Source organism: Melopsittacus undulatus, chromosome Z, assembly GCF_012275295.1.
Source record: "Melopsittacus undulatus isolate bMelUnd1 chromosome Z, bMelUnd1.mat.Z, whole genome shotgun sequence".
NCBI lineage: Eukaryota > Metazoa > Chordata > Aves > Psittaciformes > Psittaculidae > Melopsittacus > Melopsittacus undulatus.
Window position 1 is genome coordinate 37,340,684 of NC_047557.1, and position 217,824 is coordinate 37,558,507.

Below are 217,824 nucleotides of genomic sequence, written 5' to 3' on the forward strand. Positions count from 1 at the left end.
GTCAAACATGACTTCGCCCTCATAAAACCATGTTGGCTGTTCTTAATAACCCCCTCATCCTTGATATGCCTAGAGATGGAGTCAAGAATAAGTTGTTCCATCACCTTTCCAGGGATGGAGGTAAGGCTGACTGGTCTATAATTACCCGGGTCCTCCTTCTTGCCTTTCTTATAGACTGGTGTGACCTTTGCCATCCTCCAATACTCAGGCACCTCTCCTGTTTCCCACGATTTACCAAGGATGATGGAGAGTGGCCTAGCAATGACCTCCACCAGCTCCCTCAGCACCTGTGGGTGCATTCCATCCGGACCCATTGATTTATAGATGTCCAGATTGCATAGCTGATCCCTAACCCAATCCTCATCTACCAAAGCAAATTCCTTTTTTGTCCTGACTCCTTCTGGGACTATAGGAATCTGGGGCGCCCATGGAGAGTCTGCAGGAGTAAAGACAGAGGCAAAGAAAGCATTCAGCACCTCTACCTTCTTTATATCCTCTGTCTCCAGGGCACCCACCTTGTTCAGCAGTGGGCCTATATTGCCTCTTGTGTTAGTTTTATTTGCTATGTATTTGAAGAAGCCCTTTCTATTGTCCTTAACCCGACTAGCAAGATTAATTTCCAAGGAGGCCTTTAGCTGTCCTAATTGCCTCCCTGCATCCTCTAACAACTGTCCTGTATTCCTCCCAAGTAGCCAGCCCCTCTTTCCATAATCCATAGATTCTCCTTTTCCACTTGAGTTTGCACAACAGCTCCTTGTTTAACCACGCTGGTCTCCTAGATCCCTTACTTGATTTCCTACTCATTGGGACACTCTGATCCTGAGATTGGAAGAAGTTCACAAAACAGAAAAATCAACTGTGCGATATGATTTTTTAAAGATTGAAATGGAGTGCTCAGGAGAAATATCTCTGATACAGCCAGTGTTGTATTACAGTTAACATCTGTCATTAAAGCAACTTTGCAGTTTTGCATTGAGTAGAAATACTTACTGTTGAAATGTAAGTCAACAGAAAACTTTATACTTGAATAAGAAACAAAATCGTATTTCCACTACAGCTATAGTAAATTTTAATGCCTAAGGGAGCTATTGATGATCTATCATTCATTTTTTATAGTTAGAAAATGTCTATTTGTACATAGGTATTGAAAGTTATATGTTCCCAGTTTTCATATTGATTATGGTATTGAAGATGGCATAGAAATAATCACATTATGTTTAGCTCAGATGCTAGTTCCCATGAGCATCCTGGAAATATTTTTCTTATTTTTAATCTTAAAAATAGTTTTATGAGATTGTTTTTGGAGAAAACCCTGTTAGAATATACTATTCATTTGCAAAAAAAATGTACTTCCTTTTGCCTGTTTTGGAAGCAATTCAATGTATCTGAAGGTTTAGGTTGTCTGTGAAATAGATTGTTTAACTGTATCTCTACAGAATGATGGATTTTGATTCCTTTGCTGGTAAGGTAGTAGTTCTGCTTGCAGTGATTATTGTCTTAAAATTTGGCTTTATGGAGATATGGACTTACATTCATACATATATACTTTAAAGAGAGACCTTTCTCTACAGGATCTCTAACTGTTAGTATGCCTTCAAATTCAGTGAAGTTAAATGACACATAAATATATCTTTAAAGCCAAGGACTATTTAAGCTCTGTCCTGATAGTGTTTTCCTCAATCATATCCATAAATTCTGAACACATTTATATATCACTAAAAATAAACTGAGCACCTTTTGTTTCTTTTAAAGTTTTGAAGATATACACAAGTCATGCTTCTGATGTTATTTTCTTGACAGCCCTCCTTGTTGCCTTCAGGAGTGAGTGGATTCTGTGTTAGTAACAATACTTGTGAGAATTCTTACAGTATGTAGCTCAGTGTAGATTCATCTTCTTCAGTCATGTTAATACCCATGAAGTTACCTACTACCTGCAATTCACCTTGAATTGGGCATCCTTGCAAGATACTAATTTGTGTTAAAATATAGTTGATAGAAACTTGTTTCATACATTATTTCACTCAGTATGAAATATTAATGTGATGAAACAAGAAAAGGAGGCATTTTGAATTGTTCCATTATTTACTCGTATGCTGGCACTAAGTTTCCCATTCATGGAGACACTAAGCTGTAAAATTCCAGTGATTCTGTGGGTGATTAATTTTGCCTCAACTTTCATTTTGCATTTTATTGAGGAGGTCTGATTCCCATTGTACTAAACTGTAGATTTGGATATTTGGTTAAAGACCCCTTCCCAACTTTGTCACAGTTCAGTAATAAGTTAAAATAATTTTCAAAGTTGTTTTTATTTCTTTTGAGTCCTTTATGTATTTTTTACTACAAATTCTATGCATTCTTTAGATTGTCTTTTGATGCCTACATACTGACCTCAGGTTGAAAGAAGCCCATGCTACTGGAAACATGAAAAAATCCCATCAGTCTTTAACAGACAAGCCCCACACTAAAATTATGGTACATGTGGAATGGAGGATGTGCAGGACAGTGTTCTTTCTCTAGCTGCTTGACAGCTATTGTGGAAGAGGAAATATTGCATGTCAAATTGCAGGATTTTCTGATTATTAATCTCAGTGTTTGTTTTTGCTTAAAAGCACTGTACAGGATTTTATTTTATGCTTCTGGTAGGTTCAGGAAAAGAAGTCCTGCTTACTTTGCTCAAGTAAGTCAGGCAGTTAAGTTCTGGGGAAAAAAAATTAAAAACAAAATATTTATAAACTCACATTGTAATATGAGCTTAAAATAATATTATTTAGGAATTCAGTTGAGATTATTCAAAGCAAAATGTGTTTGTGGCAGCTGTTGCATTGGAGATGTAGCTTGAACATGAAGACTATTCAGAAATTGGAAACCTCATTCTCAGGAAGGCTTTTTTCATTTTATTCATAGTTGTGGTATTTCGGGGTTATTCATTTATTGTTAGTGCAATAAAGACAGAAGGGATATTGCATCTGTATTTTCTAGAAATTGATTTATATCTGTTTTAGTTTTGTCAATCTATTTCATATTGTTTCAAAAGAATAAAAACACATTTTCAAAATATTTCTGTTCTTGACAGGTGTAGAATGAAATGTTTCCAAGCACTAAGGGAAATAAGTGAAAGTAACATACAGAAAAAATACAGTTATTATCTCAAAATAATAAACAGGAATTAATTTCTCATGTGGTTGCCAGTGCTCCTTTTGTTTTAACGATCTATTAGCATTAGTTCCTAATCTTGTAGTCAATATGCTTACAGTAAGAATATTTCTACACTGTCCCATAAGTAAAAATCTCTTTTTACAGAAGCAGAGAGTAGATATTTTATGAGATGTTTTCATTATTTATTAGATCATAATTTAATTGATGTTCAATAGACTCCAGATTTTTTCTGAGTTGCATGCTTAATTCTTAGAAAACTTACCAAATCACTGTTGCAGATTTACAAAAAATAAATATCATCCCTTTAACATGGCAGTCTTATTTTTTATTCTAATTCTAGATCTGTGACATAAAAAATTTCTCTCAATGGAATGTTCCATTGTTGCCAGTCACTTCTTGGTTGAAAAAGTCATCTCAGAAATAAAGCAAAGCCTGTCTTGAGTGACCCAGGCATTTACATCAACTGTGATTGCACCAGAGTTGTCACCCCTTGACTTGTTGCTAGACCTTTTGCAAGATCTGTTACTGCTTTTCGGCTTTTCTTTACTGTACTTGTTAGATCTTGAGTTATTCTGGGAAACAGTTTGATCCCCAAATTTATGGCAGCTGTTGCTGGGGAAGAAGAATTTCAAACTAAAACCAAACAAAAGCTATTTTCCTTTTTGATATAGAAGAATGTGTAAACGGCTGCAATGCTCTGTTCATTTGCCTGCTTAGGTTCATCAGTTCTGTTTGCAGGGCAGAACAAATAAACAGGACAGAGCAAATACTAGTGTTTTAAATAACCTCTGTCCATTTAGATGTTGGTTTTCAGTTGTGATGAAGTGCTAAAGATAAAAGAAGAAAAATGGGCGAGAAGCCCTGCAGAAAAGCAGTGACTTTGTTGCCTCAGAAAGTCTGTCTGTGTTCTTTGTGTCAAGGATTTAGGTAGACGGCTGAAACCTTCAATTTCTCGAGTTGTCATTGAACAAATACGATTTAGGTGTAGACATTGTGCAAGCAGTCCAGTATATCTATGGCTGGGAGAATGGAGGAGAACATGAAAGAGGATGAGGAGAACGGAGAGGAAGAAATAGATGGAGGTTGAGGTACAGAGAACAATCTCTGACTTCTGAGTTTTTCCCTTGCTGTTTTACCCAGCTGAACTCTAATCTCATGGAGATACTACTAATGTCATCTCGTTTCTGTGGTCTGTAGCATATGACAGGCTCTCCCAAAGCAGATCATTTGTGTGTATCTGGATGGCCTTGTCTCAGCAGGAGTGTCTCACTTCATGATGAAAAAATGGTGCTTCTCCTCAGTTCACCTCTCCTATGAAATTTGAAGTATTACATGACCTCTGAAAATGTCTGAGCAGCAAACTGTCATGTCACATGAATTAGAACAAACTACTCCGTTAAATCAACACTGACCCTTAACTTCACAATACACTGGAGAGTGAAATTACACAGGCCGCAAGACTGTGCCTAAGAAATGAGAAGAATATTCAATTTCAGATAACCTCTGCGGTGCAACTTGGGTTAGGAGGTAGCATTGTGTAACCATCTGCCACAATACAAAGTATGGATTTCAGCTGAGGTGACCACTAACTATAAATGTTGAGTCTAAACTCAAGCTATATAGGTTGCCTTAAACCAGTAGCTGACCTCCCCTGAACCTGCAGCAAAGTGAGTGTTGGATGCAACTGAGCTCAATTTACGGTTGGACAAATTAAGATTAGATGACTACAGATTATCCCAGCCTGCACCCACCTGTCATGGTTTAAACCCAGCCATGCAGCTCGTTCACTCACTCCCTCCCTTCCTCCCCCTACTCTGGGAGAGATGGGGAGGAGAATCAAAAGAATGTAGCTCCCACGGATTGAGATAAGAACAGTTTAATCACTAAGGTATAACACAAACCACTGCTGCTACTACCAATAATAATAATAATGATAAAGGAAATAACAAGTGAGGAGAATATAACACCTCACCACCCATCGATTGATAACTCCCCTGCCCGCCCAAGCACTGACTGATACCTAGTCCAACCCCGCAATGCCCTAGCCCTTCCAGATAACACTCAGTTACATCCTGGGCATAACATGCTGTGGTATGGAATACCCTTTTGGTTAGTTTGGGTCAGGTGTCCTGTCTCTGCTTCGTCCCGACTTCCCCTCCTCCCTGGCAGAGCATGAGACTCACAAAGTCCTTGGTCAGAGTAAACATTTGAGCAGTAACTAAAAACATTGCTGTTATCAGCACTGTTCCCAGGCTGAAAGTCAAAAACGCAGTGCTGCAGCAGCTACTAAGAAGGAGAAAAAATGACTGCTACTGCTGAACCCAGGACATATTTGAACTCTTGCAGCACCCTGCTCATATTAGGCCTAAGATGAGATTAAATAGCCATAATGAACAGAAGAGCTGTGACCACTCTGAATTTTTGAGAAACACAAAAGGACTGGGGTTGATCTGTGAGGAATGCTAGCAGAGTATAGCAGCAGAATATGGTCACCAAATAGTGAAGAGAGAAGAGGCCTAACCCGGATCTTAAATATCTTTTGTGCATCAAATAAACGGACTGGGGAGTATAAACTTAGAGGTCCCTATTGCACAGTAACTGATGAAGGAGAGCAAGAAATGAGAGTAGCATTAACCTTAGATGGCCCCCAAGCAGATCACTAGATATCATGCTGTTCTCAGGTGACCCATTTTAGCTAATTTCCTAGCATGTTGAGCTCAGATGAGCCCTGGACTCAAACAAAGAACAGTTGTGCCTCAAGTGACCCCCGTAAGTAATTAGAACTCATGTGTACCTAAACAGGTCTGGGTAACAACCATCAGGATTGACCTCAGATGACCTTGCAGTGAGAGCTGCATCTCAGATTGAACTCAGATGACTTCAGAAAGGAAACAAAGGCTGTGATTGACCTCTAAGGACTCCTACAAACCAAATGATGTCCAGGTTGACCTCAGATGACAAACTAAGCAATTAACTGTATCACAGGTTACCTTATATGACCTCTGCCACTAACGACTGGCTGCACTGACCTCGCATGAACCCTAACAAGCTATGTGGTTGACCTCAAGTGAACCTTGGCTGCTTAATTCTCAGCTGACCTTAAGTGATTGCTCTTCCTTCAGTTGAGAACAGTGTTGACCTTAAAGGACTTCTGTGGAAGTAATTGGATGGCAAATGGACCTCAGATGATCCTGGGCTCTAAACAAGAGCCTAGTTGACCTCAGACAACACCTTGCATATACTTGGTTTTCATGGTGATGTCAGCTAAACTCCACCCCAGACAGGTTAAAATTAACCTCAAGTTGACCTCAGATGACCTTCCTGAATAGCTATGGTGACCTCCAGTGGTTACAGGCAGATTAATCGACTCTCATTTAACCTCAAATTACCCCAAGCAGGTACCTGGGTTTCATGTTTACCTCAGATGAGAGCCTCTAACTGTATTTTAAGGTAATTTCAAATGACCCATAAGGAGGAAATGGGGGCTGATGATTGACCTTGAGTGATCCCCAAATAGGTAAGTGGCTCTTATGTTGATGTCAAATGACCCCAGGCTGCAAAAGCAGACTCTTGGCCTGAAATGATCTGTAGGAAGCTAAACGGGTCTCAGGTTTATTTCAAGTGGCTCCTAGGAAGCACACAAGGACATTGCTGATCTCAAATATCCCACTGTCAACTGGTTGCATCTCAAGTTAACCAGATGATTCCTGGACAAAAGATGAGGTCTGTTTTCACCTTGAATTGATACCAAGGTAGACCTCATACTATACCCATGAAATTCACTGGGTCTAAGTTAGACTTTAAATGACCTGCTAGTCAGAAAATAAGGGTTGTGATTGACCTTACATGACTCCTTGTGTAGGTAATTGGCTCTGAAGTTGACCTGGTCATGCAGTGCGAGCTGGCTGACCTTGAATGACCTCTGTGCAGCTAATTGCATCTCACATTGACCTCAGTCAATCTCTGTAGAGCAAATGACAGCCAAGACTGTTCTCAACTCAAATAAATATAGATTAGCTCAGTCTGTAATTGTCCTCTGAACTTCAACTAGTCCATCTCTCTTCACAAGGCAGTTACAATGAGATTGTGTTGGTCACACCCTTTGCCAGGTAAGTTTTGCTTTTTTTCCACCAAAGGTGATTTCACAACTTTTCTTGGCAATCTGTTGTTGCTTTTTTCCTATAGAAAAGGTTCCCATGCATTCAACTGTTAATTTCCTTCATTTCAACCTGTGTCCATTGCACCTCTTGCTGGCTACATTTTCTGTGGGCATCATTCCTGCCTGTTGATGTGTTGCTTGCTGCCAACAGCTCTGATTGCTAGGCAATGCTACAGTGATGGGGCAGCTCTGGTGTCAAGGCACGAAGAGGAGGCCGCAGGTCAGTATCTAGCCAGGCATGAGGGCCTGGGCTCTTAGGGGAAGCGACAATGTCCTCCAAGGGCCTGTTGTCACATAGCTCTCTTCATAGCAATCTTATCCCAGACCACTGTGCCAAAGCAAATGCAGCTTAGCTACAAGCGAGGGGAAGAGATTACAGAGCCTGCTGGCACACTGAGGCCCTGACATACTTTTTGCCACAAGTCACTCTGTTAACTCTTGTTAGCTTTTTAGTTCACTAAAAATGTAGAATCATAGATCTTTTATTTATTGTACTAAAAACATCAGCTCCTTTTCTGCAAAGCTGCTTCTAATCCAGCTGGCCTCCAGCCAGTACAGCTGCATGGAGATAGTCCATCCAATGTGTAAGCCTTTACATTTGCTTTTGTCACACTTCACAATGTTCCTGCTTGCCCTCTTGTCTGAGAGACACAGTCTGTCTGTGTCTGTCAAATATTTGATGTATCAAGCACTTATCTCAACTTGTTATCTTATGTTAACTTGCTAAGAGCACACCCTGTCCAGTCATGCTGGTTCTCTATCTGTAATTTTATGTATTTTTTGGCAGACATTCTGACAGCTCTTGAACCTGGCTTGCCTGTTTGAGATGATGCCCTGTGGCTGGTACTTGGACCTATGAACCAGAAGAAAACTCGACCTATGGCTGACTTCAAACAACTCCTGAGTTACAAAAAAGGAGATTTGTTTTCTGCATGGGACCACAGTGCATCAAAATGAGGGCAGTGGTTTACTTCAAGTGATCTCTGATCAATAAAACATGGTATGCACTTAAACTGAAGGAATCTCTGCCTAACAAATTGGTGTCATATCTGAGCTCCCTCCTCTGTGTGTTGTCTTTAAGAGGAGTGCAATGAGAGATTTATATGCTGGCTATGAATCCCTGGCTGCACTCAATCTCAGGTCACCCACACCTTCATAGAAAAAAAGGCAAAGTCCTTCTATTTCCATGGTCCTTTTACAAGACAGTGCGGTTGTGCCTGACTGCAGCTAACTGCTCTGTATACAGATGTGGAAGGAACTGATCTCTGTTAACCCCAAATAGCAAACTGTATCTCACGGTAGCTGCTCTTTACTGGTAGCTGGTGCAGAGAACTGTACCACTATGTTGCTTGAGACAACTTCAGACCACAGAATTTGTCAGTGTTTGATCTCCACTGATCTCAGCAGAAGACTAATGTAATATTTGAACTGAATATGTATGAACAGTTTTGTTCGTTTAACTCCCTTTACCTTTTTTATGCAACTGTGGCTCAATAGCTGACCTCAGATAATCCCTGTGCAGTGTATGTAGAAAGCAGATTTGATACCTGTTGCTTCTGAGCAGCAGTCTGGACCTAATCATGAAGTTTTGGGCAGGTGGGTTTTACAGTATGTCTAGATTTGAAAATAGGGCAGCAAGTGTCCCTGTTTGGGCTCTACAAATATTTTGGGGGATTATTAACATTTGGATGTTGTGGTTCATTGAAGTGGGTCAGCAATTGATATTCATTGACCTTTGATCTGTGAACTAGGGCTGGCATTGACTTCCAGCTACTCAGTGCTGGCTGCATATTACCTCTGAAGGTATATCCAGTGAGGAAAGTCTGTGGGACTTTATGTGATCACTGTGAAGATGGTTGGTGATAATTCATTTCAGCTAAAAGGAATGTAACTGTTAAGTTTTATCAGTGCTTCCTAGGTAGCAAATTGGAATAGTGATTGAGCTTTGAACTCATGATCCCTGAGCCCAGATGTGGGACCTAGAATATTATTTAATTTCACATTCTCCCTGAATAATTAACTGAGGGAGTAATTGACCTCATATGAGTCCTTTAAATTGGAGAAGTAAATGACCCTGTTGTGCCCTAAGCAGCAAAATGGTACAGTGACCTAACTGTAGTCTGCATCCACTGTTAACCTCACTTGATTCCATTACAAAAGTTGGTGTCAAGATATGATCTCCATTAATACCCCCTCTCTCACATCTGAATTTTGAGATTTAAATGAAATCAATACATTGAAGACATCTGAATAGCAAACAGAGGCTGGCAGCTACCACCAGAGAGTTTGAGCACCAAAGCATGTTGGAGCTTGTGCTGGGTTCAGCTGTAACAGTTGCTTTTCTCCTTCCTAGTAGCTGGTGCAGTGCGGTGTTTTGGTTTCATTCTGAGAACAATGCTGATAGCAGTGATGTTTTAGTTGTTTCTAAGGGAGTTGGGTCTCTTTAGCTTGGAGAAGAGGAGACTGAGGGGTGAGCTCATCAGTGTTTACAAATATGTCAAGGGTGGGTGTCAGGATGATGGAGCTAGGTTTTTTTTTCAGTGATATCCAGTGGTAGGACAAGGGACAATGGGTGTAAACTGGAGCAGAGCAGGTTCCACGTTAACATCAGGAAGAACTTCTTTACTGTGAGAGTGACAGAGCACTGGAACAGGTTGCCCAGGGGGGTTGTGGAGTCTCCTACGTTGGAGATATTCAAGGCCCGCCTGGACAAGTTCCTGTGTGATGTACTCTAGGTTACCCTGCTCTTGCAGGGGGGTTGGACTAGATGATCTTTCGAGGTCCCTTCCAACCCTTGGGATTCTGTGATTCTGTGATTTTGTAATGTTTACCCTGACCAAGGACTTTCTCGTGCTCTGCCAGGGAGGAGGGGAAGCTGGGAGGAAGCAGAGACAGGACACCTGACCCAAACTAACCAAAGGGATATTCCATACCACAGCACATCATGCCCACTATATAAACTGGGGGGAGTTACCTGGAAGGCTGGATCGCTGTTCAGGTCAGGCAGGGCATCATTTGGCACATAGTGAGGAATTGTATTGTCCATCATTTGTGTTTATTGTTTTCTTCTTTTTTCCTCCCTTTTTTAGTTTTATATTCTCTCCCCTTGTTATTTCTATTGTTGTTATTATTATTATTATTTTACTTTAGTTACTGGGGGTTTACATTCTTACAAACTGGGGAAGTTTACATAGTTCTCCCAGAAGGGGAGAAGTAAAGGTTGGGTGTGAGAAAACGGCAGTGTGGTGCTGAGTTACTGGCTGGGCTTAAAGCATGACAAGCTCAACCTCTGATTTCTACTGACTAGGACAGATAGTCTGCAGGTGGCTTCTTATGCACGTGAATAGGAGGCTGGGCCAGGCAGCAGCAGTTCCTGAGTTCCTGCTACCAGCTCTGTGGTGGGCTGTGTGATGGCTGGTATGTGGTTTCTCTATTCTAGTGTCTCACTGCAGCTACAAACTCAACTGAGGACTCAAAATGTCATTCATAGTTCTGCATTAGCCATCGAAGACATCACTTTCACAAAATTCTCAGTAAAAAAGCAGGACTAAAGGAAGCCTACAACTTTGCCATTGACTTCAGTGGAGCCAGGATTTAAACCCAAACTTCAGTTTCCAAATGAATGTCTGTCTACCTAGCCATCTAACCCTCCCTCTGAACCTCTAATGTTTTCCTCTCCTCTAAGACCCACTTGAATTCATAGTTTTTGCGTACTATCAGAACTTCCAAAATGCAAAATACCATTCATTCTGAAGAAAGAACTTCGAGTGAAGCCACAAAAATACCTAAACCAGTGTATCTTATTCTGTCCATTCTACAGTGTAAAAGTATCAGAATTATCTAGGTGTTTAAAATCCCTCTAACTGTTTGTGTCTAATACATCCTTCAGAATCCAGATTAATCTAGTAGGTTTCTTACCAAGGCAGACATGAAATTAACTTGGTATTTGACTTATGGAAACCTTTTCTGTGAAGTTCTGTGCTTTCTACTTAGAGTGCTGAACAACTTTCCATGAGGTGGATTCCTCAGAGGCATTTCTGATGAGTATTTCTCGTAAGATAACTTAGGTTAGGTTGTCTACTAAATCACAGAGCAGAACTGATCCCTGTGATCCAGCCTGCATAGGTAACAGTTGTCATCTTTTGTCAGCTAAAACTGACCCTCTTGGCTTGTGTGGAGCTATATGATTCTCTGGATTGTTTTGATTTCAAGATTAACCATCCTAAAAAAACTTTTCTGACCACTGCATATTCTTCATGAGTAAAAATAGCATTACAATAATAAACCTGAGCCACAAAAAATCTCAGATAGCATCAAGTGAATATATTGTCCTTTGCTGCTCCTTCATCATTAGTCTAAAGAAACTACACATTCCAGCTACAAGTATGACAGATGATACCAGCCAGAAATGACATGAACAGTACAATCACAATATACAAAATTATAAAGTATTCAACACCAGCCCTGGCTTCATGCTAATTCATATTTGTTACCTTGCTTTGTTTCAGAAATGGAAATGCTTTTATCCCTGCATTCAACAACATTATCACATCCTTTGCAAGATGTCTTGCATTGTGTGATATGCTTTCACCCAGAAAGAAAGAAAAGTTTTTATGTCAGTCCTGTTAGAAACTCAAACTCTCATATGTATTACTCCCTTTCGCTAATCTCTCTTTGAATGTTTCATGTTATCATTGCTGTAATAAACTTTGAACTTACGGAACACCAATCGTGTTTCTTACGTGATTCAAGTGTGTTCTGATAAAATATAAATGTGTAGCCACTGGAAAAGACTGAAAGTCAAAAATGAAAGAATATGTCTCTCCCCAAGTTAGACATCTCTCCTCGCACACTTCGTCAACCACTGCAGTCACTTTACTCCAACAAGAATATTACAGTCAGAGGGCATAGATCAAGTTACTGTCACTGCAAATGTGTCTGTCCAGAAAGGCCTACTGCTGTGCACTAGTGTGCATGGCAGTGTATGGAGGGGAGAGTTTGGTAAAGGTTAGGATAGAAGACTGGTATTCCTTTGTGGGGCAGAAATGAGGTGATAGAATTTGACTGGAAGTACACCAGATTTGTGTTCTTCATTTACTGAAATTCTAGCATTAAATAGATATTGAGCTAAAATTAATAGACTTTTTAGAGTGCTACACAAAGCTGTGATGTTCAAATTAAATTTCTGTAGACACATCTATATTACTATCCTTTAAGTACATAATAGATCATTATGAAAGAAATTGAATAGGCTAAATAAAATCCAGCACAGGATGGATCTGCTGTCTTTTTCCTCTGCACCAATGTGTACTCTAATTGGAAACCTTAGAGAATCCCAAGAGAGAAGTCAGACAGCTGTTTACCCTCTGTGTGCCAGCAAATTTCAGATAATTGCTTTCACCTATCTACATGCTTGTTTCCATTTAATTACTATAACACAATTATTTATGTGAATAAGGATGAAGTTGTGCTTTTTGTGGCCTTTAAATGTAACAGTGTTGGTTCAGATTCACTGAAGCACCAAAGAAAACAACAAGAGTAGGTTTAAGTTTTGTACTTTTCTCCATTAACTGTGTGTGATTGCTAGGAGGAAGAACTGGAAACCAGCACATCAATGATGCACAATTTATGTTACTGGATAGCCACCAAAGATTTTCATTTACTGCCACTGACTGCTGCTAGGCAGGCATCAGGCCTTAGTTTTCTTACGGCATGACACCTCCATAACAAAATGCTTACTTTTGCATTACTTTGCAGTTAATTTGATGTTTTTTTTCAAGCCTCTCCTAGTTTCTAATCCTATAGCCTCCCTCAGCAAGCAGAGAAATTCAACACCAGCTTCCTTCCCTTCAGACTATTGCTCTTACCCACATTCGTTATTTCAGACTGTCCATATTACTGTTCTTCACCTTCTCTATTGTGCAATATTCTCTCTGTCTCCATGCCTGGAGAATGATCTCCTCCATATAACAATCTTTGACATACCTCCCTCTGCTTCTGCATACTTCATCATAACTTCTGCCCATAAGCTTTCACTGCCTTTCCATCTCACTGCTTCCCTGCCATGGGATCCACTCCTGGATCCTATCTGAACATCTGAGTCTTGGCCTCAGTCACGATGCTTTGGTCTGATCACAAAGGAAGGCAACAGTGCAAAATTTCAGCCTCACCTTGGGGACATGTACTCAAAACAACAGATTAACAAGCTGCTACTGTGTTTGCTGCTTTGAGATTTTTGTTTAAATGCAAATGCAAAGTGTTTTGCTCTTCCTTCATAGAAGTCTGAGCTACTGCTCTTCTATCCATGGGCTGAAACCTCTATGGTTCTGTTGAGAAGCAAGCTCAAACTTTTTATCACTGTAATAGACATTTTAGCTCTTTTCTCAGCAGCCTGTTTTTCTAGAAAACCAGATGAAATATTTTGTAGCCAGAAATGGGCCACTGTGTTGTAAAAGACTGAAAGAAAAGGAATCGAAATCTTAGCAGGCAGCATGATTTCTTTTGTCTCTTCAGAGCCCCCCTTTGAGACTTATTTTCTCAGCTGTTTCATTGGGATTGCTATCTTCTAGTCAATACTTGCTGTAAGTGCTATAACTGTCATTACAACAAGCTTATTTCTATTTTCTCAAGTAAACTGAACCTTAACTCTCTGTCAGAGGTGGTGGCAGAATGACACACGGGCTCCTGTGAAACAAAGAGCCATTTAATAAAGGAATCCCTCCCTTCTTTTCAATGTTTCAAGTGTGACTAAAATATTAAACGAGAGCGTACACATTAATTTGTCAGATATGGAGCATCGCCCCTGTGTCCTTCATAGAATGGTGTGTCTTGAGCAGAATCCTTACCTGAGAGGTAGGTCTGATTTCATGAGCTTCACTGTGTTGAACCCCATAAACCTAAAATGAGCAGCACACACAGTTCAGGGCGTGAGGGTAAACTTCACTCCCGAGGAAATCTACTCTAACTACTTAAACCAAACAGTCAATAATACACAGTGGAGCACATATACATCAATCTTTTAATGAACCTCTCGTGCTTGTTTGCCAAATCTCGTTCATTGCTTCTTTCTTTCTTTATTGTCTTTCTTAGTCAAAAATTGTAGTTAATAAGACTTAAAGGACTAAGCTGGGCTCTTCATGCATATGAAGCAGTAGTACATAGTGTTCTTTGTTTCCTCCTGAAAAATAATGAAAATCTGATGTGCTTTTCACCACAGATTGCATTTCTGTGCTAGTGGAGGCAATTCTTGCACTCAGATATTTAACATGATATAAAGTGCATAAATTGTCTTCTGTCGGTATCTCTGTTCTTTAAGGGTAGGCAAACTAAACAGCCATCTGTTGAAATAATACAGAGGACAACAAAGCACATTTTCAAACAGAAACATCTATTATTATCTGGCAATAATTAACTTTTTTTATTTGATCTGTGTTTGTTTGGGTGCTAAAACCTTTTATTCTGATTTTTGTGTGCCTGGGCCAGGCACACAATTTGCACAACATTTACTCTTGGCTTCCCGGTACTGCTGCTTACGTGAGATTGGACTTGAATGGTGAGAAACCTGCATTACTTTTTTTGCAAGGTTCATACCTACTAGTTTCTTGGCATCACATCTATCCAGCACTGTTTACACAACCAACTACTCCAATAGCATGAGTTCAAACTTTTGTTTTGCTTTTCTTATGACAAAGCAGATTTAATGGTGCACACACACACACACACAAACACAAAACTCCAAAAACCAACAAGAAAAAATCCCGTAAAGGGTTTTTGTAGACTGTCATATCTGCTGTTAGGAAATCACACTACAAACTGCAAAATCTGCAAAATCTTGTGGTGGTCACTTTTGGTTACAAATCCCTTCTTCACAGATTAGTCCACCTAGCTGCCTGAGCACAGCAAGGGAGCCTGGACCAAAGAGCTATATAGCACAGCTGCAGAAAGCGAAATATGATCTTACAAAGAGATCACTCCTCTCATCCTCAGAAAACCAAAATCAAGGGTAAAGCAACGACATCTATCTGCAGCCTGAAGGGTCCACAATATGGAAGAAATTATAGACAGTGCTGGTGACTGCTTTCCAATTAAAATTTGACAGATCTTGTAAAATAACCATTTTCTATACCAAGCATCTGTTTTGTTTCCCCCCCAAGCAGAAAGCCCAACACCACCCCTCTGCAAGCCTCAAAAGCACTACAAAAATAAAAGCAGAGATATAATTACTGTAATGGTGTAAAGAGTCAGGTACTTGTGTTTCCAGATTAATTACTGCAGCAACTTTCAAGGTGGGGGTACAGTTTTTTTGAGCAGCTAAAGCTTATTTCTTGCTAATGAGCTCTGAGATGTGACACATAACACACAAAGTAAATAAATCACTTACAAAGAGCAGTTGGTAGTCTGAAAAGTACTTTTTCTTTGTTTGGACCTATATCTCATGCTAGAGCACCCCTGAAGTTGAGGATTCAAACACAGTTGCTAAGGCAAGTTTAGATGCCCTGTGAGACCAGAGCTTTAGCTTGAATCCAGCCTGCGGTCCCAGAGGTACTGTGGTTTTGACATTGCTTCTTGATTCTGGAAGCATCTCCAGGGCCCTCTAACTGTCATAGTCTAACAGCTGCCTGCCAGTAATTTTCTGGAATATTTGGAATAATTACATCCTCTTCCTCTCCTTGGAACAGCAGAACTAGTGTTACCTTCACCCACAGGTTGCAAAACACCTTACAAAGTTGCATGAAGCCTGTCCTAAATATTGTCAGTCTATTTAATTTTCCAAGCTCAAGCTTGTGCAAAAATGTTTTCTGTGCAAGATGCATTTTGTAGCAGTCTAATGAATATAGAGAGAGTTCTATATGCTTCTTGCTATAAATATTCGTTGTTCATTAGAGACCATGTTCTATTTAGTTTTCTGTCTTGAATTTGCAGTTGTATGCATTTTACTTCCTTACCTAGTGGGAAGTTCAAAAATGCAGACATTAACTGGTTATTTCTGGCAGTGTGCCCTCTGCACAAACAATAAGGCACAAAGAGTAATGTCTTTTAATCTTCTCTTGCTGTTCTACACCATACTGAATTGGAACATCCTAGTAAAGATAAGGAATCCTTCACCTCAGTCTCAATGCTGAATTCCAGCCCTCATGTAGATGTTGAACTCAGGTTAGTAAAAGGGGTGAATTAAGGCACTGGCTCCCATGCTGACTCCAGGAAAGCTTTTCTTTGAATTTCTCCATTATCTAAACAGCTCTGTTAACCAAACCTATTATCCTTCCCCTTGGTTTTCAAGTTGAGAAAGGAAAAGCAACTTCTTTAATGGCCCATAGATTGATGATTAACATTTTTACATGTCCCTGCTGGTAAGCCAAAGAACTGCTTTGTGGACAGTGAAAATGCCAGAGAGAAGGAAGCGGGAGACAACTTATGTTATTAAGCTGTACTGCTTCATTAATCACAATCTTTTTTTATTGCATTGCTCAAAGCCAAATCCATTCTACTTCTCAGGAATGGGTTAGATCAAAACTAAGTGCTCTTAATGCACCTTTGACATCTGGCTTAGCAGCTGGCTATCTGCTGATATTGCTCTCAAGAAATGTCAGGAGCCACATTTACTGTGACCATTCTAGCCCTTCTGATTTAAGGTACTGTAGAGGGCAATGAATTACTTTAAAGGAGCTCCTCCGGAAAGCCCTAAATTTTATGCTGGACCCCTGCCAGCCTCACTACTTCATGAGTATGAACAATCAGACAATTGAACTGATTTGACTTTGCCACTCCTGGAGTTTCATTGCCTTTAACCTTGGGATGTAATGATGGTAATGCCATGCTAAGTGCCTCTTCTACCAGGGGGAATAGGGTCTGCTGGCTCAAGTAGAGCACCCATTCTTGTTAGCTGAAAACTGCACTGATTTGCAGTGAGAGGGGAAATAGATTGAGCATGATTAATACCACTTTGAATGCAGCTTATTTTCTTTCAAGGCTTTTGAAGGTGGGAAGCACTCAGGTGTATTTATTTCTTTTTTAATTTTAAGCTCATTACTAAGCAAAGGTGTGCTTAGCATTTTTTTTCCCAAAAAAATTCTTTAATATCTAGTAAAGACTCAATAACATCAGCCTAAAAACCTTGCACCTTCCTGTTGTCAGGCGGAGCAATGATGGCCTGGTTTGATTATGGGCTGCATTATATATGGAGGCAATTGTTCCTCTCTGATGAAGGTGCTGTGAGAGTTTTCTTCTCCTAGCAGTGGAAAGTAAAGAAATAGGAGTTGGTCAGTGAAACTTTTCCTTCCACATCAGGGAGGACATATTGCAGAGTTCTCACCTTTCCAGATGGTCTGTTGCCCACTTGCTTTTCTATTTTCCAGTGCCCTCTCACGTTGATATCTGCTTCTGCCTCTTTTACTTGGAAAGAAGCTGGGAGGTGGGATGAAGACAAAACTGAAGAGCAGTTTAACAAACTTTGTGATAATTTGGCCCTTCTCAGACTGAAGGGTTTTGACAGAGACATCAACTTTCTCCACAGATGTTGTGGTCAGAAAAGGCTGTTGTACAATTCTGCTCTGACCAACAGTAACCAGAGACTCCTGCCCAACACTGCCCAGGTGCTTGCTGGTGCCTCTGCAAGGACCCTACATGCTCTTTCTTGTCATATTGTTGTATTGTAAACTAAAAGCTCTGACTGATATTTCCTAGCAAAACTCAGTGCAAGAGATGATGGGGGTTCACAGTGCAAGGAGTAAACATAAGTGCATATGGTGGAGGGACCAGCATGCATTTATTGCTGCCATTCCCACAATAACACCCACAAAGTGGCAGCAGATGCTGGTGACCTGCAAGACCTCAAAAGCTTGCAGCTGTCTTCACCAGAAGGTGACACCAAAGCATGTAATTCTCACATTACAGTTAAAGAGAAGAATGAAAGCCATTTGTGACCAGTGGGTCCAAAAAGCGCTGTCCATATTTGCCCACTGAGGAAGCAGGCAGTGCTAGGGAACATCTCTAAGCCTGAGTCTTACCAGCAGTGCGGGAGAGAGATACTCCTTACTCTGTGAACTGGATCCAAGTCCAGAAGGTGAGTAGATATGTTAGGACAGTGATGTGTTCTGGCTGGGAATTCTGCTTGACAGTGGATGTACCCTACCACAGGGTTGTGTCAATGGGCAGTCAGTGGCTTTTTTGTAATGTAGGGAGAAACTTCCACAGAAAATTTGTGCCTCTCAGGCCTCTCTCTGTTGCAGGAATACACAAATAACACTTCCTAAAAGCTTCTGTCTCTTATCAAATAACAATGCTTATTTCAGGACATTTAATAATACAGCTGGCACATCAACTCTGCAAATAACTCATCTGTATGAACTCCCACTTGACAGATACTTAGATGAGTACCAGCTGCTCACAGAAGGAGCCTCGTGGCAGCTGGAGTTAGGATGAAACTTATGCTGAGGCCATGATAGTGGGAGTTGATGGCTATCTGCTCCTATTGGAGTCAAATGTGTTAAACTTGTTGTTTCCAGTGTTTAGCCTGGAGAAGAGAAGGCTCAGGGGGATCTCATATCTCCTCGCAACTACTTGAAAGGAGGTTGTAGTGAGGTGGGGATCTGTCTCTTCTCTCAAGTAAACAAGGGATAGGATAAGAGGTAACAGCCTCAAGCTGTGCCAGAGGAAGTTTAGATTGGATATTAGGAACAATTTATTCGTTGGGAGGGTGATCAGGCATTGGAAGAGACTTCCCAGGGAAGCAGTGGAATCACCATCCCTGGAAGTGTTAAAAAAATGGTGTAGATGAGACCCTTCATGACATGGTCTATCAGATTGGACTTGATGCTCTTAAATGTCTTTTCCAACCTGTTTGATTCTCATTATTCTAAGGACATTCAAATTCAAGTTGAAGTGAGGAATCATGGAGAGTCAAACCCAATTTAATTGATAGGGGAAACTAGGGGACTCTTCTGGAGAGTTTGGGCTGCTGTAGCATCTGAACTAAAGTGTAGTCTTCATCTTCTTACTGAACTTCATTATCTCATTTGCCATTGATACCTTCACACTGCTTCACCACTTCCATGTTCCCCTAAATTTCAATGTCTCTCTAATTTGTTACAGAAACCTGTCATTTTCACAGCATCCTCTATTTCTCATCAACATATTTGAGCGGAGCAGCTCTCCAGATGACAACTTTGCATGTAGAATTGAGCTCAGTCACACACAGTATTTTGCAGGAACACAGGCTCCAATTTGTTTCACCCATATCTAGTTGGTTACCGCCCAAAAGGACATGAAAAACACAGGGAAGGAAGAACAGTGCTGTGACTGATTCAGAAATGCTGCACAGTATCCCAGAGGCATTGATGAGCCAAGCTTGGAGCTGACTGAATTACATGGCACATTCAAATCGCTGGTTTCTGAGAGTGAAGTGTTAATTTTGGAACTTACCCAGATGTTTCCACCCACACTACCTAGCTGCTAGAACTGCAGCATGTGCATGGAGGTATTCAGCCAGATGTGATGTAGAGAATGTTTCTTTTAATGTTTCTTTTAGTTTCAGGTGAGTGGTTCTATATAACCCTATCTTTATGGGCTATCAGGGCTGCAGTTAGAAGTAGGTGGCTATGAAAATTACTTAATGATGTCATCTGAATTTCCTAAGGAGTAAAATTTAAGTCAGCTGCAGTGAATGTTATTTCAAAGCCTTCTGTTTACAGCTGCCTTCTAAGGCTAAAAAGCACTGCCACAGGGGCAATAGCAGACCAAATGGCTTGTGTTTGACCTATGGTCTGGAAATTCCTGCTTAAGCTTGAGCTCTCAATGACTAAGATCAGTGACACAGGACCAGCATATGTGATGATGAAAGGTAATGAGATAAAAAGTTTTCCACCTGTTCCAGATGCTTCCTTGGCATTGTACCAATCTGCAAGCTGTTTGGCCAAACGCAGATGAGAAACAAAATTCAGCAAACAACCTTCATAAGACAGAGGTGCTCCTTTGCTCACTTGGTTTGTGCAGCCAATGACTGGAGTCTGGACTTCAGTGGGAGTTTCTTTAGCTTAAACAGACTGAATTTATGCAGAAAATTTCACGTGTTTGGTAGCAGCTATAAATATTTCTAGCCTGCCATAATTTTATTTTACACTTGAAAATATTTAGTTTCTGTACATATTTCTTCATGTAAATTTTATACTCATATGACATTTTTCTGCCCCCAGCTCACTGTCAGGTAATGCTGCTGATTTCAGAGTAAGTATGGGTTAACATTCCTATAAAAGAACTGTTCTTGACTATCAAATACATCAATTATTCCTTGTTTCATGTGCTCCTATTTTTCTTCTGTTTACTTACAAATGTTTTCTAAGGTAATCATAATAAAGAAATTATTATTATTTTAAAACCTCTATTTAAAAATAACATGACAGTGGCATTTGAAGCTTATGATTGCATGGATACTTTTTCTACTTAACACTGGGAAAACACAACTTCTAATGGAAGAAAACAGATTGGCCCAATGTGAAGCACTCTTGCCTCCACCTCTTTACTGGAGACAAGGTGAAATAAATATTTTTTATCCTATGCTGATCTTTCCACCTGAATGTAATCTGTCAATGACTCTCCATGTTTCAACTCTGTTCCACATTGGAAAGAAACAGATGCTCAAATAGATGTCCAAGTTCATCACAATACTGGAAAGAGAAGCTCTTGGGAAACGGCTTAAAAAGATACTGGCAAAAAGTTTTACACCTCAAACTTAGCTAATACACACCATTCATTAGATTAAGTGGATTGACTCTAAATTTAAATAAGAGGAATCAGTTATTCTCTGTGCTTTTGATGCAGACACTTGATGGATACATTCTTTTGTCACATTTTGTCGTAAATAATGAGTTATATTCAGCCATTAAATGGCTGAAGTTTAAATGGAGCTTCTGCTGTTGGTCTTCTGTGGCGTGTGTTCTGATTCTTAGGCTTTCTATGGAAAATCATAAAAAGACATACTATTTTCTTTCAAATTTAATGAAAAAATACATGAACATTATTCTTGGAGAAAAGCTAAATACAGCACTTTACCAGGTACTGGGAAGAAAATTATACCAGATGAGAACAGGACAATATAATTCAATGTAAAATTTCTCACAGGAATTTTGCTGGTTCGTTTTTTGGTTTGTTTGTTTGTTTGCTTGTTTTCACTGAAAGAGCACTAGATCCAATACGAATTGCATTTTGCTTTTTAATGTTTTGAAGGCATATGCCTGTAGCAGTATCAGTCAAAACCCCCCCCGTTTTTGGTGGATAACATCTCTCCCTGGGGGCTAAAGTTTTTAATACCTTTGCAAATGCAAAACGTATTTCGATTGTACTCACTGAATGTTTTCAAATTAAAAGAAAAATAACATTTAAATTTATTATTTCGTAAAAAGCATTTGAAGTCTATTGCTTTGGCTCACTGGTTATACAAGTCATGGTACCTATGCTTTTCTAGTGTTTGCAGAAGGTGTAAGTGGTGCTGGATTTAACATGCAACATTGAAGGTTAGGATTCATAACTTCAAATCCTCATTTGCAAACAGATGAAGTTTCTCAGCAAGCTGTTTCAGTGATATGACAGGATTGTGAGATTTTCTCTTAAGGATGAAAATGTTACAGTTCAGACTAACTTGCACAGAACACATCACTCTGAGACACTAGAACAATAACTCACCTTGGAGAGTGGCAGAGTGGATTTCATTTGTGGCCCAGATGGCAGCAACAAAATGAGGTTGTCATTGCCAAGACAGTATGGATTTATTCAATAACATCTGGAAACCTTAGAGTGAAGATGAAGACAGTGTGAATACCTTAAAAACACCAAGAAAAATAGATGAATAGATTCACAGATGCCAAATCTTCTGCTTGCCTAAATTGACAGGAGTAGTCAATGATCAAAGCCAGCATCCTCATAGTGTTTAAACTCGGTATTCTCATTTTCCAAAAAGCCTCTTAATTTGTTATATAAAGGTATTATCATTTAGTTTGTTGACTGAGAATATTAATTTCTCAAAGCAGATTTTTTTCTGCAAAGCTTTTGGCTGGTAAAATGTTCAGCACTTCCTGAAGTTCCATGGACAGCTATATTCAGACAGTTATTCAGACACATGTCTAGCTGTAAGCTCAGGGAGCAGGTACTGATTTCTCCAGATAGAGTATGAGCTTAAAAAGAACACATCAGCTAATGCCACTGATTTTCCAGGGACTCCTCAACAGCATGGCCTTCAACTTCTCTTATGTTATAAGGCAGGGAGGGTGGAGAAGAAAATGAATAATATGGTGGTTCAAAGACCTTTATAAGAGACAGAAATAGGGGATTGCCCCTTTTAAGTTACACTGAAGTGTAAGACATGGCAGTTCAGCATTCATACAGGCAAATACACAGACTGAGGAATAAAAGGGAGAAACTGTCTATTCCCTCCACATCTGCTGGGAGTGTCTCCAGAAGCATCTAATACAAAGCACTATGCACAAACCTATTTTATAACCTGGAAAATTAATTTTCCTATCCCTTTTGTGGTAAAAAGATAGGTATGTTGATAAGGAGATGCCCGGTCTTTTAAAGATGAAGGTAGGAAGAGCTGTCTCCTAACATCATGACGTCCCTGCCAGCCCTCTTACATTCCATTTGACATCACAGTACACTGGATTGTGCTGCCTCAAGAAAAAATTGTGCTAATTTCAAACCCAGTAAATGAGAAAACTAACTTATAAGCCAACAGGAAAAAATTATTGGTAAGAGAGTAATACCACTATATATTTGCTAAAATTTCACAGTGTTTGGTCATCAGCTGTCACATGGAAGCAAAGGATGTGTGATACCTCACCTATATCAATCATTGGGTCATTTAGAGGAGTGCTGCAAAGTTTATCAAGCACTACTATAATTTTTGTGATGCTATCTTTGTAACTGAATGCATTTTAAAATATCAAAATGCAACAAAAACAGGAGGATAAAGGATGCAATTTTTAAAGCCTTCTGAGAAAGGTTTTTATTAATCTGAAGAAATACCAGGCAAGCTCATCATTTGCTCAAAATTGCTACTGGTTAATTAGTTGAAATAAAAGCACCTTGCACACCAGCATTGTTAGGACTGAGCTAAATCTGCTGATCATGGAAGCAGTTTCTTAATCTCTATCCTGCAGTTATTGTTGTGAGGATTTTGATGGGAATCCACAACAATTATTTACAAATCACTGATGGTGCCTAATCTTTTTATTTTCATAATGCAAAATTCCAGGCTTTCATATGAAGCATGTATGCTACACGCTTAAACTCTATGGATACCTGAAGACCAGCACATAGTTACATTGGAATTGCTTGTTATATAAAAATGTCCATATACTGTGGAAAGCTGTAAGACAGCTGAGACCTAGAGGAACAGCAGGAGGAGGTCAAGCAAGGCACCCAAGAACAATGCAGAGAGAACCAACACACCTGTCTGCCCAGTTGAATTGAGCCATTACAGGTAGAATACCCAGATGAAAGATTTGCTCAGATTTTTGAAGAATCACAGCTACACACACAGTTTAAACATGTCTGTAGGTGGAGTTCATATCTTTCCAAACTTGTTCAGTATAATTAGAATAAAAACCTTCTGGGATCAAAGTCCCTTCATCAGGACTAATTGAAGCACTTAAGTCTACTGTAAATCTCCCTTCTTTCATACATACAGACTATTAAAGGTACAACAGAAGTCCTGCATAAACAGAAAAGTAAGTAAATATTTTCCAGGAACAAAAGCATGGCTTGCAACACAAGGATGACACCTGCTTTCCATAATGAACAGGCATTTCATATCTGCAGCAGAACAAATCAGTCTTTGTCCTCCCAAAAGCAACCTGCAGTCTAATTTTCAAAGTATTTTTTTTAAGATTTCTCTTGGGGGTTAGGGTGGGAAGTGAGGAGAACAGCAGAAGAGAAAGAAGGAAGAGAGGCAGAAAAACTATTTAACCAGATTGTGATTTATCCAGTACAAATGCTGGACTATTTTTAGAATGTTGATCACATTTCATGAGACAGTTACTGTTACGAAGATGTTGCTTGAAGTGCATGGTGAGTTATGGTTGAATACATCCACAATACATCATGATCCAGGCATTCACATGAGTTTATAATTAAATGAACACTTGTAACTATATAATTCTTCTGAGACTGACAGCTATTGTTATTTCTTGTTTTGTCTAATATATTTGACCATTGTTTTTCTTGAAAGCATATAATAATCCATCTATCTTTGAGAAACTGTAATGTGTGAAATGTATACGATAGTTCATATACATAGGACAAAATCTATTGTGGGCCTGGGCACACTTAAATTACATTGACATTTAACTAGCACAACAGACTAGTAAGCAATAGCCTGTAAGACTTTGTCCATAACTGTGTTTCAGAGTATTGATCACTGTGCTATTTGCCAGTCAGAACCTATGAAAGTTTGTTTCCATCTTTCAGGAAAAGTAGATATTTTAGTAAAACTTTTTTTCCCAAATCAGATTAGAAAGATAAGGCAGTCTTAAAACATCAAAGAGAACAAAACAGTAAGAAAACATGAACTGCATAAAATCTGTTAATATAATTAAAAAAACCACTGCTTCTAATTTTCTAACTGAAAAAAAAAATTGGTTAATATAAAAAGAGTGCCTCTGATGCTATGACACTACACATTTAAATGCAAACAGCATATTGTAGGGTTCCCTGTTTTGTAACATTTAAATGCAACAGTCAATGTGCTTCATATGCTAGTAAACTGTTCAGCTTCATATCTGAAATATGCTTATATGAACTCCTTATTACATTTGTCTGAAATTATTTCAGATGGGTGTGAAATCTTCAAATAAGTCTTAAATATCTAGGACTTGAAAATCTATTTCCTTACTGCATCTCAGAACCCACAGTTGCTTGCTTGCATTGTAATGCAAGAAACATCTAAAATTATAGATGGGTATAAGTGTATGCATTAAACTGTTAAAGTCAGTAACACTATAAAAATGTACTTAACAGTTAACAAAACGAGGCCTTTAGATACTGTATTTTCAAATTTACTCTTGTTTTAGATATACCTTTGAAAGGTACTATCTTCAGCTTTGACAGCTAGCAGTTTCTGTTCCATCCTCAGTATTATTACTAGACATACACAAACTTAACAAAAAATTGATATATAGTTATGATTTATTTAAAATACAGTATCTTATTTTAAATAAGATAATGTTCTGTTACATTACTGTGCCTTCATACAAGTGTTTCTTATGTTGTTTTTCTATTGGCTGAGACTTTCCCAAGTAAATAAACAAATGAATAATCTAACAATTTTCAAATTCAGAAATTGCAGCTCTAATTTAAATTGCAAAACATATCCACTTTTGATGCACTGATGGAGGAACATGCTATACTTAATTCAAAGGTTAAGAGAAAACCTGGGAAGTACAGTCCTCTGATGTCCACATTTTTGCTTTCCCCCTTCTCTTTTGGAAATGCACAGACCGTACCTTTTCTTGACAGATCCAGGCAATTTAAAGGCACAAGGAAAAAGGTCACACAACAGAATTTATTTTCTTATACAGTTTTTTTTTTTAATTTTGCATTAAAGAAAAACTTCATCAACATTGATTGTCATTTACAGAAAACATTCAAAAATCATGTGTGCATTATTATGGAATGCTAACTGTATTGAACTAATAATTTACAGGACATAAAATAAGACAAGAATCTATTACATTCTAAAGTAATATAGAACTTTTTCATTTGACAGGGATGCTGGTCCTACAAAATTCATGATAAAAAAATCCTCAACGGTCACTTTCTAAATGAATCAGGCTGTATTTTTACTCACATACACATAAATTAGGTCAGTTATATTAAACAAGGGAGAAAGATCAGAAGAAAACTGCAGATGTAAAAATGCTGGATGAACTTCTGGCTCCATGGAAATCAGTGAGGGATTCTGCTGTTGGTTTCGATGGAAACAGATTTTTACCCAGAATGTCATGGTCCATTTGTGGTTTTGTTTTTGCATCTACAAGCCAGTTAAGATAAATCACAGTTATTATACAATTAAGCTTAAAAAGCCCCAAAACTGCTGGCTCTATGAGACATTCAATTTTAGACAGATTTTTTTATTCAGCTTTTGAGAATGATTCATTTGAATGTTATTCATATTTTATAAGACTGTTTTTTATCATACTTCTTGACAGGCAATGCAATTCTTGTGTGTTACCAACACTGGTAAGCATGCTTATCAAGTAGCAAGCAACACACCCCCAGAATTCAAATCAAATTGATTTACAGCAATTTTATCTACAGCCAAGCACTAACTAGCTCTAGGCTTGGAGATCTGGGTCTTAACATCTCATTTCACTCTAACAAAAAGAATTGAAATAGGATAAAAGCATTAGATATTTGAAAGTGGGAAGTATAAGAAAAAACATTTTCTCTCACAATCCTAAAAGCAAGGAAGCATTTTCAGGGTTATTTCAAAAATATTAGAAAGTTTCATTTAAATCTAAATATCTATTTTAATTATGTTTTTTCTTTTATATAAATTGCTAATCATAAAATACTAGCTATTAAAGTCATATTGAGATGCTGGAAAAGCATCCAAATACTTTGTGTGTTATTTATGCTCCTGCCTGTGTTATTATAGCTGTTGATTATCTGGACATAATTTCTTTTTCTGTTATGATCTTTAAAATATGTATTTGGTGAAGGTCAGTTATGGCTTCAGATTACAGCTAATGAGTGATCTGACCTCAAAGTTGAATAAGAAATTAAAGGCATATAAAAATATTTTGCTCATTGGAAAGAAAGGTTTCTATTAATATAATTAGTGCCAGAAGGATCTGTAAAAGCCATATGCTGTAAGGAAACATTATTTGCTTGAGTAACCTTTCTTCAAATTATATTAGTCAAATGCAGTCTGCAGGTATTAATACAATACTCACTATACAGACTCACTGGGATCATGTTTCATTGACAGTCCCATCTTTTTTTTACCCCATTACAAACAGAAGTATACACTAAACATCAACGGCTGGTCAAAAGGCTTTATCAATTACAATCAGTTTCCATAAAAACTGAAGAGTACATTACACTTACAGGAAGCAAGTACATAATTCGCTCTTTGAAATTTTTCCTCTTTAAAAAAAAATCATTACAAAGTCTTATGCTTAAACAGAGACATACAAAAAATCAGTGTATTCACTGTCCCAAGTTATTTACAGCAAAAGTTACAGAGACAGAATACATAGTATCAGACCTTCCACAAGCATATATTAAAAGTAATTACATTTGAAAAAATATTTTATTTGTCTTCTACATTTCTACAATACATACTCAGGTTTCTTCTTGTTTTGTTTGTTAAGTTTTTAAGTAACTTTCTTTAGTGTTAATCAGATGAGGCAGAGAGTGCAGTTATAAAATAAGGGATTTTGTTGCTATTCTGATTACAATTTTATTTATATCGCCCACTTGTTACAACCAGAATAATTAGTTTAACATGGGAATTATCTCAAAGCGATTAGCATAAATCTCAAAATACCCCATGCATTTTGATTTATCTGGATGTTGATAAGTTTAGAGTTCAGTTGTGCTTCATTTGTGGCCACAAGTACAATCAGACAGCTGCTCCTACTAGCCTACTAGAGGTCACACTGCAGTCATGCAAGAGAAAGAGACTACCACGGCTAGTTCACTTGCTATGCTACTCAGTGGCTTTTTAAGAATAAGTGCACAAATAAATCCCCATCTACTGCACGAGAATGAGTAGTCCACACTCTGTAGGGTTGAATGATTATTAGCATTTCTTACTAACAACAAAACACCTTTTTTGCCCAATTCTGACACTGAAGTGACACATTAAAAAAACACAAATGTAGTGCATCTGAATCTGAATCCCCAAAGTCAACAGCTTAATGTAGGTACTTTGACTCATTAAGCTGTGTGTCTAATCAAGACAAGTATTAGTGCTATTTTATTTATTTATTTTTTTAATAAGCTGGTTTTATTTGGAACAGTCTTCAAGGTAAAGCCCGTTCTTTCCAGTTCTTTGTGGTTGGCCATATGGCCCTGCTTTTTTTTAAATGCAGTTGCGCTCTGGGTGCCCAAATATGGGACCCAAAGTGATCATAATATTGAAAACTAGGAGACATATTTTAAATTCTGTTCAGAGTTTTATATCGAGCATTCTTTACTGCTGCCTATGTATAGCCATAAACAAGGGCCTGAGCCTCTTCTTGAAGCACATACATTTTTCTCAACAGCAGTCTTTGATCACAAATTAGCAGCTCCATCCAAAGAATCCAACAAATATGTAAATCCAGTTATATCTACATTATATGAAGTTTTTTCTTTATCGTACAGAAGACCACGTGCAAAGCAAACAATTTCTGCAAGTACAGTTACAAAGAAACACTTATAATTTATTTATTGCTGCTATATCCAATGATGTTTTCTTTCACTCTATGTGCTGTGCTTGAATTGTGAGGATGATGAAATTATGTAAATGTAATACATCATGTTACTGAGCTCACTGTGAGCAGTGTTATCCTCGCTGCCTGAAGTAACAACCAGGAAATATCTCTCCTTTCCCAGACCATTTTGTGTATTTCCTTATTCTTTCAGCACAAATGAAATGCAAGGATCATTTGAAGGACAGTGACACATCTATCACACCAGTGGATGTTCAGGCTGCCTTTTTAAAAGAGTTACTGATTTGTGAGCTGCAGTAGAAATTTCAGGTCTCTTCATGATGGCTTTTGTCTGCAGACTGCTACAGAAATGGCTTTTATTGTTGTTATCTGCTGCAAACCACCTTTGGGATGGTAAATTACTGGTTTGTTTGGCTCATTGGCACACACAGCTTTACTTGCAGGGACAATGCATGCAGGAACAATACAGCTAAGTGAGGATGTGGAGGCTGGGAGGACCCAGCTTCCTATCTCCTCTGAGGAGCCTCCCTTGAAGGCTGCAGGTAAGGATCAGCTTAGAAAAAGAGCTAAAACAAATCATCTACCTCTCCATACTTCATTCACTAGGAGTCAGGAGTAAAACAAGGAAAGAGAGGCAAGATTCTGTGGCCAGAAGACTTTACTTTCTAATGGGCAGATATCATGCTAACAAGAATTTCATGGACATGGCTCCCAGCAACCTGAAAGATTAACATTCAAATTGCAATGGAACAATTGGTAAAGAATACAATTACAAAAACTTTGATGCATAGGGATGTTGGCCTCTCCTTTTCATTTCTTGAGTTCATCCACCTATCTTTAGGTGTAAGGAGTTCAGAAGATGGAGGGAGTCAAAACCCATACATACTCACTCATACTCAAAACTGAGGAAGACCTCTTGGTTGGAGATCTGGAATTAACTCAATGACTGCAATTTGTTTTTCTGTGTGTGTTCTTGTAATTATAGAATGTCTATAGAAAACATGTGGTGTAAGGCTAGGGATAAGCAGAAGCAGATTTCAGAATTCTAGGAAATGGGAGCATTTTTCAGTAACACACTATAAAACAGGGTCAAGTTTGCTTGAGGTGATAAAATGACTGGTCATACCATGGAGAAGTGTTGCTACAGAAGCCTGGGGGTAGTTATGATTTTGTGCATCCCTGAGAGGAAAGGGTAGCTGTTAGCCACTTTATATTGCCTGCTCTTTATAGTCATGTCTCCATGTGGTAGCTTGGCATAACTGCTGCTGTCACTGATGACATACTATCATTGAATCCACGTCTTAACCTTTCTGATTACATGACTGCAGCAATTCTGAATATGAGCTCACATTAATGGTACATAAACTCAGCACCTTTAAACTGCACTTTCTTTTTTCAGTTGTCTAAATTCAGCAACTCATACAAAGCTTACTTGTGTTTTTTTCTCCAAAAGCCTTTTAACATCACAAACTGATGGGTCAGTAGGGCTCCACTGACTGTGAAACAACTGTGAACTCAGCCCTGCATCAAGCTGAGGAAACAGTGACACTGAATTCAGTTTATACCAATGTTAATTATAATCACTGGCTTGAAAGCCTTGTCTGGGTTGCATTCATTTGGGCAGCTCAACCTGTGCCCTTCAAAGCCTCCAACATTCTCTTCCTTATTATCTTTGTTATATTTATATATCTATTTTTAGTAATGAAACATCCCTGAGTGGCATACAGTGCAACATCTGCATCAAGCAGTGATTGTCATTTACAAAGTGTGAAAGTCAAAAAGGAAAGAAGAGGACTGGGTCTCCAACACACTGTTCCTAATGGATGTCAGAGACAGGAGTTAGTTTGTAGACTGGAGGCAGAAACCACTGGTACAGGTTGGTGTATGTGAATACACTATTTTATCACTGCTTGGGAAAAGCAAGCTGTTCTGTTTCAGGTTTCCATTTTAATTGTATTTAGACATAATGCACCTGGACAAAACACTCTTTCACGTTTCAGTTTGATCTTACTGCCCAGTGCTATGTCACTGGAATATCCAACAGACATTCTGGAAATTGGAAGCAGCTTCCAGGCTGGACCTTGGGTGTTCTGGAAACAGCACAATCAATGCAGTCAGAATGGAGTATGGGGGTAGCCTGAACATCTTTCAAAGGGGCTTTGTAGCACAACTTTAGACAGGGCAAAAAAGACAACAGGGAAAGGTGCCATCAGCTGCACATCTCTAACTGTCCTGTCTGATGAATTTGTGAGACTGCTGCAGCCTTGGAGCAGCTCTCACAGCCTGATGGTGGGAGGCTGAGAGGCCAGCACACAAGAGCAGCTTTGACTCTCTTGTGTAGAAGCTGTTACGTCAGAAATCCCTACAGATGGTCTCAAAGGAAAGATACACCTGTGCAAGCTGCCACCATGAAACCAAAGAAAATCACATAATAAAACCTATCTTCATGGGCAGGTCTGGTAAGCTGATCCACCTGGAGCACCATTACCTAGCACAGGCATTGAGATAGCATTGGTACCCACATTGCAACAGGAGGAATAAAATGTGAAACAGAGCTGAAATAAACAATGGGAAGCATTAAGTAAGAACATCAAAATGCAAGTATGAGTATAACATCTGACTTGTGCTCTGCAAAGCTCAAAGGGGACCTCTTAACACTACGGGACTCTGACTCTATGAGGGGTTGAGCACCTTCTGTGTGGTGCTGAGATGCCTCCATTTTTAGTGGCTCTAGTCAGAGCTAAGGGAGCCTAACAACTTGCAGAATCAATTCCTAACTGCTGCCTATCACAAACCAATCAACAAATACAAATTTATTTTGGAAACAAGTTGGCTCAACCGAGGTGTCTTCCATTACCCTGTTTTTTTTCCTAGTGATCATTAAAGCAGTCTTTCCGTTAGAAGGAAATATGACTCTTAGAATTAATTCTTTATACAAAGAATTGGCAAGAGTGAAATTTATACAAAAATTAAGTCTCTGTGGTAGTGTAATGAACAGCCTACAACTGCTTCCTCAATGCCAGGGATAATTTAGATCAATGTGGCTGAATTATCTGAGAGCAATGCGAAAAGTAGAAGATTGAATACATGCTTTACATATCCGTTTGTTAACAATCTTGGGTTAATCAATCATTAAAAAATGTGTCGTTTTTGAAAACTTGTCACTGAAAAAATCAACAAACAAAACCAATTACTACAGAGAGCAGACGTAACAAATCCTAGGTTTAGATATTTAATTGAAGGGCTCAGATACTACTGTGGACTCACGAAAGCCAAAAAGTATAACAGTAATATTTTCTGAAATGCATTTTTCTAGTAGATTATGCAATCATTTACCCAAATTCATGTTATTTTATTATTTAAAGTCTATGAATAACTGGAACATATGAAATTCAATATCAAGAATTTGAAATCTTGCGTATAAATTACCATGCATTAAAACCAGCAAGAAAAATATAGCCTGTACCATGTGATTGTTATTTGTTGTTCTGTATTCAGTCAGTGACAGGCAAAAGAGGTACTATACCTATGTGGCCAATCCCAAATCACAGAAAAATAAATAAAATTTATCAGCTTTATTTACCACAAATAAATAATGTATAAGAAAGGATTTTTATTTTTCCAAATAAACTACAAGTTTATTTGCTCAAATTCTGTAAAAATAGTAACAAAAATAGAGCAAGCTGTTGATAATTAACTTTATTTGAAGACAAAAAAAATCTATTGGCAATGATTGTAATTGTTTGTACAGGCTATTGCCTATCAATGGCAATGAAGATTTTGTATACCAGCATCGTAATATTTTTTTGGAAAAAGGCAAGAATCCATTATTGTTCCAGGACTGGACACTGCTACCTGTGTGGTGTCTGGCAATTAATTTAACTTATTTTCCTTGAATTCTGCACCTTTAAAAGGTGACAGTAATCCTTACTGATTGTAAAGGTCATTAGGCTGCAGTGATTTAAGACTAGTGCTTTAAGGATTGAAAGCCCTGTGGACGATTAAATAATGTCTTTCTCACTGGTGATCTCCATGTGGTTACCTTGCCTATGACATAAACAAAAAATTCTAAGGACTGATTAGCTTATTTGAAAAGAATAAAACTTTTTTAAGATTTAACACAATTGTGAAGGACTATTTATAAAAATTACTAACCTCTTTATTTATCAGCACTAAGAACAGTAAAATTTATCACATATTCTACATTCCTGTGGGGTGGCTAAATATGTTACTTTTGATATACTGAAAACAAGTTTATAAGGGATTTCAAACAAACACATATTTGTGTGTTCTTGTGTTGGAAAAGACAAGGAAAACATTAATCTCTTGAAGTTAAAACTGAACACTTATAAGGTTCAGTCTAACTTGATTGTTTTTCTAAAGAAATTCACACAAGCAATACATAAATGCAGTTCAGTTTTTGTGATATGAGAGAGTTAGATTTGGGGGTCCTATTCATGGATTTGCCACGTAAAAAATGCTGCAAACAGATAAATTACCTCATAAAGGAATTCCAGTCTTAGGGTTGAAGTAGTATAAAGAAGGACCAAGAGTAATGCTTTATTACGTCAATTGATGACATTTTAAAGTAATCTGCAAAGATCAGAAAATGTTCTCTGAATTTGGGGGATAAAAAGTGGTTCAGATATTGCTGTTCTATAAGACTAAGTAACTTGGAAGAGTATGTTATGTTTGTAACACAATTACCAGTGCAACCAACTTTGCTGTGAAGTTTTACTTTTTAATTTTTTTAAGTTGTAAGGGACTTACAGAGAAACATTTATTAGCTGAGAGTTTGTAATCACCCTTGTGTCTGGTCTGACATTGCTAAAACAGAGCAAATAACATGTTTATGTTGTCTAGACTGGATTCTGTCTAGAAACATGCGTGAAAACTTGCAAACCGGCTGATGGAGGGAAAGGGAAAACTCCACGAAGTAGTTAGAATAGCCTGTGAATTATTTGGCCATGCAGAAAAGGGAACAGATTGGGACTAGAGGTGTGTGAGTCTGCTGGAAAAGCTGGAGGCATTAAGTTGTCACTGTGACAAACCAATTCGCTGCACGTACCCTGGTGCCCACCTGAGTCCCAGTGGGCTTCCTGTGACACTGCTTTGCCGTGCAGCTGGAGAGTCCTCTGCCCTCCTGCCAGCGTGTGCCTCCTCACCTTGCCTCAGACTGCACTAACTTCTGTATGATTTGAAATAGAGAAATGCATCTGCTCGTCACCCTGCCTTCACTTCGTTTTTAATCTGCTACCTGCTGCTTCTTATTTCTGCACCACTTCCTCCACTAGTGTCCCAGGAGGAGACTTTTCTGCAAAAGCTCTCATCAGGTAGAAATGGTGGTAAGGACAAAGCCATAGCAGAAACTGAATCCCTCTTCTATAGCTAAAAAGTCTGTGTTTTGTATCTGTACCAGTATCCAAATACATAAATCATAACTGCTAATTAACTTTAATTAATCCACAAGATTAAGTCCATGGCAGTCTTCCGCTACCCTCTGTGTTTGCCTTTGGTTTTGCAAGCCACTGCACATAAAGTGAATTCAGACGAAAAGAAAGACCCAATCCTTTGCTCCCCTCCGGAAGTGCATCTAAGATCAACCCTATCTATGTATATATATACAGTTATATACACACAGTTATACGCATACCTATGTGCATGTGTATGTGACATACATATAAGTATGTGTTTAATGGAAACCATGAATCCCATCTAGATGATGGCTATGTCAGAAACACTGATATTCACCTTTGTAACTAACCATGGACATTGCTCACTTTGACTTTCCTCCTCATTCCCTCCCTTATTCCCTCTGCTGCTACTCTTCAGAGCTACATTTTAGGTTTCCTGTGGTTTTCACTGAGTTCACTACATGTCTTTCCATTGAGTTCAGCAAAAAACAAGCCTCTCAACTAATTTTCAAAGCAGTATATATAAAACAAAATCATGTATGGAATCAGAAAAATTTGAATGTGGGATAGTCTACATTATTACTCCATGTTTCAGATACTTTACTGACATCAGGATCTTACAATGTTCACTTTTATATATGCTCAATCTCTGTAACAGGAAGAAAATTCCAAGAAAACTTTTCCTCTCCTCACTAAGATCTTCCAGACAAGGCTTTTGCACCATTGATACAATCCTGATGTTTCATCTCCAGGCTGCGCACGTGCACTACAGTACACATATCTCAGAAGTGATCCTGTCATTATACATCGGCATCTGATAAATGAGTTCTGACTGGCAAAGCAAATCTTCATTGCCCAAAGTAAATCTAATACATTACTTGGAGAGTAAGAAATACATGAAGCCGGTCTGAGCATCCTTTAAAAGTAGGCATGGGATTTTTAAGCTACAGCATGTATGCATATAATACCTACATATATATATATATAAAATATATATATATAAAAGTATATAGCACATATATATGTGTATTCCATACATGCACTGTAATTTTCAAGACAGCTACAAATCTCCACATGCATTAAACTATCTAAAAACATAGAAATAGGCAAGCCTAATAAGTGGAATTTTCTTAAATTATATTTGAACAATAAACAGCAAGAGTAATACTGCAGAGTACTGCTCTATTCTCATGTATATCTACAATAAAATTCTAGGAACAGTTGTCTCCCAAACCATCCCCCAATAAAATAATGAAAAAAAGGTAACACCCATATTTGTATAATCATTGTCAGTTCAAAAATAAAAAAGAAAGGTAAACAAAGAAAAGAGAAAAAAGACATCCCCACTCAGAGTTGCATATTTACATTCTTCAAACTGTAGCGGTGAAAAATAATTCTATTAAGTGCAGGACATTCCTAGTGTTGCAGTAGTGACATTTTTAGTAAGTTCTTCATGAAAACATTTCTTTTTTTCCTAATAGTGATGCATTCCATGACTACGTGAAAATTCTATTATCCCCTTCACTTGCAGCCAGTGGTTGAATCTGGGTTGAAAAGCTCCTTGTATAATGGAGGAAACAGTGTGTTCACTATGTCTGGATGAGATTGCTTAAATACCTGTAGTTTCTCTCCGTGCAAGTTGCAAAGTGCAGTAATGGTTGGTATCTTGGCTATTAACTGTGAGACATTAAAATAAAAAGTAAGAGGGAGTAAGAAAATTTAGTGTAAATTACAGTTTCCAAAAGAACTACGTTAACATCTTGTTGGGTAAGTAGATGCAGTATTCTGAACTCCATGAAAATTACAAAAAGGACCAGACATTGTTCTTACTACACAAGGCTAAAAACCTGGCTAAAGTCCTGGAAATTTTGGCCAAGTGTCAAAAATGCATTAGGAAGTAACTGCCTCCAGGGGTATGCTTTTAATGCAGCGTCATTCTTGTGAGGGTACTAGTTAACAAGATTGGTGGACTGAACAAAAAACAGTAAGAGGAAGCAGGGACAAGAGTTAAGACTAGCTTTACTTCTCCTGCACACTGCATGCACTTAAAATGCTGTTTTTAACTTACATTAATGTGCCAATACATGGAGAAATGGCTAAAAAATCTAAACCAGTCATGATCAAGGAATGCTTGGCTGTTTGTTTTAACAATTTACCTTTGTCAAAGTCTCATCATCGAGGTGGTTCTTTTGGATCACGTGTTGAAGTGCAAAGTAAATCTTTTCCTGAAGCTTCTGGACTTTCCTTGGCTCTATTAACCAGGCTCGATCTGTGAAAAAGGAAAGCAAGAGCTCAAGTCAAGGTGCTCAGGCACGCTCATGGATGAACACAATGTCCCATGCTGGCAAGCAAACACAGCATTCATAATTCCCATGAGGATGGACTGCATGATAATTAAGATATGACTTCAGACACAAAGCCTCTTAATCCATTAAAGGATCACCTGAGAGTTTAATTAACAAAGCATAGAGAAATGAAATGGTAGCTCTGCATCTCTTTGTTTAAACCAAGATGTTAAAGATAGGAGTAGAAATGAAAAAAGGCCCAACCATTATATTATTCTCTGTTGGTACAATCAGCATTTTAACTTCATACTGGCTAGGTGAAAAACATGTCATGTTATCTCAGTGTCTTAATACATAAATAATAAATATATTGATCAAAACAGTTCTTTGAAAATAACAGAATATAATTATTTAAAAATTAAAATAAAGTATATCTCATCATTTACTAGGCTAACACTTTGAGACCAAATATTATATCCTGAATAAAAAGAAATGGCTTCCTTCAGAGTACTTTAATAATTCAACAGAATTATGAGTAGTTGCAATGTCTTGAAGTGCAAATTTCTCATTATTTAAAAATGTTCTCTTTTTAAACAACACAAAATAAAAGATCATCTGGGAGAATAACAGATACAGACACAATTGTCTGGAAAACTATATGGCTTCTATTGAATTCAAACCCAAGTCTCTATGGTCTTCCTTAAGAACTATATTCTCACAAGTCACAGCTTCTGGAGACAAGCACACAGGAAGAGAAATAGCAGACCTCAGACAATCCCCAAACCATTAATATGGTGTATTTACAGCACCATTGAACTTTCTGTTTTTTCATGCTGCAAACTTGTTTCTTCCTCCATCTATCCCTCAAACCAAACCAATTCTTGGGTATAGGTTTTAGCTTGCAAACAGGAAATAAGAAAATCTATTTTAACACAGGGTATGAATCTGCATGTACAAACTGAAAGGTGAAGGAAAATGCCTTTCACTTTCAGAGCTTTTTCACCAATTTCTAGTCACTGAAGTAATGCATAGAAATAATATGTCAACCATTTCAGTGAGTACACATGTCACAGAGGCTGGAGCTGAATAGTATTTTATTGTGGGAGGAGTATGATTGTCATTTGCCTGACTGTCTGTGGAGAGGTGTGTATGAAAAGTGTTCACCACCAAGTACTGTGAAAAAAACCCAGAACCAAGCCTCTAGCTATCTAATAGATGATCAGGAAAACAAAATGATTTTTTTGCAAAGCTGAAAGAATCATGCTCCCAGAAGGTAAGCCAATGGATCCTGTGCCACTGGTATTAGATGAGACAACATGCAGTCGCTACACAAATAAGCACACAGTAATACTTAGACTTCAAAGGTTAGGTGCCAAATTTTATGCTATTGCAAAAACATTCCATTCAATAGTGTTCAATCAAGGCTTACTGTTGCAGACTGGAGCTAAAATGAGTTATCATAGAGAGAAATACTTGAAGATTTATCTTTCTGTCACAAGAATAAGCTTAAAAATATTCTAAGGCTATTGGAGGACAGGTTTAATCACTTACCAGTCATGGATCATGCTGTATATAATACAAGAGTTTATAATTTACTGCAAGAGCTAGGTGAAACTTTTACAATGGATGTTAAATTTGTCTCCCAAAATGTGGTTTCTACCACCTGACACCATCTGCAAATTTGTCTGGAATGCACTATGCACCTCTAGTTATACTTACAAAGGTGCAGAAAAAAAGACAATAGATTGGTGTTTACCCATAGAGGATACAAGAAGCAGTGGTTCAACTGTACTTTTTTGCTTGTGTTTTGAACTTGTGTATCTTTAAAGCCTGCACAGGCCACTAGCCTGGAGAGTAATGGAGGCAAGAGGATGACAGACGACTTCAAAGATCTGCTTTTGCAAAAAGGAAGATGGTGAGTCAAAATTTCAGAATTTCACAGCCAGATCTTACCAAGTGTCTTACCACCTGAGTCTGGCATGTTTGCAAGTGGAGATACCTCTGAAACCTTCTCTGGACTCCTTCGGCAACGTTTAACCTCTGACATCAGAAATCAAAGCAAAGAATCATCTCTAAGCAGAGTGGTTAGGTCCATTCTAAAGGGGAAGATCTGGATTTGTGCTCTGATTCAAATGGAAAATGGGTCAGACACTGGGCTTTGCAGCCTTAGCAATTGTATTAGTGGATGTTCTTAGGTCCCCTTACTTCTGATGGGACCACTCTGTTTCAAATAGAAAATACCTGCCCAGGCCTAAACTCAGATTAAGCCAACTTGCTACAATGAGGGGAAAAAAATCAATCTAAAGAAAAGGTCTACAAGTAGACCTTTTTTACAAAAAAGTAAAAAAAAAAAAGTATTTACTTAAAACTGCTTAAACACTGAGATCAAGGGCAGATGAATCACCTTTCAGGATAATGGCTTCTTTAGAAAAGAAATTTGAATATGAGTACTTTCCACATGGAACAATCGTGTACTCATATTACTGGATGGAAGGACTGGTGCAGTTATTTCTGTGAAGTGATGCTTGATTTTTATAGTGGATGTCATTAGTGATGAGAATGAGCATGTTGACACCATCTGTGTTAGCCTAATTCTGCCTAATATAATCTCCACCATAGATGTACAAAAGGGCAAAGTGACCTAGAGGAAGTTTTTAGAAGAACATGCTGGGAAAAGGACTTCTGGCAGGAATTTTTTGTAAAGGCCTTTCAAGAGGTGAACTTATGGGAACTGGAAGTCTACCTCCCCTGAGGCACGTTCAAAAATCCCACACAAAACTGAGAGTTTATCTACTCAGACCACCTTCTGAGTTCATTCAATCACAAAAATCTGTTTTCTGTGGTCAGACAGGTATCACTCACTGAATGAATGCTTGCCTGTGCATGATATGTGAATGCGTGAAAAACAGTATGTTGGCCCTGGAATCACTACTTTTCACCTGGAACTAGATTCAGACAGGACCTCATACAGATTTTTTACTGCTCTTGTTCTTATACTGACAAAAAATACCAGTTATGGGAACTAGATAATCTCCTCAGGGCTGTGAGGTTTGAGGTCCCAGAAAATGCTAGGAGGAACATGTACCTCCATGAGTATCATGCTTCTCTGTATGTGGTCTGGAGGAATGTCAGCCTGCACTGCTTATCTGCACAATCCTGCTCCATGTCTGTTATCCCCACACTTTGGATATATTTCCAGTATGTCTAATTTCCGATAATCCACCAGAAGGAGATTGAGGTACGTTTGGGTAATTCACACCTTCTTCCATTGCTTAATCCATTGCTTAATATTGCTTAATACAGCTTAAACTGATGTTTAAGTAGGTAGAAAGAGGTGGGCTAGAAGGAAAAAAAATCATTATGGTGTTTGAAATGAGAAATTACCTGGTGATATCAGAACAGCAGATGAAAACAAGGCAATTTCCTCCTCAGTCAGCTGTAAGGAACATAAATTCTTTGCAAAGTCAAATGCTTCATTCACCAGATCATCAGAACCTGAAGACAACAGAGGACAAAATCAGTGCTAGAAATTTATCAGCTCTTTACCCTGACATGGAAAGTACATTGGATTGGTTTAAAAAAAATTGTGAGCCTATGTCTGTACTTCTAAGCCAAATGCCTTACATCAGCTATTACATTTCTACCTACCCTTAAAATTTATCACTAAAACACCCACTGAATCACAAGAAATATCAAGAATTAGGGGCATGACCTGAAAAAAGTGGCATCTTAGGAGAGTATTTTTTATTCCCAATGTGGAAAGAAGTGTTATTTCTAAACAGATACTAAATAGAAAAGAGGTGAATGACATATACTTTCAAATACATAATTTTATTAATAGTACAAATATCCAGCAGAATTTGTGAAAACATCATAATGACCAAAATAAATTAACTAATGCATATTTAGAAATGCCTTAAGCTTGTAAAGTAGTGTTACATTTATCCATATGCAAATAAGAAAAATATATACCTATATGATAGATCTACACATATCTGAAGCAAATCCCTCTCTTTTGAGTTTGGTCCTGATAATGCATCAGTCTCTGATGGGCAAAAGTTATCCATTTAGCTATAAACATTTCAGGTAGCACTCAATATCATAGAATCATAGAATCATTGAATAGTTAGGGTTGGAAAGGACCTCAAGATCATCTAGTTCCAACCCCCCTGCCATGGGCAGGGACACCTCACACTAAACCATGTCACCCAAGGCTTCATCCAACCTGGTCTTGAACACTGCCAGGGATGGAGCATTCACTACCTCCCTGTGTAACCCATTCCAGTACCTCACCACCCTAACAGCAAAGAATTTCTTCCTTAGATCCAGTCTAAACCTCTGCTGTTTAAGTTTCAACCCGTTACCCCTTGTCCTATCACTAGAGTCCCTAATGAATAGTCCCTCTCCAGCATCCCTGTAGGCCCCCTTCAGATACTGGAAGGTTGCTATGAGGTCTCCACGCAGCCTTCTCTTCTCCAGGCTGAACAGCCCCAATTTTCTCAGCCTGTCTTCATCTGGGAGGTGCTCCAGTCCCCTGATCATCCTCGTGGCCTCCTCTGGACTTGTTCCAACAGTTCCATGTCCTTTTTATGTTGAGAACACCAGAACTGCACACAACACTCCAAGTGAGGTCTCACAAGAGCAGAGTAGAGAAGCAGGATCACCGCCTTTGACGTGCTGGTCATACCCCTTTTGATGCAGCCCAGGATACAGTTGGCTTTCTGGGCTGTGAGTGCACACTGCTGGCTCATGTTCATTGTCTCATTGACTAACACCCCCAAGTCCTTCTCTGCAGGACTACCATGAATTTCCTTTTTGCCCAACCTGTAGCTGTGCCTGGGATTGCTCCCACCCAGGTGTAGGACCTTGCACTTGGCATGGTTAAACTTAATGAGGCTGGCATCAGACCACCTCACAAGTGTGTCAAGGTCCCTCTGAATGGCATTCCTTCCCTCTAGCGTATCAACAGAACCACACAGCTTGGTGTCATTGGCAAACTTGCTGAGGGCACACTCAATTCCATTGTCCATGTCAGTGACAAAGATATTAAACAAGACCGGTCCCAACACCAATCCCTGAGGGACACCACTCTTTACTGGTCTCCAGCCGGACATTGAACTGTTGACCACAACTCTTTGAGTGCAATCATCCAGCCAGTTCTTTATCCACCTAGTGGTCTACCTATCAAATTGATGTCTCTCCAATTTAGAGGCAAGGATGTCATGTGGGACAGTGTCGAACACTTTGCACAAGTCCAGGTAGATGACATCAAATGCTCCACCCCTGTCCATCACTTCTGTAGCCCCGTCATAGAAGGCCACCAAATTGGTCAGGCAGGATTTCCCCCTAGTAAAGCCATGCTGGCTGTCACCAAGCACCTTGTTGTTTTTCATGTGCCCTAGCATGCCTTCCAAGAGAACCTGCTCCCAGATTTTGCCAGGCACAGAGGTGAGACTGACTGGTCTGTAATTCCCTGGGTCATCCATTTTCCCCTTCTTGAAAATGGGGGTTATATTTCCCTTTTTCCAGTCATCAGGAACTTCACCTGACTGCCATGATTTTTCAAATATGATGGCCAGTGGCTTTGCGACTTCATTCACCAGCTCCTTCAGGACCCGTGGATGGATTTCATCAGGGCCCGTGGACTTGTGTACGTTTACGTTCTTAAGATGGTCTTGAACCAGATCCTCTCCTACAGTGGGCCCAAAGTCTAGGTTTTCACAGTCCCTGCGTCCGCCTTCCATGACTTGGGTGCTGCGGTCAGAGCCTTTGCCAGTGAAGACCATGGCAAAGAAGCCATTCAGGACCTCAGCCTTCTCCAATTTCTGTGTAGCCAATTCTCCGGAAAGCTTCCGGAGGGGGCCTACAATGTCCTTAGTCTGTTTTTTAGCCGCTACATACCTATAAAATCCCTTCCTGTTATCTTTAACATCCCTTGCCAAGTTGAGCTCCAATTGGGCCTTAGCTTTCCTAACTTGCTCCCTAACTACCCTGACAACATCCCAGTATTCATCCCAGGCCACCTGTCCTTGTTTCCATCTTTTATAAGCCTCTTTTTTCCTGTGAATTTTTCTCAGCAGCTCCTTATCCATCCAAGGAGGTCTCCTGGCCCTCCTGCTGCACTTCCTTCTAGTCAGGATGCAACACTCCTGAGCTTGTAGCAGGTGATCCTTGAATATTAACCAAGAGTCTTGGGCCCTCTTACCCTCTAGGGCTATATCCCATAGAACCTTGCTAAGCAGGTTCCTGAAGAGGCCAAAGTCTGCTCTCTTGAAGTCCAGGGCAGTGAGCTTACTGCACGCTCTTCTCACTGTCCTGAGGACCTCGAGTTCGACCATCTCGTGATCACTGCATCCAAGACTTCCCTGGAGAGTCACATTTCCAACGAGCCCTTCCCTGTTGGTGAGCACGAGGTCAAGCAGGGCACCTCTCCTCGTCGGCTCCTTTATTGCTTGCAGAAGGAAGTTGTCTTCCACACAATCGAGAAACCTCCTGGATTGCTTGTGCTGGGCTGTACCGTTGCCCCAACAGATGTCAGGGTGGTTGAAGTCCCCCATGGGAACAAGGGCCTGTGAGCATGAGGCTTTTCCTATTTGTCTGTAGAGTTCTTCATCCACAGGTTCCTCTTGATCAGGCAGTCTGTAACATATCCCCACAGTAATGTGTCCCATCACCGATTTCCCCTTAACCCTGACCCACAAACTTTCTGTTAACTGATCACCTGTCCCCAGACAGAGTTCCATACTCTCCAGCCTATTCCTAACATAAAGGGCAACTCCCCCTCCCCTCCATGTTGAGAAATTATGCAATCGTTTCAATACATTACTTTAAATGAGCTGAAAAGTTTTGGGAAAACCAGTATTTTAGTTAAGTACTTGTCTATATTTTGCAGTAGTTCACCAGTTTAGTCCCCGTGTTGCTGGTGCTAATATTGCCTCTGCAGTACACAAGTAGTGGGAGTGATTTGATGTATCAAGCATAACTGAATTATGATGATAAACTTGGTTCCTGTCATAAACTAATGTTTTATTAAACCTTCAGTGGGTAGAGTAAGAAATCTACCTGAAAAACCCTCATGACAACTATCACTGCTAGCAACTAATGGAGTCATCTTTCCTTTTTTCCAGTTCCAGCCTAGGTTTGGGGTTCCAGCATTTACTGGAGATTTTCATTGTGTGTCACTATTTTCAGAAAGACGAATCTGTCACTATGTGGCTTAATCTAATTGGTTGAAAAGAAAAAAAAACAAAACAACGTACCCAAGGCTTTAAACATCTGCATCCCTCCATACTTTCCTTCAAACAGAACAGTATTGTTGAGTGGGTTGAAGGCACGGCACATTCTTACCAAAACCACTTCCAAGCAGCCTATCAGACATGAGAAAGAGCAAAAGTACCACACTTAACTGCAAACCTTCAGAATATATGAATTTTCATTAAAATATTTAAGGATACATCAGTTATTAGAAACATCAGCAGAGATAGACAGTTTTTGAAGACACCTAGATGATATGTCTCTGAATGATAAAAACATATTTCTGTCTGCTGTGGATATAGAAAGGGGTAATTTCTGGTCCAGCTTAACAACCTTTTCTTTAGATTGATTTCCTCCCCCCCATTGCAGCAAGTTGGCAGTCTAAATCTGAATTTAGGCCTGGACAAATATTTTCAATTTGAAATATTTTATGCTGAAAATCAGGCATTTATTGAGACTCTTTAAAGAAATATGAGTTATTTTTAGGCTTCTTAATGCATACAAAAAAGCAGGTTCATTTGATGTATATATAAATCGCAGCTTCATTTGGCTGGAGGGGAAGAATATCACAAAGTGTTTTTAGAGAGAAAACAGAAGTTAAAATAACATGAAGAACACCGCTAAATTGGGGTTTACTTTTTTCTTTCTTTTTTTTTTTTTTTTTGCTTTAAGGTTGGGGAATAGCCAAAAGATCCCCCACACCCCTCCTTATATTTCTATATTATTTCTAACTGCAAAAATATACAGTTTAAGAAAATGAAGGGAAAAAAAATCAAACATCCCTTAACTAAATCCAAATCTCTTGTAAGAGGAACTCTGAATTTGAGGATTCTTTTGCAGACATGCTTTTGAGTAACAAGTCCTGATTTTCTAACTCCTGCTTAGCATTAACAGCAAACCAGAAAATAAAACCTGACATATTTATACATGTTGAAGCTAAACAGGGTTGTCTGATGGTACAGTCAAATATAACTAAATGTTTCACTGAAAGTGCAGTTGTGTTGTTAGCTTTGCCAGCCAAATGAAGGAAGTAAACTGGGCATCACTGGCATCTGCAGAAGCATAAGGAGCTTTAAAAGAGTAGTTCTCATGCCACAGTTCTGTTTTTCCAGAATACTGCCTGTGTGTTTTTTGTATCCTAATGTTGCCTGTGATTCTTTGTATCCCCTTCCTTTGCACTTGCACTTGCTGCCTCAGTCCAGCCCCACATTGAGCCACAGCCCTCTGTGTATAGAGCACTGAATCACACTGGCTTTCAGCCTTAATAAAGAGCTCTTTTGAAATAGTGTCCTGGGTTCAGCAGTAGCAGTCATTTTTCTCCTTCTTGGTAGCTGGTGCAGTGCTGTGTTTTGACTTTCGGGCTGAGAACAGTTGCTGATAGCAAGTATGTTTTGAGTTACTGCTCAAATGTTTGGTTTGTCCAAGGCCTTTTCTGAGCTCATGCTCTGCCAGGGAGGAGGGGAGGCCGGGAGGAAGGAGAGACAGGACACCTGACCCAGGCTAGCCAAAGAGGTATTCCATACCATAGCACGTCATGCCCAGGATGTAACCGGGAGAGACCCGGAAGGGCTGGGGCTCTGGGGGGATGGAAGAGGTATCGCTCGGTGCTTGGTCGGGCAGGGTGGGGTGAGTTGTGGGTTGGTGGCTGGTGAGGTGTTATATTCTCTTCACTTGTTATTGGCTTTATCATTATTATTTGTAGTAGTAGTAGCAGTAGTGATTTGTGTTATGCCTTAGCTATTAAACTGTGCTTATCTCAATCTGTGGGGACTACATTCTTTGGATTCTCCTTTCTAACTCTCCGGTAGTTGGGGGAGCAAGGAGGGGGAGTGAGTAACGAGCTGTGCAGACTTGGTTTAAACCACGACAAATAGGAAGCACTTCCTACACTTTAACGAGCTGCCTCAAACAGCATCCTGGCTTTTACACATGGAGGGTGCAAGAAACTGATATGACAGGGTAAATGCAGTTAATTACCAGTTGCACTTTGCTTGGTCATACCATTTTTTCCTCTTGAGTTTGGCAGTGTTACTACATAGTCACAATAAATCTTACCATGATTCTCCTGGAGAACAGAATCCAAGTCCCATGACAGGGAAGGAAATCCTTTTCCCCCTTGACCTTATGCACGCACATGCACACACAGGCACGCACAGAGCACAGCCGGAGCACAGTGCCGTAATCTGCCCTCATTTATCCTGAAACCAACTGGCACCAGCAGGGATTTTCCCTCCTGTGCAATGGCTGGAGGGTATTTCTGTAGTCTTATTAAAAAGATTAGAGATGACCATAGAGGCAGGCCTCGGTGAGCCTGCGTTCATTTCACTAATGACAAGTGGGGATTTTACAGGGTGGCAGATGACTGATTTGACCAGTTCAATTTGCAGGGCTCTTCCACAACATGTCAGGTTTGAGACTGCAGTTTCTGCAGTGATTATGTGAGTGTGCATACTTAATAATCAGACCTACTGTAAAGGAAGGCAGTTAACATGACTTATGTGGAAAGAAATATGGAAGGGTTAATGGAGCTAATTAGACAGACAAATTAGGGCTCATTCAAAATAAAAATGATTTGCAGAACAAGTAAGAGGAGCACATTTGTAACGTACTGGGTGCTAAAGCAGTCTCAAGCCTCTGGTCTTTACCCACCTGATTTAAGGAGAAGAATTTGGTCATTCTGGCAGAGCTCCATGAAGCCTGTTATGCGCTTTGCAAACTCCACCACGTACTGGATGGCATGGGTGATCTGAATGGCACACTGCTGCCACAGCGCTTCTCTGGTCTTCCGGGAAAACAAACACAGAAAAGTAAAGCAGTGAGCAAGTGGGTTCACCTGCACATTAAGTTCTTCAGGTGGCCTTGCAGAAAGGCACAGACCTCAGACTCTGTCCCCAACCCCAGGCAGAGCTAGCAGCATCTCTGCTTCAATTTAGCCACATGACACTTTTCACTAGAAGGCTGTTTTCACAAGCTGATTGCGCCAGTGATCAGAACTCTGGCGCTGCCTCTTCAAAGGGGAAGAATGCATTGTCCAAAGTTAAAATACAATTTTAATGCTGGCTTTTGTGCAAGATAGACAGTGTAAACATCACAGAGCACTCTTAGTGAAGAAATGGCACAGTGCTACTAAGCTATCCAACAAAATTTTTTTGCTAGTTTGAAACTTAACATATAATTAAAGTATCATTGCAATTTGAACACTGCATCAAAAATTATTTTCCTTGATAATAATTTTCCTTGCACACACAAGTGCACAAATATAAATTGATGCTCTTGGTCTCTGCAAGCTGTGATGTGTCTTCATTCTACTATGCTCGATACATAGTATGCATAGCCCCTCAGCTTTCAAATGTCAAGCTGAAGTCTCTTCTTTCTTTTGCATGATCAGCTGATGTGCCAATTGAAATCTGCCTGAAGAATCATTGCTAGCAATGCAGGTGCAAGAGGCATAAAGATTTCTGTTGACTGGACTACATCTGAAAAGATGCCAGTGGGAAACAGTCTAAACCTGACCTGGGAATTGCAGAGGTACAACAAAAATGTAGTGTAATGAGATAATTTCTCCACCCAGTGTTGAATAACTTCAATTTAAGGAGTTTCACTTTGTCATTTTCTGTTGTCTGTAAATGACAGGTACTTGTTATCCACATAAAAAGGAAATGTGCTTTTAAATTCATAACGAAACAAAGTTAGGTTGATCTTTTTCTTAATATCCTTACAACATGGGATATAACCCTGATCACATTAAAGTCACTGATTTTCTGCATGAAGTTTAGGCCTGTGGTAAGAAGCAAAGCGTGGAAAGCTGGATTCCATAACAATGCCTAACCTTTGACATTTACAGACATCCCAACATGCTGGAAAGCTGCTGCTTTTTATGAAGTTACTCCTTTGCTTTCTGTAACCATTCCTCAAAGATATTTAAAAGTCTGTTTTGATCTCTATGAAACTTATCAGTATATCCTTGCCAAATACGTTATTACATGTTAACAATTTCAAACCATAAGGTGCAGAAGAAAAAGGATTGTACCTTGCTCTGGTAAACCTTTATTTCTTCGTATGTGTGGGTCTGCCAGGCTAGCTGGTGCAGCTCCTCCATTGTATATTGACATGTCTCCAAATGAGATTTGATGATATTCTGTGCAATTCGATCTGTGAAAAGACAAATGAGAAAATAGCTTGCATGAAACAGCAAACAGTGATTTGCAATAGCAAAATGCTGGAAACATTAAAGTTGCCGGAAAACACAGATAAAATAAAAAAAAACAGCTCTTTTTTTTTTGCAATGCTGCCTTTTTCATTTTTTTAAGATTTTATTTTTTGAAGATGACTTTCACAAAATATTTCAGTATTTAAGCCAAAGGCAAATAATGCTTGATAAAGAGTACATCTGCAAATGAAAATAACAATGAATCTTGTAAAACTACTCAGAGTCTTTCATTCTGGAAGTGATACTTATTTTTTCTTTCTGTGTTTAAATTTTATTTGAACATCCTGGTTGCTTCATCACTTCTGTTTGCCCCAAGCCTGTGCAGGTGTCCAGCTCTGGCAGCTCAATCCTTGCATGGGCGTTCACATTACCTTGAGGTGACTCGTATCAGAAAAACAGAAAACATGTCTCCTCTTTTTTCTCAGATTAGTTTCCAGCTGGAACAATTTCTGATTTAGTTTGAAAATGAACATGGAGACTGGTGCTAGCAAGGGGTAAAATTAGTGTCCTGGGTCTTCACAGAATGATTTCATTTAGAAGGGATCTTAAAGACTGTCTAGTTTCACCCCCACTGCCATGGGCAGGGACCCTTCCAGTAGACCAGGTTGCTCCAAGCCCCATCCAAGCTAGCCTTGAAGGAGAGATGGTGAGAATAGATCTCATATACAGGATTAAGTTATTATTAAAATTATTCTGAAATTACAGCCTTAGAAACTACTGCCTAACATGGAATGCAGGATGCAAGGGGGAAGGGAAACATTTAGTGCTGGCCAAAGATCCCATTGAAATGTAAAGCAAACCTCTCAAGGAAGTATTTTAAAGTAGATCTTTGCCCTTTAAACCAGCTGACTGGATTAAAAAAAATTCACAAAAAATTCCAACATGAATTCATTAGCACTGGAAGTTGAAATGTCTTGATAAAACATGCTATAGAACTGTGATGATTTCTTATTTTGCAGCTTTCAGACCTACATGTCTAATGAGGCTCAGTGCTTCAGCCTGAAGATATTCCTTAAACTGAATCCCTTTTAAAAAAAAGGAACAAAGTAGAAGCCACAGAACTGAACTGAAGCTCTTGTGGCAGAATTGGCATTTTACCAAAAATGTGTTTGTCAAAAAAGGAAGGCACATTGACAATGCATTAGCCAAATCTGAGCATGGGAAGCAGAAAGAACTAAGAATCTCATCATTTACTCATTCACATCCTCAAGATTTATAGTAGGTGGATCTGGTGCTTGGAGTCCCAAAATAACTGTTTCTTTGGTCGAATGTTGACTGAATTTTAAAACATCAGCAAGAAGGAAAGCTGAAAAATGAATATAAACATGTATATGCTCCCTGCAGTCACTGCTATAGGAGTGTTATTTAAAGGAAAGATGTCTGTGTTACTGTTACAGCTAATAAGCTGAGACTGAATGGAAAGGTGCAGAAGAAAACACAAAAGAATTCAAGGGTTTTGTAGGAACAATAAAACCTATTCAATTTAATCTTTACAGGTACCCCCTTAAAGGTCAGCACTATCTTTAGGTTTCCTGATGAGAAAATTGACTCAAGCATAAAATAAGTGAACGCATATACTCGTAAGTACAAGAATCTATCCATTGTTCTTTTATGGAATGTTGGATGCAAGTCTTAACCCATGATGGTAAGCTGTTGAGTTTTACAGTAAAACCATATAAATGAGCATGCTGGAATAAGTGGATGATATATTCAAACAGGTATTTTTTTTTAAAGATTGACAAAGATTTATTTTAATTTCTTTAACTAAGACAAGCAAATAACACCCATCTTTTTTAGGAAGATCAAATTTCAGATGTTAAACCCCACACTGTTCTATTTAAAGTACAGTTTTAACAATATCATCTTTCTGGAAACATCCTTAGCCACAGTAAACCTGACTGCACAATTTAAGTGATAGGTTTTGTCACTTAATGCTCCAGAAAGGTTTTAACCAGACAGAACTAAGGTGTGGGTATAGGAACATTTAAGCCTTGTATCTAAAATACCAGTGAAAGAATGAGTTCAATTTGTATTACAATTCTGCAGCCTGAATGGAGAAGGATTTTCTCCTCTGCACCCACTGGATGGTCTTTTTCTCTAGATCTAGTGTTTCCCAGCCCACGTCTCCTAGCTATACCATTTGTTACCAAAGCTGGAACTATTCAAAATCTTGACATGAAGAAATACCTCAAATACTTAAATATTACTGCATAGACAGATTTTTAATCAGATAAGGTGACCTGATGCTAACCGAAAATAAAACCATTCACTGACCTCAAAATATATTTGATTAGCAATTCTACATTACTGCAAAGATTCTCAGCTCCACTCCTTTTCCTACCATTTATGTAGTTTCCTTAGGACTGAAAATTTGACAAACTCATTAGGGTTTTGTAGGAATGGCATCCTGTGTTTTACCCCTATACATCTTTTCCTTGTGTACTTGTGCTTATCTTGGGCTGACATTAAAACCCATTTAGATGTGTGAAGGCTTAGGGCAATCACGACATGCAGCAGCTCTGAATGCTGATATCCAAAGAGGAATCAGGTGCAAGACAGACTTCAAAATCTTGTGCCACAGGCTAGGCAAGGCTGAGTGTGTGATGGAAAGGGTACACTGGGTCTCAGGGGAGGAGCAGACTGCTTCATTCAGCCCAAGCAGCAGAGATGGCTGCTTACTTACACTCAACAGTGGAGTCACTGGAAGAAGTTTCATGCAAATGCATCATACACTGGGTATGCAGACCTGACATGATGCAAAAATTAAATAAGTATAAGCCTGTCTTGTATTCTCAGATGGTCCATCAGCAGATGATCCAATGCAGGCAGAGCAAAGAGTGTCACTCGCATAAGGTTTCAAAGACCACAGCCTTTTTTTCTGTCATTTTCATTTTTTTTTCCACTTTTCCATCTTGTCACTAATGAAGTCAGAATCAGCACAGACCTCGGAAATCCCGTGCAGAAAGAGGTTCCTAAGTCACTGGGAAGTATGTACTGACATCTAATGTAAACTGTTCTGTCACATGGCACAGGTAATGTGCTGGGCAAAAACATGATTAACTTCCATGAGACCTGGCAGCTCTGAAGCACTGTTGGCAACTAAGCTCAACAGATCAATTCTTTTAGTAGAACTTGGAAAAAACATCAATGAGGAAAAAAAGCAAACAGCTTCTTAGAGCGAGATGGAGAGCTATTGCCTTGCTACACAGGCTATGGCCTTAATCCTATGGAGTTACTCTGCTGGGGCAATGCTCAACAGCAATGTCCCTCCTGTTCTCCAGGCTAGAAGAGTTGAGCAAAGTTAGTCAAAGCACCAAATCTTGACTGTTGTTTGTTTTGTTTCCAAAAATCCTGGGCCAGACATTTCAAGTATCCCCTTACACTGGTAGCTGCATAGAGGCAACTAGGAATCCAGTTTGGATGTGTTGTGATGACTATAAAAGACAACTCCATTTCTGTGACCTCAATGTGAACTTCCTTTCTGCTTGAAATGCTGTCAGTTTCCATTTGTGTAATTTACAGCAGGTTTGCAGGGCTTGCATTATGAAAAGGGAAACGATACTGGCCACTCACGTGTAAGAATCAGTCTGCAATACTTTCTTTTACAAACACCAACTGCTGCAGGTGCTGAGTGCAAATTAGGGATTCCAGCCAAAAGAATTACTGAGCCTGCATGATAGTACACCACCAGCATTATAATTACAGATGTAAACTGGAGGATTTGTAAAGCTTATCTGCTGTAGTATGTAAACACAAATGTAGGCCTAGGTGTTTCACTACTCCTGTCTACATACTGGGTTTATTGTATTAGGGCAGTATCTCTCACACATGCATCATGATCCTCTCAAACTACATGATACCATGCGGAATCTGAAAGCCATAGCATAGCCTGGAAAATTGAGTCTGCCTGGGAAACATGGTCCACAGACAAAATCATGTTCCTATTGTCTGAACTCCAGCATGCACTGTGACATGGAAACATTTGCATGAGATAGCTTGCTTCTAAGTTTGAAGATTTCTTAGTATTGGTATTGAAAATTTTCATAGAAGAGCAAGACACTTTTGGTACAAATGCTGTGTTTCATTATAAAAGTATGCTTCTATAAAAACCTTTTTGTTTCCAAAGAGATAAACCAGAAACAACATACTCAAGAAAACAGCCAATAGTTATAAGTAATATGAAGTCTTAAAAAATCAGAAATACTCAAATAAGGCATACCTTGGAATGACCATTTATTTTTCATTTCTGTCCTGCATATATCTGACTGGTTTTCTCTAATGGGTCAGTATTCTAGCTGTAAAGTCTTTTCCATTCTTAGGGGTGACTAGGAAACCTAGATATTGTTGATTGGCATGGCTGAAGAGCAGAAAGGTGAGAGGTTGGGCTGACCTCCATACCCTGCAGCTGATGGCAACACTGCCCTTCCTCTTACAGCAGCTCAAGTACTGATGGTGGGGCTCCAAAAGATGCCTTGCTAGATGGGGAGATAAATTAGTTGGGATATTACAATTCACCAGTGTTTAAAAAAAAAAATCAAATGCATAGGAGACGTCCAGAAATAGCTGCAAATTATATATTAGGAAGCTGAAGGAATATCTGGCAAACAGGTTTTTCCCATTAAGAGAAAAAAATGTGTATTGCTTGAAAGAAATACTGTGTGCGTGTATGTAATTTTGTGGTCTGTGACATGCAGCTTGTCAGTCAAGACTTCTTTAATATCTTTAACTAGACATAGCAAAAAAAAAAAAAGAGTAAGACATACAGTGGGTGAAATAAAAGCTATACAACGTGAAAGGGACCATGGTAACAGGATAAATAAAAGATCTATGACATGTCCCCCTGGGCTCATGACTCAGTGGTTACAAACAAGACTGTTGAGGCCAATATCTGAAAGAGGCCACATGCAAATATTGATGGGAACTGTCCTGACACATAACTAGGGATCTCACTGGTGTTAACAGAATTAAATTAAGTTCTCAGGGAAAAGCAGCATCTGGAGAATCAGATGTGGAATATAGAACACAGACAAGACAGAGATGAAGAGGGCCACAACAGATAAATGCTGTTTTAAGAGACAAAATTACTTTAAATTTAGCCTGGCCTACCTAGAGAGAACAGAAAGTTCACTGCCCAGTGAAGAGTAAAGTAAGCTATACCACAATTAGTGCAACAAACCCACCGTAATTTCCTATAGATATGTCAAATATCACTTGCCAGTTTGTCTCTGCCCCCCTGTCCCCTGTGCTTGGCTGGGTTAAGGGCACCATGAACAGGCTGACTGGCGAGCAACCACAATTTTTTGGGGTGAACATGGGCTTGGGTCATAGCTTCTGCTTTTAATGTTGTCTTTCTCCATCACCTGCATGGTAGCCCCTTTTGTAAAGCCTGTTGAAGCTCAAGCAGCTGAGATTCTGCTTCTCTTCACTTAAGCTGGACAGTAGGTAAATAAGTGTCCCTGCCCATGGCAGGGGGGCTAGAACTAGATGATCTTAAGGTCCTTTCCAACGCTAACTATTCTATGATTCTATGATTCTAAGTGTTGGATGGTTCTGACAGAAAGACTGGGCACACAGTAAGCCTGCAAAAGCCATATTCCATCAGCAAAGCCAAAAGCATATGTTGCTAGGGAAGAGCAACAGTGCACAAGGTATATCTCTCACATAAACTTGGGAATAGAGCTCTCAACAACTTCCAGAACAGCACATGACCTTTTCTGTTTGCAGTTTTGGCTACTCTGCTGGGCCTTTTTCTTCTTTTTTTTTTCTTTTTTTTTTTCCTCCTATCTTTTTTTTTTTCCCCTACCGTAATTTCTTTTTTTTTTTAGATTTCTGTAGACACCTCACGAAAAGCACTCTCCAAAGGTTATGATAACTCAAACATGTATTGCACCAGTCGGTTAAGAGCTGCTAAAATCCTGAATACAAACAGAGAACTGAACATTGCAACCTGTATAGTATAAATCAGCATAGCACAGACCTGCAGGGGTCTATCATCAGCTGATGAGTAAGTCCTGCCTTTTCCACCAACTCCTTGTAACATTCAGAGATCTTGAACTACAATACTGAGGAAAAAACTCTCAACCTGGGGTCAAGTAAAATGCTGGTGGGGATGGGTGTAATAACTCCATGGACTGCACATAGCACTCACCAGCTGTAAATTTGGCCTGCTAAGTGGAAATTATCCAGACTACTTGGCAGTGTCTGTTTCCTACAGGCTCTCTAGTTCTTACATTTGTCTCTCTTTTCTCAGGAGAGGCTCTCAGTTTTTCTCAGCATACCCTTCTTTTGCACTGGGAACTGAAGAACTTTGAAGTGTGCCTCCTAAAACACTGATAATCATCCTCAATTAAAATGAATAATGAATTTTTAATTTGCCACTTACCCTTAGGATCCAGTTGAGTAGCTAAGAGCTCATCTCAGCTTATATCCTAAGTTGAGCTCTCGCAGGGATGCCCTTTGAATTAATGCAGTAATAATACCACAGCTTTGGCTGGCTGCTATAAGCTTGGGTATCAGTTCATACAACTTTGAAAACTCCAGCTAAACATTCTAAATAAAATCTTTGTTCTAGGATCCAAAATAGTGCCGAGCTCGTATCAGATCAACAAACTCTTCTGTATTCTAATTCAAGTGTAATATGACTGCAAAATGAAAAGTTTCATTATACTGATTAGCTCAATAAATTTTTAGTAACAGAGGCACTGGTACAGGTAACAAAACAAAACTATGTCTTGTGGCTGCTGTCAAACATGAGTAATAGGTCCCAGTTCTTTTAAATGCACTGGCTGAAAAATACGAACTTTTTCGCAGAAAAGTGGGATCACTTTTTCCTAAAAGTGGTTGCAAAAACCTCATCCGATTTTTCATCTGTCTGTGTCATTCTCAATATCATAATGCACAAAAGATGTCTCTTTCAAAAACTGTTCTAGATAGACTGACAAGTTTCATAATCCCCATTTGTTTAATAAATTTGTAACACTGCACAATATGCAGCCTAGGAAGATGATATGAAACATTAAAACACTCATATGAGATTAGAAGTGCTTGAATTTAGTTCCGGAATAACCCTCCCTTGTGTTCAAGTTATTGAATGCTTACTGTCAGGAACAGATTGCACACTGAATCAATGTTATGTGTGTGAATTCTGTATTTCCTCTCCTTTTGAAATACATCAGTTTCATTTGCTTTCAAAAAAAATGCAAATGAATTTCAACAATTGACAATACATCTGAATGAAATCCTAATCCAAAGGAACCTAGAGGATGGACCTAATATTCTGTTAAATCCTAGAGGATCTTTATAAATGCTTTAAAGGTCTCCACTTAATAATACTTTTGCTGGGTCTCAGCCAATTTAGTAAAACGTGTATTTTGAGCTAATTAGAAATCATTTAGCTAGCAGCGAAAGCACTAACCATGGCAATCACTAGAGCTTACGGGACATGGACTCTACAGGCACCATGTAATTATCACAAATTTATTGAGATGAGCTCTTTCCTAACTTCTTCCAGGACAGCTTACACAAAGAAATCTTTATATTTAAATCTAGACTGTTCCAAAGCAATTCATTTACTACAACTAAGCAAACATTGCTGGAGTGGGCACTGTTCACTACAAAACCTATAAATATGCAGGGAACAATTGGAATATTATGGTTTTTAAACTAGGATTGGAAGGGTTTGCCTTGTCAGAGTCTGCAAAAGGCTGGGACATACATTCTAGACATACCTTTCACTCTCACAGACTTACATTTAGATTTTTATAAATATTTTAAGCAATCTAGGTATAGTAATGCTTTACAAAGTAATGACAAAACATTCTATGAGGGTTCTATTTTCCTGCAGTGCGGCATCTGAGATGGATGAAATTACTGTTAGTGTATATTGTCAGAAAGTGAAACAATTTGGTCATCATAAGCAATAACAGAGATTTCACTAATCATGAGAAAAAAATATCCATGCAGTCATAAAGGAACACAAGACAGCACTCCATGCCGTAATAGCTTGCTTTAACTGTTGCAGTTTACATGTGACTTTCATCCCTGCAAGACTACTGCACTATAAAAACTGTGTTCTGATAATCCATTTCAGAATTTGTCTGAGGCCTATGTCTTGTTGCATCGTATTTTTCCACTAAATACATCCATGTGCCTCTCCCACTTGTTTCACTCCAACTTTTCCCCACATCTTTTCACTCTTGCATAAAAGAATTGTTGCTGTTTTATGATATAAAATATCAAAACTGAATGGACTGAATAAAGATATTGTTACCTATAGATCTGGAAACAGCACTGCAAACTGTGAACAAGAAGAATTACATTATTCTCAAGGATAAAGTGTAAAATAGTGACAAGATGCAATGAGTGATGAAATCTTACAGACAGAAAGCATACAGTATAAAAAAAAAGTGAACTATGTCCTCAGGAAGTCAAACTTAGGATGTTGCATGTGCACCAGGAAAGAAAAAAACAAACTTCTGTTGGCTTCCATGTGCCTGCAAATTAAAGAACAGTTGAATGATGTCTAGGATGACAAAGAAATACAGTATGGACCCCAGATTAGGCACATGGTAAGTATGCATATTGTCAGTACTGACTACCCAGAAGCAACATACACAACCATTTAAGGACAGGGAGCACTAACATTGAGATAAACGGATTACTCAGATAAGGAAGTAAGCAATGTATCACTCCTAATTCACAATTTTTGCAGGTAGTATGCCACTTCCAAATACTACAGCGATTTCTAAATCATCACTGCCTCGCCCTCTTCATTATCATCTGCAGTGTTATTTTTGCCTCCTCGCAGGTTGTGTGTAAGATACAACCCTGCAAGACAGCATCCTTCACATGTCCCAAGCCCTCCGTACCCTGGCAACTGCTCTGGTATTCTCTTTTTGAGGGTTTCTGCTATTGACACTGCCGCTGTGAAGCTTACAACAGGAAATCAACCAAATGGCTATTCCTACAGCTGGCGGCAGCAGCATGCCTCAGTATTCATTATAGCGTTAGCTTTACATAGAGCTTTTTGTGTGATTTCTAATCTGACAATATTCACAGCACAGTGTCATTCCTGAGAAGATTGTCATGATTGATATATGGTAATATATGGGATGTATGATATAGTATTTTACATATTTTGACTGCTACAAATGGTTGCTTTCTAACTCCTTTTTGGATTCTCAGTAGAATGAACATATTTTGTCAAGATTGTTTATGCAAGAAAAATTCATCTTGCAAGAAAGGAGGAATTTTATATACTTGCTTTAATGGATTAGAAATGTAATGACTTTAAAGAACTATATTATCATGCTTTAGAAATGTAAGCTATAGATTAAGTTTGAATGCATCGCTTTAATTTGTAAAGCAATCTGAAAACCAAGTCAGATAGAAAAATATCACAAAATGTTCCCCATCCTCAATCTCAGTTAAAAGATGCCACTGATTTTATTAATTTCACTGCTTAATCCAGCTACTTATATTGTTCAAATAATCATACGCACAGTTAAGTTGAGACCCCAGTGTCTTGGGTCCTGCAGAACTACATGGTCAGTAGAAAATATTATTTTCCTGAAAACATGCATCATATGTCAGAAGTTATTACACTTTACCTCTCTGTGAACAGAGCTCTTGATTGCATTCCCACTTGCAACACTTATCCGCACAATAAAGACAATATTTAAAATGGCCCTTTCTGCAGTGTGTGTAGTGCATGGCCTGTACTGTGATGAAACTCCCAGCTAGGAATACTGCCAAAGGTCATAATTCGTAAAATTATTGTGACATAAATAGTTGGCCTGCATTTGACATATGGAGAGACTTAGATGCATGAAAAGTCAAAGTGTTTTCAGAAATTGACAAAAAGCTTTATAATTTGCAGGAAAATCCAATCTTGGGTATATTTTTAGGCTACCTACTTAATTTTCAAATAGTTTTAAGGAATTACTTTACTGTATAAATTTGAATTAGTCAAAAAAAGCACACTGCATCATACTTACTGAGCTGCTATAGTTTCTGTTAAGGACTGCCAGTACCAACATGTGACTGATACAAAGTCCACTGCAGTTACTGTGAGGATGCCCAGTGATTTGAAAACCACAGTGTGGAAATAATATAGTGCCTAAATATAGTACCTTCTAGAAAACTGTATTTTCTAAATCTACATCAAGAGTTATAACACAAACTGTGCCCTCCCTAAACCTTTTCAAATCAGTAAGTGCTAAAATATGCAGTTAGTAAAATATAACATAATCAGTTATTTATGAATATTTGGATATTAAAACTACTGAGTTGCGCAACATAAACTCATTAAAATCTTTATGTATATCTGTGATTAGTCTGGGCTTTGCCTAAATTTACAAATAAAGAGAGATTACTGATTTGGAGGTGGGAAAAGATAAAAATACTAATTTCATGAACTTTCAAAAATATTACATTTTACTCAACATTTCTGCTAATGTTTTATTATTTATTAATTTTATTGGTTAAATAAATTTCTAAATATATGCTTCATGAAATCAGAATCTATAGTTATAAAAAAACACCCTTCCCTCCAACAGCAGTTCAGCTAGAATGTTTCAGCATCATAATGCTCTATTTTATTTTGCCATTTTTCTGTCCGTCTTTTATGAAATTGAAGTGTTTCCTAACTGAGCAGTGCTATCAAATTAGTTTTAAAACTTGCCATTCACTGTTCTCTTCTTGAGTGTACGATAAGGGGGAAAAAAATAGCAGAAGTTCTAAGTTTTGTCACATGAACTGAAATGAGTACAGAAATGAAATATTAATTCATTCTGATTGTCACCTTTAAATAGGTAATGACGGTAAGATATAGTGCCCTAAGGGTATCTGAGCAAAGTGCACATGCTGCACATTTTTGATTGCTCGCTAGATGGCAACATTGTTCTGCTGAAGCAGTGCTGTAAGGCTGTAGACACCTGCCCTGAAAACGTTGACGCCTTGGTAGGAGAGCTATTAAACCATGGCTTAGAAGAAGGGGTGAAGAAACATTACGCAGTACTACAGCCATGAACCTATCATTTCTGCTTCACCATATGGTGAGCAGTGGCCTTGTAAAGGGAATGTCAACATAGACGTTAATCTCACCATAGACATGGGTTTTAGAGAGTTCATTGTATTTTGAATGTGACAATACTTACAGGGTCCCTTGGTCTCTCCCAGGCCACATCTAACTGATCAATATATGTTCAGTAAACTGTCTGTTGATGCTAATTTTGCACTGGGAACAAACCATGGAGAAAGGAGTTAAAAAATAATAATAAAAATTGCTTACTACACTGGAGAAGTGCTTTTACAACTTTCAACAAGTCAGAGCATACTTTTCAAGACGTCAAGCTGATGCCGGTTTATATACTGCATATGCAACATGCAGACCTGTGGGCATCCATGAGCAGAATAGACATGGAGGATTAAATTACACTTTTCTGAAGTTAATGGAGATTTCTACTGAAAGAAGGAAGGTGTGGGGCTGACTTTCAAGTATATTTGAAAGGACATGAGAATGTTTCTAGGTGAAGATCTCCACTTAGGATGGGATAATGAGAGAACTAAACGCTAAGATCCTGCTTATACGGTATTGCAGCAATGGAAATTTAATAAGTTTACAGTGTATAAAGTTGCCTGCTGTGGGTTGTGAGATAAATGTATGAACCCAGCTAAACTAAGGTTAAGATATGCACAGGGTATTGTTTTAAGTTACCAAGGGAGCTTTACTTTTACATACCCATCCTGAGCCAGTCTTTAAAACATTTTGAAGGTTTTGCTTTAGTGTAATTTCCCTGTCACCGTGTCACGGTTAAAAGAGCTGTGCTTTATGGTGGATTTGGTGAGCAAGGAAGGTGGTACCTCCTTCAGTTCTCACCATGAGGCTGTTATAGTGAGCTGTTGCTCACCTTAAGATACAAACTACAGAGCAGGGTCAGAGGCACTGAGGAAAGGGAAGACTGGGCCCAAGCTTATCAACCTTCCTTAGTACCTCACTTTAATTTTGGTAGAAATGTAAGCACCTTTTCAAGCACTGATGCTGAAGAAATGTCATGTAAGTATGCATAAATAACACTTTCTGTTACTACACAGGCTGGAATATGTAACCTCCTGTATGCTCTAGTAGTGCCTTATTCACTATCTAAATACACACGACTGTAGGTCTTCAATATGACCTGGAGTGAATTTTTAACCAACCCATTTTCTTCACAACAGTGTTTGATAATTATTTCTTCCCATCTTTAGGAAATCATAGGCTGGTAATCTCAATTGCGTTCAAGGCAGGGAAACCTTTCCATTAACTTTCACAGTCCAAGATCTGAGACATGTGTTTTGTGATGAAAATGCAATGCTCAGCTCAGTGACAGATAATATTATGCACATATATTTAAACAAGATGGTCTTTAATTTGACCAAATCTAAAAGTAAGCTTTTAATACCTGCTAATTTAAAATCACACTTGGGAGCAAGCATTGTCATTCCTCTATGGGGCTACCACGTCAGGAAACGGAGCTCCCTCCTCCCTTTAGGATTTCCCACACACCATCTGACCTCTGTGACTCTCCCTGCAAGGAAAAAGCTGTTCTGCAAATTACCAAATTCTTGATTTTGACATGACAAGTGGATTTCAGCCTCAGTTTGAGGGAATTTCTGCCTTCCCAGATGTGCACATGGCATGGTGATCAGAAGCAGGACTGTGCCACAGGGTCTCTGGCAGCATGCACCTCAGGCCATGGGTGTCTCCTGTGCTGGAAGTATTGCTGGCTGGTGAGATACACCTTGGTCATGCCACCCATGGACAGCAGGACAGGCAGAGAAAGAGCCTGCCCAACTCATCCGATAGCAGCATCTGACCTATCTTGTTCTCTGTCCACCCTGCTATCAACCCAGATCAAGTACCCATAAGATGCCTTGAGTTAAGGAGAAAAATGCCTCTCCTAGAAAAAGGAGATGGCCTGGAAATGCAGATGATGCCAAGCTAAGGCTTTGCTTCTGTATACTTATTTACAAGCTTTGGATGGATTTCTTTATGCTTTGAGTTTCTTTTCATTACAGAAAATAGAGTAGTAATGTGGGCTGAGCCTAATGGGGAACCACCTGATTTTATTTAACTTTCATCCATCGTAAGCCCTGGAAGTTACATGAGAAATTTGTATTTGTATATGAAACTGTTCTTTGCTTATACTTAGCCCTCTCCTCCATAGGAGACATTACCTATCCTGTACTGATCAGATATTGTGCAGTTGTGCCATGGACTATTCAACTCATTTGGAGGAATATTAGTACTAAATATGTGTGAAGGAGCCCTACATAACTTTAATTTGTCAGCACCTCTTTCTCTTACACCTATTTCCTGGTACAGGATTTACAGATACTAGTAAGCATGCAATACAGGATAAGGTATATTTTACTTGCTGTGCCATTCTAATCCTATGTGTTTAAACATTTGCTGTGTAAAATTTCAAGACTGTTAAGTTGAACAATTTCCATTTCCAGTACAAAGTCTACTGTAGATCATAGAACCATAGAATAGTTAGGGTTGGAAAGGACCTTAAGATCATCTAGTTCCAAGCCCACTGCCATGGGTGGGGACACGAAGGTATGTTCAGGAAAAGAGTACTTTCACATTCATATTGAAGCACAGAATTGTTAAAGATCAAAGTAGGTCTGACCATTTCAACTCCTTTTTGGTGGATAAGAAAATTAACATGTGATTAAAAGAATGTAAATGATGTGTAAATTATGTCATAAATTATCTTAGAAAATATTACTTCTATAACTGAATCTAACTGACAGACAAATAAAGACTTGTTATTTGGATTTTCCAGACAACCTTATTGTTGTATAGCAAGCAAAAAGTAAACACTGAAGTAATTAATGCAATTGCAGTTAGTTGTTTAGTCAGGTGCAGCAGGGACCATTGTTAGGACTTGTTTTACAGGCATTTAACATTTTCATTAATAATCTGAAAGAGTGGGTTCACAGCATGCTAACTAAATGAAGAGGTAAATCTAAATTGAAAGAAGTCACAAAGCACGAGTGAGGACTGAGACATAATGTAACAGGACTGAAAAATGTTAGAAAAATAAGAAAATTTAAAAGATTTAAACTTGCAAATGTTCTATCAGAGATATCTAAATAAAAACTGCCCTATACAGGAGAGGAGTGGGAAACAAGCAAAGTAATAACACTGAAGGAGTAAGTGAACTGGGTGTTAGTTGGCATGTGATGCAGAAGCTGCAAAGACTGCTTTGATTCTGGTCTCCCTGTGAAGAAGTTCATCCCTTGGATAACTTAAAGCAACTTTTATAAGGATGGAAGGAGTCTCATGCATTCATTTATGAAGAAAAAAATTTAGAGAGTTGCACTCAAGACCAGGCAAGTGGCAAGAGATGCTGTGCTTAAAAAAAATCCATGTATATGGGTTTCAGATGTATATTCAGATGTATATGAAGAATGTAAAGATGAGAAGAAAACTAAACCAGGAAATTTTGATTTGATGAGGAACAGAACTAACATGATTGGGATAGTTTAGGCAATGACTCAATGTACCACTAGACAAGATAGCATAAAGAAATTTCTACTAGGCATGAGGACCAATGCTATCCTGCACTGATCCATCTCTTATATATTCTCTAAGATTTCATCTAACAGTTAAGGAAGTACCTTCTATATAATAGGAGTTGAGCTTATTCCTAAATCTCGCTGGATTGAGAAAGATAAAAGTCTGTGGAGAAATTTAAGAACACTGTAATATGAAATCAATGCATCCCAGTGCTTAGAGTTTTCCTGCTTTGACTGTAAGACTGCAGCATTATAGATGGTCCAACAATCTGTTGTGATATTAGGAGGCATTTTCTGGTTGCTTTTAAACACTGAAAATTTATCCGTGCATTAATCCAAATATTTTGTGGTACATTTCTTCCAGTTTTTCAGTTGTGTCAGCTGATATGTTATACTACACTACCTCTCACTAACACCCTTACCTCTTTGCTGTGGGTGCCACAAATGGCATACAGTAGTATTTGGGTAAAATCCTAGCAATTTAGGAGCCCCCTTTCCAATTTCAAAAGGAAGAGAGGTAACTCCCAACACCTGAATTTTGCTGTCAACTCAGAGACAGGCCTTTTGCTATGTCCTGCTCCCTGTGCTCTGTGCTTTTTGCTGCTGTGTGTTTCTCAGAATGGGAACACTGGGCACATGACACAAGAGGATGAAAGACCGGAAAATGTGGAGTGTGTTTAGGGCTTGCTGTTTTAGGACTTGGAGAAGAAATAAAAGGTGATTATTTAAGGATGCATTATTTCTAAGTGATCCTGCAAGAGATAAAAGTTCAATGATTCTCTAAAGCTCTGTGAGTCAAAAGATCCCACTGACTTCAGTGGGATCCTTTAGCAACTAAGGATATAGTCCTGCGGCCAACCTTTGGGCTCACTTCTGCAACTATGCACAAACCCTCATTCATGGACTATCAGAATTGTCCTGTTTCTGGTACATGCTCTGAATCTCTCTGGGAACATCTGTTTGGTTCAGGGTGCTGCAGGTAAATGGCTCTTATGACTTAAAATTATCTCTCTCATAGCTGGAGTACTGTGAACCACTACTAATAATTGAAGTTTGCACAAGCCATATGTGGGTAATATGCACATGACCACAACAGCTGCGAGGAAAACTTACTAATCCTCTGTACTACTAAGCTGGGGGTGTAGGACTTTACTGGACAGCAGCCTAGGTCAAACAAGATAACAAAACATGTCCCACTAAACAGAGGGGCAGAAAAGCATAACTTTCTCCAAAGCAGATTTGCAATTAAAGTACACAATTTGTTACACAGCTTCCTGTACATGAGCAGCCATGAGTAGAAAATATGCTACAGATTCTAGCTGTGCCTTCATTTTTTTTAATACAACAGTAACTACTTCATACACCCTTTCTGCAATATATATTTGAGTGCATGCCACATCTCCAGGTCCCTCGGTGGGTCTGAGTACACATATAAATTTAGACAACTCAGAATACCTCCATTAGGCATCAAGGCCAGGACAGAATTGTACATGGTTCTTATTATGCGACATTAATTAATTTGTTATGGGTACTCTTGAATATCACCTTCTTTTTTTTTTTTTTCCTCCTTCTTTCTTTTTTAATTAAATTGCATTAATGAAGTGTTACTCTTTGATTATATTCTCAACCACAACTGACTCAGCATACCTCACTTGCTGAGGTCGGAAATACCTAATTAGGATGACAATCTTCTTTCATGTTATTTCTTTATAATAGAAGTAGTGCTTCCAGTTGCGTTGAAGAGGTACAACTAGAGGCATTAGATTAACAGAAATCTGTTGCCTTTCAAAGTCTTGTTTCACAGAGATTTCTTTGCTACTTTTTAAAGAAGAAATAAAGGAACAGGCTCTCAAGGGCATTCAAGCAGAGGAACAAGGATATCTGTGCAACTGCATTGAGAGTTTGTGCACCTCATGAATTCAGTTATCTTGCTCTGCATATATATCCATACACCAGAAGCAGCAAGCTGGTGCTTTTTGACAATAAATACACTAGAATTAGCTTCCACAGGATTCTGGGAGTTGACAAACATATGTATAGATGCATGGCTGAAGAGATCATTTAACCCTGATAGTAATGAGTTAATTTGAAACAATCTTCCCAGTACTAAGTATCACTTGGTTCTGATAGATTCACCACCTGCTTTGATGCTCCTATTTCATAAACAGAACATGAATTGCTGAGTTTAAGAAACTGCATAATTCGAAGATTTTGGTAAAACCAGAACTGCCTCGATACTGTGTCAATTACTGCCAGACTGATTTTCTCTCCATTACTCCCTATACGTGTGTGCACATACACATGTGTGCACAGATAATTATTATGTACCTGTGTATGAAATGCCTATATAATATTTTAATAAAGACAGTATTGCAATATAATTTTTATATATATACATTATACTAGAGGAATGAAAATTTTCCTTACCTATTTCACTCATGGATATCCCCATGGATGCTAATTGCCCGTTGTTGAAAGAGCTATAGGTAAACAAGTTTGGTACAGAGGTGAGGTCATAGATAGGTTCCTGCTTGATCTGTTTGATTCCAGTCATGTCTAACCCAGACTGGTCTGGGGAAGGCTGGGTAGAATCCACGTTATAATAACCCTCAGACTTTGGCAGGTCGATGACGTGCCCATTTGAGTAGGTGCTGCCAGTTTCATTATTCAGGTTGCTCAAGCCATTGCTGATGCTGTTGCTGTAAACCCTGGCGAGGGCTTCTGCCTCACCGCTCTGCTGCTGCCGTTGTTCCTGCAGTCGCTGCTGGTGCTTCTGCACTTCAGCATACAAGCTATCCCTCTGCTTTTTGGACATTCTCCCAAACTTCACAGCTGAAAAGCAAGCACAATGCAAACCACTGTCAACTTTCATTTTTTCTTGATTTCCCTCAATCCCACTATTCTTTTGATATTTACTTGTAGCCATTACTTCTGCTGTGAAAACTTGTCTTTTTTTTCCTGTGGATATGAGAGAGGATGCAAAAGTTTGAACCATATGAATCCCACAAAGGAAAAAGTAATGGGTGCTTGGATTTACAAGGTGATGACAATGATTCCTGTTTGACAGGAGGACCACAGTCAAGCAACTCCCTACTGTGAATGTTTAAAAGACCATGTATCCTTTTACATCTCTGTGTTCACTGAGCAACAACCCAGAGCTGTATGAAATGTACAGTCTATAGATTTATATCCCATGTGATTTACCAACTTTCCACAAACCTTTAAACAGTGCTCTAACAGGATTAGTACTCTGGATGAAAACAAGCCCTAAAGCCTTATTATCTATCACATCCTTTCAATTGGGTGCTATCTTACAGGTTAGAGTTGGAACCTAGAGGAAAATAACAGATTTGAAGGTAAATGGTGCAAATGAATGTAATCTTTTCAACAGGGGAAAGTCTCAGGGATTTACACAATCAATTTACATAATCTCCATGCACAAATCCATGCATTTCTTCTGATGAGAAAAGGAGGAAAAGATCAGAGTGCACATTACTCTTCCCAGGAACAGTGTTCATTACACTGAGATTGAAATTTACAAAAATTACAGGCTGATTGCTGTGGAACTAGGAAGAGTAAATCCACAGCCTACATATACAGTGGGACATAGCTGATTATCCCCCCCTACATCTCCTAATGCTGACTTTGTACTGGGCTAGATCTTGGAATCTCAGAGCAGAGTTTGTTGTTAATTGTGCTCTTCAACAAATGAGGGGTCTAAAATTGTACTCTAAACCAAATAATTCAGCAGAATTTTTCAGAGCACAGATAAGAGGATACTGCTTTGGAAATACTAATTTCTATGTTTTATGAGGTGTATTTTCCAACATTGAGTATTTCCAGTCCATCTATAATTGGAATGAGCTCAGAATCATCAAATTTCTTAGCATAGGATGGGCTTTGCTCTCATTTTTGCTACCCCACAGTTCAGCTATAGTCCTTGGGAAAAGTCTGAGGATGAATGTGAAAAATTTTCAGTAAAGAAAAAGAACAGAAAAGAAAGAGAATAATATGAAAAGGCAGTACCAGAACACAGAGAGACAGCAACCTCTTCAGTTTATTTGCAATTTTTTACGCTAAGATTGCCAATCTCAACTTACTTGCAGCCCTTCACACAGGCTGCAAGCTAGCTCACACGAATACAGACTCCCCCTGGAATCAGCCCACAGTGCAACGCATACTCTTACGGACGATATACAATGACTGTATTTTGAAAAATGCAACAGTGTATTTTCTCCAAATTTAGGGCCTCAGTAGTAAAAACAAAACCCACTGTTTATTCTCATTATATATTCATTAACTGGATTCTCCAGCTGCTGTCAATTAGCACCCTCACTCTGCATGATAAAAATGAATGTTACATAGCTGTGAAGTAAAAATCACATTCAATTTCTCTGTTAAAAAAATCCATACAACCTATTTTAAACTTGCAAGAGCTCTTAAAATTGTTAAGTATAAACATCTTTGCACAAACAATGAGACAAGAAAGTGATGCTGTCAGAAGAATTACTCCCTTTGTATGTACACAGTGATCCCTGAATTATAGGTTGGGAAGACAGTGTTGTCAGTCAAATTAAAACGCTCCTGTGATACCTCAAATCATTGGAAGGTACTACTTTTAGGAGAAAGGCGTGTGCTGTTAAATTATTGAAATGTTACTACTTCAATGTCCTCTGGGAAGAATTGGGAACTAAGGCTTCAAGTAAGGTGCACACTAGGACAAAGATGCTTCAGGGATTAAAGGCTAGACTGTGAGAACCCTTCCAGAGTTGTTTTAGTTAGACATGAGGCACACTGAAGCAGGAAAGACCTACTACAGTCCAAATTTAAAAAAAGTTTATAATCTGTGGAAAGAAATTGCACTTTGAGTAACTTCTCCATCAATGACTGTTAATTCAAATGACACATTTTGTGTAAAGTTTCCAAGACAGGAAACTGCTGTTAGGCAATTGAAATTAACATAATCTGCCTTCAATAAAAGAACATTTTCTTCTCATACTTGCTGACTATTTAAAAAAGATGTGTCCGTGAGCTGAAATCCCCCTGCACCAGCAGTGGTGGCTGGGTCAGGTCAGCTGTCAACAACCTTGGCCAAGCCTCCCACTGACCGCAGCCTCTAGTGCATGTTCTTACTCTGCTGAGCATGTGTTCTCACGCCACAACTTGGAAGGCAGACCAGAGCTCCTCAAAGACCAAAGGATACTGATGTTGGATGCGCGGTGGAGTCTTTTTCTGGTGTAGTGTCCAGTTCAGTGTTAAACTATGAAATGCTTTTTTTTTACAGACCCAGACAGTGACAGGGAGCAATGTAAGGGTAAAATAAATACTTTTTTAGTAATTAAAAATATTTGGTCAAGTGCTCTGAATAAAATAAACAGAACCCCCTAATGCTATCAGGTACAACTTTCTTCTTAACTGCCTATTTACTGTGACAGACCTTTAGAGATCTCAAGGAAAGGGATGCTTTCACACGTTAATATTTAACATTAAGATAACTGTTAATGTTTAATATAAGAGATTATATAAACTGGAATATAAATCTACCTCTCCAGAGGTGACTTTTTGGTGCTTTTGATCAGAACAACACTTTGCACTTCTGACTGTTCCAAACTAATGCTGCTCTCCATTTTGTCATTTCCCCACCCTCCCCATGAAAATAGCATCCTTTGTTAACTGAGTAGCAAAGATACATGTCTCACAGTGTGTGCATTACAAAGCAAGGAGCTTCTCTTCTTTCTTTTTTTCCAGAAACCTACAGGGAGTTTAAGTAAGTCAGCAGTGAAGAAGAATTTCAAAGGGTTTAGGCATGAAGCAGGAAACTGACTCCTTACCATCTCGAGACATTCCCAGGGCAAGACATTTCTGCAGTCGGCAGTGTTGGCAACGATTTCTGTTAGTTCTGTCAATTAAACAGTTTCTCTGCCTTGGGCAGGAGTAAGAGGCATTGTTCTGCTGACTCCTTCGAAAGAATCCCTTTGGACAAGAGAGCAAAAAAGACAGACTATTACGATATGCACGTATGTACATGAACACACACATAAACAGAGAACCATGAAAATTAGTATAACAAACTCTTATTTAGTGCACTGCTACTTATCCTATGGCTTTGCAGACGTGTTTGCCTTGTATAGTGAAAATAAAGAATATTTACTTATAATAAGGAGAATTGTGCTTTATCTGTAAAGAATGTAATTCTACTTTGTTAAAATGCAAATAATAATAACAGTTAAATAATGCATTCTTATTGTGCAATAATGACCATGCATCATCTCAGGTTTGCTGATAGTAGAGCAAAAGCTTGCCAGCATTTGTAAACGGATGATTTCAAAGTACTAGTTCTGACTATTTTTTTCTTCTAATGAGAGAGTGGTAATAATCAGCTTCTAAATGTACAGCATCAAAAGCTGAAGTCTACTGTTCAATTTCACCTGGCAAATGTAAATCTGATCTGGAGTGACCATACACTTCAGGAGTGAAAAGTAATTGAAATTCAAGTATCACAAAAGCACTAGGATTTAATGACTGTATCAAGTAAAACCAACACACAAAGGAGAAAGTAACATCTTTAGTCACTACCATGAGAAAGTAATGATATTTTCTATTTGAATGGAATATAACATTGACCATTTTATCTGTGAAAAAATCTGTCGTTATTCTATCTCCTAGAAGGTTTTTCTGACTATTTTTGGGCTATTAGGCTAAAGATCAGATGGCTAGAAGGAGTATTAACACATACTTAAGGCCTTATGAGCTCCCAAGTGCTTTGAATTACACCAGGAGGTACCATTTTGGTAGCAGTGACATGAAACGGCAGATGTGTCAAGGGAAATGAAACCAAGAGGTGAAGATTAGATGGAGAATGCAAGGGGCAGAAGGCATTTTAAAATATTCTTTTATTTCCTGTAAAATAAAGGACAGGAGGAACAGAGAGTACCAAAACAAAGAAGAGAAGTTTATCAGTCATTTTGGCATCTGTGCACAGGCAGATGCACTGTTGTGCGGTGGGAAAGCTGAAGGACAGCCTAGCCACTGGAGGAAGCCATGAGGAGAAAAAGGGCAGAAAGCATTATTTCTGTAGTTACACTAGTCACCAGAAGTGAGTGATGCCAAAGTGGCTGTGCCTATTCAGGCTGCTTTGCAAGTAGCTCTGAATGGAGCCATAAAGCAAGAGCTGACTTGTATTATCACTGTACAGGCCGACAAGTGGCAATAGACAGCATGGGAATCATGGCAGCCATGTGTTTTGGAGGAGAGTGGGGAAACAAGATGACAGTGTCACAGGGCTAAATTTGCTTGCTATAGGTAGTCCTGTATTCTCACTCAAGCCCTGTTGAACTCAATGAAGATGATGTGGTGTGTCAGTGACAAGAAGGGAGAGGCTGTCCCACTTGGTGTGTCTCACCAAGCAACACCAGCAGCACTAGTTTCTGGGGTTGAGCATGAAGAGACTCACTTCGTCTGGCCTGTGCTCGTTTTGTCAGCAGTTATAGTATATTCAAAATCTAAATTAAGTTTTATGATTTGCACTTTTGAGAACACGGATGTCTTTTAGCGGAACTCTCAGAAAAAATCTGGTGGGGACTTACCTGACCCTGGCTGGCCAAAACTTTCACAAAACTCTGGAGGTGAATTTAAGGCTAAATGGATGCTAGTTGCAGATATATCTGCTCTACTTGCTGTACTTTACAGTCAATTTTGGGTTTCACATACAAAGGATTTTCTGGTTTAAAGATCTAGAACTTAGCAGCTCCTAAGTGGATATGGATTTGAGAAAACAAATGAATTAAATAATGTTACCCTCCCCCTCTCCAACCATCTAGTATTGACTCTGCCTTATTCTGTAATGCTGTTTTTTCTCATTAACATTGATCTAATCTCAGAAGAATTTGTTGGTTCCTTCTTTTCCCCTCTTAGGAAAAAATGAAGGGTTATCTAATAAAATTAATCTACAGCAGGTAATATATTTTTCTGTGAAGACTTTTGTACTCTTTTTCTCCTAAGAAAGAGAGATTTAAATGCTGCCTCACAAAGTACACACAATCCTTTAATTTCATTTTTAAGAGATCTTTATATAGTACTGTCTATATTTACAGAGAATAATTCCATTCGAGAAAGGAGGATGCAGTTCATTACTGAGGAGATATGGTCTCAATGACAGGTTCTGCAATACTCCCAACACTGACAACTCTTCTTGCATCTTGAACAAGTCAGTTTATCCATCACTGACAGTCAGTCTGAAAAGGGAAACGGTCATGCAAACTACTGTCTAAATCATGACAAAAAATCCATAGCAAATATTTTGCAGGCAGGAGAGATGATGAAAGGCTTCTCAGCAAAAGAAGGAGTCATGAAGACAGACGGGATGGAAACCTGTCTTCCATTTTCACCCTTTCAATGATGACAGTGGCAGAGCCACCATTTTCTTCAGTGGGTCCAGCAGGTAATGCCTGTGAGACAGCAGTAATATTTAAGATGCCCCTTAAGCACTTCTAATATGCATTTTCAGTGACATAGCTAATGTAGAGACACAGAGTTAAAGGATTTCCTGTCCCCTGAAATTTGTAGCACTGCCACTGGCAGTACAATCCTGGGACACTGTGCCCTGAGATGCTGCAGCTGTCTGGTGCCTGGATCAGTGTGTGTGCATGCTTTTGGGGTGGTCCTTACCTCCTTCTTCCACACATGGCCACCCTCTTAATCAATGCAGATTTTTAATGCATTCAGACAAAAGAAACCAGAAATGACCAGTGAGTATGTGGTCTGAACAAAGAGTTATTTAATTGGTGGGCAATGAAGAACAGAGCTGCACTGCCTCAGACAGCACTTACCTTAAAACAGAACTCTGACAGACTGCAATGCCTCCCATTGACCCAATGTGAAAACTGACATCTTTTTTCACAACAGGCTCACAAAACCAGATTAGACTAATAGATCTGATACTGCAAAACTGGCACAAAAACAATAGGGTTAAAGGCACTGTAAGTGGAAGAGAAGCTCTTTATCTCAAAAAGCAGTCTACATAGAGAGCTGAGGGGTATCATCTCCTCTTGAGGCACAAATAAGGGCCAGTATTAACTTTAATCACATCTACGGGTGCCTCTGCCCCTAACAGCTCTGTCGGCACTGAGTACTGCGACAAGACAGTACTTTTCTGTTTAAAGCATTTTTCTCCTGTATCTTTTGTGCATATATTTTGAAGTAGCAGTTCAATTAACCTAATCCTGTTTCATACAATCATCATAAGAAGATGCTTACTTTTAATCCAGTGTCAAACTAAGACAGTAAAATGCTGCAAGTTCTGTTTACAATTGTTGACTTTTCTGAAACAAATGTGATATTTCACAATATATTGCTTCTCAATGTGCTGGCATGAAAAGGTTTCTTTTGGGAATGACCGCACCCAAATTTTCAGACTTTTCAGATATTCTAAAATTTTATAAGGCATTAGGTAAATACAGAATTGCTATTTCATTCTATAAATATACACCCACTTTCAAATATAATAGTTTGTGTGCTTCCACAGAGAAGAAATTTGAGATGCTGCCCCTCCATCTTAATGCCTCTACACAAATGCCCGTAGCATGGGGAACAAACAAAAGGAATTAGAGATGTGGGCACATCTACGGGGCTATGATATAATAGGCGTCACCAAGACATGGAATGGCTCCTTTGACTGGAGTGCTGGAATGGAAGGTTACTGGCTTTTTAGAAAAGACAGGCCCAGTAGGAGGGCAGGGGTAGTTGTCCTTTATGTTAGGAATAGGCTGGAGAGTATGGAACTCTGTCTAGGGACAAGTGATCAGTTAACAGAGAGTTTGTGGGTCAGGGTTAAGGGGAAAACAGTGATGGGACACATTACTGTGGGGATATGTTACAGACCGCCTGATCAAGAGGAACCTGTGGATGAAGAACTCTACAGACAAATAGGAAAAGCCTCACACTCACAAGCCCTTGTTCTCATGGGGGACTTCAACCACCCTGACATCTGTTGGGGCAACGGTACAGCCCGGCACAAGCAATCCGGGAGGTTTCTCGATTGTGTGGAAGACAACTTCCTTCTGCAAGCAATAAAGGAGCCGAAGAGGAGAGGTGCTCTGCTTGACCTTGTGCTCACTAACAGGGGGGAAATGTGGTGCTCCAGGGAAGTCTTGGGTGCAGTGATCACAAGATGGTCGAATCTGTGATCCTCAGGACAGTAAGAACAGTGTGCAGCAAGCTCACTGCCCTGGACTTCAAGAGAGCAGACTCTGGCCTCTTCAGGGGAGGATATATATGAGAGGATATATATGGGATATAGCCCTCGAAGGCAGGGGGGCCAGGACTCATGGCTAATATTCAAGGATCACCGGCTACAAGCTCAGGAGTGTTGCATCCTGACTAGAAGGAAGTGCAGCAGGAGGGCCAGGAGACCTCCTTGGATGGATAAGGAGCGGCTGAGAAAAATACACAGCAAAAAAAAGAGGCTTATAAAACGTGGAAGCAAGGACAGGTGGCCTGGGATGAATACAGGAATGTTGTCTGGGAAGTTAGAGACGGGGTTAGGAAAGTTAACGCCCAGTTAGAGCTAAACTTGCCTAGGGATGTTAAAGACAACACACAGGGATTCTATAGGTACGTAGCAAATAAAAGACAGACTAGAGACAAAACAGGCCCTCTCCAGAAGCTATCAGAACTGGCTATCCCGGATTTGGAAAAGGCTGAGGTTCTGAATGACTTCTATGTCTCAGTCTTCACTGCCAAAGGCTCTGACCACACCAACCAAGCCATGGAAGGTGGATGGAGGGACTGTGAAAATGAAGACCTTGGGCCCACTGTACGAGAGGGTCTGGTTCAAGACCATCTTAAGAACCTGAACGTACACAAGTCCATGGGACCTGATGAAATCCATCCGCGGGTCCTGAAGGAGTTGGCAAATGAAGTTGCTAAGCCACTGGCCATCATATTTGAAAAATCACGGTAGTCAGGTGAAGTTCATGACGACTGGAAAAAAGGAAATATAACCCCCATTTTCAAGAAGGGGAAAATGGATGACCCAGGGAACTACAGACCAGTCAGTCTCACCTCTGTGCCTGGCAAAATCTGGGAGCAGATTCTCCTGGAAGGCATGCTAGGGCACATGAAAAACAATGGGATGCTTGGTGACAGCCAGCATGGCTTCACTAAGGGGAAATCCTGCCTGACCAATTTGGTGGCCTTCTATGAGGGGGCTACAGAAATGGTGGACAGGGGTGGAGCAGTTGATGTCATCTACCTGGACTCGTGCAAAGCGTTCGACACTGTCCCACATGACATCCTTGACTCTAAATTGGAGAGACATCAATTTGATAGGTGGACCAGTAGGTGGATAAAGAACTGGCTGGATGGTCACACATAAAGGGTTGTGGTCAATGGCTCAATATCTGGCTGGAAACCAGTAACGAGTGGTGTCCCTCAGGGATCGGTGTTGGGACCGGTCTTGGTCAACATCTTTGTCAGCAACATGGACAGTGGAATTGAGTGTGCCCTCAGCAAGTTTGCTGATGACACCAAGCTGTGTGGTTCAGTTGATATGCTGGAAGGAAGGAATGCCATCCAGAGCGACCTTGACACGCTTGTGAGGTGGGCTGATGCCAACCTCATGAAGTTTAACCATGCCAAGTGCAAGGTCCTACACCTGGGTCGGAGGAATCCCAGACACAGCTACAGGTTGGGCAAAAAGGAAATTCAGTGCAGCCCTGCGGAGAAGGACTTAGGGGTGTTGGTTGATGAGAAAATGAACATGAGCCGGCTTCAGTGTACGCTTGCAGCCCAGAAAGCCAACCGTATTCTGGGCTGCATCAAAAGGAACGTCACCAGCAGGCCGGAGGAGGTGATCCTGCCCCTCTACTCTGCTCTCGTGAGACCTCACCTGGAGTACTGTGTGCAGTTCTCGTGCCCTCAACATAGAAAGGACATGGAACTGTTAGAACAAGTCCAGAGGAGGACCACGAGGATGATCAGGGGACTGGAGCACCTCCCGTATGAAGAGAGGCTGAGAAAGTTGGGGCTGTTCAGCCTGGAGAAGAGAAGGCTGCGTGGAGACCTCATAGCAGCCTTCCAGTATCTGAAGGGGTCCTACAGGGATGCTGGTGAGGGACTATTCATTAGGGACTGTAGTGACAGGACAAGGGGTAATGGGTTGAAACTTAAACAGCAGAGGTTTAGATTGGATATAAGGAAGAAATTCTTTACTGTGAGGGTGGTGAGGTACTGGAATGGGTTGCCCAGGGAGGTTGTGAATGCTCCATCCCTGGCAGTGTTCAAGACCAGGTTGGATGAAGCCTTGAGTGATATGGTTTAGTGTGAGGTGTCCCTGCCCATGGCAGGGGGTTTGGAACTAGATGATCTTAAGGTCCTTTCCAACCCTAAGTACTCTATGATTCTATGATTTCACATTTACAGTCAAAGCTGAAATAGCAACATGTAGTATGAAACTCTGGTTTTCCGTGAGTAATAATGTAACTCCTTCAATAATAGAGTATTTTTGGGGTGAAAACTAAAGCCTTTTTTGTCTTGGCTTGGGGTCTAATTTGTACTATTTGAAATAATGCCTGTGGTAATACATTAATACGACTAAGTATCCTGGAAAAGGTGGTTGTTTTTTTCCCTGTCCTATTTTTTTTAACCTCCAGTTCCCAGCAACTGCTCTGTGCGGGAGCCTATAAGGAAGAAAGCAAAGGATCCTTTTACACTACTTAGAATGTAAGGCATTTTTTCTCCTAGAGATTACAATTTGCCTGCAGAGAATACAAAGAGGATAAAATAGGACCAAACTGACACCTGTAAGCTTTTAAGATGTTGAACTGAGATACCGCACCAACTTCTAATGCTACTCAGGTTGTATAGGAAACAAGAAAACCATTTCTCAAGTTGATTTAAGGTAGAACAGGTGCGACTTACAGTTTTCAGCCTCTGTACCAGCACTTAAACTGCATCAGATGTGGTAAGCTCATGTTTCAAATGGGGAGTTAACTGTAAAGACTTATTTGATGAAAAGAAAAGCAACTAGTAAAGTTAGCTATGAAACACATCTATACCAGCAAGAGGCTTTACAGCCTTTGTCACCACTTTATGAAAGCATGAAAGCATGTAAGAGTGCAATGTGTATTATTGCACCCTTTGCTTGAGGCTAATGCAGATGTTGATGACTATGCTGTATTAAAATCTCATACCTTGCATCCTTCACATGTGATGACTCCATAGTGTATCCCAGAGGACTTATCACCACAAATTTTGCAAGGTATCACTTCAATTTGTGCTGAAAAAGAAAACATGACAAACATTCTGAGTAAATAATTCTACTTAATTTCTTTCTCAAATGAAGATCTTGAAAACTATAGCTAGACATCAGGCAATCTCATCACCCTCCTGACAATATCAAACTGCTTTGTATTATACTGTCTATTTCTAAACACTTTTACTTGAATTTTAATTGCTTTATCTTATGTAGCTTCTACCATAGCCCACAAAACGCTTCAACAAGTTTAAATATCTCAGGATTAGCAAGTTTTCCCTCATATTCACATTTCTTGTTTTTACTTGTTAATTTCATCATTATTGCTAATGACAGTCATCAGGGCTCCTAAATAATTTTACAGATTGTTCTTGGTTACACATTTCAAGTATTTATGACTTCTCACTTTGTAGAATTACATATAGTATTGATGAATTTTGACGCATTTTTGAAGCAGTAAAGGTGACGAAGTTTTCACATCCTTCAGATTATGGCTTCAAGACATGCAAAGATACCAGTCCCATTGATAGAGCTAAGTTTGCAGGCAGTTGCTTAATATCTTCTCTTTGAGCTCCTTGTTTCAGTACAGGCAGGCAAGGCTCACAGCAGCCAGTGGCTGTGTGCTGGAAAAGGCATGTACTATCTGAAAATGTTTGAATACGGATATGCTTCATATCCTGTTTTAAACATAAAGGTAATTTAATTCAGAGAAGGAAAACATATTCCTTTTTTTTTTCTTCCTTCATAGTTTTTTCTTGCCTCAACTGCTTTGAATCCTCTGTGCATTTCCTTTACAACACTGTAAAAGGACAAACTCTGAAATGTAGGGAAGGACTGTGCCTTTATTCTATTTAGGTGCATTGCGAATAAGTGGAAGATCTATTTGTTTTCCCTTTCAGATATGCTGCCTCTAATCAAGCACATTTTTAGCCAAGGCTTAGGCAAGTGAACCATTTTTAAATTGCACCTAATCCAGGATGGATAGAATTATTTTCATTGTATTAAATAGTAAACTGTTGCTAATATATTCTGGATGGAGACAACCCAGAACCAAAATATTTCCTGTCTTTTTACTAAAGTTCATATCTAGAAATAAAATTTCATATGTCATCCACAATTTTGGAGTTAGCTTCTGTATCCTATTTTGTTTTCATGAACTAGGCAGTGGTAGTTTCTTTCCCTTCTTAAGGAACTAATATACATTAGCTATCCTGGCATGACAGATGCATAAAAAAGAAGGAGATTCCCTACAGAAAAGCATCTACAGTTCCTTGGCAATTTTGCCAGGTTATCTTGCTCAAAAATTCCTATGCTTTATCCCTGTTGAGATAATGGAAACATTTTAATATATGCCTCCAGGTATTGCCCTGTGAGAGGCTAGTTGGAGTAACTGCTCACAGGTCTCTGAGAATCATACAGAGGGAGAAAGGCTCAACTCTGGGATCACACACTGCTTTATGCTGACAAGCCTCAAAGACGTGTCAATGTCAGAGGGAAGAACTGCAGTTGGGAATGTGAGGAGATCTTCAGGAAAAGCCAAGACAAAGGGATAAAAAAAACCTCAACACCCAAACAATATGAAAGCACTTTTAACGTGACTTGCATATACATCTGTAACTAAGAACAGAGCACTAAAAATGGAGATGGAAGAATTGATCCTGTGACACTTGTTGCATTTAGCACAGTACTCATTTCTGTGAGCAATCAGTAATTCCATGCATTGAAATTATAAGCACTATGTTCATGGTAAATATCTATGGACCAGGTCACTAAATTCTAAGGATCCAGGTTTTGATAAATATGAAATGAATACTTTATAGACTTGCCACTCATCAGTTAATTCAAACCCTTATTCGAAATTAACCGTTCTATAAATTAGTAAGTACATGATGTCTAGGAAATTGCTGCCATGGCTCCTTAGAGGGCTCACAGAAAAGACAGTATCTTTAGGACACACAAAGTATTTGAAGAAGTCTGGAAAACTAGACTCTGCTACTGTCTCTATGGCATTTGTTTTTGTTCATAAGACAGCAGAACAATTTAAGGATTCTTAACAGAAAACTTGAGTCATTAATTGTATAAGCCAGATGAAAAAGAAGACACTGTATTGCCGGAAACCTCTTGAATTACTGTAGTTAATACCCAGTGTACCAGGTTTCTTTTGCAGATTTAATGGTTGTCAGAGGCTACTACACCTTTTTCACATTGCATCTTTGATAAGCCACATATAATATTATGCTGTTTTTCTTCTTCCCTTCTGTTCTTAAACCAACAAACAGTTTAGGGACTTGTATATCCTACCTTCATACCTATTACAAAATAAGCAGCTTGCTTTGGAATCCCTTACATGTATAAAAAGTACTGATTCAGTACAGCTTCCTCAATATTTAGGCAAAAAAAGTTATGAACTAATAACACCATGATAACTTTAGGCAGCACAGGAATAGAACTTACTTTCTCCCAGTGTAGTAAACATGAATAAGGAATAAACAAGGAATAAGAACAAATCTGCTTCTCTCCGCTTTTAAAAGGCTTCCATTTGCATTCCTACCCATCAACATTCATAGCACAAATACGAATAATGATTCCTGCCTGTTTTCAAGCAAGAACACAGGTCTCAACTGTCCATTTGTCCAATTTTTCAATAATCATGTTCAGTTTTCACCCTGTCTTGACATGTATTGCTTGATGAAAGCCGGAAAAACACCACCCCCCTAATGTCTAAGAAAAAATGCATAATATTTGGATATATGCTCCATTGTGATTGCTCCTTTTCACCCACTGAGCTTCACTCATCAGTACCACAGGATGATCCTGTCTCTCTGAAGTATTAATCTCTTATTTTATACTTAAGTTTAACTTTCTTTCTGGATGAGATCTGCCCTTAGTTTAATACGGCACCCTACAAATTAGAGTGCTGCAATGGTAATTAATTAATTCTACATGACTAGCAATAATAATCCTCAGATGCTGAGTTTACCACCTGGAACTTAATTCATTCTCTTAGGACAACAGGAAGAAGGGGAAAATCTATTGAGGAAGCAAATGCAAAATCATAGAATCATAGAGTAGTTTGAGTTGGAAAGGACATCAACATCAGTTGTTCCAACCTCTCTGCCATGGGCAGGACACCTCAAACTAAACCATGTCACCCAAGACTTCGTCCAACCTGGTCTTGAATATCACCAGGGATGGAGCATTCACTACCTCCCTGGGCAACCCATTCCAGTACCTCACCACCCTCACAGTAAAGAATTTCTTCATTATATCCAATCTAAACCTCTGCTGTTTAAGTTTCAACCCATTACCCCTTGTCCTGTCACTACAGTCCCTAATGAATAGTCCCTCACCAGCATCCCTGTAGGACCCCTTCAGATACTGGAAGGCTGCTATGAGGTCTCCACGCAGCCTTCTCTTCTCCAGGCTGAACAGCCCCAACTTTCTCAGCCTCTCTTCATACGGGAGGTGCTCCAGTCCCCTGATCATCCTCGTGGTCCTCCTCTGGACTTGTTCTAACAGTTCCATGTCCTTTCTATGTTGAGGGCACGAGAACTGCACACAGTACTCCAGGTGAGGTCTCACGAGAGCAGAGTAGAGGGGCAGGATCACCTCCTCCGGCCTGCTGGTGACGTTCCTTTTGATGCAGCCCAGAATACGGTTGGCTTTCTGGGCTGCAAGCGTACACTGAAGCCGGCTCATGTTCATTTTCTCATCAACCAACACCCCTAAGTCCTTCTCCGCAGGGCTGCACTGAATTTCCTTTTTGCCCAACCTGTAGCTGTGTCTGGGATTCCTCCGACCCAGGTGTAGGACCTTGCACTTGGCATGGTTAAACTTCATGAGGTTGGCATCAGCCCACCTCACAAGCGTGTCAAGGTCGCTCTGGATGGCATTCCTTCCTTCCAGCATATCAACTGAACCACACAGCTTGGTGTCATCAGCAAACTTGCTGAGGGCACACTCAATTCCACTGTCCATGTTGCTGACAAAGATGTTGACCAAGACCGGTCCCAACACCGATCCCTGAGGGACACCACTCGTTACTGGTTTCCAGCCAGATATTGAGCCATTGACCACAACCCTTTATGTGTGACCATCCAGCCAGTTCTTTATCCACCTACTGGTCCACCTATCAAATTGATGTCTCTCCAATTTAGAGTCAAGGATGTCATGTGGGACAGTGTCGAACGCTTTGCACGAGTCCAGGTAGATGACATCAACTGCTCCACCCCTGTCCACCATTTCTGTAGCCCCCTCATAGAAGGCCACCAAATTGGTCAGGCAGGATTTCCCCTTAGTGAAGCCATGCTGGCTGTCACCAAGCATCCCATTGTTTTTCATGTGCCCTAGCATGCCTTCCAGGAGAATCTGCTCCCAGATTTTGCCAGGCACAGAGGTGAGACTGACTGGTCTGTAGTTCCCTGGGTCATCCATTTTCCCCTTCTTGAAAATGGGGGTTATATTTCCTTTTTTCCAGTCGTCATGAACTTCACCTGACTACCGTGATTTTTCAAATATGATGGCCAGTGGCTTAGCAACTTCATTTGCCAACTCCTTCAGGACCCGCGGATGGATTTCATCAGGTCCCATGGACTTGTGTACGTTCAGGTTCTTAAGATGGTCTTGAACCAGACCCTCTCGTACAGTGGGCCCAAGGTCTTCATTTTCACAGTCCCTCCATCCACCTTCCATGGCTTGGTTGGTGTGGTCAGAGCCTTTGGCAGTGAAGACTGAGACATAGAAGTCATTCAGAACCTCAGCCTTTTCCAAATCCGGGATAGCCAGTTCTGATAGCTTCTGGAGAGGGCCTGTTTTGTCTCTAGTCTGTCTTTTATTTGCTACGTACCTATAGAATCCCTGTCTGTTATCCTTAACATCCCTAGGCAAGTTTAATTCTATCTTGGCCTCGGAATTCTAACTGGGCCTTATAATTCTAACTGGGCCATCTCACACATTTGAAGTGAACACTTAGATAAAAACAAATATGTATGTAAAACCATCTTCAAACCAAACATTTTCTATTTTCTCAAATGCTGCCTCCAAAGCTATAAATAAAAAAGTACACTGAGCTAATTTTATTTTTTGTTTGGGTGATCGTTTTTTTTAACCAGCAGAAAATTTTACTCATGTGTACGAAATTCATTATCTTAAAACTGTGTAAATCTGTAAGGAGGTATATAGTTTATTTGCTAAATTCCTCTTGAAACAAGGAGTCAAAAAGGGAGCTAATGCTTCTGTTTTGTACTTTGTGAGGACTGCCACTCTGATGCATATGTTGTGTAGATGCATATATTAACTAGAAAAAAAGCAAAGGTCACATTTTCTATAATCTCAGTTTAACATCTGAGGAACTTCATTTGGGTGATACTATAATATCCCAGGCCTGTAGCTCTGGTTCCAAGGGGAAAAAAGATTTAGGCTTTCGATATTTTAGTTCTTGATCAAAAGAGATAATAAAGCATGCTGGGCATGAACTTTGAAGAGGAAGTCCTCTTTCTAATTTGTTGCTACAGGAGGGATTGCACTTGGAAACTTCAAGGGTAATCAGGGAACTGAGAGCAAAGAAAAATAAAAGCAGCTCCTTCACCTTCTAGGGATTCCCATCATCCTTAAGCTGGAGCTCTCTGAGAAATGCTAGTAGATTGATGCAGTTCACTTTCATGTTTGTATCCCTAAGTGATTTTAAATTAAGTATACTCAGCATTTTTATCTAGTTGCCATCTCTGCTTTTTTTATCTTGGCCTCTGTGAGTAAATGAGGTTTTTTCCCTTGAATTTTACCATCAATATATGTTTCCACTTTAAGTTAGACTGCCAAGTAGATCTTGGTAACTCCCTTGCCACTGCATTAGGTATGCTGTGGCTTCACAGCAAGACTTCAGGTGCTTTGCATTTGTAGTTAATACCTGAAAATATAGAGCTGAGATTATTAGTTATGTTTTCAGCCTCTATCAATACCTCATGCAGTGAGAGCAACATAGTTAGCAATACCTCAGCAGGCTAATTAATGCTAGCTAACGTAAATTAATGTGTCCGTAGATATATCTGCTGTCAGCCATACCTCAAATGAGACAATAGAGTAAGCAGATATGACAGAATTCACCCAGGAAAATATTTTCATAGTATCTAAGGTTTTTCACACAGTGGTACACACAACTTTGTGAGTCTGGATCCTGGACTTTGTAGGAACTACAAAGACTGTCAGGTCCACTCTGCCCAAGGCCCTCTCTGCATGTGCAGCAAGGCTGATGATTCCCAAATATGACAGTCCTACAGCTCATGGGCAGAGATGTACTAATTCCCCAGAAGCAGAAGTCCTTGTATATCTATATGTCTCACTAGGCAAAGAGAGTAGATTTGACCTATATATGATCTGTAAAAACTTGTCATGAATTTCAAGGTAAGTGGTAGCCTTGGAGGATGGATACTGAGAAATCTGATAAATTATTGCTCAAAATAGAGGGGCGATAGATTACTGCTAAAAAGATTGTTTTTGCCAGAAATCCACGCAATTTTCAGGTCTGATTTATTTTGTGATCTTACAGTTTCAGTAGATTTTTTTTTAGCTTATAATCAATGCCAATTGAAAGTTTTTTTTCTGTGACATGTTTCTTTTCCCTTCCCATTCTATGATTTTCCAATGGGGAAAAAAAAATACTGAGCTGTACACCAACTTTTCTTACAAATCAACTCTGCCCTTTATTGAATGGTAATTCTAAGGACTGCTAGAACAAACCCTTTTAAAACCTCAAGATTATTTTGATGAAAATAAAAGTCTTTATGTGCATAATTATTGTGTGCCTTTAAAATTCATTTTTTCCCAAAGGAAAAGTAAGATCAAACATTAGAAATATGCATGATAATATCTGTAGACTGATGAAAAGTTTCAAAATTACATGTTATATATTAGCCTTTTTGCAGGTTTTACATACGAAGGAGATATGTTTATATCTGTACTGTAGATACACACTTTGTAAGACTTTTTGTAACATTTTCATGGCCATAATAACGTTTGCAGACTATTGTCAGAAGCTTTGAAGCAGACAGATGAAGTAATAGTTCAAATGATTATGACTGCTCCAGAGACAAAAGTAATCTCCAAAGTGCTCATATGATCTCATCTTTTTGTATCTTAGTGTTACATTTTGGAACAAGTCTGGAAAGATTACTTGCCTTTCCATTCAGCATAGGAGGTGAAATTATAGGAAAAAAAAATGTGTGCAGTAAAACAACCTTTTCCCATCACAATAAGAATGGAAATGGGAAAAAAATGTTTTTGTTCACATGCCCTTTCTTTCCTTTGTGAATTGTAACTACAATAGATCTAGCAGTGTTATTTAACAATTTATGAATAGTAAAAAGTTGCTATGCTTATGATGGTCCAAGGATATAGATGAGATGAGATTTTCAGATAGATGAAATTTCTTTTATTAGACCAAGGGATACATTCTTTAGAAAAGAAATGCTTTTGGACCCCTAGGTTTTTATCACACCTTAGATAGGAACAAAGGACTTCAAGATTAAAACAGGTTAAGGATAATTGCACAGAGCTGAATTTCATTATGCTAATCAATTAGAAAAGCTGCAAGATTTGCAAGGCTGGATGATTCTCTGTGGCGCAAAGCTAGCTGTGAGCAAGAGAGCCATAAAAGTCTTAAGAACAGTGACATGATGCTGTGAGATAATTGATATATTCTTATTTTTGATTGCCAATCTTTTTTTTTTTCTGCAGAAGGGATTATTTTAATGAGTTAAAAACATTCATAAATTAACAGAAAATCTGGATTTCCAGGGAGTTATTACATGATCTTTCATGGACTACAAAAAAAAGCTATGCAGGTTTTTTTTTTTTTTTTTTTTTTTTTTTTTTTTTTGCCAAGAATGGCAAACCAACAGTCAGTGAAACACCAGGAGTTTAGGAAGATGCCAAAGCCACACAAATTGCTACCTAGCAGCTTGTTTGTTTCTTTATTTTGGACAAGACAAGAGTGGTTGAAGTGCATAAGAAGCACAACTGTTTAAGGTTGTCCTGGACTTTTGTGGCAAGATTCGTGAGCAGGGAGAGTAGCAGAAGAGATGCAGAACTGCTAACACGAGTACAGCCTAGTGTCCAGATCAAAAAAGACAAAAATCAACTTCCTTTCAGAATCTATGGCTCAAAGGTAGCCCCCTGAAAAAATCTGCTTGATGGGATCAGAAAGGGTCAAACAGTAAGTTAACTTTGGCATTTCACGTAGAACTCTGTAAATCTGTAGGAGAGCATTTTTTTTGTTGCCTCTCAACATGGGCTTCTCTATATTAATCTATGAACTCTTTCCCCTAGTAGTTCATGTGCATGGAAATTACATGCATAACTTCAAAGGATGGTGCTACAGTAAACCAAGTTACCACACAACCAAACCAGGTTGCCAAACCAATGATTTGGGCTCCATAGTTTAAATCAGGAGATTTAATTAAATTCTCAAAACCTTACCCTGGGCCCCATAAAGAGCCTTATTCACAGGAGAAGATTTAAATGTATAAGAAATGCAGAATTATTACTGTACAGTTTATACTTCCCTAAAAGACTAAAGCAATGGTTCTGCTGACACTGCACACTTTCCCTAAAGAGATTATTATGGTAATCCAAAATATTATACTACCCAAGCTATCTTATATTTGAGCTCATCAGATCCAATGTTCTGCAAATAATCTCTAGCAGCTTTACCTAGTATTTATATAAGCTGGTCAGAATGGCTATTTGAGCAGTGATGACCATGTTTTCTATGCAATTCTCTATACAGTAAATGTGCATTTGCTCAAAAAATAGAAGCCTATACAGAAAATATATCTCACACACAATGTTCTTTCCTATGAGAAGTACATTTCGTATTTACTTGGCATACCTATTTGTCATAATATGTGGATGTTTCACTTAAATGGTTTACAATATAGTAGGCATTCAGCAGAGCAAATTCTGTTCTTCCTTACTTGTCTTTACTCAAGAAACCTACTCCGAGTGAGCCGAATGTTTCTAAATTACTGTTTCCTGATAGACAAGTAGTCGTGGCTATTTATTTTTTAATCTCTTCTGGATAAATGGATTAATGAACTTTGCAAGTGAAGAGCCAAGATAGCATGATAAAATATTTACAGTCCATTTTGCTTTTTGAGAGCTGACTGGAGTTGTCATATAGTACTCACCATCTCAGTGGGAATTCTTTGTTAGATATGCATAGGTCACTGCTGTACAGTTCCAAAGCCTAGCAGCACAGAGAGATGTTGCAGGAACAGGCTCTGATGACCTGTTTTTTAAGGCTGTGGGATCACAGATGACCTTATCTTTCCTCACACCCAAACAGTATTATTGTTTGCTGGAGTGGCATGGAAATGAATTTAAAACTTCAGCTTGCAGTAAAAGGAAGGTGTACTGCTTATTCTTAGCTCTGTCTGTGGCAGCACCCTCTTCTCCATGTCTTTGCTAGCGGACTGCAGCTGCAGCATATACACAATTCTTGTATCCTCCTCCTTTTCCCCTCCTACTAATACTGTTTTCTTCTAGTGTTCCCAGTTTCCTATACTTCCAGTAACACTCAAACCCAGAATTTGATGCCATGCAAAATCATCAAAGGAAATGAGGACTACTGCAAAGTTCAGGTCTGCACACAGAATGAGCTGACAAGCAGCAGTTCGGGTATTCATGACTCAGTTGCCACTAAACGGGGCCTGAAGCCAGTCGATGTACAAACAGAGGCTTCAAGGATAATCCTAATTAACTCATCTTTTACAACTGTCTGTTTTCTGAACTACTTCTCAAGTGCTTGCTCCAATAAAGGGAAGAAAGGCTGCACTAACAGCTGGGATGGACAGCTGTAAGAGACAGCAAAGGTATGGGTGCTAGTAATGCAATAGTACAGTGAATGATTAAGGACTTAGAAGCTTTGTTTAATCTGTGGATGCACATAAAATAGAGTTGCTGGACCTACAAAGAATGCAGCTTCAGACAAAATAACAACTGGGTGAGAGTCTTCTCCTATTTTCCCACGTTTTTTTTTTTCTTTTCCCAATATTTATATTTAATGCAAACGTTATCTGCAAAATATTAAATACAGAGTTTTAAATGCTTTCTCCTGGAAATTTATAACAGAATCAAACATTTAAATCTCTTTTCTGTAAGTGAGTTCACCATTCAAATAGCTGGATGTTTCATATTATTCTATTTCTGATTTTATAGACATCTCAGTAGGTTCTAATTTTTATAAACAAAATATTGAAGACGAAAGAAAAGAGGTTGAGATAAAAAAAAGTCCAAACCTAATAGATACACAACAGGAATAATTAGGGCCATTTTTAAGATTTCTAAACCTTTTTCAAAATGTCAGCTTTAGTAGGAACAAAAAAACCACTTCAGAGTCCGGAAATCATTGGATGGGCATGCATGAAACATCTAATAACTTCATATCTTGTGTGCATCTTTAAAAAACAAATTTGATTTTCTTTTGTAACCATTGTTACAGCTACCTGAAACACTGTATCTAGTATACTGTACCCAAAGACGGCATATTACTTTACAAGTTTTGAAAATGTGACTTAAAATGACTTAAAGGCAATTTAAAAGCATACTCAGCTTTTGCAAATGTTGAAAAATTTTATTTTCCAACTTTTCTCTCTCTTCTACACATATTATAGAAGAGATACAGAAAAAAACTTTCACATCTCACGATGTGTAACAATGATATGTTTCATACAATAAGTATTCTGCTGTGGAAATCACATATAAAGTAAAATAATGTTTCTTTTGCTTTATCAATTAGCCCAATGCCTTATTCATTAAAATGACAATCTTGCATGACTGCAAGATTGCTTAAACACGTAATTACATTAATTGATCATATCCTCAATTTCTCCCAAATACTACATACCAGTATGAATTTTTATAGTTGTATCACTTGCTGTGTCAGGTAAATGTTACATTTCTGGAAATTTAGGCCTGGGAGGTTTTTTTTATCTCATACTGAAAATTAAGCACAAAAGGTAGCCCAACAATAAGCAGGAAAGAAGTATATATACACTCTTGATCACCTAAAGATGTGCATTTAAGTAGATTAACTACTCCTCCCAGTACTTTCTACTCTTGTTTTGTGGAACGTTTCTTATTTTTGAAATCTTTGTAAATCTATTTGTCCATGCTTAATTATACTGTTTTCTGAGCTCCATACACAAGTTGTCAAGAAAATTTTAGCTGATTTGACTATTACAAACATAAAGTACGATTAACAATACTTTGGTGAATCACAGGGTGTGATACAACTTAAAAACACAAAGCATTTTCGTAAACTAAATATATTGTATATTTGCAGTCCTGATGAACCAGTAATTAATGCAGCTTTTAATGTAGGTTTTACAGTTTAAAGCTTCTTGCCAAAACAGCTAACTGTAATGCTCAAGGAAAAGTTGAGAGGGAAGAATATATATGCTCAGTTTATGTCTTAATTTTTATTAATGAGCATGATTCAGTACCAAAACCCTTCTTAAAAATAGTTTCTGCCCCTCCTCCCCCTTCTGTTTTGGGATTGTGGTTTTTTTGTTGTTTTTTTTTTTTTTCCTTTTAAGACAGACAATCATCAAGCTGGTTGCCCAGGTGAAAGAAGGAATAAGAAAATGTTTTTCTGCAGGTACATATTTTGGTTCTGAGCTGAACTAGGCAAGTAGGAGTAATTCAACACACTCAAGCAGAATTATAGCAGTGCAGCAAAAAAGAGGATCTAACTGGCATTGTCTGGGACTTTATGTAACTGCCATTACAGTCAATGGAATAATTTCCCATCCACTTTACTGAATCACTTTCCTTACAATACCTTTCCCCATAAATTAGACACAATATAACTCCTACAATGAAAAAATGACAAAAGACATAAGCAACAATAAACAAGTAACAAGAGTGATTTCAGACTGAAATGAGTCTGAAATAGTCCTGATGTTCTTTTCTCAGAGCTTTTCAAATGTGTTCATATTTTCAATCATCAATATGGATTTTCACTTTGGCACATTTTTATTTAAAATCTTTGCCCCATCTTTTGAAAACCAATCATATCAGCTGGAGATATTCTTGGATTTGCATCTGTTGCTGTCTGAAATGTTATACTTCTCAACTGTCTACATACCAATTTAAACTTCCATCTTTTAGCACAGTAGGAAGAATTAATCTTTAGTAAAACTCCAAGTGCAGTTGCCTCAAAGATAGATTTGATATAGGATGTTTAATATTTCCCTATTTTTTCTTCATTGGAATACCTCATATTATTAAGAAAGTGAAGAAGAAAAATGTTTCAACTCACCAGTTGCATCAGTTTTTATTCTGGGTTGAGTATCACACATTTTGTTGTAAATAAGTAAGATTCCTAGGAACAGAACAGTATTCTTCCTATTACCCTTCTTATTCACAGTTACACCTGTGCTGTTGCAAAAGTAGAGTCTGAACAGACTGCATTAAAAGATTAAATGGAAGAAGTGATAAAGACACAGGCTGTTCCATTTCATTAAGGAAGGGAGGAAGACTGCTGGAGGAACTACATAATGAAACATTTTATTATGATACTGTAAAATGCACTTCTTATTCCAGCTCAATCTTTTAAAAACAATACTTTTTTTTCCTGGAAATTCTGAAAATAAATCTCAGCCTTCCTTTACGATCAGTTGATTTTGTTTTGGATGTGTGTAAGTAATGGGGGATTAGAATGATAGATTTAAAATGAGAAATTTTATTTTACATATTTTTTTTAAATTTATCTATATTATACATCTAAAACCTCGCCTTGTGAAATAACACCTATATTCTACCTATCTGCAACCAGAGCAAAAAACTTAATTTGTTTACAGTTTTTTGAGACTCGATGTTACAGACCTGACTGAACTGTCTCTGTTGGACAAACACTGTGTTAAAGGAATATAAACTGAATCCAAGTTGCCCTTACTACTCATGGCCAGAGGGAATTTAGGAGAAAGTTCTCAGAATCTCTAACATACTTGCTCAGAGCCTGGAACTACAGGGTTTTTTTTTTTTTCCCCTTAGGCCTCCACATTGGTTAGAATTGCATCCTCATTCACAGGTTATAATTGCAAAGGCATGCAGTGGCTGTCATGGTACAGAAATACACAAAGCACCCCAAGCTTCACAACAGGCTTTCTGTCAAAAACAAAACAAAGCAAAACAGGGCATAAGAAGAGAGCACTTTTACAAGACAGCTAATACATTAAATGCAGTGCCTCACTTTTCCCTTGGGAGTCTTTGTGGGTTTTCTGTGCTTGGAGAGAATTTCCCTCACCTCCCCATTACACATTCCCAGGTTTTTTTGCCAGAAGAGCTCTGCAAAGTTGATTTCTAGGTACCCATTCCCTAATAAGCCATTTTCTCATGTCCTAACCTTTTGCATACCGTAATTCTTGGAATAAGAGATGATTGAGATTTTAACAGTTCTGTCCTGCTAACTCTGCATATCCAATCCCTTGGAACTTGTGCCAAAGATAAAACAGACAGGACTTAAGTTTTAAGATGCAATGAGCTTGATACATACAGAAGGATACTAATCCTACATACCATTAAAAAAAAAGTTTTAAATTGCTGTCATCCCAGCCACTTTGCATTGAATGCCTGTTCTGGTTAAATACAATAGTTGAGGAATTTTCAACAACAACAAAAACCAAAACCAAAACAAAACAACAAAGAAATGATGCATGGGGAAATATTAGGGGACAGTTCCAAAGTTTATGAAAATAAGTAGAATTATTGAAGATTAGGTGAAGTACAGAAAACAAATACAAGACCTGGGAATAGGCAGGCTGAAAAAATATTTTTTCCAATGATGAGGAAAACATTATTGGAAGCATAATAAGAAACAGGATGAGTTAATTACTTAGAATAACTCATTTAAATCTGCATAAACATTGCACAGCTATTTTTTCCATGTCTGTTCCTAGAACCAGTCACGTAGGCTACATGTGATGTTGTGGGATTATAATCTTTAATGAGGTCCCAAACTCTTGGCGTGCTGCATTTCAAATGAATAAAAATTCCCTGGCTTGCTAAAAGAATAGGAATTGCCCTCTCTTTATTGTTTCATAAAGGGAAGCCTTTGATGTTATGGGCATAATTTTTCTTAACTGGATAAATAATTGGTGTATAATTTTCCTCCTGTTGCAACAGCAATTCATTCTGCTGAAGTAGTGATTGCCTAAAAAGATTTTTAAGTCTTACTGTTTCATAATATATTACAGTTTGCTGTCAGACACACCATTTTCTTCTAGATAAAAAAAAATAGATCCAAGAAGTGGCCAAAAGAAATCATCAACATTTAGGGGTTCTTTTTCCTTTTTCTCTCTCTTTAATTTGTGTAACTGAAAATTAGTTCTGCATGAGTCAGACGGAAATCAATAGATTGTTGCCAAATATTACAGACCCTTCTGATACAGGAATTAGTCACAAAATGGTTCTGAGTAGTGATTCCAGAGGCACTGGCTTTCACATCAGGAATGATCACTTGACTAGCAGGCTAATAAATCACCCTGTATATCCTGCAGGGTGTGTTCTGCCTCTACAGGCATCAGGGCAGGCAGAATTGGATGCAATGTTTGCATTTTGTAATGAGAATTCAGTGCAGAAGGAAATGTTGATATTTAAACTCTTACAAAAATATAATGATAAGACATAATTTTCAGTTCAAGGTCCATATTTCTAGAAACATACTCTCTGCTAAAAAAAGATGATACTGGGGAACAATTACAAAAGCTGAACAAATATAAAACAAAAGTCTCCAGTCATCTATAGCACAAAGTAAAGCAAGCTCTGACATCAATGCATTGCTAGCTGCCTTCTGATCAGAAAGCTGTCTTGTGAGCTGGCTTAATAGCCTGAACCAATGGACAATCTCCATAAAAGGGGCCATCATGCACTTACTTTCTTTTTCACTCTTTCAACACAAAGGGGTCATAGAATCATAGAATAGTTTGGGTTGGAAGGCACCTTTAAAGGTCAACTATTCCAACTCCTTGCAATGACTATGAAAAGGTTCTATTTACATACTCATGAAAATATGTTGACTATGTTTATTTCTGCCTGAAGATGTTCAACAGAACAAAGATTTTTTCAATATAATATTTTTAAGATCAAGAAATGAAAGAGTCTGATGCTGATAAATGCTATGCTTTATTTCTTAATGTTCTGACAGTTTATTCTCTCTTCAGTCTTTCTCAGCAGGTTTCAGCATCTTCTAACACAGACAGTCAGAGGATTAATTACAGGAAGGAGGAATGTAAACAATTTACCCTGGTAACTTAGTCAAAAAAAGAAACTATAAAAGTTGTTTCACAGAAACTGATGATTGCACTACAGTTAAAAAAAAAAAAAAAACAAACCAAAAGAAAAACCAAAACTACCAAAACTGCTCTCCTGAAAAGACAAAGGCATTCATATTCAGAAAGATCATCAATTGGATATTACAGATTTTTGCAGAAAATACAAATATTTAAGGATATGGTCTGCTGGAGACAATCTGTATACTTTGATAGCTTCAGCTGTTCTAGGTGATAGCCCTGGTGAAAATGATTTAGCTAAACCAAGGGTAATATGGCCATTACTTTAGAGACTAGCAAATGTGGAGATTATGAGGGAGGTACAGTGGAATTCATTTCCATTCAGCCACCTTGCTCTTGTTAAGAGCAGGCACCCATGCACAGGCAGGAACTTCCATTTCTCTTGCTGTTCTTGCTTTTTAATCGAAAACCACCCAGCCATCTGGGGAGTAAGTGTAATGAAAAAAAGTGTGCACATGTGTGTACAAGCAAGATTTTACTGGCTCAGAACCTCATTTGGTGTGAACTGATACAGCGCTGCCAGTGAAGCTGTGCCAAATCACATTAACCGTAGGTCAGGTCCTCTTGTCATTTATTCCTACATTACATGAAAGGTGAAAAATAAAGGAGAAGAGTGTTATCTAAGAGACTACAGGTAACTATTTCACTCTCCTCCTGAAGGCTGCATGTGCTATGTACTCTTGGTCTTGACTGCCAGAACTATAGGAAATTGAGCTTATAGGTTGTGGCCCTGCAGACTTTCAAAGAAGGTGCTTCTGTTCTTTCATTTTAGGAAGTAGGTATTGTCCTTGGGGAATGTTACGCGAAAAACCCTGCTCTTTTGATTTGTATATTCTTCAGCCATGCAAGCTCTGACCCACCTCAAAAATATCCTTTTGGATGTTGGCCCTCCTCTCTTGTGAATACCGAACAGAAAGAGAAGTCTTGCTGCATCCTGAAATCTTGTGATCTGTAAATCTAAGTCTCTGCAGCCCTGGGGACATTTCAACAATATGAATCAAGTTCTATTTCACTTGTAGGCTAAAGATACAAAAATGGTGAAGCTACCTCCCAGTTTCAGTAAAAATCAATACAAATGTAACAAGAATCCAGATGCTTTTATCAGGGTTGCTACATATTTGGATTTTTTTTTTTTTTTTTTTTTTCTGGTGAAAAGTAACGCTACCAGACTGGGTGAAGGGGAGCCATGAATGAGAGTGCACGCTCCAAAGGTATATTAGTCCACTGCGCAGTACATTTTAAGTTCAAAGACATCAGAAATTATAAGAGAGGCCAAACTTTTATGTGCAGAAAAGAAGGATCTCTGGACAACCTTGTAACATTAAGGTGACAGACTTTCTTTGTTGGTATGACCTCTAACAGCTTTGAAAAACACTGAATGCATTTTAAGGACTAGATGGTTATCCATAGAAAATTTGAAGAAAATGGTGGACATGTAGGAAATAGTAACTTTGAACCAAATTGAAAGTGCTGACCTCAGATTTTTAGCTGGTCTATTATTATACTTCTCCATGGAAACTTACAGCATCTGGGTGACTTGCTCTGAGTGACTTTTTTTATCTCACCACTTCTTATTTCACCTTCTAAGGAGTGACAGACCCTTCTCAATAAAAAAGTCACATCCCTAAAAATGATGCTGCATGTCCTTGGCATATGCAAAAGGACTTGACAGCTAAATCCATTCAGAAGCAAGTCAGGTATTTTAGACTTTTACAGTCAAGATGTTCACACACCATTTAATCAGACTACCAAAATTTTGCTGCAGGAATCCACTGATTTTCCAGAACAGTTATCACTGTTATCATGATTTTAAACTTCACATGTCACATCACGTCTCAAGCGTGAATCTCTTGTTCTGGTTTTTCTAGCACTAGAGCAAATAATTTGTCATCAGCTGATGCCTGTGGAACTACTGATAATTTACTTACTTATTACTCTAAGTAATAAGATGTTTGTCACCATGAAGATGCATCTAACAGGGCTCTTTTGGAAGTATAGTGGTCACCTGTAATACTAGAGCAATTAGGCATACTTCTGTTATGTCTGAAGATCATCAGAACTAGCACCAAAATTCATATTAGGTTAGACATAAACAGAGCACTCTCTTCTACCCTGCACCAAATATATCACAAATTGCTGCACTTCTGTACAAGAAACTGACTCATTCTGCACTCAGACACATTTCCAAAGTTTTGAAGCACTGGATAGTTTCAGGCACATGCTATGCTGCAATCTTTATTGGTTGCCTAATTAATTGATATTTTTAACTATGAATAAAATAGCCAGCAAATATTCTCTTAATTACAAATCACCTTCAGAGAAGTAAGAATACTGACTGGTGCTTTCAGGCTAAACCCACCGATCTAACTCCCTCTTTGCTTGATAGTTTGAATATGAATTACATAATCTGGCAATTTGAAAGTAGATTTATTTGCATAGGATAAACAATTACATGTCTGAAATTTTGTCCATTTACAGAAATTATTTTATTATGATGGCTGCATAAAAAAACCTCACAGTGCTTTCTGTCATGAACCAGAACATAATTCTGTGTTTTATGTATATGTTATTGCCCTTCCTTTTCTATCCACTGTGACTCTAAGAAGCCTGTCAGCTGTTTTTCCTGTATCTCTTGGTCCCCTAAACTGACGTATGAGACTGATTTCAGCCTTCCTCAAGATCCTGGGGACTGATGGATATCATAAAGAAAGAGTCCAGGCTCTTCTGGACTCTTGTTAGCGTAACAAAAACTCAACTCTGGTGGACTCTCACTCAACATACATGCACAAAAGCTTTACAAGAAAGTTGTCAGTTGAACTACCATACAAACACGGGATGGGGAGGGAAAATAAGATTTTACCATATTTGTGTAGCTTTGCTGCTGAGGTTCAACAAACTTGACAAGAATAAAATATTGTCTCTTTGTGGGTTCCAAGCTTATGAAGCCTCATTCTTTTGTTTGTCTACATTTCTTTGTAAATTGGAACAAACAGCAACCCTGTGAATACTGAAGTGATTCATTAAGAAAAAAAGTCCCTACACCTTGAAAATAAACTCAAAGCAGAAGGATTTAAGTGAGTTTGTTAATTAAACAAATCATATCAAAAGGAAATATTTTCAAGAGTTTTCTATTGTGTAATGCAAGTCTCAGTCTTCAATACTCTAAGCAAAGTATGAGCTGAAACCTCTTAGTTTTACTCCTGTAAGTTACTGTGACTGCACTCTGCTTCCTATAATGTAGTCCAATGTAAACTCTCTGTATTATAGTTTGTAACTATAATGTCTAGTTGGAAACTGAGTAAGATGGGACAATGTATCTGCCAAAGACCACGATCACCTTGAGCAAGCTAGTGAGACCAATGTAACTATACATAGTTCAGTCTGACACCTCTGTAGTTAATGTAAGGAAACAATAAAATGCCTCTGGCACCTCTGAATTAAATGTATCAGCAAATGGCATTTGATTGGCAGCAATGCTGCTTCTGAACTGTGCTTGTATCATGTCCGTTCGGTCTGTCAAGCCCAAATATTGGAAACAGTGGGGTAAAATTACAAGCACAGCAGCAGATTGTGCTTTTGACAGAGTGAGTGCTTTTAAATTACTCCTCTAAACACTACTGCAGGCTTCTGTTTCCAAGTGCAGCATGTGAATAATAGATGCAGAGGTCACAAATTTGAAAATAATAATAATAAAAAAAAATTACTAACTAAAGATCATGTCCATTGCAGGAAGAAGACATGTAACTGAGAGTGAGCATGAACCACCCAACGTACCATGCTGTTACTTTAGATATTAGTAGGATTTCCAAGCATAAGGCAAAACTTCTGGCACTGCCAGTGAAAGTCCTCTAGGAAGGTGTGAATTGAAGCAGAGAGAAACTGCAATCAGTATGACAGCTTTATACTAACTAGTGACATGAAAAAGATATTCATCCACACTGAGATATGTTATGGTGAGATTCAAAAACCACAAAGAACTAAGGCTCCTAAGGCTTTGGTGTTTAGACACTTAGACACCTGTCTTCTAAGAGCAATTTGATTCAAAATGGGATTATTAAACCTGTAGGAAGTGCCTAAATGCTTCTATAGCATATGGGCAGCCCAGTGATTTGCCATTGGATCTGACTATTGGTTGACTGGTCACACATAAAATTTGGATAAAGAAAGAAGTATCTTAGGTGTCTTGGGTAACCTACTAAGGGGGGTTTTGATTTTGAAAATGTACCAAATTTCCTTCTCAAGAGCAACTAACTGATAAAATTTTGCTAGTGTTATCAGAATAGAGGGAAAGCAGGGAATAAGCTATTCTTATACAATCATTAGATATACCAAATGTAATAATCTGCTTATAGTGATGTTTTTGTCCCTCTGCCAAAAGCACCTGAAGATTTTTTCTGACAAACTTTTAATGAAAATAGCTGTAACTTCATTAAAGACTAAGAGGGATATAGCTTTTCCATCCTAGCTGTATAAAACAATTTGTTTGTTTGCTTTGTTATAGCTACAGGGTAAGTCTGTGTCTAACAGTTAGTATCTGGGATGTGGCCACGTCTGTGGCAAACTACAGTATCTTGAAAGCCTCAAACAGCAGTACAGACCAAGAAATGCAAAATGTTCCAGCCACACAGAACTTCAGGGACATTTAGTTAATTAGGCAAATGCGTCTGGTGTACTAGAGAATATATGACAGAACACTTCCACAAGGTGCTGTGAGAGCCCTCAGAAAGAGCCCCTCACCCCTTTCAGGAACTGATAAAGCCTATCACCATCTACAGGATAAAAGGAAAGAGCAATATCAAATGAATCACAAGTACAGCTTCCTGCCATGCTAGTGAAATAATACATCCTTGACAGAAGCCTTTCATAAGGCCATTTTAAAAGAAACGAGAACAAGCTGAAAGGAGAGAAGAGACCACCAGTAGAACAGTGGTGTTACTGTAATTTTTTTTTTTTTTATCACTGTCACACTGCTTTGTCATTAGGTTAGGTGTGCTTTTCTGGCTTCCCCTTCCAGGAGCTGCCAACTAATTTAGAGAAATGAGATATAAAGCTTTAACTTCCTCTTAGATTTAAAAAACCCCAAACCCACAAAATAAGCAAACCTAGGGACAAAACCTAGATCTGTTGTTAGTCAGTTTCATAAACATAAAAAAATATGGAAAGGGGATTCTACTTATGTAAGCTATGAAATATAACTCCTCTTTGCTGGTATGTTTTGTTTGTTCTTGAGAACAATGAAAGATATAACCTCTGATGAAGATAGCGAAATTATTAGAAGCAAATTTGTTATCTCCTAATGAGATAGGATAGCTGATGAAATCTAAGAATCCAGTAAGAAAAGCACAATGAAAAATATGTTTCTTGTAACTTAATTCTGATAATTACCCAGACAAGACACATCTACTTATCTGACTGAAAGATTTTGTAATCTAAGTGCTGAGATTGGGAATTTAATTGGCTTTTACAAATTAAATGAAGGGTACAGCAGAACAACCATATTTTTCAAGATTAAGTGCTAAGGTACTGTCTGTTGTATTCCATATATAGTCATATTACAGGTGTCAGAAATGGTATTGCTATTAAAAATGTTTTAGTGGTATAGTATACTCAGGTCTGCCTAAAATGACCTTTATATAATTTTTTTTTCTCTCCACAAATGCCCTTTCTGAAGGAGGAAAAGTGTGTAACACCTACCCCTTTGCACAGCTGTCATACATAATGCAATTACTATGACTTTCTGCACCTCAAAAGTGCAGCCATTTCCCGTAACTACAAAGAAAGAAAATCACCCAAATTCAAATTACTGTACAAGAGACAGACCTTACTAACATAGCCCTTATTACTTAAGATGACAGTGAATAACTACAGATAGCATTAGTATTTTCAATATAGGTGCCTCTACATTTGATTATTAACCAACCCTACCTTGTGTTCCCTTGGACACTAATGACTTCTGATAACGTGACTCAGGAGATCTGAGAAAAACTGTAATATTGGTCCCATAAGGAATTACCTACCTAGGTAAGGGAAGACAATATGCCACGGATATATGCATAACTTCAGCCCATGTTAACATCTTATTTGCTGTAGCTTTAGCTGTTAAAGTGAAAAAAGCAGACAAAATGTAAAATCCTGCAGCATTTGGAGCTTTTCCTGTTAAGTTTCTTAGCAATCATTGCTAAGCAAATCTGGCATTCAGACACAAATGTTTTGCTTTGCAGAAAAATGCTGGAAAAACATTATTAAAAATGTCAGGAAAAATGTTGTATCTGTAAAAATTGTAAACATTGAAAAAAAAAGGAAAGAAAAGCAATTCAAAACAGATGTTCTCAATATGTCTACCTGAAACTTCGTAACAAAGTTCTCTCTCCACTTCATCGATCTAAAGCTTTAACTGGCAGACAGTAAAGTCTGATGGGAAAATAATGGCCTTTTAAATACCTGGGAATGAAAAGCAAATTGAGTTAGCACAGTGTAAGAGGCAAGTAATTACATAATGTCAATCCTGTTTTATACAGTTCAGTCTTTAAACAGCATGCAAAGAAAAGACATGTCTGGGAGAAAATATGAATCTCTTCAAGTGACTCATGTGCTCTTTTCCCAATAAGAAGTTGGGGCTATTACATGTAACAGCAGGCTCTTTTCTTAAGGGTTTCTCAAACGCAGCTGTTGCTGCTGTTAGCTTGTGACTATTTAAAATTTCCTCTACCTCTTGTCAAATCCAAATGTCAGTTACTAGCTACACCAGTACAAGTCTTCATTGGGCAACTTCCAAAATGATCCTCTCCACAGAAAAAAGCTTCTATTATCTTAGCTAAAAGCTCCCACAAAAAGTAGCCATAAAGTTAAACACTGATTGGCATTTCAAGAACAGATACTATGCAACTACATAGTTTCATTGTCATAATATTTAATAATTTCCTAAAATGTAAGTAAATAAACTGAAAACAAACTCAAAAAGAGGAGTTTAGATGGCTTCTGCCTCACTTCTTCACTGGTTCTGCACTTCTCAGTTTCTGGTGTCTGCTGTGTTTGTACCATCACTTGGCCTTATGCCACATACTTTGCTTTAGCAGGATTTCACCTAACAGACTCAACATGAGAGAAAGTGTCTAGAAAAGGGGGCAAAACCTGAAAGGAAGCCAGAACTCAACACCAGATGTCAGCTAATTTTTCTAAGCAAGATTGTGATATGGTACTCTAAATTTTCCAAGAAATATTACCTATTAGTTTAACCTTCAGTAGTTTGCATTTGCATTGTCCCAGGTGCAAGGATTACCCAGCAGCAATCACTCATCTCCATTCTATATAGGAAAGAGAAGATGATCCTGGTTCACAGTGGTACAATTACTGAAGCAAATTTCGATTATGTGCAAAGACATGATCTCAGAATCCTTTGAGTAAGTAATGCACCTAAATATATTCTCAATAGGATCACAGACACTGAGCAGATAAAGAAGGAATTGAGAACAGCTATTACTATCATGATTTTATTTTATTATGGGCCTCCACTGTTGCTCCTAGCAGGGTGAATGCAATTAAGTTATAATATGGTACTGGGTATCTCAAAAGATTTTAACCTCTAACTATTTGGCTTCCTCCAAAAAGGAAAGGATTGCATGTGTTTCCAATTTAGGTCCATGGTGAATTTGAATCTTTTCTTATGTCAGGGTGCCTACAGGCAGCTAGAGGACAATGTTTGGCTCTTCTTTTGCATTTTCTTTCTCTTACTGATTTCAGAACAAATGAATTCACCACTGTTGCTGCTCAGTCTCCTTTCCAGAAGCCAGCTTATTTTATATCTGGTGCAGAAAGGCAACAGAAAAGGTGCTTTTCTGATAGTTTCCCAACACTTGAACTACTCACCTTATGCTCAAATCCTACTTGCTACCTCCTTTCCTTAATGTTCTCATGGATTTTACACAGACCTATATAAAAATACTATTTCCTCTGCTCTCACTCCAGTAGAAGTTGAACGCATGAAATCTTTCCTTCAAATTCCTCCTTCTTAAGATGATGAAGGGAGTGGAACAGCTCCCTTATGAGGAGAGGCTGAGGGAGCTGGGTCTCTTTAGCTTGGAGGAGACTGAGGGGTGAGCTCATCAGTGTTTACAAATATGTAAGGGATGGGTGTCAGAATGATGGAGCTAGGTTTTTTTCAGTGATATCCAGTGGTAGGACAAGGGACAATGGGTGTATACTGGAGCATAGGAGGTTCCATGTTAACATCAGGAAGAACTTCCTTACTGTAAGAGTGACAGAGCACTGGAACAGGTTGCCCAGGGGGTTTGTGGAGTCTCCTACGTTGGAGATATTCAAGGCCCACCTGGACAAGTTCCTGTGTGATGTACTCTTAGGTTACCCTGCTCTTGCAGGGGGGTTGGAATAGATGATCTTTCGAGGTCTATTCCAACCCTTGGGATTCTGTGATTCTGTGATTCTTCCCCACAGCCAGTACAAAAAATCCCAGGGTAACTCTCTCAGTTTGCTTTGCTACTGCCACCTCTGACTCATTATACCATGCACAACTTCGAAAGTGTCAGGGATCAACTGACTGCCTACTCAGCAGTGTGTCAATGACTCTAACTTCCTCACCTGCCCTACACATTGGTCACCAGTTGCAACTGGAATTTTTCCCACTTTTTTTTTCGAATGTTTTCAAAAAATCCACGAATTGAAATTACTTTGTTCACAGCAAGTAACTGCAGCACCACAGTTCAGCTCTTGCCATGTAGAACTGTTACAGAAACAGTTCTTGCTAAATATTTTCAAATAAAATTTGTTGACATACAGGCCCTGACTAGTAAGGAGGAAAATAACAGCTAGCTACTGAAGAGGTCAGAACTGTGAAGCCATTGGCATCCACCTGCTGTGGTCTAGCAGTCTTAGAAAGTATTAGAGAAGCTCATAATATAACCCTCTATAATAAAATTCTGTTAGACTCCGAATATAATTGTTTTGAATTAAAACTATTAATAAAAATCACATACAAAGTGAACAAGTAAGAAACAAATGTCAAATGTTGTGAAAGACAATTTTCACCAATCACCTGCAAGTGAATATCTGTTACATAGATCTAAATGAAGAGTTATCAAGGGATTTTGAAGTAGCAATCATGCTACATTTGCAAATTAGGATTTTGTTAACCTTAAGTACCTAAAAGGGTTTCTTTTTCAAAGCTAATAAATGAGGTGAGCCTTCTCCTTATAGAAAATTCAAAACAATCAGAATCAATCAAAGAACTTTTTTAGAACAGAACTACATTTATGTGGTCTTTAAGAAGAAGTTACTGACATATTCAAGAAAAATATCCTGAACAATAAATAGCTGAAACTGCATGCAGTGACTCAAGGTATTTCATGTCTGTAGATCTCCAGAAGTTTTGAAGTGTGTTGACCTAAGACATGCATATGTTTATTCTGAAAAATACATTTGGACTGTAGGCAAACATACACTATGAACCACCTGGTGACTGGAAAATCAGAATTGTTAAGGGGTGCATAACTCAAACCAAATGTCCTTTTCTTTTGTTTGTTTTCCAGCTATTCATATCTCCTTATTCTTTCAAAGAACAGTTCCTACCTTGACATTTGCCTCAGAGGCCAAACCGTACAAAATAAACTGAACTCTTACTGTTTAATTAATTTTTACTCCTGAGGCTGCTTATTTTTTTAATACTTAAGTGTGCAGATGAAACAAAAAGTTTGCAGTTTATGATAAAGTGTTTAAAAAGATGTCAGTAACTTTAGAAGCTTCAGAAGTGGCACAGAGCTTTTGAAAACCAGCTGGAGATCTACCCATCATTTCAGTGGGCACTAGTTAATGAGGTCTTGATAGACCAAGTAGGTTTTAGTTTATTCGTACAAACTAGTTGTTTCTAGTATCATGTATCGCATTTGCATGGAAAGGTTTTGGTAGTGGAGGTGACAACTGTGACAAGCTGCTAGAAGCTTTCCCTGTGTCTGATGAAGCCAGTCCCAGCCAGCTCCAAGATGATCCCACTGCTGGCTCACTCATGATGGTGGTAGTACCTCCAGGATAACAGCAGAAGTGTGAGGAGTCCTCCACCTGAGGAGGAAGGAGCAGCCAAGACAATATGTGATGAACTGACCGTGTCCCTCTTTTCCCATCCCTCTGCACTTCTGTGGGGAGGAGGTAGAGAATTTGGGTGTAAAGAGAAACCCAGGAAGCAGGGAAGGGAGGGAAAAGGTGCCTGGAGATTTGGTTTAATTTCTCATTATCCTACTCTGATTTGATTGGTAATAAATTACACTAATTTCCTCAAGTCAACCCTGTCTTGCCTGTAATAGTAGTTGATGAGTCATCTCTCCCTGTCCTCATCTCCACCCATGAGCCTTTAGTTACAATTTTTCTCTCCTGTCCAGTTCAGGAGGGGGTCTGATACAGTGGCTTTGATGGACACCTGCCATCCAAACAACCCTCTACACTAAAAACTACTTTAAAAATAATTTTAAGAATTGAATAGACAAGCTTAACTTATTTAAATTATGTTTAAAGCCTTAATTTCCTGAATTATTTTTGAAAATGGCGCCCAGACCTTGAAGACCTTCATCACCTACTTGCTTGAAAACCATGCCTGTAAAGACATCTGTAAAATCCTTTCTTCTATTATATCTGTATCTCCCTATTACAGATGAAAGAGAACTGAGGTCTAAACAAACAGTAAGACTCTTTGCAGTCAGAAAGATGACTTTATCTGGTACATAATCAAACCTACATTATCATTAGCCTTTTAGGGAAACGAACAAAAATGTGATGATCTTCATTACTCCATGGATTTATAAGGAACCTGTTCTGAAGACAGAAACAACAATTTCTCCTTAAGAAACAGATCACAGACTTAGGGATATGAATGCAGAACTGACAAAGAAATGGAGATGCTGATATTCCCTTTTACCTACAGATTGGTTAAGTATTGTGGCACACTTGCAGGGTAAGTATTTCATGTTTCCTAAGGGATTTGAAGGCACATCTCTTTTGTAAATTACTTACCATGCTCCAGCAAAGTCTAAATTGGGTTTTCCATTTCCCTCAGAGGTTAACTATCTAATTTCTGGAACTGGAAAAGCTTTATTCTATTCTAGAACATGGGAATGTTACTGTATATCAGATGTTCCATGTGCCCAAAAACAATGGATGGAGGAGCACAATAGTTTAGTTTGAGCAGTCTGCATTTTACATAAAAAGAGTTCACTTCAGAAGGCATGAGTAATGACTAGCATTATGGATTTTACTGACCCTCCATGCAGAATGCCTCTATAGGCCACTCACTCTGGGTAGAAGAGGAATCATATGCCTGAGCTGCTCCTGTCTCCACTCCTCAGAATAGAGGACAGAAAACTGCAACTTGAATTCAGACAGTGCTGCTTCTTAGGGTTCAGTATTTACCAAAACACTTTTTTTTTTTTTTGGAAAAGTTTGAAAGGACATTGTTCAGTTTAACCATTTTGAGGTTAACAAAGAACCAGCTCATTCCAAGATTTAAACAATGAATAATCCAGGGGTTCGGTGTTTTCTTTAGCATACCCAGCATTACTAGAGGCATCTTTGAGTTTCTTGATATACAGATAAGCTTATGAGCTGCTATAGCTTTATGTGAGCTGTACGCCTCCTTTTACTATCCTGGTGTTCATGGCTAAACTGGGAAGTTTAACACAGGTACTAGCCACAACTCTCAGAAATCCTTCTGTGAGATGCATGGAAAAATCTTGTTTGTGGCTGCAAATCTATGGCATCTTAGGTATACAAGTCCTGCCCAGACAAATAACTCCATCAGCCTTTTGCTGCTCTTTTGACGTATTTTTTTCACAAAGGATGACTTCAGAAAGACAAGAGATTTGCAGTATGCAAAGGGGCAGGCAAAACATCAGGAGAGGTGTAACATTCTCAGGCATACCCACCAAACTGAATATAGGAGTGGGGCTTGTCCTGGACTGCTGAAAATATTTAAAATTGGTACTACATATATCCATTAAAATGGTTCTGAAAAAGTGCAGCAAAAACTTTCATTAAAATTCAGTCTTTGCTTTTTCAATGTTTTTTTTCCTTTTACAGAAGATTTTATTTCCATTTCCTTCAGTTTGCAGGCCCTGAAAGCTCAATGTGGTGCCTGAGAAGCAGATTCATTCCTAGTCTATAAATAAGGTAATAAATGTTACCTAGAAAAATAACCTTTATTTCTGACCGCACTGTCTCATGGTTAGTCTTAAGTGACATACAAAGAAGAAATTCCTTATCTGAGCAGCTTAAACTATCTGAAATATAACAATCAACCTGCTGATGCACAAAACCAAATAGAACACAGTTTACCCTCTCTCAGCTCTCCTGGATCTTAAAAGTGCAACTACAATATAAAGAACTGAAATAAGTGCAGTTAAATCTTCCTTTTTGACTGAAGTTACTATAGAATTTGCACATATTTCAATCAGAAATTTTCATTAGAGATGTTCCAATATAATGGTATTTTAAACAAACAAAAAAACCCTAAGAATAAAGAATTTATGAAAAGAATGAGAAATGAAAATTCAGAACACAAGCAGAAAACTTTGAAGCCTTTAAAGTTTACCTAACCAGGTACATATGTAGATAAACTTTATTGAACCTGTGCTATTTTCTGAACCTGAGGAAAGTCTTCTCCAGAAGTAGACCACTAAGTAAATCAACCTTCTACATTAGTCTTAATACAGATAGGAAATAATTTATTTAACCACAATTTTAAAAGTGTACTTCAGTTTCAGGACTAAGTTGATCTTTTTAAAATGCACTGTTGGGATGTATCAAACCCCAGGTTAATATCTTTTGTTTTCTTAAATTATATGCCTCCCTTAATGCTATGATTAGTGCTGAAAAACATGGATTGTTATTTTGACTGCTAGTGGCTGATGCCAGTCTCCAAGTGTTGTTATTGTTGTTTGGGTTTTTTTCCCTTTTTTTATTGTGTTGTCCCTTTCCCTTGAGGGGGATTGAAGATCTTTTTAAGTTCCTGAATCACACATTAGGTATCAGGCCCAAGCTTCATTTGAGCAATACAACCCTGTTGACAGTTTACACAGTATCACTTTGGGCAATACAACTGAAAGCTGATCAGATATAAATGATTTGCAAGCCTGGACAGTCCTCATGACAGGTTCATAGAATCACAGAATCATAGAATAGTTAGCGTTGGAAAGGACCTCAAGATTATCTAGTTCCAACCCCCCTGCCATGGGTAGGGACACCTCACACTAAATCATGTCACCCAAGGCTCTGTCCAGCCTGGCCTTGAACACCACCAGGGATGGAGCACTCACAACTTCCTTGGGCAACCCATTCCAGTGCCTCAACACCCTCACAGTAAAGAACTTCCTCCATATGTCCAATCTAAACTTCCCCTATTTAATTTTGAACCCATTACCTCTTGTCCTATCACTACAGTCCCTAATGAAGAGTCCCTCACCAGCATCCCTGTAGGCCCCCTTCAGATACTGGAGGGCTGCTATGAGATCTCCACGCAGCCTTCTCTTTTCCATGCTGAACAGCCCCAGCTTTCTTAGCCTGTCTTCATATGGGAGGTGCTCCAGTCCCCTGATCATCCTTGTGGCCCTCCTCTGGACTTGTTCTAACAGTACCATCTCCTTTTTATGTTGAGGATACCAGAACTGTAGACAATACTCCAAGTGAGGTCTCAGGAGAGCTGAGTAGAGGGGCAGGATCACCTCCTGCGACCTGCTGGTCATGCTTCTTTTGATGCAGCCCAGAATACGGTTGGCTTTCTGGGCTACAAGCGCACTCTGAAACTGGCTCATGTTCAATTTCTCATCGACAAACAAGCCTAAGTCATTTTCTGCCACTGTTTCCTCTTCTCCTGTTTCTACAGTTTCAGATCCAAAAGCTATTGTGGAGTGCTACTGCAAATAGGGACATGACAGTGCGTCTATTTTAAGCTTGTAATATTATGAAAAAACAATAGTGTCAGCGTGTATATACATTCAAATTGTTATCAACACTTCTTCTATTTGCCTAATAATTTCTCAAAAATACATTTCTGTGCTTGTGGGCTTCAACAAGTCCAGAGGAGGGCCACGAGGATGATCAGGGACTGAAGCACCTCCCATACGAAGACAGGCTGAGAAAGTTGGGGCTGTTCAGCCTGGAGAAGAGAAGGCTGCGTGGAGACCTCCTAGCAGCCTTCCAATATCTCATAGAAGGGGGCCTACAGGGATGCGGGGGAGGGACTATTCATTAGGGACTGTAGTGTTAGGACAAGGGACAGTGGGTTGAAACTTAAACAGCAGGGGTTTAGACTGGATCTAAGGAAGAAATTCTTTGCTGTTAGGGTGGTGAGGTACTGGAATGGGTTACACAGGGAGGTAGTGAATGCTCCATCCCTGGCGGTGTTCAAGACCAGGTTGCATGAAGCCTTGGCTGATATGGTTTAGTGTGAGGTGTCCCTGCCCATTGCAGGGGGGTTGGAACTAGATGATCTTGAGGTCCTTTCCAATCTTAACTATTCTATGATTCTATGATTCTATATCAAAAGTAGCTATTTCTTCAAATGAACTGCTAATAAGGACCTGTCAGAATACATGTGGTTGCAAGAAATTTTCATTCACTGTAGAGATCTGAATGAAAACCTTGGTGTTCCAAGCCATAAAGTTACATTGTGAGTGTCCAAAGTACCCATAAATAAATGAATACCTTACATTCACATCTACAAGCAGTTTCTCATCTATGGCAGATATAGACTGGGCAACTTTAAAGAAGGTAATTCAGCTACTGTGCAATGTAGGTAACTTATGCAGATTAGACACATTATGCCTTCCTTGCTTGGCACAAGTGAAATTTCATTTTTTGCTGCATCAAGATAGGCCTTGACAGGCTTGAGAAGTGGGCTGATGTGACCTTCATAACTTCTAACAAGGTCAATGCATATGAGTCAGGGAAATCACAAGCATAATTACAGGCTGGGCAGAGAATGGACTGAGAGAAGCCACGAGGAGAAGGGCTTGGGGGTGTTGGACAATGAGAAAATGAACACGAGATAGCTTCAGTGTACGTTCACAGCCCAGAAAGCCAACCGTATCCTGGGCTGCATCAAAAGGAGCGTGACCCGCAGGTGATCCTGCCCCTCTGCTCCTCTCTTGTGAGACCCCACCTGCAGTACTGCGCTCAGCTCTGGGGTCCCCAACAAAAGGAACATGGAGCTGGTTGAGTGAGTCCACAGGAGGCCAAGAAGATGATCAGAATAATCAAGCACTTCTCCTGAGCCTGAGAGAGCTGGGCTTGTTCAGCCTGGAGAAGACTCTGGGAAGAACTTAGGGCAGCTTCCAGTAGTTAACGGGGTATAACAAAAATCTGGAGAGAGACTTTTTACAAGGGCATGAAGTGACAGGTCAAGCGGGAATGGTTTTAAACTGAAAAAGGGTAAATTATTATATATTTCTACTTGAAGTTACCTCTCTACTTTGCTGACTGAATATTTATCAACCCTGTATGATAGGATGAACTGAAATGACACATGTTGACATGCTTAAGGACTGTTTGCATGAAACGAGAGTATACAAAGGAAAACTATGGTCACAGCCATAACCTTACATCCATATGCATCACAACATTCTTTTGGCATTCTGAAATAGATATTTAGTGAATTTGGATAATTACTTGCCATTAATATTATTAAGGGATGAGGCAAATTTATCACTCAGCATGGTACTGAATGCTGAACATAAGCATCCGCTGCAAAGAAATAGCTACGTCTCAGCTAATTCACCGTTTTTTAAAAAATGTAAGCTTGGTGGTGAGAAACGAGCAAAAAAAAAAAATATGAAGAGCACTGTGTAATGCTTCAGCCATATAAGTTTTTCTTAGCCAGAACAACAGAGCAAATATTAAAAAAACAAGTAGGGGGAAAGGGTAATTAAAATCATCACTGCATAAAATCAGCTATCGGTCAAAGATGTATTAATACATTAATGTTAATGATGACCCATTGTTGATATGATGTTAGGAAAAGGCTAAGGCAATATATGGTAATTCTTCAGTTTCCCTTTAGCTAGAAGGATGACAAAGAAAACCTCCCTAGTGGTATTTAGGCATTCTATTTAGAAAGCTTGAAAGAACTAGGCTCAAACAGGGTTTTTTCTAGTTTGATATAATCTACAAATATATCTATGCTGTTTAGTCCAAATTACTTCTGTGAAAAATGGGACCTTTGGAGAAATTGAAAGTCGACATTAAAATGCTATACAGGAACAAATACACCTGTTTACATGAAACCTAACCACAAAAATGTGTCACGTTTTCTCAAAGAGCTAGAGTAGACATATTGCAGCACTAAACTAATAACATGTATTTCAATATAGATATTGAAACATTATATTACAATATGTATGTATTATATTAGTATATGTATTACCAGTAACTGGTAAAATTATGGAGAAGGTAATTCTGGGAGTTACTGAAAAACACTTCAGAGACATTGCAGTCCTTGCTCGTAGCCAGGACTAGTTCATGAGGGGAAAGTCCTGCTAACCAACATAATTTCCTTTTATGACAAGGTCACCCATCTTGTTGACCAGGGGAAACCTGTAGATGTGTTTTTGATTTCTATTCATTTATTTATTTTAGCAAAGCTTTTGATACCGTTTTTCACAGTATTCTTAACATACAGCTACAGAAGTCCGTAATACATTGGGTGAGGAATTGGTTGACAGGTCAGGATCAAAGAGTTACAGTGAATGGGGTTGCATCAGGCTGGCAGACAGTCACCAGTGGTGGTCCCCATGGCTTGATTTCAGGGCACCAAGACAGTCAAAGTTCAAGGATTATGTTCTTAGTCATATGCTTTAGTTTTAGGCAGTTTTCCGAGGAGCAGGGAGTTGGCTGGACTTGGTGATCACTACGGGTCCCTTCCAGCTTGAGATATTCTATGATTCTATAATTATATTTCATTATAATGGTAATGGCTAGTTGTGATGACCCCAAAACATAGCATAAGTTTTAGTGTTGACTTGAGTATACATTTATTACTAAGAAAAGCAGTCAGACTTACAGATATATACACTCTTCCCCAGAGACTTCTTCTTATAAAGCAAAGCTTCAGGTTTAAACTTCAGAGTCAAAGCTGTGCTTTCAGTTTATCGTTTAATAATTTTTAAAATGCATAGATATATTTAAAAAACATGTAGTAAAGAATAATCTTGACCACTTACAACAGCATGGCTTGGGAGCACCTTCATTTTCCATGGTATTTATTTACCAAAGTGCAAAGCCAAAATGGTGATCAAGTCAAACACAAGTCACAAGTGAGCTTGGCTGAACAACCTTATGCATTTTAAAATTTTCTTCAAGTGCCAGAGCTCCAGGGAGAGAAATACAATAAATGTGAATGAAATTACAACAACAGCAAAATATATTTTTTATTAGCCTTGTACTTTGACAGGTTTAGATAACCTTACAGTACTGCACTGATCAAATGGTCCCTGTTAAAGAACAAAGGATTGTGTTCATTAATGTTCAGACTTTGATAACGTGTACATTGTCCCATTGTTGCAGTCAAATTCAAGGTGATCTTTATTATGTCCTTTCAGGCAGCACGTAGCTGCTATTCCCCACAATGTTTTGGCAACTATAAGCACTAGGCAAGAATAAATACAAATCCTGGTCATATCAAGGACATTTTGAAAGAGTACCTTTATGTCTATCCCCCAGGGACACACACTTCACGCAAATAGCTCCAGTAATCTAGGAATTTAGAGGACTCATCTGGATAATTTTGTTCCTTGTCTTGACTTTCTGAGTTTCGAGCTGGGAGAAAGGATAAAAAGGCAGGGCCTTAGAGTAAGGTGCTGCCTTATACATCGACTATGCTGAGCACTTTTCTGGCTTTTTCTAGCCCAGACAACTCAAATATTGAAGGAATGGGCACAGAAGTAGAGCTCTAAGAAACGTGTAACTCCTTAATTTTAGACACGCAGAAGAAAAGTAGCAATTTACAAACAATTAATTTAAAACAGGTTCTAAGAAAAAAAAAATTACCTAAAAGGTGCATCTATACATCTCATCATACAAATTCCACATATGCACATACATAAAAATACAAACACTTCACAAAAGATCCTAAGTTCCTAAGTCTTTTGGCTTAATAATACAATGTCATTTTCCTGAGGTTAATGTTAACCAAATTTTCTCCTGCACATGTTCCTGGGCATGAGAAGCAAGATACATCTTCAGCCTCTCCTTTTACAGAAAAGGATAGATAACTGAGTTTTGGCTTGCTGGCTGAACCAGAAAATCACGAAAACCAGTCTCAACCTAAGAAATTTTTGTGGGTTTTTTTTTTTTTTTTTGTTCCACCTTATTTACTTTCAGACTTACTTAGGTTACTCCAAAACAGAAATATTTTTCCAGATATAGATTGAAATACTTACTTTGCTTAAAAAAGTACTGTCATTTCTTCATGTAAAAGCTGTTCTTTCCGACATTTGTCAGTGTGATTTATTTATTTTTTTAATTTTTCTCCTGACTTACAAGCATTTTTTTCACTCTGCTCTGCACGGCAGATCTGCCTACAGTGTTTTTCTGTTATGAACTCAGCTCCCAGCTATGTTATTCATTCATGGATAAATGTCATTCCCATATATTTTGAGTAACATTTTCTCCTTTATATTTTTCTTCCAGTGAAAATAATCACTGCTCCTTCACAGGATGTAAATATTTTCTTTATAACTACAGTGTGAATCTGAAGCTGTTTTTAATCTCTGTGTTACTGGAATTCTGCTTAGCAACCACAAGGATCTTGCTTCCCCAGTGCAGTAAATGATAACTTCTTTCAGGCTGGGTAGTATGGGAGCATCAGTTCTAATGGTGTAAATATAAATGTCTACAAGTTGCTTGTATCTTAGGTAATTTTTTTTTTAAGTAGGGCAAATACAAAAGGTCTGAAGTTTGGTAGAATAATTAAAATGCCTTATTAAAGAATTTCAACTGACTGGCTTAGACTACAACAGTGATTACACAAATCACTTGGAGAGCAAAATTCAGCCATCTTTATTACCTATTGTCCATCTATTTCAAGACAGATGCACAAGATGGAGAATTTTTTGTTCAACGTTAATGATGAGATGCCTTATTCCCCCCTTCATTCATGAATACGTGCCAAGTGCTATAATAAAAAGTTATCTATAGATGCTCTAGTATTTAGCATACTTGCCCTTGCTACTGGGTAGCTCCTGCCATCCTTAATCTTCTGTATGCAAATCTTAGTAGCATTGGCTACACTTGCCAATGTTAATATACAAAATTTTGTTGAAGTTCAGTTTTTCTCTGCAAAAGCTCCCTAAAAATAGCATTTGGAAGCTCCACATACACTTTTTCTCTTAATGATTGCCAGTCTTAATGCACATGGCTTAAACGTAAAAGGAGAGAGTTAATTTTTTCACTGATAGCATTGTAAACTCAAATACTCACACGGTCCCACTGGGTTCTTTTCACATAGTATAATATCACCCAGAGTAGGGCCTTTAAAACAGGAGCTTTTAAAACCCTGGTGACATCCTCTGCTAAAGTCATGTAATATTTGTCCTGTGTCCTGGCATGTAATTCTCAATACTTATGTAGGTGACATACAGAGAGAAAATATTTGTCCTTCAGTTCATGGAATCAGCCATACAGTATCAGTTCTTATTTTTCCTGATAGCAATTACAGTCTTGACCTTCAGTGAAGTTTCTGATACCAAAAATACAAGCATCAGTTCCATAACATGACACACTTTTTGCTCAAACAAGTGAAGAGCAGCTAGAATGAGGTAAGCAATTCTGAGTCTGGAAAGCTATCAGAATAAACTAATTCAGACTTTTTAATTTTTTTTTGGGGGGGGGCTGGTGGAAAATAATAGGCACAACAGCACCAGACATTGTCAAAATGCTTTACATTTGAACAATGACAAAAATAAACTGTGGTGTTCTGAAATTCAGCAACAGCAGTGGTAACCAGAACAGTCTCTTCTACATGTCCTCAGCCCTAACTAGATGATCTCCTTTTACCAATTTGTCCTTAGACCTGTGCTGAGTAGAGACCTCACTAAAGTTTACCGTCCACAGTAGACAACTCTAGCTTAGTAGCCATGATATTTTTTTCAGTTGTCAAAAATACATCACAATGAGTAATGAACCAAGCACTGAAAGATAAAAAAGACATTTTTCCCCCCACTGTTATGTCTTATTGTGTATTTAAATATACAAGAAGTCTGGGGACTCTGCATTTAAAAAATAGTCCAACTTTTATTTACTTGCTGCTGAAATGAGGCCAAATCACATATAAAAGAAAAAACTGTTATGCCTTTCACAGAGAAACAGCTAATTAAATGTTAAAAGCAGAAGTGATTCGACTAAATAGTAGAGTACCAGCTGTACAGCTACATATATGCAATGTATTTCTTGTAACCAGTTAGATGTATTATAAAACTGTAAAAGACTGACATACATAGCAAAAGGTACAAGCTAGGACATCTTCTACACATATCAGAGTATCGATTTCCAATGAAAAGTCAGCCAGTATGTTTGATTTCCCCTTCTATTAATGTGTCCTCCTTACAAAGAGCACAGATTTACTCATATTTGGCTTCCACAAGTCTTAGATTCAGTTGTCATGCATCTCAAGATGCTGTTTAACTCGTTCTTTCCTAGCTGACGTAGAACAGTCTGAATTTGAACGGGCTAATAAATCTGAATTAAAAAGGCATATCTGCTTAAACATCTATCCTAACAGGAAGATGTACAGGTAAAAGAAGATTCTCTGGTTTCATCCCTAGGTCTAGAAGCACTTGCAAACTATTTTGACAATATTTTTTTCAGTTTTCAGGAATTTGGTATATCACACTTTCAAGATCCAGAGGAGTCCCTGAGGCCATTGTGTTCTTCTCAATGTCAACTAAAGTGGATATACATAATTGTGGAAGAGGCAGCACCTAAAATCTGTCATTCCAGCATTAATTTTGAATACAGAAAAATACTTACAGACTCTAATGCACATGACAGAGCTCAGAAAATGAAAGCAAAGTCTAATCTGGCTTACCCCACAGGTCTAGCACAACAGTCATGCATTAAGGAGCCCAAGAGATCTGTTGTTGCACCTGTCCTCTAACAACTGTGGTATATCCTACTTTGCCTTCTTATGTTTTCTACAACTCAGTAGATCTCTTCAACTTCAACTACCTGGAGAGGATCTTCTGCTCTAACTTCCCTCCAAACCATATGCTCTACAGGTCTTGAGGCTTGCTGTCTCAGTGCAAAGTAGGAAGCATCCCTTTGCTTTGTTGAAGTCTTGCTTGGATGCAACCAAAATGTAAGCAGCTGTCATCATCAGTACTAACAAATTAAATGTATTAACTAATACATTTTAAACGCCACTGCAGCTGCCCATTCACAGTGTGCTCATACTAAAGACTTTATGTAGAAATGCAGCTTTTTTTCCACAGAAGAGTGGGTCACATGCTTAAGAGGAACAGATCAAGATCCTAAAATATTTAACAGTGAAGTCAGCAATTTAGAATTCTATTTTGGAGTATAGACCAAGTCTGAATCAGTGATTTTCCTCAGATACTGGTCATAATATGGAAAGATTTAAAAAGCATTTTCAGTTAAACAAGAAATTACACTCAGATGGTTTCTCACATCTACCTTATTATGAACAAACATATTACCTTGCATCTGTTTCACGGTAGCTGTCTATTTATTACCAACTTTATAGGCAGAGAGAAGCAAAACAGAGAAAGAAGGGTTACTTGGCTTGTTTCTAGCTGTAACACAGCTCCATTTTAGCTTTTGATAAAGAAAGAAAAATTGCCTTACTAATGGCCTCACACTGCTGCCTACCTAAGATCAGGTTAACTGCAGCAACTTAATCCTTCAATACACGAGGATTTTACCCTTAGAAAAATCCTCTGTAATTCTCTTACCTCTATAAATGGCTGCAGTATACTTACCCAACAAGGAGCTTCCACATCCCAACTATGGGTCTGCTTGTCATCTCATCACTGCCCCATTTTTTGCTTTCTTTCTCATTGTTACAGCTTTAGACTCAGCCAAAGTCTTTTTGCTGCAGTTAAAACATTCTGCAGGATCATCCACTTTCTATTTATGTGCCACTGTTCTAAGCAGGTTCATAATTAATGATTTCATTAAAATTATTCTCTGGAACTTTTATCGCATGAGGCAGTGATGTGACTAGATACGGCTAGTGACAGCCAAATCAGAGGTTCGGTTCCCATCTCTGCAGGTTTTAATCTGGTGTAGTCATACAAATTCAGCTCAACTACATTATTTCTGATTGAATTACTTCAGGCTCACCAGCATAACCATGATCAGAGGCTGATTAAATGATCTGCCCAAAGACAATCACCAATTTTAAAAAGCAGAGCAGAAACTAAAGTGCCAGAGATCCGATCTCACACTGGTCTTCAGCAGTAGAAATACAGAATATTATCTGATTCACTGATGAAACAAAACACTGCATTTTCCAAGCCTTTCTGACTGAATATTTGGACCACATCAAACCATTTCATGGGCTGACTGTATTATCATTCATGCTACACAACATGCATAACATGCACACAGGCTAAGTTAAAAGAATACTATTAAGCCAATGGGTTCAAGCTCTCTAAAGTTAGGAAATACCAGGATGGTGGCTATGCATTACGATATAGCTGTGAATTACAAGATTCAATAATGTGTTCTCCATAGAACTCCACTTAATACATAGGATGGATGGTGTTCATGGAAAAACCAAGCAGTCAATAGCTTGTTTTCTGCTAGTTGTTCAATGTTTGGCCTGGGGTCTTATTTACTGTAGACACCACTCAATGCTGTTCTAAACCCAGAACTTATTTCTCATAAGCCTTTTTCAAAAACATTTGTTAGTATCCAAATGCTTAAAGAATATGAATACATTTATTTTTACAACAGATACGTGTACACCAACTTTAAAAATACACAGCTGAGAAATAGGGCTACTGAAATAGAAGAAACAAACTTGTACAGAAGCTTTCTTAATAGTTTATATTCCAAGATGTTCATTTGTCAGCTGCTTTTGAAAAAAAAAGTTTTGAAGAAATGTTTTCTAGGAAGGGTTTCTTAATTTTGAGATGTTTGCTGTTTCCTGACTGCCAAAAACTATAGAAAAGCTAGCTTTCAGATAAGAAAGTCATTAAGCTGCAGTGGACGAGGTGACTGCTTCAAGGCTCTTGTGGACCTCAGACAGGCAGGTCAACATTTTTGGCTGCTGACCAAAAATCTTCAGACTTTCTGAAATCCCCAGAACTGAACACCCAGACATTGAAAGACAAGAGGAAAAGGCTCCCCTATCTTCATATTTGGGATGATCCCACCTCTGAGGGCCACAAGTTGAAGCAAATTATTTCAGAAGGGCCATAGGATCATAATTCCAGGTCTCAGCTCCAGTACTCATCCTGGACAATTCCAGAGGAAAATCCTTACTCCAAGCCTGCCATAGGTCCAGTATAAACAGAAGTTACTAGGAATATATCTTAAAAGTCCTGGAGCTTCTTTACTGGGCACATACAAACTTTATTTCCCCTGAGGTTAATCTCCATGGTAATGAGAGGATATGTAGATCTGAGAACCAAGCAGCTTCTATCACAACACTGGTATTTCACAGAATATCTCAAGTTGGAAAGGACTCATAAAGATCACCAAGTCCAACTCTGTTCCTTGCAGGACTATCTAAAACTAAAGCAGAGGACTAAAAGCATTGTCCAGACTCTCTTTGAACTCTGACAGGTTTGGTGTCACAACCACTTCCTTGGGGAGCCTGTTCCACTGACCAGCCACCCTCTCAGTGAAGAACCTTTTCCTAATGTCCACTATGGCTTCCTTTAATACAGCTTCATCCCATTTTCTCATCTGGGTGGTGTACTTTGCTTCAAAAGACAATGCTAAAGGGTTTACATTCCCTTGCCTTTGCGCCTATATTTCCATTAATATGCCTGATAATTTGGATGATTCACTGCACATCATAGTCCCCACAAAGCAAAGTCAGCACATGGTAAACTGCAGCATGGGGGCATGAGTGTCTTGAATGGTTATGACTTAGTAGAAAATATCAGTGCAGAAGACTGAAATAATAAATTACTGGGTCTGGTTGCAAATTTACTTTGGAGCCCCCCTAGCCAAAAACAATGTATTATTCATGCTTGCTAATATGGCAGGAATATGAACGTATGTATACACAGAGGAAGAGCAGAGCAAAATTGAAGAGCTTGGTTATACAGTAAAACACAATTTAGTTTTGGTCATGGCTTCAGATTGGACAACATGAAGTACTGTACTCAAACCTTCATTCTGGAAGTAGCTGAAATATTTCAGTTATAATTTTCCAGGAACATTTACTAAGAGGGAGATCATTGGTTCTGGGGAAATATATTAATACAAATAATTTAAATTTTACAAAGCTATCATCACTTGAAATTAGAGTCACATGACTGTAGTATGTAACACTGATTTTATACATACACATAATGTAAAGTGTGTGTGTACAAACCAAAGAGAGGTGTCACACCCACTAGGAATCCAAATATTTCAAAACATTAAAATAGCACTGTAAATTAATATTGTATATTGATAGAAGACTAATAATGAGACAATTCAGTCTGAATGATGTATATATGACTTCCTCAAGAAACTGGAGCAAGAACTGGACTTGTCAGCAGACCCTAAAGTGGGAATTACTATAGTTACCACTATTCTGTAATTTAAATGGGAACCACTACATTAACTTCTTATGAAATAGATTTTTACATGCTCTTTACTCAAAAGATACCTCACTTGTACAGACAGGTTTACAAGGTGAACAGTATGTGGAACACAGATGAAGGCACCTAGGGGTCCAGCAGCCCCCATGGCACATCTACCTCACCCTGATGAGTGCTGCATAAGGAAAGCTGCTGTGTTTAACTGCTCAGTTCACAGAGCCCAGCCATACCATATGCTGAGTGCCACAGCCTTGGCCAAGTACCTGCATTTACTTTTTCATTTAAAGGCTCCTAGTTCCCAAGGCTTCACAGCACATGCCCTCAGCCTTACTGGCTGCCTAAACACTCAGCTGGGTTCAGCCAGACTACACACAGGCAGCAGTCTGCTGCTTACTCCTGAGATGTGCAGTAGTCACCACCACTGCACGATTGGCAGTGGTGTTAGGTCTGGTAGCTTCACCTGGCATATTTCCTGATGCAATACTCTTGTTCAGCCATGTTTTCACCTGCTGATGCAGTTTCCACTGCTCTCTATACTCTGCAGTGTTTTTAGAAATCACTCCAAGAGCACTTGAGGACAAAAAGCTGCTTGTATCTTCTCTCCTGCCACCCCTTCTCCCCACCTCTTCCTCTCCAAACCCTCCACTCCCCCACACCCCCTTTCCTCCCCCGAACACCCCCCCCCCCCCCCCCCCCCGCTCCAGTAACACACATTTGTTCAGGGATTCATTAGCAAAGCATTCTTTAACATAAATTTAGGAAGCAGATTCTGCAGTGGTTCCTTAAGCGATTGCTCCATTAACACCAAGAGTTCTGCAGGCTGGAGACTGCAAAATGCTTTGTCCTTTCTACTTTGCAAAGCAGTATAACTCATTAGAAAGCCCTTGTTAATTGAATTTGATTTAGTGTCAACACTGTCACAGTGTTCACAGAGAAGCATACCAATAAAATTTCAATCCTGCTTGCTGTGATCATTAAGACCAGTTGTCTAACAACAGGAGCTCTGCCTTTGTCGTGAAGGTTGTCAGATCAGACTCACAGGGCCTCTACATTTCAGCGACTACATGAAATAAATAAAAGTGCCAAAGCTGCCATCTAAAATATAAGATTAATGGAGAAATTCATTAGTTCAAATGACATGCATAAGTGCTGCTGTTTGCTGTTTCTTGGGTTTCTGATCTCAGTTATCCTCTTCAAAACACAAAACCCCACAGACCAATAGAGATTTGAAGGAACAGTGTGCTAGGGAAATGAAGGAACAGTGTGCTAGGGAACTTTTTTTCCAATACAAATCTCCTTTCAAATGAACAGAATAGAAATATGGAAGGAAAAGTTGGATTCAAAGTATGTCACTGAAAATTACAGATTTTTATGCATGGACCTTGATGGTAGAATTTGTCTATTTATTTTTTTTTTGTTCTTTCATTAAATCAAAGAAGTAATACATGGCAAAAAAGTGTTTCAAATGCTGTAACCTGAGGGCTTCTGCTAAATAAAATGCTACAAGCAGTAATAAACAAAATAAATAAAAAAACCCTAAGAATAAATATCGTTTCGATTTTGAGCATTAAGGAAACCAGAAAGAAAATACTCAAGGGCTGAAGATGCTATTCACAATTGTAAAGAACTATTAACTGGATTGATTGTCCAAGCTGATTTTCTTCTTTGGCGCATCACCAGGCTACGAAGACACACTCTTCCTTTTTAAGACCAGTGAGTATTCAATGACTTTCACAAAGTAGAGCTTCTCCTCTCTCCTTAGGGGAAAGTTCATGAAGCTCTAGTGTTCACAATTCCCGATCATATCTTTTTAATTCAGTGCTTTACATGCAAGCACACACAGGCACAAACCTGAAAATCCCCATCAGGCACAAATCTCTTACAGTTCACAGGAAACTGCCATAAATACTGTAATACTGAGTAAGTGGGGGGCAGCAGTCCTTCAGGGACTTGACATGAGTCAATACCAAGAATGGATTTTAAATCTCTGAATCTCACCTGAAAACTGAAAAAAAAAAAACAACCAAGAAAGAACAGAAAATAAACAGTCCCCCAAATGGCCCCTCTCCAATAGAAGTACTGACGTAGTTGATAGTTATTCGATGAACACTTTATGTTGATTCTTCTCCTTGTCATTTTGAACAGCTGAACTCCCACTTTATAGGAGTTGTCACTAATCCTGAAGCACACATTGTGAAATCTGCATTACAGAATTTCACCCCAATTCTATTCCTGTCCTGCGATCATCTATTTTCCCTATAGTTGATGCAAACTTTCTCCAAATTAATAAAACCATCCTATTTTGTGATGTCAGTACATCCCTGATAATCATGCCATGGTCATTAACGGAAATATTAAATAAAATCAGCACAAAAATGATGCCTGAGGGGCTCCACTAGAAAAATTATTCTGTTCACTCTATTACTGTATGTCCCTATCAGCAATATATCATTTACTTTCTCTTATGTTGAATCCTATGAAATATAAAATAAACTTCATATTCCAGATTAACCCACCTTTTCATTCATTACTGCCTATTTATTCTCTACTACTACTGCCTATTTATTTGAATAATAGTTATCAAATCCATAAAAATAATTTAATGAATCCCAAGTGATCTCAAGGAAATGTTTGTATCACAAGGGTACATTTTTCAAGCGTTAATAGAGAGCTTTTGAGGCTGACGGGCCATGACAGGCCTCCCCACAGCTGCACTCTATCATGCACATGTGTGTACCTGGCCTTGAGCTGAGCTGTCAGCAATCTCTAATCCAGCACTGCCCTGTACAGTGTTGACATATCCTAAGTGTCCTTACCCTATGAAAGGGCAACTGTCCTCATACACACTGCAGGCACAAAAGGTTTCCTTTCTAAAATCACACTGTTCATAGGTGTCACATGGTACATAATTTTGAATTATATATCATTTCCTCTGGCAAATCACAGCATCACATTTTCAAAAATTTTGGTTATAAGAACAGTACTGTAAACTACTGAATAATATTTTGTTAGTTAGAGGGCAGTCCGTTCAAGAGCTGCATTGTGTAGGTGTGTCTAAAAATACCTACTGCTGGCCGAACGTAGTATAAATACACACCTCACCTTGCAGTAAAATAAAGCAAAACACTTGAGAGATCTGCATGCTTTTTTGTCTTGCCACTCAAAATCAAGGATGTTAGCCCATTTTTTTTTTTCATTTGTTGGTGCCAAAATGTTATTGTGTATCCTATTTATTGCAGTAAAAAAAAAAATCCTCATACCTCATTAGTCTTCAACCTAAGATACATGGTCTGATGGTCTTGAAGTTTGTTACCCTCAGAGGAGCTTTGCATTGAACAGTGAATATAATGACTTATCTGTTGGACAATTTGCTTTCTTGTCCACCAGATCCTGGATTTCTTTCTTCCTTGCTGGGCTCGAAATGATTCACTTTTGATAAGGGGCAATACTGTGCTGCTTACAGATTTGTTTTCACCCAGGTTGGCCATCTCCCTCCTTTCATGAAAGTTACTGATTCTTACTCTGTGTCTATGAGAATATCTTTCCTTATCAGGATTTACATGACAAATTGCTGCCCCTTCTCCAGGACTGACTTCCAGAAACAGCCAGTTTTCTCCTCATTCTCTTTTCCCCATGTTCCACCCTGAGCACCCTTTCTATCAAAGATGAGAATAATGTGATTGATCGCTTGCTGTCTTTCGTCCCTCACCCACCCTGTGCTCAGAGGGACTCAAGATGCTTCTGAATTTTTTAGTCTTTTCCTTATCAAAATCTCCGGGGGAGAGAAGAACCGAGAAACCTGTTTAAGCATTTGCTCCCCAAACTGTGTGTGGGCTGTTGCCTCACTTCATTCTGCCACCGTCTAGACTATTCTGTGAAAAAATCTATTCCTTATGTAAAAGAAACAGAGCAGACGAAGTCTCAGTTGTCTAGTATGTATTTTTAAACTCTGCAACTTTGTGTCATTCCAGTTAGCAACAACCAAATGAAATATAAAAAGATGTCCATTTTTAAGCTGCTGAAATCCAACCGCTTACATAAGACATGACTAATTACATGGAGGAAACCAAACTTCCACAATATAGTTTTGCTGGTTGAAGTTCTGCACCATTCTCACAATCATCTGGCCAGACGTCCTAATTGCCTGTTGCCTGATTCTGTGGGCAATGCAGGCATACAAAGAGGTTAAGACTAACAAAGTAACTTTTGGAAACAAGGCCACTGTTTATCCTGATTTTGGTCTTTCTGATGATTTATGGTGTTTCTAAGATTTTTAAACCTAATGATAGGAGTTTTTACATTAGAGGATTACAGCTGTTTGGATGGAACTATTAAGTAGTAAGTACTCTGTATTACATTTACAGATGAAAATGGATATTTCCATTAGAAAAGGCTTTCAAACAAGTGTGAGGGAAAACAAATTTCCTTTTATTGTGTTTTTCTAACCACATAGATTAAAAGGCTAGAAAGCTGATCGATAGCAAGCCAAGTTTTCTCTGCTTTCAGAAGAATAAAGATTATGAAAATACCTTAATGGAGCTATTTAATATACCTCTCCTGGTCTTAAAAGATTTTGCATTACATGGTCACTGCACCAGAACAACAGGAAACTTGTAGGTGAAAAAGATAAGGCATTAATGTAGCCATTTTGGATATAGTCTCAGTAAGTCTGGTATTTCAATGTCTGACAAAAACTCAAGACAAAGTGAGAAGCACAGTTACCCACAATGAGGTCCTACCTCTTAAAATGGCAGGAGTATTTCTAAGATGATTACTATAAAGACACAGTTGGAGTAAATGAAACAACCGTTCTTAACAAAGAAAAGTAGTTTCATGCTTGTGATATGGCAGTCATTGTATTAATATTCAAGAAAGTGTTAATGAACTGTACCGAATAGTCATTATATCATGCAAGTCACTGAAGATGTATTTTTGTATCCAAAGCTAAGGATCAAATAGTACCATGGAGAATACTTATGTCTGGAGTTACTTACCTAATAGTGTAGAAAGGAGAACTGCAGCAAAGTTTTACATGGTTGCATATCAAGTTGCATATTTTTAATTGCTGTGATCATTCTTCAAATTTTGCATGTCAACAAATTTGGCAAGTCACAGAGAATTTAAAAATATTCTTGTAACTCTTTATGTGTTTTGGCAAGTCACAGAGAATTTAAAAATATTCTTGTAACTCTTTATGTGTTTACAGTTATGTCAAGTTAGCTACAGTTATGCTCTTGTGAGAAGCAGGGAGTTGGACTGATAATCCTCATAGGGCCCTTTCCAGCTCGAGATGTTCTATGATTCTATCCTGTGAACTGTTCACAACGTAGTTCACAAGTAGCTACCATTTTGATCCAGTATTACAAACCCTTTATAAAGCTGAAAGCTGGGACGTCTGAAGGAAGAATAGAGTGAAAAGAGCCTGGAATGGTAGATTGAATTAGAGGAATGCCTGCTCAGATTGAAAAATTCCCAAAAACGTGAATAAAAACATATGGCTTCATCTCACTAGATTTGGCAAAGCATCCCATAAGTGTATGTGTTCTAAAGAGGGGAACAGAAAACCAAAACGACATACAAAATCTTGAAATTGTCAACTGAACTGACAAGTCACAGAAGAATCTGATCTGAACTATGCCTGGACACCTATCTGGCTTCATCTAGGGCAAACCACTGATTGCAAAGGATTGCTGAACTTGTTTCAGTTGTAGTGGAAAGGTATTTTGCTACCTTTGGAGAATTTTGGGTATTTCACAGATTTTCTCATTCTGTAATAGGAAATTAAAGGACTCTTTAGGAGTATTCTATGAAAAATACATCAGAGAAATATATCAGCCTTAGAATAACTCAGGATTTAGGTAAATCTTGTACCAAATAAATGTACCAACATTTCATTCCCCATCCCTCTACTTCCAATTAAAGATACAATTGGTGCCATCTCATAATGAAGATTATATCCTTATTTTCCATTTATTGGCTATTCTGTTCCACTCTGGGTTACCTTACCTTGAAAAAATACTGAAATACTTTTTGCAGCAGAGACTAGAGCTACATTGTACCACAGGCCATCTGGCTGGTTAAGCCTCTAGCAAAGGCAGTATTTGCAGCACAAGAAGGTTTTTCTAGTTTTCCCTTTCCCTCTTCAGTACTTTTGGTTTTGATCCAAGTATTCTATCCTGGTAAATGTAGCATACCTGTTCCCACAGGCAGTTTTAATACTAAACATTTTCAGATTAAAAAAAAAAAAGACTTTTTTTTTAACAAGTAAAAGATTTAGAAATCTCAGTCAAACTGAAATCAAATGCTTTTCAAAATGATAGAGTTGTCAAACTTATTTCACCACGATCAGCACTGGTGCACAAGAAGACATTTTGGTACATTCTGTCTCATTGAAATTCTACATTATTTTACAGTGTAATGCATCAGATGTGATTTTACAGTATCACAAAACTGAGGAACTAAAGCTGCAATAAATTAATTTAGAGGAACGTAAGGCAAAGGGTTTTTTTCCCCTCAGACTCTAAAGTTACCTTTTTTATTTAGGTTTAACAGCACTTTAATAGTAACATAATGCTTCAACTAACTTGCCCACTGAGACAAACAAGCTTTGTCTCCCAATACAGCATTAGTGTAGTTTCTGTCTACTGGTGCTGCCTGAGCCTCACAGGTTACTCTATGTTTATACTATTGAGAACATGATTTCCAGTTTTCCATTTGCTCTAACTGCTATAAACACTGAGGAGCTCTTCTGGTGACCAACTCTCTTGTGGTTGGTCGTAATTTAATTCCAGCAGTGATACTAGCCCTCTTTCCTTGGGCACACTGTTTGGAGACAAGCCCAGTCATATCCAGTTACTTAATTAATAATACATCACAGTTATTTCAGAAAATGTCTCGGATTTCTTCAGGCAATAGCATTTTGGTTAATTTTGTAATAGACTAATACTCAGTACAGTCCCTAAGAAAATGGTGGGTCATTTAAATGTTCCTCTTTTATTTTAATATTGTGACAACAATTCACTCTGTATCTCCCTACTGATGTTCCGAGCAAGCAAAACAGTGTGGCAAATACCACTCTTATTCTTCAATTTAAGAGAAAGAAAAATTAGACTCTAATTATAAATTTAAAATGGTAATATCCAATCAGTATTATTTTTCACAGATTGTGAATAATTACAATGCCATATAAAACAGAATAGAGTATGCCTATTTAGAGGTACTGGTTGATCTATTACATCAGTGAATGAAGCTGTACCTATTGTTATCAGCTATATGATATCACATTTTCTTTATTTAGGATTATTTACACAACCCTAAAGATGAAGTTTGCAAATTAATGTGTAAGAAACAAAGCTGAATATCATTTATTTATTTACAGGGTAATTCAGTGGGACCAGTAATGATTGTAACTCATTACTGAGTTACAGCAAGACTGGCTTTGGTCTGAAGTTTCTGTCTTTCCATAAAAATAAAGTAAGCATTGTATTTGTTGACTCTTGTTGACTTTTCATGATGGAAAACAGTACTTCATTTTTTGTTGGTTTTGGAGCCTTTCTGATCTGAAGTTATGAGATGCTTTTTTTCTTTAGACTATAGCACACATCATTGAGAAGCATGCAACTATTCTCACATAAAGCATATACTAGACATTTAATCTACACAATGGGGAGGAATCTCACACGTCTCCATCAAAGCACTGACATTAACTTTGGCAAACTTTGGCTGCTATAAGAATACAGATCAACATGATTATTGCTGTGCTGTTTCTACCATATTTTATATTCCATTTATGAATCTGCCTGGTTCCAAGTTAAAACTAGACCAGTTATTTTCTACAATTACTCTTGGAGAAGGCTAAATCCATAGAAGAAAAGGCCATCTATTAATGAGCAAATCCTGGCAAATATTCAATGGGGTTGCGATGACATGATTTCCTACATTCTGTATAGTAATACAGAAGCATGCAGAAGCCAATCTGGTTCCATCTAGTGGAAGTCATCTGACGTTCTTAAAATGCAAATGCTTGTAAAACATTACGAACACTTCCAGTAATTTCTGTATCTCACCATAACAGAATAAATCATTAAGAACAAGCTAAAAGTGTCTAAATATTGGACAAATCCATGTCAGCAGATAAGAAAGCAAAAATTTATTCAGGGACTCTGTAATCAAGCTTAGTTCCACAAAAAGCAATTTCTGCAGACTCAGGTTCCCTACCCCACCCCAGTGACAACCTTTTCAGACTAACTAATACATTTCAAGAGACAAGCACACATCGGCAGGAAACAACACGAACAGTTTTCCTAAAGGTACTTCGTTTAACATGTGTTGTACTGCATTGTAATATTAAAAGATTTTGTCAATTTAAAGAGACAAATAATTTTATATGTAAGATAATGCAAATCTATGTGTTTAGGTTTAGGCAACTTATGTATATAAGTATGAACGTACACATATGCATTCTTAGCTGTCCAATTGCAAGAGATGTGAATCACTTCAGTGGGTGAGAGGAGTAATTTGGTGGTCTTTGCCTTCTGAAATTGTAAACATTCCCTACACCTGTAGTACCTTCTAATACTTGATCATGACAAAGCCCCATCACTACTTGATTGTGTGTATCTGACCACAGGCACCTGACATGCAAAATCCATGCAAAGAAAATTCAAGCCCACAGTTTCATAGCTGTTGCACATTAATGGAGCTACCGACTTACTGCAGGCAAGAGCCTAGCCAAGCCTACTTTTTTGATTTGACATTTGAGAATTATGAGATTAAATATGTAATATATCAACTTTTTTTCTTTGTTAATTAGTTTAGAAGGTATTACCAAAATCTTGTGTAACTTGTTAAACTAGTTACTTGTGGACTCTACTTTATATTCAGGTTAAAAAAAAAACATAAACAAGCCTTTGTTTTTCCAAGCAGTGAGTTATAACTGTATAGTTGTGCCATCAACCAACACATGCATCTGAACATATAATCACTCTTTACAAACATTTATTAGCTTGATATTCATAGGCTAGATTATTTCTTAATACGGTACCATTTCCACACTATATCCGTACAAACACCATTTTTCTACACCACTCTGATGACCATCAAATGCCACCCTTCAAATATTCCCTGAAAGCATCTTTGAAGGGTTCAGTATACAATGGTGACAGCTTGAATATATAAACAAGACATAACCATGTAGCATATTTTTTTCTAAATTTTTCAGTTATGAATATACAATGTTGAGACTAATGAACTTCATCGTTCAGATTCACAGCATGAATTCCAGCACATCAGAAGCTTTGAAATGGTTCCAATATATTTATTTTTCTTGATGAGAGTGAGAATTATTTCTATCTTGTATTTTTAAAATCCCAGTACATTAAATGGCAGAACGCTTCAAGTTTACTTGATTTTTTATATTTTTTTAATCATGAACAGAAGATTGAAAGCTACAGCTTACTTACTATGAAAAGATATCTGTTATGTTCTAATTGTTTCATCTGGGGAAAAGTGATAGTTCTGTTTATAGTCACATTCATGCTGTCACTTTCCTATATCACTAGGTAAAACAGGAAGTATTATCATCATCATCACCACATTGACTTTAATTTCTATAAAATTAATGTAAATAAATGCTGCAGCCAAACACAGAAATGAAGTAGTTTTAACCTGATTCACTCAGCTTTTCAAAAATGCTGTCCAGTGCTGAATTATATTTAATTTTCTATTCTACCATGTCATACATATTCAATATCATAACTTCAGACTGAATTTTAATATGTTTTTCAGGGTGTAGAGAGGGGAGGACAAAGGAGGCCACTGACATATAGGAAAAAGGATTATTAGTGTGTTTTGCTATTGAAACATTTTTATTTGTTTTCAATTTACCACAAATGATGTAGCTACAGAAATTTAGATTATCCAAAATAGCCATCACTTGTTAAAAAACTTCTAAAAGCCTTTTACTAGCAGACACCTAATGAGGCATCCTCTGTAACATATCAGCACAAAAGTTCTTTCTGGCACTTTCAGTCCTTGCTTTTCAGATACAAATTATGGCCCCATTCTGCAAGAAATACCAATGACTTACAGTTCCCCAGCTTTCAGGATATTTTAAGAGGTAGTCAGAACGTTAGATGACCTGATCCAAATGGAGGAAAGAAAAAAAAAAGAAAGACCAAAACACAGCTAATTAAGCATCAGATTTAAGTGGGAGTGAGAACTGATGGATGATACTAATCAGTCAACCTTAACCACGATAACAGAAATTTATAAAAGCAACAAGCATGCCCCTAGAGTTCTGAGGGCTGTTGTACATGATAACTTTCTAATTTGTGCATTCTATAAATTGTAAAAATTATTTCTGAGCTGTAAAAAAACCTTTGGATGGATCTGCTAAGAGTTGAGAGCCTGATACCAAATAAAAAATCTCCTCTGAAGATCTTTTATTCTCACATCAGGAAGTAATATAAATTTCTGCATTGCTGTAAGAAAAAGTGATTTGGCATTACATGAAATCATGTACATGCTCCACTGTGCATGATTTTAGAAATAACCTACAAGTTTAAAGTCTTCAAATGTCTTGATTTATTTAAAACTAGTGACTTAAATACCAGTTACTAGCTAAGGTTTGGTTTCAGGCTCAATTTTGAAAAAAAAAACATTTTTACCCTTTCAATTCTGAGGAAATCCACAGAACTGAAGCTTTTCCATGATCTGCAGATGCAACTTCTAAATTATTGTATTTTGCCTACCTTTTTTCTTCATGCTGCCATAAATATATTTTCCTCCTTGGTCAAAAAGTCCAAAAGAGTTTAACAAGTCAGCTAAGTACAAACATGTCTAAATGTAGCTCGGATACTCTTTTTTATCACAGCATCCCTTTAATATACCATTCCTAAATTTCTAACCACTTCAATTAAATGCAGTGACTTTTACACAGCTCTAAACATTTGTAAGATTATATGACAATTATTTGATTACACAGTCACCACAACAGCAGTAGAAATTATAAATCTACAGATGTGTTCAATAACTTAAAATTATCAAGGAATCCATTAAAGATTTTAGAGGATTAGAAACAAGATGGTGGGCAGAAGGTAAATTCAAGGACATCAAGCACTCCTTTTAAAAGAAAAAAAAAAGAGGTTAGGGAAAATAAAGTATTTCAGTTTAAAGATCAAATATTTGGATTTTTTTTCCTAAGCTTTTTTACTAGTTTTATCTTTTAAAGTACTTTTCCCTGTTTGTTTTTGTTGCAAGAGCAGTTTATATTTTCCTACATATTTTACACAGAAGACAATTTTGCAAGGAAGCTAATCAATGCACAAGCTAGCTAACTGTGTCATCATCATGATGCCACCAGGAAAACAGTTAAATAAAACAGATACTTTGAATTGCTCTAGAGTAACATATGTGCATGCACACACAGATGCATACACATATAGGAATGTGTTCTTGTTTCCAGTCTTGATGCAGTGATATATTCTGGAAAGTATAAACTGGCAAGAAATTTCAATTTCTGTAGAAAAAAACTAAAACTGGACATGCAAGTTTAGGTCAAGATATTAATTATGCTGACATTATTTAAAAGGTTTTATTTTAAATGGCATAACTATTAAAATAATGCTACCTTTTTTTTTTTTTTTTTCCTTCTGGGCTTCTTGAGTAACAATATATTCGATACTGTGATACAAACATTTCACTACTTTGTGATGCTTTCCATCAGAGTTGCATCATTTCTACTGCTTTATGGAGACATTATCTGGCCAGGAACAGAGGAACATTAAGTTCACTGAATAAAGACAACTCACCATCAAGCTTGTAGACCGTAATTTCCACAACACCTAAACTCTTATTTGGAAATGCCTTTTTTTTTTGTTTTAACCTAAAAAACATTTACTATTAACAGGAGATAACATTAGTGGCATAAATATCGAGCACACAACAGTCCATATTTTTACAATATTTCTGTGGAAAATTTACTACAATCATCCCAGTATGAGTTTAATTCTTATCTTTTGCATAAAGCCTACATAAATAAAAAGATGAGTAGGCAGGGGAGAGCTGAGTATTTTTACAACTTCAAGCACTGTAGAGTGAGTACCTGAAATTGAACTTCAGATGATTATATAATGAGCCTTAAAATGTGGTAAGAATTTGAACATCTCCCAAATGCTGCACTCTAGTGTATAAATTTTAATGCCTGGGCAAAATCTACTCAACAATTTTTAAAATTGCTCATATTTTATTCTATCAACCGAACAACATTGATTTCAACAATCCTATAATTTGTTTTCCTGTTTTCACAGACCCTCATCCACTAACTACAGTTTTCACACCATATATTTATGTGTAATACAACCCCCCAAACATTTGCCTTGTTTATAAGTACACCCAAATACACCCTCTGAATTTTCAAATCTTTGTAGAATAATAAATAAGCAACTGAAAGAAACCATTTTAGTTTCATCTTCATTCACTGTTAATTAATCTCATCCATTTGCATTTTCTGCTTACTAGAGCATCTCATTTAGGATACTGATGGGTTTGTCTTAGACCTTGAAAACTATATACTTTTGAACCATCCCAAGGCTTTTTTTAAAACAAACAGCAAATCACAACAGAAGAAAGCTGTGGTTTTTTTTTTCATGCATATTCCTCTTTAAATCCATATTCAGACTATTTGAGTTCAAATGAATGCTTTTCTAGACTGCTTGTTTATCCTAGCTGCCTGCAGAACAATAGATTGGCCTGTGCATGTTGGATGTTATGGATCAATAGCAGCATCAGCAGTTTCTTAACTGCTAATTACAGTTTTATCTACTGTAAGGAGGGACAAATGTTTCATTGACTAATAAAGCCTTAGCACTCTACAGAGATCTGGAAACCTACCCTGTGCTCCCAGTGAGATGTTGATATTAAGAACAATAAAAACCTTGGCACAGTATTGTCAAACTAAACTATATGAAGCTTCTTTATGACTCAGAAACTCCATGTAGAATGGGTTAATTCTATGGTTCAAATCTTCAAAAATTCTTTTTCAGAAATCTAGGTTGAAATGACAGACAGGCAGAATATAGCTGACAGTAGCAATACAATACATGCTTTTAGTGGAGTCTAGTTAAATCTTGGCAATATAAATACAATAACTGACAGGACTTTAAAGCTTAAATATATATTTTTAAGAAGTGTCTAAACTGTACGTTCAGCAGTGCTTGATGTGTGCCTTCTATGGAAACTTCTGGTAGGCTTACAGATACTAATTCCTTCTTTCTTTCTAACATACACAAGCTGCCATTGCAAATCTACATTCAGAAGCAGCTAAACACAGCATTATTAGCTCTTGTTTGCAGTTGATTTTAGAAAATGAGTCCAACCCCTCACCTGATTATGTGGTAGTATAAAGCTAAACAGTAAAAGCTTTCAGGAGTTAAGAACAATAGCTACTAAACAAAATGCTGCACAGGCTTCCAGAGTTACATTTCCAGTTACTAGCTCCTGACCTATAATTTTGTGAGCAAGATGTGTTCAGAATTTTTGCAGTAAACTTTGATTTGCTACTATTTGTAGGTTGTTTGTTTCTTGTTTGCTTGGGTTTTTCTGTTTTGTTTTTTTTTTTGGTACTGTTTGTGGTTTCTTTGTCTTTTATTTTAATAATGGATTTTACTTTGTTTTTGCACCCTCTCAGGACTAGTTAAGTTCCTCCTGAAATAGCTCTTGAACACCAGTCTTTTTGCAGCTGAATAAAACCTCATAAATCACAAGGGACAAAGGTCTCTAATGCTGTGTACATAAAAAGATTTACAATCATATGCTGTATTGAGCAGCACTGTTGAATAGAGGATACTGCATCTTTGACAGGCTGAAAGAAACCACATGCCAGATCTGATTTCTGACTTGCATAAGAGACAGACCATATTACATCTTCAGCCCATCAGGAAATCAAGAAGTCAAATGGATAAAGAGGAAATGGGAAAGTTTTATTGTTGTCCTGCATATTTTCGACTTCAGCTTTTGCCATTTGTAAGCTCTCTCTCTCACTTATATGGCACTTACTCACTTCAACTTTAGCAGCAATGAGTAGGCTAAAAACAAGATTTCATGTATTTAACCCAAACTGTCTGGGGAAGAATGAAGGAAATATCACCCAATCTGTGTTGCCTAAGTAATTTTGGAACATCAGAGCATGCAGGTTAATATTTCAGCCACTTTCTGTTACTTCTGGAACTATTTTCATTAATTCATTCTTTGACAAAAAAAGGAACTTCTTCAAGTTTCAATCAGATACGGATTCTGTGAAAGGAATAATGGCCCTCCATTTATTTTTTAAAGATACTCAAATACGACCTTCAAAGAAATTAAATCTCAGGTAGCAACATGATGTGTCTTCACATTTACTATGGAGTGCTGGGGAGGAAGGATTCAAAATTATGACACCTATGTGATGCTGTGACTTGCATGTTTAAGAAAAAGAAGACCAACAACAGAAAAAAAAAGTTTATATCCATACAGGACAAATCAAAACAAACAAAAAAAAAATCCAGCAAAAGTCTGAACTATATAGTCTTATGGTACTGGTAAAAGCATTGAGAATGATGGCAAGACTGTATGAATTATTTTTTAAGAAGACACACTGTTCAAAGAAGACATACATTTCAAGTGAAATGACAAAAACTTTTACAAGTTTTCCATTAATCTAGCTTGTATTAATGAATTTTAGACTGAAAGTGATATATTACTGAACTATCAAAATACCATATGTTTCAAATGGCAATTGGCAACCTCAATTTTCCTTCATTTAATTGAGACATTTGAAATGTGAATGGCAAATTTTTAGTAGTTTGGGCTTTCATTCATGCTTAATCTATGCATGACTATATTTTGCATAAACTAGCAGAAAATTCAGGTTAGACTGTTTAGGGTAGTAGCTGATTTCTAATCCCTAAATAAAATATTAATTTTTGTTTAAAAGTATTTATATTAAAGATAAACCGCACTCTAATCCCCAGTTTCAAAAAGCTCTTAGGTTTGACAAGTGGGTTTGCAACCTGAACACATATTTTGACTAGAATATTATTCAAAACCCCTATTCTTTCCCTATTCTGTCTAGTACAGTACATGACCTCTTGATGCACAACTAGATGTTATGGCATGGACTCTCCTCATTACAGGCATATACGTTGGTTTAGAGGAAAAAGCTTTGAAGAGACAGCCATTCAACCTGCAAATGACAAAGTACCTACATCTTTTCATAGTACATAATTTCCTCTGATCACATCGAAGCCTCCTTCCCTAAGTACATAATGGTTGATACAAAAAAGGACTTCCTCTTTTGAAGCCACATTTCATTGGTTGAACTATGTGAAATTCTGTAAAATAATGAAGTTACGCAGGCCGAATTTAGCTGTGTTACACAAAGAAAAGGAAATGATGTCATAAAGGATCAGAGAAGACAGTCAAACAAGCTTGATATTCTCTTTCCACACAGGACACTCCTAATTGTTTAGATAAATGTGAAAACCACTAGAATGTCGCAAATCTCTTCCCAAGCTTAGCTACAGAGCTGGATAATCACAGAAACAAAGAATAATTCAGTTGGAAGGGAGCTCCAGAGTCATCTAGTCCAGACTCCTGCTTGAACAACAAACTGAACAATGCCTTCCTGACTCCACCATCAACTAGTTTACACTGAAACAAGAAACTTCTTCTATGACCTTTTGTAATGCACATCTACAAGACACAAAATGGCTCACTATCAGGTATTACTATCTCAATACAGGATTAAGCAGACCTCTCATTTTATCTATGAATGCCAGGCAGTTTGTCTCCATCAGCATACTGAAGCTTCTGGCATTATATAATGTACTTAAAGGTATCAGCAGATCAGCTCATTGGTGGGGCATTAACTACCTGAATTTTATTACTTAATCTTGGAGAGCACTCCAGCTCTATATGATTCCCAAAGGCCTCAGTCCCCCTGCTTTTTCCCCAAATCATTGTTATTTATCTGCAAGACAGAAAGCAGCTAAAGGAAGGTCCTATCTCAATAAAGATTATCAAAACTTAATTTAGCAAGTGTATGACTTCAGGAGAATAAAGACAGAAGACATGATTCCATCTTACCTTATGACAGCATAAATTCATTTCCTCGGTATAGGAAAAGAAATTTGGGATGCATGCTCAATTTCATGCATAAATCAGACTTTCAGTTGTTCCAAATCCATTTTTCATCTGCGGCTCCAGTGCAATTACTATGAATTAATAGTAGAAAGCAGCTGCTTGGCTCTTCCCCCCTCTTTTTTTTTTTTTTGTGTGTGTATTTATGGTTTTATTTTCAAAAAAAAGCAATCAGTTTTTTTTTTTGTGCATTTCTAAGCACACTAGCGACTTGATTTCTTTTTTTACTGAGGGATTTATATTACCAATTATTCATTGACTTAGCCAAATGAAAGGGAACTGAAGCTTTTCTCCTAAGTGACGTTTTCTATTCTCTGAGAAAGTGTACGAAGAAATGGATACTTTTGCAAGGGAGCAAGGACAATAGCTGTTGCAGTCTTTTATAAACCAATCAGTTTACTTTCTGCTTAGCACATATCCAATGACTGTTTGATTGTGTATCTGTGATGATAAAAGGTAGTGATTATCTTCTCTGTAGAATGTTCTCACAGATTTGCACAATGACTTAAAGATCACAGGCAACAGGAAAACTGCCTCTTTCTCCCAGATTTCACACTGTTCGAGGATTAGATCTTGCCCAGTCATCTCCCTGGGAAGCAGGTTTCTTGGGTAGTTGCAGAGCACTTGCTCATGTTTTAGACTATGAGACACAGACCAAAACCCTAGTGAGGACTTGGGAATTTGTTATCAGATATTTATAAATGTATTTTCTCTCTCTCTCTCTCTCTAAGTATATATATACATAAATATAATGGCTGGGTGGCCACAAATCACAAACACAGCATATGCTAAATTAACCCTCTCCCATGGACATCTTGAAAGTGCATTTTGGTGTTTCTTACTTTTTTGTGCTGCCTTCAGTGCAACTCAAGGTACTGGAATAGCATTTTCCCCCTTCCTAAAGTAAAGAATAGATGCAGATGTTGCAAATGTAGTCACAAAAAGAAGCAAAAATCCCAGTGAATCAAAAGCAAAAATCCCAGTGAATCAAAACCCACTGTAGCATGAAATGTGGAAACATCAAAATCCCAGTGAATCAAAATCCACTTAGCATGAAGTGCAGAAACATCAAATAATTCAAAACATCCTTCAACAACTAAGGGTGAAACAGCTAAATTTTTCCCTCCCTTGAAAGGGGTTTTATCCACCTGAACACCTAAAGATAAGAATACTTTGAAAACATAATGGTCTTTTGAAAACAGAACTTAATTTTAAGAAAAATCATCTCACAGATTACCTTTATCTTTTTGGAAGGAAAGGATTGGGGACTGAGAAAGTATAATGTGTTATGATATAATAGAACAGGATGTACTTTAGACTCAGCTTTGTGATTCTTAATGTTGCTTTTGTAGCATTGTGTTTATTTTACCCTACAAAATGTTAATAGAGGAGGGCATGTAGGTATCTCCATACTAAGCTACATAGTATTAATTCACATCTATTTTTCCAGGTCTTGCATTGTAACATGCACCCAGAAAGGGCAAGCAAAGCTAACCTTGACAGGGATGCTTACTGAGTAACAGGTAGTTAAAATTAAGGTCCTTCATTCCTCTATAATTTAAAGGCTATGTGATGCTCTAAAGTATCTGCTCTAGACTTTCTCAGTTTACACCATGATTTGGCACTAAATATAGAATATAACATGTTATTTTTCTTTTTCTTGAAAATGTAATACTTTGTTCTGTTAGGCAGATAATGGCTCCTCCTACTTCAACAAAACAAAAAGAGAAATCCACCTGCTTCAATGGATAAGCTGGAGAGTATTTTGATCGCTTGCAACAAGCAATATTTCAATAGTTTCTTTTTTTTTTTTAGATACTACTAATTTCACAGAACACCCAAAACCAGTTCATATTTATGATCAAGAAGAGTGAGAAGTGTCTGGGAAAGGGACTTGTCTTACTCCTGGAAACAGAGCATCAGAAGCACTAGGTTTCTCCCTTGTAGGTGTATCTCTGGAAAACTGAAATCAGGCTGAGAACTGAAGTCAGTTCTCTGATATTTCAGTATTCCATAGTAAATATCATTAGCATTGTGTTGCTGGAAATAATATTAACTTTGAGTTCTTGTTTGGTTGGTTGGTTTGGTGGTTTGTTTTTTTTTTTTTTGTTATGGTGGGTTCTCAAGAAATTATATTTATTGAATTAAATAAATGTTTCTGGAAAACGGCTTCACTGGAAATCATACAAGAGAGATCATGATACCTTTGAACAGGAAGAGCTATGTGGTCATTAGGGCCCCACCATTCCCTCACATACTTCCACATACATTTTGTGAGCACTGGCATGCAGTGGAAGTCCCTAGGTCTCTCCTCAACAGGTGGTTTCTCTGCCTTATGTAGAAGTGAAGTCTTACACTTTTTTCTTCACTCTGGACTAAGTTTTTCCTTCACCTGATCAAAACAGGTTATCCTCATGACCTGAGGAGAACAGGATTGATCATTCTGTAAATATTCACATAACCAGTAACATCCCTGGAGACTGGAATTTGTTTATTTACTTTTCACTGCCGCTCTCACATTCACTGAACTGGATGTCCCTGAAGTTGTGTTAAGTCCAATAAAAAATAATTGACCAACATCTTGCCAGGTAATGTAAAAACAAGATTTTGAAAGTGATGCCTTAAAACTGTTATGGAAGGAAGGCAAATCCTAAAGGGCTTGTGTTCTGGAAACTGCTGTCTGAGCCTCACTACCTTCAGAGTTACCCCTTAAAAGCTGCCTTGTTTGGCAAATACCCTCTTAGAACCACTGGCATGCGGAACATTTTGAACATAGCCATTTCACTCCAGAATTTACAGAGTTGCAAAAGCACATTATTTCTCAAAATAGAAAAATCAGCAATATTTTCAGATCTGAAGCCTGTTCTTATATAAATTAAAAACATTATTTCATTTCTACTGAGGCTTCAAAGTTATGCAAAAGTACATTGAGGAACTGGGTATTTCTATCTGTTATATTCACTAAGAAGTGAAAGCTTTGAGGCTTCACCCCTCATGAAAGAAAATGAACCATTGCAAGTGTATATTCTCCTTACTCATAGTCCAGATCATCATTATAACCATTGACACTTCAGGCCTAGGAAACCAGGGATCCAGAACAATGCACCCTGCATAATTAATATATTGGATGGTTTCAAAGCTTCTATTATTCTGACACCTGAATTTTCTAATACCAAAGGACTGACAGGCTTACATGCTGGTCTCAGTGACCAAGGCCGTACTTTGTTATGAGTTCTTTTATTAGTCATTCTCACTGCAGAGGCTGCTGCAGTAGACTGGTATTTTCTGAAATCCTGCATGCCGGCACTTCGGAAAGAAGCGGCTATCTCTTGAGAAGATAGATCTGTTTTATGTCCAACTCAGAGTTTGTGATCTCTACCAACAATGAAACTGTGGTTTTCAGAAAGTAGATAAAACTCTACGAAACAAGCTGAGCCCAGCTAAATATATGCAAGCCAGAAAAAAAAAATAAAAAAAAAATCATCAGATAAGACCATCAAACAGCTGTTTCCAAATTGTGGCCTATAGATTAGTGGGTGGTCTGTGACTCCATGCTCAGCAGCCTACAGCTGCTTCAGAGAAGCTATTATTTTATTTTCATTTATATTATCTTAAAGAGAATTTTAAATGAAAAGTTTAACACTGGGGCTCAATAAAGATCCATAAAAAAACTGAATACCTCTTGGGTGCAGAGATCAAAAAATGTTTGAGAACCATCACATTAAATGTAATGTCATTAATAGACTTGATAGATAATGCCATGCTGCAATGCAATGGGCAGACATCCATTAGACTCACATCACTCAAAAGAACACAGAAGATGTAGTCTAACATGAAAGTTAGACTATAATGTTTTATAATTTTTTTTTCCTATAAATTTCCTCATTTTCTGATCTGGAAATTAAGGGTTGTTTAATCAATATTTTTGGAAAAAAACATGAAGTTGACACAACTATTTTTCAATGTTATCATTATTCCCATGTTAGGAAGAATAAGCACATTTTATTTGTGCCTTACAACTTTTAATAATAAAAATGCCTGAAAAAGTACTCAATTCTTTTACTTATTTTAACTGAAGTTTTATGCACTTGAGGTCCTTTTCCTTGTTTCTGTGGTTTATAATGGTATCATTCAACATGCAAACATACAAAATGCACATGTTCTTCAGCAGCTCTTTGAAACATCTTGTTTCTAAGTCTTCTGGCTAAGTGCCTTTAACTGAGAGCCAGTGTCTTTAACTGGGATGGGTTTTTTGACATGCTGAAGTATTTTAGTAATTCAAATTCTATAGAAAAGCAATATAACATATAAAGTTACTTTTAAAATATCCTTTATTCATATCACTAGCTTCTAAAATGAAACCTCATAATTCCAGTTTTCACTGAAGTCAAGGACAGCTGATGATGCTTTCCGTATCTGTAATATTCTTCTTCTGATTATTATAATTCTTTACCAATTGACATGTCTAATTTTTTACTCAAAATTGATGTTTTCAACTTTAAATTTTAAAGGTAACATAGCAAATAGGAATTTCTTTCTTAACCAGTCCTGAACTGACAGAATTAAAATATGTTAAAGAAAAACAAATATATGTTACAGAAAATTAATCTTGAAAGATTTGTTTTCATTACTTCCTTGCTTTGTATGCTTTTCTTTGTATTGCAAAACAGAGAGGAGAACATTATGTTTTCTTGTGAAAGGAAGACAGGGGGTGAGGGTGGTAAAAAGTATTGGAATGGAAAAGGCTGCTGTTTTTATGTAAAAAAACTACATGTTTTACCTTGTACTCTGGGGTTCCAAATTGCCAATCTTGTGATGTGCTGTCACAACTTATGCGTGACTGACTGGTTACAGAGCCTGCTGATCTATATGGAGAGGTGAGAATTTGTCACTGTGCATAAGCAGAGAGATCAGTCAGATATAGTGATAGATCTGTTCTTTGCCTAGATTCGTCTGCTGCTATATTAGGGTGGCTTAGCAGCTGCCAAATCAAATTCTGAGCCAGGTTCTGTGGTTGAAAAAAAAATGAGAAAAAGAAGTAGTGATGTCCTGACACAACCACTTTGGGATGCAATAACCATGGGGAAAAAACACACTTATAATCACTGTAGGGCTGGCTTCATCTTCCAGGACAGTCACAGTGGTCTTTGTGTTATTTCATAATCTTTCCTCAGTCACGGCAGTGCACTCACAATACAGGACAGCATAGCATAATGTGCTAACAGGTACCTACCTCTCTTGGGACAGTTAGGAATGAAGACATTTTGTATAGCTAAATGTGTCAGTATCAAGAACCACAAAACAGTAGTGTAGGACTATAAAGGAGAACCTCTGCATGCAGGGAGGAGGAGAGACCTCATGCTGTGTTTGAAGTAGAGTACAATGGTCTACTTGCTTTTTTTAGGTTTGCTTTAAAACTGCAGAGCTGTTGACACAAACAGTTAGGTCCTCAGTGGGCTAATTCTCAGACAAAAATTCCCCTGTCTAGAAGCCATGTTAGTGTGGAGTTCTACCAGCAGTAACATTTCTGAACTACATGCTGACTCTTTTGGTGCAACCATTGCCAGGTACCTGCATAACTCGGTGGAATGAGATGGTTTATGCTTATCCCAGTTCAGATCTCAGGTAGAGGTGGGATGCAAGCAAATCATAGCCTCTGCTCAAATATCAAGCAGGAGCTCTTGAGATCTGCAAGGAGAAGAGCCCTTCTTGTTTCTGCAAACCTACACTCCTCATCTGAGATGCTCCATTGGAGCCAGGGGTGACAGTTTATAGAAAGCCACATGTAGTATTCATTCCAAGTCAAAAAAGAGAACAGAAAGGAGTGGAAGAATGGATGAACAGCATAATAAGGAGTGTGCTGGGCATCTGCATTGTTAATGCTTTATTTCTGTCTCCTCCCTCTTCCCCTTTCCGTGATCACTCCTGGGACTCTCTTTGTCAGAACTCTTGACCACAGGCAGATTAGACCTAGAAGCTGAAAAGTAAACTTAGATACTTTAAATAAAAAACAAAACAAAAAAAAAAAACAACAAAAAACAACACCACATCAAAATTACAATTATCTTATAGATAGATTTCAATAGTTGCAGTGGCATAAAATTGACAAGATGAGGTGTCAGGCATACAGAATTTACAGAAGCCTTTTCCAGTCCGTCTCTGTTGCCTTTCCTAGAAGCAACAGACACACCTGAGACTGCTGGCCTAAATACAGGTTAACATCTGCCCCTCTTCAGGGCTTTTAGACAGTGCTGTCTATGCCTTCTTGTGCAATGTGGCTGCTGGTCCACTATTTGCAGTGGTGATACATACTGTCAGTTATTATTTTTTAAACTAAAGGAGTCATTAGGGAGATAATGTCAACTGTATCAAGTGTATTTAATTATACTGCTTAAAGGCTGCTTTACTGCAGATGAACAGAAGACTTTACTCAGAACTTGCATTCCCTACCACTTGTTGAAGGAACAGCAATAGAATGTACTTTACTTCTTTCTCACACTAACATGGTGTAATAGTAACTGTATTAGTTTTCACTTGTGTAGATTAAGGTAACTAACTGCTGGTATGCAGTGGCATGTAATGATGTAACAAAGAGCAGTGTTCCTCAACACACATCTGAGTCTGACTTGCAGTATGACCTTGTCTAGGCACTTAAAACATCATCCACACAGACAATAGCGTTAGGGCTGCAGGAGCCCCTTCAACACAGCCAGAATGCTTCTTCTTGCTTGAATGTGCCTGCCAGTCTTCAGAAGTGAGATATCCCTGCAGCCACAGTATACAAAGTCACCCATAAGTTTGCTATGTGATTTTTCTCTAAATGGGAGACCATGAAACAGACCAGTTACTTGTCATTACAGTGTCACTGAAAAGCAATGCAACTGTCTGTTGCTACAGAGTGAAATAACCCGCTGCTTGTTCAGCAGTGCCTTCACACCTGAAGCAAAACAGACCCTTGAACACTGAATTGCTCAAAAGATCCATTTTATGTAGTATTCCAATGCAAGTAAATAGTTTTTTTTAATAAATTGTCACAAAAGCCAAAACAAACTTTAAACAGAGCTCTTCAAGTACTTCAACAAATTCTGAAAGAAAAAAATATCGCACATTGTCAATTCTGCATGAAGCAGCAGCAACAAGCAGAAAACTTGTGGAGCAGTTACTGTTATGTCTGTGCTGCTTCTTACAGGATTGTTTCATAGAATCATAGAATAGTTAGGATTGGAAAGGACCTCAAGATCATCTAGTTCCAACCCCCCTGCCATGGGCAGGAGCACCTCACACTTTTGTCATTGGTGTCTATTTAATCATGCTTGTTTATGCCAGATTTTAAAAATTAGTAAACACTTCACAAATTCACTCAGTTTTTGAACAGGCTTATTCTTTGTGAAAGCTGAAATGACTGGATTCATTGAAGGCAAACCTCATGCCCAGTGAAGACATAATCTTGCTGTGTAGCACAGTATGATGAGGAATCAAGGTGGCAGAAAATAACCACATCAGAGAAGACAGTGTTACCCTGCTGGTGCTGTTGCAGTATTTTTCCTACTTTTCTTTCATATAGAACTAAACACTGTACTTGACATGTAAAATAGCTGTCACAGAAACTTATTTTTGATGCATTTTACAACTGACATGCAGTGTCACATTTAAGCAAAGCCTATTGAGTCAACATGCATTTATAAGTTTGGCAATAAAATGTGTGTGTAAATATACACACAATCCCTAGGGGAACACAAGGGAGCTTCGCACAAACACCGCACATGTATGATCATAAAATTTATGAAATAACATCATGACCAAATCTGTATTATTTTTGGTTAATCAAAACCTTTGACTATTTTAGTTTTAATAATCTAGAATCAATCAATAATGAAAGGTTCAAACAGAGAGAAAAAGGTGGTGAAACATTGCCAAAACATGACCTGAGAAGATATGGCTATATAAATACACGTGTTCCTCTGTATGTATACATATGTACATGAATGTATATTATGTATAATATTGTATATGAGTACCTATACATATATAGATACACATACACACAAAAAGGCTGCAGAGGCTTTCAAGAATGTTTTTATGGTATCTGATGGCAGATTTTATCTGAACCTACCATTTACCAGTGATATTAGTAAAAGAGAATATTAACAATGCATTATTTATCACTTGTACAAAATAACACTAGCAATATGCATCATTTTATACTGTAGTAGATGTATTTTTTTTAAATACTTGAATAAGAATTGGGAGAGCTGCTTAAGAAAAAGTAGCCTTGACAGAATACACAGCTTGGAATCAGGCTTCAGCACACTAGATCAGTTTATTTTCAGCTAGAAAGACAACATGTCAGCTCAGCTAAAAAAGATCACAGGCATTTCTTCATGCAGCGCTAGCTTCACAGAAGTTTAAGAGTTGCCAAAAATCTCTGAACTGAGGAACCCAAACATCAGCTGAGCTAATGTTCTCAAGGTAAAATATTTTCAATAGAAATATTCCATATAAGTGGCTCTATCCATGTTTATGACTCATGGATTGAGTCTCAAGGACTGTGTATATGAGGGCAGTGGAAGAGCCTCAGACCATTGAAAAAATTTGTTGCTTTTAAAGGTCAAATGGTGTCATAGCATTTAATGTGAGAAGTCAGTAATTTCTAACAGGTCACTTTTGCAGTAGCCACGGATAACTGACCATTCACTAAAACACAAAATTTATTTAAAAAAAAGGGGGGAGGGGGGGGGGGGGGAATGACACAACCCAAAACACCAGGAAAAAAAATCTTATTTCAAAATAAGTCACAACTCCATACACATTTATCTTCCAAATGCTGGCAGGACTGAGACCCAAATGTAGGCAAAGTACTGCTATACTGAAATATTATATTGAAAAGTACTAGTAGCTTGAAGTACTATATATATTTTATATATGTACACATGCCGACCTGTGTGTGTATACATAGATGTACACAAATGTACAAGGATGCTTGGCCTTATTTCCAAATTACCCAGTATCTTCCACTGAAAATGTATGTTTGTGTTAGAGTATCCGGCATATGGAAGATTTTGGGCTGAGCTTACAGTTGCACTGGTTTTCCTTTAAATAAGTAAACCAATCTGCATTCAAGAAATATGTTACCTTTAGCAAATGCTGTTGAGAAAGAAAATTCCTAAAACCACAGGGCAGGTATGGAAAGCAAGTAGTGCCAGCCACTGTATAGGCAGGCTGCCTGGCAGTTCAGTTTGATTAGTTGTCATCAGCTTGGTAAAATAATTAGTAAAAATGCCATGTGCTGCTTGTCAGTTTACAGCTTTAAAGAGGTGTTAGCTCATACTGATAGACAGCACTGCTCTTTCCCAGTATAGTAAAAACAAGAATACAGTATAGCAAAACCATAAATATTAATATGTATCATCAGGTTTACCACTTAGGAGTGTCACCTTGTGATTAATGGGCTGAGAGACTGTGAGCTGTAAAGCACAGCTGAGTTGAATGAGATGTGCTTGGAGGCTAGAATGTAATTTCTACTGTACTTTTCAGCATATTGGCTATTTAGAAAATGAAACAGCAACAACAACAAAAATAATGATGATGATATTACCATTAATAATAACAACAATTATAAGTATGTCATAATATATAGATGGATGAACCGTTTCATACTAGCATAAGATGCCTGTTCAGTTTCAGGCAGCTCACTACACAAAATCTCGAACACAGGCTAAATTCTTATTTGGTTTATGCAGATACTAAAACTGCAGTAACAATTCTGGCAAAAAGCAGTATTTGCCAAATTTTCCAACAGGCATGCTCCTTTTTCCTCACTGATTGTTCTATAATTGGACTAGGATGTTTGATCAGTGCGTATGTATTTGTAAAACAAAACAGTAGTGGCCACTTACATGCATAAGCAGACTCAAACATGGTGACACATCCAAACTTTGGGGGATTTGTAGAACCTTCTGGAGTCCTGAATGAATGCCAGTGGGTGAAGAGCTATTTCATATAATATGCTTTATATAAGACAATTTTTATGAGTCAGACTTCTCACAATATAGCCATTGTATGTACCAGCACCCTGCAGAGGGCTCAGCATCATGTCTGAGCTAATTCATGTTAAGGTTTGCTCTTTAAATGGCTGAATCTTAGAGCCTTCATGGACTATTATCAGAGCACTTTAGATCCACAGACTTCACCACTAAAAATTTTCTAATGCCATACAAAATAAACACTTTGCTGCAATATCCTTTTAATTTGGATTTACTTACTCATGAAAAACTTATTCAATGTAATTTTGTATTCCCCTTTTTTAAAAAAAGAAAAAAGCTGTGTATTACTTGATATCTAAGAGTCTTGTTTGCTTGTTTCCCCACTTATTTTCTGAGAAGAGAAAGGTTAAAGATTCTCTAAAGACAAATGTGGAAAAAAGCTATTAAACCAAGGGACCCAACTGGAAAAATCTGCTCATTTTACTATGCCGTGCTATCCTCACTGGGCATTAAAAAAAAAAAAAAAAAATATATATATATTTTTAATCACTGTTTTCTGGTCTGGTCATCCTGTAACACATATTTCAGTGTTAGCTAGTAACAGCCATATCACAGCCACAATAGCTGATGTGCTAGTTGAAACAATCCAATTGTTTACAACAATAATGTGAATAGCATCTCAGCTAAAATTTCTTCTCTAATACATTCCTCTACCAATTATAACTGGAAAATATCCTTACTTTATATGAGATTGTAAGAGATGTAGAGAAGCGATGTGCAATATACCTTCCCATAGAATTTTACCAAGGAAAGTCTGGCTAATGCACTGCCTCCATCCCAGCAGAACAAAAAGAATGTGACAATGTGACAGCACAAACACTTGTTTTAAAACATGATCGAGAATAATTACTACTATAAGCCCCTGTGATGCATTTTATTGCTCTGCCCAGTGGATGTCTGCTTTAGAAACAAATGTTGGTTTCTGTACTGGAGGCTGCACTATATGTATGTGCATCTGTGGGCATGAGCAAGACAGAGGAGAGAGCTAGGATCTGTATTTATACACCCAGACAGCAAACTTAGGTGGCTCATCCTGTTTTATGTGAAAGTGACAGATCTATGTAACTTCATATTAGCTGTACATTTAAAATCAAGAGCCCTTGCAGCAGCTTAGAAACATTTAGCAGTCTAGAGAGGAGTAAGACACTCCTATTTAGGATAAGTGTCCACAGAATATGTTAAACAAGAAATACCTTTAACAGGTTTACCTTCAACACAGTCAATAGGGAGGTTTATGATTTTCCTTTTCTACTGGATTTTTTTTTCAATTTTTTTTCAACTTTGAATAGGCAAATCTAATCCCCCCTGCTTTCTTGCTTCTCAGTGCCACCTAATCTAGGTGCTATTGACGACCATTGGTGTGAATCTTGCATTTTTACCAGGCTACTCACGACCCCTCTGTAGATGCGCTGTTTTGTTAGTGCTCTAAGTGTTACCCTAATACAAAAGCACTGTATGGACATTTTCACAAAGAATTCACTTTAAATGCAGCCTGAAAAGTTGCATGAACTTTCTTTGCCTACAGGTCAATAAATGCAAGCAGAGACCTCAGAAAAATTCCTAGGTTACCATAGTATGGTTTTTCTATATCTCACAAGTTTTCCTTACTTCTGTAAACGACATTAATACACACTAATTCCTCACAAAAAAAAACATTTTTTATATCAATGTATCAGTCTAGCAAAAGGCAAGAATGTAGTTTGTATTCAAGAGAAAGTTATAGAATCATTTAAGCCTCACATACAGCCACACTGTAATGAACAATTTTGAGCAGCATGTTTTCTGAGATTTTTAATCTTTCTCCTCCCCCTACCATTTATTTTGTTGTTGTTCTGTTTCCTTTCCTCCTTCTTTCAGCAACTTCTATCTTTCAAAGTATTCTTATAATCCAGAGTTTCCCATTAATTCTTCACCCTATTATGAGTTTTACTCTTCCTGGAGGGCCTTGATGTCAAAGTGCTGTCAAGCTGTCAAAATACTTCTTTAAGACTTCTCCCCTCCCTACTGCAGTATCATTCTGGACTTTTTACAATGAAGGTCTACTTGTATGGGAACACCAAATTACAAGAATTTGTGCTGTAGAATAAAGCATCAAGACCCATATTTTTAGTGCAACTCAGTCATGAAACATGCATTAGAATGACAAAATCAGTATAGTCTCACTGATTAATAATGTCAAAGGTAATTATGCAGCATCATTTTAATTATTCAATATTTTCCATGTAGTAGGAATAAGGGAGTTATTGTTAAACCAAATATTGAAATAACTCAGTTAATTTATCTAGCTGCAAATTGGCAAGTCTTTGAGAATGGTCACTGTTAAATATTGGCACAGATACAATATTACAAGAATATACTCGGTATTACAAATATTTAATACTGTAATACTCATTTTTTAAAATGGACATGTTCTGCATTTTAAAGTAGCATTTTATGTGGATATAATAACTTTTCAGCCTAGTACATACGTAAATCTCTGCACATTAGGGGGAGAATATAATTTTTATAGTGAATTTTTAATATGCATTGCACATGGTCTGTCCATGCAGTAGATTTTGTATTCTACATGATACTTTTGAAGGATAAAATACAATGCTTGACCTGTGTCAGAAAAAAACAAATTGTCCTTCTCTATTCATTAAGACAAGTTTAGCTACAGAATTATAGAATTAGATACTACAGAGCAAAACAACCTTTGTAACCTGAAGAATAGAACTTTTCTGAAAATAGGAATGGTTGAGAAATGACAGGGTACACACAGTGTGCAAGCTTACAGCCCACCTCCTTTAATGAAAGGCCAAAATCTGAGGTCACCTTCAGTGGGGAAGCATCTAGATAGGAACAGATATTTAAACACATACAGAGGTGTCAGCAAGGTCAATTAAGGGTTTAGGATTTTGCTTTTGGGTTTGGGTTTTTTTTTCCTTCTTTAGCTTTTTATTAAAATTCATCTGACATCCACTGCCTCAGCAGCTCAACACAACTCAAAACCAGTTTTCAGTTGCAGGAGAAAAAAACATTCAACACAGCTAGCTGATACACACCTAATGTTTTGCCCATGCTTGTAAGATGAGATTAACATTTCATGTGTAACAGACATTTTACTTAAACATGGATTTTTTTCCAGCTACTGCACATGACCAGCAAGCTTCCTCTATGAGTTCCAACGGTCCAGTCCTGCACAATGTAGCATTATATATGGGCTCTTTCTCCCCATCTATATGATATCTTTGGGGACCCACAAGACTGTCATGCCCTGGGTTTGGACCCTGAAAGAAGCAAGTTAGGCCCCATATCCCACCCAACAGGGACCAGAAGGCAGTAGTGCTAAATGATGTGCCCCACACAATTTCAGGCACTTTCAGGGCTGGGTGTCATGTAGGTTAAAAGTATTTTGTAACATAAATAAAATACCTGATGGAAAAGATTCTGCACAAAGTTTAACACCTCCATCTCGTTCATGGTAAGGAAGTTGCGAATCTGATGCAGTAAGATCAGAAATGGGTATGTCCACCATTGTTCTAGGTGGGAGGTCTAAATTCCAGGTTTTACAGTCTGTGTTTAACCTACTGACAGCATGTCCTTTTGCTTCTTCATTTGCCCTTCCGCCCTATAAATCAACCAGTAGTATTTGTGGGGGGGTTGTTTTGTTTGTTGTTGGTTTGGTTTTTTTTCCCACAACAGTTTTCCTGTTACGTGAATTATAATGCCTAAAGCTTAGCAAGTGTCTTGAAAGAGCTGTTCTTTTATTCAAAGGGAAGTCAAACAACATTTGTTCAATTTTTAATGATAATCTCATTCAGATAATAAAGTTACCAGAAAAATGCTCTCAGGAATATGCAAGTGTTAGAAATGAGTTATAAACTGGAAATAACAACATGCAGTCACATTTTTCAATGGAGTTTTTTAGTATTTCTGTGGCTAACACTACAACAGTACCTGTTTTTTAAATCTGAAATTAAGGTCTTACTGTAATGGGAATGTATGTCTACTTCAAATCTGTATATTTAATTTAGTTCAAAATATCTTCTTAGTGACAATAAATGCAAAGTTCCATTTCTAGCACTAGTGTAGCAATTTGTGTCTGAGGTTATGTATCTGCACTGAGGAGTTCCAGTTTAAAATTAAGATGGGTAATGAAAACAGAACATTGGCAACCATATACTGACAAGAAGTTCCAGGTATATTTTCATATACTGTTTTTTTTACAAGGCTTGTGAGAATGACTACCATCCTCAGTATTGGCTTTCTAAACAGCTAAAAGCTGCATAAAGCTGCATAGTCAAATTAAAAAAAAATAAAAAATTCGTGTGGACACTTGGCATCTGTCAGTTTTCTCTGAAAAATTAGGCTGTATGGACTGGGAAGTCTTCTAAATACATATATGTATAAACATGCACAGTGGCTGCTTAAGTCCTTTGACAACCATATGGCTATGTCTCTCTGGAAATGAGGAGCCCAGTCTCCCAAACACCTCAAATGAGACTATAAAGCAGCACAGATATTTCTGTAAATTTAACCTTAAATTGTAAATTAATTAAATACTCATTTGAGGACTAAGTAAACTCTACTAGGAAAAGAACAAGATTTGAAGCATGACCAGCTTCCTTTCCTACTGTTTCCTCCAAGTTTCCCAGAAAAGCTATTTCAACTGTGCTTACAATGAGCACGGCATCAAGTCTGTGCATCAAGATCAGACAAGAACAGTTTAAAATAATTTACTGTGTTCTGCTGTAAGACCAGCAACTCAGTAAATCACTGTTGGTGCCAGAAATAATTTGATACTGCCCTTCAATCATAATGAAAAGATTAAGCTAACAACTCCTCAGATAAATGAAAGTTTATTAGTCAAAATTCAAATTTGCAAGGTCTAATACTGGAAGGTGCCAACTGACCCCCTCCAGGGCAGTGAGCAATCTCATGTATGTCAGTGGCAAGCCACAGAAACAACTCAAATACCTCATGACTACACTGTGAGACCATCAGTTGTCATCAGTGAAGTCAACAGAAGGGCAAATTACAGATGTAAATACATTTGCCACTATGATAACAAGACTGGGATATTAATTGTGATTATTGCTTGCAGGTTTTTTTCCTTGTATTATTGCCTGTGTGCACCTCTATGAGAGAGTTTTATACAGATATAATGTAAACAAATATATAAAAATATTTGCAGAAAATATTTCCAATAAAAATATGTATTTAATTTCAGTTTGTGCACCTTTGACATTCACCTTCCACAAATACTTTGGCAAACAACTTACTAAGTTCCATGAACAACTGATTTTTAATAAATATGAAAGAACGTTAATAAATTTAAGAGCACTTACTCACTAGAAACCCACTTGTTAGAATACCCTTTACTGTTAAGAAATAGAAACTACATCATATGTCATATTTTTCAAAGACAATGATTACACCTGGAATTTTAAATATCAAATAGTTAAAACAAAAATTCTTATGGACAATCTAGAGCCTTAAGGTTATTTACGGAGGAAATTCAACAACTAAATCTGAGTAAATGAAGGATACCGCAGTCTTATTTTGCAAAGTTGACAACACAGGAGAAGAAATAAATTAAAAAAAAGGATAGCTTGCCTGCATTCTATAAATTTAATTACACATATACACCAAAGAAGCCAAAATAATCAAACATTTCCCCTACAAGTTTTTAACGTCAGAAATAAAGAAGTCTTGCATCCTTATCTCTACACACTACACATACTGGAGAAATAAGGCGGACAGCTGTTCCTTCTGTTGCTTTCCACAAAAGGATTCCAGGGCCATTACTACTTGCTGCCACAGATTTTCAGTTGTAAGCAAACCTTTGTCCTATAATGAAAAATCAATACATCATCCAGGTTTTATAATGCCTTTTATTTCACTGAGTCCTTAACAATACAGAGTAACACACAAATTTATTTTGCTTATTTTCTTCAGTGTTTTTCCAACTATGTGAACTACATGATGATGTTTCTGTAACTATAACACGCTGAGCTGACTGTTCTCCTCCTTTAAAGGTTATACACAAAATTAAGTTAAAAAATCACATGACAAAAATACAGAACTTTTCCTAGATTAATTTCTTTAATAATTTAACTTCTTAGGTTTTCTTTTAACCTACAAAAAAAATCGTTTAATATTCAGGATTATTGTGCATTTAAAATTGTATTATGTCTTAACTATTTAGACACAAGTGAACCTGCATTGAATCTAAACTTCTACCTTAACTATATTATATATTCTACATACTAAGTGCATTCATAAAATTTTTAAATGTACGGTTTCAACTTTCTGACTTGAGACAAGTAAATTCATAAGTTATCTCTAGTATTGCAGCTGCAATAGAAAAGCAAAAAAATCCAGCTTCCTTGCAGTGTAAAGAACACTGCCTCAGCTGAAAAGTGAACTCAGTTTAAAAAGTTTACATAACAAAAGTTTAGAAAGTTTACATTAGAAAAATAATTTTAAGTAAGATTAAGAGGAAACTAATGGCCTGATTTTCCTATATGTCCACGTGCTGGCCAGAATGAACAACAAATATGTTTACACCACAGTGTAAGTCTAAAGCTTTATTTTGGTACAACCAAATCACTGCAATAGAAACACTTATATACAGAAAATACATATATGAATTTCCATCCTGAACATATTCCTCCATAAAATGTTTCTTATGTCAAAACTGTAAAGGGTACCTGCTTAAATCTCTTGATTATGGTAATACTCATCACAACGAAGATTTTCTGTGCCAGAGTAAACACTCCAAAGCTACTAAAATTAGCCAAAAGGCACAGATTTCAATGAAAATGTTGAAAAATTGCCACAGACATTGGGAATACTTAAGGAAAAATATGAGAGATTGAATGTCTATGCAATTAACTCAAACTTTTTTACTATTAAAACTATAATAATTAGAAGTAGACAATTTTTTGTTAAAATAGTAATAAATTAAAAAAAAAAAAACAAACCAGAAAGCAAACATTGCACCATGGTGAAAATGCAAACATTTTCATACCTTTCCTGCATGTTTCTCTTTTAAAATACTAATGGCTTGCAAAAAGTCTCTGTGCTGTACTGAAAGCAAAAAGAGTGACTGTGCCAAAAATGCAGGGAAAGACTCCAATATGTAACCTTTTTACATCTGATGAGCCAAATGCTTTAGACATGGTTCTCGGAAAAGTCCAGACAATTTATTTAGGGAAACACAGTAACAGCAAATAAAGGCAATCAGATACCAGATGATTTTATTTTCTGGTTTGTTTCAGAAATATTACAACAGCTTTCTAATTTGGAAAATTCTTATTGCTACCCTGCTTAGTTCACTAGAAGCTTTTTATCCTTTCTCTCCTTCCCACAACATTTCCTGTTCTATTTTTAATCATTCTTAGTTTGTATCAGTGTGTAAATCATTTGGGGTAAAAGTGGTGGCTGCATCCAACTTCAGCCATTGATGCCTGAATACCCAAGGGGAAAATCTGCTAACTAATAAAAGAAACTTACAGGAAATACCCTGCCATTCATATTACAACATGCAGATCTTAGCAAGTATTAAGTTCACATCCAAATGTCCCAGGTGCATAGCAATTGTAAGCCCTCTTTACAAAAGAATAAACCTGAAATGTAGCAGGGAAAAGAGAATTAGAAAGGTGATGCTGGTGCCTCTTCCAAACAATACTGTCTGTCACCTCCGATTTTGCATGAAAATTTTGCAGAGGAGGTGGCAATTCAAATAAATGTCAAGCCAAAATACAGGAAAAGGAGCACATTTTATTGCTTGATCCCAGTTACCTGACCAGATCAGTTACTAGTAAAACATTGACATGCTACAGGAATTGACTGGCAAAGTGACCACGATATGATCCAGCAATATTAAGTAACACATCATTTAAAATATCACAGAGGCTCACGTATAGTAAAAGGTATTGGGAAATTGACTTTTTTTGTGGAGAAATAGCAAAAAAGATAGCCTTGTGATGGCTTACCTACTGCAGTTTAGGTATGTAAGTGAATAAAGAAAACTACAGTTGCAGTAAAGAATTCATTAAAAAAAAAGCAGCAACAGAAAGTTTAGAAATAAAAGAAAGGGAAAAGAGTCAGTAAGATGAATAAACTACCAAAACCCTATAGAAAATTTGTTTTCCATATCTGAAGTACTTACAAGGGCAATTGAACTGAAATTTACCATTATGCAAATACTTCATGTTACTAGAGATACCGTGATGTCATTATTTCATGCAGTGAAGAATTTGGGGCATGTCATACATCTATGATTCAGTCAGAAAGTCTGTGCTTTGACCTTTTTTTGTTTGACTGTGTTTTGGTCATTTAATTAGATTTCCCCAAGAGGAAACCAACATTATTGAGTATTGAAAAGCAACAGAGAGCATAGCTAGCTAGTCATGCAGTCTATAAAATTTCCTGTAATAAAATTAGTAAGTGTTGCAAACATTCAGAAAGAGATGTTATTTGGGTAGATATTATATCATCAAAGCTGGAGAGAGACAATTAGGATACAGTTTCCAACAGGTCCATCATAAAAGCACCTCCAGGATTGGAGAAGAAGAAACAGAATTAAGGTTGCTAGCCTGGAGAAAAGATCCAAAGAAATAAAGTACAGGCCTAGCAGGATGCATGCCATTAAAGGGTTACACACAGCAAGGTACTTAGAAGGGGGTTAGGAACAGACTTACTGTCTGAAAGGAGAAGCAAAGTGTGTCAAGAAAAGAGAAATTAGAGAATAGAGTTACAGGCTTTTGGTGCACTGCCAAGGAAAGCCTGGCATCAGAAGGAGGATGCCATAGTAAAAGGGTGACTGTCCTTTTTTCATGTTGCCCCACAAAATACAGGGCCAGGTTTGCATATATTACATGAATATTGCATATATTACATATATTTTGTTATGATAGGATCTCAGCAACAGTCTTTAAGCAATGAAAAGCGGCACTTTCCTCAATCAACACCTAAATAGCAGTAGAGAAGTGATGTCTAAAGACAAGTTGTGAAGCACATGCTGTAAATGCTTAATAAAAAGTTTCACTGGCAGAGAAAAATGCTTTGGTTCAAGTTTAAATCTTAAGGAAGTACAACATCAGGAACAGCTGGAAACAGCCAGGTAATAGCAGAAAAGAAGAATGCACAAGCAGAAGTCTTCAGAGACATATTCAGAGCTAAGTAACAGAAAATGTAAGGAATATGAAAGCATTCTGTATTAAATGAAAAAGAAAAAAAAAAACAAAAAGAAAATGGAAAATACATTGATGGGAGCCAGACATTATTGCTTACAAAACCAGAAAAATAAAAAAAACCACAAAACAAAAACAAACACCAAAATCCTCAGTTATCTGTGCTATATAGTCAACTGCACACAGCTCAGTGTACACCAATGATCAGTGCACCTTTGGAGACTCTCTGTCTTTGTCTTGCAAATAGCAAGTGGAAAAAGATTGAGTGATTTTACTTCGTCAGCCAGGAGGATCAAGTTTATCTTCCAGAAAAGTTAAATTATTCAATCAGCTATTTAATAGCTTAGAAGAATTAAAAACAAAACCTGCTGAATTTCTGAGGAATATCTTTATTGTCCATATGGGATGGAACTGACAGACAGAAATCACAGGTACTCTGAGACAAGAGTCATCCTTGCATTCAGTAATTCTTACTCTATCCCTAGTAGAATCAAGGAGACCATTTGAAGAACTGTCTGCTACACAGGATGGTCCATAAATTCATGCACCTTAACTCCATTTGGTGATTATGTTCAACCATACCTTGAAGCTGTACAAGTGACTGTGATCCCAAGCCTGCAGCTCTTTTGCTGACCTGCTGCCCATAGCTAGGCCTGCTGCTGGTGGCAGCACTGAGGACAGCACTGTCCTACACTGCTAAGTCCATTGCTCATCTATTCCACTTACCATAACACCTACTAAGCCTGAGTAAGTGAATTTATGATCAACGTGGATGCATACTCAGTACATAACTGGGAACTATGACATTTTACCTTTCTACAGAACATGAAAAAAAACCAATGTCTGCAACAAAACACAATCCATCTGTATAGAGCTACATTTTTTAGGACTTTGATAACCCTTCAGCATCCTTGTTTATTCTTTGGCATTTGAGTTGTTAATTTAGAAGACACCATCATCATTCTGTTAAAAGTAAGTGATGACTTCTCACTCTGACAGAGATCTCTTAATGCACTTCTAATTATAAACTTTAAAGACATTGATACAACTCACCCATTCATGCAAATTATCAGCCGGAGAAAACGATCACAGCTTCAGTATTTTCAGCAGAATAGTGATGATTAATACAAGTTGAAAATCAAACCAGCTGTTTTTACTGCTGCATAGTAAGGCAACTGAGGGCTATACATGAAGAATATGAGGACATCATAATACTTACCTTTATGAACTCACACAGGTTTCAGAGACTTTGTAAAGGGTGGTGGATATTCTTAGCTTCTCCTCATAACACTATTCAATTTCAGACTATCTGTTCTTTAGAAAAAGGAGGAAGTGAGGAAAACAGCAAGAGAGAACAAAGACAGCATGGGTCTTTCTCACTGTTACCATGTCAGGTGGAGAGGAAGTTCTTGCTCCAGTTCCTGTCTCAATAGCTATTTTTACCTTCTCTGTTTTATTTTTTACTCTTCATTCTCCATATGTCAACTTTTCTCACTGAGCATGAATTTTTTCTCCTCTATAGTACAACCCCTTAAAAACCACAACTTTTCATTAGTCATAGTTTTTAATGGCCAAGTTATGTGTAAAGCCCCTGAATGTAAAAAGGCCATGATGCAATTTAGGCTTTCCAAGTTAGTCTCTTCTGAATGTTTTCACCATTGAGGGTGTGCCTGCAGAATTATTCAGTATCTACCCTGGACAATGTTACATAACCCTTTGGTAGTTTTACATAGCTTACATGGCATTGTAGAAATTACTGACTTCATTGTAATGTTTTACTATTTTGAAGAAAAGTTTATGCTGCGGAAAGTACACTAGTATTTTTCTTATGCCATAAGAACCTAGATTAGTACCCACCAAATCATTATAAATGCAATTTTGCACTGGTGTTAAGTGGTTAATTACAAAACTGTGTTTCTAAAAGCCTCATCTTCACTGTAGAATACCTAATCCCCAAAAGTTCATTTGCTTCTAACATTTGTGTTCTTCAGAAATTAAAAGTTCCTATTTTCTCCTCCCTTTGTTTGCATCTCCCATCTGTACTCTCTTACAGTGCAGAAAGCATTCCTCTGCCTGTGCACTTTTTGACAGTCAAATTCATAAATATACAAAGATATACCTAGCAAAGCAGGCTGTATACTGAACACAAGTGGAGAGGGAGATGATGGGGGCTTTTTATCCATTGGCAAAAGTTAAGAATGATTCCACAAGACCTGTATCATAATAACACTGCCGTGGGAATTTGTAGCAAGAAGGCATTGGAGAGGTTGGATTTCCATACTGCTTCTTGGTACCCCTTTTTAAAGATTGTGTCAGAAACAAGGCAGGCATGATGCCTTACCACCAAAGAGCAAGACTGAACATCCAGATTTCATACTGTGACCTTGGATTTATTTTCCAAATTCTGAATTGGAATCCTTTAGACTGCTTGCCACAGAAAACACTACATGATAACACCCCAGAATGATCCCCAGAAACACCTCTGTTTTTGCCACAGGCAGCCTTTCCTGGACTCTCTCTACAGCTGGTTCCTTTGCAAAATTAAACACTACTTCCCAAGGAGGATCATGCAGAGAGGCTTGAGCTATGGCCTAGGAGGAGGCAGAAATATAGGTAAGGGCAAGCGTAACAGTTACATTAAATGAAGATTTCTTACTCGAAGAATATTACTTTAGGCCAGAAATCAAGGCAGCAGTATCCATTTACAGAACAATTGCTACATAACATACCCCATCAGATACTTTGCCATCCTCATCAGTGTTTACAAATATGTAAAGGGTGGGTGTCAGGATGATGGAGCTAGGCTTTTTCAGTGATATGCAGTGGTAAGACAAGGGACAATGGGTGTAAACTGGAACATAGGAGGTTCCACATTAACATCAGGAAGAACTTCTTTACTATAAGAGTGACAGAGCACTGGAACAGGTTGCCCAGGCGGGTTGTGGAGTCTCCTACATTGGAGATATTCAAGGCCCGCCTGGACAAATTCCTGTGTGATGTACTCTAGGTTACCCTGCTCTTGCAGGGGGGTTGAACTAGATGATCTTTCGAGGTCCCTTCCAACCCTTGGGATTCTGTGATTCTGTGACTCCTGCAAAGAATATAGCAACTTTTTAGCACAACTTTTAGGATTTGTGAGATGCAAAAGGGCCAGATACCCTCAGAAATGTTCTTGACTGTTTAGGGATAGAGATGATACATGAAAATTTCACACAGAAAATAAGAAAGTGTCCTGGGTCCAGCAGTAGCAGCAGTTTAGTAGCTGGTGCAGTGCTGTGTTTTTTACTTTAGCCTGAGAACAGTGCTGATAACACACCGATGTTTTAGTTACTAAGTAATGTTTACTCTGCTAAACGGCTTTTCAATCTTATGCTCTGCCAGTGAGGAGGGGCATGGGAATCCGGGAGGAAACAGACAGGACATCTGACCCAAACTAGCCAAAGGGGTATTCCACGCCACAGGACGTCATGCTCAGTATATAAACTGGGGGGAGTTACCTGGAAGGCTGGATCACTGCTCAGGTCCGGCTAGGTATCAGTTGGCAGGTGGTGAGCAATTGCATGGTGCAACACTTGTGTTTATTGTTTTCATTCCCCCTTTTAGTTTTTTTCTCCTCCTGCTATTTCTCTTATCATTATTATTATTGGTGACAGCAGTAGTGGGTTTGTGTTATACCTTAGTTACTGGACTGTTCTTATCTTAACCTGTAAGAGTTACCATCTCTCGATTCTCCTCTCCATCCCTCCGAGAGTGGGGAGAAGAAAAGGTGGGGATGGAGTGAGAAAGCGGCTGCATGGTTCCGAGTTACCAGCTGGGCTTAAACCACAACAAAAAGTGACTTCGAATGGCATTCTGAAGCCTTGGTCTTCTGAGGTACTCTCAAAAGAAGCACATCAGGGAATACAATGTGTTACGTAGATAGAGCAAAGAATCCATGAGTGATCTGTAGCTACAGCACCTGATCTAACCACACACTTGACCTGCTTCTGCACCCTGCTCTCCTCCTTCTCTTCATCTTTTCTGAATAAATAAGTAGCCTATCCAGAAGACTTGACCATAATCACAGCCTACCCTAACCTGCTACATGTTAAGCTCATCAGCATTTGGGCTGCCATGCTAGCAGGAAAGAGATGCCCATCCTTCCCTCCTGCCTGTATCTTGTGCCTCAGAAAATACCAGGGTTCATGCTCCCTCTGCTGAATCGAGGAAAGATGATTTAAATTATTTTTACAGTATTTGGCATGGTTTTATTCCAGACAAGGATCTTCCTGAGATCTGACCAACGTAAGTTTCAGAAACATTTCTCTAGCATACGTAGTATGGAGACGAGGTAGACATTAAACATGCAGTCTGGGAACACTGAAGTAGCACCTAAGTCATAAGAAGAGACTGCATGTAATGCTTTTTGGGGGGACTATCTTGTGTTTTTTTCATCCAGGCTTAGTGTCTAGAAAGAAAACTCATTTTTAAACTGAAGTGAGATGTGTCTGTCTGATGTATGGAGCATCAGTTTTGTGCATGAAGAATTATTAGGATCTTGCTAGAGATTCTCTGAGAACTTGTGAATTTAAAAATCTAGCCTAATGGTGCCCTAGAGACTATCTCTGACAACTGGAAACACTCAAAGAATGGAACTAATCTCAGGAATTATTTAGGAAACCTTGAGCAATCTCAACACAGCCCAAAAATCAAATGATTACCTAGAGACAGAAACATGGCATCTCTTTCTTTCAGAGCACAGGACCATGTTTTGCATTTGGTAAGAAAGTAATCCCCTGGACACCTTTACAATCAAACAAAACAATTTGCAAACAAACTTTACAGTAACAGTTTGGAAAATTAAGGGAAACTGCATATATGCATGCCAGCAATAGAGATCAGTATACAAACTAACAAATTTCACTGTGTTGCTGTGGGAAACCTAATAAAAGCTATTGCTCTTTCTGGACTTTCACTGCTCTTTCGTCAATGACGTTTCCCCACAGAAGGACTAAATTATAGGCTAGACCTATTCATTACCAGAATTCGGATGAAAATACTAGCGCAGTAAGAGCAAATCAGTGTAACTATGAGAAACAAGTTCTGTATTACCTTTGGTAGAAAGATCTATGTTAAGAGAGTACTGAGGGATACAACAAGCAAAACATTTAGAAACTTACCAGGAAACATAACAGGCAAAAGTGGAGTATCTACATTTTGGTGACACAAGATCACCACATGTCTAAAAATGCTTCTTCAATCTCTGCTTTAAACCAAGTTAGCAGAATTAACTTAAATTTCAATAAATGATACCATTTTAAAACTTGTTTTGCCACTTCTGTTTTTTCAACCATGACTCAACACACTGAGACATAGTCTTCAAAACATTTCATTTTCCTAGATTTTTTGAGTTCTCAGCTAACCCCTCAACATATAAAAATAGCCTTTTTCTAAAATGGCAAGGTAATGTGTTGATCCCAAAGCTTTGTACTTAACCTCAATCTTTTTGTTTAACATGCAATATTTCCATTTCATATTTCTGAAGATTTCTGGTCTGCTTTCTTCTTTGGCAGAAAATATTTGCAGAGGATTATGTTGAGGGATTCCTAATCACACTGTACATTAAAAGCAGATTTTCTGTTGGTTTATGTTCAGCTGTCTTTCTCCTCAACTGTCCTGGGTTCAGCAGTAGCAGCCATTTTTTTCCTTCTTAGTGGTTGGTGCAGTCCTACGTTTTTGACTTTCAGGCTGGGAACAACGTTGATAACACCAGTGGTTTTAGTTGTTGCTAAGTAATATTTACTCTGACCAAGGACTTTTTGAGTCTCATGCTCTGCCAGGGAGGAGAAGGTGGGAGGAAGCAGAGACAACTGACCCAAATTAACCAAAGGGGTATTCCAAAACACAGCTCATCATGCCCAGCATATAAACTGGGGGGGTTACCCAGAAAGGCTAGATCACTGCTCGGGTTGGGCTGGGTATCGGTCAGTGGGTGGTGAGCGGTTGTATTCTCTTCCCTTGTTATTTCCCTTATCATTATTATTGGTGGTAACAGTAGTGGTTTGTGTTATACCTTAGTTACTGGGCTGTTCTTATCTCAGCCCATGGGAGTTACATTCTTTTGATTCTCCTCCCCACCCCTCTGGGAGCTGGGGGGAGGAAGAAGTGGTGGGGAGTGAGCGAGTGGCCATGTGGTTCTGAGTTACCGTCTGGGCTTAAACCATGACAGTAACATACCACAGAGGTGATAAAATATATTTGGAAAATGAAGGAAACAAGCATCACTGCAAGTTCTAGCTTCCTATCTAAATTCATACAAAATAAAACAGAAACAGCTCAACTATTTGTTTAAATATTTTTCTAAGATAACCAGCCCAAATTTATTACAGAAAAATATTATGGAATCAAGCTGCTGTACAGTACAGCTCTTGAAGCTTCTCCCTTCACTGCTGGAGCTGACCAGCTGAAGAAACCACCTATATATCTAGACCTTTAATTGAAATCTGCTGCTGATGGGAATTATACTGTGTTATCGGCTAGTGTAAAGGGGGCTGCCTAGCAACATCAGCAACAAGTTTCAGCAAGGTGATGTGACATAAAAAAGTAATCGCCTTTGTGGGCATGAGTTTGTTGAAGAAGGATTCACTAGCAAGTGCTCTTCAGAGAAGGAACAGATGATAAATAAAGTATAAATGTGACTTCCTTAAAAGTATGCGATTTTAAATGTGTACTTTTGAGCTAACTCAAATCAGCTTTCCATGTGTTGCTGACAAATTTATATTTTATTTATCAAATACTCTTTGAAGGAAATGCTAATATAAAATATGACCCTGCAGAACAACTGAATGAGCCACAAAAATACCAATAAAACCTCAAGTTAAATCAGCTAATGGGTGATTCATTTTATCTTGTCTCATTTTAACCAAAAAATCTATTTTCCACTGCTGTCCATAACTCTAGATGTCAAAGCAACATTTGTGTGTTGGTAACACAATAGTACATTACTCCAAAGCAAATTTCCCCCACATATGAATTTATTTAATGCTGTATTTTTAAAACAGCAATACTCACAAGGCACATCTGTCGTGCAGCAAAGCAGAGCTCTGATGTCAAGAATTTATGGAAATGGGTCCTACAGAGTAAGATTCAGAGTTACATGAACACACAGTACAACTCCATTCATCATGAAAATGTAGACTTGTAAAATACAGGAAAAAATTATCCAAAAAACATCATTATAGCCGTAAATGCAGGGGACCAAAGATGACCTTTCCAAAATTATGTGCCAGAAGAATGCAAACCATTCTGAACTCTGGAAGAGAAGCTGCTCAAACGAAGGAATAAGAAATGTCATAAACTTTTGAGACTTCTGGGAATGTTTTTGTTGTGCTCACAGAACTAGATCCAATATGTGTTTCTAACAGCATGACTTAATAAAAAAGGTATTTTCAGAAACAAATTAATTTTTTATGCAATTCTGCTTGACTTTTATGTCTTCCTACTTGTTATTTGAAAGTAACAAAGCCACTGGTGCTCTACAACAAACACACCATCTCATTATCACAGCTGAATAATGAAATGACGTTAATCTCTAAAGTTCAGCCCTCCTTCAGCAGAATGTCCAAGTCAGCATTTCCATGAGAAATCCCTTCAAAGGATTTACAGAAGCAACCCAGAAGTACCAATATTCACAGTGCAAACTCATATCTTTGTTCTGGCCTCTCTTGCTCACTCTTTTTGAATTTCCTATAAAAGCTAAATTAGGTCTCAGGGGCACTTCACCACTAAACAAAGATCTCGTCTAGCCTATTGTTATGGAAGTAAATGTACTCAGGAGGGAGATGTACTTAAAGGAGAGGCTAAAGTGTCTCCCTCCCCCAGTTCTCTCATCTTTAACACAGATTTCTTTACTTGCTTCACAAACTCACTCACACTCACTCATACACTCCCTTCTCTTTATAGCTCTCTCTCTTTCACAGAAATGTAGCCAGCTGAATTTACTGAACTGGAATAAAAATCTTTTTTGGCATAACTTGCTAAGATGTTCCAACATTTGTATGATTCCTTCTACAGGTTTTTCACGGATATTTACATTCAAAATAAAGAATACTTACTCTTTTCAGCATCAGGACCGCTATTTTAGGAGGATATCTCCACAGTCCAATCTGCAGTCTTAATATGACTTAATAACAAGCCAGTTTTTCCCTTCATGTGCTTTCCTGTCTACTGCTGCTAATACAAATTTCTAGTATTTCCTCAACTTCAGCTTCATTACCATAGAATTTAAAGTTGCAGGCACACTTATAATATGCCTATGAGGGATCACATCTTTCATTAGGAAGGAAAAGAAGAAAACAAAAACAAACCTAAGAAAACCAAAACCCAGCCAAAACCTGAACAGTGTATTTCCTTCTCAGTTTTGAAAACAAAATATTTAAATATTTCAAAACAGAAAAAAATAAACATTTAAAATTGTTTTAAAATACTGAAAAAAACAAAATCAAGAATATTTTATTCAGCTGACAAGTCTAGTATAAATACATGTTACTTGAAATTTGGCATTATAGGTTTAAATGGAGACTAGCGATACTACTGCCATTCGACACTGTGAAAACTTTGCTTGCATGTATTTGAAAGAAGAAATCAAGACTCCTGTACAATAACTTTTCTGCTGACAGAAAAATACAGCATAATATTTCAGGACAACTGATTTAATCCTGGGTTCCCTGCAATGCTTAAGAACAACTCTATTTTTCAGCTCAATTTTCTATCTCTGAAACCTTAGAAGGCTGGAATATGTTTGAACATGCTTAGATATTTGTCCTGGGTTCAGCTGTAACAGTTGTCTTTCTCCTTCCTAGTAGCTGGTGTAGTGCTGTGTTTTCGATTTTAGTCTGAGAACAATGCTGATAACACAACAATGTTTTTAGCTGTTGCTAAGTAGTGCTTATCCTGATCAAGGATTTTTCAGTCTACCTCTTACATTCTGACAGGGGCACTAGAAGCTGGGAGGAAGCAGAGACAGGACACCAGGCAATATTTTTGACAGAAAGGTCCTACTAATTAGAAATGTCCTAAGATTCCTTACAAGAACATATAACAGAATATTCTCACGTTTGTATATTAGATTGTGAAGCTTATTGTAACACATGGGATTCTCTTAATTTTATATAAAATTATAATGCTCCTGACACTCCAGCTGCACCCTTTTTATGTGCCGCATCACTTCTTCAGAGTTTTGATAAAATTTGTGAACTTTGCAAAAGCAGACTCAAATTCAGTATCTAACCACAAGAAGCAACTTGAGGTATTTTACATATTTGTTACATAATACCATGCTTCATTAACATATCTTACTTCAAAGGCAAACATCTTCTTCCAAGTAAAATTATTTCAAATTAATGATAGACACAGAAACTGCATACAGATTAGAGATGAAGGTTCAACACCAGGTCGGTAGTGACTGAGCAAAATAAAAATGCTATGACACTAGGTGGCCTGCATGAAGTGAGCTGGTGGTCTCAATCCAGGCCTCTGTGGACTTTGTTCATTAAAAAGGGCAAACAAAACCTACCACATAGCCCTAATTGGGACCCCTGTTGGCACTGTCAGCAGCAAGGCCAAGGTTATAGCGGCCACAAGAAAAGGGTCTTTCAAGGTCACCGTTGAGGCACAAGAGGGAAATGGCATGGGAGAGAGACAGCCCCAGTGCCTTGGCAGTTCGGCTCCCCGGACCTGTGTTAGGCCTGCCCCTATCAAGATCAGCCTGACAAGAACTTTTTCACATCAGTAACCTCACCTATGCAACTATTCGCATGTCAAAACCTCCTTCAGGAATCGGTCCTAAACCTCTGCAGAATACAGAAAACCAATCAGTCCAGCACCTTTTTTCAAGTAAAGAATATACTACATGTGAAGGCACTAGATAGTAAAACCCCTAGGAGATTTTTAATTTAATTGATTTGACAAAATTCCATTGCACAAAACATTTCTGCTTCTTTTCCTTACTGTATAAAGATGCTGACTGTATCTGCAATAGAAGGGAAACTGTTATCTTTCACATAGGTAGAAACTGTCACACAGGAGAAGAAAGTAAATAAATGCCATAACTTAATTACATTTTGGCTTTCTTGTACATTAATAGTTCATAAATGTCACTACAGAAAGCATTCATCAGTGTGCATAACTATAGATTAGTCCGGTATGGACAATTACAAACACTCCTTCAACCTTCCATTCTACTGAGTCTAATTGACAGTGTGAAAAGATCATATTCCAGGTTCATCCTTACTACCTATTCAATGGTCTTCTTTTATTGAGTGTTCCATTAAGAGTACACTTGTAACACAGCAGATCACAAAATGAAAAACCACAAAGCCTACAAGAATACGAAATGTACCAAGAAGCAACAAGTAACTGACAACCAGTGGAGGTCTGGATTTAATACTACATACAAAAAAAAAACCAACAAAAAACTAAAAGGTAATATGCAACTGCAGTAAAACCCCAGACGAATAAACACAGAATGACTGATTAGGTCTAAAAGCAAAATCTGATATCCAAAGAGGACTGGAAAACAGCATACTGTTTTTTCTCTTCCCTCTTCATAATAAACTACAAAAATACACAGATATGTGAAGTTTGTCAATATGCTTAGATATGAATACATCTCCTCTTGGAAATGGCTAAGTTTGTAAACTCACATAATGGGAAAATAGTACTATTTAATTTTTAGAATTGTTCAACCATTCTGTGCATAAATTTATAAAAATATCACCTATTCCCTCATGAAATATGAAATATAGCTATACATACATCTCTAATATGAAACCTTTCCAATTCCCTTCCTGAGCAGTAAAATATTAATGGTTTAGTACTGCTTGAAATACCGTAACAATTAGCCTCTATACAGTAATCAGCAGTTTCTCAGAAATAGCTCTATTCCTTAAATGAAAAAAAAAATTCTAAACAATTTAGATTACTCTTGACAGTAAACTAAAAGTTATTTTTTTTTACTTGTTTCACAGTGAAGCATATTCAAAAATGATATTTTGGAGATTATAAAAAAATCACAATTTACATTTCATAGCATTTGTCTTTCTGAAATGATTTTATCCCGATGCTCATTTTTGCCAAAAATATAATGTAGGTTAACACTGGGTCAAAAATCTAATGCATTTCTTAACATTTCAGTAAGAGCATAAGGATTTTACTCTGAGACATATTCCCTCTTCTAGCTCAACTGATCCTCAGAAAGGATTAAATAGATGTTATTGGATGACAGCTTGGTTCTCTGCCTTTTTTATGCTTAGGACTTACAGAAAACTACAGCAGGGAGGTGGGAAAGCAGAGAATTCATGCAAATGAACCTCCTACGCTACCAGAGTAGTTTTCAAAAAAGTCAGATATCCTTTTTCTTTTTGTTTATGGAGAGTTCTGCAATTATTTGGGTCTGTAATAAGCTCTGTGAGGTTCTACAGATGGAAAAGTTAGTCCAGGATATACACGTAAAAGTCATCCTAGTCTTGGAGAAACTGAGAGTATCAAAAGACCATTCTTTGTTTATCTTCTGAGATGGAGAAAAGATCTAAAGGCGTTATTTAAAAACGTTTTGCTGCAGTCAAAATGCGACGTATTTCCACTGTCTCCAGAAGCCTATTATGAATTAAGTGACCTCTACATAATACATTGTTTAAAAAACACCCGCCAAACCTCCAGAGATATAGGCAGTACTTTTTCACCAAGCAAGAGAAAGAGTAGGTGCTGGCAACCAAGCAGTAATAGAGAATCAGAGATTCATCTGTCAAGCACCTCTTCTATTTCCAAGGCTACAGGCATAAAAATGTCATAGAGGTACATCGTGGAGATGTAACCAGGCCAAGATTTAACAATTTTATTTCTTCCCTACATATGTATATACATACCAAACAAAGACAAACAAACCAAACAAATAAACAAAAACAAAAAAAGGTGTAAAAAGAACAAAATGTCTTTCTGTATTACATGGGCAGCTATGATGCATGGTCTAATGAACCAATTACACATTTTCTAGCAACTAAATGAAGTGGCAAGGAGTTTTCTGAGTGTACTGCTTTTTAAAACAAATGACTGGAAAAACTAAAGAGAAAGAATGAGGGGCATAAAAATAACCAAAAGATAGGAAAGAAAAATTCAATTTGATTTGATACAGATTTTAAAAAGCCCAGGTTTGGATGTATTTTTGCAAACGACATTTTAATTTAGCAAATGAGTACCTTGGCTGAAGTGTAGTGAATGCCAAGCTTGTACAGATAGCTTACATAACCATGTATGTGATGTTCCAACTTGCTGCACTCCAGAGTAGCAGAGTTCTGGATATACATAGTGAATGGGAGCAGATGTTTATGGTTAGCATTTAGCTGAATACCAAAGAGTTTGAAGTCCCATTACAACAAATCTACCTGCAACACCAAATAATAAAAAGCAGCACAATGAATACATTCATATTGAACATTAATTCTTTTCCTTAACATTTTTTCCCCTGTTATCTCTACTTTTTTCTTTCTTTCTCATTTCTAACAGCATGCCCACTGTAATTAACTCCACCTGCAATAAGCTGAAATTGAGAAGTCCAGCACTTTGTAGTGCAGAACTATTCACATTAAAAAAAAACCAAACCCCAAAACCCAATCTTCCATCTCTTCACACTTCCTTTTTATATTCTGTTCTTTTTCTTTATATTTCCACTTATTCCACATCACACCTTCTCTTTCAAAACAGCATCCTTTCTCTTTATTTTTTAATCCAAATTCTCCATCCTTTTTTCCTCCCCATTTTCTCTTGCACCTGTTTAAATTCCCTATCGAACGTATTTAATTATTTCCTTCAGTTTTACGATGCAGCTGGCACAACCTTTTTCTCGTAAATTCTGTTGAAGCCTGAAAATGGCTTGCTGCAAAAGGTCTTGTTTAGCGTCCTGTTCTTCATGGCATTTCCACTAGAATTTGTAGCAATTGTTGATTTAGAACGTATCTTGTTAAATGGTCTTTTACAAAAATAAATACAGGAACTTTGGCAAACTCAAGTAAATTATAAATGGAGAATGCAACTTCCGCAGAGGCGGAAAGATAGAGTTAAGATAATGCAAGTCCTCTCCTCTCTTATCTGCTGAACTCAAAGTGAAAGAATTATTTAGCTCTCCCATCTTCTGAAAATCAGTAGACTGTAAACAACCAACAAGACATATTGTACCATTAATTTTACAGTAAAACATTCCAGCCAACTCTGTAGGGATCTGTTTCAAAATTAAAGATACAGCTTAGCTCAACCACAGCTCTGCAGACAAGATTTCACTCAGGTGATGTAATACACTGTAACATATACTTGCCTGAAATACTGACACATATGAAGTTTCTCCAGAAATCTTTGTGTAATCATAATTGCCTCTCAAAATGTCAGAGTAAGTATTGCATGCGAAATTTTCTGCATTTTTTTAAATAACACATTATTAAGAAGTAAATTATGGCTAAATTATGGTAGTTATTAGATACTTTTGAAGTTTCACCTTTAATATTGCAGCAGCTGCCACAACACTGGTAATGCCTTTATTCTCGACCAGTTCAGAACACAGAATTTACTTTTATAAGTACGTAGAAGTGCTTTGCAAATTGTAGTGGAACTTGCTGTTGACATTTTTTAAGCTATGGAACGATTTGTAGTTTGAATTATTCCCAATGGGTGTTAATCAACAACACTTTGCCTCGACTGATGTTGTTTTAATCTTCCTCCTTATTCCTACTAATCATTTGAGAGATTAATGTAATCTGAATTTTCCAAAATTGGCTCTATGGCTAAGAGGAAACTAGTATATATTAGGAATTCTCATTCCTCCATAAAATGCATTCTATTAAAATAAATGAAAACTTTTTTATATACATTTAACTGCAGTTCATACTATTTAATACCCATTATTTTAGATATAAATATAGATTATTTAGAATGAATAGATTTTTGAATGAGGATTTAGTAAAGTGTTGATCTTTTTACTTTTTTCATAAAGCAACAGTAATTTCAAATGCAAATCTTCCCACTATTCTAGATTACTGGTGCAGTACTGCTTACTTACTATCTACAGTGTGATACATATTATAGGTTTTCATATATTAAAAAAACAGTTAAGCTGATATTTCTTGTGTTGTATTGCCATTTCCATGTGTATTGGTACAGAGAGCATGGCTTGTACCATTAAAAGAAGTCTGACTTGCTGGCAGCACTTAAAGATAATAATAAATATTACTAAACAAGCTAAAATTATCTCTCCTTGGTCACCAGTGGAACTTTCTCCAAAAGAGAAGTTTCTTTTCTTCAACAAGATTAAATCCAGTCAACAGCACTGTGCCTTATTAATACATTTTTTCCAGTGCCATTACTTCTCTGTGCCACTAGACTGTGCTGCATTAGCTCATATTTGTGCTCTCCCTGCATTTGAATATCTAGTCTCAAATCCTGTACGTGGTCTCTCCTGTCAGTTACTTCCAGCTAAAATACTAAACACAGTTCATTGTACAAATATTGCACATCATCCCCCAAACAATGCACACTGAAGTAAACAATGCTTTTCAAAGCCAGTTTGCCACTTCATTCTTCCAGGCAGTCAAATATGAAAAGAAACAATAGAGCACCTGTTTCACTAAGTCAGGACCCGAAATACTACATTTAATTTCATTTTTTCCATCTTGTTTTGAGAATCAAAATCTGTGCAATGCTGCACTGTTGAAGCATACAAATAATCGAGAAAAATGTGCTAGCAGCGTCCTGTTAGGTTTTTCAAAAATCACTCCCATGGCAGCCTCTTTAATCAAAAAGGTAACTGGCAACAGTTTCTCATCACCTAGTAAAATCAGGCATATTTTTCAAGAAGGAAAGAGAAGACAATATACATGAATGTCTCCAAACAACATTTTAAATGGAAATACTATCCTTAATTTTGTTAAACAGTTTTATATAGTTCACATATAGTAAATTCACTGATCTGTTGACCTCCAAAAAAACATTCTTTTTTCCAGTAAACCTTTTGGAAAATGATTTCCCCATAGTTTTCACTCTGCTAGCAAACAAACAGAAAAATCCTATTAACTCTGGGACTGGTTCTATAGTTTTCAAGTATCTTTCAAACAAGAGTAAACTTTTAATGTGTAATGCACACTAACCTCCCCAAATTATCAAAATGCATGAGGCCTATCACACTTTACCTCCTGTTGTAGTGGGAATGGTAATTTAAGAGTGGCTTATTTATAAACAGCCTTGTCTTCACTTTTTACACTTGAAGTTTATTTTAGAGAACCATAATTTCATCTGAGACCAACAACAACCTGCTCCAAAACATAATATGCTTCCCTCTTGACAGCTCATTATTTTGACAGTAGACTGAACTGCAATTTAACAACTACTTCTTCTTTGTCTTCTTTTGATCTATTTCTCCATCCCCATTGAATATCTTCACTAAAAAAAATGCTCATAATACTTATTACCTGTAATAGTAAGGACATTCTTATTTTAAAGGATTGCTTCAGAGAGTGGAAAAATTAAATGCCATGAAAAGGCATGTCTTGTTGGAAATGTTATTCTGAAGGATAAAGTCATTTATGGCTATCATGGATTAATGAAGCAGAAATAAGATTCTTAAAAAGAGAAATTATAGCGTGAAAAGGTTTTGTTGTGTTCAGGAAATCTAAGTGACCCTGGGTAACTAAAAGAAAACAGTTAACTGTGAGACCACCTCAAGATCTATAAGCAGACAGAATGTTTCAAAGACTGACTTCTTAATAATTGTCAAAATTACTCTTAAAATTATACTGCTTTTTTTAGCCATGCTAAAATTTTTATTACCCTATGTAGCATATTCAGGCTTAAACGTATCATAAATGTATGTATTTTCATAATCTTTACTTAAATATTGAATTGGCCACTATTTACCAGCAGTAACATAGCAATCAGCATAAGCTTAACAATTAAACAAAATAATTTATTGATAATTGGCAGAAGAGCAATGTTTTTGAATACTTTTTGAATTTCCACAATAGCTGAGCAAACAAGTAGCATATTTACCAACATCTTTTTCTAGCAAATACAAATTTCTAGCCAAGAAAACTGCTATATCTGAGCACCAAAGAGTAGCAGGCAGTTAAAAGCACAAGGTGATTTTATTGAATTTTCAGGGTAAGAAGATTTTTTAACACGGCTTGCTTCTTATGACATTGATTCCCTGTAAGCCTTTATAATCATTGATGTTTCCTATATTCCCAAGTTATTAAGTTTCAAAGGGACAGAGAACAAGCAGCCTCAAATTTAGTTTGCCTTATTTATATGAGTGGTCCCATTAAGTCTAACTGAACTACTCACATAAATAAGGCCCACGATAACAGGAACGCTCTTTCAAGATGAGTTTGTCTGTCAAGCAAGCGTAATTACTTGACGTTACTCTGTAATGAGTATGTGGCTTTAAATGTCTATGATCCAGATAAACATATGATTTTTTAAATTTATTGCATTTCTGTGCAGTAATAAAAGCGTTGATCTCCCTTGAAATTTGTGTAGATGCGTTGTAATTGACAATTCATCAAGATAATTCATCATTAACATCAAAATAACAACATTTATGTCAAACTAAATTAGCCAATATACTTGTAATAGAGGCAGAAACAGCTGTCATTCTGTTTGCATAGATTTCCAGCAGACTGTGTCTGGCAAAGTTAAGTGTGAGCATTTCTGCTTGATAAAAAATATTTCCAAGACAGCAAAAATACAGAAGGCCAAATGTCTCATCAATAGGACCACACAAGTGAGCAACTGTTGATCAGTCAAACATGGACCAGGTTATCACGGACATATTCTATTCTCAATCCTGCGCAAAAATCAAGTTTTTAATATGCTCATGAAGACAACATTAGAAACAACGAGGAAAATGGCACAATCCAAAAAGCACCTTCTGTCTACCACCCCCAGTGACACTGTTTGATGTCTTATTTTCAAGCGGCACTGCTGACTTTGCCCAGACTGCATACAGAATCAGAAGGAACAACAACATTGAACTCTATAAACATGAAGCACAAAGAACAACATTTTGACATCTATAGTTTGTCTATGAAAGTCATTATGGAAAGTCCCAAATGTGCTAAATGCACAAAGCTGTTAAAATTGCTCTTTAAAGAAACTTATTTTAAATTCAAATGTATCAGGTTTCTTAAAATTTATACTTTGGTTGAAGTTAATTTAACAGGTTTATTACTAAGCTCAACAGCAAGTGATCTAGGACTGTGTTTCAGAAGCGTAAAACAATGCATAATCACCAATGCATTACTGTTACCTCCTGATTGTGTAGTGATGTTCGAAGTTTCTATTATTTTCTTTTTAATAATTTCCTTTTGTCCTATGTAACTACAACTGGTTATTTATACAACAATTCTGTTTAGCCCAATTTACCATAAATGCCGTTACAACACCTGTGAGTCTCCTCATTAAGAGCTCAGCAGATAGTGTTGCAGGTTGAAAGGGCACCGTATGGACAACGAAAGGGCTAGTTAACAAAATCCATTATACTGGTGTACTGGTACAGCTCATTTCTATTCATCTGATGATTAGTTCAATCAATATTTACTCCTGCGTGCATCTTTTGTCTTCAGCTACTCAGCGTACATTCTTCAATTTCATAGCATAGACTACAATTTCTGTGAATTCCTTGCATTGCTTGAGAGGTTGAAAAAATATTTCTTAAACAGTTTGTGAATCTTTCACTCCTTTGATTTTGTTTTCCTGTATCAGGTAACAAGTGCCCGTACTATAAAAATGTTTAATAACATACAGTACTATTGAAGTATTTTATCTATACATTTCTTATTAGACACATTTCAATATTGTATATAACAGTACCTATGACAGTACCCTAAAGACTTTCTGCTCATTAGCACAAGTATATTCTAAACAAGAATTTTGACTTTTAGTTTACTCAAAACACGTATGTTTTTTCTCCTGTTATCATTTCCCCAAAATTTTGATAGTAAAAATTATGTTTTAATAAAAACCCCACAGATCTGTACTTGCAAACATGACTGTATTGTCAAATGTGTAGATCATACCAAGTTATTGCTTATCACTGTATTCGCTAAAGGCAGCGTCAGACATTTTACAAACCACCATACAGAAATTGTTTCCAGCTACTGCACAAGATATCCTCATAGTTATTAAATTGTTATATTATGTTTTACCAGCCTTCTACCCATGAAAAAAAAATCTAAAAACCCCCAAACAACCAAACAAAAAAACATAGAAAAAAAAACAACACAGAAAAAAAAAACCACAAAAAATTCCCCAAATGCCTCTTGTACAGTAAAAATTCTAATGATATTAAACCAAACAGCTTTTTATGGATGAACTTTCATTATGTACTTCCCTCCTGCCACCAACACGATGGCATAATACAACAACCACCGATAAATGCAGGATACCCTTTGGAATGTAAATATGGTGGAATTCAAAGTTAAAGTATTGCAGAGGTACAAATAAGTTTTCATGCTTCACGTTTGTTTCTTGTTCAATTTGATTCTACAGAGGTGATGCTCTGTATTAACTATACACATTTGTATTTTTTATTATGTAATTCAGTAATAATTTACTCCTAACGGATGATCCTCTAAGAATTTACTGACATTTGTTAAAATTTGACCTGCAAAGGTCTAACACCAGAAACTTCTGTTCCATCAATATAGAAGGGTCTCAATGAAGTCAAATAACGTTACTCAGGCAAGTAGTAGCTGCAAACACCACACTGTCGTAATGAATAGGTTTTGCTGTGGTGAGTCCTAAATTTGTCAAAATCAGTATTGCTTCACTCTTAAAACCTTTGTTTTAAACAGTGTGTTAACTGAAATATTTTAGGATATTAATGTTACACATTCCAAATTTAGTCATATTTATTTCTTGGAATAACTTGTGATATAAGTTTACTTCGCTTTAATGAGCTTGTGAAGATTCCCTGCCATCATTTATTAAATGTGTAGAACTTTCTCAGCTATCCAGACTATTTGTATATGTTACTTAATAAGCTCTCAGAAACACTACAGATACTGTGTTTGATTCACACTTTCCTAATCGCTTACAAATATTTCAGTGATACTAGAAAAGTAACTATGTAACATTATATAACATCTATCATTGCTCAGTCCTGACGTCAACAATAGAAAACTATACATAAAAGCTTGCTCAAATACCTTGACTTCAGGGCTTTATGGAGTTCTTTTTCTTGAAAACACAAGAGATAAAGCTTTTTAGTAAGATTTCCAACTTAAATATTACTTTTTCGATAAAAGGGTACTCTGCACAACTGCTTTAGTGCCACTTTCACAACTGAAATAATTGTGACCACAAACTCAGGTCTGGTGTGTGCACAGGTAGCATGTGCCCAGATTAAAATTAGGTGACTTGACATTTGTTTTTTTGCCACTTTGTATTTTTCTATATATTTGCATTATCAGCTGCATTACATACAGAATTCACTAAGTTGCAACAGCTTTAAATTTTACGAATCAATTTAGCAAAAAGTAAATTACAAGATAAAAACCTGTAAGCTTTATTTTCTTTTAATTAAGCAGCACAATAATTCTAGTGCATTTTTAGTCCTCTTTTTCTAAAAAAAAAAATATACTTAAGTACACCTTCTACATTTTAGCCCTCCTCACAGGATAGCCACAGGAATGGACAGCTGGAAGGAAAGAAGACTGTGATGAGTAATTATAAATTTCATTCTTTTACACCTGTGTTTGCCTCTATAAAATACATATATAAAAGTTATCAACTTCCAAAACTTCCATTCCTAGTTCTAAGGGAAATACCATGTGACAAGTTGAACACCAAAAGCACAAGTGCTCAGCCTCCTGCATCAGAGTATTATTCTACTGTAAGTTAGCATGGCTGTGTATCCTCAAAGGATTTTTAAACCAAGATTTGAAGTATATTATTTCAGATAGGACATGACCAATTACTATAATGTAGTGGCACAATAGCCGAGGTGTGCCCCAAAGCTAGCTGTGCTTCCATGGGATGGGATGACCAACAGCCCTCATGACTGCCCAGTGCTTTGGGATGCACCAGGCAGCAACATAGGCTGAGAATTTCTTTGAGCAACCACAGCAGCACCCGCACATGCCATCTCAGGCTGAGTGTGTCAACTGCAACTTGGACAGTCTCAACTCAGCTGGGAAAGTTTAGGGGAAGAGCTCACATGTACAAGTGAAAGAGCTTCTTCTTTCAAACCCAACAGTGAATACAACATAGCTAAAAAGAACCATACCTTCACAAAAAGGCTTACAACTGTCCAGAAGCATTAATTCCTGGAAGTTCACAATCTGTTAATTGTGATATACATTTATTTCCATTATTAGGAAAGAAAAAAAAATGCAATGGACAGATACTTTATTAGCATACAGTGTTCTTGTTCATTTGAGGGGGTGGCAAACACTGCTCTTATCTCGAGCTACACCTGATGTAAAGCGTTAGTTTGGTAATCTCTTGCACATGAGTTCTGCATAAAGATGAAAGATGTCTCCTCCTTCTATCCCACCCCTTTCCCCCACCACCCATATATTCCCTTCTGAGCAAGCCTAAATATAATGCAAATAGAAATTAGCATTCCAGAGCAGAGCAGCACCTCTTCATGCTCAAGGGGTGGCAGAGGTGGCTGCAGAGCCATGCCACCAGGTGTGCAGAGAGATCTGCCTTTCTCTCCATGCCCAGAACAGCTCAGTCGCCCTACACCCCGTTTTAATGGAAAGGGTCAGAGGAGAAGGACGACATTTCATTTCATTTCACTCTTGCCCTTGCCGCTCTGCGGCAGCAGTGGCTGCCCCAGGACAGGGAGTGAGGGCTGTAGCTCGGGTGGACAAACCGCCCGGGAACTAGTGCTCCTGCCCAGGGGACATTGATGGACAAGTTTCAAATGATCCAGAGCCTTTGATGGGGCCTGCTTGCACTGGAAGAGCTTCGGAGTTAAAAAAAAAAACCCAACAAACCAAAACAACAACAACCAAAATAAAAATAAAGAAAAAAAAAAGAAGAAAGAGAAGAAAAAAGCTGTAACATTTACAGAAGGCCACTTTATAGAATTGGGAGTTTTCTCTCCATTTCCTGTTGCTCTTATGAAAGACAAATACTGTTTAGCAAATTCTTGCCAGATGCCCCAAAGCAAACACCCCATCTTCTAAGAATGAAGGCAGAAAGAAGGTTCTTGTTTGCTTGCTTGTTTCTCTGTGCAAATGTCAAAGTTACAATTCCTTTACAGAAAATTACACACGTGATATGCTAGCGCTTTTAACACACACGCAGCTACAGGAGCTGACATCCCACATGAGGAAATCCTTGCTAAAAGTTGTTTCTAGCGTGTGTGTCCCCATTCACTAAAAAAGACCCAAGAAATATACACGCAATGTAGCTGTCAACCCCGACCATGTTTCGGTCCTCAAGAGCTCTTCTCCTCCAGCCCGGCACCCCTGAAAGACTACAGTTTTTCTTCTTTACCAGTTTGCCGTACGGTGACGCAAGCAACTGGGCTGAAGACCTGGGCGATACAGCAGTGTGGAAAGTGAGAGTCGGAAGACATGCGCAACCCCTACGGGCTCCAGGGACTGGCGGGATTGTTCTTCCCTGGAGCCGGTGTTCGCTTGGCCCGGAGAAGGGTCCCAGAGGAGACACGCTTTACCATGTCTCCCGCACTTCTCCGCACGCATTTAGGTGTGCGGCGTGCCCGCCACAGCAGGGAGCCCCTCTCCGGCCCTAGCGGTACCCTCAGGACAAGCACACAGGCAGCTCTCCATGCCTGGGATGTCCTGTCAGTGGGGATGCTGTGTGCTCTTGTGCGGCACCTTCCCCGAGTGAGGCTGTAAGCTCTGAGGGGAAGCTCTGGCTGCCCTCCAAGACAGGGCTGCGCAGGGTGGACTGTCTCGGGGGGCTGCAAAAAAGAGCTGCAGCACGGGAGGAGCGTCCCAGTCAGCGCAACCCTCCCTGCCCCATTAGCAACCCCCCGGGAAGGGCCCCCCAGGCAAGATGCCGGCTGGGGAACCGGGCGAAGACTGCGAAAAAGTCCTGGGAACAACTTCTGGGGAGGCAAGGGGGAGCCCCTCCCCGTACTGGCAGCGACATGGTACCAAGACTCGGGCGGTTCCTGCGGTACGGGCCACCTGCCGAGGCCGAGTACCCACGGGACAGTTCCCGGTGGGAACTTGAGGCCACAGGCACCGCCAGTCACTTGCCCCTTCCCTCCCAGCCTGCCCGCTGCGGCCCTGGGAGACGCCGGACTTTCTCGCACAGGTGCATCGGCGTGTCCTATGCCCCCTTTCTCCTGTCGCGGAGAGCACTTCAGGCTAGCCGCGGCCCCGCGCGTGCGGGCAACACTGCGAGCCGACGGGCGGGAGCGACCCATCAACTTTCTCCCCGGGACCCTTTCCCCCCCGCATGTAACCTCCTCCCCAGCCCCTTCCACAGCAGTTTTCCCACACAACCCGGCCCGCTTACCTCGCATGGTGTTGGCTCCCCTCTCCGCGCAGTCATGAAGCTGAGAGCCCGGGAACCGCACCACAAAAATCCCGTTTCAGCACCCGCGGAGGCGTCGGCCGCCGCAGCAGCTCTGCTCCGCCAGGCAAATCATACCTCCAAAGCGGCTCCGCGGGTGTGTCTCCGCGAGCTGCCCGCCGCCGGGCGCGCTCCCCCCCAGCTGCCGCCCCGGGCCGCCCGCCCGCCGCGGGAGCCCCTGAGGGGGTCGCCGGGCCCGCGGAGTGGCTGCGGGTGGCTATTGGCGAAGCAGGGGAGGGAGAAGGAAAGGAGTTACGTTAGCAAAAGCAGGAAAAACACACGGAGGAAGAACTGCTGGGAGGGGCTGCGTGAATGGCAGAGCATGTGCGCTTTCACATGACACCGGCGCCCCTCAGCAGCTCCCCGGTGCGGATTTCCACTGCGCAGCCACACAGACGCGCGAAGCGGGAGTGAAACCCACGAAGAAAGCGGCAAAGAGGCTTATAGCTGGGGGCGGGGGGCGCCGCCGGCACGGCCCCGCCCGCTGTCACCACCGCCGCCAATCGCCGACCGCCCGCCCGGCACCGCGGCCGCGGGCGGCACCCCGCCGCCGCTGTTGCCTTTGCCGTTGCCGTCGCCGTCGCCGTCGCCATCGCCATCGCCATCGCCATCGCCGTCGCCGTCTACAGCGCTACGGCGGCCGAGGTTCTGTCGCCAGCGCTGACAGCGGCGCCGGTCGCGGCCGCGCAGGGGGCGCGCGGTTCCGCGGGGCTTTGCGCCGGCTGTTCCCGGCAACTTTTGCTCCGCTCGGGAGCGCCTGGCTGGTAGCGGGTCCTGCCCGGCAGCCGGTGGGGGGGGGGGGGTGTTGGTGTAGAAATGAATCTGCGGAGCTCTGGAGTTTGTGGAGAAAGGTAACGGGCAGAGAGAATCGCCTCCTGTGGCTTAATATTATTTTCTTTTGGGGGCGAGGGGGGGGTCTCTGCGGGCTGGCGGAGGGGGGTGAGCGTCTCTGGGGCGAAGATTAACGCGCTCACCCCGCTGTGATTGTCACCGGGTAACGGCGTTTTCCGACAAGAATGGGAAAGTTTGGTGGTGAGTCACTTTCTCATTAAAGAGCGAATCTGGATTCGAAAGCTGTTTGTTTTCTCTGTGTAAGACTAGCAGACGGTTCTGCAAAAACGGGTTTGTTCCAATGACAGCAGGATTTTTCCTGACTTAAACTCCCTCCTTTCTCCCTTCTCCCCCCATCCCCAACTGATGCTTTGTCCGTGAAAAAAAAAAAAAAAAGTGCAGGATCTTCTCGATTTTTTTTTTTAACTCTATGTTTTTCCTGTGTGCTAAACCGTGGAACCCAACCCCAAGGGATCTTTCTGTGTCATCTTGGAAACAAGTCCCTGCTACTGTACTGAAGTTCACAGCTCTTAACACCAACCCTAAAACGGTAAAGGAAGACCCTTATTTAACTAAAGTGTATCCATACAGAATTATTCATATATACCTCATAAATCAAAATGGGATGTTTTTTAAAAGGAGAAATACTTTGAAGTTAAATATGGGCCTGACTAAGTAGATTAATTTTTTCCTACATGGATTATCAGATGAAGTTCTTCTTAGATCCGTTACGTAAGAAATCATAGGTATGGCTTCTTCTGCACTGAAAAAGTTTAAAATCAGTACAGGAAAGGGGCAACATGAAGTTTCCACTTGGTGAAAGGTGACAAAGCTTTAATTTTGGGAACAAGCTGACAGGTTTAGAGGCAGTGGTTCTTATGGTTAGCCTCTTTCAAAATATGTGTTTGAACTGAAACTGAGGAAGGTGTTAAGCATCAACTCTGCCAGTATTGAAAATCTTTAACATACTTGATAGTGGTGAATTTTAATTACATTCATTGTGATGAAATCACAGTTACGTGACAGTCACAGTTAAGTCACAGTCAGTTAAAACCAATCATGTTGAATTCCTAGGGTATTAGTCAGGTTTTATATTCTTGAGCATTGTATTTATGCAGTTAATATACTGCATGGAAAGTTGTTGATACTCATTTTTAGGGCATTTTCTTAGGAATTTCCCATGCAGAAACTCTTCTCAATTGCTTATTTTTAACTCCACTTATATCAGCATATCTGCAAATATCAGTTACGTGCTATCCATCGTTTCACTTCACTAGACCAGGAATTTACAGTGGCATATTTTCTTTATAACTGAGGTTTCAGCAGATGCGATTGGTAGCAGATAGGTTTGTATCTAGGATTCTTTTTTGTGGATTTTCCCGTCAGCCATCTCTTCAACTTGTTCATCACACTCAAAAGTTTCTGAGGTGATTGTAATAAGATCTCACACATCACTTTGCAAAGTAATTTAGAAAGCATGGGGCTTCCTGTAATCTTTCTGATGGGTATAATTTACCTGATACCTAATTTGGAATTTAGGTGAAGGATTAATAAGCTCCTAGCTAGTGCTTGTGGCTTTGGAAAAGCAACTGGGAGGAAGAGCAAAGATATCATCAACTTCATACTTAGTGTACTGCAACCAGTAAACTTTTTTTTTCTTTCCTCTTTTTTTTCCTTTTTTTAATTCCCAGATGTCTGTCTAGCGGCAGGAATAAAAAACTAGGTGAATTTTAAGAGGAAGCTTTTTTCATATGACTCTTTTTGTCATATTCAGTGTATTCTTGTTCTTGTCTATGCCAGTATGATTTTTAGATTTAATTATGGTAAAGCTGCATCTTAACATGAGTCAGAACTTTGATAGGGAAATAACAAGCTGTCTGCTTGCTAAGCAGTGCATTCAGAATACCTTATGCTATTGCGCTATGTACTGGTGCACCTTTATTTGAAATTTATATGCTGCTACAATGGAGAAAAAACTGAAATGCCACTATTCCTTCTAAATTTGGCTTGTTTTTTTGTTTTTTTTTTTTTTTTTTTTTTTTTTTACACAGCTTCTCTTTTTAGTGTACAAAACCCAAATAATTTGGGTCCTAAATTTAATTTACTTTTCTATTTACTGTATGGATTGGCAATTTTTACTTCTCTCTTTTCAGAAGTCCTTGTAGGCTTTTAGTTTATTTGTCAGTCTTAGTCCAATATATTCCAATATATATACTTCTTCACTAGCTGGGGCAAGTTGTTAAATTTGCAATTTATTCTAATGCTTAGGATGAGATACTGCCTGCTAAGTGCTAGCAATGGTGGTAGTAAAATTGTACATATAATAAACGTATGTGGACTTCAGTAAGCACCAGGCAAATTATACTTTCTTGAAAAATATGTGCCTGCTTGGAGCCATTATACTTTGAAGCAGGTAAACAACACAGAGGAAAGCCACATGATCTGAAGCCATATAGGATTTTATAGTATATTTAGAAACTGAACACATATCTTCAGTAGTTAAATTAACTGAGCAGTACAATTCAGCCCACCATTCTTGTAAGATGATCATTGTCCCAGGTTTCAGAGAGCCTTTAATGGTATTTTTTTTTTTTTGCTTCAGAAGAGTCCTTCAGAGGAAAAGTTTAGAAGAAAGCCAGGGAGAAATGTAATTGTTACTCTGTTTTCACTGCAAAATAAACAATGGGAAATTGCCTTTCAGAATATTCACTTGCATTAGCACTTTTCCCAAGGCTCTTCGATGACAAATCTAAGACAATATTTAAGGCCATGTAGTTGTATCATTTTAATCATTTGCAATATATTAATTAGAGCTATGGGAAGTTATGCCCAATTCAGTCGTATTATTAAAAATTACTGAATAGAAAATAGTCAAAGCATGCTGTGTGTGCAGGCCCAATTTCATTCCACTGGATATCAGTGGCTAATTTGTATTGGCATGAAAGGAAGTCAGATGCATTCGATAGTCAAAATTTCTTAGATTCAGTAGGAGCAAGACTGGTCACAGTTTTGTTCGTCTCATCTGTCTCCAGCAGATATAGTCTCATCACCAGACATTCCCACCTTTATTTATGTAATGAGAAAAACTTTCTAATTTTTCATTTTATGACTTCTGCATGGAGTTGTTGACAGACTTAGGAATCTGAACTTTTTCTATAGATTCTTCACTTTAGATTCACTTTCTAGTTTTCTCCAATTTTTTTATGCTTGCAATCTGAACATATGCACATACATTATACTGTGTTTATGTCCCATAAGGCCTTGGAACCATCATAAAATTTCAAACTGTTTCCACAGAATATAATTTCATTCAAGAACTGTGCATTTTTTTTCCAAGCTAGTTAAATTATTTCAAAAGCAGCCTTGGAAAATCCTGACACAATCAGAAACAATATTCAGTAATTGAAATCTTTAATTATGGCAATTTAGTTTAAGAAGCTAAGAATGTAATGCATTATGCATGATGGGATAACCAGAAACTTGAAAAAATCAAAATGAAAAAAACATACTTGATTATTTCCTCTGTCTTGTGAGATGAAAAGCAATCCCTAGCCACAACGAAGGAATCTCAACTCCTGTAAATACTTCATGACATTTAAAAATGGATGTTTTCTATAGTACTGCAAATTTATAGTGAAATTTTCATAGTTGATAGATTTTTTTTTCTTACAAATGCACTGTTTTTTAAAGTGTTACTGAAAAAAAAAAAAAGCGCTTAATTTCAGTTAGTTCATTTTTCACTGCCCTGAGCTCAGAGTTCTATAGTGACTTACCCTGCTTTAGGTGTAGTATCAGTCACTGGATCATTGTATAAAAGATCTCACTTACATTGTTCTTTGAACAAGTATGGGGACCAGGTGAGAATTCCTCTCATTCACCAGTCTCCCCTATCCTCTCTCCCACCACAGTGTTTGCCTAGAATGGTCAGCAACTAAAAAGACTGGCTGTAAGGTTATGACTGCTGATCAGAGCTGTGTTAACCCTAGAATACCACATACCACATACCTTAAAATGATAGTTTGGGTCATAAAACTCAGACAGGGAAAGAGCAAAGTTTGACATCAGTACACAAATAACCTGGTGTTTGTTCTGAAGAAACTGCAGCATATTCAAATGTTGACAAAGTGAGGAGGTAGCAGTGAAAGATTCTCCCTGCAGAAAAAAGCTGCCAAGAGGCAATGACCTTTCGACATTTGTGTCCATTCTCCTTCCTTGGCAGGGCCAGGCATTCCTAAGTTGTTTCGAGGCAACCCAAGAGCAAAAAAAGGCAGAAAGATGAGAATTGGAAGGAACACATGGACAAAATAAAATGTTTTAGCAAAGAAGCAGGAGACGGAAGACCTGCCTACTGAGCAGTGCTTCAAATTCTATTAGCAGCCTCTGAGGCACCAGGCACTATAGGTCGGGAACAAGATGATTCTTCAGATGTGTGTATTGCTCTTATGCCGTAGCTGAAAAACCAATGATCTATTACAAACAAAGATTTTCCACTTTGAATGGATGCTGACCTTCCAGCTAAACATTCTTTTTGCCTGATGGAAGCAATTTGATTTTTTAAAATTTTCATGCTGTTTCACTGGAAAAAAGCAAAAGTTGGCATACAGGTATTTTATTTATCAGGAAATTAATTAATTTTCTGGGGAAATCCCAGTTTTCCTGTTCATATTTGTGCACTACAGTTTCACATTTTGAAATCAAGGAAGATTAAAAACTTTATTTTAAAATAGTAACTGATTTTTTTCATTGTATGCAGAATAGAAAGCTTATTTTTGAGCTAATGTCTATTTAGAAAAGCATAGGTTTTAGTTCAGTACATACATTTATGTAATGTTTTAAAATCAATCACTATGAAAAATATCAAAAATACTTACTTTTTCTGAACACTGTAAAATTAAAGGAAATTTCAACACTTTGATTTCATTTCAACACAGGTTATGACTGAAACTAGAAGAATGACAGGAATATGAAACAGAAAATGTTTTGAAAAATTTATAGTGTATAGCATCCCGCACTCGAGAACAAGGATGAAACACACTGACATGGAGTAATGTATATCCTTCTCTTGAGCATTCAGTAACTTATTATTATGTTAGAGTAAATTTGTACCTGCAAAACAATGATTAGCTTGAGATAAAAAGTTAGTTTGAATATAGCATTTGAAAATGGCCATATTCCACGGTTTGGAATGAAAAAAGACATACTTCTTCCAATTTTCCCTGAACCAAGAAATCTTTAGGTTTCAATATTTTGTCTGTCTTTTGGCTTTTGAGGTATTCTTATCTGGGGTTTTGTTTCAGACTGATCTCCCGTATACATTTAGTCTCTATTTCTACCCTCTGCAGCTTTAGCTGTAGCTCATAGCAGCTGCTACAATTAAAGATGCTTAAGGACATCCCTTCTGAAGTGGATTTTTTCTTTCTTCCAATATTTTTACTTTTTTTTCTTCTTCCTTTTTTTTTCTTTCCCCCCTCTTCCCTTTTCCATTCTTCCCTTCCTGCCTTCTTCCCTTCCCCTTGTCCTTCCTCTTCTCCTTCCCCTTTTACCATTTCCTTTTTCCTTTTCCTTTTACAGAATGACCTGATAATGTCTACTGCAGAGATGTATACAAAGTTCTTCTTTTTTCTTTCCTGTGTTTCTAAAGTGTTACTACAAAAATCAGTAAAAAGCCCCCTTAAAAAATACACTTCTTTTCAGATAGTTAAAAAAAAATCAAAATGCTTAAACACTGTTCAAACAGTAAGGCTGGGGATATTCAAAGCATCTATTTTTGGCCTAGTTTTTGAACCCTATGAATCAGGCTTTTGAAAATACACATACTAAAAAGCAGTTTGTTTGGGGTTTTTGTGTTAAAGTAGATATTTAAAGAGAAGAGTCTACAGATTGCTTGCCCCTAGTTTTGGCATGATCCATTTACAGGCCAGCACAAAGCAAACAAGATAGTTACATCAGATAACAAAAACAGTCTCCAAAAGCAGAAGTGAGTATCCATGCTCCCCTTTCATTCAAATAAACCCTCTTTCTCATATAAAGCTATTAGCACCTCTTGAATTTATGCAGTTAATTTTTCCTTCCAGTTCATAGGCCAATCCCAAGAGGGGAAAATGTCCTCAGGTCAACCCCTTATATGAGGCAGGCAGATTTAGCAGGTCTTGATCTGAGAAAGTACTAATGCAAATGCTTAAGGTTAAACATGTGGTTATGTGCTTTTCTGAACTAAAATCTGTCAGAATGCTTATTTAGCTACAATTCTGATATTAAGAAAATCTTCCCATTTTGGCTGACCTAATGCAGAAAGTAACATTGTTTTGAATGTTTTGTTTGTTTTGTTAATTTTGGGCAAGTTATATAGGATATATAAATATTCATATGAGACATAACGTACCTAATAAGCATTGCCTGCTTTAATTCCAAAATGATTTTTTGTCATACTCATTGTGATATGACCATGACTGAGTTCAGGAGACACCTCCAGATACAGTGATATAAAAATGCAGAGCAACTCATATTTGTGGATAGACATGCAAAAGTTTTCATAAAATATATTTGAAACTAATATATTTGAAGCTAATAAATGCTGGTGTAAAATCAAATTCTTGTCACATATACCACCCCATGCTAATGTTGCTGTATGTCACTCCACCATAAATGCAGGTAATGCTGAAGTATTTCAAGCATTAAATATCTCAGTACCTCCAGTGTAGCTGGCTCCTGGGTGGATAAATGCACAGCTTGAATACATTTATGCAAGGCCAAGGAGCTGATATGCCTTTAAATCTCAGGTTTCCAGGCTGGCCAGTTGCACCTGACAAACTGCAAGCGTTCTCCACTTGTTTCTTTGGCTTAAATCCTAAGAATAGGACAATGAAAAAAGCCCACAGTGTAGCATAAAGATGCCAGAGCTAGCTTTAAATGAATTATTTTGGGTACTGGCAACAGTCAAGCTGTGATAGCAAAGAACCAACTCTGCGTAAGAAGTTTATTCTGCTGCATGGGCAAGTTTAGCAGCCTGTCCTGCACTCCATGCTGTTATTGAGAGATGGCTGTGACACAACATTTTGCATAATACCTCTCATGCAAAATTGATTCAACAGAGCAGAGGCACATGGCAAAAAGCAGTTACCTAGGCTGGAGCATATCACTGCCTGATAATATGCACAAATTATTCTAATGATTTCTGCTTATTCATAATACCACTTCACCCTTACTCAGAACTTTTGTGTGTGAGATGTGTCCAGTCTTGAGATGCATCCTCTCTTCCTACAGAAAGAAAACATTTAAATGACACAAAAAAAATGAGATATTTCTGAGGGAAGGTTACTTCACTGTTTATAATAGGACATGTGCGCAACTGAAACGTAAGTCTCCAAACACCTACAATTATTGCAAGACTCTTAGGTGAAATTAACAACTTCAAGACTGTTGCTGCTAACAGGATACAGCAAAAAAATTGAAGTGTCTCTCTCTCTTTGCTGTAATGCTAGTCACAAAGAACAGGGTGCTGTCCCCCAGCCTATGGTGGGTTTCCTCTACATCACAGGAATATAGCTCATGTGTCAAAACATGTTAACTTTGTTGACAGGTGGGAAGGGACAGCTATCGAAAGAGCTATTAACTCCAGTGATGAAGGAGAATGAAATCACAATAGTAATTTCAATTAACAGACAAAAGGTAAAACAATAATTTGGAAAATGTTCATGAAAGAACACCAGGGGGATGGAATGACAGGACACAATTTTCAACAGAGTAAAACTAAGAAATAAAAGATAGGCTAAACCCCATGTATTCACAAAATAATGATTATAACCCAAGATTAAAGCCCTATATAGAAACAGGAAAGTACAAAGATAACTTGTCTTGTTAACACAACAAAATATAATTAATATAATATTCATACTCCTGTTATCATTCCAAAACTTGCTGATTTGTAAGCACTACCATTTTAGCCACACAAAATTAGAGAATTACCTTAAGTGTGACAGCGAATTGTATTACTCTGTAATAGATATTAATACTTAAGCTTTTTGTGTTAAAATTACTTATTTAGAAGAACAACAAGAAGAGTAAGAAGGAAGATAAGTACTGATAGAAGAACACGAAAGAAAAACTACATAAAATCAAGAACAAAGACTTACAAGCACTGTGTAATCCCTTGAAGCCCTACTTGGTGCTGTATTGCATCATAGAATCATAGAATCATAGAATAGTTAGGGTTGGAAAGGACATTATCTAGTTCCAACCCCCCTGCCATGGGCAGGGGCACCACACACTAAACCATGTCTCAAACCCAAGGCTCTGTCCAATGCACCCTGAACACTGCCAGGAATGAAGCATTCACAGCTTCCTTGGGCAACCCATTCCAGTGTCTGACCACCCTTACAGTAAGAAACTTCTTCCTTACATCCAATCCAAACTTCCTATGTTGGAGATATTCAAGGCCCGCCTGGACAAGTTCCTGTGTGATGTACTCTAGGTTACCCTGCTCTTGCAGGGGGTTGGACTAGATGATCTTTCGAGGTCCCTTCCAACCCTTGGGATTCTGTGATTCTGTGATTCCCCTGTTTAAGTCTTCATCCATTCCCCCTTGTTCTGTCACTACAGCCCTTGATGAAAAGTCCCTCCCCAGCATCCCTGTAGGCCCCCTTCAGATACTGGAAGGCTGCTATGAGGTCTCCATGCAGCCTTCTCTTCTCCAGGCTGAACAGCCCCAACTTTCTCAGCCTTTCTTCATATGGGAGGTGCTCCAGCCCCCTGATCATCCTCGTGGCCCTCCTCTGGACTTGTTTCTAAAGATTCTATGTCTTTTTTATGTTGAGGACACCAGAACTGTACATAATACTCCAGGTGATGTCTCACAAGAGCAGAGGGCAGGATCACCTCCTTCGACCTGCTGGTCAGAGCATTTGCCAGTGAAGACTGAGGCAAAGAAGTCAGTAAGAACCTCAGCCTTCTTCAAATCCAGGGTAGCCAGTTCTCCTGATAGCTTCCGGAGAGAACCCACATTGTTCCTAGTCTGTCTTTTATTTGCAATGTACCTATAGAATCCCTTCCTGTTACCTTTCACATCCCTAGCCAAGTTTAATTCTAAGTGGGCCTTAGCTTTACTAACTTGGTCCCTAACTTCCTGGACAACATCCCTGTATTCTTCCCAGGCCGCCTGCTTCCACCTTTTATAAGCCTCTTTTTTCCTTTGAAGTTTCCTCAGCAGCTCCTTATCCATCCAAGGAGGTCTCCTGGCCCTCCTGCTGCACTTCCTTCTAGTCGGAATGCAACACTCTTGAGCTTATAGCAGGTGATCCTTGAATATTGACCAACAGTCTTGGGCCCCCTTGCCCTCTAGGGCTATATCCCATGGAACCTTACTCAGCAGGCTCCTGAAGAGCCCAAAGTCTGCTCTGTTGAAGTCCAGGGCAGTGAACTTGCTGCACGCTCTTCTCACTGTCCTCAGGATCTCAAACTCAATTGTCTTGTGACTGCTACAACCAAGGCTGCCCTGGATCATCACATTTCCAAAGAGCCCTTCCCTGTTGGTGAGCACGAGGTCAAGTAGGGCACCTCTCTTTGTTGGGTCCTCTGTTACTTGCAAAAGGAAGTTTTCTTCCACACGATTGAGGAACCTCCTGTATTGCTTGTGCCAGGCTGTACTGTCCATCCAACAGATATCTGGGTGGTTGAAGTCCCCCATGAGGACAAGGTCCTGCGAGCATGAGGCTGTTCCTATTTGTCTGTAGAGTTCTTCATCTGCAGAGATGGATCCCTCCTGTAACGGATCCCTTCAGTAATGTCCCCATAACTCTTCTCCCTTTGACCCTGACCCACAATGATCATGTTTTGTGCAGCATGTTTTTTCATAACTCTGCCCAGCACACCACAACTATTGTGATGAGACTAGAGAGGGGGAATACTTAGGGGGTTGAAGACTACATCATGGTTCTTGTAAACCTTTTGTGTTTTAGAGGAACTTTCAAATGTCATAAAGGTTATAGGTGTATAATGTAAAGGGTAGGTTATGCCTTTTTCCCTGAGCAGAGACAGTATTCTGACTATACTGAATAAGCTTAGAATCCATAGGAGTTGTGATTTCTTTTAAGGCTGCTATGTGTTACATTTTAGAAACAATCTTAAAACTTGATTTTGAGCTCTTGAAGAAGTCTGAGATTTTGATTTATTTGCATGTATAGAATACAGTGCTTACCATTTTTGGAGAATAAATACTGTCTTAGACCATTATATGATGCCTTATGATAATTTCTGTACTCCTAAAGTCTTGCTAGAGGGTGCAAGTGCTGTAGTTGTATGACTTCATATGTGTCAAAATAGTTCAAAGAACTATTGCCTTTAGGAGAAAAAAAGTGTTACGTTAGAAAACTTTGGTAGGATTCTATTAAGATAGATTAGGTAGTTATTATAAGTTGTAGATATATTTGGACTGCCATGCTTGGTGTTTCTTTTTGATTGGGAAGGTAATAATCAAAAGAAAATGAAATAAAGGAAAATAATGCCAAGGACTGCCAAAACACTTCAAATTACAGGAAAAAATATCAAATAATTTAAAGGAGTCCAAGGGATAATGAAAACATTATTCAAATAACAGGTATGACAAGTTGTGCTTTGCAAGCTGTAGAAGCCATAATAGGTTTACTTTTCTTCATTTTTTAATTCAAAAAATAAAAAAATGAGAAGACTAAAATTAAAAAGACTGGCCCTACCTTCATTTGTCTTATAAACTACACCATTGAAACAGACATAGAATTTAAAGAAGCCACTTTTTCCTTTGTCAAATATACATTAATCTAACTAACACTAAACCAGCATAACCAGCACTCCTTTGTGCATATCTCCCTGGCCAGCCATGTTGTGCGTGGCACATTTGCGACAGTTTCTGTGCTGCACCAAACCTTTTATTCCTGAATACACTTGTGCAGGAGGAAGGCAAAGGCAAGATTTCAATTTTAATCTTAAACTACCTGTTTTCAGAGCAAGATTTGAAGTCAACATTGATAAATACTTTTTTGTCCATGGTCATGCATTCTGACTCCACTTCTTAGGTCTTTCTCCAGCATTTTACAACTGTTGATAATGCCTTGGCTTGCCTGCAAACCTGCATGTCTGTCAGTTGGTGCCTAACTGATAAACTTAACTGCACAAGGATCAATTTTGTTTCCCTCCAGCTTGTACAGGATTTCTGTAAACTAGCAGAAGAAGACAAAGTGCTGGAAGCAGCCATGTGCTGCTCAGTATTACCTATCTTACACTGCATTGTGGCCACCAGCCTGTCTAGGAAAGAAGTCAAAACAAGCCAAAACTCAGTCTTAACTGGAGATAGTAAAAGAAAATTATTACTTGTGGGCAGTCCTGCCACAGCATTCTTCAAGTGAGCACCAGTTTGTGTGCAGTGTATGGGTACTCCTGGGTGCTTGCTGATGCTGAACCAAGGTCAGGAAGTGCAAGTCAAAAATTATGTCTTTTTGTCTAGGAAATGCCATTCAATTTTGCCAGAAGAATGACTTCCTGGAAGTGAGCTACAGTCCTGAAGCAGCTGGATGTGAAGCCACCGATGATTAGGGAACTCCAACTAGCTCAGAAATCTGTGACATTACCACAGACATAGGAGACCTTTCAATGGTTTCCTGTAGAATCTCTGTATTCGGGACCAAGATACCTAGGAGACTACCTAAAGCTCTAAGATAACGTGTGTTCTTGTGGCACCACAGGACTTCCTAAGATAAGCGTAAACATGTAGGAGGTGAAGACCTAAGGAGCACTGGTCTGGTACATGAAGTAAATTTCTATAGCAATGAAGACCATAAATAAAATGCTTTTACAGTGAAAACTGCATTTTCTTAATTCTGCATTTTCGATTTTTCTGCATCTGTAGCTATATTAATGCCACCTTTCCCCTCCCTCCACTTCCCACCCTCCCCCAGTTCTTTACAGTCAAAATATCTTGTTTTGGTTATATACTTCTGCCAGGTATCTTGTTCTATATGATCTGAAGAATACATTTTCTAAATACTAGTAAATACTGTCATATGTTGTATTTAAGGAGTTGCAGTTTTCTGTATACATGCTGTAGAAATGTTTTTAGTTAGCATTCAGTGCTCTGCAGAGTCAGATTGTGATGTCACTTAGAAATATCTGCAAATAACAGTGGTTATTTGAAAAGACAGAATGAAAGGTAAACTATCAGTGTGACATGGTCAAGCTATATAGGCACTAGCAAAGCAGTTAGTTAAGTGAAGTATGTAGTAAACCTGTACTGGAACCTATTTGCCTTTGTACTTGCTACTTGTGAAATTGTTGCTTGGGTAATTCTGTAATTCTGCAATTCTTCTGCATCATCCATATATTGTATTACCTTGTAAGTGTGATCAACAAAACTAAAACAAGCAGAAAAATTGAGGGTATGTCTTTTACATATCACATCTGAATTTAAACAAGGATATGTTCTGGTTATATTGAACTACATCCTACATTTAAAAAAATTAAAATACTAAAAAAAATGTAGGAGCAAAAGAATAGATGCCACAGCGAGTATATGTGATGAAAAAAATCTGCAGGAAAAAAACATATTTATAAAGCATAAAGCAAGGAAGAATTGTTACACTGATTTCCAATGAAATCCATAGGGTTTCTGCTGGGACTTTTTTGAATTAAGGCATAATTTTTAGGCAAAACATGCAACATTAATTTGAAATTCACCAGCAGTGAATATTTTACTATGCCCTTTTCTAGAGCTGTCCTAACAGCTCATAATGTTAAAAATCTAAGCTACTGTCTCTAAACTACACCCACACCTTGTAAACTTAATGGGGCTTTGTCTTTAAAACCTATCTCTTTCAGTGATGTCTTGCTTTCTTAGTATGACTTGCTGAATATCCAGCTCTACAGCACAGGATATAGACCACACAGCATGGAAATCAGCCCTGATGGTCCTCACTCGGAGGGATACAGGTTTTGTGCAAGTTGTTTTGTCCATGAGTCTGTGGAGCACAGGTGATGCAACACCTCCAGCACTTGCTCAGTTGGCATATCCTGGTTGCAGCAGCTTTTTCAATTCATAGACTAGTCTTAGCAACTATAGCCCCAGCCAAGCACACGGAGCCAAGTTCTGTTCTTAGTTACACTGATGTAATTATGAATAGACACTGGAATGGTTTATTCATTCATGGCCCATACTAGTGTTAACGTATTTGGATATGAAAATAACGCTTGTTCAAGCAACCTCTCACTCATGTAATATTACTGTTTTCACTGAAATTAATAAAAGGTTTGACTAAGTGAAGACTTCTGAATTTTGTAAATATTCAGTTAGTATATAATTTGCTGCCAAATTCAAACTTGTTTGCCAGTGAGATAAAGGCAACTGTGCTGAATTTATTGGGACTGCATCTTAGTTTCAAACTGCCTCATAGTTTCATTTAAAGCAAAAGAATCTGCATGCTTGAAAGAGGAATTTGGAATAATAAGTATTTCAGCCAGGCTGTGTAGAAAGTATTGGTCTGTGTTCCTTTCACCCTAGTATGAATTTGGGAAAATCAGCTTTTGCTCTCATATATATTTGATGGAAGTCAGCTAACAAACGTGCTGACCTTTTTTCCTGTTTTTGCTGTCCACATCTGAAAATAAGAAAAGCTAGCAGTGCTTCTCTACTTGCAATAAATAAATATTTCACTTTAACTGTATTCTGAAGTTCATATTTGTACTTATAAAGTGCCCACTCAGTATTTGAGCAATAGTAAAAATAATTTTTAAATTCATCTTAATTATAATGGCCTAGGGTGAAACCAAGGGCAGCTAACACTCTAGCAAACTGGCTGTTAACTTCATTAATGACTGATTTCCTCAGGATTATTGTTATTATAAATTAAATTCACTCATTTAATACAGAAATGATTCAATTTTTGTTGTTCCTCCCCCCCAGCCCCTCAAATTACCTATGACATGATTTGAGGTACATTTTGGAGAATAGTTATTTTTAATGTAGCCTTTCTATCCTTATCTTTATCCTGACTAGCTTGGACATACATAGTTTTAGTAAAAATCCAAACCTAGTAAATTAGCAATGTATAATTCAGCTAAAAATCTAAAAATTTAAATTAGGCAGAGAGGGCATGAAGAAAGGAAATGCATATACTCCAGCTTCATGTATGGATAAAACTGACACCAATTAAAATTAAAATTAATCTCAAACCTACTGGGTGTGTTCTGCCTGCATCTGTTAGGAACTGTTCTGTCCATGCATTTCTTTCACCACTGTTACAGAAGAGAAATGTAGTCAAATGGAAACTTGCGTAAACCTCATGCAAATAATTCGTATCACTTCTGTTTCACTGTATTTTACTGAAGCAACACACACGATCATGATACTAGCACAATGCTTAAAAAAACAGCAGTAGGTTTTGAATAAAAAGCTCTGCATTCTCCTGGCAGCCAAGGAGTTCAAACAGAAAACATGCCAGCAGTATAGACCAATGCATTATCGCCCCCCTCCTTCTTGCTGCATAACTGTGCTTCATAATATGCCATAACATTGGCAAGCACAGCTCAGAGCTTTTTAAGAACACAAGGAAGCTCATGAATAATGGTTGAATCAGGAAAGTGGTATGTAAATGAGACAACTGAATGCCAGTGGAGTCCCCAGCGGAAAATATTCTTCAGTGAAGATCATCTCCACCTTTCATTTCCCTGGTTTTAGCAGTACATTGCTAAAGATATTTTTCAAACCAATACTTTAAAGAAAATATTACAGTTCCTAAAACTATGTGTGGTATTTTCATATGTAACTCCTATTTTAAAATGCAAGCTCTTTAATTGCTTCAAAGAGAAAAACAAAGCAAAACAAACCCAAACTTTAGTGGTTGACTCAGTGAGGTAAAATACTTTCCTCTTTCACAAAACTAGTTGACACCATGAAATTTTTTATTAAAAAATACAGCAACCACTGATGGCTAAATTGTAAGCATCCTGCTTTAAATGTTTGTTTCCTGTGTCTTGTATATGAGGCATTGTTATTTTAATTTCACCTTCAACTCCACCTACTCTGTGGCCTTGGAACAGACATGATTAGCTGGAGTGTCTTCTCTTCAGCCATCAGTCTCAAGTAAGACAGACCTAGGCTTTTGTACAGTAAGCTTCTCAACTAACCTTTCTCCTGTTACAGCACCCCGTTTTGTCTGAACTTGTGATGCAAGGAGAGCTTGCCATTTTCTTTGCACCTTACTCGAATTGCAGTAGGACTTTGAGACAGAAGCTGGAGGCTGTGGACCCAAGTCCTTTTTGTTGTTTATGTTTGCCAAGTAAACACTTTCCCTGCACTACAGGAGTTAGCCCTTCAAAAGGAAATAAGAAATGAGTTTCGTTATGAAACGAAGAAATTGCTTTCTATTAAAGAGCTTAAAGCTGAAGTGACTCCAGTGGCTTGAGATTCATGTGGACATGACTGAAATGAGACTGTGACTGTCACAACAGTTTTTGTCATTTACAGTGTATGTAACCTTTCATTCGCTTGTTCATTCATTCATTCATTATTTTTATTTGAAATAAACTCCTTTTTTTATCACCTGACTCCTCATTTTTAAAAATAAAATCCAAAACTCATCAGTTCTCAATGTTGCTTTTCAAACAAACCCAGAACATTTATTTTAATAGTGGTTCTTATGTATCTGTCTTGACAGCTTTGCATTTAAGGTTGACAGGATATTTTTAGCAGCTGAAACGTGAATTAAAAGACCTGAGAAAAATTGACTTGGGGCATATTGTTTATGTAAAACATTCTATAGACTATTAGCATTTAGCATATTTATGTGATTTGCAGGAAAATATCTTAATTCACTGGAAGATGTAGGAATCCTTATGCTAAACCCTACAAAAGTAAAAAAAAAAAAGGTCACATCTACACCACAAGGTTGCAGAAGCAGATTTCTCTCATTTTTAGGGGGAGGTTGTAAAAGCCTATCAATCAACATGACTTATTCACAGACCAATGTAGTATTCATAGGGTTTAAATCCACTGTAACTGAGGTTCTTTGTTGGGTATGTATAAAGACACAAACTGCTCACACAAAGTGAATGGATATTATAAAACTTCATATTATTTTACAGTCAAGTATTTTCATACCTATAGTTGCTTCCTTTCTTGCTTCTTTAGGTGTCTTAGACAAGTTGGCCAATGCAGACTGAACATCAAATGAGTGCACACAGATAATTGGGGACTTAGTCGTTCTGGTTCCATTTTGCACTGTACAGTTGTAGTCTTCCTCTATCAGAGGAAATGAACAAGACTGTATAAACTTGTAGGCTAGGACATCCTTCCAAAAGCTGGAAAACTCTGAATTACCTCTCTTCACAGGCAAACAGCATGATGTGGAATATTGATTTAAAGGATTATTTTCCAGCCAGAATGCCAGAATGGTTGCCTGATCCAGTTCACTGTGAAAATACACAAGTAAGGCAGAGAAACAGCAACTGAAGGTTCTTGCTTAGGTTGGTATAACTACCACATATAGGCTCCAAGTTAATTCCCTTATACCAGCTTGATTTTTCTCTCCTTAACTAGAAATTAAATATTTCAAAATTAACTATGTTTTAAATTTAATTTTAAATTTAATTTTAATAATTTTTATTTTTTCTTTTTTTTGGGGGCGGGGGGAGGGTAGGATGAGAACTGATGGGAAACATTAGCCTAAACCGATTTCTTCCATAAAATTCAGCTAGTAAACCAACAAAGCATCAGAAAATAAGGTCTTCTCTAGGATGACACACAAATAATTTCATATTTTTGCTTCTAATGCCTATGACAGTGGCATTATGGAAAAAGACAGAATGATAAGGTTATGCAGAATGATGTTGCCAATTACACATTAGAGATGATTCAGATTATTTCTGTATGACTTCAGAAGAGTAATGAATCAGCACAGAAGGCTCCTTATAGCTCTCCATATGCTAATCTGTATATAGAAAGATTGAAAAAATGTCTTGAAATGCTACATGAAAGAGAACTTTAAAATTTCAGTCTTGTTAATAAAGTTATAGATGTCAAAACAAATACAATAATTTTCTTTCTGAAAAAAAATAGCATGCCTTTTTGATGGCATAGGTTATGAAAACTTGTTTCAAACCTGGTATTTATCTTTGAAATCCTTAGGGAGAATTTGTTTTGTGAATGAGGCTATTGTCATCCTCTCAAAAAGGTTAGATTATTACCCACTCTTGCTGACAATTTTAAGTAAAGAATAATTGCTTTAGTATGGAATATTAATGAGGAGGAAAAAAATTACATGGAAAAAAGCAAACAGCAAAACTGGATAAGCACAAACACAAGACTTCATCTTAGCATTCTTACAATATATTTTGTTTAAAATATATTTTAAATATGAAAAGCTTCTTATTATATATAGCCACAGCAACAGTAATGCTGAAAATTTCACATTTACATTTTTCTTTGACAGAAATTTGCTTGAACATACTTCTTTAAATACGATTTTTAATAAAAAAATTATAATCTTAAATAGTCTTAAAAGGCTTCTTTTTCTTTACGAAATGCATAAAGCTCTATGGTAACGTATTGGTTCTATTTAGGTCACATTTAAATCTACAGTATCATTCCTAATGCTGACAAACCAAAGAACTCTTGAAGGTAACATAATCTAGTGAATTAGGAGAGAACTGAAAAACAGGAACCCTTAAATTATTAATTTTTATTTGTCACTGCCTTTTAGGTTAGGTAAAGGCATCTCTCTTCAACTGCTTTAGTGTTCATAGCTGTAGAAAAGACATGACCATATTTGAGTAATTCAAAAGTGCATTAGAAGAAAAGATAAATTTCTGTTAGTAAAGAAATTCCTAGTTGTAAAACATCAAAGGACTCATTCTGTGGTTTGCACTGAGAGTGTGGCAAAAGAGGTACTTTAATCCAGAAAAGACCTGGATTGCCTGTAAAAAGACTGATTCTGCCCCTTTCATTTTCTCGCTTTCATGACATGTTACAGCTGTATGGTGAGAGGGATAAGGTAACCCCTCTGGCTAGCAGCCAGTGTTGCAAACACGGCAGCACTGGAAAAAAAATGCTAAGGACAAAAAGTGGCAGACCTTTTTGGGAACAAAGCTGATTCTGGAGGGAGAAGACTGTGAAACCACAGCCTGAGGGGATGTACCATCTCTCTGTGAGAGATGACTGGGAGAATAACACCCTAGGAAGAACAGTAAAGTGTGCTCTTACCTCTCCTCCTCCCTGTCCTGGGTTGAGCAGTAGCAGTCATTTTTTCTCCTTCTTGGTAGCTGGTGCAGTGCTGTGTTTTGACTTTCAGGCTGGGAATGGTTGCTGATAGCAAGTATGTTTTGAGTTACTGCTCAAATGTTTGGTTTGTCCAAGGCCTTTTCTGAGCTTTTGCTTCCAGGGAAGGAGGGAGGCCGGGAGGAAGGAGAGACAGGACACCTGACCCAGGCTAGCCAAAGAGGTATTCCATACCATAGCACGTCATACCCAGGATGTAACCGGGAGAGACCCAGAAGGGCTGGAGCTCTGGTGGGATGGAGGAGGTATCGATAGGTGCTTGGTCGGGCAGGATGGGGTGAGTTATGGGTCAGTGGCTGGTAAGGTGTTGTGTTCTCTTCACTTGTTATTGACTGTATCATTATTATTTGTAGTAGTAATGGCAGTAGTGATTTGTGTTATGCCTTAGCTATTAAACCGTTCTTATTTTAATCCGTGGGGGCTACATTCTTTGGAATCTCCTTCCTAACTCTCCGGGAGTTGGAGGAGCAAGGGGGGGGAGAGAGTACACAAGCTGTGCAGATTGGTTTAAACCACGACACTCCCTCTTGGTCATTTACATACTCGGTCAATATTTTCTGTCGTTTTTTGTCAGGTTTTTTTGTTGTTTCTTCTTCCTCCAGTTTGCTTTTCCTTTTTTCAGTTTATTCTTTTAAACAGGGCTCAAGAAGATCTATGAAGGAGAGAAATAAGCTGAAGAAGAAAAAAAAAACAAAAAAATATGTTTAAATAGTGAAGAAGTGCCATTTTTTATATTTGTGAAATATATTGGTATTTTGTCTTACGGAATTCTCTTGTTTTCCTCTCCCTCTCTTCCTTTCCCTCTCCATCTCCCTTTCTCTCTTCCTTTTCCTGTCCGTCTCCTTATTCCTTGCCTCCCACCCCTTTATGCCAAATATGTAATTATATAATTTGCCCATGAGTCTGGTGTAGAAATATATGTCAACCAAGACCAGTAAAACTACAGCTGGTTAAACCAGGAATTGATATTAATTACTAAATTGTCCCTGTTTGCAAAGAGTTCATTAAGTTATGCAATTCTTTCCTCCATTGTTCATAATTTTACATAAACATTTTTGTGATAAAAAAGTGAATAGGATCACAAATTTATTATCTTCTCTCTGATTAGGCAGTTCATTAATTATAGTTTGCATGTTTGTATTCTTTAGTTGCCCTAGAATAAATTTAATAAAGAAAGCAAAAAACTAGACAAAGTCATAATTTTGTGGAGTTTTTAACCTGGGTTGTTTTTTGGTTTGGTTTTCTTCTGGTGTTGGTTTTGTTTTTTTATCTAATTCTTTGCTCCAAACCCACTGAAAATATCAAATTCCTGTAAACCTTCAGGAGTCATGTTTAAAAGAATATGAACATTTGATTTTGACATAAACTGGAAGATTAGTGGAAGTTGTAGCCAGCACCATAAAGGTTTGTTAGAGTATGTTGCTAAAGTCATAAAGCTTTTTATGAAAGCATTACTTTGAATTCACCTATATACTCACCTAAATTAGCTCAGATACTAGGGACAAAATACTTGGTTTTCAGTGTAAAAGGTGATTGTCAGCACAAAGCACCACTGTGAAGAAGGAAGCTGTGCTAAAGATGGAGAACAACTGAGAGGAAGATCTACATTTATATCAGATAGCACTGAGAAATTAATAAAAACCATTAAACTCAATATTTCTGGTAGTCAAATATCCTTTAACTTCAGTTTTGAGAGCTAAATGTAAAAGAAGTGTTTAAGAAAACAGAAGGCAATGGAGTAGAATGGGTATCTTTAAACATCTTAGAAATCTCCAAGAACTAGTGGAGATATCATAAGCAAGAAATAAGACTTAAAGACCAAGAATCTAAACCAGAATTAAGTACCTTGCTTCCTTATAGCAGATGCAGGAGTGTTTATTGACTTCTGAATGCCTATCCAAGAACACCTGAAGAAGCCAGGGAGAGAGAGACATACATTTGTCTTGGCTCTCTTGAATTCCAGTGCAATAATTTAATTTTTGGAGTACATTAAAAATACATTCAGGTAAGATTCATACGTATTTAGAAACAACTCAATTTAGCAATTAGTGTGTCAGCTTTTTTAATTTGTCTTATATCAGCCACAACTGGAGTAAAAAAAAACATGTGTGTCACTCGAATGAATGTATTTACTTCAGCTGTAAAGATCAGGGGCTAAGAAAGAACACTAGATAGGGGCTTAGATGATGGTTCACCTGATATCATTTATTCTCTTTAAATAATGAAAAGCTAATGGAATTAGGTCATCTAACACTCCCGTTATTGTGAATTTCAGAAATCCTTTCTTGTTTAGGGTTGGAAAGGACCTTAATATCATCTAGGTCCAATCCTCCTGCCATGGGCAGGGACACCTGGCAATAGACTATGTCGCCCAACGCTCTGTCCAACCTGGCCTTGAACACTGCTAGGGGTGGAACATTTACCATTTCCTTGAGAAATCTGTTCCAGTGCCTCACCACCCTTACAGTAGAAAACTTCTTCCTTATACCTAACCTGAACTTCCCCTGTTTAAGTTTGAACTTATTACACCATCTCCTATAACTACAGTCCCTAATGAAGAGTTCTTCCCCAGCACCCTTATAGTCTCCTTTCAGACACTGGAAGGCTGCTATGAGGTCTCCATGCAGCCTTCTCTTCTCCAGGCTGAACAGTCTGAACTTTCTCAGCCTCTTTTCATAGAGGAGGTGCTCCAGCCCCTTGTGGCCCTCCTCTGGACTTGTTCTAACAGCTCCATCTCCTTCTTATGTTGAGGAATGAAGGACTGTACACAGTGCTCCAGGTGAGGTCTCATGAGAGCAGAGAGGCAGGATCACCTCCTTCAACCTGCTGGTCATGCTCCTTTTCTTGCAGCCCAGGATACGCTTGGCTTTCTGGGCTGCAAGCGTACACTGAAGCTGGCTCATGTTTTCTCATCAACCAACACCCCCAAGTCCTTCTCTGCAGGGCTGATCTGAATTTCTTCTCCGCCCAACCTGTAGCTGTGCCTGGGATTGCTCCGACACAGGTGTAGGACCTTGCACTTGGCTTGGTTAAACTTCATGAGGTTGGCATCAGACCACCTCACAAACGTGTCAAGGTCCCTCTGGATGGCATTCCTCCTTCCAGTGTATCAACAGAACCACACAGCTTGGTGTCATCAGCAAACTTGCTGAGGGCACACTCAATCCCACTGTCCATGTTGCTGACAAAGATGTTGAATAAGGGCTGTCCCAACACCGATCCCTGAGGGACACCACTTGTTACTGGTCTCCAGATGGACATTGAGCCATTGACCACAACTGTTTGCATGCAGCAATCCAGCCAGTTCTTTATCCACCTACTAGTCCACCTATCAAACTGATGTCTCTCCAATTTAGAGACAAAAATACCATGTGGGACAGCGCCGAATGCTTTGCACAAGTCCAGGTAGATTACATCAACTGCCCTGCCCCTATCCATCCATCCTGTAGCCCTATCATGGAAGGCCACCAAGTTGGTCAGGCAGGATTTCCCCTTAGTGAAGCCATGCTGGCTGTCACCCAGCACCTTGTTGTTTTTCATGTGCTCTAGCATGCCTTCCAAGAGAATCTGCTCCCAGATTTTGCCAGGCACAGAGGTGAGACTGACTGGTCTGTAATTCCCCGCGTCATCCATTTTCCCCTTCTTGAAAATGGGGGTTATATTTCCCTTTTCCAGTCTTTGGGAACTTCACCTGACTGCCATGATTTTTCAAATATGATGGCCAGTGGCTTTGCAACTTCATTTGCCAACTCCTTCAGGATCCGTGGATGGATTTCATCAGGTCCCATGACTTGTGCATGTTCAGGTACTTAAGATGGTCTCGAACCAGATCCTCTCCTACAGTGGCCCTAAGGTCTTCATTCTCACAATTCCTGTGTCTGCCTTCCAAGACTTGGGTGCTGTGGTCAGAGCCTTTGGCAGTGAAGACCGAGGCAAAGAAGCCATTCAGAACCTCAGCCTTCTCCAAATCTGGGATAGCAAGTTCTCCTGATAGCTTCTGGAAGGAGCCCACATTACCCATAGTCTCTCTTTTATTTGCAACATACCTAGTGAATCCTTTCCTCTTATCTTTCACACCCCTGGCCACACTCAATTCTAACTGGGCCTTAGCTTACCCCACCTGCTCTCTAGCTTCCCCAGCAATGTCCCTGTATCTTTCCCAGGCTGCCTGTCCTTTCTTCCGCCTTCTATAAGCTTCTTTTTTCCTTCTGAGTTTTCTCAGCAGCTCCTTATTTATCTATGGAGGCTTCCTGGCTTCCTTGCCCCATTTCCCATTAATTAATGTGCCCCATGATTTTTGCATATGAAATGAAAAGTTGCAGGTACTTCTCTGTGAGGTGGAACTGAAAGCTGCATCTTATGGACATTTTTCCTGTGATGAGTTGATTTGGCTTGTAAGATATGAGTTCCAAGTAAAACTGAATTAATTCGAGATTTCAAAAAGTCTTTTTTTCCCCGTTACGCAAAGAAGATGCAAACTTGCCCCCTAGCCCTTTCCCTCACTTGGGCCACACACTTTCCTTTTCCCATTCATCTGTAAACTTTATTTATCAGCACTTAAGAGTCTTATCTGTCAAGCCAGATTGATACTAGCAATAGATTTAACATGGTAGAAATTATGCTTTCTAGCCTGCATTCAATCCCCTGCAATCACCTATTTCTAGTGTGAGAAGGAATATTGCCCCTGAACCTTATCTTTTCATTTAGAAAGATTACCTGAGGTCTTTATAATGCTTGCAAATATATAGCATAGAAAACTCAAAGATAACTTGTTTTGGCTTTGCATGTGAGGGCATAAGTTTAAAGGGAGCTGTCCAGATCTGGCATAAGATACAGGACGTACATTAATATCCAGGTTTCAAGATCTGTATAGTAGACTTCCAGATTAGCAGTAGTGTTAGCTCTTTTTTATGCAGATGACTTAATTCAGGATGTTTTTTAGGTCTGCATTCTTGATGATGCTTCTGCGAAGACCCAATGTGATTTTTACAAAATCCTGGTTTATTCAGATTTCCTGCAATCTCTAAATCGAACCATTGCTATTGTTGATAGACTGTGCAATTATACACAGATGACGAACTGCTGTGTACTGGTTTCCTCTCATCCATTCATTAATTTCCCAAATTACCTCTCTCTTCTCTTATGAGCAACATGCTAATGTTAATGCATCATTTTCTGTTCAAGGGAAGAGGCAAAAGCATGAATTTTCACAGATAAAGAAGGTGCCTATGAGGGATCTGAAAGCATTTCAGTCTTCTGGCAGATCTTGTTCAGTAGAGGAAAATGAGGATAAGTGGCCAGATAATGGGTAGTTAAATTATCATTGTCACCCCCCAGCCTCTGTTTAAAAACTTGTTTCAAGCTCCCTCCCTGAATTCATACCATGCCCAAGATTGTCTCCTTCCTTTTGCAGTTGTTTTTAACAGGTTGTCATGGGTTCAGCAGCAGCTCATGCTCTGCCAGGGAGGAGGGAGAGATAGGGCACCTGGGCTGGGCTGGTCGGGGAGGTATTTCATACCACAGCACGTCCTGCTCGGGGAGGGAACTGGAAGCTGGACAGGAGGGGAGGGGTAAACACTCCGGGCTGGGCTGGGAGAGGGAACTGGAAGCTGGCCAGGAGGGGAGGGGGGAGCTCTCTCTTCCCGGCTGGCCTCGTGGCGGCGGGTGGTATCGTATTCTCTCTCCCTGTTTGCCTCCTCTAACATTGATTTGTTATTGGTACCGGTAGTGATTTCTGTTATACCCTAATTGCTGGACTGATTTTACCTCAATCCGTGGGAGTTGTATTCCTCTGGCTCTCCTTCCCATCCCTCCGGGAGTGGGAAGGTGAGGGGGGGGAGGGAAACAAAGGGGGAACTGTGCAGATTTAGTTTAAACCACGACAGTTTTTGGCGCCCAACGTGGGGCACAAACCCCCAGAATAACAACAAATCTGACAGGATTTATAGTCACTTGTCACAATGCTGTTTTATTGGCTCTCACTGTTTTTTCTCTTGATCTCACGGTTTCAGGGTTTTACCAATTACTTTTCATATATATTAGCTGTGTTAGTGTTTCTCAAGTATGGGGTTTGGGCTAAGGTTCTGGTCTCATTGTACTTTATGTTAATGACTTGTAATACAATAGAAGCATTGATCATGAAATTGATCTGGTTTATGCTCCCGGTAGGGTCACCAACTTTATATTTTGGGAGGTATATAATAGAAGTGCTTAGGAATTTCACATCTTTTTTCTCCTTCTTGGGTGGTCAACCTGTGAAGGAGACATTCTTCTATCCTCCCAGTGTTCTCTCCAGATGGTCTACAACATCATTTGAGGGTTTTGAAGTTTTTGAATGGCCTTTTAATACTGTTGAGACTTGTATGCTGATTGCGATGGAGATCACCACAGTAGCATGCATACAGAGTGTGTTTTGCCCACAGTTATTTCATCTGATTTCAAGAGTTAAGCGGAGTCAGGTCTGGTCCTGTATTAGGGTTAAACGACGACATAGATGGACCAGGAGATTTTCCCAGAGGCTGGACAGCCATGAGTGGCAGGGTGTGTGGGATAGTATGGGCAAGCATCTAGGTCAGTGGGCCCCTCCAGTACTTTGGAATTTTACTTCCGAACAAGTGAAGAATCCGGAAGAATTAGTAAAACACGTAAATGAGGTGTGTTGTCATCCTGGCCATACCAGAGATGGACAAATTACGGCAACGTGCTGGGGCTTGGCCTATGCTTATAGGGCCTTGATCGACACTATCCAACACCTTCAAAAGGAAAAAAAAGTCCCTGGATCTGAGAGCAACACAGAAGTCAGCGCAGCTGTTCCAACTCCAAGTACAGCAGCTACACCATCCCCAGCGGCAGGTACAGTTGCTACCCAAACTTCAGCTGTGACAGACAGTGCAGCTACCAAAGTAACGAGTACAGTGGCTATTCAACCCTCGACTGCGACAGACAGTGCAGCTATCCCAGCAACAAGCACAGTTGCCACTCAAACTACAGTGATAATCGCTGCAGCTGAACTAGAGGATCAATTTGTACCAATATCGGTTGCTCCTGTACACAAGTGAAAAACCAGAAAGGAGGCAAGAAGGAAGAGGCAGGATGAAGAAACTATGCATCCACTACTTGGTCTAGTATCTGATCAGGGGTCATCATCACACAACGAAGAAGAAGAGGTGACTTCTCGATCTCGGCCCTCAACTGAGCTGAGGAATATGCGAAAAGATTTCACCCGTCAAGCAGGGGAGCACATCATCACCTGGTTGCTCCGATGTTGGGATAATGGGGCCGATGGTCACGAACTAGCAGGTACAGAAGCCAAGCAGCTGGGATCACTTGCTAGAGAAGGGGGAATTGACAAAGCAATTGCAAGAGAGAAAAAGTCCCTCAGTCTTTGGAGGCGGCTTTTGGCAGCTGTGAAAGAGAGGTTCCCATACAAGGATGATGTTATGAGTCGTTCAGCCAAGTGGACTACTATAGACAAAGGCATCCAGTCCCTGAGAGAATCAGCTATCGTAGAGATGATCTACCACACCAAGCCGAATAATGGGAATGTACCCATAGACCCAGATGAAGTCGAATGCACAGGACCCATGTGGCGAAAACTTACACGAAACGCACTGTCGTCATATGCCCATCCATTGGCAACGGTAACCTGGAATGACATAGCACCACTAACAGTGGATGAAATGGTTCATAAACTCCGAGAATTTGAAGACAATCTTACACCTTCCATCATCTCAGCTGTGGAAAAACTGTCTCACGATCTCAAAGAGTTGAGGGACGATCTGTCTGATTTATCTAGCTCCTCACGTGTGCCAACATGCGTTTCAGCTATTAACAAAAGGCGTCCTATTGCTCGAGAGAGAAAATATATAAGATACACACCACGGGCCACCCTATGGTTTTACCTGCGGGATCACGGAGAAGACATGACAAAGTGGGATGGAAAACCTACTTCAGCCTTGGAGGAACGTGTGGGTGAATTGAAGAGAGGAGCAAGGGCCAAGACTGATCGCCCCATGAGAGCTGCAGCTTCAGTCTCTGGCGAACAGGTTCCCAGATGGAGCGGAAGAGCTGATTTTACTCCAGCTCCTGTGATAAACAAGAATATTCCCTTTCAAGACGACTTAGGTGTCCAAGATTGTGATGATGATGACTATTAGAGGGGCCCTGCCTCCAGCCAGGTGGAGGTAGGGGACAATCGTATTTACTGGACTGTGTGGATCAAATGGCCTGGCACATCAGCCCCACAGAAGTATAGGGCTCTAGTTGGTACCGGTGCACAGTGTACCCTGATGCCATCAAACTGTCAAGGGGTGGAACCCATCTATATTTCTGGAGTGACAGGAGGGTCCCAACAGTTGACTGTACTAGAGGCTGAAATTAGCCTGACTGGGAAGAAATGGCAGAAGCACCCCATTGTGACTGGTCCAGAGGCTCCATGCATCCTTGGCATGGACTACCTCAGGAGAGGGTACTTCAAAGATCCAAAAGGGTACCGATGGGCTTTTGGTATTGCTGCTTTGGAGACTGAGGAAATTGAGCAGCTGTCCACCTTGCCTGGTCTCTCAGAGGATCCTTCTGTTGTGGGGTTGCTGAAAGTCGAAGAACAACAAGTGCCAATTGCGACCACAACAGTGCACCGGCGGCAGTATCGCACCAATCGAGACTCCCTGATTCCCATCCATAACCTGATCCGTAGACTGGAGAGGCAGGGAGTGATCAGCAGGATCCGCTCACCTTTTAATAGCCCCATATGGCCAGTGTGAAAGTCTAACGGAGAGTGGAGACTAACAGTAGACTATCGTGGCCTGAATGAAGTCACACCGCCATTGAGTGCTGCCGTGCCGGACATGTTAGAGCTGCAGTGTGAATTAGAGTCAAAGGCAGCCAAGTGGTATGCCACGATTGATATTGCCAATGCATTTTTCTCAATTCCTTTGTCAGCAGAGTGCAGGCCACAGTTCGCTTTTACTTGGAGGGGTGTCCAGTTCACTTGGAACCGACTGCCCCATGGGTGGAAAACCAGCCCCACCATCTGCCATGGACTGATCCAGACTGCACTGGAACAGGGGCAAGCTCCAGAACACTTGCAATACATCGATGACATTATTGTGTGGGGTGATACAGCAGAAGACATTTTTGAGAAAGGGAGGGAAATAATCCAAATCCTGCTGAAAGCTGGTTTTGCCATAAAACAGAGTAAAGTCAAGGGACCTGCACGGGAAATTCAATTTTTGGGAATAAAATGTCAAGATGGACGTAGACATATCCCTACAGAAGTAATCAATAAGATAACAGCAATGTCTCCACCAACTGATAAGAAAGAAACACAAGCTTTCTTGGGTGCTGTGGGGTTCTGGAGAATGCACATTCCAAACTGCAGTTCAATCGTAAGCCCTCTCTATCATGTGACCCAGAAAAAGAATGATTTCAAATGGGGTCCTGATCAACAACAAGCCTTCAAGCAAATTAAACGCGAGATAGTTCAGGCAGTGGCCCTTGGACCAGTCCGGACCGGTCCAGATGTGAAAAATGTACTGTACACTGCAGCTGGGGAGAATGGTCCTACCTGGAGCCTCTGGCAGAAAACTCCAGGGGAAACGAGGGCAACCCCTTGGTTTTTGGAGTCGGGGATACAAAGGCTCTGAGGCTAGCTATACCCCAATGGAGAAAGAGATATTGGCAGCTTATGAAGGGGTTCGAGCTGCTTCAGAAGTGATTGGCACTGAAGCACAGCTGCTTTTGGCACCCCGCTTGCCAGTGCTGGGCTGGATGTTCAAAGGCAGGGTCTCCTCTACACATCATGCAACTGATAGTACTTGGAGTAAATGGGCTGCACTAATTACACAACGAGCTCAGATAGGAAATCCCAGTCGTCCAGGCATTCTGGAATTCATCATGGACTGGCCAGAGGGCAAAGATTTTGGAATGTCACCAGAGAAGGAGGTGATGCGTGTCAAAGAGGCACCACCATATAATAAATTGTCAGAAAGTGAAAAGCTGTATGCCTTGTTCACTGATGGGTCCTGCCGTATTGTGGGAAAGCATCGGAGATGGAAGGCAGCTGTATGGAGTCCTCAGTGACAAGTTGCTGAAACTGCTGAAGGAGAGGGTGAATCGAGTCAGTTTGCCGAGGTGAAAGCCATCCAGCTGGCCCTGGACATTGCTGAGTGAGAAAGGTGGCCAGTACTCTATACTGACTCATGGATGGTGGCAAATGCCCTGTGGGGGTGGTTGCAGCAATGGAAGCAGAGCAACTGGCAACGCAGAGGTAAACCCATCTGGGCTGCTGCATTATGGCAAGATATCGCTGCCCGGGTGCAGAAGCCGGTGGTGAGGGTACGCCATGTAGATGCCCACATACCTAAGAGTCGGGCCACTGAGGAACACAACAATAACCAACAAGTGGATAAAGCTGCTAAGATTGAAGTGGCTCAGATGGACTTAGATTGGCAACATAAAGGCAAATTATTTTTGGCCCGGTGGGCCCATGACACTTCAGGCCATCAGGGTAGAGGCGCAACGTACAAATGGGCTCGTGATCGAGGGGTGGACTTAACAACGGGCACTATCGCCCAGGTTATTCATGAGTGTGAGACATGTGCTGCAATTAAACAAGCTAAACAGTTAAAACCTCTTTGGTATGGAGGACGGTGGCTGAAGTATAAGTAAGGGGGGACCTGGCAAACTGACTACATCGCACTCCCCCCAACCCGCCAAGGCGAGCACTATGTGCTTACCATGGTGGAAACAACCACAGGATGGCTGGAAACATATGCTGTGCCCCACGCCACTGCCCAGAACACTATCCTGGGCATTGAGAAACAGATTTTGTGACGACATGGCACCCCAGAGAGAATTGAGTCAGACAATGGGACTCATTTTTGGAACAACCTTACAGGCACTTGGGCCAAAGAACATGGCATTGAGTGGGTATATCACATCTCCTACCATGCACCAGCCTCTGGGAAAATTGAACGGTACAATGGGCTGTTAAAAACTACACTGAGAGCAATGGGTGGGGGAACTTTCAAGCATTGGGATACGCATTTACCAAAGGCCACCTGGTTGGTCAACACCAGAGGATTTGCCAACAGGGCTGGCCCAGCCCAGGCAGAACTTTTACATATTGTAGAGGGGGACAAGGTTCCTGTAGTGCACATGAGGAATTTGCTAGGGAAGACAGTCTGGGTTACTCCTGTTTCAGGCCAAGGCAAACCCACTCGTGGGATTGCTTTTGCTCAAGGACCCAGATATACTTGGTGGGTAATGCGGGAAGATGGGGAAGTCCGATGTATACCTCAAGGGGATTTGATTTTAGGGGAAAACAGCCAATGAACTTAATTATACGTTGTTGCTTGCTGTGTAATATTTTTATAGTCCATCAACTAGATGTCTTCAGGTCACCAGCGACTGGCCCTGACTTCCCTCTAACCATCGTCCCAACAGAGAATGAACTCTGATAGAACCAGATGAGTTCTGCAGTAAAGGGATGATCAACATCGGCAGGCAACAATCCAGCACTGCACACAGACTTTCCTGCTACAAAAGACTATTACAAACCTAACATCATGGAGCAAATGGACTCAATTGCATTATAGGGATTGGTCCATGTATTAAGAAATGATTTCTTTCTATCTGTCTGGGTGTATGCAGATGTGTATATATATATATATATATATATGATGGTATATTGAAAATGTGGGATCTGAGCATGACGTGAATGGTATGGAATAAGGGGTGTATAATGTCATGGGTTCAGCAGTAGCTCATGCTCTGCCAGGGAGGAGGGAGAGATAGGGCGCCTGGGCTGGGCTAGTCCGGGAGGTATTCCATACCACAGCACGTCCTGCTCGGGGAGGGGACTGGAAGCTGGCTAGGAGGGGAGGGGTTATCTCTCTTCTCCAGGCTGGGCTGGGAGAGGGAACTGGAAGCTGGCCAGGAGGGGAGGGGAGGGCTCTCTCTTCAGGGCTGGCCTTGTGGCAGCGGGTGGTATCGTATTTTCTCTCAGTTTGTCTCCTCTAACATTGATTTATTATTGGTACTGGTAGTGATTTCTGTTATACCCTAATTGCTGGACTGATTTTACCTCAATCCGTGGGAGTTATATTCCTCTGGCTCTCCTTCCCATCCCTCTGGGAGTGGGAAGGTGAGGGGGGGGAGGGGAAACAAAGGGGGAACTGTGCAGATTTAGTTTAAACCATGACACAGGTGTCAGTCAATATTCACAGATCCTTGCAGAAATACATGACACTGGCTTTAACACATCTATTTAGTTTTTTTTTTTCCAGGTGATCGTTCATTCAAAAAGTTAACGGTTTCCTAACACATGGTCAGATGGTTACATGTAGCAGAAGCAGGAGCTTAAGGCATTTCTCCTAATGAATTTCTACTTTGCAAGTACCATGTGGCTAAAACAGGTCCCATCCCAAAGCTCATTCACTTGTAGCCAACTACTGTTTTACTGGAGGCCAAATGTGAGAAACGGAGTGTGGAAGAGAGCATTAATAGCGCTGAATGAAGTACATGTCACAAACTGCAACATTCGTATGTCACTTGCTACATTCTGATTCAAGGTAAGTTTACTAAAGATATTAACCTGAAAATCACAGAATATCAAAAGAAGTCTATTTTTGGTAAACTCATCTTTTTTGCAGCATCCTTGGTGGACAGGCTTGAGTGTCATTTTTCATTACTGCCATTATTATTGGAAGATTTTCCTTGCCATAAACATCAAATTTCAAGGATCCCAGATAGATGACTGTGTAAGTTTGACCCATAGGTGGCTTGTTAATAAAAAAATCAAACTTTATAAAAATTAAAAGCTTCCCTGTGGATGCAGAGCATTCTTAAGCCCTGCAGGAGAAGAGCACTCTGCTTCCTTGTGAGCTAGAATGCTCGTCTGAGTTTCTGCTAAGTACTGCTTACTTTCTCAGCAGACTGGATGGTCCATAGGCCCTAGAAACAACTGAAGTATTCAAGAAAGTTGGTAGTCCAAGGTGTAGTGAGGTGAAAGCTTCAACAATAAAAAAAATATAAAAAAACTCCTTGTAGGGAAATAGGCACAAAATCCCCTCATGTTAGTTATATAACAGGTAGAGATTAGCACATCTTTTAGTCATGTTCAGCTACTTCCATACCATATATTTCCACTGTTTTGTTTTTTTTTTTTTTTTTGTTTTCACCATAGGCAGTGAAAGACAGTGTCAAAGAGCTTCCTTGTTTGGGGCATGTAAGTCTGTGTGGAAGAAATTACTGCTTTTTGATGGCCCAGGTTAGAGAGGAAAACTGATTAGACAGGAGGACTGGGCTGAGAACTATGTCTGAATCTGGAATACTTGAGCACTAGGCAGCTCTCATAGTCTGATTGTTTATACAACCTTCTTTAAGAAGGGCTCATAGAACTAAGCTATGAAAAACTCAGTTTAATTCTTCTTTACTTTTATGTTTTTTTTTAAATATTTTTTCCTCTTATTCACTTGGATAATAATAACAGTATCTATGTTGTGGACAGCAAAGTGATATTTATTTAATAAAAAAGCAAATAATACTGGATTTTTTTCTATATTGGAAAAGCAGCTCTCAAGAATTATTCATCTAGGCTTTGGTTTAAGTTTCCTTTTTAAAACTATACTTTGGCAGTAAATATCAAGCCAATTGTCTATTAAAATCTCAGAGGCAGAGGTTTTATTTATACCTTAACATGTATGTTACAAAGCCTGTTGCTATTCTTTTTCTTCTGCTTTTTGTTTTGTTTCATACATGTTTTATCAAGCCCACTCCCATGACTCATTGCATTTAATAATCATATTCACATTACATGCTTTTCCAATCATTGCTTTTCTGCCCTCTCTCCATATTCATCCTGTCCTTTTTTCTTATATCAAAAGGAATCCTACAAGAATTAAATTTTAAGTTAAATCTCTTCCCCCACCCCCTTAGGCTGTGAGGCTGAATTAAATAAATCCTACTAAAAGTAATAAACCACTCCTAGCTGTGACCTGGCGATATCAATTGTCAGACTGTCAGAGCAAATGTGAAGACTGAACTCACTGTCACTGCTACTGGAAGAAAAAAGAATCCAAAAAACCATGAAACCATCAACATCAGAAATATTGTCTCAGACCTGACAGCAGAGAAGCTGAAACAGTAATGTGGTCTTCCTAACAAAAACATGTGTTTTCTTTGGCCTAATAGAAATTACTGCTCTCAGGGTCAGTATTTGAATATGTGTACACAAAGTAAGTGTGGCAATACTGATGGAGACACATTCTGGATATTACAAGGGAGATGATAACCTCCCCCCCCCCCAGACAAAACTCCAAAACAAAGAGAGGGAAACCTGAAGAATTGCTGCTTCCAAGCTCTCTGGGATACTTCAAGTGAGCACTGTAACATGGCAGGATTTATGGGTGTGACTAATACAAGGTGACAGCTCAGTTCAAATCTCTCTGACCGTCTTTAGTGAGACCATTTTAATGAAATGTTTGTTTATTCTTGAAAAGCTGAACTCAGCTTGCAGGGAATGCCTATTTTGTATCTGTCTGAGTCTGGTTTGGAAAGGCTAGATATTATAAGTGCCTAACAAACCATAGCTTTGGTGAGTTGGTCTCTTATGGGAACAACAGTAGCTCAGAAAAGTAACAGCCACCTCTTCACTATAGACAGCAGATTCTTGCCTTCAAGATAGCCATAGCTATAGGAGTTCCCAAGGGAATGAAAACAGGAAAGGATCAAGAAAGATATTTTAATAGGGGCTATTTGAGCTTGCTTGTGGATGGACTATTTTCAGCAATTATCATAGCGAATTGACAAGATGCTGCCACCATTCCCTAAGAAAAAAAAAAAACCAGCAGTTCAAAATTCTCATAGTAAGTCATGGTAATAGAAAAAGAGAGATTTTAAGGGAACAACAGTAATAATGATGATAGGTAGCTGCATACAACAATAAATACACTTTTTTCTTGTCTTTCACCACAAAGGAAAAAAAATCCAAATAGGATAAATGGCCTTCAATATGGGGATACTAAAAATCTAGGTGGATTTCCTCCCTTCCCCCTCTCCCCTGGATTTTGTCCCAAGACAACCTAAGTGCAAAATACAAGTGAAGCTGTGCTGAACCCTGCCTGTAAACTCATGGTATCATAAATCAAGGGGCCCAACTAAGACAAAGACAAAAGAAGGGAAAGAAAAAAATTACAGGCTCTAAAAGCACATCTTTTTCTCTACAGACTGAAAAGATGTTAGTCAGCATGGCATCTGAATTTTTTGTGTGATTTTGCATGGGAGAAGAGAAAGATGCACAAAGATTAACGATAGAAAATAGCACCACATGGGGTGCAACTGAATGTCTTATGGCTTGCCAGGACATTCTCAGCATCACAAGACTTTGAAGGCAAGGCCATCATTCTATGGTGCAGCCACAGAAATTTTCCAACAGCTCTAGATGAGATCTGCAGCTCTGCACCAAGCTTTCTTTTTCATTCAACTACACCATTGCATGTCTGTCAGCTCCTGGATACTGAAAACCAGTCAGCATGAGCTTGCCCCATCAACTCTAGCTGTCTTTGCTGTTGGTGAGATGATTGGGTTGGTCACTTCTCCCTGTCACCACAAGCGGGGTTTGTGATTTCTCACTTGCAATCTGTGCTGAAATTGAGCGCAAACTAGGCTTCTGATTTTTTCCCCCTTAAAATGCTACAATTACGATGAACACAATTACAAAAGAATACAATATTCTGCTAACTTTTCAGCATCCCATAAGCTGATAGTAAATACTGATGAGCAGAAACCAAGTTCTAATACTTGCATTAGGAAATAGACAAATAATTTAAATATAATCTAGGGCTCCAGTCTTCATAAAAATAGATGACAAGACACTGGGATATTCATTTAATCATTGTTATGTACTCATATAACATTTATGGCAGTTAGCATTAGTCAAGGTAACTGCAGATAAGTATGTCTTATCTTACTGGATTGCTAAGATACAGCAGTCTGATAAGAGTGGTAACAGAATTCAAGATGAGATGTTACAGCATCATTACATTAAGTGCTCTTCATGAAAGTTACACATTTTATTGTTCACAGTCCCTTATTAATTTTAGCAGTGTAATTATAAAAGTTACTATGAGCTACAAAAACAAGGAAGTTTATTTTATAAAAAAGAGTCTAGTTAAAAGGATTATTAGCCTGCTAGTTAGCAACATGACTTTCTTACCAAATGTCTTGTGAGGTGAGTTTCAATATTGACATTTACTTCAACAGTGATATAATTCAATTTTTTGTGCCCTGACCAATGTTTTTTCTCATTTTAGATTCCTCTATGATAAACGCTTTTTTTTTCTTTTTTTTTTCATTGCTTTTATCCAGTTCCTTTTAAGAAATCTTCTTTGCAAGGCTTATTCTGTTGAAATATACCAAATATACAAGTAAAGATTTAGAGATTATGCACAGAAGACACTTTTTGAAGAAAATCTCTAAATGCTCTTCAGCATGGACATCACAGAATCATATGGACAGATAGTCACACTTTAGATTTTATCATAGAGCACGTGAAAAAGTCTTGTGTTTTTTTGTTTTATTCTGGGTTGTGAGGATTTTTTATTTTTTTTTTTTTCAGGCTTTATTGTTGTCATGTGTTCAGCCATGGCAGTCATTTTTCTCCTTCTTGTAGCTGGTGCAGTGCTGTGTTTTGACTTCTGGGCTGGGAACAGTTGCTTGATAGCGAGCATGTTTTGAGGGTGTTTTTGTTCAGGGCCTTTTCTGAGCACGTGCTCCAGCCAGGTGGAGGAGGGGAGGCCGGGAGGAAGGAGAGACAGGACACCTGACCCTGGCTGGCCAATGAGGTATTCCGTACTATAGCACGTGATGCCCAGGATGCAACTGGGGGAGAGAGAGAGCAGGAGGGGTGGAGCTCTGGAGGAAAATGGAGGAGGGAGCACGCGGTGCTCGGCCGGGCAGGGTGGAGTGAGTTATGGGTCGGTGGTTGGTGGGGTGTTGTATTCTTTTCGCTTGTTATTGGCTTTATCATTATTATTTGTAGTAGTAATGGCAGTGGTGATTTGTGTTGTGCCTTAGCAATTAAACCGTTCTTATCTCAACCCGTGGGGGCTACAGTCTTTGGATTCTCCCTCCTAACTCTCTGGGAGTTGGGGGAGCAAGGGGGGGAATGAGTAGATTTGGTTTAAACCACGACAATTGTGTTTCTGGATAAAAATTTGTTGAAAGCAGAATATTTATGATTAGAATATTTTCCCTTATCCTTTGGATGGTGTCTTAAAGCAGCTTTTCTAGTGACAGCTAAATCTTCACAACACTCTAGCTTAAAAAATAAACCAAAACACCTATATTTTGATGGCAACATCTTTCATAATTCACTATGAATGTTAATGGCAGTCTAATCTACAAAATCTGAAACCTGAATTTCATTCAGATGGTAAAACACTCTGTCAGCCAAAAATAATAGCAGAATTGATATTGAAGTAAATAAGTTTTAAATGTCTTTTATAATGATTTTCTACTCTGAGTGGCATTCTTACATACACTTTCATGAATATTTAAAATTTAAGGGTGATTTGAGCCCAGAAGTCCTTAAAAGACAGAGAACTGGAAGAAAGTTCTATTTCATTTTCACTTTTATGTGACAGTTTCACTAGTGGTTTCTCATCAAAGAAGTGTGTACTGCATTTTGTAATTACAACATGCAGCATGGATACCGGGCAGCATTAGTTCTCTTTCCAGGCAAATATGAAGTCCTGTGCTGTATGCTTAAAATCATGTTGAATATTTTGTATTGAAAAGGCACAACTGACAGCCCATGGCTGCTGAATTTCAACATTACTATGTGGGTTAGGATCAGAGAATAGTTAGGGTTGGAAAGGACCTTAAGATCATCTAGTTCCAAACCCCCTGCCATGGGCAGGGGCACCTCACACTAAACCATATCATCCAAGGCTTCATCCAACCTGGTCTTGAACACTGCCAGGGATGGAGCATTCACAACTTCCCTGGGCAACCCATTCCAGTGCCACGCCACCCTCACAGTAAAGAATTTCTTCCTTATGCCAATCTAAATTTCCCCTGTTTAAGTTTTAACCCGTTACACCTTGTCCTGTCACTACAGTCCCTAACGAATAGTCCCTCCCCAGCATCCCTGTAGGCCCCCTTCAGATACTGGAAGGCTGCTATGAGGTCTCCATGCAGCCTACTCCAGGCTGAACAGCCCCAACTTTCTCAGCCTGTCTTCATATGGGAGGTGCTCCAGTCCCCTGATCATCCTCGTGGCCCTCCTCTGGACTTGTTCCAACAGTTCCATGTCCTTTTTATGTTGAGGGCACGAGAACTGCACACAATACTCCAAGTGAGGTCTCACGAGAGCAAAGTAGAGGGGCAGGATCACCTTCTCTGAGCTGCTGATCACACTTCTTTTGAGACAGCCCGGGGTATGGTTGGCTTTCTGGGCTGTGAGCACACACTGAAGCTGGCTCATGTTCATTTTCTCATCGACCAACACCCCCAAGTCCTTCTCCGCAGGGCTGATCTGAATTTCTTCTCCACCCAACCTGTAGCTGTGCCTGGGATTGCTCCGACACAGGTGTAGGACCTTGCACTTGGCTTGGTTAAACTTCATGAGGTTGGCATCAGACCACCTCACAAGTGTGTCAAGGTCCCTCCGGATGGGATTCCTTCCCTCTAGCGTATCAACAGAACCACACAGCTTGGTGTCATCGGTAAACTTGCTGAGGGCACACTCAATCCCACTGTCCATGTTGCTGACAAAGATGTTGAACAAGACTGGTCCAAACATTGATCCCTGAGGGACACCACTCAATACTGGCTCCAGCTGGACATTTACCCATTAACCACAACTCTTTGTATGCAGCCATCCAGCCAGTTCTTTACCCACCAACTGGTCCACCTATCAAACTGATGTCTCTCCAATTTAGAGACAAGAATACCATGCGGGATGGCATTGAATGCTTTGCACAAGTCCAGATAGATGACATCAACAGCTAGACCCTGTCCATCAGTTCTGTAGCCTCATCATAGAAGGCCACCAAATTGGTCAGGCAGGATTTCCCCTTAGTGAAGCCATGCTGTCTGTCACCCAGCACCTTTTTGTTTTTCGTGGGTTATCTAAGTTCCACCCCATAACTGAAAAATAGCACTTCACTGTTCTAGTAGCCTCTAGGCTTATATTTTTACTACTTCAGATAACCATTTAAAATAAAATATTCTGGGTTATCAATTCAATGGAGATGATGGCATGCTTATGAAAACACTAGAAACTCAATCTGCAGGTATCCACCAGTCATCTTCTTTTGAATATTCAGAAATGTCTTAACCACAGCAGTTTTTTTGAGCTGAACTTAGATTTGATTCCCCCTAAGCTTTTCTTATTCAATGCAAAACAGTTTGATTTAATTTTAAAATTCTGTATAACGAAGAAAAAATTATAGGCTTGCTCACATTCCATTCCATAACCTTCACCAGTAACATCTGCTGGACTTGCATACTATTCTTCCACAGGCTGAGATTTTTAGAATTGCTTGGATAAACATGATTTTATTTATTTGTGAAGGCACTTTCAGACTTTGTCTTCTTTCACACAGTTTAAATAAGCATGTGATAAAGTTGTCACCATTATCACCCACCATAACAGCCACCATAAGACTAATCATCAAGAAGGTACTAAAAATCAGTTAGGTTAATTGGCAGAATCTTTGTCCATCTTATCCAGTCTTAAGATGATGCCCAAAGGTGTATTTTAAAACACTTCTAGAAATCACCTTTTTCTCCAAGAAAGATAGGAAGTAAAATTTGAAATTATTATTCTTTCTAGAGAACTATTACCTATCAATCACATAACAAAAGTAATTGCCCCCCCTGTCAACAGCATGGCAAGAAGATGAAAAAGGGAAATATAACCCCCATTTTCAAGAAGGGGAAAATGGATGACCCAGGGAATTACAGACCAGTCAGTCTCACCTCTGTGCCTGGCAAAATATGGGAGCAGATTCTCCTGGAAGGCATGCTAGGGCACATGAAAAACAACAAGGTGCTTGGTGACAGCCAGCATGGCTTTACTAGGGGAAAATCCTGCCTGACCAATTTGGTGGCCTTCTCTGACGGGGCTACAGAAGTGATGGACACGGGTGGAGCAGTTGACGTCATCTATCTGGACTTGTGCAAAGCGTTCTACGCTGTCCCACATGACATCCTTGCCTCTAAATTGGAGTGTCATCAATTTGATAGGTGGACCACTCAGTGGATAAAGGACTGGCTGGATGGTCACACTGAAAGAGTTGTGGTCAATGGCTCAATGTCTGGCTGGAGACCAGTAAAAAGTGGTGTCCCTCAGGGATCGGTGTTGGGACAGCCCTTATTCAACATCTTTGTCAGCAACATGGACAGTGGGATTGAGTGTGCCCTCAGCAAGTTTGCCGATGGCACCAAGCTGTGTGGTTCAGTTGATATGCTGGAAGGAAGGAATGCCATTCAGAGGGACCTTGACACACTTGTGAGGTGGTCTGATGCCAACCTCATGAAGTTTAACCAAGCCAAGTGCAAGGTCCTACACCTGTGTCGGAGCAATCCCAGGCACAGCTACAGGTTGGGCGGAGAAGAAATTCAGATCAGCCCTGCAGAGAAAGACCTGGGGATGTTAGTCAGTGAGAAAATGAACATGAGCCAGCTTCAGTGTGCACTCAAAGCCCAGAAAGCCAAGCATATCCTGGGCTGCATCAAGAGGAGCGTGACCAGCAGGTCAAAGGAGGTGATCCTGCCCCTCTACTCTGCTCTTGTGAGACCTCACTTGGAGTATTGTGTGCAGTTCTGGAGTCCTCAACATAAAAAGGACATGGAACTGTTGGAACAAGTCCAGAGGAGGGCCACGAGGATGATCAGGGGACTGGAGCACCTCCCATATGAAGAAAGGCTGAGAAAGTTAGGGCTGTTCAGCCTGGAGTAGGCTGCATGGAGACCTCATAGCAGCCTTCCAGTATCTGAAGGGGGCCTACAGGGATGCTGGGGAGGGACTATTCATTAGGGACTGTAGTGATAAGACAAGGGACAATGTTTTGAAACTTAAACAGCAGGGGTTTAGACTGGATATAAGGAAGAAATTCCTTGCTGTTAGGGTGGTGAGGTACTGGAATGGGTTGCCCAGGGAGGTAGTGAATGCTTCGTCCCTGGCGGTGTTCAAGACCAGGTTGGATGAAGCCTTGGGTGATATGGTTTAGTGTGAGGTGTCCCTGCCCATGGCAAGGGGTTTGGAACTAGATGATCTTGAGGTCCTTTCCGATCCTAACTATTCTATGATTCTATATATTTACCTGTGTGAGAGCCAGACCTGGAAATACCTGGAACTTTTAAATTTTTTCTTCTGCATCAGCTATGAAGAATAGTACCTGTAAAAACTGAACTCTAGCATGGAAAAAAAATTACACTGAATACACAGATATCATAAAGAATTTATTACAATATGAGCCAGTAACAATTGCTGAGATTAGTATTCTGCCAAATTTGAGTACAAATTCCTTATTCTCTTTAAATAAAGAACTGCTTTAAAATATTATTTTGATTTTTTAAAAATCTCTGGATAGTCTTCTGAAGCTCATTCTCTCACATCATTAAGGGTGCTGTTAAAATCACTGGCACAATTTCCCTACTGACTTGGATCAATGTAACTGCAGAATTCAGTTGGCTTATACCAACATAACCCTAGATAGTACGTGAAGGATGATAACAAATCCAAACTCCAAATTTTCCAGCAGACTGACACAGTTATGTCTGATTTTACCTGGTTTTCATTAGAGCCTTCTGTATTCTATACGTACTATGCCAGATTTATTGCCTGTGTATTGCCACTGAGTAGACTGAAACACAACAGGCAGGAAATGTAGTCCATTTTGATTTTACATGCATGTTTAACTAAATTAAAGTTTTGGCACATTCAGTTCTCACACAGACCTGAATAAATATGAAATAACTCTAGTAACTTTGGTAATGATTCCTTAAACGTACACCAGAAAGAAAACACCTTCTATTGCTACATTTTCTGTATTGTACAATACTCCTATACACCAGATGCTACCTTAAAAGTATCTGATATGCTGTATATAAGTAGTCTGCTTTTGAGCATTCCATGTATTTATTGCACAAGAATTCTGCTGTATGTTTTCAGCACATTAAAACAAATTACATATAAATTGAAGAAACACCATGCTAGCAAAAGAGTTACTGTCAAAAAACAAAAAAAAAGAAAAAAAAAGAATGAGAAGAAAAGGTGAAATGAAAAATATGTGCAAAGTTAAGAGATGAGAAAAGACAACACAGCCATGTAAGTGAGCCATACTTAAGAGGTTCTACTGTGTACTTTCATTCTAAACAATGACTTTTTTCTGCACTCTTTAAAGATGAATGGGCTGGAAATATCACACCTAAGTCAATTAAGAGGAAGATCTCCTTTTACTTTGTTCAATCTGAATCAAAGCTCCTAAGCAAGTATAAATGTATTGTATAGTGAATATACAGGTCAGTGAGGAAGGCGTAAAGTCTTTTCATCAGAGAAAAATGGTGATTTAAATCTTAAGCCCTTTCAAAGGCTCTTGAATAGAAAAAATAAAATACATTGTGTTAAAGGCAGAACAGAAAGAAAACCCAGCCTCCATCTAATTATATATCACAATCAAATAATCAAGAGAGACAGTCTTGACTGGCTACAGCATATTCTGTGTTTTATTTTGGTTTTAGAAGAGCTAGTTAATCAGAGCTCTATATTTTTTGGTTTCAAAAGTCTATAGACTTCCATATTAATCTGTAATGAATTAAGACCAAAAATCTGATTTAAACCCACGCTTAAAGATAGTATTGATTATTTAGGCTAATTGCAGGATATTCTACCTTATATCCGAATTTCCTTGGTCTAAAACCATAAAGGCCACTTCTTAATCTGACTTCTATATGCAGTGAGTTAAATGGTTTGGATTTTAGGGCAATGCAAGAAACAAAATCGTGACATTGAAGCCTAATATGCAAAGAGACTGTTTGGGGAAGAGAAGTGGTGCTTGACAGTCTTTCTATTTTACCTGTTTATGGTGGGTTAGATCACTATGGCTTTTCTTACATTCTATTGCTGTACTAAAAGCATTCCCCTTCACTATCACAAAGATGCCAGGACTGTCAGATATTCACAGGTGGTGGAGATCTCACATAAACTGGAAATACTTTTCCAGGAGTGTTCCGAGTATGAGGTCCTCAAACGGTTAGTGGGGAGGCAAAGCCATTCCTCCCTGCACTTTCACCTGCTACTAGGAACACATTAATTATCTGAAGCTGCCTAACAGAAGATGGGAAAAAGGGATATATCTGACTGAAAGTTTTGGTGTTTTGTCTTTTTTCTGTCCAGTGATTTCTGCAAAAGCCAATGGAAAGGAAAAGGTAGAGTTCAGGCATTTGTCCACCACTAGCTTCTCTGGCTGGTTCAAATTCACAACTGGCTTTTCCAGATACATATTTAATTACAGTTTCCCTACCACATCTTCAATTTTTATGAAGTCATTCTCCTTGAAAAATATTATATTTAAAATTTGGAGGATAGTATTAAAAATGGTGTTTTTTTCCAATATGGCATTTCTTTCTTTTCTATCGTGTCTATTCCAGATGTAAGAACGGTCCTCCCTCCATAGATCTGGAGATTTGCAAGCAGTCAGCCCTCTGGCTGTTATTTGGTTGAGCATCTTATATTCCACTAGGGCCCTTCTACAGCTACTAAATGCAATAGTTTATACTCTGTCTTCTCTTTGCTGAGAAGAGCTGTTGCTCTTCTCCAGGCCTCTGCTTTCAGGTTGTTACTAGGGCTCTCCTACCCACTTTTCCAACACCTGGTCTCCTTGCTGACTGTGTAGTGTGGTGACAGTCTTAAAAACATAACACAAACATTAAATTATGAAGAATATAATAACTGAAGTATGTCAGTGAAATCAATCTCTGCATCTATTTCACAACAAAATTAGACATTTTTATCTCCCAGGTTTTTCGTATTTAGCATATTCAAATAGATTCTCTCCCCTGTTTTCTCCTTAAAAATCAAATTTTGTATGTGTTATGTACAAAACCCACAAGAGAAGTGGCTCTGAGTTACAATCTTTCCTTTCTGTTATTTTCCAGCTTCTAATCTAAAGGGAAAGAACTTTGCTCTTACACGTGCTTTTATTTTCTTTGAATTCAAATGACAACTGTTGATTCCCAGAGAAGAATAACTCTTATGTTATAGAAAGGAGGGTTTATCCATTTACAGCTGTGGAAAATGGCTATCAGAGACTGAAAGAACATCTACAGAAGTTATTCTCAAAAATCTGACCATATTATCTTTAGATAAAAAAAATACACAGACTGTTCAGTACTTGAAATAAACTGTGAACTTTCCCCCAGTTGCTACATAGCATACCACAATTGGAAATAATCCATTTATTGAAGGTGTTTTCGATTATCCAGATCACAGCACAGATGCTGTCTATTAACTTCAGTGTAAAGAGCATGGGCCAGCTACTCAGATGTTGTCAGTTGCCTTTAGCCAACCAATTTGCACCAACGGTTTGGTCTTACCTTTGTTAGTTAGAAAAGTTCATTTGAATGATCCCTGATACTGCAAGTCTGAAATATCTTCCTAGAAACTTTTCAGTCTTAATTTCATTTATATATATATATATATATATATATATATATATATATGACTATATACGTGGGTGTTTGTCTATGTGACCTGGTCTTTATAGAGAAATGCAGTGACTATGTTTTAATAATTTCTGCATTTATCTATTGTGTCATTTTGAGTTTTTAAACCACGAATTATTCTTTTACTGTAATTGTGCATTATTTCATCCATTC

At 38.5% G+C, this 217,824-nt stretch overlaps 1 protein-coding gene across 1 annotated transcript; it reads right to left on the reverse strand.

The window, feature by feature from the left end:
• Window positions 1–35,623: 35,623 nt before the first annotated feature.
• RORB (RAR related orphan receptor B) lies at window positions 35,624–174,094 on the reverse strand. Its single transcript, XM_005154962.3, has 10 exons — window positions 173,757–174,094; window positions 75,662–75,747; window positions 68,303–68,444; window positions 64,899–65,303; window positions 47,727–47,848; window positions 46,346–46,478; window positions 43,702–43,809; window positions 39,827–39,937; window positions 36,314–36,426; window positions 35,624–35,834 (listed from the first exon to the last, which is right to left on the reverse strand). Exons 1-10 carry the CDS (start codon window positions 173,761–173,763, stop codon window positions 35,679–35,681), a joined length of 1,383 nt encoding a protein of 460 aa, XP_005155019.1. The 5' UTR covers window positions 173,764–174,094; the 3' UTR covers window positions 35,624–35,678.
• Window positions 174,095–217,824: the final 43,730 nt, after the last annotated feature.

Excerpts from the sequence above, each read along its gene's own strand:
- RORB (XM_005154962.3), bottom strand. Across the intron at positions 68,445-75,661 it reads TCACATGTGAAGGATGCAAG|GGATTCTTTCGAAGGAGTCA; the intron begins GTATGAGATTTT and ends TCTTGTCCAAAG. Across the intron at positions 65,304-68,302 it reads CCTGGGAATGTCTCGAGATG|CTGTGAAGTTTGGGAGAATG; the intron begins GTAAGGAGTCAG and ends CTTGCTTTTCAG.